General features: G+C 43.5%; 3 protein-coding genes across 8 annotated transcripts; 2 read left to right on the top strand and 1 right to left on the bottom strand.

Annotated features, from left to right (window-relative positions):
* Positions 1-406: 406 nt before the first annotated feature.
* LOC130356595 (uncharacterized) lies at positions 407-164776 on the top strand. Of its 3 annotated transcripts, none has more exons than XM_056558347.1 (8): positions 407-500; positions 8791-8869; positions 52104-52436; positions 53723-54058; positions 67297-67417; positions 77442-77538; positions 82056-82115; positions 164735-164776. In XM_056558347.1, the coding sequence occupies exons 3-7, from the start codon at positions 52109-52111 to the stop codon at positions 82077-82079; spliced, it is 906 nt and encodes a 301-aa protein (XP_056414322.1). In that variant the 5' UTR covers positions 407-500; positions 8791-8869; positions 52104-52108; the 3' UTR covers positions 82080-82115; positions 164735-164776. The 3 variants fall into 3 exon arrangements, with proteins under 3 accessions (XP_056414322.1, XP_056414321.1, XP_056414320.1); XM_056558346.1 differs by lacking the exon at positions 164735-164776 and adding an exon at positions 100293-100523; XM_056558345.1 differs by lacking the exon at positions 164735-164776 and adding an exon at positions 82626-83096.
* Positions 164777-172859: 8083 nt separating this feature from the next.
* AP4B1 (adaptor related protein complex 4 subunit beta 1) lies at positions 172860-202772 on the bottom strand. Of its 3 annotated transcripts, none has more exons than XM_056558340.1 (11): positions 202588-202772; positions 195275-195447; positions 193914-194138; positions 192812-192942; positions 191848-191995; positions 190724-191220; positions 189318-189401; positions 188811-188914; positions 188461-188668; positions 175457-175738; positions 172860-174936 (listed from the first exon to the last, which is right to left on the bottom strand). In XM_056558340.1, the coding sequence occupies exons 2-11, from the start codon at positions 195409-195411 to the stop codon at positions 174515-174517; spliced, it is 2238 nt and encodes a 745-aa protein (XP_056414315.1). In that variant the 5' UTR covers positions 195412-195447; positions 202588-202772; the 3' UTR covers positions 172860-174514. The 3 variants fall into 3 exon arrangements, with proteins under 3 accessions (XP_056414315.1, XP_056414316.1, XP_056414317.1); XM_056558341.1 differs by having other exon boundaries at positions 202454-202592; XM_056558342.1 differs by lacking the exon at positions 202588-202772 and adding an exon at positions 202296-202433.
* DCLRE1B (DNA cross-link repair 1B) lies at positions 202508-220123 on the top strand. 2 transcript variants are annotated; one of them, XM_056558343.1, is made up of 5 exons: positions 202508-202644; positions 211832-212048; positions 212420-212585; positions 216659-216838; positions 218084-220123. In XM_056558343.1, exons 2-5 carry the CDS (start codon positions 211860-211862, stop codon positions 219067-219069), a joined length of 1521 nt encoding a protein of 506 aa, XP_056414318.1. In that variant the 5' UTR covers positions 202508-202644; positions 211832-211859; the 3' UTR covers positions 219070-220123. The 2 variants fall into 2 exon arrangements, with proteins under 2 accessions (XP_056414318.1, XP_056414319.1); XM_056558344.1 differs by lacking the exon at positions 202508-202644 and adding an exon at positions 202649-202743.
* The last annotated feature ends 68235 nt before the right edge of the window (positions 220124-288358 follow it).

Consider the following 288358-nt stretch of genomic DNA (forward strand, 5'->3'; position numbering starts at 1 on the left):
TCTCATGATAGCAGTAATTTTATTTTCTCTACTTTCCCTGACAATCATTTCTGGGTTACCCTGTTTTGTAAAATGATTTTATTGAGGGCTTGTTCTACTTTATTTTCCGTTTTAAATGCATGAAATGTAGCTGTACTTCTCTATATAGCAACACATGGCACCTTATGCACCCGGTGGTGGTTGCCTATGGAGACACCTCCGGGATGCTATGAGAGGCTTATGTGTGTGCAACATTAAATTGCCGCACCACTGTTTTGCCCTGTGCAGATTGTGATCGCTCAGAGACTGCTGTATAGCTACTGAACGAAATTACCCTCTTGCAAGATGGCGCTGATATCTCACAAGTGAACAGGACTCATGCGCAGCCTGTGCAGATGCGTCGCTTGGCAACTGTACCACATGACCTGCAATAATTGAGGTCACATCCGGGCCATGCTGCTCCATACCAGAAGTGCCGAATACCAGCGTCTGCATGGAATACAGTGTGAAGCATACGAATGGTGAGTGAATCCATCCCCCCGCCCATCTGATGAAATATGTATGACAACACAGCTGCATGTAATATTTTAATGTATATTGCACAATTTTTTGCACGAATGAATATGGGACAATATCTGTATATGCACTGACTATTTCCTTTGTAGCTTGAAAATGGTTTGGTGAGCAAACCGAAACGTCGCCTCACGTTGTGTGAATAAAGGACACAATTTTGCACCTTAAATGGAGTTGTTGCTGCCTATTTACTGCTTCTTTTAGGGTTAACATTAACAATAAAATGTTGTCAGCAAAAGTGAGAGTCTTCAATTGAGAATGGCCAACTGCAATGCCCTTGAATGCAGGTGAACTGCATTCGTAGATGGGGATCTAGGGCCAGGTTAAGGGAAAGGTAATACATTTTTCCAATGAGGTAACCCCTTTACTAATAGGGGCAGACTATTTTTCCTCCACAAAAACCACATCATGGAGGAAATAAAAAGTGGGGCAGTTTATTTTGACATTGTTTTCAAGAATGAAATATATTAATTGAGAAAAAATGTATGCCCCCATACAGAGATGTTGGATAACTTTAAAACTCGGCATGTAGTCATGTCTCATGCAGTTATGGAAATTATTACAGGTGTGGTCTGGTTAGACACTGGGTCTTGCAACAAGAGGGCGCAAAAGTGCTTCCCATATAATGTGTGTTTGCCCTATAAAAAGGCTCTCAGAGGCTACTTCTGGGTAGCATTCCTCCGGATGAGAGATTGTTAATTGCTAGACCTACCTCTATGATGCACACAGACATTTTGCCTAGTTGACAGATTTTGAGAGGGGGACATTGTTATACTGAGAAAAGCAGGATGATCATCTTGGAAGTATGGTAGCTGTGGTTATGTGAGGGCATACACACACACACATGGCGAACAGGCCCAGACAGACTAACTTTATAGAGGATGGTTTAAAATTCTGACGAGCAAAAGCAGCTCTCATAGTTTTCTTGTCCACCATTCAGACAGGTAGCACCTTCATTACACCCCACTGTATCTGCCTAGACCATTTCCAGACAATTAGCAGAAGTAAATTTGCTGTCACAGAGCCATTGAGGCGGCCACCCACTATGACCTTTGTTTGCAGTGGTGTCATCAACATGAAATCGGGATTACTATAGACAGGAATTGTATTGTCTTAAACAAAAAATCAAGGTTCTGTTTGTGTTCTGACAACAGTTGAGTTCGTGTGTGGAACGCTACAATTCTGCCTTTGCTGTGTAGTGATATATTGCCCCTCCTGCTGGTATGATAATTTGGGGAACCATCGCATAAGTGTATTAGGTTTTATCAATTAGTGAATACAAAAACAAATACATAAAGAGCCCCCTAGAACAAAAAAAAGTAGCTGCAGCTGAAGGTGCCATCTGCTCTAATATGTCTGCTTACCACTGTAATCCCCCTGAGAAAATGACATTTAATAAGTTCTGGTAAACATATGAATCAATTATTTATTTGAAATTATACACAGTTCGATTTTTATTGGGGTTTCCAAAGTTTCTCTATGTATGTGAACAATAAAGAAGGATGAAGTTACAGAAAAGGTGACCATTCTAACAGTCTCCTTACTGTATTCTTATTGCAGAAGGCACTAGTCATTGGTATTCCCCTAGAGCTCCACTTACACGTGATTTAATTTCACTTCCATAACATCTTCTATAAAGCATTATGTATATGTATATGTAAAATATATTACTGATAATTTCATTGAAGTGGTTGTTCCATCAACAGCACTTGACCCCTATCCACTGAATGGAGGCTAAGTGTATGATCGCTGAATATATACTGTGGCAGTGTGGCAAGGAAAGGGTGTATTTCCCTTGCTATCTCTGCAGAATGCTCCCCCTGTGGCCTGATTAATGAGGTATCAGGAAGTGGAAGTGTGTTTAAAAGGAAAGGAAACAGAATAGTTGGGGCTCTCCCTGGGAAACAGTATGCTGGCTGTTAGAGGGGGAGACACACGGACCCTGTTTAGGTAACACGCAGAAGGCGCTGTGAGTGGTCCAAGAAGTGGTGTGAACTGTGAGTTGCAGGTTGCAGGAGTCATATGTTTAACTGGCTGAGGGTAGCTCCCCAGTTCGTAGTCAAGGCATGCTGATTTGTGTAGTCAGTGACCAGACGGTCTAGGACTTTATTTTGTTACTGTTTATGTTTTGTTTTACCTGCAACCTGTGGAAATAAAGCTGGCGAGGAGCCAGACTTGTATGCGGAACTGTGGTCTGTGGTGTTATTGTGAGGAACGTGTCCCGTGGCAAGTGACCAGGACGATCCCAGAGCTAATCCCCAAGGAGGAATCCTTACAATACGTATGTTAAATACAAGATACTATGAAAGTGAAGCAAAATCATTTAAAACATTTTCACACGTTTGGCTTTTATATGACAATTTTTTTTAACTTACTTCTGCTTCCATGCAACCTATTTATCAAATAGCCGCACGACCTTGATAAATAAATCACACGTTAGCAAAACTCGGGAATCCCACTCACAAAAGCATTTTTTAAAGCAGAAAAGTTTTCCCTTATGTTAATAGCTGAAGTTCTTTATCTACCCTTTATCATCAGTAGTGTTGCTAGATAGTGATGGGGAGGGCGGGGGGGGGGGGGGGGGATGTACTGCATCAGGTGACACCCTGACTGGCCTGCTTGACACTAAATAGCTGCACTCCAACTATTTTGCAACAACCCATCCACCCTCCTCAGAAATTAAAAAATATTAAAAACATATGTGGCACCATGAATATCCGTACACTGGAGGCTTTTTCTTTAATTTTGAGCCTGCATTTTGTGACGTTGGTGGGTGGAGTGCACTGAGGCCGGAATTTACGTCAGGAAGGAAGACAGCGCAGCACCAACAGGCACATAAACAATGGGGAAGCCACGAAAAAATAAAAAAATGGCTTGGTAGGTTACCCACCCCAAAATGTGCATGAAGCTGTGTTACTATGGATGTTTCTATTTTTTAAGGAAAAAATGTAGTACCACATATGGGTTATTGACATGGTCTGAAAAAATTCTTACACAAAAATTCTTACGCATTATTCTATTTTAATACAACATTAATTTCATAATTCAGTGGGTACACCAGCATGTACGTGTCCTAAAATTAACAAGGTGTGCAGTGTGTATTTTCTACCTTAAAATGAATAGTTATTAGTTATATAATACATTTTTTCTATAATTAACATTAACATTAATGTAGTAGCTTTGTTTCATGATGCAGAACAAGAACAGTAGTTAAAGTGGGTGTTAATTTCTGCAGACATATGCCCTTTCTGTAAGCCAGGTTAGACATGGAATACATATTCGACTTTTAAATGGAGATGCTACTTTTTTTCTTCATAAATAGCGACTATCGCATTTGATAAATACATGACCAGTGCAAAGTAAAACAAAAAAAAGAATTACTACCTGAGCAGATTTCAGAAATGTGCTTTAGAATAAGCAAAAATCAAAAAGTCACAGCATGTATAGAAAAGTCACATGTGCGCAAGTACATGCGACTTTTATACGCAAAAAAAAATCTACTACAGAGCTTGATAAATCTCCTTTAGAACAGGAACCCTTAGTCTCCTCTCGAAATGCAGCAACAGTGACATTGTTTTGGGACGGCCATAGAGAGCTAATTACAATAATGCTTGTTGGGTCAACGAACAAGATTCAAAGCACAAAAAATAATGGTAGAACTGCTGTGTTTTTGTTATAAGTTATATGTATCCCAATATAGTGTCAATGGAAAACACAATGAAAAAAATTGCCAGAAAGCGTAAAGGGGTACTCCTGTGAAAAACTATTTTTGTAAGTCAACTGGTTCCAGAAAGTTAAACAGATTTGTAAATTACTTCTATTTAAAAAACTTAATCCTTCCAGTACTTATCAGCTGCTGTATACTACAGAGGAAGTTGTATAGTTCTTTGCTGTCTGACCACAGTGCTCTCTGCTGACACCTCTGTCCATATCAGGAACTGTCTAGAGCAGGAGCAAATCCCCATAGCAAACCTCTCCTGCTCTGGAAGGTGTCAGCAGAGGGCACTGTGGTCAGATTGGAAAGAACTACACAACTTAACTTCCTCTGTAGTATAAAGCAGCTGATGAGTACTGGAAGGTTTAAGATGATTAAATAGAAGTAATTTACAAATCTGATTATCTTTCTGGCACCAGTTGATTTAAAACAATTTTTTTTCCTCTGGGGTACCCCTTTAATGTATGGTAGACTAGAAACATGTCCATACAAGAGAAGCAAAAACCGGCACTGCTGCAGCTAGGTGGCAATTAGATGAACACCTGTGATAGACCTATGAACCTCACCTAATCCTGTTGTATGGGGTGCTGATGTGATCCGAGCAATGAAGCATAAACAGAAGAAATAAAGACAATCGCACTCACCATTCAGTGAAAAGGTATTTTCTTTACTGTAATCCGTTAGGCATTAACAGCAATGAGGTAGGTATAACATAGAGCGGAGGCAGAGGTGGTTACAGGACAGAACAGTTTCGCACTATAGAAGTGCTTCCACAAGCCGACACCCTCAGGTGTCGGCTTGTGGAAGCACTTCTATAGTGTGAAACAGTTCTGTCCCATAACCACCTCTGCCTCCGCTCTATGTTATACCTACCTCATTGCTGTTAATGCCTAACGGATTACAGTAAAGAAAATACCTTTTCACTGAATGGTGAGTGCGATTGTCTTTATTTCTTCTGTTTAGACTAGAAACATGTCACACAACATTGTCACACAACATTGGTTTGGATCAGTGGCGGATCCAGGGGGTGGGGGGGGGGGGGGGGGGGTAACGGGGCAATTGCCCCCCCCCCCCCCGAGATTGCTGCCCCTCCCAATACTATAGTATTGATGAGCGGGAGCTGTCAGCCCCGGCTCCACTGTCCCCTCACCTGCAGCATTTGCAGCGTGTGAACCGCGGGGACACCATCCTCTGCAGGCTGCCTGTCAGTACTGAGGATGCTTCGGTCTCAGCATCATTCAGTCTGCAGGCATTACACTGTGCAGGGGCTGGGAAGAGAGATAAGCTCCTCCCCCTCTCACTCCTCTGTATTTCCTGCAGGCCGGGCTGAGTTTCCTGCACCTCCACCACAGGCCCGGCCACCCACCCACCCAATGCCTCCAGACCCCCTCTGCCCACCCTGATGCTGCCCTTCATGGTAAGTAACTCTTATCAGTGTTTCCCAGCAGAGGCCTCTAACTGTAGTAAAACTACAACTCCCAGCTTGTATTTGGCTTTGTGGGCATACTGGGAGTTGTAGTTTTGCAACAGCTGGAGGCACCCTGGTTGGGGAACACTGATCTATCTGTCTATCTATCTATCTCCTATCTATCTCTCATATCTATCTATCTCATATCTATCTATCTATCTATCTATCTATCTATCTCTCTCATATCTATCTCCTATCTATCTATCTACTATCTCTCATATCCATCTATCGCATATCTATCTATCATATATCTATCTCATATCTATCTCATATCTATCTATCTATCTCCTATCTCTCATATCCATCTATCGCATATCTATCTATCATATATCTATCTCATATCTATCTATCTATCTATCTATCTATCTATCTATCTATCTATCTATCTCATATCTATCTTTCTATCTATCCCACTGCTGCCAGCATCTATTTTTCCTTTATTTACAGCCTATTTAGACGCCGAGACAGAGGATAAGTTATAGATTGTGTGGCATCCGAGCGCTAGGACCCCCTACAATCTCCTGAACAGTGCCCCTGCAGTCTGATGGAAGGGGGTGTGCAGAACCCTGCACGGAGTGCCGGCCGACATGCCCCCTCCATGTATCCCATGTGTTGGCCGCGGCTTCCTGCGGGGGACATTGGAATGGCCACTTCCAGCAGACTGACAGGGCCCCATTATGTGCCCCTCACTTATAATGCCCCCCTGTCTTGTGCCGCTAACAAATAATGTGCTCTTATTTATAATGCCCCCTTTTATGTGCCCCTTACTTAAAATGCCCCCCTGAGGGTGCAGAACAGGGGGCATTATATGTGAGGGGAACATAACGGGGCATTATAAGTCGAAGCACATTATATGTTAGCGGCCCAAGACAGGGGGGCATTATAAATGAGGGGCACATGACAGGGGCTCCTCACGTATAATGCCCCCCTGTCATGTGCCCCTCACATTTAATGCCCCCTGTCATGTGCCCCTCACATTTAATGCCCCCTGTCATGTGCCATTCACATTTAATGCCCTCTATCATGTGCCCCTCACTTATGCCCCCTGTTATGTTCCCCTTACTTAAAATGCCCCCTGAGGGTGCAGGACAGGGGGCATTATATGTGAGGGGAACATTGCAGGGGCAATACATGTGAGGGGCACATGACAGGGGGGCATTAAATGTGAGGGGCACATGACAGGGGGGCATTAAATGTGAGGGGCACATGACGGGGGCATTAAATGTGAGGGGCACATGACAGGGGGCATTATAAGTGAGGGGCACATGACAGGGGGCATTCAATGTGAGGCGCACATGACGAGGGCATTACAGGCCCTCACTTATAATGCCCCCCTGTCTTGGGCCCCTCACTCATAATGCCCCCTGTCTTGAGCCGCTAACATATAATGTATTTCGACTTATAATGCCCTGTTATGTGCCCCTTACTTATAATGCACCCTGTTATGTGCCCCTTACTTATAATGCACCCTGTTATGTGCCTCTTACTTAAAATGCCCCCTGAGGGAGCAGGACGGGGGCATTATATGTGAGGGGAACATTGCAGGGGCATTATAAGTGAGGGGCACAGCACAGGGGGGAATTATATGGTAGGGGTACAGGACAGAGGGCATTATTATTATGAGGGGGAACAGGACAGGTCATAGTTATATGTGGGGGCACAGGATGGGGCATTATTACTATATATGAGGGGCACAGAGTATAAGGAATTTCTGGGGTAGTACGGTTTTCATTAGCCACATTACATCACAGTATTGTATTCAGAGGGATATTTAGAGCGTACAGTGTGTGGTAGTATTATATTCTGAGGTTACAGTGTGTGGCAGTATTATATTCAGGGGTACAGTGTGTGGCAGTATTCAGGGGTACATTGTGTGGCAGGATTATATTCAGAGGTACAGTGTGTGGTAGTATTATATTCAGGGGTACAGTGTGTGGCAGTATTATATTTAGGGGTACAGTGTGTGGCAGTATTATATTTAGGGGTACAGTGTGTGGCAGTATTATATTCAGGGGTACAGTGTGTGGCAGAATTATATTCAGAGGGTACAGTGTGTGGCAGTATTATTCAGTGGGTACAATGTGTGGCAGTATTATTCAGTGGGTACAATGTGTGGCAGTATTATTCAGTGGGTACAGTGTGTGGCAGTATTATTCAGTGGGTACAATGTGTGGCAGTATTATATTCAGTGGGTACAATGTGTGGCAGTATTATTCAGTGGGTACAATGTGTGGCAGTATTATATTCATTGGGTACAGTGTGTGGGCAGTATCATATTCAGTGGGTACAATGTGTGGCAGTATTATATTCATTGGGTACAGTGTGTGAGCAGTATTATGTTCAGTGGGTACAGTGTGTGGCAGTATTATATTCAGTGGGTACAATGCGTGGCAGTATTATTCAGTGGGTACAATGTTTGGCAGTATTATATTCATTGGGTAAAGTGTGTGGGCAGTATTATATTCAGTGGGTACAGTGTGTGGCAGTATTATATTCAGTGGGTACAATGTGTGGCAGTATTCAGTGGGTACAATGTGTGGCAGTATTATATTCAGTGGGTACAGTGTGTGGCAGTATTATATTCAGAGGGTACAGTGTGTGCCAGCATTATATTCAGTGGGTACAGTGTGTGGCAGTATTATATTCAGTGGGTACAGTGTGTGGCAGTATTATATTCAGAGGGTACAGTGTGTGGCAGTATTATATTCAGAGGGTACAATGTGTAGGGGTATTATATTCAGTGGGTAAAATGTGTGGCAGTATTATATTCAGTGGGTACAGAGTGTGGCAGTATTATATTCAGTGGGTACAATGTGTGGCAGTATTATTCAGTGGGTACATTGCGTGGCAGTATTCAGTGGGTACAATGTGTGGCAGTATTATTCAGTGGGTACAATGTGTGGCAGTATTATATTCATTGGGTACAGTGTGTGGCAGTATTATATTCAAAGGGTAAAGTGAGTTGTAGTATATTCGGAAGGTACAGTGTGTCAGAATTATATTCAAAGGATAGGATGTTTGGCAGTTTTATAATAATACTTGTTTTTTTTTATAGAGGTTCAGAATCTGCTGACACAGTGAAGAGCCGTCTGGGCATCAAGTTGTTCAGCGAGAACATTTAGCTGGACCTGGCGGTATGTAGCATCTGAATTAGATAAGGAAAGACTATAGAGAAGACGTCACCTATAGTCACTGATATCATTGTGTATTGTCCTGACTGTCCCATCAGAGCTGTAGTCACTTGTAAGTTTTGCAGTAATGATGGGTGAAACAACAACTCCCAGCATAACCTTACCACTACTTGGGTCATACTGGGGGCTGTAGTTTTAAATTGTAAAAACTTCTTTAGCGCTTTCCCATTCTGTGGCAATTGGTGTATTTGATTATTATACTGAATACATTTAATAATATTGTAAGTTCTTTAAGAAACACCTTATTTTCTGTCCACCTAAACGAAATTCTCTAACACTGCCCCTCCCGAGACTAGACTCTGGATCCGCCCTTGGTTTGGATGGTGGTCTGCTCATAGAAGTTGTCTTTTGGAGAGGTTTCACTGTACAGCTTGGGAAAATATAAAAGTTATGGCTCTTGCGATGTGGCAATAAAATAACAACAAAAAGAAACAACTTGGTATTCATTGCCAAAGTAGGTCTAATTTTTTAAGGGGTTAAATTATTATCTGTTACAATGACCAACTTCTAGGGGTTGTAAAAAAAAATATGCTGTAAAGCCTCTCCAAAAAAAACACATCATTGAGGAGACCATTGAGGAGACCATACATAATGCATAGTGGCCATTTTCTTCGAAACGACCACCCCATAGAAGACCACTTTTTCATACAATTTTGGATGATTTTTTCTCTGTTGGCAGGTATGTATTGCTATAGTTTGCCCTGGTGTATTCATAGGGGTTTAGGGGTGTCACCACAGTCATTACAGTAACCATTAGGAATTATTAGACACACTTCTTCATTGGGCTATATGTGAGGGTTTCTCTGTTAAATACAGTAGTAAGCTCCAAGTTTCTGTTATTAAATGTTTTAAGCTTGCAAAAAATTACAAACCCTCGAGAGGTTCTACAGTGGTGCCATGGAATTTTTGGTGCAGATTCTGCAAGAAGCACAGCCTCTTGATCAAATGACGCTGAAACTAAAGAGCAAAGAACAGAAACTGTCAGAGGCTAAAGTTGGGAGTAAGTAGAGGCCAAAGATTACAGATGATACTGTGTATGGACAGGACCGATGAGAAAGCAACTGGAGAAACTTAGAAAGTTTGGGCCTGTTCACATCATATTTGGATTCTTTTTCAAATGGCTCCATAGCTTTTCCATGTGGTTTCTGAAATGGTAACATAGTGTTGGTCTCTTTCATAACTTTCCACCAGAATAAATTTTTTAACAGGACAGACAGAGACTGTCTAATTTTTCTGTCAGGATGCAGATCTTTCCGTTTTTTTTGGTACAATGCAAATCTGTGGCAACAGGATGCTACAAGAAAGGCATCCTATTGCATCATCCAGCTTTACATCCTTTTTTTTATAAAGCTTGCAGTTCACATTAACACTTTTAAAAAGGCAAAAAAAAAACACTTAACAGATACAAAAGGATCACACATCTTAATGCTTCCTGTTGTTTTCTGTTAATCTAATGTATGTTAAAGAGTACCTCTCATGATCTTGTTAAATTTTATAATTTTCCCAAAAATCCTCCTTTACTGCCCCATCATGATAAACCACCCCCTGCCTTTATTTTTATTTTTTTGTTTTCTACTTTGATGATATTGCTCTGTATTTTCTGCTCAGTCTCAGTCAGATTCACAGACTGGGAAGGGGCATGTGTGACAGCAGGTGTGACCTCATCTGAAGCCATACAGGGGAGAACTTCCTCCCTCACTCTGCTACACACAGCCCAGAGCAGTTCAATGTGTGCAGCGTTGGGTGTGTCCCTTTTTGAGCTCCTCCAGACTTCCAGAGGCATAGCAGAGCAGGTGATCCATCAGCCTTTCCCAGGAGTGTGGCAGCCTCCTGGGAAGAGCCTCCCTGCATGGAGCCCCGGCCTCCACCTCCCATTCTTCCAGGCTGATGGGGAGAGTAGTGGCGGTGAAGAAAGTGAGGATGGTGGTGAAGGTGTAAAGGAGGAGGAGGAGAAGGTGGAGGAAAGTGCACATGTTGTGGAGATGGATGCTGTGCCTGTAGCCTCTCCATATGACACCCAGACCACCAAGACCACCCCGGACAGCTATATTGAGCCGGCACAGGTGGCACTACCATCAAGTGATAGTGAGGAGCATGTGGAGAGTGAGGCTGGGGTATTGTTGAGGGCGATCTTAATGCATGAGTCCCCAGCCCACCTCCAGAATTTTACCTTTGGAGAAGATCAGTGTGAGGATGTGGTAGTGAAGCGTAAAGCTAAGAAACAAAAGATCCAGGAAACAGTGCAGTACGTGTACGACGCTATAGATGTGAAGCCCACCCATCCTGCCTGTAGGAAGGGGCAGGATGGGCTCATGGTGGGCAGTGGCGAGGCGTGTTATGCTGCCTTGTGCTTGGGGGAGGGGCAGTTCCCCGAGTGCTGTGGGCATTACCGGCGCTGCGGGGCACTCCCCGGTGAGGAGGGGAGTGTCCGGGTGCCAATGGCGGAGAGTGGTAGGTCTGTGTGCTCGGGGGGGGGGGGGGGGCGGTCCTCCGAGTATAGTGTGTTCTGCGGGCGCTGCGGGGCACTCCTCTGTGAGGGGGGGAGTGTCCGGGCTCCGGAATCATCCGCAGAGCCCATGCGGTCGGGCAAAGCAGGTGCTGGCATTGTGGGAGGAGCTGGGGAAGCCCGGTGGGGAAGCCCTAGACTCAGGTAATAACATCAGCCAAGGAGGAGGAGCCATTGGCGTCGACCCAGCAGCAGCTAAGCCAGCACAAAAGACTATACTGAAGCCAGCTATACTACAAGTTCCAGCCAGCCCAGAATATATTAGTCAGGACAAGAGTGCAGGATGTGAGATTGATTGGTGTAGTAGTGTTGTGGATGAGAGGAGTGTGTGTAGGAGTGTCAGTGGAGTGAATGTTGGTGGGAGAGGTAGTGGTATGAATGGGAAGTCTAGTATGGATGGAAATAAAGAGGATGAGAGTAGTGGTGTGAATGGTGGTATAGATGGTTCTGGTCTGGCTGCCCCCCCTCCTCCCCCCGGTAGTGACTGCTCGAAGGAGCTATGCCAATATCGCTGCCGGTGGTTCAGGGGGATCCCCGTCTCCGGAGGCTCTGGAGGCCATTTGCCACAGCGCCTCCTGGAGGCTCTGCTTAGGGGCGTCATGTCGATCCAGGTAGAGGGAAGGGGTGAGGTCGACTTGTCTTTCTTGATAGAGAGGCACGGTTTGGGGGCATTCCGAGAGCGGAATGGGGAGGTGGTCTTGGCCCTCCCGACAACCGGGCAGAACAATAACCGTAGGAATGTGGTCTGTCTGATTTGGAGGGGAAAGATGCGTGCCCACCTTGCGCAAAAGTGATAGAGCTCCTCCTTCAGATGGAATTCAGGGCGAGTGACTCTGCCCTGATTCACCCCTATGGTTCGTCCAAGTTTGATGTCATGTTCGTTCGGCCAGAGGGTCTCAAATTCTTTTGGTTGAACTACGAATTGGCAAAGAACGAGCACAGCTGGTGGGATTTCGCCGTAAAGGCGATTTCCTGTCAGAACTTGGTCAAGAAAGTGACTGTTTTGACCTGTAACAAGTCACTTTCTTGTTATGACATTATGACCTGGCTTGGATGGTATGGGGATGTGACGGACATGCCCAAGAAAAACTTGGATGAGCACGGGATCTGGTCCGGGGCCTGGACGTTTTCCGTCAAACTCAAGCGTTCATGGAGTACGCTTGCCCACATTCCATCAGCCACCTTCCTTGGACGTGATAGGATCCAGGTCTTCTACCAGGGGCACCCTAAGGTCTGTCACAGGTGTGGCAGCCCCGCCCACTTTAGCGCAGCCTGTACTGTGCAGGTCTGCGCTTTGTGTGGTGGGGTGGGTCATCTGGCCGCATCCTGTAGACAGATCAGGTGCCACCTGTGTGGTGTCCTCGGGCACCCTTTTAGCCATTGTCCTAGCGCCTTCGCCCATGCAGCGGCAGCTCCGGCTGAGGAGAGCTGTGAAGTTGCCTCAGCTGGGGAGGGTACAGCAGGGATGGGGGCGCAACATGGCTAGTAAGGAGGAAAAAGGGCCCCGCCAAACTAAGGCGGGAGGAAAATCGTAGAAGTAGTAAGGAGCTGGAGAGTGCCCACGTGACGCGGGTAACTCCGGCCCCTGCTCCTGAAGCTGGCCCTGTAACCGCTGAAGCTCTGGAGGAGAACGTGCTGAATGAGGAGATCAGGAGGCTTCACAGAGAGGAAGGCATTATGGCCGACTCTTCCGATTCCTCCCACTATGAAAGTGTGGATGAGGAGAGCGAAGAGAGTCCCAAAATGAAAGACAAGGGCAAAAGGAAGGGGAGAAAGAAGAGTTCGAAGCCCTCTGTTCCTTGTACTGCGGGCCAGGTCCAAAAAGGAAGCCTGACTGCCCCCCCCCCCCTCTGATTGACCTGTAAAACTGGTACCTTGTACTCGATACCATCTCCACCCCCTTCTTGGAGGGGGAAGGTGAGGGCGGGATGCCTAGAAGAAAGGGCCTCTTGGGGGGACCTGGGCCCTGTCCTGTTGAGGCACCTTCCTCAGAGGGCAGTGCTGGACGGAGACGGGGACCATATGGATCTATCTGGGTCTAAAAAAAAGATCCAAGAGTGGTCCTGCCCTCTCATCTTCTTCGAGGGATGAGGGGGCAAAAAAGAAGGGAAAACAAAAGAAAAGGGTGTGGCCGTCTAATTTAATCACCCTGTATGGCGACACTCACCCCATTGACGCTGGCATCTATTAATTGTGCCAGTATAAAGTCAGATACGGCTAGATATGCAACCTTTGATTTTCTATGCCGTGTTGAAGCCAACATTTTCTTTTTACAGGAGACCAGGTTGTCAGATCTAGTCAGAAGAGAGTGGAGGCGCGGTCCCTCCCACTGGCCTCTTGTGGCTGAGCCGTATAGTGGGGTGACGGTCCTTTTTACCGCTCCTGTTGAATGCCGACGGGTTATTGAATTAGAAATCGGGAGGAGTCTGATCTTCTTGTAGGGACAAGAGCTCTGGCTCTTAAACATCTATGCCACACAAACCAGGTGGGGCCATGAAGATATCTTTAGGAAGATTAAGGTCGGCAAGTGATATTTGGAGGGGACTTCAATAATGTTACGAGGTCCCAAGATAGGAGAGGTTCCAATAATCTGCTGACTTATGACTGTGTGGCCCTCAATAATATAGTTGGGAAAGTTTGCCTAGAGGATGCCCACATCCAGAGCCCCTGAGGCCACGCAGGTTTCACCTTTCAGCGAGGTAGCTGCAGGTCTAGGTTAGATAGGTTTTATTTGAAGGAGGAAGCCGTCTCTTCCGCAATGTCCGTGGTTGAGGTGGAGTTCTCTGATCACTGTATGATTTTGTTTTCCTTGAATGTTTCAGAGACCCCCCTGATGGGTAATGGTTATTGGAAGCTGAATTCGTCCCTCCTGGAGGAAGTGGAGGTATGACAGTACTTTGAGGATATTCTTCAGAGTCGGGTACCTTTTACTGGGCCTATGTAGTAGTAAGTCAGAGTGGTGGGAGATATTTAAGAAGCAGGTTCCGGGGTTCTTCCGCCAGCTCTCGAGCCTCAGGTCCCTGAACAGGTATCGCCTGTATCAGGGTCTGAGGAGGAAACTCGAGCTTCTCGTCTCGACTGGAGGTAGCCGAGAGGATATCTTCAGAGTGAAGTCCTTGCTGATGAGGTGTCAGTACGATAGGCACGCATCTTTGGTTTTTGAGAGGGATTACAGGAGGTACCGCTCGCCCGACCCTTACAGAAACTGCAAGATGTCAGTGAGTAGTAAAGTCACTTCAGGACTGATTGATAATACGGGATCTCTAAATTGGTCAAGATCAGGGATCTTGGAGGTCGTCAGATCCTTCTACTCGCACCTCTTGGGAAGGATGGATCTGGATCGGGATGTGATGTCTGGTTTCCTGGCTGAAGCCTTTCCTGAGATATGGCTTACCGAGTACTTTTGTTAATTGGCTTAAGATCTTGTATGCAGAGACAGAGAGTTTCCCTCTGGTGAATGGTTAGTCTGGCTGCTCTTTTGAGGTGGGGTTCGGAGTCCGCCAGGGTTGTCCTTTGAGCCCGCTCTTATATGTGTTCGCGATCGATCCCTTCCTTAGTAGAGTGAATCGCGGACCATTGGCGGGAGTCGGGATGAGTCTGGCGGAGCCGGGTGTTACCCAGAGAGTTGTGGCGTACGCTGATGTCACTATTTTCGTCGATGTGGTGATGTCGGAGGTGGACTGCTACTTGGAGGCATCTTCGTCTTAGATCAACCGGGATAAGTGTGAGGGTCTCTGGCTGGGAGGGGGAGATCCCATGTTTGATCTCCTGGAGACCCTTCCAGGGCCCCAGGAGTCAGGAAAAGTCTTAGGCATCACATGATGATTATCCCGCCAAAAACTGGAATGGTAAGCTCCAGGATGCCACTCAGAGAGTGAACCAGTGGAAGGGTGGGTCTTTGACCCTCAGGGAAAGGGTACACCTGATCAAATCGTACCTGCTCCCCTTGTTTATCTATCTGGGCAGCTTATGTATCTTGCCAGAGGCTTACTACACTAGGGTCTACAGCCTGTTTTTCCAACTGTTATGGGGGAACAGGTTGAACCTAATCAAGAGGGAGGTTACGTACCGCACAAGGAGACTAGGGGGTTTATCTATGGTAAACCCTGTGGTGTTCTTATCCAATACCTTCTTGAAAGCTAACATCTCAAACCTCTGGAAAGAGAGGGCTCCTCCGTGGGTAATCTCCTGCTGGGAATGGTTTCGGCCTTTCTTCCAGGAATGGGAGAGAGGAGGGAGAGTGAAGGACCTCCGTACGCCCCATAGATATCTTCCAGCTTATGCTACCCGGACTCTGAAGGCAATACGTCGGTGGGGTCTGGGAGTGTGGGAGATCAGGACCCAGTCAAGCCAGTGCCTTGACAAACGGGTTCTGTTGACCCACTTCCGCCTCTGGCGCTCAGAGACTGCCCAGGTCTTGGCCTGGCGCTGCTTTCAGGGGAAGCTATATGTAAGGGACAACCTGAAGTACAGGAACTCTGATCACCGGGGATGTCCCCGAGAAGAGTGCGGGGACACGCTGGAAAGCATGGACCACTTCCTGCTTCACTGTCCCTTTAATATAGGGGTCTACAATCGGGTGGGCGCTTCCATCGGCTGGAGTCAACTTGCCGGCCTTACCTATCCAGAGTGGGCTTATGGGGCATTTAGGAACTTGGGTGGCCGAGACCGGGGCACTTTATTCTTAGTTACCTAAGTGGTTAGGTACTACACGTGGAATGCACAGTGTTTAATGTCGGCCCAACAGAAAATCCTCTCCGAGGAGGAGATCTGTAGGAATATAACCAGTGACCTCGAAAAGATCAGGTCTTTGGAGTATGGCAGTCTTGGTACTAGTGGGGACGCGATCCACGGCTGGCCGGAGCGATGAAGTCACATCATCGCACTGGTGCCTGGAAATCCCGTCCCTGCGGCTGACAGTGGCACACTGGAAGCAACCAGTACCAGTCACAGTGTGCTGCCTGTAGTGTAGTGGTGAGTAAGTAAAACTTGTTGGGGGCACTGTGGCAATAAGTGAAGTGAAGAACACATCACAGGGGGCATTATAGTGTGGGGCACATGACAGGGGGGCATTGTAAGTGTGGGGCACAGGACAGGGGGGCATAAGTGAGGGGCACATGACAGGGGGGCCCTCTGTCATGTGCCTCTTACATGTAATGCCCCCTGTGCTGTGCCCCTCACTTATAATGCCCCCTGTGCTGTGCCCCTCACTTATAATGCCTCCCTGTCCTGTGCTCCACACTTATAATGCCCCCCTTTCATGTGCCCCATACTTATAATACCCCCTGTCATGTGCCCCACACTTATAATTCCCCAGTCATGTGTCCCTCACATATAATACCCCCTGTCCTGTGCCCCACACTTATAATGCCCCCTCTTATGTGCCCCTCACATGTAATACCCCCTCTCCTGTGCCCCTCACATAATGCTCCATGTCCTGTGCCCCTTACATATAATGCCCCCTGAGGGGGCAGGACAGGTGGCATTTATATGTGAGGGGAATATGACGGGAGCATTGTATGTGAGGGTCACAGGACAAAGGACATTATGTGGGGGGAACAGGACGGACATTGTTACTATGTGGGGGGCACAGGACGGCCCACATAAACTTAAACCTAATTTTTTTGGCCCATGTTAGCCTTTGAGTTTGACATGGTTGGGTTACATAGTCTATGTATGCTTAGTGTTGTAAAATAGTTAGATATAGTGTTCTGACAACATAGCTCTTGTTTCTACAATACATAAACTGACATTTGGTAGTCAGTTTAAAATTTTTAAATGCGAATTTGACTACCAAAAGCCAGTTTATGTATACCGGACCATGACCATTATCTGAGTAATTGGGGTATGGTGCTATGATTTTACTTAGGACTTTGTGGCTTTATACTATTAAAGGAAACCAATCATCAGATTTTACCCTATATAACGCTTGGCAAAGCGTTATATAGGGTAAAGTCTTTATTTTCACCATTCCCGGGGGACGCTCCTACCCCCAGGGATGGTGAAGATATGAAGTTATAAACTAGTCGCCGCCGTAAGTAGTCACCTGGGAGGAGAGCTCTTCTCATCTACTCCCGTTCTTCGGCCGGCAGCGACCCCCCTCCGCTTGATTGAAGGGCCGTGTCATCGTTCCGCTCACTGAACAGACAAAGCAGAGTGATGATGCTGCCCATCAATCAAGCGGAGGGGGCGTCGCTGCCGGCCGAAGAACGGGAGTAGATGAGAAGAGCTCCCCGCTCAGGTGACTACTTACGGCGGCGGTGGTGACTAGTTTATAACTTCATATCTTCACCATCCCTGGGGGCAGGAGCGTCCCCCGGGAATGGTGAAAATAAAGACTTTACCCTATATAACGCTTTGCCAAGCGTTATATAGGGTAAAATCTGATGATTGGTTCCCTTTAAAGAGACACTGTCACTGTCTGGGAATTTGCCAAATACGGAAAGACCTCTGACATTGCAGCTTATCTATAGTTGATCTATACCTTCACTACTGTGTGTGATTTTATGTTGTTCAGTTGCTCTACAAAAGTAATGTTATGTTTCCATGTGTTATTTTATCTATACCTGGAAATACAAGGTTTGAATGTCTTATTCATTTGATAAATACTGGCAATGTTTTGTTACTTGGTTTTCTATGTGAGCTATACCTAAACTAAAGGATTTGTATGGATCATGCAGTTGATCTACATCTGCTATACTGGTTGTGTATATTGGTTATTCATTTGGTCTATACCTGCAGTACAGGGTTTTTATGTATTATTCAGTTGATCGCTAGGTGGTGTCTAGTGAGGTTCTATGTTATTTTGTATTTTGTTTATCTATGCTTTTTTGTTTATCTATGCTTTATTTGGCACAAATGTTGGCATACTACATTTAGGAAATTATTATCCGAACACTTTTCCAAGTTAAAACTCATTAAAACGTATCTGAGATCATCAATGACTGATAACGAACTATCCTCCTTATCAGTGTTATCAATTGAAAGCGATGTATTGAAGATGTTGGACATGAACAACGTCATTGAGGAGTTTACAAAGGCAAAAGCACGTAAAGTTGTATTTTGAGGTTTAGATTAATATTACTTGTCAGGAGGAGTATATTTTGTCTACCAATGTTCCCAGTTATTATTGCATTTGCACATATATTATCTCAGTTTTTTTTTGTATATAATGTGTTTGATATACATGATTGTTACCAGTCAATCCAGTCATTTATTATTGTACTTGTTTGCACTTGCACTTAAATTATCTGTAATTAAAAAAAAATGTTTGTTACAAAGATATTTTCCCCTCTTTGTGTATGTTTATGGGTTAATGGGGGGGGGGGGGTACCACAAGGGCAGCTCGCACAGGGCACCTGAACACCTAAGGCCGGCCCTGGTCACAAGAGATCTATCTGATATGGATGTGGTTGCCCTACTAAATAACTCAGGTTTTGTGTATGGGATGACAATTATTTGGGGAGAAATCAAGGTACAACAGACCTCACACCTGGTGTGGAGCTGATATCCAAAGGCCGCAAGTGACCTAGAATGGAGTGACCTTGAACAGCTAAAAATATAAGGACTCCTTATCACGGCATCAAGAAATCCCTATGCTTCCCCAATAGCAACAGTTTGCAAAAGGAATGACTAGATCATTGACTTCTACACATTACTCTTGAACGTTATACCAGTCTTAGGATTTAGGATGTTCTTAACTGTCTTTTGAGAGATACATAGTTCAGTGTATTAGACATAAAATTGAATATTTTCAGATTCCCATGCATCCAGGTGAAAAGGAGAAGATAGATTTCATTAGTATTTTGGTTTTTTATTCATTTGAAAGGATGCTTCCAGGTCTACATGGAGCATCTGTCATTTTTTAGCACCTCATGGAGCGTATGAAGGTAACAGGGATTTGCTAGAAGTTCTAGTGTACCTAGATGATTTGATCAGGGGTTTTCTGGATAAATATTTTTATATGAACAAGGACTCATGCTAGGGGGAAAAAATAAAAACAATGACACTGACCTGCTGCCGATCACAGTGCCAGTCTCCTCTGCTGAACACTTCCTGTGGGTCACTACAGTGGTGAGCCACCTTTGCCAATGATTGGCTGAGCAGGCATTTCCAAATGCCTATGTGTTGAGACACAAGCAATGAGCAATCAGCAGCAGAGACGGGCACTGTCAGAACAGCAATGGCGGGGGATTGGCAGCAGGTTAGTACAAGTGTTTTTATCATGTGCACCTTTTAATATTCATTAAAGTCCTGCAGTCTTCATCAGTTGTGGCCTTTCTTACTATATGATAACCTACCATGTACACAAACTTGAATTTCTTACTTTGAAATGGGCAGCTATATATATGTAGAATGGATATATATGTTTAGATCAGGTTTGAAGTGCAGGCAGAAAACAACCCTCTGACTATTTTGTCCACAGATAACATGGCTGTCCAAGGTAATAGATGACTGGATGATTGAAAAAGCACTTTTTTGCCCAAAACATGCACACTAATCCTACAGTGACATCTGTTTTATTCCAGCACAGCTGCATCCATGTGTTTCATTACTGTAACTGGGTCATGTGACCCACAGAAAACCCCATTGTTTAAAATGTCCTGAGTCAGATGATTCCCCACAAACTACAGGATGACATCATCACCTATCAAATCCCTTCTTGCTGCTCATAGACCCCCTTTCCTCCCTACCTAGCTCCATCTGTGCACCGCCGCTATCTCTATGGGATCAAAATATATAGTAGTTAAACAACTACCCTCAGGCTGTGCTTTCTTTATACATTTTTTTTGTGATATTTTCCAAATTAATTTTTACCACAATGTAGAAAATCACAGCAAAACATCAGCCAAAAATACAGTACAAACACAACATTTGAACACAGACTGAAGACAGAACACAGACTGAAGACAGAACACAGACTGAAGACAGAACACAGACTGAAGACAGAACACAGACTGAAGACTTCAAATCATCATAAAAAAAAACACCTCAATTGTGATTATAAGTCACATCACTTTCGCCTCATGGCAATATTTCCCTAAAACACACACATTGAAAAGAAGCGGTACAGGACGACTAACCTTAACCCACTTATGAGACTCACATAGCTTCCCACTGTACCCACAGAGACACACACAGCTCTGCGCTGTGCACATAGACACATTTAGCTCTGCACACAGGCATACATCTGTACATACACACACACGCTCTGCACTGTGTATGTTCCCTAGTGAATAGATCTTTATAATATAACATTCCTAAAAATAAATTTGCGCATGTGGGAGCAACCAAGGCCCCATTGTTGTTCCCAGCAGCTAGTTATCCCACCTGATAACTAATAAAAATGCATTATGTGACAGATCAAATGCAAGTAAATGACAAATAAAAATAAAGAAAAATATTAAAAATTGCGTATTACCCATCGCTATTCCATGCTGTCTCTATGTTGAATGTGTGTTAAGCTTTTACATTGATATTTGCCTGTAATGGCTCACAAATATATTTAAGATTTTAAAAAGTGCTCTGGAGTATGTGACTATCACAAGGGCTACCTCTAGCTGCCATTAGGAGGCGCCAATGATATGTAGATCTATACAACATCTGCTGACTTCCATATCAGCTTTATAAATACATATGGAACTAACTCCTCCTAGTGGTAGGTGCATGTAGCCAGAATTATATAACAATAAGAAAAATAGAGCTACAGTATATGACCAAACGTAGCTTCCCCATGCCAATAGCAGTTCATCTCTGGGGGTTAGAAAAGCATGATTTCTTTCTTAAAGGCTTTTTTCTTTTCTTTGTAAAAATACCTCACCTTAACCCCTTAAGGACAGCGTTTTTCCATTTTTGCACTTTCTTTTTTTCCTCCTTACTTTTTAAAAATCACAATGCTTTAAATTTTCCCCCTGAAAAGCCATATTATGGCTTATTTTTTGCATCACCAATTCTACTTTGCAGTGACATTAGTCATTTTACCCAAAAATCCACAGCAAAACAGAAAAAAAATCAAAGTGTGACGAAATTGAAGAAAAAATGTCATTTTGTAACTTTTGGGGGCTTCTGTTTCTACATAGTACACTTTTCGGTAAAAATGACACCTTCTCTTTATTCTGTAGATCCATACAGTTAAAATGATACCCATCTTATATAGGTTTGATACCCTACTTATATATACTTCTGGAAAAAATCATAACTACATGCAGGAAAATGTATATGTTTAAAAATGTCATCTTCTGACCCCTATAACATTTCTATTTTTCCGCATATGGGGATGTATGGGGCTCATTTTTTGCGCCGTGATCTGAAGTTTTTATTGGTACCATTTTTGTTTTGATTGGACTTTTTGATCGCTTTTTACTCATTCTTTTATGGTATAAAAAGTGACCAAAATTACGCTATTTTGGATCTTGGATTTTTTTTTACGTGTATGACCATGTGGTTTAATTAATTTACGCACCCAGCGATACCACATATGTTTATATTTATTTTTATTTACATAGTTTTATATTTTTTTGTGGGAAAATGGGGGTGATTCTGACTTATTAGGGAAGGGGTTAAATCACATTTTTTTTATAAGGTGCTATAAAATTGCATACACTGATTTCCTACAATGATCACTGCCAGGAAATAGCTGGGCATTGATCAGTGTTATCGCTGCTCGACTGCTCCTGCCTGGATGTCAGGCACGGAGCAGTCATTCGGCTATCGGACAGCGAGGAGGCAGGTAAGGATACTCCTGCTGTCCTGCAAGCTGTTTGGGATGCCTCGACGGTCCCAAACAGCACCACTGAGCTAACCGGCAATGTTTACTTTCACTTTAGTCTCAGCGATCAACTTTGATCGCCGCTTCTGAAGGGTTAATACCGGGAATCACCACGATCGGTGATGTCCAGTATTAGCCGCGGGTCCAGGCCGTTGATGGACTATGACACGGGATCAGCGCGTGACCCTGCATTATATTGCGAGGTCCGCGCAGGATGTATGCATACGTCCTTTAGCGGTAAGGGGTTATGGGCATGGGTTTGCACTTTTGTTTTTTCCTCTTCATCTTTGGATAGAGGATAAGATGTCTAGGGGTGTAGTACCCTTTAAATTAACATTATATTTTAAAGGGTACCTCTCATCAAAAAAACTTTTGATATATTATGGATTAATGTATGCAGAATAACTTCACAATTGCATGTTATTAAAAAATATGCTTCTTTCTATTTAATTTTCCACTTTGAAGAAATGACCACTAGGGGTCTCCCTACCAGTCCTGGCAGCAAGCATTTCAGACTCATGCTGGAGTCCTAAACACTCAGAGCTGCCAGTCTGCTTTGTTCACAAAGGAGAACACTCAAAGCTGATTGTGAACAAAGCAGGCTGGCAGCTCTGAGTATTTAGGACTCCAGCATGAGTCAGAAATGCTTGCTGACAGGACTGATCGGGAAAAATACAATAGAAAGAAGCATATTTTTCATTAACATGCTATTGGAAAGTATTCATTAATCTAAAATATATCAAAAGTTTATTTGATGAGAGGTACCCTTTAATAGTTCAGACATGGTGATAACACATATGTTTATATTTATTTTTGATTATATAATTTTATTTTAAAAATGGGGAAAGGGAAGCGATTCAAACTTTTATTAGGAAAGGGGTTAATTCATATTTATTATTTTTTTTAACACTTTATTCAACACTTTTTAGTCTCCATAAGAGACTAATACACGCAATCTTCAGATTGCATTCATTGATCAATGCTGCACCATAGTAGAGCATTGATCAGTGCTATCAGGGCTTGATTGCTACATCCTGCAGCTGTAGCAATCATAGCAATCTGTAGAATGATAGTGTCACAGAGCACATACCTACTATTGCAGGATGAGATTTCACGTGTTCTGTCATTTTATGACAACAGATGTAGGTAATTTTGTGCAGTATATATACAGGGGATCCTTGCCCCCGGCCGGCCTTAGGTGTTCAGGCGCCCTGTGCGAGCTAACTTTGTTCCCCCCCTCATAAACATACACAAAGAGGAAAAAAATCTTTGTAACAAATATTTTTTTTTAAATATTTAATCATTCCCCTACCCCCTTAATCAGTCCCATGTCCCCCTTCACCAGTCCCCTGCCCCCCTTATCAGATGCAGTATAGTTCCCCACATTAGGTTGGCAGTATAGTTCCCCACATTAGGTTGGCAGTATAGTTCCCCACATTAGGTGCCGAATAGTTCCCCCACATTAGGTGCAGTACAGTTTCCCCCACATTAGGTGCAGTATAGTTCCCCCACATTAGGTGCAGTATAGTTCCCCCACATTAGGTGCAGTATAGTTCCCCACATTAGGTGCAGTATAGTTCCCCCACATTAGGTGCAGTATAGCTCTCCACATTAGGTGCAGTATAGTTCCCCCACATTAGGTACAATATAGCTCCCCCACATTATGTGCAGTATAGTTCCCCCACATTAGGTGTAGTATAGTTCCCCCACATTAGGTGTAGTATAGCTCCCCACATTAGGTGCGGTTTAGCCCCACATTAGGTGCAGTATAGTTCCCCCACATTAGGTGCAGTATAGTTCCCCCACATTAGGTGCAGTATAGCCACACATTAGGTGCAGTATAGTTCCTCCACATTAGTTGCAGTATAGCTCCCCCACATTAGTTGCAGTATAGTTCCTCCACAGTAGGTGCAGTATAGTTCCCCCACATTAGGTGCAGTATAGCTCCCCCACATTAGGTGCAGTATAGCTCCCCCACATTAGGTGCAGTATAGCTCCCCACATTAGGTGCAGTATAGCCCCACATTAGGAAGAAGCAGGTTCCCTTCGCCAAATTCGGTAGCATTGTGGTTCCCCCCCCCCCCCACTCACACACACAGACAGGCAACCACACATGCGCGCACACACACACACACAGACAGACAACCACACATGCGCACACACACACAGACAACCACACATGCGCACACACACACACAGACAACCACACATGCACACATACACATAGACAGACAACCACACATGCGCATACACACACACACAGACAGACAACCACACATGCGCACACACACACACAGACAGACAACCACACATGCACACACACACACACAGACACAGACAACCACACATGCGCACACACACAGACAGACAACCACACATGCACACTTCGCCAAATTCGGTAGCATTGTCGTTCCCCCCCCCCCCCACTCACACACACAGACAGGCAACCACACATGCGCGCACACACACACAGACAGACAACCACACATGCGCACACACACACAGACAACCACACATGCGCACACACACACACAGACAACCACACATGCACACATACACATAGACAGACAACCACACATGCGCATACACACACACACACAGACAGACAACCACACATGCGCACACACAGACAGACAACCACACATGCACACACACACACACAGACACAGACAACCACACATGCACACACACAGACAGACAACCACACATGCACACATACACATAGACAACCTTACCTGTCCTGCGCTGCGCTTCTCTTCGGCGGCGGACGAGTGAGGTCCTGTGTGGGTCTGCGGAGGTACGTCACATGTGCGACGTCCCTCTTCAGACTCGGGCCGGCCAGCCAACCGGAGACACGGAGGAGGGTGGGGTAAGTGAAACCTCCCTGTGTAATGAAGAAAACTGTGCCCTGAAGCGGAATGTGACCCTCCGCATAGGGACCCAGTTGAGGGAGGATAGTGGGAATGGAATGAGAAGGAGCGGCCTGAAAAGCCGAAAACTGTGTCCCTGTGCGGAGGGTCACATTCCACTACAGGGCACAGTTTTCTTCATTACACCGGCATTTAGCAATGCTTGCACAAAGCAGGGCTAAATCCCGGGCGTTGGGCAATACAAATTATATATACTTGGTGCGAGCTGTGTCGGCTGCCCAGCGCCCCTGTTGCTATGGTGCCCTGTGCGGCCGCACAGCTCGCACACCCCTAAGGCCGGCCCTGCTTGCCCCCACTCAAGAGTCCCCTGAGGAGGCCGTAGGGTGAAAAACATGTGGTCACACTATGGTATTGTGCTTTCATTTTGTGTGCACTTTTTGTGCGCTTCACGAGTTGACCTGTGCATCTTGTTAATTGAGATTCTATTTCTACACATTGACTATACTTATTAGTATTGTATAGGCCCGACTGCCTCATCACTACTTTATATTTAATTGTACATTTATTTGTAACTATGCTGTGAACATGACCACATGATGTATGTTTTTAAAAGTTTTTATTGCTTTTTAAAGATGTATCAAATAATGTTTCCTTAAAGAGTACCTGTCACCAAACTAAACGTTTAATATATTGTTCCTTATGTAATTATAAGACACTTTGCTATTTACTTGCTGTTAAAATTCTCAACCTTTACATGTTTTTAATGTGAGTGAAAAAACAGCCACTAGGTGGCTCTGTTCTCTTCCTTAGTTAGTTTGGTCTCCTCCAGGCCTGACAGGAGACCAAACTCAGGAAGTGGGTGCAGGGCATGGCGAAACACAGCTCTAGCAGGCTTCAGTGATGTTGCGCCTGCTGGGGAACATCCACTTTCTCCTGACCGGAGTTCACACAATGTGAGCAAGGAGAAAGGTACGAAGCACAGCTTTTTAAAGCTCGGAAATTGTTTTTAAGGGCAGGAGAGGTGTTAGGAGTAGTTAGGGAGTGTAATCTGAGTTAGTTTAGACAATATGGTTTGATGACAGGTACTCTTTAATAGTACATAGGCTGTGGTTATAGCTTTATGTAGTGTACTGAAGGGTTGCTATAGGTGTATAGGGTGATTTCTTGTCATAGGTATCTTCTGGTATCTTCTGAAAAAAAAAACTGTCTAGGTTTCAATAGACTGACGTGAAACATTTGCAGGCGTCTTTCAATTTCAAAGCACTCACCCATAACAACATATAACTTATTTTACTATAATACAGTCTCAAAAACATTCTTATGCTAAAAGGTTTTACCTGCTACCTCTTCCTGCTTACAACTGCCAATACTTTCTTCTCCACTCCATACAACAATCACTGCTCCCTGCTGGGTCCCTCCTGCAGCATCTTCCCCATCATTGTCCTCCTGGGCTCTGTCAAGATGCATGTTGGCTGGCTCTTACATTTGCTTTCCTTCTCCAATCTACGGCATCTTATCCTTTTTAAAGGGGCGCTCTGGACAAGCCCATTTCCTGAACAATAAGGTTAATTTGTCCAAGTGAACAACATGGTATACTTCATTAGCTTCTAAGTTTATGACCTGGCATGGCTCCTTACCAGGGTCTGGCTGGCAAATTTTAACCTGGAGGGAAAGTGCACAGCATTGGCCTATAAATAGCGGGCCATCCTTAAAGGTGAAGTCTCAAGCCTGAAATTACAGAAAAACTTATCCCCAATCCGCACGATAGGGGATACGTTTTAGATCGTGGGGGGTCCAACTTCTGGGGCCCCCCCGCAATCTCCTGTTCCCACTCTGCTAGTGCTCGGACTACATCACATGACCCCGATCCTGGCAACACGTACATAGCAATCATCAAGTTCAGTAAGGCTTCTTCTCCTATTGGCTGGATGGTGTCACGTGGCCTCGACCATAGCAATGCGCAGTCAGTTACTACGCTCCATGTCACGATTGATATCATCAGACGGGACAGCAGAATACTACGTGACAGTTTGCTTGTGTTAGGCTCATTGAACCTCGCTTCCATTCAGCACTGCCGGTTCACAGCATGAACGGGCATGCTGTGATCTTCAGTTGTTAATTGTAACTTTGATGTCTGTGTATATTGCATATTTTTACCGTATATGCCATATATTGTAACATACTTATAATATTGTATGATATTTTGTTTTATAGTTTTTTGGGCAATTTTATGGGTTATATGATATTTTGTAACTCCATCCAACCCTTGGCGCCAATTTTTTACCTATAAATATGCTGCTTGTATACTATTTTGTATGCCAATCTGAGGAAGGAGGACTGTACCTCCGAAACACGTCATTGATCCTAATACTTCAATAAACATAGTCCCAACTGGCACTTTAATGATACTATCTACTGGAAATCACTTAATTTCCCTGGAACAGCGCCTGTTATACAAGGTTCCTTTTTGCTGAATGATTTGCTTCTCCAGGCGGGACTGGGTTACCCTTCTCCTGTTACCTTTCAGGCTTGGCAGTTCATCTCCAAGGAAAATTTGGTAACCCTCTGTAGGGGTGATATGCGCAAAACATCTTACATAAGGTGAGCGGCCATCTTTAGGGCCGGCGTTTGTCTCTCCCCCGCTTGGACTCTGGTGCTTTAGGTAATACACGAGGTGCAGTCCCTTTTTTCTTTTTTATCTTTAAAGTACCTACACAGGCAGTATAGGTAAATAAGATTTAATATGTTAAAAGACGGCAGCTGGTTATGTTTTCATTTTGGGATCACATATGTATGTGTACAATCCCAACATGCTTCCACAAGAAGGTGTATTGTGTAGTGGGTGAAGGCAACATAAGGACCATGGTCCAAAATAGATCCAAAGCAGAATAACACCGATCATTCCCAAAGTAGTGAAAAAAATTAAGAATAGGTTTATTCCATCAAAAGAGCAATAGCAATGTTTCAGCTCTCTCCAGAGCCTTTTTTAAGTCAACAATCTATCTATCATGTTCTAGCAGATGGACCTACCATGTGGCATGTCTACTACCTTCAAGATAATACTGTATACCTCTAAATAATATATAGTTACTAAATAATACCAGGAGAAATATCACTTTACATATTACCATCATCCTGTTACTAATGAATTCCAATATACTGTACCAAGACCAGAATCACCAATAATACCAGTATACATGGAACAAATAATACCGCAACACTATGACTACTACCATTACCACCACATAGTGACTGGATAATACTATCATACTAATACTGAATAAAATCCATTTTGCAAAAACCAATATTCCCCTATACAGTGACCCATTATAGTGATAGATATCAGACCAATAAAAGTAATTACAGTGCAGTTACATCCAGTTACTCAAAGGGGGCTTCTCTGTGCCACCATATACCAGTTATTCCCCTCAGTGCCACCATATAGTTCTAGACCCCTCTGTGCCCCCATATGTTAGTCAGGTGTCCTCTGTTCTTCATATTGTAGTTAGGTGCCTGCTGTGTTCTCATATAGTATAAGGCCCACTCTGTACCCATATAGTATTAGGCTCCCTCTGTGCCCCAATATAGTATTAGACCCTTCTGTGCCCTAATATAGTAGACAGACCTCCTCTATGCTCCTATAGGTTAAACGGTCCCCCCTGTGCCCCCATATAGTATTAGGCCCCCTTTGTATCTTTATAGAGTAGACAGGCCTCCTCTGTGCCCCTATATAGTATTAGGCCCCCTCTTTGCCCCCGATATATTGTTACACAGTGTCGTACCTTTCAACTGTGTGTGCGCACACACAGCTTAAAATCTATCTAATCTGGGGTCTGGGAAACAATATCACAGTAGTGGTGGTAGGGATGGTGGTGGCTTCAGGAATTTTCCAGAGCAGGTTAGGGTTTCTATGGGAATTTGCTACTGCTCTGGACAGTTCCTGACACAGACAGAGGTGGCAGCAACACCTTGCAGCTGATAAGGCTTGTTAAGGAGGCGGGGGCCAAGCTGCTTGAATACCACAGCCTATGATGTCTTCTCCCTTGCCCACACCTTTACATCAACTAGGCAGAGGCTAGGAGAGGAGAGTAGGCAAGGAGGCATCCCAGGCTGTAGCCCTTAAGCAGCTCAACCCCACCTTCTTGGCACTTGACTGAAAAATAATAAGGTTCAAAAAAAGTACAGCTTGCTTTTATACCCTAACAGCTATCCAACAGTGTCTGTAACAAATAGAGATGACAGATTCCCTTTAAGGAATGTCATTTTTAAGCTCAATATAAATAGGGTGATTACATGATAACTTGAATTTAGGCATCTCCAGGCTTACTCTATAAAAAACATGTGTTGATCCTATCTGTGCGCTTAAATCCGTTTTTCTTCTTTTTATGGCTTCTAATTCCCTTGTTTGTGTTGCTCCCACTGCATGCAAATCACTATGCAGGAGAGATGTTCCCTTGGCTGCTCTGTGCACTGAGGCTCTGTGACACCCCCGGCTCACAGAACCGGCTGAATGGCAAGCAGGGAGCATGCAAAAAGCCCTACTTGTCCCGACCACATTTTTTCTTGGTATAGCTGCGAACCCAGACACATAGACAATAGCTGCCGTAACAAGATAGTGTTCTAGACAGTGGCGGTAATAAATATGGAGCATTTTTTCAACAAAAAATCTACACATTTTTAGCCAATATACATATAATGTTATTATCTACGTTATACAACCTGTCTGGGGTATGATTAAAGAATAAACCACTAAAAGTTAGAGCAGCTGGAAAAGTGATGTCTGACTCTTGAAGCTTCGTTTTGTGAGAGCCAACAGTTTGAGAGACTGTGAAAGGAATATGTCAAAAACATTGGGGAGTTTGTTGCACACAGTAGAAGGAAACAGGAGAGGACCACTTCTAAACATCCGGGCATCTACAATAACCACCAATACTGATTGAGAGACTAAAATGCATCATTACTGAGTGTGGGGGGGGGGGGGGGCTAAGGGATATCATTACTGAGTAGGTAATATGGCCACAAACACTATGCAGTGTCACTATAAGGAAAGAGCAAAGAGTAATGGGCTCAAAGGGTTTTTATTACTGAGTAGGGATATTCATAGGAAGCCATTACTGAATGGGAGCGCTAAATGGGTCCAATATTAAGTGAGGGCATTAAAAGGCAGCTTATTACTCAGTGGGGTACCAATACTAAGTGGGGAAATAAAGAGGGCAGTACTACTGAGTGGAGGTACTAAGGAGGCATTGTTATTGAAGCACTAAGGAGTTACACAACAATAGCAACAAGATATGTAGAAGGTCTTATTCATGAACTTGCATGCAAATGTCCAAACAGCAAACATAATCCACTTCCCCACACCAATAAAACTTTATTTAATTTCTCTTAGAATCATTTCTTCAGTTTTCCACTATTTGTTTAGTAAGCAGTCAGTCATACATGTTGTTATTCAGTAACAGTATATCTGTTAATTCAGTCTGCTAATAAGCAGTGTCTAAATATATATTCAATAATATATTTTCATACAACACTATTTTATTAGAATTGTATCTCTTTTTAGGCACACTACAAAGGTGTGTGTGATTGCTTTTTAGCTACATCCTATTTTCACGAAACACAATGTTATCAAGTTGCCACTAGATGGTAATACAATCACAATTGCTGTTTATTCATATATTATATACTGTTGATACAAATTAAATTATTATAATACTCTTCATCTCGTTGGTGAACAAGAACAATTATCTACTTACTGGAAAGAGCAACCTAAAGGTATACAAAAGAGGCTAGTAAGTGTAAATCAACAGTGACAGAGAGATCCATAGTCTCACTGCTTTTACAGTAAAGAATCTCCGTCTGGGATAATAATGAAACTTTTTCTGCTCTAGATGTAGAGGATGTTACCTAGTCATGGTTACAGGCCTAGGTATAAAAAGATAACCTGTCTTGGTCTTGTTACCTCCCATACCAATAATTACCTTTGTCTCCCTCCTCTGCACCCTGTATGTATGTATATCCTCCGCTAGTCCCAGCATTTTCATTTTATGTACTAACCTTTTGTGAGGCACAGTATCAAATGCCTTAGAAAAGTCTAGATATATAACATCCACAGCTTCACGCCAGTCCAATCTATAACTGACCTCCCCTTAAAAGCTGATCAGATTACTCCGACATGTTGGTGCTGTGTTAGAAGATTATTATCATAAAATATTTTTGTATAGCTTCTCCTAGAAAACCCTTTACCAACAATAGATGTTGCGGCCATGTGCTTAAAAAAAAAACAAGCATTCTGTACTCAATACCCCATTATGAGAAATGAAAAATAAATTTTTAGACATTTTAGAAATATCTTTATAAGGAAAAAAAAATATAATTTTGCATGGACAAAAGTATTCAGCTGCTTTGCTATGAAACTTGAAACTTGAGTTGTTTTTACACAAAGTTGCCTGCCGTAATTTAGACATGTTGATTGGACATGATTTGGAAAGACAAATCTCTGTTTATATAAGGCAATGTATATCATAACAAAATACCGAGCCATGAGGTTGAAAGGTAGTAGGAGGGTGGACTTCAATGAAAGTGCCGGCTTAAAGATGGCGCAGGTCACAGGAGGACAAGGAGTAGGTAAAATGCAAGAGTAGTTTATTACCTACTCCTTGTCCTCCTGTGACCTGCGCCATCTTTAAGCCGGCACTTTCATTGAAGTCCACCCTCCTACTACCTATTGCATAGCCGGCTGGCTGCGGACACTACATGCGCTCACCATTGTTGTGTATGCGGGTACACAACAGCACCAGGTGAGCATTTTTGCGATTGTCTAATCCACCTCACAGGTCTCTCATTTAATACACCATGGAGTGCTGTATCTTTTATGAGGTAGAAAGAACTGCCAGTAGAGCTCGGGGGGTGGGGGGCTCAGTAAACAAAAAAAAAATGTTTACTCTGAGTGACCGCCAAAGATCCTGTGTGCAGATGGCAGAAACTTCCAGAAGGTCAACTATCACTTGAGGAATTTATTGCAACATTGTCAAAAAAAAGGACTCCCAGACTGTGAAAAAACTAAATTCTTTGATCTTATGGAACCAAGATTTAATTTTTTAGCCTCAATTCTAAGCATCACATCTGAAGTAAACCAGGCACTGCTCAGAACCTGCCTGATACCATCCCTACAGTGAAACATGCTGGTGGCAGCATCATTCTCTGGGGGTGTTTTTAATTGGCTGGGACAAAGTGACTGGTCAGGGTTGAAGGAAATGGTCAAGAATGCTCTGGAACATAGAATGCGGTTGAAATAAGCAGTAAAAGAAGGTGAACCAGGGTTAGGACAGATGTGATACAATAGGAAAATCTTCAGCTCACCTCCCATTCGGTCTTGCACGGATTTTCAGCTTGACCCAGCTGGATATGTGACAGTAGAAAAGAAAAAAGCGTTTGATCCAGCAATTCCTTAAAACATTGATTCTTTATTCAGGTTCCATATTGATAAAATTTGCAAGACGAACTCACATCACACCACCTAACCGGTGACACACTCCCAATGGACACGTTTTGAGCGCATGCGCACTCTTGATCACCATACCACCTGTGCACACTTAGCCCTCTAAGTACAAGACCCAGGGGGAGGAGTCACTATTCGTGAATTTAAAACATATGACAATGTAAAATAATTTGAAAAGACAGGTACAAAAGTGCTTGTTGGAAATATTAACATGAACTTGGAAATTATATGTGCAGATCTGCATGTCATACAATATTCATTTGTATGACGCTAATAATGACATGCAGATATGCGCAATAATGTATACACACATGTATAGACATATATTGACAGAACAACTGTTGGCTTACATGATCAATTATAGTATACGTGTAAATAACAATCCACAAATGCGAGATTAATAATGAAATATAAATTCCTTTCGTTTGTTTAATCCTTGGGGGGCTCTTGTCTGAAGTGCAAATTGCCAAAATGCCTCCAGGCTTCACAGTCTGTGCTGCAGATCACCTCTCCGTGTTGTCAGCTGAACTTTTTTTTTTGTGGCATACATCCTAAAATTATTAACACTGGCATTAGGTTTTTCAAAAAAATGCAATGATGCACCAGATTTGTTTCGACTTCCATTCGCATTTAAAGCATCATGATGTTCCCTAATTCTTATTTTCAGCCTCCATGTGGCGCACCCCACATACTTTAAATTACAAGATGTCCATTCAATCAGCTACACTACGTTCGTGGAATTGCAATTTAAGTGTTGTCGTATCTTGTGTACCTGATTGTCTGTTGCATATGAAAACTCTTTACAGACCTTGGCAACTCTATTTTAAATTGTGGACTTTATGTGATAGCTAGGACTGGTTTGGTATTTCCTAGTATTATTTCCTAGGTGGATTTTGCTGTTATCCTCACGTGGTCTTAACAGGTTCTGGCGATTCTTGCAGTTCACAATTCTTTTTGCTCTATTCATTTGTGCCCTACTGTAACCCCGTCTCAATAGACGGTCCTCTAAGGATCATGCTTGTTCCAAGTACTTGAATTGTGAAGTGCAATTTCACTTAAGTCTGGTTAATTCCCCTACCGGTATAGCACGAAATGGTTTGTGGGGGGATGATCGCTGTCTGCCCGGAACACAGTGTTACTCGATATGGGTTTCCTAAATGTTTCTGTATGAATGTACTCTTCGGGTATTCCTATTAACTTAAGATCCAGAAAATTAACTGTAACAGGGTCTACATGGCAAGTAGACTTCAAATTAAATGCGTTTGAATTTAGTCAATGAACATTGGTATGGAAGACATATCACCCCTCCAAATGAGAAGGAGATCCTCTATGAATCTTCCATGACACTACACTCCACTAATCTTCCATGACACTACACTACACAAATCATTTTTTCTTCCCAATTGACACATCGCTTCTATCCAGTGATGTCCAAGCATCTATAGGCCGAATATAGGGCCCCAAGGTGGAGGGTCTAATTAGACCTCAGATGGCAATTTGTCAGTAGATCTACCTGGGCATTATCAGTTGTTGGGATCACATGGTCCAGAGCGTAACAAATATCACCAGTCCGCATAGGAGAGCAAAACCCCCCAAGTTATCATACATGGTTATTGAAACCAAGTTCATCCATTCTATACACAGGATCTAAGTGTTACTACATATCTGTGTTAATACAACAATTATTCTGTGCTATCGCCAATATTGGAATCTACATGGATGTGATACTATATACGCTACATGGATGTGATGCTATATATGCTAGATAATCTATACTTGTAATGTATTATTTAATTTAAAGATATGATATGGTGGTTTATTATTATCATCATGACTCTTGACCTTTGACTGTGTGTACATCACTCTGAATTACTCTTCGGATTGAAAGCTCACCAATCTGGACACTGACTGTGGTTTACATTTGCCAGTGACTGACTGACATACCCATCTCTTTATCCATTTTCTATCTGGTCTGTATTTGACTAACTATTGATCTTAACTCAGTCCATATATACCTATCTCTATGCACCCCTCTATGACATAATTATATACTGTTAGCCTATTATTCCCTCCTCGGTTCCCTGATGAACCCCTAAAATAAGTGGGAGAAACGCGTTGGACAGGAGTATGAGAGATTAATCAGCTAACCACCTGTGAGTGGAAACACTAGACCCTACCCCCACCCACACTAAATGTAGTGACGGATAGTCTTATGTTTAGGTAGGACTATTTAGAAATAGGTATTCACCTGTTACCCTATACCCATTCCATAAGCACGGTCCTGCGTTGACCAACTAAACCGTTAGATATGGACTTTTTAATCCTATTTTTAAATGATTTGGAATAAAAGTTATATATCATTTTTGCATCACAGCTCTATTGGATGTTCCTTAATTCTATATATATAATATATTTCTCTCTCCAAGGGCATATTTATCAATACACCCTGATAGTGAGTAGTCTCATGGGGAAAGGGGTGTCCTCATTGAAAATTAGTTCCCCAGTGATATACCAATAAGGCATGGTCAAGTTTGCTAGTGAAGGGGAATGTCTCGCCCCCATAGAAACTCCACTACCTTGAATGTAAAATTGCTTGTCAAAGCATAAGAAATGATGTGACATTAGAAACCACGTAACTTGTTTTATATATTCACATAAGTCAACAGAGTACCTACTATGGCGAACTAGATGGTATTCCAGAGCTTCTAAAGCTATTGGCCATGGTATGCAAGCATACAGCGACACAACGTTGCAAGTTAGCCAGCTCCAATCAGATCGCCATGTTAGTGTCCTCAAATTGGCGAATATGTCTTGGAAATCCTGCAGGTAACCAGGAACTAATTGTACCAAAGGTTGTAACATTTGATCAAGCCATAGGGATAAGAGAGAGCCCCGACTTGAAACTATACAACAAATGGGGGGGGGGGGGGGTAAACCCCCTTATGCGTTTTCGGTAATGTATTCAGGATTACAGATACTCTATTTTTGCATATATGACTAGTATTGGTTGTAATATCCCTAATTACTGTTTTATTTTCATAGTTGAGATCCTCTAGTGTAACCAACATTTGTTGTTCAGAAAAGGTAAGTGACCTGAATTGGTTATGTATTTTGACCTTTGAGTTCAAGTCCAGGAAATGTAGCTTCACTGTTAAATTTCGCACGAACTTGTTAATTTTAACAAGCTTGTGAAACACATCAAATGCATTTGTCGGTGCGAAATTTAAACCGCACGACAACACCTCAATGTGACCTTAGTTCAAGACTTTGGAGGATAAGTTCAAGATGCTGTTTTCTTCACTGTTCGGCTGTGCGTCTGGAGCGTTTCCTCTACCATTGCTCCCCCTGTGTTTTCGTCCGGCCCTTCGGGTTTTCTTCCCTTCCTGCTTTTCCAGTTTTTTGGTTTGCATTGATTTGGTAGATTTTTCCTCTTCTGGGAAGTCGAGCTGTCTGAACAGGTACTTTTCTATTTCATCTGTTTCTACTTCTGTAGAGCTGAAAGTTACTTTTGGATAGTTTTTAGGTTTGCATCTGTATCCATTTTTTTTTCATTATGGATTTGGGGATGTTGTGATCCCATTTGGCCCAGTCGTATACTTGATTTAGTGTACAGTCCTTCATATCACGTTTGAATTTCACTTTTTTGTCTCCATAATGTAACTTTCCAATTTGTCCACACGCTCATTTATTTTAGCCAGGAACTGTTCATATTCTGGTAATTCTCTATATTTCTTCACTTCTTCTTTTGTTTTGTCAAGATCCTCTTTTAATGTATCCAACTTTTTTGTTTCATGTTTAATTATGACATTGATGAGTGTTTTGGAACAGTTAGTGCTTCATTGTGCTCGTTGAGCATTTCGTCACAATAGATCGTGGTAGGTATTTTCTTTAATTTTAAGTCCTCTAGGGATCATTTCTTGACTAAGATAATTTGTTAGAGTTGTTTGATCCCACCACAATCTCATTTCCTGTATTAAAAGTCTTTCCAAGTCAGTGGATATTACCAACAAGCACTTTTGAACTTATCTTTTCAAATAAATTTTCATTGTCATATGTTTTAAATTCACGAATACTGACTCCTCCCTCTGGGTCTTGTACTTAGAGGGCTAGGTGTGCACAGGTGGTATGGTGATCAAGAGCGCGCAATGTGCTCGAAACGCATCCATTGGGAGTGTGTTACTGGTCAGGTGGTGTGATGTGAGTTCGTCTTGCAAATTTTATCGATATGGAACCAGAATAAAGAATCAATGTTTTAAGGTATTGCTCGATCAAACGCTTTTTTCTTTTTGACCGTTTAGACAGATGTGGCCTGCAGCTAGTAGCAGGAGAATTAAGAGGGATTGGCAGATTCTTCAGTGGTTTATAAGCCCAATTTCAATGTGACAATGATTAATATGTTTTAAGTTGACTTATAAAAGTTAAAACTGCATGTGAGCTGTAAAAAGATAAAAGAATGAGAGAGGGACTCATCTGAATAGGAAACACTAAAGGCATGAACGGGTTACCACCCATTCATGCCATGACACAAGTAACACCTAAAATTAAGACAGAAACAGAGACCGTGTTGAGTATTCATGGGTAAAAGAAGACAGTAAAACTGAGAACATATGAATTACTCAAAATAGTAGTTGGTTTCAGTTTTCTTCAGTTCCTTTCTGGTTAGGGCCGTATTTAGAATTCATGCTGCCCTAGGCACTGTGGGTGCTCATGCCACTATGTTTAGGTAAAGTGCGGGCAGTGTTTCCACGTAGTGGGTACAATGCTAAAAGTGGCTAAACCACAGTGATTGACACAGTTTTCAAACTGATCTCAGCTATAGGCAGTTTATCTGTTAAAAGCCATGCAGTTTATCAGCTACAGAGCAGTTTACAGAACAGCCAACAGCAAAAAAACTGCATGTAGCCAACGTCAGTAATACAATCACACCAATTTGCACAGCAGTTCATCAGGCTGATGCCTAAAACTGACATCTATCTCTTCTGGATCAGTAAAATATCAACCTAAAGCCCCTATGCACAGGCCAGTTATCAGTTGAATCATAGGAAGGTTTCTCCCTGATAACTACATGCGGCACAAACATTCAAGGGTATGGAAAGTTTAGATCAGATTAATCTTTGTAATTTTTGAAATTTTACAAATATATGTGGATGATGCAGAGATTGCCCAAACTTGCTACACACACAACTTACTTCTTGAAACTAGCCCAAACTAGAACAAAAGATGGAAGATAGGGATCCAAAACTGTGTGGGCCATTGGTAAGGTTCTGACCTTCTGGCCTTGGTGGGTAAATTCTGCAACACATATATCCCCTGTTTTTGTTTTAACAGGAAACTGTTTAAAAGAACTATGGGGGAGATTTATCAAAACCTGTGCTGAGAAAAAGTTGACCAGTTGCCCATAGCAACCAATCAGATAGCTTTTTTAGTTTTTAAATTGGCCTCTGAAAAATAAAAGAAGCAACCTGATTTGTTGGTATGGGCAACTGGTCAACTTTTCCTCTGCACAGGTTTTGAAAAATCTCCCCCTATGTGACCACATCCTTTGCTGTTTAGTAAAGTTACCCATTGCACTGCATTGCTATCTGCACTAGTTCTTGCATCTCCTTGGTCATATCTGCACTACTGTACCACCGAGGGTGCTACCAGCTACCATTGGCCGGAACTATAAGTGGTGTGCCCCAGGGGGCTAAATACCATCACATCCACACTGCCCCTCTCTCTCTTATTGTAGTGACCCCCAGGGCAGTAACCAGGGCCAGTGAACCACTCCATCTACTGTGGCCAACTCTTTCTATTTTGTGGGGCCCTCACTATAGCACCTGTGTAGCTCTCTTGGGTCACTACAATAACATAGAACCTGAAGCTAAATTAAAACTGGGCAGTGAATAAAAAAAAAAAATGCATAAGGTTTTTTGTACATGTCTACTTTTTGTTCTTTTTTCATTTATCTATTTACCATACCTTTCATTATACATGAATTAAACTTTAGTTAAATAAGCACCATTAAAGTCAGTACATGTTCTAATATATATAAGAGATGATTCTATAGAATTAGACCACTGTGAGGCCTTAATCAGGTCAGCCATTAGGTAGACTTGTGGGCGGGGGACTGGCTGCTTACTTTTATGTAACAGGAAAAGAGGTTTTACCGCTTGTGGCTATTTTTTATTTCACTTGCTCTCAAGACGAAAACATGAATTTCTTCTGGCTATTTGTTATATCATTGGTTCGGGCAGGTAAGGATACATACATACATAAATTTTTATTTTACAGCTAATAGAGTAGGTTAATTGTACATTCTGTTAAAAAATCATGACTATCCATGCTATGTTTTATAGATAAGGTAAGGAAAAAGTCCAGCTACTGTAGGTAATTTTCCCAATCCATATGATTTTTGGCTCTATAACTTAAATGTTGACCAACACTAATAAATCTACTTAAATAATTATCAATGCACCCCCTTTTTTTTTTTTTTGGTAACTTGAATACAGTAATAATGGATTTTTCAACTTGTAAAATACAATTTTATACTGACCCAAACTAGAGACTTCATTGTGTGATTTGGGATGCTGAAAACATGCAGGTGAGAATGTGAATACATGGATACATTTATATATGTGGTATATATCAAATGAGTATAGGAAGCCAAATGTATACTGATAAGAAAAAAAACACAGTAACAGGAATAATTTCTATAGCTAGAATCATTTAAACAACATTTTAATTGACAGTAATTATTACATTATTGTGTGTAATACAATGACCAGGTACCATCTCATTGTCCCCTTCCCTGTACCCACCTGCGAGGGGTTATTTTTTTTCCTATGTATAAAATATATATAGGAAAAAAAGTTAACCCCTCGCAGGTTATATATTACCCCTTGTCATCTCATTCTGGCGACGGCATTTTAGTTTTTTTTCATCTCTGAATTCCAAAGGCCATCAATACAAACAAATAAAAGCCTGTATGTTATGGAACAACTTGTATTTTTATTGGCACCAATTATTTAACCATACAATGTAATTAGAAACTTAAAAAATCTAGTGTGGTGGAATGGGGGAAAAAATATTCAATTACGCCATATTATTGGGAGGGGGCGGTGCTTTTATGTCACTCAATGTGCAGTATAAATAATATTTTAGGGCAGGAAGCTAGGTCCACCCCATACACCATGGGTAGCGGGTGCTATCTGCAGCTGACATCCACTGTCATGATCATCCTTGATGCCCCATGCAACAGCAACCATGGCAACTAGATGGGTACAGCTGGCAGTCCTATCATGTCTCTGGTACCCCCCCCCCCCCCCCCCCAGCCACGTTGACTATCTGTTATTTTGGTAGCCAGGGGCCTTCTAAAGGCTTCCATGGCTGTCATGCCAGATCTACTATTACAGCTTGTCAAACGCACCATGTACATGGGGATTACAACCTACAGTGCAGCATCCAATGTATTTCTTGTCAATACAAAAACCACTAATGCTATAACCAACAAAAGACTGACTCTACTATTATAAGCCAAACCTTTATTAACACATTCTAGAAAACAATACAACAGAGCAGCCCTCCCATTAAAATATCCCACCCTTAAAACCACACCAACCCCAAAAATAGCAACAGGTGGGGATCATACACAGGAATATTCACAATACCTCTATGTCAACACATTTGTGGCAGGTATTACATAAAGTTGAATGTCTTACCTAGTATTAACAGTACTAAACCATGTAAAAGTAAAAATCTTCATAGTTACTAACTAACTAGGACATGTTGTAGAGTAGATTCCTGGAATGCATCCCACCTCCACCAGGACACATGTTTGGTATCTTCGTCAGAAGGTCTTTTTGGTGTTTCACACGGCTCACACGGCAGAAATTCTGTGCCCGCATTAATTCGGCTGGAATTCTGCATCTTTCAATCATTTGCAGAATATATGCAGAATTTCTGTGGAATTCATGCAGCTTTTCCACATGAATCCACAGCGCAAGTTAAAAAAGTGCCTTTATTCATTGCAAAAGTAAAATTTTTGCGTGAATTCCGCATGAAATTGGCACAAAATCTGCATATAGTGTAGAAAAAAAAGCCCCATTAATCTCAATGGACTTCCACAGCCGAATGCCACAAAAATAGATATGACTTGTGAATGTGGAATTTTAGCTGCAGGACATGTGCAGTGAAAATTTTGCTGTGTGAATGGGACTGCGGAATCCTTTTGAAGTGAATAGGCTTTAAACACATGCAGAATTTCCATGTGGATTTCAATGCGGAAATCCATGCAGAAATTCTGCCTTTTGAACATAGCCAAAGGGTACGTTCACACAGGCGGATTACATGCGGCATTTCCGCAGAGTATTTGCTGAGGAAAATCTGCAGCAGATTTTTTTACCTTTGACTTCAATGGGTCAACAGAAAGTCCGCAATAGAGGCAGATTTGCAGATTTTACTTTGGACCCATTGAAGTCATCAGTTTGATACGGTTGTAATCTTAATGGAGATCTCCGGTGAAAAATAACTTATTACCTATCCACAGGACCACTGGGGCCCCCCGCGATCACCGAGTAGACGACACAGTGATCATGGTGCTTCAAAAAACAAGCCTTAATATCGCTCTGTAAATGAAAAAGTACTGTAAAATAAAGTTAGAAACCCTGTAAAATCTAATAATGTGTTCTTTTAAAGTCTATGGCAAAGTGGTAGCCAGTGCACACATTGTTAAACATAAAGTCGTAATTTCAATGTTTGAATTACAGCTGTTTTTCTAAACAATAAGAAGAATTTATCAAAGCAACTTTTTTGTGTGACTTTTTGCCCACAATAGCTTTGAGAGAAAACACTATTGACAGTCAAATCTCTGTTTGCAGATGCAGTGGTTAATGAATGGAACCCCTCCAAAACACTGCAAATCTACACCAGCCCAGACTTGGCTTACAAAACTGCCTTCAAAAAGCATGTTTAAAAAGACACTTTGGAGCAATGGGTTAAAAAGTCGCACAAAAAGTCAGAGTAAGAATCTTACAAAGGGATGTACTGAAGTAAAACATATGTACAAGCACCATATTGATCACATGCCCTGTGACCATTTCATACATTTCATGCACGTACACGTGTGTCTCTCTATATGGTACGCAACTATAACTCCCAGCACGCCCTGAGTTTTAATAAATATGAATAAGCCCCCCCAAAAAATTGATGCACACCAGAACTTTCACAGCTGAACACTATTGACTGTAAAACACATCTACCATAGACAATAATGATAAATCCCCCCCCCCCCCAATGTGTGCACAGACAGCTGTTTTTCCACAAACTTTAAAAAACGCTTGCTTTTTATATCTTTTTCTTACGGCAGTTTTTTTGTTTTTCATTTTACAGTGTGTGAACATAGCCTTAAAGGGGTTTCCCATTTGACACTGGATAGGGTATAACTAGCTGATCGTGGGGGGGGGGGGGGGGGGGTAGAAGGAGAAAATTTATACTTATATTTGTTGCCCAATTTCTCTCGAGTAAGCACATACCTCATATATCTATGTTAATTGTTCGGCGGGCGCAGTAGAGGGCTCAGAAGCGAAGGAGCGTCAAGGGGATTTTGGAGAGTACGTTTTTCTGAAATGGTTTTTGGGGGGCATGTTGCATTTAGGAAGCCCCTATGGTAACAGAACAGCAAACAATATCCACATGGCATACCATTTTGGAAACTAGACCCCTTGGGGAACGTAACAAGGGGTAAAGTGAACCTTAATTCCCCACAGGTGTTTCACGACTTTTGCATATGTAAAAAAAATATTCTTTTTTTCACTAAAATGTGTGTCTCCCCCCAAGTTTCACATTTTTGCAAGGGTTAATAGCAGAAAATAGCCCCCAAAATTTGTAACCCCATCCCTTTTGAGTATGGAGGTACCCCATAAGTTGACCTGAAGTGCACTACGGACGAACTACAATGCTCAGAAGAGAAGGAGTCATATTTGGCTTTTGGAGAGTAAATTTTGGTCGGGGGGCATGTCGCATTTAGGAAGCCCCTATGGTGCCAGAACAGCAAAATAACCCCCACATGGCATACCATTTTGGAAACAAGAACTAGAAACTAGAACAAAGGGTACAGTGAGCATTAACCTCCCACTGGTGTCTGTCAGATCTTAGGAACAGTGGGCTGTACAAAATTTTTAATTTGCACAGCCCACTGTTCCAAAGATCTGTCAGACACCAGTGGGGGGTTAATGCTCACTGTACCCCACATTACATTCCGTGAGTTTTTTTTTTGCGTTTGTCAATACCGCTGTAACAATCAGCCACTCCTGTGCAAATCACCTCAAATGTACATGGTGCACTCTCCCTTCTGGGCCTTGTTGTGCACCCCCAGAGCACTTTGCACCCACATATGGGGTATCTCCATAGTCGGGAGAAGTTGCATTTCAAATTTTGGGAGGCTTTTTTCCCTTTTACCTCTTGTCAAAATGAACAGTATATGGCAACACCATCGTGTTAGTGTAAAAAAATAATTTTTTTACACTAACATGCTGGTGTAGACCCCAACTTCACCTTTTCATAAGGGGTTAAAGGAGAAAAAGCCCCCTAAAATTTGTAACACAATTTCTGCCGAGTACGGCGATACCCCATATGTGACCCTAAACTGTTGCCTTGAAATACAACAGGGCTCCAAAGTGAGAGCGCCATGTACATTTGAGGCCTGAATTAGGGATTTGCATAGGGATGGACGTAGGGGTATTCTACGCCAGTGATTCCCAAACAGGGTGCCTCCAGCTGTTGCAAAACTCCCAGCATGCTTGGACAGTCAACGGCTGTCCGGCAATACTGGGAGTTGTTGTTTTGCAACAGCTGGAGGCTCCATTTTGGAAACAGTGGTGTACCAGACGTTTTTCATTTTTATTGGGGAGGGGGGCTGTGTAGGGGTATGTGTATATGTAGTGTTTTTTACTTTTTATTTTATTTTGTGTTAGTGTAGTGTAGTGTAATGTTTTTAGGCTACAGTCACACAGGCGGGGGATTACAGCGAGTTTCCCGCTGCGAGTTTGAGCTGCCGCGCAAAATTTGCTGCATCGCAAACTTGCAGCCTGATACTCACTGTAAGCGCCCTGCCCATGTGAATATACCCTGTACATTCAAAGGGGGGGGGGAACCTCCAGCTGTTGCAAAACTACAACTCCCAGCATGCACAGTCTATCAGTGCATGCTGGTAGTTATAGTTTTGCAACTGCTGGAGGCACATGGGTTGGGAAACACTGAGTTAGGAAACAGACAATGTTTCCCAACCAGTGTGCCTCCTGTTGTTGCAAAACCACTACTCCCAAACATTCTCAGGCATGCTGGAAGTAGTAGTTCGGCAACATCTTTAGAGCCAGATGTTGCCGAACTACAACTCCCAGCATGCTTGGAGTTGTAGTTTTGCAACATCTGGAGGACTACAGTTTGCAGACCACTAATACAGTGGTTCCCAATCTGTGCCATCCCAGATGTTGCAAAACTACAACTCCCAGTATGCCAAAACTGTCCAGGCATGCTGGGAGTTGTAGTTCTGCAACATCTGAAGGGCCAGATGTTGCAAAACTGCAACTGCCAGCATGCCCAGATGCCAAGGGCTGTCTGGGCATGCTGGGAGTTGTAGTATACAGGGTCCCATTACAGCAATGCATGTCGCTTTACGGAGACGTGCATTGCTGTAAAGGGCCCAACCCTTGCTGAAGAGGAACTCACCTTTCGCCGCCGCCGCTGTCTTCATCGCCGGGATCCGGGTCTTCAGGGACAAGGTAAGTACCGGGGCCGGTCCCCAGCACTCCCCCGTCCCCCGGCGCATCCTCCAGTCTTCCTCCCGTCCTCTCCGGACTTCCAGGGACTGGGCAGGGCGGGAGGAAGTAACCCCCTGCGATTGGTCGGTTAGCTAACCGACGGATCGCAGGGGATAGGAGTAGGTGGCAGGCTTGCCACCTCGCTCCTATACTCCAGCATGGTCCTGGCTGTCTGTGACAGCCGGGATCATGCAAAATTACCGGGCGGTCGGGTCCCAGAGACCCGATCAGCCCGGTATCGCCGCAGATCGCATGGCCCCCCTCGGTATTTGCCCTGGATGCCTGCTGAAGGATTTCAGCAGGCATCCGGTTCCGATCTCTGCCCGGCGAGCGGCAGAGACCGGAAATACAACAGGACGTTCTCTAACGTCCTTGGGCATTAAAGCCCATGTAGCGGGGACGTTGGAGAACGTCCTATGTCCTTAAGAGGTTAAAATGGAGTGGTAAGTCGCACATTCTTGCCGCTACTACATTCATTATCTTTAGGAGCAGTGGACACAGCCGAGTAGTAAAAACAAAAAAACTAAAATGTAGCCAGCACCTAAACCCAATACACGGGTGCACGCTGCTGTGGCAAGTACAAAACATGTTAAAAAAGAAAATGGCAGCAGCACACTTGGTCAACAAAATCGAGGCTCTTAGCACACTTTTTGATCAAAACGTGTCCCCCATCCACCACGCGGAGGTGTAGTGTAGTGTTTGGCTGTTTTCAGTACCTACTATAAAGAATAAATGGAGCGACCGCACACAAGCACGCTTGGCAGACTTGGGGTGCCAGTGCAGGGGGTGCCAGTGGTCAGACCCCCCGCCCCTTAACAGCTAGTTATGTCCTATACTGTGGAAGGATAACTTTACATGGAAAACCCCCTTTGATGTGAAGGTAGAAATAAGTGTTACAACTAATAACAACTAACTTTAGAACATAGAAATAAAGGTTGTTATATTGAGAAAATCCACATAAGGTTTTTTTTGAGACTCAAACTAAATTTGTGATCAGGTCTTATCTGTAATTCAGGTATTTGAGAAAGACTTAAACTGGATAGAAAATTACTGTATCCTCTGTACAACTTGCTCATGAAATATATAATAACACAATGAATAATGCTTAAATGGTACAAAGTAATACTCAATGGGGGAGATTTATCAAAACCTGTGCAGAGGAAGAGTGGTCCAGTTGCCCATAGCAACCAATCAGATTGCTTCTTTCATTTTCCACAGGCCTCTTTAGAGGCCTGTGGAAAATGAAAGAAGCAAACTGATTGGTTGCTATGGGCAACTGGACCACTCTTCCTCTGCACAGGTTTTGATGAATCTCCCCCAATGACCCTACAGAAAACTGTATATCTCATAATCTGGGAGTATAAATTGGACCTCATAAAAAAAAAAAAAAAGGACGGATTACAGACTGAAAAACTTTTTTTAAGCATTATTTCCAATCATTTTAAACAACTGACATGTTTTCATTAAAAAATTGGTTAAAAAAAAAATTTGAAAATTTTTTGTCCAGCTATTTTTTTCATGAAAATCAGCCAGTTTTTTTTATGGCTGAGAATACGAGCCATAAACTTTGTGTGATCATCGCATTACTAGGAGCTTTAGGGCAAAATTCATTCAAATTTAAAAGTTGGTGCAGATCCCAATTAATCACTAGCCGAGGTATAATGGGCAAACACCTATACCCAAGGTGTGTATATATCGCTGAAAAGAAAAAATAGCCCAACCTCTAGTATAGTGAGTATATACTATTGAATAGTAATTACTAATATACTAAGACTGTGCTTCAAATAACAATGATTTTTTAATTAAAAAATAAATAAAAAATAATAATAAATGTAGTGTATAGAATTCCCCTGACAGGGCCCTTGTGGGAGGAATATAGATAAAATGCATTGTGGAATTAAAACATCCAGAGAAGTGGAGTATTACATCAGCATAACCATCTGATAGTCCGGCAATGATAATATGGAGTTCAATCAAAATTCTATAGCAGTAGTGAAACAATGGTAGTGAAAGAAGAATTTAATGTCCATAAGCTGTCATGGATAGTATTCCTATAATGATATTACCACTATGTCATAATGCTCTATATTACCAGCTCCAGATGCCGTCTCCTTTCGTTGCGATAGTGGTGCTCAGTTGTCCTTTGGGCGCTGGCAGGCGCTGAGTGTGACTGGTCCAGACTGCGCTGGACCCGATGTAAGTCGCACGGCAATTCCAGTGACTGACACGAATGGCAAACCCAAAAATGCTTGTTTCACTACCATTGTTTCACTACTGCTATAGCATTTTGATTGAACTCCATATTATCATTGCCGGACTATCAGATGGTTATGCTGATGTAATACTAACTCTGGATGTTTTAATTCCACTGTTTATGCATTTTATCTATATTCCTCCCACAAGGGCCCTGTGAGGGGAATTCTATGCACTATATGTATTATTATTTTTTATTTATTTTTTAATAAAAAAAATCATTATTATTTGAAGCCCGGTCTTAGTATATTAGTAATCACTATTTAATATTATATACTCACTATCCTAGAGGTTGGGCTATTTTTTTCTTTTCAGCAAAATTCTCTCAAGCAATTTAAAATCAAGCAGCCAACCAATGGAACAGCACAATAGAAGTCTGGTGACATATACAAAACATGTGCTGGAGCAGACTACATTATTAACCCTTTACCTACAAAGATTAAATGGGCACTGTCACATCAAAAAACCTTTTCTATGGTTTTATTGGAAAAAAATAACCCCTTAATGACACAGCGATTATTAATTTTTTGCAATTTCATTTGTTCCTCCTTGTCTTTTCATTAACTTTTCATCAATTTTCCATCCATAGGGCTTGTTTTTTTGGGACTTACTGTACTTTGTAATGACATCATTCATTTTACCACAAAATGTATAGTAAAGCAAAAAAAAAATTACATTTGTAGGGCAAAAAAAAAAAAAAAAAACGTTATCATGCAACTTTTAGGGGGTTTAGTTTCTACGTAGTGAAAAATGAAACATTACATTATCTTTATTCTGTAGGTCCATATGATTACCACTATATACATATATAGGTTTTGTTTTATTTTGCTAGTGAAAAATATATACCTTTTTGTAAGAAAATTAGTAGACTGAAAATTGTCCTCTTCTGACTCCTATAACTTTTTTATTTTTCCGTATACAGTGATGTATGAGGGCTCATTTATTGCGCCATGATCTGTAGATTTTTTTTTAAACTGTAATTTTATTAAGAGTTTTTTAAACAAAAGAAATAAAATAAAACTAATGCAAATTTATGCCAAATGCAAAATAGTGCAGGCCTGTAGTTCCCAGGAAATACATCACTCAAGGTATACAATATCCAGCCGTAAACCAAAATAAAAAGGACAAAAATGGACAAGTTTGTCCGATACCACAAATAAAACCAAAAAGAAGTGCAGAGTGTATACACAAAAAAACACAAAACGAAAAAAAAAAAAAAAGACCACACAACATAGAACAAACACCCAAGAGGGGACAAAAAGTAGGGAAAGACATCAGGAGAAAACAAGAGGAGACAGCTCAAGAAGGTTGACGATCAGTAAAGCAATCCCTTGGATCCCAGACAGACAAAAACAACGGCACAGTATTATTCAGAGAGGCAGTCAGAGACTTAAAGGGGTACTCCGCCCCTAGACATCTTATCCCCCATCCAAAGGATAGGGGATAAGATGTCAGATCGCCGTGGTCCTGCTGCTGGGGACCCCCGGGATCGCCACTCTGGCAGCCCGCTGCCATTACTGCACAGAGCGAGTTCACTCTGCACATAATGACGGGCAATACAGGGGCCGGAGCATCGTTACGTCATGGCTCCGCCCCTCGTGATGTCACGGTCCGCCCCCTCAATACGAATCTATGGGAGGGGGCGTGGCGGTCATCACGCCCCTGCCATAGACTTGTATTGAGGGGGCGGGCCGTGGTGTCATGAGGGGCGGAACCATGAAGTCACGCTGCTCCGTCCCCTGTATCGCCCGTCATTACGCACAGAGCGAACTCGCTCTGTGCAGTAATAGTGCAGTGCCGCAGCGGCAATCCCGGGGGTCCTCAGCAGCGGGACCGCGGTGATCTGACATCTTATCCCCTACCCCTTGGATAGGGGATATGATGTCTAGGGGCCGAACACCCCTTTAAGGGATCGGATTTCACAGACATGGGCCAAAGGAGATCGTTCTCTGACAGGGAAAGCGTTCGCTTCCAATACTTAGCAATCAACGTTTTGGCAGCCAGGACAATATGCATAAACAGTTTAAACGGTTTCTTGGACAAGGCCCTATGGGACAAATGCAGGAGATAAACATAGAGGTCAACGGGGACGGACACCTCCAGAACTGAGCTAATGAAACTGGCCACCATCCTCCAGAAGTCCACTATGAGTGGACAAGACCAAAAAATATGAAATGCAAACCCAATTCCCACCCCACAATGCCAGCACTGTGGAGGAACAGAAGGGTTCAATCTATTGAGGAATTCATGAGTGTGGTACCAATGCATTTTAAAATGGGTTTCCTTATATGTTGTACAAATCAAGGCTTTAAAGACCCTCTCCCAGATCACCCTCCATTGAGAGATAGTAAGACAGGTATTGAGATCCTCCTCCCAGCGGCCCATATAATGGTGCACAGGTGCAGCCCCTCCAAGAGGAGAATTGAGAATGGAATATAAAGATTATATATCAAGAAGGCCTTTCACTTGCGGTCCCTAACGGCACAATTGTTCAAAGCCCGTGGGCAAAGACACCACCGGGGAGCTCAAGGAAGAGGACATATAATGACTAAGTTGAAGATAATGGAACCGCTCAGAAGAGGGAAGGCCATTCCTAGAAATCAGTTGATCAAATGGCAAAAGGGTACAGGAAGGGAAGTGTACTACGTCCACCCAACAAAAAAGCCCCCAAGAGCCCAACTCCCTCACCATACCAGAAGTTAAGCCTACCGGGAAGTCAGGGTGATAAAGAAACAACCTCATAGAGGAAAACAAGGATGCTAGTTTAAACTTAACCGAACAATAGCCCCAAACATACCGCGAGAAAGCCATCGGACCTAACAGAGGGCCCAGGGAGGGAGAAAAAAGAGGGAGTGTCCAAAGGAGAGAATTAAGATGAACAGGTGCAAGCCAAAGCTCCTCCAACTCCATCCATCTGCTATAAGCATGATACGTGGACCACGCGGCCAGATGGCGATCTGTAGATTTTAACAGTACCATTTTTGTTTTTAATGGACTTTTTGATCATTTTTTCTATGAATTTTTTTCAGCTATATGAAGTGACCAGAAATGCGCAATTCTGCACCTTGGTATTTTTTTCTGTTTCACACAATTGAACCATGCTGTGTAATTAACATTATATTTTAATAATTTAGACATTTACACATGCGGTGATACCACATATGTTTATCTATTTATTTATTTATTTTACATTATTTTATTTATAAAATGCAAAGGGGATGGGGCGATTCAAACTTTTATTAGGGGGAGGGGTTATACACATTTATTACTTTTTTTTTTTTTTTTTTTACATTATTTTTTTGTCACCAAAGGGTACTATAACATGGAATCCCTTGGTTTCTTACACTGATCAATGTTGGGTTATTACATATATCAGTGTTATCTGCGCTCTGTTGCTCTAGCCAGCCAAAGCAGGCTAGAGCAACACAAAGAAGGTCCGACGACACAAAGGAACCACACGATTACCCTGCCTTGGTCCCGTTCACCCATAGCAACTCAATGTTGCTCGCTTTAGGGAAACAGGGAATCAACTAATCTAAAGGCTTAATAGCCTTACAGCAGTGATCGCTGCTGCAGTCTATAGCTGTGGCCCCTGGCTGTTGATTCCAGCTGGGGGCAGCGCGATACGGAGTGGGATTACGTCACAATCCCGCTCCATAGCTGCCCCCCTTCCCAGGACGCACCCAAACGTCTTGGGGAGGAAAGGGGTTAAAGACCTTTTGTAATATGGTTGTCTAAAAACTTTATTCTAATAAAGAAAACAGCTCCTGAAAACCCCACCGCTAGAGGTCCCCATAACTACTGGGACACTTACCAGTCCTGCAGCAGCCTCAGCTTGTCCATGAGTAATGGACAGGAGATGGCTCATGGGCAAGCTGCATAGGCAGGCGCACCAATCAGCTCCCACCACCACAAGGGAAGGACCCTCTTCCCCTAAGAGGATTTCTAACATTATGAGCTAATGAAAAGTGGTATTTTTTTAAATAAAAAATATAGATGATAGAGGCACACTTTTTAAAACATCAGGCACATTTTTGGCGCACCTTTGGCTTATTTTGGTGCAGCAATGCAAAAATCTGACAACCCACCAAGTTAAAACTGGTATGCAAAAATATGTTTAAAAAAATGATTGGCACTACCTCTTAAAGAGAGGTATTTTTTGTTAGTGATTCGTGTTTTCAGCCAAAAATAATACCAGTCCATCTATTGAATATGCATAATGCTGTCCTAATGACATGAGAGCCTGTGCCCACTTGAGAGCTCTGCTAGAATAGAGCACAGGCACCCCTGCCTCCTATTCATTTTCAAGTCCTAATAATATGAGAGCCAATGTTCATGTGAGTGCTATGAAATTCTAGGAGAGCTCTCACGTGTGCACAGGCTCTCATGTCATTAGGATGTGAGAGTGAAGATTTACGCATATTCAATAGATGAGCGGGCATATGAAAGCACAGAGGAAGGAGGCAGGGAAGCTCGGAAAACTTTCTCCCGTCTCCATTCTGCGAAAGACCAGATTAGCTTACTAACAATGAAGACTGTCAATTTCCAGCTTGGTTCAATATTTAAACCCATTCTGTCTTTACCGCCCAGCCAGTTCTTAGTGTCTTATACCTAGTGCACATAGTTGGTCTATCCTGAATTCTTTCTTAGCTTCTGTCTGGTTTGATCCTGAATTGTTTCAGCTTTCTTTGCCTGTTTCTCTGTCTTGTCAAGCTTTTCTGATTTAACTAAACTTTTCTGTTTTGAATACTGGACTCTTTGACTTTGTTGTATATATATATATTCTGCCTTCTTTGCCTTCTCTCATTAGGTTGTTACTCTCTCATCTGTCAGCTCTCCCTGTCCATGCTGTGTAGATGCTCTTTGGGCATATGTAGCAGGAAAATCCAGATCCCTCAATAAGGAATAACAGTGAAAATCTGCATTCTCTTAGATTATGCTAAACTGGCACTATCACTTTAAAAAAAAAAAACTTTGACATGTGGTAGAGATGTGTCCAAAGATCAGTCAGAATGTCAAAAACCCAACTGATCCCTAGAACAGTTCAGCAGACGTGTGTGGTAAATGCATTCTCTCCCAGCTCTGTGCTACATGTCTCAATGTAAGTCTATGGGATCATATCAGTCGTGTGCATTAAGGGCTATTCAGTACAGTGATCAGTCGGGGTCTAAACTTCACCAAAATCCAAAAAATGTTACATGTCTCTATAATAAGTCATAGTTGTTGTTTTTTTTTTAAGTGACAAGTACACTCTATTCAAGGCCAAGGGGCTGTATTATAGGTCCTTGAATAATGGGCGACCAGGATACTCCATGCACAGGGAATAACCTTACAAAGGTAAAGCTCCCACTATTCACAATCCTAGTGGTATGTCACCACATTATAGGAATACCCCTTTAACTACTGCAACAACAAGATGTCATCCTGTTAGGTATAGATTGTATATTAACTAGTGAATGATATTAGTATTATATCTCTACTTAGGCCTAATGGTAAAGGACCTCAGTACTGAGAAAACCAGAGTTGGAAAAGTTGGAGAAGATATTACAATTTTGTGCAGTTACGACAAAACCAGATTTTCTCTGTATGATAAATATTGGTGCCTTGGTAAATCGAAGAGTAACTGCAAAATTCTATGTGAAAGCAAATGGTCTGAACGACACTGTCATGACAGCAGAATGAGCATCCAGGACAACAGAGCTGGACATCTTGTCATTACCATGAGAAATCTCGTATTAGAAGACAGAGGAACTTATTGGTGTGGAATTAGGAAACAATGGAATCCTATGATATTAATGAATCTCCAAATCACCGATGGTACGTTTTTTTTTTTCTGTAAGGCTGGGTTCGCATCACGTTTACAGGACCGCATACGGCAGGGGGAGCTGAAAACTTGCGCTCCCGTATGCGGTCCCTTATGTAATTAATTTTAATGAGCCGACTGGAGTGAAACGCTGACTCCGGTCGGCTCATTTTTGCCCCGTATGCGGTTTTCCACCAGAACTAAAATCGTAGTCGACCACGATTTTGGGTGCGATGGGAAAACCGCATACGGGGCAAAAATGAGCCGATCGGAGTCAGCGTTTCACTCCGGTCAGCTCATTGCAATTAATTACATACTGGACCGCATACGAAGGCATATAGGAGCGCAAGTTTTCAGCTGCCCCTGCCGTATGCGGCCCCGTATGGGACAAAACATGATGTGAACCCAGCCTAAGTCTGTCTTTAAAAATAAAATCTACCATAAAATAGTTTCAATAGATGAACTAATATAAGGAAATAGTGGCACACTTGTCCATTGATGTACCTGGTACTGAAATGAATAGTACAGTACCTAAAGTGAATAGAGCTGAGTTAATATGTCCGACAGGTGATGGAAAAGAGCCTTGTTTATTAACACACTTTTTTGTGGGTTCTGGTTTGTAAAAATGCCATTATTTTTCATGTGTTTTTGGAAGCATTTTTTTTTTTTTTTTGTGGGTGTTTTTTAAATACAGCCATTATGGGAGAGATTTATCAAAATCTGTGTAGAGGAAAAGTTACCCAGTTGCCCATAGCAACCGATCAGCTTGCTTCTTTCATTATTAAAAAGGCCTCTGCAAAATGAAAGAAGTGATCTGATTGGTTGCTATGGGCAACTTTTCCTCTGCACAGGTTTTGCTAAATCTCCCCCAATTATCTTATTTTCTAGGTGTTTTTCCTTAAAAGCAGTCTATAGCGAAATCACCTAAAAATAAAATAAAAAAAAAGACATGCATAGAGCATAAGGTATTTTACAAAAATACCTGGCAAAAAATGCACCAAAACTTGAAAAAACATACCACATGTTGAATCGTAACTAAATATCACCCTTCAGTCCATTTTTTGCAAAAACAAATCAGGAAAAATAAGACAAAAACATGATGGCTTTTCTAAAAATGCTATGTGAAACCACTTTATCTGTAACTGCCTAGTGACTTCCCCCACACAGGAAGTCAAGTTACTTTTATTAATACTGTTTGCAATATGTATCTGACCACTGTTTGATTTTCCGATAATAAGTTACAATTCTCACATATGTTTACTGAAGATATTTAAATCAATTTTATTTCCCCATTTTACAGTTCCAAAAGTGTATAGAATGCCGCAGAATATAAAGCACACCATGAAGGAAGGGGAAGACTTAACTATGAATTGTTTATATGATAAGAGTTCCCTGGTGTCCTACAGAAAGTTTTTATGCCATCAAGTATCAAGTACACAATGCAATATGCTGGCAGACACAAAAGGTTACCTATCGGATAAATACAATAAAAGGATACAGATAATTGATGACCATTTGGGGACAATATCATTTATAATAAAGACTATTGTATTTGAAGACTCTGGAATATACTCATGTGGTATTGAGGTGGAAAAACTACACACACTAGCTTCTTTTGAGATCACCGTTGAACTTGGTGAGTTAAACATCTTTCTGTAATTTTCAATTTAGTTCAAATTAATATTCAGTTTATGAGAATTTACCCTTTAATTCCTAAGTTTGAAGATGGCTCTCCAGGCTGTGTGCTTTACCTCTTGTACCCTGGCTTTTTGTTACGTATACTAAGTGTCATGATTTAGGCAGGCAGGGAGAAGGGAGCTTTAAAGCTGTCCCTAAGACCACTCCAACTTACCCATCCACCCTAAACGATGGATCGACAACTTGGAGCCAGTCCCTTCCTGTGCTAAAGTGCATGGGCGTCGAATTCAACAAAACAAGCGGAACTGTACAAAGTCAGGGAACAAATCAGGAACATAAGTCTGGAATTCCACTTGTTTTTTGGGAGAAAAAAATGCTCCGGACAGATGTTCGCTGTAAATCAATGAGAAATCGCTAAATTCTTTTTCCACTATGCGTTTTTCAGTTTGACATTTTTTTTTATCCTTTTGGTGTTTTTTCACTCTTTTTCAGCTTCTTGGTGGTTTTGCAAAATCGCAGCATGTTGAGCCTATGGTGTTTTTTTTTCCCCTGAAATTGTGGCTCTTTTCTCCCATAGAAGTTTATGGGAGTAAAAAAAACGCCAGGAAAAACACCATGTGGGTTTTAACTTTGGCATTTTTGCAGGCGGTTTTTATAGTTTATAACTTTGGCATTTTTGCAGTCGGTTTTTATAGTTTTTGGACTTCAGCGATCCAAAAAAAAAAAAAAGTGATGGAGATACCATTTGTAATAACATTTCGTAGGGTAACATTTAAAAAAAATTATAAAAAAGATCAATTTATATGTGCGGGCAGGGCACTAATAATGTAGCCGACAATAATAAAAAATTTTTAGGTGGTACTACTACTCCCAGCATGGAACACACTGTTCCATGAAGGGAGTAGTAGTACCTGTACTAATTGACAGATCGCCCGGGTCCGTTAATTAATAGACAGATCACAACAGGTGTCAATCTGTCTATTAATGCAGGTACTACAGCTCCCAGTATGGAGCAGAGTGTGCTCCATGTTGGGAGTAGTTGTACCTGCAGTTAAGGACAGATCACAGCAGGTGTCACTCCTGACACCCGATGCGATCGTCCTATCTATTGCAGTGATGCGGAGCAGCTCTCTACAGCGCTCGCATCTCTGCACTATACTCCGGCCGGTCAGTGATGTGAATAGAACATCACTCATCCGGCCAATCCCCACTGGACAGAAAATATGAATGATTGATGTTAATTTCTATTCACATCACTGGCCGGCCGGAGTACAGAGCAGAGATGCGAGTGCTGTATAGAGCTGCTGCGCATCTCTCCAATAGATAGGACAATCACATCGGGTGTCAGGAGTGACACCCGGGGTGATATGTCTATTAGTACAGGTACTACTACTCCCATCATGGAACAGTCTGTTCCATGCTGGAAGTAGTAGTACTACCTGAAAACTGTAAAAAATAGAGAGAAAAAAGTGAAACACCCACACACACTTTATTAAAAATGTATTAAAATTTTGTTATAAAAATAAACATTTTGTTAAATACATTTTTTCCCATCCCTACTGCAACCTTTTTTTTTCTGGTACCAAAAATTTTTGAAAAAAAACGCCAAAGGGGCCAAAATGCAATTTACCCTCAAATGCAAAAACGCCAGAAAAAATGTCAGACGCAAGAAAGTGCACTAGCATTTTTTCAGTGAAAAAAAAACACAGGAAAAGAAACCAAGTGGAATCCTAGCCTAACAGGAATAAAATAACTAAGAAACAGATAAACAAGGCAGGATATAGCATACTAACATACAGTTCAGAAACTGGGATCAAGATTAATGGCAGAAAGATAATATGAACAAGACTATATTTAGTAGCTTCATAGTTAACTACTATCGTGCAATGTACGCAAAGAATGTATGACCGGATGATGTTGAACAGACCTGTGGTAAGATAATTTAACCTAAAACGGAAGCTCATGTTTATCACTACTATTACGTTGCTTAAATTTTGCAATAAAACAGTTCTTTTAAATAAGTTCTATAGAATCTTAAAGAAATACAATTTTTCAATTGCTTGTATTTATTTGCAGCTTAGGTTTATAAAAGAACATAAAATGAATCAATGTATAGTGTAGGGTTAAAACTCTGTCTTCATGCTTGATTTTTTTAGAAGGAAGATGCAGACCAATGTAATCGAACTGAACATTTCTCAATAGGTCCAACAATCTTAGTGGTTCGGCTGGGTTCACACTTGTGTTGAATAATAGTCACTGATAGATTGCCGAAGGCAATCCAATAAAGGCCCTGAGGGTCCCAACCAAAAATTTACTATGTACAGGACTTTAATTTGCGGGTCCAAAATTATAATAGTGAAAAAAGAAGGAAACAATCACACATTTAAAAACACTATGTGCTCCTAACTAATGGCTGAATTAAGGCTTATTGGGCTCAACTAGCTCCATCATTTTCTTTAATTCGTAGGAGATACATTGTATTTTTGTATCCCAGAACTACTGATTGTTAGGGTACATAGCAGTTAAAACCATAGCACTGCCCCCCTCAACGTTTTGCCACCAAGTGGCTTTGTCAAGAGGCAAATGGGCCTCTTGACAAAGCCACTTGGTGGCGAAACGTTGAGGGGGGCAGTGCTTAGATTGGCCACGCCCCTCCGGACTCCGTGCTATCCAACGTTTTTTGGGGTTCGCCAATTATTACAGACAATTTATTTCACATTTTTCTACCATTGTGGCTCCTATCGTGGCTTTAACCAAAAAGAATGCCAATCCTAAGTCATGGCCTCCTCAAGCGGAAGACGCCTTTAAACAGCTCAAGTCTGCCTTTTCTTCGGCTCCCGTGCTCTCCAGACCTGACCCATCTAAACCCTTCCTATTGGAGGTTGATGCCTCCTCAGTAGGAGCTGGAGCGGTCCTTCTACAAAAAAATTCTTCCGGGCATGCTGTTACTTGTGGTTTTTTTTCTAGGACCTTCTCTCCGGCGGAGAGGAACTACTCCATCGGGGATCGAGAGCTTCTAGCCATTAAATTAGCACTTGAGGAATGGAGGCATCTGCTGGAGGGATCAAGATTTCCAGTTATTATTTACACCGATCACAAGAACCTCTCCTATCTCCAGTCTGCCCAACGGCTGAATCCTCGCCAGGCCAGGTGGTCTCTGTTCTTTGCCCGATTTAATTTTGAAATTCACTTTCGGCCTGCCGATAAGAACATTAGGGCCGATGCGCTCTCTCGTTCCTCGGATGCCTCGGAAGTAGAGCTCTCTCCGCAACACATCATTCCTCCTGACTGCCTGATCTCCACTTCTCCAGCCTCCATCAGGCAAACTCCTCCAGGGAAGACCTTCGTCTCTCCACGCCAACGCCTCGGAATCCTCAAATGGGGTCACTCCTCCCATCTCGCAGGTCATGCGGGCATCAAGAAATCCGTGCAACTCATCTCTCGTTTCTATTGGTGGCCGACTCTGGAGACGGATTTCGTGGATTTTGTGCGAGCCTGCACTGTCTGTGCCCGGGATAAGACTCCTCGCCAGAAGCCCGCTGGTCTTCTTCATCCTCTGCCTGTCCCCGAACAGCCTTGGTCTCTGATTGGTATGGACTTTATTACAGACTTACCCCCATCCCGTGGCAACACTGTTGTTTGGGTGGTCGTTGATCGATTCTCCAAAATGGCACATTTCATCCCTCTTCCTGGTCTTCCTTCAGCGCCTCAGTTGGCAAAACAATTTTTTGTACACATTTTTCGTCTTCACGGGTTGCCCACGCAGATCGTCTCGGATAGAGGCGTCCAATTCGTGTCAAAATTCTGGAGGGCTCTCTGTAAACAACTCAAGATTAAATTAAACTTTTCTTCTGCATATCATCCTCAATCCAATGGGCAAGTAGAAAGAATTAACCAGGTCTTGGGTGATTATTTACGGCATTTTGTTTCCTCCCGCCAGGATGACTGGGCAGATCTTCTACCATGGGCCGAATTCTCGTATAACTTCAGAATCTCTGAATCTTCCTCCAAATCCCCATTTTTCGTGGTGTACGGCCGTCACCCTCTTCCCCCCCTCCCTACTCCCTTGCCCTCTGGTTTGCCCGCTGTGGATGAAATATCTCGTGATCTTTCCACCATATGGAAAGAGACCCAAAATTCTCTCTTACAAGCTTCATCACGCATGAAGAAGTTTGCTGATAAAAAAAGAAGAGCTCCCCCCATTTTTTCTCCTGGAGACAAGGTATGGCTCTCCGCCAAATATGTCCGCTTCCGTGTCCCTAGCTACAAATTGGGACCACGCTATCTTGGTCCTTTCAAAATTTTGTGCCAGATTAATCCTGTCTCTTACAAACTTCTTCTTCCTCCTTCTCTTCGTATTCCTAATGCCTTTCACGTTTCTCTTCTTAAACCACTCATCATCAACCGTTTCTCTCCCAAACTTGTTTCTCCCACTCCTGTTTCCGGCTCCTCGGACATCTTCTCCGTAAAGGAGATACTGGCCTCCAAGAAGGTCAGAGGGAAAACTTTTTTTTTAGTCGATTGGGAGGGTTGTGGTCCTGAAGAGAGATCCTGGGAACCTGAGGACAATATCCTAGACAAAAGTCTGCTCCTCAGGTTCTCAGGCTCTAAGAAGAGGGGGAGACCCAAGGGGGGGGGGGTACTGTTACGCCGAGCGCTCCGGGTCCCCGCTCCTCCCCGGAGCGCTCGCTACACTCTCGCTACTGCAGCGCTCCGGTCAGATCCTCTGACCCGGTGCGCTGCGATACCGCCTCCAGCCGGGATGCGATTCGCGATGCGGGTGGCGCCCGCTCGCGATGCGCACCCCGGCTCCCGTACCTGACTCGCTCTCCGTCGGTCCTGTCTCGGCGCGCGCGGCCCCGCTCCCTAGGGCGCGCGCGCGCCGGGTCTCTGCGATTTAAAGGGCCACTGCGCCGCTGATTGGCGCAGTGGTTCTAATTAGTGTGTTCACCTGTGCACTCCCTATTTATACCTCACTTCCCCTGCACTCCCTCGCCGGATCTTGTTGCCATTGTGCCAGTGAAAGCGTTTCCTTGTGTGTTCCTAGCCTGTGTTCCAGACCTCCTGCCGTTGCCCCTGACTACGATCCTTGCTGCCTGCCCCGACCTTCTGCTACGTCCGACCTTGCTTCTGTCTACTCCCTTGTACCGCGCCTATCTTCAGCAGCCAGAGAGGTTGAGCCATTGCTAGTGGATACGACCTGGTCACTACCGCCGCAGCAAGACCATCCCGCTTTGCGGCGGGCTCTGGTGAAAACCAGTAGTGACTTAGAACCGGTCCACTAGCACGGTCCACGCCAATCCCTCTCTGGCACAGAGGATCCACCTCCTGCCAGCCGGCATCGTGACACCTGTACATAGTAAATTTTTGGTTGGGACCCTCAGGGCCTTTATTGGATTGCCTTCAGCAATCTATCAGTGACTATTGTATATTTTGCCCTCCAGCCATTAGTCTCGCTCCTTTGTATCACACTTGTGTTGAGGCTCCTTTTGGAGTTTCCGTTGCAAACTCCATTTGGTGCCAAAAAATTAAGCTGGACAGTCAGTTGAACAATGGAGACCAACAATTCCCAAAAGATTCCAGTGATGTATATGAGGTCTCTCAAGTTTCCATCTGGTGTACGTTATTTTGCAGCATTTGACCTGACAGAAAAAAAAAGACTGCTTGCCGTGTTTTTTGTCCGCTCAAATCCTGCATAATAAATGGAGCTTGGACAGAGCTCCTGGAATGGAATTCCAAGTGGGAATTTAGAGCCAGATTCCTGAAAATGTTTTTTTTTTTTTTTACATTATTATTTGTAGATTTAATTATTTTTTGTACATTATTATGGGGGGAGTCATCTTGCCTAAACTGTGCTTAACAGCATCATTAACAGCATTTAGACATACAGTATGCTTTACATCAAGCTCCATGGATATATCTAAACTCTATTCACTAACATAGGATTGTTTACTAAACATGCTCTGTGACCTCCATAGAGTTAATTCCAAGGTGGGGTTTGTGAGCTTCAGCTATGGTAAATGGTGTCTTTTCTATATACTGGTGTAACCTTTCACGGTACTTCTGTCTGCAGGGGTCAGACTGACCGGCTGGTCCATTCGGACTTGGTCTGAGGGCCTGGCTGGGTAAGGGGCCTGCTGCTGCTACTGGGGATCCAGGACACTTTTCCCGGATTCCCAGGCAGACAAGCACTACTTCCAGCTGTGGCTCACACGCACAGGGCTGAAAGCCTACTCTCAGTTTGAGCCGCATCTGCAGCCTACTCTGAGAGGGGACGTGACCTCCGCCCCCACACAGTATGCAGTGCCTGCACTGTGGAGCAAGAGGAACGTGACCGGCTGAAGACCTGAGGAGATTGCTGCGTGGCACAGGTGTGTGTGTGTATGTGTTTTTGTTTTGTTTTTTACTTTTTTTTTTATTTCAATTTGGCACATAGGGAAGGGGAGGAGAGGGGACCCCACATACCTGACTGCCCCCACATACCTGGCCCACATATCTGGCTGCCCCCACATACCTGGCTGTCCCAACATACCTGGCACACATACCTGGCTGCCCCCACATACCTGGCTTTCCCAAAGTACCTGGTCCACATGCCTGGCCACGCCCCACATACCTGGACCTGGCTGCTTAACTGGCCCACATACCTGGCTGCCTAAGCTGGCCCACATACCTGGGGGAGGGGAGGGGAGGAGAGGGGACCCCCACATACCTGGCTGCCCCCACATGCCTGGCCCACATACCTGGCTGCCCCCACATGCCTGGCTGTCCCAACATACCTGGCACACATACCTGGCTGCCCCAATGTAGCTGGTCCACATTCCTGGCCACCCCCACATAGCTGGACCTGGCTGCTTAACTGGCCCACATACCTGGCTGCCTAAGCTGGCCCATATACCTGGGGGAGGGGAGGAGAAGGGACCCCGACATACCTAGCTGCCCCCACATGCCTGGCCCACATACCTGGCTGCCCCAACATACCTGGCTGCCTAACCTGGCCCACATACCTGGCTGCATAACCTGGCCAAAATACCTGGCTGCATGACCTGGCCCCCATATCTGGCTGCCTAACAACCTACCTACATACCTATCTACATACCTGGCTACTTAACTACCTGGCTACATAACTACCTACCTACATATATAGTTACATAACTACCTAACCACCAACATACCTTGATACCTACCTACCTGCTTGCACACCTGGCTACAGAACAACCTACTTACAAACCTGGCTACCTAACTACCTAGTTAGCTACCTAGATACCTACATACCTGGATACCAAGATACTGAATTACATACCTACCTACATACCTGGCTACCTAGAAAACTACCTACCCAAATGCCTTGCTACCTACCTATCTGGCTAGTTACCTACCTACATATCTGGCTACCTAATTACATAGTTAGCTACCTACCTGCCCTTTTCTGTGCAGGACACCAAGGAGGGCACTATAACAGTTCGGGGTCTATAGATGGAGAGATTGGGTAGAGGAGGGGATGACACTCGAAAAATGCAGAGTCTAACATTTTTGTCCTACAGATGCCAAAGAGATGAGTTTTGATTGGAAGAGGTTGATCCGGATGGAGAAGGAAAGGAAAGAGGATGATGTTGATCAACAAAGACGTCTGTGTGTCTCTAAATGTAACTGTAATCACTAGAGATGAGCGAATTTATAGTAAATTCGATTAGTCACAAACTTCTCGGCTCGGCAGTTGATAACTTATCCTGCATAAATTAGTTCAGCTTTCAGGTGTTCCGGTGGGCTGGAAAAGGGGGATACAGTCCTAGGAAAGAGTCTCCTATGACTATATCCACCTTTTCCAGCCCACGGGAGCACCTGAAAGCTGAACTCATTTATGCAGGATAAGCCATCAACTGCCGAGCCGAGAAGTTTGTGACGAATCGAATTTACTGTAAATTCGCTCATCTCTAGTAATCACCTATATGGTGTATATATAACCTGTGTACAGATGGTATCTAACTCTAAATGGTCCTGTTTATAATTTTCTTATATGATACACTGATCCTGTGTACAGCCTCTCCCCGCTACAACCCATCACCTTCCACAACAGATAAGAGAGAGTCAGGTTAACATGGACCCTACTCACAGGGATCAGTCCTAATAGCACTGATCCAATTTGGTCTACTATCCAAACCGCACAAATTGGGCAATATTTACGGCTTAATGTCCTATGCCACTGTCCTATGGTCAACCCATTTCCACTGTAGCTGTTCACAAACCCCGACAAACAAAGACAAGGGATTTCCCTTAAGTTCTTCCTAGATTCAACTTCAGGGATGTCTAGATTTAAGCACTTTAACACTCATGCCGAAAGGTTATCCATAATGAGCTAAATTTATCCCACAGCTTTAATGGACTCCCCAGGCCTAACTACTTCCAAGCTGATGACACACTAAGCTTACTCCGCAGATGAGGTAGCTCACACTACACACTGCAAACCAACCATATGTATCACCAATCCCTATCTATCCTCATGGCAAGAGAAGTTGTCACTTTAACAGTTCACCATGTTGTGGGGGAAATTCTCCTTCCACACAGACAATCTAATTTTTCAGCTTTACAGAAGTAAACACAGTAGTGTCTCCAGGCCTCCAGCAAACCAGTGTTTTCCCAGCCTTCAGTCCCACTGCTTCTAATACAAAGAAGCAAGCCAGTGATCCAATGTAAAATCCCCTGTCTACTATATACACACAGCCTCACAGCATCTCTTGTTGGTAGTTAAAACCATCCTCTCTGCTGTTGTTCAGGCCACCCAGAGCCTGTTTACCATGTGTGTATGTCCTCATGTAACCACTGCTCACCACATCTAACAACTTACACAGAATGGCCTAGATGGGGGGAAATTGGAATGCTTAAAACTACATCCTGCTTCCAACACTTTAATGATGATCCCCTCTTTATCAGCTGGACAAATTGTCTTTGAGTTCGTCATAGAGGTACGTCTCTTAATGATAACCCACCAATGATACACTACTCAAAAGTAGCCTCTGAGTGCCTTTTATAGGGCAGCAAGGGAAGCACTTTTACACCCTCTTGCTAATACCCAGTATCTAATCAGACCACACCTGTAGTCATTTACATATCTGCATGAGACATAACTGCATGCCAACTTTTGCAGCATTCCAACATTTCTATCTGGGTGCATGTTTTTTTTGTCAATTGAGTGTAATTGTTTATTTAAATAGACATGTCGAGGGTAAAGACATGTAAATCACCAACAGGAAATCTTTGCTGAATCACTTTACCGTAAATTAGAAGATCTCTCTCTAATATACAAGACAGCTAACACAGTTGACACAGTACTGTATTTTAGTAACGATAATAACCTAATTAAAAAGTCAAATTTTGCCATATATTCTGTAATTATTCTCTAAAACATGGGTTCTCTTTTAAAGCAGATACATTTTTATATATTTAGAAAACTGATAATGTTTTCTAGAACTTTAAGAACTATTTTGATTGTCTGTGGTTACCTTTATAAACAGTCTTTAACTGGTTATCATTATTTTAACAAACCCTGCATTAATCAATAGTTAAAGTCAATATAAGAAACTGTAATATATCTTGTCAGGAAAAAGTGCTTATTTCTTCTTTTATTAAAGTCATCTTAAAAAATTGTAATATTGTCCGAGTGGACAATATTACAAAAATAGTAAAAAATAAAATAAAATAAAAAAAACGCATTTCGTTAGTCTTTTTCAAGGCATGCCTTTTTTTTTTATTACCTTTTGTAGTCCCCTCGGATAATATTTTAAGATTATTGAATAAAGCATATCATTTTTTATCTTCCTACAAGAGTGGCGGATTTCCTTTACAGATTTTCTTTTCAGGCCCTGACATAGACAGAGGTGGCAGTAGGGAGCACTGCGGTCAGACTGGAAAGAACTATGAGGGGCATTTACTAATCTTTTACTATGTAGTCTGGTTTTTACCCTGTTTTTTTCTACTTCATTTTTGACTATGTGCGACAAATTTACAAAATTGTTGCACGGCATTAATAAATTTGGCACACATAGGCAAAAGTGGGAAATTTACTTCATGTAGTAGAAAAAATAGTCTGTTCCTTTTTCCTGCTGTCTGAATAGGTTTGGCTGCTGGTTTCCTTCTGGATCTTTTGTTTTTGAGTTTTTTTTTTTTAGCTTTTTCACCACATCTAAATAATTCAATAACTAAATTGTAGTCATGGCTCAGAATAGTGGTAAACGGCGTTTACTGTGTGTGTGTGTGTGTTTGTGTTTATTACATTTTTTTAACACAGTTTTTTTCTCCCTAAATGTACTTACACTTTTTTTTTTGTCCGTTACTTCTTCTACAGATCCGTGTATCCTGTGGACTCCTTCGGATTCGGTGGACTACTTCGACGACCAGCGTTTTTCTTTTGCTTGATGTTAATAAAATGGTTAACGAGGGCTTGTGGGGGAGTGTTTTTTTGTAATAATTTTTTTTTTAAACCTGTTGTGTTTTTTTTTTTTTACTTTACTAGACAGGCTTAGTAGTGGAAGCTGTCTTATTGACGGAGTCCATTAGTAAGCCGGGCTTAGCGTTAGCCACAAAAACAGCTAGCGCTAACCCCCAATTATTACCCCGGTACCCAACACCACAGGGGTGCCGGGAAGAGCCGGTACCAACAGGCCCGGAGCTTCAAAAATGGCGCTCCTGGGCCTAGGCGGTAACAGGCTGGCGTTATTTAGGCTGGGGAGGGCCAGTAACAATGGTCCTCGCCCACCCTGGTAACGTCAGGCTGTTACTGTTTGGTTGGTATTTGGCTGAGAATAAAAATAGGGGGGACCCTATGTGTTTTTTTTTTTTATATTTAATTATTTATTTTAAAAAAACGCATAGGGTCCCCCCTATTTTCTCAGCCAAATACCAACCAAACAGTAACAGCCTGACGTTACCAGGGTGGGCGAGGACCATTGTTACTGGCCCTCCCCAGCCTAAATAACGCCAGCCTGTTACCGCCTAGGCCCAGGAGCACCATTTTTGTCGCTCCGGGCCTGTTGGTACCGGCTCTTCCCGGCACCCCTGTGGCGTTGGGTACCGGGGTAATAATAGGGGGTTAGCGCCAGCTGTTTTTGTGGCTAACGCTAAGTCCAGCTTAGTAATGGACTCCGTCTATAAGGCAGCTTCCACTACTAAGCCTGTCTAGTAAAATAAGGAAAAAACACAACAGGTTTTAAAAAAATTTTATTACAAAAAACACTCCCCCCACAAGCCCTCGTTAACCATTTTATTAAAATCAAACAAAGAAAAACGCTGGTCATCGAAGTAGTCCACCAAATCCGAAGGAGTCCACAGGATACACGGGTCTGAAATGAGAAGAAAAAAAAATGGGTTAGTACATTTATTATCACCTGCTCACACATCTCCCGCCCCGCACGACTACAACTGCCAGCATGCCCTTACAGTAAGGACATGCTGGGAGTTGTAGTTGTGTGGTGCAGGAGATGTGTGGGCAAGTGACAAGCTTGTCCCCTGCCCCCAGCTGCAGGACTACAACTCCCAGCATGCCCTTACAGTAAGGTGGGGCGGAGGCCGAGCACAGTGTTTCCCAACCTGGGACTTGTAGTTTTGCAACATTTGGAGGCACCCTGGTTGGGAAACACTGTTTTAGGCCAGTGTTTCCCAACCAGGGTGCCTCCAGATGTTGCAAAACTACAACTCCCAGCATGCCTGGACAGCCAAAGGCGGGGAGAAAGTATGTCTGAGCCCGGGCGGCAGTAGCTTTTCCTGCTCCATGTTGGAGCTGGAGTAAATTTAGTCATTTTTTACGGCCGTTGCGACAGTTTATTGCGCAACTGCAACTGTCTCAGTTAATAAATTCCTGACCACTGCAAGTAAAAACTGAAAACTTGCGGGGACATTTTTTTTGACTTTCCAGCTGGAAGGACCTTGCTAACCTTTCTCATCTTTCTCTCTATCTTCCCCAAACCTAAACTGGCAAGAAATCTTGACAAGGCACTAAGATCAAGAAAAACAGAATTGAGGCATAAGATGAGCAAAGATGATCACAAACAAGAAAGGCTCGATGATGTCTAAATATCAAAAATAGGATAACATGAAAAGGGAATCCAAAAGAGACAAGAGACTCAAGAATTCCTTTTGTTAAAGGTTAACAAATGGAATTTCACCCAAATATCCAGATTTGAGCAGACCCATTACTCTGGTTAGATTTATATGAACATCGACTTACGTTTAGGGGAGCTACACTTCATCAGTTTGTTTAAATGAAGCAAATTTAGTGGAGAGAAAAAAAACACTGCACGTCCGTTTTTTTTTTCTCCATTCAACCCCTGAAAAACAACGGACACCAGACAGAAACCCAATGGACCCCATTCAAAGTCAATGAAACCCATCGGGACCCATTGGTGTCTGTTGTGCAATCGACCATCCAGATCCATTTTTGTCACAAATGGACTTTATAACAGAGCTCTCGAACACAGCTCCAACGTAGATGTAAACTTGGCCTAAGAAACTAATAGCCTAGCAATGTCTAAGTGCTTAGAATATGTGAGAAGTGAAGGTATTAAAGGGGTACTCCGGTGAAAACCTTTTTTCTTTTAAATCAACTGGTGGCAGAAAGATAAACATATTTGTAAATTACTTCTATTAAAAAATCTTAATCCGTCCAGTACTTATTAGCTGCTGAATGCTACAGAGGAAATTCCTTTCTTTTTGGAACACTGATGACATCACGAGCACAGTGCTCTCTGCTGACATCTCTGTCCATTTTAGCAGCCATGCATAGCAGATGTATGCTAAGGGCAGCATGGTGGCTCAGTGGTTAGCGCTGCTGCCTTGCAGTGATGGGGACATGGGTTCAAATCCCACTAAGGACAGCAATAAATAAAGTGTTATTATTATTATAATAATGTCAGCAGAGAGAACTGTGCTCGTGATGTCATCAGAGAGCATTCCAAAAAGAGAAGAATTTCCTCTGTAGCATTCAGCAGCTAATAAGTACTGGAAGGATTAAGATTTTTTAATAGAAGTAATTTACAAATATGTTTAACTTTCTGCCACCAGTTGATTTAAAAGAAAAAAGGTTTTCACCGGAGTACCCCTTTAAGCACTGGTCACTGCTATAAACCATGGCCCTGAACATCCCAAAATTTCCAATCTGGATATTTCCATTTCCATTCATTTCAAACTGTTACAATTATAACTTTGATCTTCTGATTTTACCTTTTATCTATTTGTTTCACTTTTCAGATCAGAAGCAGAATAATTATTTTTATACTACATTTTCATTTACCACAGCCATTGCTACTACCACTCACTTTGCAGTTTTGACAGAAAATTCTACTCAATGGGCGAGTGAAGTTCTCTCAAGGTATAGTAGTTTATTACCAAATGTATTTTCATAGGCATGTAACATAGGAATATTTAGATGGGCAAAAGGCCTTTCTTATTTAAAGCCAATTCCCGTATAATAAGCCAATGTCTTAAAATGTAACTTTAAAGGGGTACTCCGGCGCTAAGACATCTTATCCCCTATCCAAAGGATAGGGTATAAGATGCCTGATCGCGGGGGTCCCGCCGCTGGGGACCCCCGTGAATTTGCACACAGCACCCCGGTTACAATCAGTCCCAGGAGCATGTTTTCCCCCTCCCATAGGCTTGCATTGAGGGGGCGGACATCACACGGGGGCGGGGCCGTGATGTCACAATGCTCCGGCCCCCATGATCGCCAGTAATCAGACCCGGAGCGAACATGCTCCGGGGACTGATTGTAACCGGGGTGCTGCGTGCAAGATCACAGGGGTCCCCAGCAGTGGGACCCTGGCGATCAGGCATCTTATCCCCTATCCTTTCGAGCGCCGGAGTACCCCTTTCATTATGATAATTAACAGGTTAATGCAAACATATTAATATATGAGTGCTCAAAAATTGCTATGAAAAGGTGGTGAGAGATAGTACCAAACCTGATAGTGTATAAAGCACAATTTGTACCTTCATAATATAAGTCATGTTCATTTTAAAGGGTACTTGCCATATCCAACCAAAAAAAAACAAAATGTTATATGTAATCCTGCTTATGTAGATATCATTTTTATGTGTCTAGCAACTATATTTCACTCACAAATACCTACTTTCTGTTGCTCACTTGATTTGTCATTCTGTGCTTTGGAGGGGACATGTTCCTCACTTTGCATAACTTAGCGTCTCCTATTCATCCAATCACTGTAGGCTGCTCTGTTTTCATGCTGCAGTTTGATAGGACAGGAGTGAGCACAGAGGAGTGCTAGTCCTACCTGTGCTTCAGTTTGGCCAAAAATTATATTGTAGCAGGACAGGAATATGTTCTTGTGGTATGGGGACCCTTGTGGTGTTTTTAATAAGCCATGATTTCTAGAGAAATGAAATAACATTTTGATGTACAACAAAGTTTAAAGGGGTACTCCACTGGAAAACATTTTTTTTTTTTCAAATCAACTGGTTCCACAAAGTTAAATAGATTTGTAAATGACTTTTATTTAAAAAAAAAATATTAATCATTCCAGTACTTATGAGCTTGCTGTATTCTCCACAGGAAGTTGAGTTGTTCCTTTCAGTCTGACCACAGTGCTCTCTGCTGACACCTCTATCCATGTCAGGAACTGTTCGGAGCAGGAGAGGTTTGCTATGGGGATTTGCTCCTACTCTGGACAGTTCCTGATACGGAGAGAGGTGTTAGCAGAGAGCACTGTGGTCGGAATAAAAAGAACAACCCAACTTTCTCTGGAGTATACAGCAGCTGATAAGTACTGGAAGGATAAAGATTTTTTAACCACTTAAAGATGCAGGGCATACATGTATGCCCTGTGTCCGCTCCCCTTCTATGACGCAGGATCAGGAGCTGAGCACACATCATAGCGGGGTGGTCCCGGCAGCCGATATCCGTGTCTAATGATGGACATCACCGATCATGGTGATGTCTGGCATTAACCCCTTAGACACCACGATCAAAGTTGATTGCGGTGTTTAAAAACGTAAAAACGTAATTCCCGGCTGCTCAGTGGAGCTAATCGGGACCACCGCTGTAAAACTGTGGTGTTCCTATCAGCTGAGAGGATGGTGGGAGGGCCCTTACCTGCCTTCTCGCTGTCCGCTCTGATGCTCTAGGAAGCCTCAGGAGTCTGAAACAATCGCTAACACTGGCATAACATTAAACAGTGTATGCAATCCAAGGATTGCATGTTATAGTCCCATAAATGTGAATTAACCCTTTCCCTAATAAAAGTTTGAATCGCCTATTCCCATTTAAAAAAACAAATGTAAACAAAAATAAACATATGTGGTATCGCCACGTGCCATGCCCAAACTATAAAAAATATAATGTTAATTAACCCTTTCCTGACCCATAACATACGGTGTGGCCTCGTGTCATAGCGGGTCGGGCCCGGCACCGAGCAACGGCCGGGACCCGTGGCTAATAGCGCATAGCACTGATCGCGGTGCAGCGCGCTATAAACCCTTTAGACGCAGCATTCAAAGTTGAACGCCGCGTCTAAAGTGAAAGTAAACTAATGCCAGTAAGCTCAGGGAGCTGTTCGGGATCCTGAAATCGCGGCATCGTGAACAGCTTACAGGACAGCTGGAGGGTCCCTACCTGCCCCCATGCTGTGCGATCGCCGAATGACTGCTCAGAGCCTGAGATCCCGGCATGACCAGTCAAGCGGCAGAATCATTGATCACTGGTTTCCTATGAGAAACCAGTGATCAATGTAAAAGATCAGTGTGGGAGCTATAACACTGCAAAAAAAACGTGAAAAAAAAGTGAATAAAGATCATTTAACCCCTTCCCTAATAAAAGTTTGAATCACCCCCCTTTTCCCATTTAAAAAAAACCTGTGTAAATAAAAATAAAAATAAACATATGTGGTATCACCGCGTGCGGAAATGTCCGAATTATAAAATACATAGTTAATTAAACCGCAAGGTCAATGGCGTACGTGCAAAAAATTTCCAGAATCCCAAATAGCGTATTTTGGCCACTTTTTATATCATGAAAAAATGAATAAAAAGGGATCAAAAAGTCTGATCATTACAAAAATGGTACTGCTTAAAACTTCAGATCACAGCGCAAAAAATTAGCCCTCATACCGCCCCATACGTGGAAAAATAAAAAAGTTATAGGGGTCAGAAAATGACAATTTTAAACGTATAAATTTTCCTGCATGTAGTTATGATTTTTTCCAGAAGTAAGACAAAATCGAACCTATATAAGTAGGGTATCATTTTAATCATATGGACCTACAAAATAAAGATAAGGTGTCATTTTTACCGAAAAATGTACTGCGTAGAAATGAAGCCCTCAAAAGTCACAAAATTTAGTTTTTTTCTTCAATTTTGTCGCACAATGATTTTTTTTTCCATTTCGCTTTAGATTTTTGGGTAAAATGACTGATGTCCTTACAAAATAGAATTGTGTGGGGGCGCAAAAAATAAGCCATCATATGGATTTTTAGGTGCAAAATTGAAAGAGTTATGGTTTTTTAAAGGTAAGGAGGAAAAAATGAAAGTACAAAAATGGAAAACCCCTTGGTCATGAAGGGGTTAAACTGCACGGTCAATGGCGTATACGTAAAAAGATACATAAGATAAAGTGATCAAAAAGTCCAGTAAAAACAAAAAATTGTACCAATAAAAACTACAGATCACGGCACAAAAAATTAGCCCTTATCCTGCATTGTATGTGGAAAAATAAAAAAGTTATAGGAGTTAGAAGAGGACAATTTTAAATGTACAAATTGTCCTGCAAAAAGTTATAATTTTTTAACAGAAGTAAAACAAAATCAAACCTATATAAGTTGGGTATCATTTTTATTGTATGGATCTACAGAATAAAGATATGATGTCACATTTACTGAAAAGTGCACTGTGTAGAATCGGAAGCCCCAAAATTAACAAAATTTCGTTTTTTCCAATTTTGTCCATAACTATTTCTTTTTTTTTTGTTTTGCTGTAGATCTTGTGCTGAAATGACTGATGTCATTACAAAGCAAAATTAGTAGCGCATAAAAGAAGCCCTCATATAGGTCTGTAGGTGGAAAAATGAAAGCGTTATGATTTTTAGAAGATGAAGAGGAAAAAAATTAAAAAGTGCAAAAATAGAAAAACCCTGAGTCCTTAAGGGATTAATAGAAGCAATTTACAAATCTGTTTAACTTTCTGGAACCAGCCTATTAAAAAAAATTGTTTACCACTGGAGTACCCCTTTAATAAAAAGTTTTTGGATCTGAAAGTGCCCATTTAAAAGCACATACCACCAGATCAAATTATTTCATTTTTGACAGCTTGTAGGTAAATTTCTGTATTTCCCTACATGAGGTTAAATAGGCACTGTCAGATTTAAAAAAAAATTTATTTGTTGTACATCTTTGCAAAACCTTTCAAAGGCTACTTTCACACTGCTGCTGGGCTCCGCCACAAACGGCCGTTAAGGCTTTCTTTTTCTTTTTTGCCTTTAACGACCGTTAGTGTGACAGAGCCCAACGGGAGGCATAACGGGCACTGAGGATCCCATTTACTATAATGGGATTCTCTGACATCCGATATTGCAGCTGTTATTCAGCCGAAAGATAGCGGGAGAAAAAAACGGTGCAAGCATAAATTTTTCTCCCACTATCTTCTAACGGCCGTCAGTGTGAAAGGAGCCCAATATACTTCATAAAAAATGTTGATATCCTTATTATAGAAATCATGGCTTATAAAATCATGGTCTTGTCCAAGCTGAGCACAGGCATGGACAAAGTCCAGTAAGTGAGGGTGGGCAAGCACTCCTCTGTGTTTAATAGGACAGGAGAGAGCACGGAGGAGTACTATCAGACAGGAGATAGCACAGAGGATTCCTATTAGACAGGAGAGAGTACAGGGGAGTGCTATCAGACAGGAGAGAGCACAGAGGAGTCCTATCAGACAGAAGAGAGTACAGAGGAGTGCTATCAGACTGGAGAGAGCACAGAGGAGTACTATCAGATAGAAGAGAGCACAGAGGAGTCCTATCAGACAGGAGAGAGTACAGAGGAGTGCTATCAGACAGGAAAGAGCACAAAGGAGTCATATCAGACAGGAGAGAGCACAGAGGAGTCATATCAGACAGGAAAGAGCACAGAGGAGTCATATCAGACAGGAGAGAACACAGAGGAGTGCTATCAGACAGGAGAAAGAAAAGAGGAGTGCTATCAGACAGGAGAGAGCACAGAGGAGTCCTATCAGACAGGAGAAAGCACAGAGGAGTCCTATCAGACAGGAGAAAGCACAGAGGAGTCCTATCAGACAGGAGAGAACACAGAGGAGTCCTATCAGACAGGAGAGAGCACAGAGGAGTGCTATCAGACAGGAGAGAGCACAGAGGAGTCCTATCAGACAGAAGAGAGCACAGAGGAGTACTATCACACAGGAGACAGAACAGAGGAGTACTAGCAGACAGGAGAGAGTACAGAGGAGTCCTATTTACTATAATGGGATTCTCTGACATCCGATATTGCAGCTGTTATTCAGCCGAAAGATAGCGGGAGAAAAAAACGGTGCAAGCACAATTTTTTTTTCCCACTATCTTCTAACGGCCGTCACACTGCCGGGCACTAATGGCAGTGTGAAAGGAGCCTAATATACTTCATAAAAAATGTTGATATCCTTATTATAGAAATCATGGCTTATAAAATCATGGTCTTGTCCAAGCTGAAGCACAGGCATGGACAAAGTCCAGTAAGTGAGGGTGGGCAAGCACCCCTCTGTGTCTAATAGGACAAGAGAGAGCACAGAGGAGTACTATCAGACAGGAGAGAGCACAGAGGAGTACTATTAGACAGGAGAGAGTACAGGGGAGTGCTATCAGACTGGAGAGAGCATAGAGGAGTCCTATCAGACAGGAGAGAGTACAGAGGAGTGCTATCAGACAGGAAAGAGCACAGAGGAGTCATATCAGACAGGAGAGAGCACAGAGAAGTGCTATCAGAAAGGAGAGAGCACAGAGGAGTCCTATCAGACAGGAGAAAGCACAGAGGAGTCCTATCAGACAGGAGAGAACACAGAGGAGTCCTATCAGACAGGAGAGAGCACAGAGGAGTACTATCAGACATGAGAGAGCGCAGATGAGTGCTATCAGACAGGAGAGAGCACAGAGGAGTCCTATCAGACAGGAGAGAGTACAGAGGAGTGCTATCAGACAGGAAAGAGCACAGAGGAGTCATATCAGACAGGAGAGAGCACAGAGAAGTGCTATCAGAAAGGAGAGAGCACAGAGGAGTACTATCAGACAGGAGAGAGCACAGAGGAGTGCTATCAGACAGGAGAGAGCACAGAGGAGTCATATCAGACAGGAGAAAGCACAGAGGAGTCCTATCAGACAGGAGAGAGCACAGAGGAGTGCTATCAGACAGAAGAGAGCACAGAGGAGTCCTATCAGACAGGAGAGAGCACAGAGGAGTGCTATCAGACAGGAGAGAGCACAGAGGAGTCATATCAGACAGGAGAAAGCACAGAGGAGTCCTATCAGACAGGAGAGAGCACAGAGGAGTGCTATCAGACAGAAGAGAGCACAGAGGAGTCCTATCAGACAGGAGAGAGCACAGAGGAGTACTAGCAGACAGGAGAGAGTACAGAGGAGTCCTATTTACTATAATGGGATTCTCTGACATCCGATATTGCAGCTGTTATTCAGCCGAAAGATAACGGTAGAAAAAAACGGTGCAAGCACAAATTTTTCTCCCACTATCTTCTAACGACCGTCACACTGCCGGGCACTAATGGCAGTGTGAAAGGAGCCTAATATACTTCATAAAAAATGTTGATATCCTTTTTATAGAAATCATGGCTTATAAAATCATGGCCTTGTCCAAGCTGAAGCACAGGCATGGACAAAGTCCAGTAAGTGAGGGTGGGCAAGCACTCCTCTGTGTCTAATAGGACAGGAGAGAGCACAGAGGAGTACTATCAGACAGGAGAGAGCACAGAGGATTCCTATTAGAGAGGAGAGAGTACAGGGGAGTGCTATCAGACAGGAGAGAGCACAGAGGAGTCCTATCAGACCGAAGAGAGTACAGAGGAGTGCTATCAGACTGGAGAGAGCACAGAGGAGTACTATCAGATAGGAGAGAGCACAGAGGCATCCTATCAGACAGGATAGAGTACAGAGGAGTGCTATCAGACAGGAAAGAGCACAGAGGAGTCATATCAGACAGGAGAGAGCACAGAGGAGTCATATCAGACAGGATAGAGCACAGAGGTGTCCTATCAGACAGGAGAGAGCAGAGAGAAGTCCTATCAGACAGGAGAGAGCACAGAGGAGTCATATCAGACAGGAGAAAGCACAGAGGAGTCCTATCAGACAGGAGAGAACACAGAGGAGTCCTATCAGACAGGAGAGAGCACAGAGGAGTCTTATCAGACAGGAGAGAGCACTGAGGAGTACTATCAGACAGGAGAGAGCACAGAGGAGTGCTATCAGAAAGGAGAGAGCACTGAGGAGTACTATCAGACAGGAGAGAGCACAGAGTAGTGCTATCAGACAGGAGAGAGCACAGAGGAGTCCTATCAGACAGGAGAGAGCACAGAGGAGTACTATCACACAGGAGAGAGCACAGAGGAGTACTAGCAGACAGGAGAGAGCACAGAGGAGTACTAGCAGACAGGAGAGAGTACAGAGGAGTCCTATCAGACAGGAGAGAGCACAGAGGAGTCCTATCGGACAGGAGAGAGCACAGAGGAGTCCTATCAGACAGGAGAGAACACAGAGGAGTCCTATCAGACAGGAGAGAGCACAGAGGAGTGCTATCAGACAGGAGAGAGCACAGAGGAGTCCTATCAGACAGAAGAGAGCACAGAGGAGTACTATCACACAGGAGACAGAACAGAGGAGTACTAGCAGACAGGAGAGAGTACAGAGGAGTCCTATTTACTATAATGGGATTCTCTGACATCCGATATTGCAGCTGTTATTCAGCCGAAAGATAGCGGGAGAAAAAAACGGTGCAAGCACAATTTTTTCCCCCACTATCTTCTAACGGCCGTCACACTGCCGGGCACTAATGGCAGTGTGAAAGGAGCCTAATATACTTCATAAAAAATGTTGACATCCTTATTATAGAAATCATGGCTTATAAAATCATGGTCTTGTCCAAGCTGAAGCACAGGCATGGACAAAGTCCAGTAAGTGAGGGTGGGCAAGCACCCCTCTGTGTCTAATAGGACAAGAGAGAGCACAGAGGAGTACTATCAGACAGGAGAGAGCACAGAGGAGTACTATCAGACATGAGAGAGCACAGAGGAGTACTATCAGACATGAGAGAGTGCAGATGAGTGCTATCAGACAGGAGAGAGCACAGAGGAGTCCTATCAGACAGGAGAGAGTACAGAGGAGTGCTATCAGACAGGAAAGAGCACAGAGGAGTCATATCAGACAGGAGAGAGCACAGAGAAGTGCTATCAGAAAGGAGAGAGCACAGAGGAGTCCTATCAGACAGGAGAAAGCACAGAGGAGTCCTATCAGACAGGAGAGAACACAGAGGAGTCCTATCAGACAGGAGAGAGCACAGAGGAGTACTATCAGACATGAGAGAGCGCAGATGAGTGCTATCAGACAGGAGAGAGCACAGAGGAGTCCTATCAGACAGGAGAGAGCACTGAGGAGTACTATCAGACAGGAGAGAGCACAGAGGAGTGCTATCAGACAGAAGAGAGCACAGAGGAGTCCTATCAGACAGGAGAGAGCACAGAGGAGTACTAGCAGACAGGAGAGAGTACAGAGGAGTCCTATTTACTATAATGGGATTCTCTGACATCCGATATTGCAGCTGTTATTCAGCCGAAAGATAACGGGAGAAAAAAACGGTGCAAGCACAAATTTTTCTCCCACTATCTTCTAACGGCCGTCACACTGCCGGGCACTAATGGCAGTGTGAAAGGAGCCTAATATACTTCATAAAAAATGTTGATATCCTTTTTATAGAAATCATGGCTTATAAAATCATGGTCTTGTCCAAGCTGAAGCACAGGCATGGACAAAGTCCAGTAAGTGAGGGTGGGCAAGCACTCCTCTGTGTCTAATAGGACAGGAGAGAGCACAGAGGAGTACTATCAGACAGGAGAGAGCACAGAGGATTCCTATTAGAGAGGAGAGAGTACAGGGGAGTGCTATCAGACAGGAGAGAGCACAGAGGAGTCCTATCAGACCGAAGAGAGTACAGAGGAGTGCTATCAGACTGGAGAGAGCACAGAGGAGTACTATCAGACAGGATAGAGTACAGAGGAGTGCTATCAGACAGGAAAGAGCACAGAGGAGTCATATCAGACAGGAGAGAGCACATAGAAGTCATATCAGACAGGATAGAGCACAGAGGAGTCCTATCAGACAGGAGAGAGCAGAGAGAAGTCCTATCAGACAGGAGAGAGCACAGAGGAGTCATATCAGACAGGAGAGAGCACAGAGGAGTCCTATCAGACAGGAGAAAGCACAGAGGAGTCCTATCAGACAGGAGAGAACACAGAGGAGTCCTATCAGACAGGAGAGAGCACAGAGGAGTACTATCAGACAGGAGAGAGCACAGAGGAGTGCTATCAGACAGGAGAGAGCACAGAGGAGTCTTATCAGACAGGAGAGAGCACTGAGGAGTACTATCAGACAGGAGAGAGCACAGAGGAGTGCTATCAGAAAGGAGAGAGCACTGAGGAGTACTATCAGACAGGAGAGAGCACAGAGTAGTGCTATCAGACAGGAGAGAGCACAGAGGAGTCCTATCAGACAGGAGAGAGCACAGTGGAGTACTATCACACAGGAGAGAGCACAGAGGAGTACTAGCAGACAGGAGAGAGCACAGAGGAGTACTAGCAGACAGGAGAGAGTACAGAGGAGTCCTATCAGACAGGAGAGAGCACAGAGGAGTCCTATCGGACAGGAGAGAGCACAGAGGAGTACTATCAGACAGGAGAGATAACAGAGGAGCGCTATCAGACAGGAGAGAGAACAGAGGAGTTCTATCAGACAGGAGAGAGTACAGAGGAGTACTATCAGACAGGCATAGTTTGATACATTTGGAGAAAACTAACGTTTGAGCATACAGAATTTAATTACCGTACATAAGGAAAATGCTACAGTATGATTTGAAATGTATGAACATATCAGAGCCGGATTACTAAGAATTACCGAGAATTACTAAACTGTGTGATTTTCTCCCCATCTTGATGCAAGAGTCAGGCTTTGTAGAAAGGTCCCAGAAATGTCTCTGCTGTTCAAAATTGCATTACATTACTATTCAATCGAGACAAAAAAAAAAGGAGTATCTCTTCTTATATAATGTTTGTTAACAACTTTAGACAATGAAAATAACCAATCATTGCTTTTATGTCATATTTCTTCCTTTTCTAAATTGTAGTTTTTTTTACAATGAATGGAGTTATTGGCGATGGATTTGTTTTCTGTTGATGATTTCTGCCCTTATACCAATGTGTCTTTGTAAAAAAAGAATCATGGTATGTATTTAAATATGTCTTTAATGTTCCCTGACAAAAAAGTCAATTTTCCATTGACTTGAATCAAGTATAAATTATGTAACAAATGAGATTATAAATGCTGGTACAATTAGATTAAGTAGAGCGTTAATAACAACAAATGATGCCCTATGTGTTGTGTTCATAAGGTTGAGAAGAAAGCGATGATCAGCAGGGACCCAGTGAGCCTTGGAACAACAGTGGTGGGGAATCTGGCAAGTGAGAATTGCCTGGCCCATTAAGAAATAAACAAAAATAAATCAACACTGGGAAAACCCTCTATAGGACCCCCACTTTAAAGAGTACCTGTCACTAAATAAACTTTTGTAAACTATCTCAGGCTATGTTCCCTAACTACTCCTAACACCCCCTCTGCCCTTAAAAAATGTTTGAGGGCTTTAAAAAGGTCTGTATCTTATCTTTATTCTTGCTCACATTGTGTGAGCTGCCAGCAGGAGGATGTGGGCGTGGGGGGGACTGCTTCTGCCTTCACTTCGCGGGGAAGGGGAGGTCCCCCTCTTGTCCTCAGTGCACAGAGCACCACTTGTCCTCAGTAAACAGAGCCCTGCTTATCCTCAGTGTACAGAGCCCATCTTGTGCTCAGTGTACAGGGCCCTGCTTGTCCTCAGTGTACAGAGCCCTGCTTGTCCTCACTGCACAGAGCCCTGTTTGTCCTCAGTGTACAGAACCCTGCTTGTCCTCGGTGTACAGAGCCCTGCTTGTCCTCAGTGTACACAACCCTTCTTGTCCTCAGTGTACAGAGCCCTGCTTGTCCTCAGTGTACAGAGCCCTGCTTGTCCTCACTGCACAGAGCCCTGCTTGTCCTCAGTGTAGAGAGCCTTGCTTGTCCTCAGTGTACAGAGCCACGCTTGTCCTCAGTAAACAGAGATCTGCTTGTCCTCAGTAAACAGAGCCCTGCTTGTCCTCAGTATACAAAGCCCTGCTTGTCCTCAGTGCACAGAGTGCCGCTTGTCCTCACTGCAAAGAGCGCCAGTTGTCCTCACTGCACAGAGCGCCGCTTGTCCTCAGTGTACAGAGCCCTGCTTGTCCTCAGTGTACAGAGTGCCACTTGTCCTCAGTGTACAGAGCCCCACTTGTCCTCAGTGTACAGAGCACCGGTTGTACCCAGTCTACAGAGCTCCGCTTGTCCTCAGTGTAAAGAGCCCTGCTTGTCCTCACTGCACAGAGCCCTGCTTGTCCTCAGTGTACAGAGCCCTGCCTGTCCTCAGTGTACAGAGCCCTTCTTGTCCTCAGTGTACAGGACCCTGCTTGTCCTCAGGGTACAGAGCCCTGCTTGTCCTCAGTGCACAGATCCCTGCTTGTCCTCAGTGTACAAAGCCCTGCTTGTCCTCAGTGTACAGAGCCCTGCTTGTCCTCAGTGTACAGAGCGCCGCTTGTCCTCACTGTACAGAGCCCTGCTTGTCCTCACTGTACAGAGCCCTGCTTGTCCTCAGTGCACAGAGTGCCGCTTGTCCTCAGTGTACAGAGCCCCGCTTGTCCTCAGTGTACAGAGCACCGGTTGTACTCAGTCTACAGAGCCCCGATTGTCCTCAGTGTACAGAGTGTCGCTTGTCCTCAGTATACAGAGCCCTGCTTGTTCTCACTGTACAGAGCGCTGCTTATCCTCAGTGTACAGAGCCCCACTTGTCCTCAGCATATAGAGCCCTGCTTGTCCTCACTGTACAGAGCGCCGCTTGTCCTCAGTGTACAGAGCCCTGCTTGTCCTCACTGCACAGAGCCCTACTTGTCCTCAGTGTACAGAGCCTTGCTTGTCCTCAGTGTACAGAGCCCCGCTTGTCCTCAGTAAACAGAGACCTGCTTGTCCTCAGTATACAGAGCCCTGCTTGTCCTCAGTATACAGAGCCCTGCTTGTCTTCACTGCACAGAGCGCCGCTTGTCCTCAATGCACAGAGCGCCGCTTGTTCTCAGTGTACAGAGCCCCAATTGTCCTCAGTGTACAGAGCCCTGCTTGTCCTCAGTGTACAGAGCCCTGCTTGTCCTCAGTGTACAGAGCCATGCTTGTCCTCAGTGTACAGAGCCCTGCTTGTCCTCACTGTACAGAGTCCTGCTTGTCCTCAGTGTATAGAGTGCCGCTTGTCCTCAGTGTACAGAGCCCCGCTTGTCCTCAGTGTACAGAGCCCTGCTTGTCCTCACTGCACAGAGCCCTGCTTGTCCTCACTGCACAGAGCCCTGCTTGTCCTCAGTGTACAGAGCCCTGCTTGTCCTCACTGCACAGAGCCCTGCTTGTCCTCAGTACACAGAGCCCTGCTTGTCCTCAGTGTACACAGCCCGCTTGTCCTCAGTGTACAGAGCCCCGCTTGTCCTCAGTGTACAGAGCACCAGTTGTACCCAGTTTACAGAGCCCCGCTTGTCCTCAGTGTAAAGAGTCCTGCTTGTCCTCAGTGTACAGAGCACTGCTTGTCCTCAGTGTACAGAGCCCTGCTTGTCCTCACTGCACGGAGTGTCACTTGTCCTCACTGCACAGAGCACCGCTTGTCCTCAGTGTACAGAGTGCCGCTTGTCCTCAGTATACAGAGCCCTGCTTGTTCTCAGTATACAGAGCCCTACTTGTTCTCACTGTACAGAGCGCTGCTTGTCCTCAGTGTACAGAGCCCCGCTTGTCCTCAGTGTATAGAGCCCTGCTTGTCCTCACTGTACAGAGCGCCGCTTGTCCTCAGTGTACCGAGCCCTGCTTGTCCTCACTTCACAGAGCCCTGCTCGTCCTCAGTACACAGAGCCCTGCTTGTCCTCAGTGTACAGAGTCCTGCCTGTCCTCAGTGTACAGAGCCCTTATTGTCCTCAGTGCACAGATCCCTGCTTGTCCTCGGTGTACAGAGCCCTGCTTGTCCTCAGTGTACAGAGCCCTGCTTGTCCTCGCTGTACAGAGCGCCGCTTGTCCTCAGTGTACAGAGCCCTGCTTGTCCTTACTGCACGGAGTGTCACTTGTCCTCACTGCACAGAGCACTGCTTGTCCTCAGTGTACAGAGTGCCGCTTGTCCTCAGTATACAGAGCCCTGCTTGTTCTCACTGTACAGAGCGCTGCTTGTCCTCAATGCACAGAGCCCTGCTTGTCCTCAGTGTACAGAGCCCTGCCTGTCCTCAGTGTACAGAGCCCTTCTTGTCCTCAGGGTACAGGGCCCTGCTTGTCCTCAGGGTACAGAGCCCTGCTTGTCCTCAGTATACAGAGCCCTGCGGGGTATGCATGTGAGCACAGCGCTCCTGTCTGTCTGATTGACAGGCAGGGAGCTGCGCTGAGCTGGTCACATTCTCAGCCAGCGGTCTGCGATTACGAACTCACTGCCAGGCCAGCATGAGTCCAAAATCAATGAAAATGCTTGCAGCCAGGAACTCCTAGGGAGACCCCTAGTGGCCACATTTTCAAACTGAATTTTTTTTAAATCTTTTTATAAAATCCAATTTGAAAGTAGTTTAATATTGAATAAACTTTAACACATCAAAAAAATTTTTTATGAAAGGTACTCTTTAACAAAAGCTGTCCCTAAATACTCAATAAATTCAATGAAGCTTTATTGCTAATATGGCAGTGAAATAAAATAATATTTGTATGCCACTAAAAAAACTAATTTCAAGTAAAGTAGAATAACCTGAAACAAAAGGTATATGCAATGTGTAAGAGGTTCAAAAATATTGTAGTCTATATTAATGATGAAAATATAGTTACTTGATACTATAGATCCTCTGTTTTTTACTACTAGATACTTTTGTTACATAATAATTTTGAAAACTTAAATAGAAAGTATGGAGGTGAAATCGACTGCATCGTTTACAAACTTGGGGCTTGTTATGTCACCCCTTCTGTTCTGTGTTTACCACTGCATTGTACTGTATGTAAAAGTAATCTTTAGTGCTGCTTTCATGGGCGTAGCTAAGTACACAGTCCACACTTGCTCACCTTATATCCTTCTGAACTCTTCGTCTTAAACTATATTTGCTCAGAAAAACTAAATATAAATGGACTTAAAGGGTTATCCAGGAATAGAAAACACAACTACTTTCTTTTAAAAACAGCTCCCCGTTTGTCTACAGGTTGGGTGTGGTTCTGCAGCTCAGTTTCATTGAAGTGAATGGAGCCAAGTTGTAAAACCACACCCAACCTGGAGACAGACGGGAAGCTGTTTTTGAAAGAAATTAGCTGTGTTTTTCTATTCCTGGATAACCCCTTTAAAGCACAACTCCAACATTTTTGCAGCAGCAGGAAAACTTTTTAAACTGCCACCGATTTCTTAGGCCACTCCTAAAGCGAATGGTCTACAGATTTGCCAAAAGGTTCCATGCAAGTCTATGGAACTATCAGCATATCTGTAGAATGCCCGCTTTAAAAGTTTATCCATCCACCACAACAATGTTGGAGTTGCGTTTTAACACAGGTAGAGTGCTTTCTTTAATTAAGACAGTATTTTGTGGTGGGAAAGGTGTTCTCTACTGGGTACTTGTTGATTGCAGGGGCCTATCCCGGCTAAACTGTCCTCCCTCCACAGTTCCTCCCAATCATGGAAAGATAGCTGATGGCCCAAATGGACTAAATCGGGATTCATCAGGTTGGCATCTTTTACAAACCTCTACACCAGAAATGCATTTTCTTTTTTCTAGAACATATAACCAGTACCACCATATCAGTAAAATGAAAGCATCATTTCCTTTATATAACTACAGAATATAAATGAAATCTCTTTGGGACAACCATAAAAAATGGGTTTCCCACAGAAGGTGGCCAATATACATAATATGGTAGAACTGAAAATCTGTCATGAAATGTGGTCTACATAATGGGGTGGTTTTCCCAAAGAGGGGGTTTTAATATACATTAAAATATCTATATTTGCTGCACCAACAAAGGATGCTTTCGGTCCTCTCATGACAGTAAATCTGTGAATAGGCAAGCCATAACCATCAGAGAGAATATTGTTTAGATTACTTTAATATCAGTAACTTCTCCAATTGTAATGTGTATAAAGTTCTATAAAACCAATTGTAAAGAAACCTGTTTTTTTTTTTTGTTTCATCTCAATTGTTTCTTCAGAATGAAATAATATACTCTTTTTTCACAGTTTGTTGAATGACATGTTTTGCCATATGTGCCAGAAAATCTCCATGAGGATAAGTCAAATGGATCCACAGGCCCTTGTTTACTGAACAGAGGCCATACATTTCCTTCTGGCCCTATTCCTCCTCTATACATTGTGGTTTCCCATTTTTTTGTGGCATATGTTTTTTAACAATGAAGCCTATGGGTGACAGATGCCATAAAGTGCCAACAGTTTAACATATATATCTAAGATTTAGGGATGCACGCTGTAGATAAGTGTGAATGGAACCTTATCTAGTGTTTACAATTTTTTTCATATTCAACTTTTCCATTTATTAATATTTAAAAAACACACATATAGCCTGATATTTAGAATATTTAGAATTTAAACTTTATTTTGTATTTAAGTTATAGATGTATGTTATACATTTATTCACAAGAACCTCTTTAGTGAGAACACTTTAGTGAGTCAAAGATAAATTAAATGTTAGCAATTTTATACATACCTTTTCTTGTATACTTATGTATTGTTTGGTTTTTATTTAACCATACATGTAAGACTGGGTTCACATATGTCCGGTGTCCGGCACAGTTTCCAGTGTGGGCACTGTAAATCAGATTGTATTACTCTGTCACCCAGCAAGATGCCTCTGTACCAGGATACTCCACGCACAACTGCTCCAGCAAGAGCTTGCTCCTTTTTAAGAACTGCATACATTATGTTAACATATCAGACTTTAACTGTTATATCATATGTATATTTTTAAAGGTAAGATCACATCAACAGGTGCCTCCAGCCAAGTCTTTTATTATGAATGACTTGGTTTTAGTTTATTTATATTGGATGGGAGGGTATTTGGACTGGTGGGGTTTGTGTGTCCGGGCATCTTTTTAGTTCCAGTCTGGCCCTGGGTCTGTAGCTACAGATGTAAATAGACAGCTTTGAGGAGCTTTCATGGTCATTGGTTTTGAAGAAAGGTGGGAGCAGAAGGTTAAGGGAGCCACAAAACTCTGAATTAGCGTGGTTGGCAGAAAATGCTGGGTACTAGAAAATAAGATGTCTGATTATGGGGGTCCGGCCTTTGGGACCCTGAAGATCTCTGTGACATCAAGACAATGTCTGCCCAAAACCAGCGTTCTGCACATAAATGTTTAGAACACCGCAGTGCCTGGCTGTAGATCGTAAGGGGTCCCAGCGGCTGGATCATCCGCGATCAGACATCTAGGGGTGGAGTACCCCTCTAAGATATTCTATAGGAGGTGCATACTGCATCCCATCTCCAAAATGCCAAAGTATTAAAAAAAAAATTCTTCCAGAGGCACTGTGATACTGGGGTTTCCATCACGCTTTCCTCAGTTAATGCAGTACATTGTTGTGAGAGCAGTTTAGGTTTATATTTTATTATCATGTAGCCTTAGTTTTTTGTGTGAAATTTTCTTCTATTAAAAATCTTGTTCATGCAATAACTGAGTTTCTCCTTTCGACACTCATGATTTGATTTATTAACAAATACTGCAATGCCTGGATACATCAACATACCCACTTCAGTGTTTAGTGTGCTATAACGTATATACATTCCAGTTCTCTTATAGGACAAATGACATATTTATAGTCTAAATCCTTTAGGTCAGACAACACTATACTGTTACTGTAAATATGAGAAGGAGAAATCTGACACATCTTTAATCATAAGAGCGGCAGAAAACCTTTTTATTTTTTTTGTTGTCTTGGGCAGTTCTTATTCATGGTTGCATACATTTCGTTGCTGCCATCTCTTGGCTCTGACTTTGCTGACATTGGCTTAACCTCTGCATAAGTGGTTTCTTGATCAATATTTTGAGGCAGATTATTTGCTTTACTTTTTGCATCGTATTTAACCTTTGTGTAGACAAGTTCATCATCTTGTTGTGATGTATTCTGTAAGAATCAAGCGGAAATTATTGTCAGGTTTACAAATGCATTAAATGTATTAAATGCAAGCAAGTCGTTTTCACCAATTAACCAGTTAAGGGCCAGATTTATATTCCTACAGATAATTCTACACTATTTTATTTATTTAAAGGGGAACTCTGTATTTCAGAAAAAGGGAAAATTACACAGAAGAGTTGTGGGTTTGTGACCTAGATCCTGTGACATGCATTGTACCAGCAGCTTCCTGGATCCTTCCTCTCTCCCGAGACAATGCATCATCCTCTGTTGTCTCAGGGGGATTGTCTTGATCTTGTTTCTGTTTTTCTCGGACTGTCAACAGCCTATAGCCAACATCACATCTCACATTTAGGGAAAATTAGGTCTGTTTACAGCATGCTGCCTTGTGCTGAACGATGCTACAGGCAGAGGAGTAGACAGATAATGAATACAGCAAGTGCTGCAACCCCGCTAACCCACTGATGTAATGGTAATGTTTAATAGTCTTCTGTTAAATGAGATGTTCTGCAACAGCTCTGGGCAGGGAACAGGCAGAATTGCTCTTGGAGGGGAATAGGGGGGGTGGGGTGGGAGGGCTGTGATGAAGAGCTGAGGGAAAGCAATACATTCTGGAAATTATAGTACTGAGCAACTGCTCAACCAGGAAGTACAACCAGAAAGTTAAGGACTAAGACTGCTTAAACAATTTTTTAAACAAATTTTTTGTGGTTTCAGAACTGGGGAAAACAGCTATGCTTTATACTTCTGTAGCATTTTTCTTTTTTCTCTGATGTTGGAATAGCTCTTTAACAGCAGCACTGTAAAAATAATTACCGGATACCAAATGTCTGCAGATGAAGTCTACAGATGAAGGCAAAAATTTAAAGGGGTATTCCAGGCAAAACCTTTTTTTTATAAATATCAACTGGCTCCGGAAAGTTAAACTGATTTGTAAATTACTTCTATTAAAAAATATTAATCCTTCCAATAGTTATAAGCTTCTGAAGTTTTCTGTCTAACTGCTCAATGATGATGTCACGTCCCGGGAGCTGTGCATGATGGGAGAATATCCCCATAGGAACTGCACAGCTCCCGGGACGTGAGTCATCAGAGAGCAGTTAGACAGAAAACAACAACTCAACTTCAGAAGCTAATAACTATTGAAAGGATTAAGATTTTTTAATAGAAGTAATTTACAAATCTGTTTAACTTTCCGGAGCCAGTTGATATATAAAAAAAAGTTTTGGCCTGGAATACCCCTTTAAGTTGACACAACACAATGTTGCAGTGTCTCAGCCATGGTGAGTCTTTCTCAAGCTTGAGGAAAGTTTACAACAGCTGAAATATTGTAGATTCTGTTGTGAGTAAACTTGCACTTTCATATGTTGTCTTGGCAAGTAAAAGTTTGGACAAATTCTAAGCAAATACTACAGACAAACTTAAGACAAAAAGGTGTTGTTTCTGGAAGAAAGCACCTATGTTTTTCTAAGCCTGGAAAAACCCCTTTAAGGCAGATGTCTGGTAGATGAGTGTGTGAGCATGTATGACCAGACAACATGAGGTCTAATATTTATAGGGAAAGAAGCTCATGAGACATCTGCTTCCCATAGAGGTCACTGTTTTACTTTACAAAAAAGGATTTGACCTGAAAGTAGGACAGTGCGGATATTACAATCCTCACTGACTACAAAGACTGCTTTTAGTGCATAAATACAAGTAAACATGTTGCTGCTACATAGACTGGGAAATTACCCTTATCTCAGCATAGGTGATATATTCTGGTTTCTTCTCCCTTGGCTTCTTGTGGTTACTAAATACAATTTCTCGGTATACCACATTTTCTTCTTGAGTCTAAATATGGGCACAAAACAAAATAATTTTTTAGGTCTTTATATTGCTTAAAAAAAAAAAAGATCCAAATATCCATGTATTGCAGAATAACCTATTTATGTCACTTTGAGGTTTTATTTTATGAAAGTTTTAAACAGACATGGCTTCTTGTAATGACAGATTTTAGATGTTGCAAATGCATACAGTTCATTGTGGGAGCGCTAAAGCACACATGCACCCTTTTCCAAATTATTATGCAAATTCTATTTAACCCCTTAAGGACCACGGATGTAAATGTACGTCCTGGTTTGTGGTACTTCCCACACCAGGACGTACATTTATGTCCTGTGTATGACCATGATCATCGGAACGGTGCTTGCGTCATACACGGCAGGTTCCGGCTGCTAGCAGCAGCAGCCGGGGACCTGCTACCTGCTCGTAATGGCCAACATCTGCAATCGCGCGGATGTCCGCCATTAACCCCTCAGATGCCGTGATCAATACAGATCACGGCATCTGCGGCAGTGCGGTACTTTGAATGGATGATCGGATCGCCCGCAACGCTGCGGCAGCGATCCGATCATCCAGCATGGCGACCGGAGGTCTCCTCACCTTGCTCCGGCCGTCTCCCGGGGTCTTCTGCTCTGGTCTGAGATCGAGCAGACCAGACGAGAAGATCACCGATAATACTGATCGGTGCTATGTCCTATGCATAGCACTGAACAGTATTAGCAATCAAATGATTGCTATAGATAGTCCCCTATGGGGACATAAAAAGTAAAGTTGAAAAATCCCCTCCCCCAATAAAAATTTTAATTGTCAGTTTTTCCCATTTTACCCCCAAAAGGCGTAAAAAAATTTTTAACAAACATATTTGGTATCGCCGCGTGCGTAAATGTCCGAACTATAAAAATATAATGTTAATGATCCTGTACGGTGAATGGCGTAAACATAAAAAAAAAAAAAAGTCCAAAAATGCTGCTTTTTTGTCACATTATCTAAAAGTTTTATATATGCAAATGTGGTATCGATAAAAAGTACAGATGATAGAGCAAAAATTAGCCCTCATACTGCCCTATTTATTGTAAAATGAAAAAGTTATAGGTGGTCAAAATAGGGTGGTTTTAGATTACTGATTTTGTACAAAAAGTTTTAGATTTTTTTTAAGTGGTACAAAAATATAAAAGTATCTAGCCATGGGTATCATTTTAATCGCATTGACCCACAGAATAAAGAACACGTGTCATTTCTAACGTGAAGTCTGCAGTGTGAAAACAAAACCCTCCAAAATGTGCAAAATTGGGGTTTTCATTTAAATTTCCTCCATAAAAAAATATTTTTTGGATTCGCCGTACATTTTATGGTAAAATGAGAGGTTTCATTACAGAGTACAATTGGTCACGCAAAAAACAAGCCCTTATATGGGTCTGTGGATGGAAATACAAAAGAGTTATGGATTTTAGAAGGCAAGGAGGAAAAAACGAAAATGCTAAAATAAAATTGGCCTTGTCCTTAAAGCGCCACTGTCATGAAATTTTTGTGCAATAACCTGCACCGCCTTTGTACTGTGTGCAGGTGGTGGGTACAGCAATATTTTTACCTGAAATTTGCAGGCTTTCATGACTGCAAAAAAGGCTTTTATTCACTGTATGTCCGAGCTGGGACCTCTGTGTGATTGACACACAGGTCCCAGCGCATGCGCCCTTCAGCTAATCTAACCTGCGCGCCGCTGTGTGTCATCCAGCAAGCGCTCGCTCCCACTGCTGTCTTCCTCCTCAGTGTGCCTGCGCACTGTTAGGTGCAGAGGTCTCAGGGCTCTTTTTATCACTGAAAACAATCTCAGACACCTGTGATAATTAGATTGCCAGGTGAGCCCAATTTAAGGAAAAACTGCTTAAGTTGGGTGTTCCACATTATTAAGCTGAACACCATTTTCAAGCAATATGGGGAAGAAAAAGGATTTATCTGCTGCCGAAAAGAGTGAAATAGTTCAATGCCTTGGCGGAGGTATGAAAACATTAGATATTTCACAAAAACTTAAGCGTGATCATCGCACTATTAAGAGATTTGTGGCTGATTCAGAGCACAGACGGGTTTGTGCAGATAAAGGCACATTGAGAAAGATTTCTGCCAGATCCATGCATCGGATCAAGAGAGCAGCTGCTAAAATATCATTACATAGCAGCAAACAGATATTTGAAGCTGCTGATGCCTCTGGAGTCCTACGGACGTCAAGGTGTAGAGTTCTCCAGAGTCTTGCAACTGTGCATAAACCTTCTATTTGGCCACCATTAACCAATGCTCACAAGCAAACACGGCTGCATTGGGCAGAAAAATATATTAAGACTAATTTTCTGTTCACTGATGAGTGCCGTGCAACCCTGGATGGTCCAGATAGATGGAGTAGTGGATGCTTGGTGGATGGCCACCCTGTTCCGCCAAGGCTATGATGTCAGCAAGGTGGTGGAGTCATGTTTTGGGCCGGAATCATGGGAAGAGAGCTGGTCGTCCCCTCTAGGGTCACCGAAGGTGTAAAGATGACCTCTGCAAAGTATGTGGAGTTTCTGACTGACCACTTTCTTCCCTGGTACAGAAGGAAGAACTATGCTTACCGTAATTAAATCCTCTTTATGCATGACAATGCCCCATCTCATGCTGCAAAGAATACCTCTGCATCAATGGCTGCTATGGGGATAGAAGGAGAGAAACTCATGGTGTGGCCTCCATCCTCCCCTGACCTCAATCTTATTGAGAACCTTTGGAGCATTCTCAAGTAAAAGATCTACGATGGTGGGAGGCAGTTTACATCCAAACAGCAGCTCTGGGAGGCTATTCTGACATCTTGCAAACAAATTCAAGAAGACTGTCCAAAAACTCACAAGTTCAATGGATGCAAGACTTGTGAAGCTGCTATCAAATAAGTGGTCCTATGTTAAAATGTAACGTGACCTGTTAAAATATTTAAAAAGTTACAATGTTGTTCAAAGTTTGATTGAAATAGCTTTATATTTCAGTAAATATGGTACAAACACAACAAATGACAATTTTTAGTTCTATATAACCTATAAAGTGCTTTGAAACTTACTGTGCGTAATAATTTTGAACAGTGCATTGTAAGTTTATTATGTTTAAAAAAAATACTGTTCTCATTAGGAGGTTTGTTCAATAAAATTTGAATTGTATTCTTAATAGCTGATAACATGAGAATTATGCTGACTGTTATTTACATCAATGATTTAGGTAAATGAGAAAAATATCATTTGTGTAATAATTTGGAACAGGGTGTACTGTGTCTAGCCAAAAATGTAAGTGGTGTGTGAATTTTTTTAATCATCTGTGTACTGACCCAACTTTATGTGCCCAAGCTGAGGGCCAATATAAAAACTAAATTTAAGCCACTGTTTTAACCAAAGGATTACTGCTGCAGAGAGGGAGGGAAGTATTTGGGTGGTATGCTAAATGCAAAGGGTGGGGACTCATGCAGGGAGTGTGGGAAGGAAGCCTTTGGACACTACCTGGGATTTAGGGTCAGACACTTTATACTGAGGGTGAGAGGTAGGGAATAAGAAATGGTTTAAAGAAGTTGGGACTTATAGTTTAGAGAAGCATGGTACCATCTACAAAACCAGAAATACTGCTGCTAAACATGCAGAAATCACAAAACATGAGTGTAAGGAAGACTAAGGCTAGGTTCACACGGCCATTGTGCTCCGACATGCTCAGGGTCTATTCGTCTCTTTTTTCTTTCTTTTTTTTTTTTGACAAACTGACCCTGAAGGGGTTGAGTAAAACTAACATCGTCGGGACCTGATGGATCCCATTGACGTGATGGGGGTGTGTTGGGTGTCTGGTATTTTACAGGAGTTGAGCGGAGAAAAATTAGGTTATGCACTATGATTTTATTTACTATTACTTAATTAAGGTACCTATTAACCCCTTAGGGATGCAGGCTTTTTTCATTTTTCCACTTTCCTTTTTTCCTCTTCACCTTCTAAAAATCATAATTTTTCCACTTTCAATTTTCCACCTATAGACCTATATGAGGGCTTGTTTTTTGTGCCACCAACTTTACTTTGTAATGACATCAATCATTTCACCACAAAATTGTTTGAAAAGATTGTTTGTGGGACAAAATTGAAAAAAAAAAATAAAAAACGAAAAAAAATATATTTCTATGCAGTGCACTTTTCAGTGAAAATGGCACAGTCTTTATTTTGTAGGTCCATACGATTAAAATAATACCCAACTTATATAGGTTTTATTTTGTTTTACTTTTTTTTTAAAATGATAACTTTTTGTGCGAAAATTTGTACATTTAAAATTGTCCTCTTCTGACCCCATAACTTTTCTATTTTTCCATATACAAGGATATGTAAGGGCTCATTTTTTGCACTGTGATCTGTAGTTTTATCAGCACCAGTTTTGTTTTGATGGGACTTTTTGGTTACCGTATTTATCGGCGTATAACACGCACTTTTTAGGCTAAAATTTTTAGCCTAAAGTCTGTGTGCGTGTTATACGCCGATACACCCCCAGGAAAGGCAGGGGGAGAGAGGCCGTCGCTGCCCGCTTCTCTCCCCCTGCCTTTCCTGGGGTCTAGAGCGCTGCTGTCGGCCCTTTTCACCCCCTGGTTATCGGCGCCGCTGCCCGTTCTGTCCCCCTGACTATCGGTGCCGGCGCCGATAGCCAGGGGGAGAGAAGCGGCACCGACAGCCAGGGGGAGAGAAGGGGCAGCGGCACCCATTGCCGGCGCCGCTGCCCCGTTGCCTCCGCCCATCCCCGGTGGCATAATTACCTGAGTCCGGTCCGCGCTGCTCCAGGCCTCCGTCGTGCGTCCCCGGCGTCATTGCTATGCGCTGAACGGCGCGGCGCATGACGTCAGAGCGCCGCGCCGTGCATAGCAACGACGCTGGGGACGCACGACAGAGGCCTGGAGCAGCGCGGACCGGACTCAGGTAATAATGCCACCGGGGATGGGGGAAGGCAACGGGGCAGCGGCGCCGGCAATGGGTGCCGCTGCCCCTTCTCTCCCCCTGGCTGTCGGCGCCGCTTCTCTCCCCCTGGCTATCGGCGCCGGCACCGATAGTCAGGGGGACAGAACGGGCAGCGGCGCCGATAACCAGGGGGTGAAAAGGGCCGACAGCAGCGCTCTAGACCCCAGGAAAGGCAGGGGGAGAGAAGCGGGCAGCGACGGCCTCTCTCCCCCTGCCTTTCCTGGGGGTATATCGGGGTATACACGCGCACACATGCACCCTCATTTTTTCATGGATATTTGGGTAAAAAACTTTTTTTACCCAAATATCCTTGGTAAAATGAGGGTGCGTGTTATAGGCCGGTGCGTGGTATACCCCGATAAATACGGTACTTTTTGATTTTTTTTTAAAGTTTTACAAAATGACCAAAAATGCATAATTTTGGACTTGTTTGTAATAATAATCTTGGTATTGTAAACGCCATTGATCATGCGGTTTTATTAACATTATATTTTTATAGTTAATTTACACATGTGGCGATACCACATATGTTTATATTTATTTTTTTTACATATTTTGTTAACCCCTTCAGGATGAAGGGAGTATGGTACGCCCTTGTATCCTGGTACTTAAAGGGGTACTCCCATGGAAAACTTTTTTTTTTTTTTTTTAAATCATCTGGTGCCTGAAAGTTAAACAGATTTGTAAATTACTTCTATTAAAAAATCTTAATCCTTCCAGTACTTTTTAGGGGCTATAAACTACAGAGGAAATGCTTTACTTTTTTAGATTTCTCTGATGTCATGACCACAGTGCTCTCTGCTGACCTCTGCTGTCCATTTTAGGAACTGTCCAGAGCAGAAGGAACTCCCCATAGCAAACATATGCTGCTCTGAACAGTTCCTAAAATGCACAGCCGAGGTCAGCAGAGAGCACTGTGGTCATGACATCAGAGAAAAGCATTTCCTCTGTAGTATATAGCCCCTAAAAAGTACTGGAAGGATTAAGATTTTTTAATAGAAGTAATTTACAAATCTGTTTAACTTTCTGGCACCAGCTGATTTTTTAAAAAAAAGTTTTCCACGGGAGTACCCCTTTAAGGACCAAGAGCGTACCTGTATGCCCTAATCCTGTTACAAGAACCCTTTAAGCCCAGTGGGTCACGGTTGCTATAGGCAGCCAAGACCCTCTGTTAATGCCGGGCATCGCCGATCAGGCCATTGCCTGGCATTCACCCTTTAGACACAACAATCAAAGTTGATTGGGGCATCTAAAATGCATGGTTAACTATGCCAGTTAGCTCAGTGGAGCTGATCGGGACATCCGCGGCAAACTCTCGGGTCCTGATCAGCTAAGTGGACGGCAGGAGGGCCCTTACATGCCTTCTCGCTGTCCGATCAGGGCTCTGAGGCTTTGGCCAACGATGGCAGGCTAGATCAGCAGAGCACTGATAACACTGATCAATGCTATGACATAGCATTGAACAGTGTATACAATCAAAAGATTGCATGTTATAGCCCCATATGGGGAATAAAAAAAAAAGTTAAAGCGCAACTGTCATGGAAATTATACCCCCCAGACTGATAACATGATAGTTTAGATGATGATACCTGTAATGCAGCTGTACTTTTGGCTGCTGTTTATCACTCTTTATCAGCAGGAAAATAGTTTTATCGTGCGGTCAGCAACAGATGGATAGGCGTGGCTGGGGATCGTAATGCCCCACCTCCGCCACGCCTATCCCCTGTTAGTGAGTGCTGGACCACTGTGTGATTGACACACAGGTCCCCACCCCCGATGTCCATTATGTGCTGGCCGGCGTGACTCCACTGAGCCTATACATATAATGTGCACCTTTATGTTATATGACATACAGTGCCCGTACTCCTCTTCTTTCTTTTCATGGTGCCTGAGACGCGCTGCTTCTGCTTTCACTATAGGCAGAGAGCTCGCTCCCTGCCTCTAGCATTGCGCAGGAGCACTGAGCTGGCGGCAGACAACGGGAGCGAGCTCTCTGCCTGTAGTGAAAGCAGAAGCAGCGCGTCTCCGGCACCATGAGAAGAAAGAAGAGGAGTACGGGCACTGTATTTCATATAACATAAAGGTGCACATTATATGTATAGGCTCAGTGGAGTCACGCCGGCCCGCACATCATGGACATCGGGGGGGGGGGGGGGACACACCTGTGTGTCAATCACACAGTGGTCCAGCACTCACTTACAGGGATAAGAGTGGCGGAGGCGGGGCATTACGATCCCCAGTCACGCCTATCCGTCTGTTGCTGACCGCACGATAAAACTATTTTCCTGCTGATAAAGAGTGATAAACAGCAGCCAAAAGTACAGCTGCATTACACATATCATCATCTATACTATCATGGTATTAGTCTGGGGGGTATAATTTCCATGACAGTTGCGCTTTAATCATTTACCCCTTCCCTAATAAAAGTTTAAATCACCCCCTTTTTACCATTTTTTTTTTAAATAAAATATTGTTATCAAAAATAAACATAATCAAATGTGTGCAAATGTCGGAACTTTTAAAATATAAGATTAGTTAAATCGCACGGTCAATGGTGTACACGTAAAAAAACACCAAAGTCTAAAACTGTGCATTATTGATCACTCCATATACCATAACATTTTTTTATAAAAAGTGATTATAAAGTCCTATTAAAATAAATGGTACTGTTAAAAACTACAGATCACGGCGCAAAAAATTAACCCTCATATAGCCCCGTATGCAGAAAAATAAAAAAAGTTATAGGGGTCAGAAGATAACAATTTAAACATACAAATTTGGGTGCATTTAGTTATAATTTTTGAAAGTAGTAAAATTAAATATAACCTACATAAATTGGGTATCCTTGTAACCGTATGGACCTACAGAATAAATATAAGGTGTCATTTTTACCGAAAATTGCACTGTGTGGAAACGGAAGCCCCCAAAAGTTACAAAATCATGTGTTTTTTTTTTTTTCAATTTCATCCCACAAATATATATTTTTGTTTTGCTGTATATTTTGTTATTAAAGGTGTATTCCAGGCAAAAACTTTTTTTTTATATATCAACTGGCTTCGGAAAGTTAAACAGATTTGTAAATTACTTCTATTAAAAAATCTTAATCCTTCCAATAGTTATTAGCTTCTGAAGTTTTCTGTCTAACTGCTCAATGATGATGTCACGGGAGCTGTGCATGATGTTAGAATATCCCTTGCATGATGGGAGAATATTCCCATAGGAGCTGGACAGCTCCCGGGACGTGAGTCATCAGAAAGCAGTTAGACAGAAAACAGCAACTCAACTTCAGAAGCTAATAACTATTGTAAGGATTAAGACTTTTTTATAGAAGTAATTTACAAATCTGTTTAACTTTCCAGAGCCAGTTGATATATAAAAAAAAGTTTTTGCCTGGAATACCCCTTTAAATTATATATGTCATTAGAAAGTACAATTGGTGACGCAAAGAAACAAGCCCTCATATGGGTCTGTAGGTGCAAAATTGAAAGCGCTATTATTTTTTGAGGAGGAAAAAAAAGTGTAAAAACAAAAATTGGCCTGGTCCTTAGGATGAAAAAGGGTTTTGTTCTTCAGGGGCTAAATGGGAAAAGGGGGTGATTTAAACTTTTATTAGGGAAGGGGTTAATTTACACGTATTACTTTTTTAAAACTTTTTAGACAATTTTTTACTCCCTTTAGAAGACTATAACATGCAATCATTAGATTGCATATACTGAACAATGCTATGCCATAGCATTGATCAGTGTTAATGGTGCTCGAATGCTCTGGGCTGCCGTGGCTGACTGGAGCATCGGAGCACCGATCAGACGTTGAGGAGGTAGGTAAGGGCCCTCCCATCATCCTCCAGCTGATCGGGACAGCACTGTTTTTTTTTCAACTTTAGACAACGCAATTAACTTTGATTACAGTGTCTAAAGGGTTAATGGCGGGCATCACCGCGACCGGTGATGTCTGGCAATAGCCACAGTGCCAGGACCATCCTGCTATGATGTGCTCAGCTCCTGAGCGTGCGTCACAGAAGGGGAGCGGGCGCAGGATATTTATGTACGTCCTTCGTCGTTAAGATGTTAAAAAGGGGATACATTTTCCCAAACAAACACAATAACACTAAAATAATCAGTCTATGCCTATGGTCACTTGAATTTCAACTAGTGGTGTCTCACACCACTGGATGGTGCTATTGACCAAATACTTCCACCACCCACTTACTAATAGGGTGCTGCTAATCATAGCCTACCTTTTATCTTTTATGGGATTAGGTTTAGGATAGATTCACAATAGGCATAAACTGTATTAGAAAACAAGGATAGCCTCCCCTGTCCGAATAAATTTCTACCAATGCACAACGGCCAGGGGCATAACTATAGCGAGTTGCACAGGTAGCAGTTGCATCAGGCCCTGGTGCTTAAGAGGGCCCCAAAGCACATTTCCCCTATAAGAGGCCAGTATAATTGGCATATGAGGCCCTGTTGCAGATTTTGCATCAGGGCCCAGAAGCTAAAAGTTATGTCTCGACAACGGCTATGTGAACAAGCCCTAAGGTAGAACCTATTTGAGGTATTTTATTTATAAAGGGGGTCATTGTACATTTATAAAAACTTACTCTGTCAGACACCTGAATCATCTCTTGGGCTGGGCAGGAATTTTGTTTAGCACCTGTAATAAGAAATAGGCATACACATTTAATGTAACAATAAATATAAAACTAAAACTAAATAACACCAATTAAAAAAACAAATACAAACTCAAAAGGGTGTTTTTGTTGACTAACATTTTATTATAATAAATTTCCACCAAGCAATCCAGAACTGATTTTATCGATACACATTTTCTTCTTTTATCAGACGTATGAAAAGCACAAAAGAATGGGAGAAACAAAATCATTATATCAATATGGTAAAGATTAGGAAATACAGTCTCTGACTTACCCTCAGCTTTGCTTCTTTTCAGGCACCAAAATGTAACTATTGCTGCCAAACATAATACTGCTACCAAAGCACCTGAGATGAGATAGTAGGTTGTGCAATCTGCAAAGTATAACAGAGTAGAAACCAAATTTAAAACATAGTTCTTACAATGGTAGGGTCCGTACTAGTCCGTGTGCTGCAGGACACGGAGGTGAGCTGAATATTTCTGCACAGCTCTTACAATGTTTATACAATTTAATACAGTGCATTAAAATATGAATAGGCATGTATGAATAAGAAAAGAATATCTATTTAGTTGAGCCATACGTTGGTTTGGTTCCTACTGATGTATACAAAGGACTAATTCCCTGGGGAACTACCTTGGCACAAAGACCTGGAACCTTTTTTCCCATATAATGTTAACTCACCACCACTATTTCTACAGTGCCATCTGTTTCATCCCAGCTCAGTTGCATCCATCCATTTCATTACTGTGGCTGAGTCTTATAACTTCTGATCAACCACCATCTTCACTTTCAAATTTCATCCCGCTCTGTACTTTGCTACAAACCCAATCCTACCAAGCCTATGATATATCAGCACATCATCCCATGGGCAGCTGAAGTATACAGTCTTAAATCTTGAGCTGTCATCTCCATTATAAACATTATAATTGGATGACATAATCTATAGTGACAGTAACTGCAGTAATTTGCACAGTAAAAAACAAATTATTTATTATTCATTTATTAAAGTATAGCAGGAATAAAATAAAACCAGAATTTGAATAAGCAAAGTAAAACTTTTAACAAAATATTTTTTTTAATGATAGTGTTGTCCATGGCAATTCTGTCATGTGTCCGTTGTCCATATCATTTTTTATGTCTTGGTACCATATCCCTTAAAGGGGTATTCCGGTGGGAACATTTTTTTTAATCAACTGGTGCCAGAAAGTTAAACAGATTTGTAAATTACTTCTATTTAAAAATCTTAACTCTTTTTGAATTTCTTCTCTGTCTGACCACAGTGCTCTCTGCTGACACCTCTGTCCAGGTCAGGAACTGTCCAGAGCAGGAGAGGTTTGCTATGGGGATTTGCTTCTGCTCTGAAGAGTTCTTGAATTGGACAGAGGTGTCAGCAGAGAGCACTGTGGTCAAACAGAAAAGAAATTCAAAAAGAAAAGAACCTTCTCTGAAGCATACAGCAGCTAATAAGTACTGGATGGATTAAGATTTTTAAATAGAAGTAATTTACAAATCTTTTTAACTTTCTGGTACCAGTCGATTTAACCTCTTAAGGACCAAGGACGTACCGGTACATTCTGAGTCCGCTCCCGTTCTATAATGCGGGGCCACGACGTTGCTCCGCGTCATAGCGGGTCGGGCACGGCCGGAACCCGTGGCTAATAGCTATTAACCCTTTAGACGCGGCGTTTAAAGTTGAATGCCGCGTCTAAAGTGAAACTAAAACGTTGCCGGCTAGCTCAGGGGGCTGTTCGGGATCGCTGTGGTGAAATCGCGCCATCCCGAACAGCTGAGACACAGCAGGAGGGTCCCTTACCTTGCCTCCTGGTGTCCGATCGCCAAATGACTGCTTCCAAGCGGCATAATCATTCAAGCGGCAGAATCATTGATCAATGGTTTCCTAACCATTGAACAATGTAAAAGATCAGTGTGTGCAGTGTTATAGCCCCCTATGGGAGCTAAAACATTGCAAAAAAAAAAAAAAAGTGAAAAAAAAAGTGAATAAAGATCATTTAACCCCTTCCCTAATAAAAGTTTAAATCACCACCCTTTTCCCATTTAAAAAAAAAAAAAAAACTGTGTAAATAAAAATAAACATATGGGGTATCGCCGCGTGCAGAAATGTCCATTTATGTGGGACCAATTGTACTTTGTCTTTGTTTATTTTTCTATAACATATGCTCCAAAATGGGAAAAAAAAAATTTGTGAGGTGAAATTGAAAAAAAAACCAACCATCCGGCGTCAAAATAGAGACACTGGATGATTGTGAACTGTCCCATTCAAAAGACAGGAGGGAAACTATGCCGGATGCTGGACATATGTGAACACAGCTTAGTTACTGCTTCCCATGACGTACATGTACGTCACAGTAAGTAAAGGACATCAGAAAGTGTGAGATGCTTAGACAAAGGAACATAATCACTATGGATAGAACTGGGGTCTCATGCAAATAGGAAAACATGGGATTTGTGCTAATTGATATTTAGACTGAAGTAGAAACCAAATAGGTCTATTGAAGTCAAAAATGTCTGTACCGATTGGTTTGGGTCATCAAGATACAGCAACTTGTGATCAGCAAACATAATTTCAGCATTATAAACGGTCACTGTCATAGGCGTGCGCATGGGGTGTGCACACCCTAATGAAGCCCAGGGGGGCATCCAAGGCCACCACTGAGCAGCTCGCAGAGGACCCCCCCCCCCCCCCCCCCCCGTCACATTCGGGACATCTCTGTGTCCCGAAATATCTTTTTAGGACACAAGGATGTCCCGGTTACCTTTCTACAGCGGCCCCCGTGTTAACTTTAAAAACACAGGGGCCGCCGGGAAGTCATTGACGTCCCGTGCGTGCGCCCATAGCAACGGAGGAGCGGAGATTCAAGGAAGAGGATGCGCGCACCGGCCGGAATGGTAAGTGACCAACACGAGCTGGCAGCACATCGTCTTCAGTGTTCCGACCACCGGTCCTCCAGTCCCGGGACCTACTGCTATGGTCTATAGGCCATAGCAGTAGATCGTGACCCCTGACCGGAGGACCGGTGGTCGGAACACTGAAGTGGGGCAGTACACAGACATACAGCCTCCAGCCATACACTGTATATGGCTGAAGGCTGTATGTCTGTGGGGAAACTGTACTGCACCTAATGTGGGGAGCTATACTGCACCTAATGTGGGGGAAATATACTGCACCTAATGTGGGGGAACATTACTGCATCTAATGTGGAAAGATATACTGCACCTAATGTGGAGAAAACTATACTGCACCTAATGTGGGGGAACTGTACTGCACCTAATGTGGAAAGATATACTGCACCTAATGTGGAGAAAACTATACTGCACCTAATGTGGGGAGCTATACTGCACCTAATGTGGGGGACTATACTGCACCTAATGTGGGGGACTGTACTGCACCTAATGTGGGGGACTGCACTGCACCTAATGTGGGGCAACTATACTTCACCTAATGTGGGGGGACTGTACTGCACCTAATGTGGGGAACTATACTGCACCTAATGTGGGGAACTATACTGCACCTAATGTGGGGGAACTATACTGCACCTAATGTAGGGGAACTGTACTGCACATAATGTGGGGAACTATACTACACCTAATGTGGGGGAACTGTACTGCACTTAATGAAGGGGAACTGTACTGGTGCAGTACAGTTCCCCCACATTAGGTGCAGTACAGTTCCCCCACATTAGGTGCAGTACAGTTCCCCCACATTAGGTGCAGTACAGTTCCCCCTCATTAGGTGCAGTACAGTTCCCCTTCATTAGGTGCAGTACAGTTCCCCCACATTAGGTGCAGTACAGTTCCCCCACATTAGGTGGCACCTAATGTGGGGGAACTGAACTGCACCTAATGTGGGGGAACTGTACTGCCAAGCTAATGTGGGGGAACTGTACTGCAAACCTAATGTGGGGGAACTGTACTGCCAACCTAATGTGCGGGGACTTATACTGCCAACCTAATGTGGTGGGACTTATACTGCACCTAATGTGGCGGGACTTATACTGCACCTAATGTGGCGGGACTTATACTGCACCTAATGTGGGGGGACTTATACTGCACCTAATGTGCGGGAACTATACTGCACCTAATGTGGGGGAACTATACTAACTGTGTGTATGTGTGCGTATATATACATATATATATGCAAGCGCGCGGCGTGAGTTTGTGCTTTAGGGTGCACACCCTAATGCAATAGGCTGCGCACGCCTATGGTCACTGTATAGTACTGTTGTATAAACCATGCTTGTTTACATATACATTAAGCATCTCTCTTGTTTATGTCTGTCATAGCAGCAGGACAACGAAAATGACGGTGGTACCAGATCTGATAAATTAGGAAACACAGCGTCTGTTGAACACCATTGACTATAATGGCGTCTGGTGGGTCTCCAGTATTATGTCTGACAAAAACTCTGCTGCTGGAATCTGCTCCTAAAGGAACCTCTGATGCAGAGATAAACAGGATCTAATATGCTTGCCTAGAAGTGGTTACTTCTTACTGCAATAGCAAATAGAAATAGCTTTCAATGGGATCCTGCTGCTCTGTGCTATCTATGGAGATGACGCATGTCCACGTGGGCCTACCACAGATGATTTTGGTTAGCGCCTGCTGCAAGCAGAATTCTGCCTGCTGAATTTCTTCAGTGTGGAGCCTTAGAGTCTATTTACTAGTTATCATAGGTTTTCTGATTTTCCTAAAGCTCTTGCTAATCTTAAGGTGAATGAGAAAATTATCTTAAAATGGTCAGGAATCAAAACAAGTTTATTAGAAAGTTGTCACAAGCGCCCTTGAGTATTTTGAGCAGTGATTTCAGTTCCTGAAACCCAACCAGGGTTTTGTTTTTACAAAGACAGTAGCTGAAAGAACTTCTTCTTTTAGTCTGGTTTTACACACACAATGGGGGAAAAATGTAAAAACCTGTGTAATTTTTTGTTACAGTTATATTAATCATGTCTTTTTTCTCACCACACTTTTGTTGCCTGGTAATACAGTATCTCACATAGAGATATTCTCACATTTTTGTAAATATTTTATTTTATCTTTTCATGTAACTACACTAAAGAAATGACACTGCTACAATGTAAAGTAGTGAGCCTGGTAGTCATGTGGTTCACTATTGTTATAAGATCTTAGGTGTGAATAGGGGGCAGGTGTCTTAACGGAAAACGGTCACCCATTCACCCGCACTATAACCTGATACACCGGAATATAGTGCGGGTGAACAAGAGACCGATGCGAGGTCTCAGATTGCTATACCTACCTGCAGTCCGGAGCCCCAATTATCCAAACATTCCCTTCCTCCTGCGCTGCTTTTCGCTTTGAGGTGGGCCCACCAGCTAGATTTAAATATTCATAAGTGCCGGTCACATGAGCACACCGTAGGCACGAGCGCTCACGTAACAAGTGCATATGAATATTTAAATCTAGCCGGCGGGCCCACCTCAAAGCACAAGTCAGCGCTGGAAGAGGGGAACCTTTGGAGGATCGGGGTTCCGGGCTGAAGGTAGGTATAGCAGTCCTAGACCCCGCATCGGTCTCCTGTTCACCCGCACTATATTCCGGTGTATCGGGTTATAGTGCTGGTGAACGGGTAAGCATTTTCCTTAAAGTTGCCAGTCTTACACTCTGATACAGATATACACTCTGATACAGATATACAGATCACTGGAAGTTGCAAAGAACTCGGGTAAAAAATTCTTTCTCTACATAAAGGGAGGTGCGAAACGGCACTGTCGACCGCTAGTGTAGCCCTGCTGCTATATGTCTGTCCGTCCTGCACTGAACCGCTAATGTCTGTTTTATTGCCTACAATAAATCTTTGCTGCAAGATCTTCTTTATTGTGAGTGCCCTATTAATATTGTTACATGCTGGACTTTGTACAGATTGAGCATACATCCACTACTTTGGATGTCATGCAGTCCTCCGGTGCCTCTGGTGTCCCGCTCTGTCCCTGGCTGTGCTCCTCTTCCTCTCAGAAATTGCCAGGGCCCGTTGTGTCACACTGCCCCTGAGCCAATTACTGGCCGAGGCAGGACATCGCCGCGGTCTGAGATTGGATGAGGGACAGTGTGACACTACGGGACCTGACATCACTTCAGACTAAAGTGTCACAATTTCTAAGAAGAAGAGGAGCGCTGCCGGAGACTGGAATGGGAGATCAGTGGCACCGCTAGAGTGTCAGAGTTAAGAAAACATTTTTTTTGTATACTATACAGTGGGAAAAGTTGGAAAAAAAGTCCTACTGCTGGACAACCCCTTTAATTCCTTAAGGACTTAGGACGTATGAGTACGTCCTAAGTCTGGTCCCTGTCTGTAACGCATGGTACCGGCGCCTATTCACAGCCGGGACCCGCGGCTAATAGTGCGCGGCCGCGATTGTTCAGCCACACGCTATTAACCCTTCCGATGCGGTGCTCAAAGCTGAGCGCCGTATCGAAAGTGATATTAAATGCTTCCTGGCTGCTCAGTCGGGGTGATCGGGGTCATCGCGATAAAATCGCGATGCCCCGATCAGCTAGGCGGAGAGAAGAAGGTCCCTACCTTCTTCCGTCGGCGTCCCGGCTCTGATTGATTGCTCCATGCCTGAGTTACAGGCTGGAGCAATCAACCGCCGATTACACAGCTTGTTGCCATGCAACGGCAAGGCAACAATCTGTGTATGCAATCAGACATTGCAAGCTCATAGGTCCCTATAGGAACTATGAGCTCGCAAAATAAAAATGTAAAAAAAAGTTAACCCTTTCAGGTATTCCCTTCTGAATTAAAAGTTTAAATCACCTGGTATTTCCTAGTAACAAAATAAAACAGTGTAAATAAACATAAAAATAAACATATGTGGTATCGCCGTGTGCGGAAATGTCCGAATTATAAAAATATACTGCTTTTAAAACCGCATGTTCAATGGCGCACACGCAAAAAAATTGCAAAGTCCAAAATAGCGCATTTTTGATCACTTTTTATACCACAAAAAAGTGAATAAAAAGTGATCAAAAAGTCTGATCAGAACAAAAATGGTACCGCTAAAAACTTCATATCACGCTAAAAACTTCAGATTTATGATTTTTATGAATATGAGGAGGTTGTAAACATTAACACGTATTGTACTGCAGATACCAATAATATATAGTAAATGACATAAGAGGCAGTGTGACACTATGTGACCTGATGTCACTCCATGCCAGGGCGTCACGATTTCTAAGAGGAAGAGGAGCGCTGCCAGAGACCGGAGTGGGACACCGGAGGCACCGCTAGTGTTTTGGAGGTAAGTAAAATTTCATTTTTTTATATACAGTGGGCACAGTTAGGGAAAAAAAACTCTCGCTGGACAACCCCTTTAACCCCTTAAGGACCAGGCACTTTTTGGCCTTAAAGGGGTACTCCACCCCAAGACATCTTATCCCCTATCCAAAGGATAGGGAATACGATGTCAGATCGCCGCGGTCCCACTGCTGGGGACCCCCGGGATCGCCGCTGCGGCACCGCGCTATCATTACTGCACAGAGCGAGTTCGCTCTGTGCGTAATGACGTGCGATACAGAGGACTCAGCAGCGTGACATCATAGCTCCGCCCCTTGTGACATCATGGCCCGCCCCCTTAATGCAAGTCTATGGCAGGGGGCGTGACGACCGCCACGCCCCCTCCCATAGACTTTGTATTGAGGGGGGCGGGCCATGACATAACGAGGGGCGGAGCCATGACGTAACAATGCTCTGGCCCCTGTATTGCCCGTCATTACGCACAGAGCGAACTCACTCTGTGCAGTAATGATAGCGCGGTTCTGCAGCGGCGATCTTGGGGGGTCCCCAGCAGCAGGACCACGGCGATCTGACATCTTATCCCCTATCCTTTGGATAGGGGATAAGATGTCTAGGGGAAGAGTACCCCTTTAAGGACCAGGCCAATTTTATTTTTGCATTTTCGTTTTTTCCTCCTCGCCTTCTAAAAATCATAACTCTTTTATATTTTCATCCACAGACCCATATGAGGGCTTTTTTTTTTGTGTCACCAATTTTACTTTATAATGACATCCCTTATTTTACCATAAAATGTACGGCACAACCCAAAAAATATTATTTATGTGGGAAAATTGAAAAGAAAATAGCAATTTAGCAAATTTTGGAAGGTTTTGTTTTCACGGTGTACACGTTATGGTAAAAATGACATGTTTTCTTTATTCTGTGGGTTAATATGATTAAAATAATACCCATGATACATGCTTTTCTATGATTCTATCGCTTAAAAAAAATCTCTAACTATTTTAACAAAATTTGTATGTTTGAAATTGCCTATTTTGACCAGACTGCTGAGACACAATTAGCTCCTAGCAGGCTATAACTACCCCTCCCCCTTATTACAATAATTAATTAAATAATAACTGATACAACAACAATTTAACTTTTCCGTGGGTGGGAATCGGCCACAGCTTTATTTATAAAATTACTTATATAAATAACAATTTAACTGTAACAAAGACACCGATTGGCTTCTTACCAACCCGAGAGGTGCTGCCACACTGTCCTGTGTGGAGGTCTACCCCGGGTTGACCCCGCTTTCACCGTCTTCTTACCGCCAAGCTGTGACTTACAATAAACAAAGATACAAAAAGGGAGGGAGGGTGGGCAAAACTCCGGGTCCTGGGCAGATTGAGGGGGGAAGGGAGGCACCACAGCTATAAATACCCAGGGGAGGGCCCCTGAAAGCCCGGGAAACTATTAGACCCCTGATTGGTGCACTCCTTCCCCCCTACCCATGGGACATACCACTGTAGCCACTGGGAAGTTTTACAGGCGGGGGAGGGGGCTAAAAAACCTTGCCTGTACATTTCTTAACCCCTTAACTGCTCACCAGTCAGGGGGCAAGCTAGTTATGCACAGCTTGCCCCTCCAGACTGCTGAGACACAATTAGCTCCTAGCAGGCTATAACTACCCCTCCCCCTTATTACAATAATTAATTAAATAATAACTGATACAACAACAATTTAACTTTTCCGTGGGTGGGAATCGGCCACAGCTTTATTTATAAAATTACTTATATAAATAACAATTTAACTGTAACAAAGACACCGATTGGCTTCTTACCAACCCGAGAGGTGCTGCCACACTGTCCTGTGTGGAGGTCTACCCCGGGTTGACCCCGCTTTCACCGTCTTCTTACCGCCACGGAGGAGACCAGTTAGCCCTACACTGGGCTCCGACCCCCACCCAAGAGAAACTGGATAGCCAACACCTGGGGCCACCTCAGCCCCCCGGCACACCCAAAACATTTCCTCTCCAGGAAATCCGCCCAACACATTTCCTCTCCAGGAAATCCGCTCAACACATTTCCTCTCCAGGAAATCCGCCCAACACATTTCCTCTCCAGGAAATCCGCTCAACACATTTCCTCTCCAGGAAATCCGCTCAACACATTTCCTCTCCAGGAAATCCGCTCAACACATTTCCTCTCCAGGAAATCTGAGGTACCTGCCACCAGGACCATTTTTTAATTTTTAATTTTTTTAATTTTTTTTTATTTTTAATTTTAAATAACCCGTGTGAACTTCTCTCTCAGACTCGCCCATACACCGAAGAGTGCTGCAGCACTCGCACCACCTTGTGGAAAGCCGCTCTTTAAACAAAAACACACATGGGAAAGATCAAACTGGGCGAAAATAGCAACATAACATGCAGAACGCCCGCGCCCCACGTGCAGCGCTACCCTCTCCGGAAACCCCATCCACCTCCGCCGGCCCCGATACAAAAGAGAGCAAACCCCGAACTCACAAAACAGTCATGGAGCACGAGCTGCGTCTCCCGGATCGCCTAAACAGTCTCGGACCGACGGGCCTTTTTTTTTTTTTTATTTTTTTTTTATTTTTTTTTATTTTAAACTTTTTCCATGAAATGCAAAAAATAGGCACCCAAAAACACGGACACCCAAGTCCCATGGAAGGAGACGAGGAGAAAGAAAAAGTGCCCCAACCACATAGCCCTGAAAAAAGCTAGCGCAAAATCTCGGATCAGAAAAATTACGCAAAACGAAAACCAAAAACCCGACCCGCAGCCGCCACCAAGCGACCCAAAAATGATAGGAGAAAACCGGTCGCCGACAGCAAGGCCACCCACTCGTGGGCCCAGCCCCTAGGTATACACCACCTGCAAAGCAGAAAGAAAATCACCCCCTGCCATGTGCCGTGCGCCAACCGCACCCCACTGGATCGCAGCACAGCGGGAAAGCCAACCAACTTTTTTATTTTTTTAATTTTTTAATTTTTTTATTTATTTATTTATTTATTTATTTATTTTTTTTTTTTATAGGTGATTCACATTAACAGGTGAAGATCCCAGCATCACATACTCAGAATGTTATTTGGATACACTGAGAACACTGCCCAAATCTCGAAACTCCTAGGAGAGGTGACACAGCAGATAACTTCCGTTATCACATCCTATTAAAACGAAACAGTAAATCAAACATCAGAGCCTTATAAGGTTACATCAAGGGGCATTCCAGGTATGGAAACCAAAATTTTTAATTTTTTTATTTTTTTTTTAAGTTTATATCCGCCGTCCACAGACCCTCTGGAACCTCCGGGACCCTCCTCGACTGTAGACATCCCTGCCTCCACACCAACACTAACCACTCGCAAGCGCCGTACCGTGAGTGCGACCAAACCGCAGGAGCCACCAAAGCGGACCAAGAATTACACCACTCTCCCCAAGGACCCACGGGCCGGCCGCACAAGCAAACCTCCGGAACTACAGCCAGAGAAAACGGGACAAAACGTCAACACCCAATACCGACCCCAGGGAGCGTAGCCCTGAAAGAAATCGTAACTCCAAACAGCGAAGCACTAGATGCAACAGGCAGAGCACAGGAAGAAAACACGCCCCCTGATCACTCAAATCACACACCAGAAAAGAAGAAAAGCATCACAAAAGTAGCGCGCAACCAAGCACAGGGGCCATGCCAACCCACACAGTAACGTTACAAGTCTAAAACATGAGCTGCCGAAGCAAGCACCCAAAGTCCCACAACCAACACCAAGGGAAAAGCTCAAACAAAACCCCAAGCATGGCAGAAACCCACCGCAGCACCACTGGAAAACCAAACACCACACCAACAACCGACCCAACCAGCCACAACAGAGAACAGAGCGAGCTCCCCGTGCGCTGCAATGGGGAACTGAAAGCAGGCCAGTCCACTGCCCAACTCCTTAAAAAACCCCAACCAACCGAAATGTCAGCCCATAGCGTACCAGGGGCACATATGCGGGGGCACAAATACCAGACACCCTCGGTGGCCAGAGACAACCTGCAGGAAAAAACTCCGCCCAGAACCATAATCCATGCGGAACATACAGTAAACCAGCAAGGACCGGAACAGGGGCACCTAGCGAGCCCCGAGGAAACCAAAACAGAGAACATGCAAACACTCCCTGTACACAGGAAAACTGCAGACCAACGCCACACGGCATGCGGAAGACTACAACAAACCACACCCCAACAAGCGTAGAGCACAGGAGAATCCCCCTCTGGAAAAACCACCACAAACAGAAGAACCCACAAGGAAAGACAAACTGAAACCCAAGCAAAACCTACCCACCGCCACATCAGCTAAAGCACCCAGCACGACATACAGGAGTCCCATGCCTACCAGAGATCGGGAGCAAAACAGGAGAAAACATCAGACAATACACTAGGACAAACAGAGCAGCGGAGAGGGACTACAACTAGTGACGGAGAGAAACACCAAACCAAGGGGGGAGAAAACCAAAAGAAACAAAACCGTAACTGGGTGCCACCGATTCAGGATAAGGAACAAGCCTCAGGAGCTAAGTCCACAAAAACCAGCCACACCAAAGCACCCCGTCAAGAAGAGACGTACCCAACTCACAACCAGAGACCAACATAGACATACAACTATATCCGAGACCCAAACCCACCAAACACACAGGAACAAAAGGCGGATACTACCCTGAACAGCCATAAGCACACTAACCAGGGAAGGAGAGGGCACCAACCCAGCCTAGCCAGCTGAAGACAACTGGCCTGCCAAAACCCCAAGAGCAGGCACGAAAATAGAGCCACCCCTGCCCCCCGCAACAGAACGCTCACTAAGTCCAGAAGATGGAGAAGGCACAAAAGATGGAGGAACCACTTCACCACCGCAGGCGCGGGACAAGGCACGCTGGAGACCACCTGGTTGCGGGTACTCTGCCGCCGCCCGGAATGGCGCCGGGAAACCAGCAGCAGAGGAGAGGTGATGGAGGGTTTGGGGTGCAGTGGCTGCAAGAACCATGCGCCGTGATCTGAAGTTTACAGCGGTACCATTGTCGTGTCAATTAGAGTTGTGATTATTTCTTCTTTTTTTTTTTTTTTTTGTATAAAAAGCGACCAAAATACGCTATATGGAACTGTAGAATATATATATGTAATTATTAATTTGCGCTTACACCGCAAACCATGCAATCAAATGAGGATGTATAACTTGATAGTTCGGACATTGACGCACGTGGCCTTTGATACCACATGCGTATGTGCATTGAAATCTATATAGTTTGTACTTTTTCATATCATTGTAATTTATTATTTATAATTTTTTATTTATGTATTTATTTATACATTTTTTTTTTTTTTTTAATTCATTTATTTATTCATGAATTTTTATTTATTTATTTATTTATTTATTTATTTTTTTTTTGGCGCGTACGCCATTGAAGGAGTACTGCAATCGAAGATATATTTAAATAGTACGGACATGTACGCAAGCAGCGATACCGTATAGGTGTATATGCTTGATGTAATACAGATATTTATATTTTATTTAATCATTTTATTTTATTTATTCAGTTATTTAGTAATTTATTTATTTATTCATTTTTTTATTATTTATTTATTTATTTTTTATTTATTTTTTATGTACGGGGGGGGGGGGGGGGAGTAGTGATCCAACGTTTAATGGCAAGGGTTAAATTGATCTTCATAATTTTTTTTTTTTTTTTTTTTTTTTTTTTTTTGTGTGTGTGTGCAATGCTATAGCTCCCATAGGGAGCCACAACACTGCACACACAGTACCTAACACAGATCACTTGCCATGTGTTAACATGGCAATGATCTGGGTCATCGGTGATTGATTGCTCAAGCCTGAATTTCAGGCTTGGAGCAATCAATCCACGAGCGGACGCGCAGGAGGCAGGTAAGTGACCCTCCTGCTGCGTTCCAGCTGACCGGGACATCGCGATTAATCGCGATGGTCCCGATCAGCCCGACTGAGCAGCCGGGACTCCCATACACACATTCAGATGCGGCGATCAACTTTGATCGCCGCATCCAAAAAGGTAATGCCGGACATCTGCCCGATCGGCGATGTCCGGCATTAGCATGGGTCCTGGTTGCTAATAGCAACCGGGACCCCGCGGCTATGATGCGCGCTCAACTTGTGATCGCGCATAATAGCTAGGGACACGCAAATGGACGTTAATAAACGTCCATTTGCGCAAGCCCGCAAAAAAAAAAAAAAAAAAAAAAAAAAAACAGCAGCAGCCACCCAGGGGGCCGCCACTGCAGCGGAGGGGACTGTAACGGGGGAAAGAGGCAAAGCGCGCTCAAAAGGAGCACGCATGGGAAGGGGGCTCAGGGCCAGGTAAGAGGACTGAAGGAACGGGCAGAGAAAAGGATGAATGGAAGGGACAGGAGATTAACGGAACGGGCAGGAGATTAACGGAACGGGCAGGAGATGAAAGGAACGGGACAGGGAAGGGGATTAAAGGAACGGGCAGGACAGGGGGAAGGAGAGCGGGACTGTGAGAGGTCCGCCAGCCTCCCGAACCCAACGCCAGGGTGCAACAGCCAGGGTGCAACAGGAGGGGAGGACAGCTCAGCCACAAGCGAGCATGCCAGCCCTCACCCTCCTGCTCCATCCAGGCCATAAATAAAAGGAAGACACATACCAGCCAGCAGTCAAAACTCCGGGTCCTGGGCAGATTGAGGGGGGAAGGGAGGCACCACAGCTATAAATACCCAGGGGAGGGCCCCTGAAAGCCCGGGAAACTATTAGACCCCTGATTGGTGCACTCCTTCCCCCCTACCCATGGGACATACCACTGTAGCCACTGGGAAGTTTTACAGGCGGGGGAGGGGGCTAAAAAACCTTGCCTGTACATTTCTTAACCCCTTAACTGCTCACCAGTCAGGGGGCAAGCTAGTTATGCACAGCTTGCCCCTCCACCTATGGGCTAATTTTTTGCTGTAGTTTTTATCGGTACCACTTTTGCTTAGGTTTTACTTTTTATAAATTTTTTATAAATTTATTGGGAATAAAATGTGACATAAATGCATCAATTTGGGAATTTTTTTTCTTCACGCTTACGCCATTCACCATACGGGATAATTAACAATAGATTTGGATAGTTCACACTTTTACACACGCGATACCAAATATGTTTATGAAATTTTTTTTTTTACGCTTTGTTGAGGGTAAAATGTGAAAAATGGATGATTTACATTTTTATTGGGGGAGGGGATTTTTCAAATGTTTTAACTTTTTTTCTTGCACTTTCTTACTTTTTTTTTTTTACACTTTAATAGTCCCCATAGGGATTGCTAATACTGTTCAGTGCTATGCATAGGGCATAGCACTGATCAGTGTTATCGGTGATCTTCTGCTCTTGTCTGCTCGATCTCAGACCAGAGCAGAAGACCCCCGGAGATGGACAGAGATCCCCACGGCAGCGCTGCAGGCGATCTGATCATCCATTTAAAGTACCGCACTGCCGCAGATGCCGTGATCTGTATTGATCATGGCATCTGAGGGGTTAATGGCAGACATCCATGCGATCGCAGATGTCCGCCATTACAGGTGGGTCTCTGGCTGCTGATAGCAACTGGGACCTGCCACGCATGACGTGAACATCGGTCCGGTGCTCGCAGTCATGGCGGTAAATGTACGTCATGGCACGTTAAGTACCACGGCACCATGACGTACATTTACGTCCATTGTCATTAAGGGGTTAAAGATGCAATATGTAACCATAGGGGAAAAAATAAATAAAAAGTCAAATTTTTGTTTCATTTTTACACAATTACGAAGGTTACATTTTGCACCAGAATTTCCATGTTGAGTATGAGCCTTTGAAAATGTGCAACAGTTTGGGCACGATGCTCAGTAAAAAGTGGCACAAAAAGTTTTGAATATGTCTTCTAGAGATGGGCGAATTCTTCAAAAATTCAATTCGACCGATTTGCCGAATTCTCTGTAAAAATTTGGTTCGATTCAAATATATTTGCGGTGAATCGCTGTTAAAAACGGATATTTCCAGGCTACAGAGAGCCTCAATAGGGGTGTAGAACCCTTTGCCTTGCCATAACATGCATAGAGAGCGTGCTGGTTTAGTGAGAATACTGTTCTGTCCCTGCCTGCACTATGGTTGCTTGCAGTCTTTAAATGGGGAGTGTTTCCTGTGATGATCTCTATTGGCAGACTATGAAACGGTCTCAAAAACTCTCCCTCCCTGCAGTGATGCGGGCTTGAGGTCAATGGATTTCCCCTGTGCTGATCTGTATTGTCAGTAATGCCGATTAGTGACCACACAGTGTCTACTCTCTCTCTAGTCAGAATGAATGCGGGTTTGAGGTGAATGGATTTGCCGCTGTAAAGATCTGTATTGTCAGTAATGAGGATTAGTGCGCACACACATTCTGTGCTCTCTCAGCAAAATGCAAAGGCTGCCGAATATATGGGGCTGTGACATCCCAGGGCTGATTGGCTGCTGATAGGCTGCATGCAGCCATGTGATTCAGGGTGATCCCGCCTTCCCAGACTTCCTTGCCCCATGTCCTCACACATGTAGCCGCCATTTTAGCCCCCTGGCCCGCATAAAATGTAATGAATTAAAGGGGTACTCCGCCCCTGGCATCTTATCCCCTATCCAAAGGATAGGGGATAAGATGTTAGATCGCCGCGGTCCCGTTGCTGGGGACCCTGAGGATCGCCGCTGCAGCACCCCGCCATCATTACTGCGCAGAGCGAGTTTGCTCTGTGCGTAATGACGGGCGATACAGGGGCCAGAGAAGCGTGATGTCATGGCTCCGCCCCTCATGACATCACGGCCCGTCCCCTTAATGCAAGTCTATGGCAGGGGGCGTGACGACCGCCACGCCCCCTCCCTTAGACTTGCATTGACGGGGGCGGGCCGTGATGTCACGAGGGGCGGAGCCTTGATGTAACGATGCTCCGGCCCCTGTATTGCCCGTCATTACGTGCAGAACGATCTCGCTCTGCGCAGTAATGATAGCGGGGTGCTGCAGCAGCGATCCCCGGGGTCCCCAGCAGCGAGACCGAGGCGATCTAACATCTTATCCCCTATCCAAAGGGGAAGTGCGAGGAAATTCGGGTTCATTCAGAATCAAATTTTTCATGAAATTCTGAACAAATTCAAATTCGTCAGCTTCGATTTGCCAATCTCTAATGTCTTCCAGTGTTTTGACACATATTGGACTGTTGCAAAATCTGCATGTATTACATCAAGATTTGGTTGTGGATTTTCTGGGGACATGCTGTGGATTTAACTGCAACAACTCTGTGGAAAATTTGCATGTAGCATGTGTGGATTTTACATTGGTTTATCTACATGAAAAAAAAACTTATCAGAAATTTTACAACATTTACAACTTACACTTTCTGTATCATTGGTGGACAATTTAAAAAAAGGTGTTTGTAGATATCTGTGTATGCAGATTCACAGCAGATTTCACCCTTTGCAATGCTTAAGATTCAATCTATAGATCAAATCTAGAACATTTCCACAATATAATGTGCATGATGTGGATTACAAAATTCCCAATATATGTTGATGCTGATAGTTTTTATCTGATTGACAGGTATGTCCAGGTATGTCAAGATTTAAAGGGGTTATCCACCATAAGGTGAATTTAGTACTTAACTGACAGACAGTAATGGACATGCTTAGGAAGGATCAGTGCTTCTCTTGGGGCTAAATGGATTTGTTGTGCTTCCACTCTAACGCTGCTGATTTATTTTAGTGAAATGGATATTTCCTGTTGAAGTTCCCTTCCTCCAACTACATGTCCCAGAATTCCTTGTTTGTAAGTGTGAGGTCACTTTTCTGCATTCCACACATCAGCCACCCAACCCATTGAACCTTAGGTGTGCCGGCTTCCATGCTCTGCTGTAATTAGGGATGAGCTAATCAAATCTGCCAAATCCGAATTTGTTACAAATTTAAGTAAAAATTTGATTCACAATGAATGCGAATATCACCGTAATTCTATAAGCGAATCGCTTCATTAAACTTCATTTAGTACGGTCCAGGCTCCAGGGCATCTGAAATGGCGGATCCACATGGGGCAAGGAATCCTGGGAAGGCGGGAACAAGGGTAGGCGGAATGACCCTAAATCACATGCAGAATGCAGCCTATCAGCAGCCAGTCACCCCTGTGATGTCACAGCCCTATTTAATCGGCAGCCATATTTCAGCCTGTCACTTCAGCCTTTCACTGCAGAGAGATAGGGACAGACAGCGCTGTGTGTTGCACAGAAAAGCTTTTTTCCAGCAGCGATTCACCTTCTAGTCAAGTCAGCGTTCTATTGCACAGAGAGAGGGACAGAGAGTAGTGTGTTTTGCACAGAAAAGTATTCTTACTGCAGAGATTTACCTCCCAGTCACTGTCTACAGCGTTCTATTACAGAGAAGGACAGAGAGCAGTGTGTTGCACAGAATAGCAACGATTCAACTCAGGCACAAATCCTGCCTAGAAGCACTGATAGGGAAGGGAGTGAGATTGAGAGAGAAAGTGCAATTTTGGGAGTATTACACAGCGACTGTGTGCTGCAGCACTGGTGTGTACTGCTGGTGTTGCGCACTGCTGGTGTACAGCGTACTGTAGCGCATTTTTCTCACCTCATAAGTGCATACCACATACGTACATCTAATTGGTGTGCTATTTTGTTCCTGTTAAAGTCTCAAGGGCCTAGATACTGTAAAAGGCCAAGCAAAAGTACTCATCGGCTGGTGTTGTACACAAATACTTTTTTAAGTGTACTGTAGCACATTTTACTCCCCTCATACTTCATATGAGCACTAAGTATGTCAGGCAGAGAAGTGCCAGGACGTGCACAGAGGAATGGCAGAGGCCTAAATTCATCAGACCAAGGTCGCAGCAGACTGGGGGCGAGTGGCAGCAGGAGTCAAAGCAAGAGGCCTGAGCTCCCTATATGAGCTAGTGGTCGTGTATCGACCAGCAACCCATCTTCCGTCATCGATTTGTTAACACGGTCATCCACATCACACATGTAATCACAAATGACATCTGACACCCCCAGTACACAGTCGGTGGGTTCCTCAGACAACCCTCAGTTGGCATGGCCCGCGAGCAGTCCCTGTCCTCCCATTGCTTCTGTCCTATGCTGTTCCCTCCCCCACAGAAGTATCTTATGCTGTGGGTTCAGCTCCATTATTTAGTGAGAACGATCTAGAGGACATTCAGCAGCTACTGCCCATCCAAAAAATGGAGAAGACATCCGCCGCTTCTTACACTAGGCGAGCAAGTAGTGATGAGGAGAGCGGCGTGGGAGGTGGTGTTGCGAGCCTTCAGACTCCTGAAGCAGACACTGTTGAGGAACCTGAGGAGGACATCAGTGACATGCAGACACAATTCGATGATGATTATGAAGCCAATCGCACTTGGGAGCTGGGTACAGAAGGGGCTTCATCATCATCAGGAGAGGTGGGTTGCAGGTTGCCTGTGAGGCAGCAGCTGAGCCAGCAAGGTGGTAGTATGGTTGGCAGTCCGCATGGTGGCAGAAGTGGAAAGTCTGGAGCCAAACGTGCCCGGGGTAGAACACCTGCTTCGCAGCAGCCTACCTTCCCTAAAGGTAGTAAAACAGTGGTTCCTGGAGTCGGTTGCATAGGGAAGGGAGTGAGATTGAGAGAGAAAGTGGGAAAATCAGCTACTCAGCGGTGTGGCAGTTTTTCATCAAACATCCGGAGGAGGTTAACCTGGCCACATGCAAGATGTGTCAGCAGAAGGTGAAGCGTGGCCAGGGTCCCAATGTTGGCACCACGGCTCTGCGTCAACAGATGCATCGTCACCATAAAGCAGCCTGGGAGAACAGTGGCTCCGATGTAATGGTCCATCCTGCTGCGGCATGCCACTCCCTGTTTCAGCCAAACAAGGCTCCACCACCTAAGCTGAATGGAGCTGTGTGTCATACCCTCCTTCTGTCGCTCCAGATGCTCCCGCTCCTCCTACTTCGAGTCAGTCATTGCGCCAGAAATCCATCGGTGAAGACATTTCCAAGAAAAAACAGTATGCGTCCACTCATCCAACAGAGCAGAAGCTAAAGGTGCTCCTGTCCAAGTTGCTGGTGCTGCAATCCCTCCCTTCAAGTGGTGGACTTTCATAGAACTGATGGCTTGTACCGAGTTGAGGTGGAGAGTGCCAAGCCGTCATTTCTTTGCGAAGAAGGCAGTACCAGCCCTGCACAATTTTGTGGGACAGAAGGTGGGCCAGTCCTTGAGCCTGTCGGTGTGTACCAAAGTGCAAGGCAGCGCCGACGTCTGGAGCTGTAACTACAGTCAGGAACAGTACATGTCCTTTACAGCCCACTGGGTGAATGTGGTTCCTGCACAGCCACAACAACAGCAAATTGGGCAGGTCACACTGCTTTTGCCTCCACACTCTCAGGCCGTTGGTCCTGTGACAGTGTGCGACTCTGCCTCCTCATCCTCCACTGTGTCCTTAGCCTCTACTGCACAGACAAGTCTCAGTGCCCCTCCAGCATACCATTTGTGCAGGGCACGGCGGTGTCACGCTGTTCTTCACATGGTTTGCCTTGGCGAACGGATTAACGCAGGGGAGGAACTGCTAAAAGTCATTCATCAAGAAATCGAATCATGGCTAACTCCATGAAAACTGGAAATGGGAATCATGATGACCGACAACGGGAAGAACATCTTGTCTGTGCTGCTGCGACAAGGAAGCCTGAGATATGCGCCCTGCATGGCACACATGTTCATTCTGGTTGTCAAGCGGTTCCTGAAGTGTTCCCCCCCATCTATAAGACATCCTAAAAATGGGAAGGAAACTTTACCTGCACTTCAGCCACTCGTACATCGCAAAGCACGCCCTTCTTGTGCTGTAGCGTCAGAAAGGCATCCCCCAACATAGTCTGATTTGTGACGTTTCAACACGTTGAAATTCCACCCTCCATATGTTGGACCAACTATACAAACAAAGAAAAGCCATCACCTATTTCTTGAAGATCCAAGTGGATAGGTGTAACTTCAATGTCAACCAGAGGCAGCTCATACGTGACACCTGCCTTGAACTCAGGCCCTTTGAGGAAGCCACATTATTAGTCAGTCGCTGGGATTACGGGATAAACAACATCATTCCACTGCTTCATCTACTACAACAAGTGTTGGAAACAATGGCTGGTCACGGCACTGGAGACTTGGTGCCTACATCTCCCGGCCACATGAGCCCTGTGGGGGCTGAATTGGAGGAGGGGGAGGGGAACAGTGGAGCACAGTTTAGGTTTCGCGAGTTGGACAGTTTTTCTAGTCATCTGACAGGAGAGGAGGAGCAGGAGCAGCAAGAGGAGCTAGAGGGTTATGAGGAAGGTGATACAGAGGACCCTGACACACTGTAGCAGTATGCAGTAAAGATGGAGGCAGGGAGTCTCTCAGAGTCACTTGTACAAATGGCACGATGCATGCTCACTTGCTTCCGTAGTGATCGCCAAATTGTCACCATTCGGCAGCAGGATGACTTCTGGCTCTCCACCTTATTGGACCCTCGCTACCGGCACAAAGTGGGGGCCTTTTTTACACCTATGGAGAGGGAGGACAAACTGACATCCTACATAGTCAGTTGGCCCATGCCTATCAGTGCCATCGTCCATCCTCTCGCAGGTCTGAATCAGTGGGCCCCCTGCGCTCACCTTCCACTGCCATGGCTGCTGGGCAGGGGTGGGGGGGCAGGAGCAGTACCAGCTCCATCAGCAGCAGCCTGAGTCTACAGTTGCTGATGAGTAGCTTTCTTCACACGCATAGAGAAGCAACTCATCAGCAGCAGGTAGACCTGGATCAAGACCTGAACCAGCAGGTGATGGCATACCTTGATATGACCATGCCAACACACCTTGAAGATCTGCTGGACTTCTGGGCAGCCAAACTTGATTTTTGGCCGCAACTAGCAGAGTTTGCCCTGGAAAAGCTGTCCTGCCCGGCCAGTAGTGTGCCATCTGAGCGGGTGTTTAGTGCGGCGGGGGCCATAGTAACCCCAAGGAGAACTCATCTGTCCACAAAAAATGTGGAGAGACTGACCTTTGTGAAGATGAATCAGGCATGGATCAGCCAGGATTTTCTCCCACCAATGCCTGATACATCAAAGTAGATTGACCATGCTGCTACACCAACATTTCACAAATATGGATAGTGCAAAACATGTTTAAGGTACTGCTCCCCAGTTCCAGACATTCCTTGCCATCAGATGACAAGTAAGTATTGAGAAAATGCATTAGCTAAAGCTTAAAGGGGTGTTCCGGGCAAAAACATCTTATCCCCTATCGAAAGGATAGGGGATAAGATGTCTGATCGCGGGGGGCCCGCCACTGGGACCCCCCCGCGATCTCCCTGCAGCAGCCCGCTTTCTATGCGTAGCTGCGTCTGTAGTCTTTGAAACAGCCAGGCCTCCGAGACGAGGATGTGATGTCACGCCACGCCCCCTCCATTCATTTCTATGGGAGGGGGCGTAACGCCGCAACGCTCCCTCCCATAGACATGAAAGGAGGGGGCGTGGCGTGACATCACATCCCCGTCTCGGAAGCCTGGCGGTTTCCAAAACTACAGATGCAGCTACGCATAGAATGCGGGATGCTGCAGGGAGATCAGGGGGGATCCCAGCGGCGAGACCCCCGCGATCAGACATCTTATCCCCTATCCTTTCGATAGGGGATAAGATGTTTTTGCCCAGAATAGTCCTTTAACTTATCTTAGGATAAAATATACGTATTGAATTTTTTTTTATTAAACAAAAGGAAAGTTGTGCAAAAAACACCATGTGCCACCTACACCACCAAGTATTGATGTGATGCAAAGACCTCTAAAAGGTGGAAGGGAACAATGTATGGTCCATTGTAACAGGTGGGGGTAAAAACTTCCCCTGTAAGTCCCTAGTCTTGCATTATTAATTCCCTTCTTTGCAAGTGTTACTCGCCCTAAAAAGGGCGGCCCCACACAGGAACCTCTCCCTCTTTTCCCCTACCAACTCTGCCATTTCCCAGGGTTTTTAGGTGGAAATAGAGAGTTTCCTGTGTGCGGCCACCCTTTTTAGGGTGAGTAACTCTTGCAGAGAAGGGAATTAATAGGGCGTGAGTAGGGCCTTACAGGGGAAGTTTTTATCCCCTCCTGCCACAATGGACAACACGATGTTCCCTTCCACCTTTTTGAGGAAAGTGTTACTTGTCTTAAAAAGGGCGGCCCCACACAGGAACCAATCCCTTTTTCCACCTATTTCCACCTCATGCTGCCGTCAACTCCACTATATGGTCTCTTAATGCTTCCGCCACCTCCAGACGGTGTCATTCAGCCACTATATGTTCTCCTCATGCTGCCCCCAACTTCAGGCTGTGTCATTAAGCCACTATATGGTCTCCTCATGCTGCCGCCAACTCCAGGCTGTGTCATTCAGCCACTATATGTTCTCCTCATGCTTCTGCCACCTCCAGGCTTGGTCATTTAGTCACTATTTGGTCTCCTAATGCTGCCGCCACCTCCATGCTGTGTCATTCAGCCATTATATGGTCTCCTCATGCTACCACCACCTCCACGCTGTGTCATTCAGCCACTATATGGTCTCCTCATGCTGCTGCCACCTCCAAGCTGTGTCATTCAGCAACTTTATGTTCTCCTCATGCTGCCGCAAGCTCCACGCTATGTCATTCAGCCACTATATGGTCTCCTCATGCTGCCGCCAACTCCAGGATGTGTCCTTCAGCCACTATGTGGTCTCCTCATGCTGCCGCAAACTCCAGGATGTGTCCTTCAGCCACTATGTGGTCTCCTCATGCTGCCGCCAACTCCAGGCTGTATCATACAGCTACTATATGTTCTCCTCATGCTGCCGCCATCTCCACGCTGTGTCATTCAGCCACTATATGTTATCCTCATGCTGCCGCCACCTCCATGCTGTGTCATTCAGCCACTATATGTTCTCCTCATGTTGCCATCACCTCCATGCTGTGTCATTCAGCCACTATGTGGTGTTCTCATGCTGCCGCCAACTCCAGGCTGTGTCGTTCAGCCACTATATGTTCTTCGCATGCTGCCTTCAACTCCAGGTTGTGTAATTTAGCCACTATATGGTCTCCTCATACTGATGCCACCTTCAGGCTCTGTCATTGTGCCGCCATGTGACTACATTTTAGATTTGGTCTTTTGTAACCACACTATTTATTCAAAGTAATCGCCGGGCCCAGGGCATTAAACTTGGGAGTGTGATATCACATTTAAATTTCTAAATCTGAAATTTAAATGTCAAAAAATCAATGTAATCTTTTCAAGACTAAGGCCCTATGGTCGTCAACGTCATATATTAGCTGTGGAATTATCACAAGAATCCGATGAAACAGGTTGGAGCGATAACAATGAACCATAACTGATTAAATGAAACATTTGCAGTTCCACAAAGAGTAACACAGTGGTGGTGGTGGGGGGGGGGGGGGGGGCGCCGAGCGGCATGAGCTGGAACAGGTGGTAGCTCACCTAGCAGTCCGCCAGCTCGATGCCCGCCAGAATGGGTACTCAAAGAATGTAAATAAATTCTAAATAAATAAAATAAAAATTACATAAAAAATCTATTTATTCTCTTAAATTTTGACTCAATGTGGTCTCCCTGCTGCAACATCCAGACGCTATGCAGCAGTGATTCTGATAGCGATGCCTTTTTAAAAAATTGGTCATCGCTAGCTGAAATCATCAGACCAGTGTCTATGGCTTCAGCTACTACAAAATTACAATTCATCAGAATGATCTCTTTCCCACCCAGTGGTCGCTCCACCCATTAAAACAGACAGGCTCCTTTGAATGCCTGACTATTGCTGTCTAGGGCTGCATTGCTAGCTGGGAAAACCTGAGATGACACTCATTTTGTATGCTGTGAAAAATCTATCAAAGACAGGTAGAGACACTATTTTATGAATTACACTAATATAGTCAAATAAAAATAAATCCTGGAATACCCCTTTAATACCTAATTGGGCTAAAACATAGCACCAATGAATAATGTTCTAAAGCTATCATGTGACCTGCACCCAATCATTAGTTCTATAGAAACATAAACAAAGGGCTATCAGCCAATGCTGATTTTTGATACAATTCACAAATAAACGCTTGGAATAGGCACCCATTGCTGATGTCACTAACAATTTTACCATGGGACATGCATCCAATCACTAGTTCCATAGAAACATAAAGAGAGAGCTGTCAGCCAATGCTGATTCCTGACAGAGTGGGTGAATAGCTTTAAAAAGAGGGGTTACTCAAATTTAATGGTGAAATACTTATATAGAGTTATGGCCATTTATTCCTATTGTGCTGGAGGCGGCTGTGATGAATATGCAAAAGTCTTGCTCTCGCACTCCCACCCCACACAGGCTCTCACAAGAGTGAAGACGTTTGCATAGTCAGCAAGGGCACGGCTGGGCAGTTAATGTATTGAGGAGGCAGGGGAGCTTGGTGAGCTGTCTCACCACCTCCTTTGCGCACAGGAGCACAATAGGAACGAAGATATATATATAACTCTGCAAGTACTAAAGGGAAAAATGTGAGTAACCCCTCTTTTTAAAGCTGTTCACCCACATTACAACGCAGTATATTGGGTTTCGTGCAGGTGAACAAGCTGTCAGTTTCTTTTTAAGTACTACATGGTAAATTGTCATGTTTTTGGGGCGCGGAATTCACACAAAAACCCACAATATTTCCGCCATGTGTTAAAGGGCTACTCCAGTGAAAACCTTTTTTCTTTTAAATCAACTGGTGCCAGAAAGTTAAACATATTTGTAAATTACTTCTATTAAAAAATCTTAATCCTTCCAGTACTTATTAGCTGCTGAATGCTACAGAGGAAATTCTTTTCTTTTTGGAACACTGATGACATCACGAGCACAGTGCTCTCTGCTGACATCTCTGTCCATTTTAGCAATTGTGCATAGCATACGTATGCTAAGGGCAGCACGGTGGCTCAGTGGTTAGCACTGCTGCCTTGCAGTGCTGTGGCCTTGGGTTCAAATCCCACTAAGGACAACAATAAATTATAAAAATTATTATTATTATAATGACATCAGCAAAGAGCACTGTGCTCGTGATGTCATGAGAGAGAATTCCAAAAAGAAAGAATTTCCTCTGTAGTATTCAGCAGCTAATAAGTACAGGAAGGATTAAGATTTTTTAATAGAAGTAATTTTCAAATCTGTTTAACTTTCTGGCACCAGTTGATTTAAAAGAAAAAATGTTTTCACCGGAGTACCCCTTTAACTCACAATAGATCACTTGAGGCTGCAAAAGGCTTTTTCACATCTAGACATTGCATTGAGTGACAATGTTAAAAACTCTAGTGAAAACTCTGTCCTTATGTCACCAAGTTCTCAGCAGCAAGCAAAAAAAGATGAATGATAGGAGGAGGAAAAAAATAAAAAATGTTTAGCTGAAATTAAAATTTTGGTCTGAATCCAAATATTCAGGATGTGCTTAGAAACTGAAACTGACTTGACCAGGATATTTTTTTTACATAGTTTCTGTATTATTGTATTAGACAACCTATGCCTCTGCAGTTAAATCTAAAACTATAAGTCCCAGCAAGCCCTGACACAGCCTATGCCTCTGCAGCTAACTAAAAGCAAAACAACTGCCAGCATGTTGTGCTATATAGCAAACTGCAACCTGTGGTTCTGCAGCTGGTGTAGAACTACAAACTCCTAGCATGCCATGACAGGCTGCCAGGCCATGCTGGTGTGGAGATGGAGTTTTGGAAGAAACCCCTCTAAAATTTGGCTTTAGGCAATACAGTTGTCACCAGTATAGAAAATAATCTCGTACTGCGATTGTGATAGGAAGATCAATATTTATGTTGCAGCTGTTGAGGACTACGTGTTTTAAGAAGACAACCCCTCTCTTTGTCAGGTCCTGTGTAAATGATTATTACTTGTGCCAGTATGTGCTGTATAACCTAAAGCCGGTATCAGCGGCTAGCAGCTCCCAGCCTCTGAAAAGACACTCCGGTCAATACCACAAAACTTCTAACAGTGTTGCCATAACAGTGTGACACCAAGACAGGTCTGGACATAATGGAGCATTCCTAGGGTAGAACCTAAAATCTGAGACTATCCTGCTGGATCTGGGGCAGCTGCGGGCCTTGCATTGGTAAGAAATTATTCCCCATTGTTCAACAAAAAAGCTCTTCTCTTAAAGGAAAACGGTCACCCATTCACCTGCACTATAACCCGATACACAGGGTTATAGTGCGGGTGAACAGGAGATCGATGCGGGGTCTCGGACTGCTATACCTATCTGCAGTCCGGTGCCCTATTCCTCCAAAGGTCCCCCTTCTTCCAGCGCTCACTTGCGTTTTGAGGTGGGCCAGCAGGCTAGATTTAAATATTCATAAGTGCCGGTCACATGAGCGCTCGTGCCAACTGATCACTCATGTGACCGGTGCTTATGAATATTTAAATCTAGATGGCGGGCCCGCCTCAAAGCGCAAGTAAGCATTGGAAGAAAGGGGACCTTTGGGGGACTTTTGAAGGAACAGGGAGCCGGACTGCAGGTAGGTATAGCAGTCCGAGACCCCGCAACGGTCTACTGTTCACCCGCACTATAACTCGGTGTATCAGGTTATAGTGCAGGTGAACTGGTGACCATTTTCCTTTAAAGAAAAACACCTATCCCACAACCACTGGTCAAAACTGTGGAATCTATAGTTTATTAAGGCTTCTTTCACATTGCCGTTGCACCCCGTCGAGAACGGCCGTCAAACTCTTTTTTTTTCCCAAATTGGCGGTCGTCATTTTGATGGAGGGCAACGGGCAACAGCGAGTCCCGATGGACCCCATTATAGTCAATGGGGTCCGTTGGGCGATGCTGTTTTTTAGGGGAGTAGCGGGAGAAAAAGAAAGCACAAGCTATTTTCCCTGCCGGTACCGACGGCCGTCACACTACCGTATCACAATGGTAGTGTGAAAGAGGCCTTCGCAGGGTGCTGCGCATGAAAATGAAGCCATGTTATGGTAGCGTAACTGGTCAGAAAGAAATTCACATATATGAATGAGAAAAGTCACAAACAAATCTTGTAATAAGTAACCAATAAATAAACTAGTGCTATATAGCACATTTTAATACAACCAATATTGTCTGTAGAATACAAATAATTTCAGGTTTCGCACACCTTTAAAGTTAGCATTTATTCAACCGGATTAGGTCAAATGCATAGGGTTACTTTATAATTATATATTTCATTGGCTTAAAACATGGTTGTTTTTTCTAATTCTTATTCATTGCATCACAGACTTTACTAGCTTGTAACTTCTTAAGTACCAATGACACACAACTGGTAAAATGAGGTATATGTGACACCTCCAACCATCTCACCCACCCTGGCTGTGACATGTCCAGTACTTACCACATGTCTCGAACATTTCTCAACTTCATGCTCTGAGATCTGAAAAGCAGAAATATGAAATGGAGAATTAAGTTGTAAACTGCAGCCTATCAAGTGAAAATGTGATGACATTCTGCCTAGGAATCTACCACTCCTATTTCACAGTGGACAATTGTGAAGTGCCTTAAATATGTTTATTAGAACCACTACTTTACTGCACATATCCTGTAAAAGCTTACTGTCCAAAACTGCTCTTGTGGTTTGCTTGTTATCTCTGTTTGTGGATATACAGCTTTCAAAAATAGAACAAATGTATAAACATGTACCAAAAAATACAATTCTACAAGGCTGATCACAGCAGGAATTTTCAGTGGAAAAACTGCCTCGTAAAGACGCCCCACAATATTAGGCTGTTATCACATTGGGGTCTTACAATCTTACAATTAGAAAGCAAATAATCCGCTCACCAATCTGGAAAGAGAGTTGAGGGCGCACGGACATCCACCAGTGCTGTGGCACCAAAATCCCAAAAGAAGAAGTAATCCAGCATTCTCACAATGAGGAAAAAAACTGTGCCTTTTATTTAGTCCATTAAAAAAATACATCATACACGAACGATAGTCCGCTTTACACGCATTGTTGCCCACTTTATCAAAAGCCTTTATGGGCAACCATGAAACGTGTAAAGCTGACTATGGTTCGTGTTCATTATGTATGATATACTTTTTTAATAACCTAAATAAAAGACAGCATTTTATCCACTTTGTGAGAATGCTGTACTACTCTTTCCTCTGAGATAGTAAAATATTGGTTAAATGCAACAATATTGTGATGGCATCACAATAAAAACCGCAATGCAACCATAAAGTGTGAGCTAAGGCATAGAAAAACTGTATCTTTCTTATAAAAACAGCATCCATCTGTTATTGAATTGAATTATAAGGGACAAAGTTTCAGGGCCCATTCTCATTGCAAACGTTATTTCCAAAAGAAATATAGCGAAAAAAAATTCTACTTTTAATGGATTCTGCTGCACCTTGCACATAGCAGAATTTCTACAACTGAAAATTCTGCTGCGGAAATTCAAAATCCGGACTGAAAGAATCAACATTTTCATATTTTCAACAGAATCTGGTTGCATGCATTGCTGTTAACCTCTTCAGGACGCCGGGCGTCAATTCAGACATGCGATTTTCTGCTATTCCGGGCTGATCGGGTCTCTGGTGACCCAATCACTCGGAAAACAGGGATGATCGGAGCTCTCAGTGACAGCCCCTATCATCCTGAGGGGTAGGAGTGAGGTTGCAGTGCTGTGATCTCCTCCTATCCCCTGCCATTGGTCAGAACTGATTCTGACCAATGGCAGTGCAGGACAGTGGGTTGCCATGGCAACCCCCCATTCTGCCCTCCTCTGGATGTCGGGCAGAACGGGAGGAGAAGATGGAGGCCGGTACCTGGTCAGAAGATGACGTGGGGACCGCAGATCGTCGCTGGAGACAGGGGCAGGTAGGGAAAACGACGGTGGGGGGGGGGGGGGGAGGAAGGGAGCAGTAAGCGATATTTACTGCTGCCCTTCCTAGTGGGTGCCAAACTGCAACTCCCAGCATGCCAAAGGCCAAAGGCTGTCTGGCCATGCTGGGAGTTGTAGTTTTGCAACATCTGGAGGGTCACAGTTTGGAGACCACTGTTACAGTGGTGCCCAAACGGTAGCCCTCCAGATGTTGCCAAACTACAACTCTCAGCATCACTAGACTGCCCAGGCATGCTGGGAGTTGTAGTTCTGTAACATCTGTTCCTTCAGATTTTGCAATTTTAATGACATTTTTGAAAATTGCTGCTCTACTTTGAAGCCCTCTAATTTTTTCAAAAAGTAAAAATATGTCCATTTTATGATGCCAACATAAAGTGGACATATTGTATTTGTGAATAAAAATAAAATGTATTTGGAATATCCATTTTCCTTACAAGCAAAGAGCTTCAAAGTTAGAAAAATGCTAAATTTTCAAAAATGTCATGAAATTTTGGGATTTTTCACCAAGAAAGGATGCAAGTAGCGATGAAAATTTACCACCAAAATAAAGTAGAATATGTCACGAAAAAACATTCTCAGAATCAGAATATTCGGTAAAAGCGTTTTAGAGTTATTAATGCGTAAAGCGACGGTGGTCAGAATTGCGAAAAAGGGCTCAGTCCTTGAGGTGAAAAAGGGCTGCGTCCTTAAGGGGTTAATAGAGACAGTGAACATCAGAGAAGTCCAAGATGACGGATATTCCATTGTCTGAATGGGCTTCACTCTCACAACCTGAGGACATGCAGGGCACTGGGTCTGGAACAAGAGACGTTTTCCTAATCCTGAACAACCCCTTTAGGGTGCGTTCACACGCTCTTTGTTTTTGCGGGTTTTCCGCAGCGTATTTGAAAGGGGCGGGCTCTTCTCGGCTGTCCATAGCAGATTGTCCACGGCGGAATTTACGCTGCGGAAAATTTACTACTGACTTCAATGGGGCTTGCGGCGGATTTTCCGCAGCGTAAATTCCGCCGCAGACAATCTACTATGGACAGCCGAGAAGAGCCCGCCCCTTTCAAATACGCTGCGGAAATCCCGCAAAAACAGAGAGCGTGTGAACGCACCCTAAAAGGGGTACTCCCGTGAAAAACTTTTTTTTTTCTTTTTTAATCCTTACAATACATTTTATGGCCTGTATACTACAGAGGAAATGCTTTTCTTTTTGGATTTCTCTGATGTCATGACCACAGTGCTGTCTGTTGACCTCTGCTGTCCATTTTAGGAACTTTTCAGAACAGCCTATGTTTGCTATGGGAATTTTCTCCTGCTCTGGACAGTTCCAAAAATGGACAGCAGAGGTCAGCAGAGAGCACTGTGGTCGTGACATCAGAGAAATCCAAAAAGAAAAGCATTTCTTCTGTAGTATATACCCCCTAAAAAGTACTGGAAGGATTTTTTACAAGTTTTTTTGAGCTACAAATCTGTTTAACTTTCTGGCACCAGTTGATTAAAATAAAAAAGTTTTCCATGGGATTACCCCTTTAACCTTACTATACCAAGATCTTTATATAGTCACAGACATTAATGATGTTTATGCAATATGTGTCCATGTCGCAAAAAAATTATATCTGACAATGCAGGAGTAACGATTGTTCCTGGCTAGACTGTGCATGGGAAAATGGGAAGGTTTGGACATCGTTAGTGTAATGTGTATTTATCCAAGTTCATAAACATTTTTAAAAAAAATGTACAGGTCAAGTATGTAATTTCCCTTAGTTGGCACTCCCTAGTGGGTACTTTTCCCCAGTATACTGCGGTATGCTCAGCTGTTCATGTTAGCTATGCTATGCTATGGGCAACTGCACCACTTTTCCTATGCACAGATTTTGATAAATCTCCCCTCCCCTGTGTAATTTACTAGGTTGTTCTACAAACACATTGCAACAGAACACCTGGGAAGGACAAACAATATTGAGGCTAGTTAGGATAGGGGACATTGCTGTGGTCGCCAGTCATCCTGCATGGACTGGAGTTCGCTCCATGCAGCGGATTACTGGGGATCCCAGAGGCCAAACCCCCTGCAATCAGACATCTCATTCCCTATGCTTTGGATAGGGGTTAAGATGTCTAGGGCCAGGCACCCATTTAAGTGACCATAGAAATAACATAAGCAAAAACTAGGATTCTTGCAATAATGAAACAATTGCAGGTGCTGATGCAGGTCTCCAGATTGGGATTATTCTTCTGCAAAGAGATTTCCATTTACAGGCCTCTTTATTTAAAATTATTATTAGGATTTTTTGGATGACTACATTAGTTTTCCTTCGCATCACTAGCCCAACACTGCAGCATTACTATTATAAATCAAAGTACTGACTGATAGTTAAATTGCGGTCTTAAGATTGTTCATCTTTACTTACTATACATGATGTACTTATCTTCTATACAAGATCTGTTAAATTGGCACTGCCAGATTAAAAAACATTTTACATGTTGTTACTGATGAAAATTAAAGACCCTTTGTAAAATAGTTGTTTAACATTTTTTGAATATTTAATAGAGAAAACAGCCCCTGGAAATCCCACCACTAGGGGTCCCCATAACTGCTGGGACACTAAACAGTCCTGCAGCAGCATCAGTAGTAAAGGGCCTTGATGCAATTTTTCTTTCTTTTATTCAAGCAGTATCTCATACAACAAAGAACTGCTTTCTTTGTTGCATGAGATAATGCTTGAATAAAAGAAAGAAAAATTGCATCAAGGCCCTTGTGTGCCGGGATTCGTTTTACTACTATTGCAATTTTTTTTAACAATGTGCACCAATTTAACATCAGTGCTGACCTACTACCTACCTGTATCTGCAGCAGCATCAGGCTTGTCCATGAGTCACGGACAAGAGATGACTCATGGACAAGGCTGCATGAGCAGACACACCAATCACCTCCAACCACCACAAAAGAGGGACACACCACCTTCCCCTGAGAGGATTTCTAACACTGTGAGCCAATGAATAGAGGTATTTTTTTTTATAATAAATATAGGTGATAGAGGCATGAAATGATGATAGATGTGAATGGTCTGGATTAGGTACTGAGTAACATATCAATTCTTTTTTTTTAATGGGATCTGACAGGTACACTTTAATGGTAGCTGTTTATTTGTGTCACGATGCCGGCTGGCAGGAGGTGGATCCTCTGTGCCAGAGAGGGATTGGCGTGGACCGTGCTAGTGGACCGGTTCTAAGTCACTACTGGTTTTCACCAGAGCCCGCCGCAAAGCGGGATGGTCTTGCTGCGGCGGTAGTGACCAGGTCGTATCCACTAGCAACGGCTCAACCTCTCTGACTGCTGAAGATAGGCGCGGTACAAGGGAGTAGACAGAAGCAAGGTCGGACGTAGCAGAAGGTCGGGGCAGGCAGCAAGGATCGTAGTCAATAAGGTAATAGCAGGAGGTCAAGTACACAGTATGGACAAACACAGTAACGCTTTCACAAGGCTCTAAGGCAACAAGATCCGGCAGGGGAGTGCAGGGGCAGAGATCAGATATAGTCTGGGAGCAGGTGGAAGCCAATTAAACTAATTGGGCCAGGCACCAATCATTGGTGCACTGGCCCTTTAAGTCTCAGGGAGCTGGCGCGCGCGCGCGCCCTAGAGAGCGGAGCCGCGCGCCAGCACATGACAGCAGGGGATGGGAACGGGTAAGTGACCTGGGATGCGATTCGCGAGCGGGCGCGTCCCGCTGTGCGAATCGCATCCCCGACGGCCATGACAGTGCAGCGCTCCCGGTCAGCGGGACCGTCCGGGGCGCTGCGGAGAGAGAGACGCCGTAAGCGCTCCGGGGAGGAGCGGGGACCCGGAGCGCTAGGCGTAACAGTACCCCCCCCCCCCCTTAGGTCTCCCCTTCTCTTTGTCCGGTAACTGCCTCCCCTGGGATGAGGACACCGGGAAAGAATGGAGGGATTCCTCAACGGCAGGCAGTACAGCAGGAGTGGGAATGGGGAGGGAGGGCAGAGGGCGAGGCCTGGCACGGGGCAGTGTGACACCAGGACGGGGGCCATGAGGAGGCACCGAGGCTTGCCTGACTGGACTGGGAGGGGGGGAGAGGCACTTCTTATGGCAGGCAGAGTCCATAAAGACTTTAGGGAGACCGGATACAGGGGAACACACAGGGTCACGGCAGGGAGTACTGGGAACCGGTTTAAGGCAGTCCTTGAAACAAGAGGTACCCCAGCTCTTGATCTCCCCTGTGGACCAATCCAGGGTTGGGGAATGGTGTTGAAGCCAGGGTAGTCCAAGGAGAATTTCGGAAGTGCAATTGGAGAGGACCAAAAACTCAATTTTTTCGTGATGAGGTCCGATGCACATTAGGAGGGGTTCCGTGTGGTAACGCACGGTGCAATCCAACCTGACTCCGTTGACCGCGGAAATGTAGAGTGGCTTGACGAGACGGGTCACCGAGATGCGGAATTTATTCACCAAGGACTCCCGAATAAAATTCCCAGAGGCACCAGAGTCCAGGCAGGCCACGGCTGAGAGGAAAGAGTTGGCTGAAGGAGAAATCCGTACAGGCACCGTGAGACGTGGAGAAGCCGACTTAGCCTCAAGAGACGCCACACCCACGAGAGCTGGGTGCGAGCGTGCGTTTCCCAGACGTGGAGGACGGATAGGGCAATCCACCAAAAAATGTTCGGTACTGGCACAGTACAGACAAAGATTCTCTTCCCTACGGCGATTCCTCTCTTCCTGGGTCAGGCGAGACCGATCCACTTGCATGGCCTCCTCGGCGGGAGGCCTAGGCGCAGATTGCAATGGAGACTGTGGGAGAGGTGTCCAGAGATCTAAGTCTTTTTCCTGGCGGAGCTCTTGATGCCTCTCAGAAAAACGCATGTCAATGCGAGTGGCTAGATGAATGAGTTCATGCAGGTTAGCAGGAGTTTCTCGTGCGGCCAGAACATCTTTAATGTTGCTGGATAGGCCTTTTTTAAAGGTCGCGCAGAGGGCCTCATTATTCCAGGATAGTTCAGAAGCAAGAGTACGGAATTGTATGGCGTACTCGCCAACGGAAGAATTACCCTGGACCAGGTTCAGCAGGGCAGTCTCAGCAGAAGAGGCTCGGGCAGGTTCCTCAAAGACACTTCGAATTTCCGAGAAGAAGGAGTGTACAGAGGCAGTGACGGGGTCATTGCGGTCCCAGAGCGGTGTGGCCCATGACAGGGCTTTTCCAGACAGAAGGCTGACTACGAAAGCCACCTTAGACCTTTCAGTAGGAAACTGGTCCGACATCATCTCCAAGTGCAGGGAACATTGCGAAAGAAAGCCACGGCAAAACTTAGAGTCCCCATCAAATTTGTCCGGCAAGGACAAGCGGAGGCTAGGAGTGGCCACTCGCTGCGGAAGGGGTGCAGGAGCTGGCGGAGGAGATGGTTGCTGCTGTAGCAGAGGCAGAAGTTGCGACTGAAGTTGCTGCACCATGGTGGACACTTCCGACAGCTGGTGGGTTAGATGGGCGATCTGTCGGGATTGCTGGGCGACCACCGTGGTGAGATCAGAGATATAAGGCAGGGGAACCTCAGCGGGATCCATGGCCGGATCTACTGTCACGATGCCGGCTGGCAGGAGGTGGATCCTCTGTGCCAGAGAGGGATTGGCGTGGACCGTGCTAGTGGACCGGTTCTAAGTCACTACTGGTTTTCACCAGAGCCCGCCGCAAAGCGGGATGGTCTTGCTGCGGCGGTAGTGACCAGGTCGTATCCACTAGCAACGGCTCAACCTCTCTGACTGCTGAAGATAGGCGCGGTACAAGGGAGTAGACAGAAGCAAGGTCGGACGTAGCAGAAGGTCGGGGCAGGCAGCAAGGATCGTAGTCAATAAGGTAATAGCAGGAGGTCAAGTACACAGTATGGACAAACACAGTAACGCTTTCACAAGGCTCTAAGGCAACAAGATCCGGCAGGGGAGTGCAGGGGCAGAGATCAGATATAGTCTGGGAGCAGGTGGAAGCCAATTAAACTAATTGGGCCAGGCACCAATCATTGGTGCACTGGCCCTTTAAGTCTCAGGGAGCTGGCGCGCGCGCGCCCTAGAGAGCGGAGCCGCGCGCGCCAGCACATGACAGCAGGGTATGGGAACGGGTAAGTGACCTGGGATGCGATTCGCGAGCGGGCGCGTCCCGCTGTGCGAATCGCATCCCCGACGGCCATGACAGTGCAGCGCTCCCGGTCAGCGGGACCGTCCGGGGCGCTGCGGAGAGAGAGACGCCGTAAGCGCTCCGGGGAGGAGCGGGGACCCGGAGCGCTAGGCGTAACAATTTGTTTTCCATAAGTGTACTTTACCTCCTTATTTCAGGATGTAAGGAAGTATTATTCTCTCAAATGTTTATTGATGTCTGAGAGATTTTGTATTGTATACAGTTTATTTTTCAATAAACATTATTGTTTATTAAGTCCTAGAGGACCCATGACATAAATGTATGTCATGTTGTCCTGGGACTTTGCACACCATGACGTACATTTACATCAAGGTTTATCATCATAGCACCTACATTTTTCCTTCCGTGATCAATTGCGATTATGGTATCGAAAGGCAAACTGTAGGTGACGGTGAGTTTGGGTGGGCTCATCAATTGCATTGCGAGGGGCTCCAATAAGCAAAAATGTCCACCAGAGGTCTCTTACTCTAACGTGCAGGATGGCCGATCTCCCTGAGCAGCCTGCTGTACAAGAAGATTGCTGATATAGTACTGGTCAGTTCCATAATATTACAAAGTATTGAAAAGTACATGTAATCGATTGCTATGAATATTCTGCTAGGGGGACGTAAAAAGCGTAAAATAAAAAAAAAATAAAAAAATATGTATAAATGCCACTTTCTAGTAAAAATATAAACCATTCCCCTTTTCCCATAAAAAAAAAAACATATTTGGAATCGGCCTTTCAGAATGTCAGAACAATTAAAATATAATATTTATGATCCTACATGGTGAACGGCATAAATGTAAAAAAAAAAATTTTGGTCACATCATATGTAAAATAAAAAGAAATCAAATAGTTCCATCAAAAGAAAAATAGTATCAATAAAAACTACAAATAATGGCACACAGAAAAATAAACCCTCATACAGCCTTATATACGGAAATATAGAAAAGTTAAAGGTAGTAAGAATAGGACCATTTTTAAGTTTTAACAAAAAAGTTTGACTGTTTTTTAGGCATGTGCACTGGCAAAAAATGTGTTTAGTTGTGTTTCATATAATTTCGGATTTCATTTTTTTCGTTTATAACGAATTTAGTTATGTTGTAGGTTCGGAATCGGGCTCAGAATCTGATTCGGATTTCGCGATTCTTCGTAATTTCCGATTGTTCGTAATTTCTTCGTATTTCGCACGATTACTCGTACGTAGCAGAATTTCCATTCTTAGAGGTAAGTAATACTCTTATAAAAGTACATGCCTGTCACTTCTGAAAAAAAAAAAAAGTCCCTTATCCTGATGGTTTCGTTTTTGCAATGAAATCTTAGGTGAAATAATATCCAAAATCTCCAATTGGGTTTTGAATACACCATGTGACCACAGAGTCTATTTCTTAACCAAGAGATCACCTTCTAAAAGAACCTTGAATACACTTTAATTTCAAGTGGCTCCTTCACAGAGAAATGCATTCTAATCTGTTTGAAAAACACTGCTGGAAGCCCTTATATCCTGTAGTGTTGCCCAACATTGGCGTATAAACCCTATCAGTTGGTTGGGACTCGGGAGCAAATATTCTGATCTCTCTCAAGCACTGACATTATATCTTTCCTTATTTTTAACGTGTAAAATGTCAATCCTTTCTACAGCTAAAACATAGATGCCGCCCATGTGATCCCCCTTCTGATCATTCATCAAAATTCATTATAAAATACCTGCCTGTGGCACAAAATTACAAACATTTACTAAATTAGTATACACCACAGGAAAAGAACACCTAGAATAACTAAACCCCAAAATAAGAAAATAAATGTCAGAAGAAGGACACGGATGAGGAAGAGGAAAAAGCAAAAGAACAAAAATCAAATCTCACAGCGCAAAAAAACTGAAAATAATAAACAAAATAAGATCCTCTCACTCACTACAACTAAGATAAGTGAAAAAAACATAAAATAAACTAATGATGGCAAAGATAAATCTAAGTTTTTAGCACAGATCTCACCAACACTTCTCTCTCTATCCACTTCTCTAACCCACAAAGAGCAGTCACATGATAACCCACAATCCAACCCCCAGCAGCTGAAAAATACATGTGATTGGATAGAAAGCACCAGTCACGTGTTTAATCGTGTCTTCGGTCGTTCGAACCCACGATCGTTTTTAAAATCGGTTTGTTTGCGATCGTAAGTTTCGTACCTTTCAAAATCGTAAAAGTGTTCCGATTCTGAAATTTACGCCCCAAAGTTTCGGCGTCGTATGATTTCGGACACATTACGAGTCGGCAAATCGGAGGCTCCAACTTTTAAATTTTCCGAAGATTTGTCCGATTTTCGATTCGGAACAAAACGAATCGCACATGTCTACTATTTTTAAAAGTAGTACAATATTTATAGTTAGCCATAAACAGAAGAAGAAGAGGGGGGAATAGAGGGATGTTGAGAGATAATTAATAATTGGAAGTTATGCTTATATGAGTTTCTTATCTCCCTTTTTCTTCTTTTTTTTTTTTTCTTCTTTTTTTTTTTCCCTCCGTGTTGCTGTTTGTTCTTTTTGAGGCTTTGAATCCCTGTAATAGCCGGTTTAGCTTACGTATAAATAGGTTGAAATTTGGCCAACATACCCCTAACTGGGCTGTTTTTGGCCCTTTTGTTCACAGTGTGGTTGGTATGGAGGTTCTGGGGATTAAATTATCTTCAGCAAGAAGAATGAATGTTGTAGTATTTTTTTTTATATCTTATTGGTGTTTAATCGCTCCTCTCCTTCCCACCCAGGATTAAGACAGAAGAATATACAAGGCGTAATAGGGAAGAAGCCAGAGGTAGAAAAAACAATATGGCATTAAGGTTAGTGTCCATAAATTGTAAAGGATTGAATTCCCCCCTGAAAAGGAGTAAAATGTGGAACGAGGCTCTGGACCTGAGGGCAGACATTTTATCTTTACAAGAAACACATTTAAAAGTAGAGGATGGCCAAAGATTACACCACAAGGAATATCCCCATATATTTCAGGCTCCGGCCCCAAATAAAAAAAGGGGAGTAGCACTGATCTTTAAAAAATCATTGGCAATTACCAACTTTACAATAGATGCAGATGAAGGCGGTCGATTTATAATATTCAAGGGAAATATAAATAATGTACTTATGACTATAGTAGCGATTTATGCACCCAACACTAAACAAGATAGGTTCTTAAGTACAGTACTATGTAAGGCAGCCTTCTCTACAAAAGACAAAGTAATAATAATGGGTGACTTTAACCATCCGGTCTGGCCATCTGTAGATTCTACTTCGAGAGTACATCAAAATGAACCGACACCTATATTTAAAACCATTTTGAAGAACACATTATTTGATATTTGGAGAATTCAACACCCTACAGAATCAGATTTTACTTTTTTTTCACATCCACATCAGGTTTACACACAGATAGACTATTTTCTTATTAGTAGATCACTATTGGACTTAGCTATATCCTCGGAGATTAAAACCATAACATGGTCGGACCATGCCCCAATCCTATTAACTTTGCGGAGTCTGGAAGTGGACTACACTCAACGCTTATGGAGAAGTAGTCTACATATACTACAAAATCAGAAATATAAAGAATCCTTGTCAGATTTTGTAGAATCATTCTTTGAAATAAACAAAGGCTCTGTTTCTACTATGTCTGCACTATGGTGCGCTTTTAAAGCAACACTTAGAGGTAGAATAATAAGCCAAACGGCGCACCATGGGAAGCAGACAAAGTTAAGAAGGCAGGGCCTTTTAATTGAACTGGCAAATTTACACAGACAGAATAAAAAGAAACATAGTTCTAGCATAGTTGCACAAATTCATACCTTAACCGCTGAAGTGCATAACATGGACTTATATAAGGGAAAAGAAAATGGCTCTAAGGGAAAAGAAAATGGATAAATATTGGTTATCAAATAAGCCAGGAAATGCTCTAGCAAAACAAGTAAAAAAGGAAAAGAGGGAAAGTAAAATCTCGTATATTAATTTAAGTAAGGGTAGAAGGGTCTTTGACCCTAAGGGGGTAGCAAATGCATTTGCCAGTTATTATGAAGCCCTTTATAATTTAAAAGACGCTGTGGGAATACCTCAACCAACACAAAATGTGATAAACGAATTTCTAACAAAAGTATCACTACCGAGCCTGACGGGCCCTCAAATTATGGACCTGCAGGTCCCATTTTCTGGAGAAGAAGTTGCAAAACACATTTATGCTTTAAAAAATACAAAACCCCCGGGACCCGATGGATTAAGGAATGAGTTTTATAAAATACATATAGGAAAAGTGGTCCTCTACTTAACTGATCTATTTAATGAGATTTTACTCTCTGGAAAAATGCCTAAGGAGATGCTGGAAGCAGCTGTGGTTGTGCTTCCTAAAACCGGGAAAGACCCCACCATATTGGGTAATTATAGACCTATTTCACTGCTAAATAGCGACATTAAGTTATATGCCAAATTATTGGCAGCTAGAATAGGTAAAGAGCTACCAAGTTTGATTAATATGGACCAGGTGGGGTTTGTTCAAGGTCGGCAATCTCTAGATGGGACTAGAAGGCTTTTGAACCTTATTGATGTGGCAGTGCGCGGTCGGGTGCCTTCTCTTCTTCTAGCTATAGACGCTGAGAAGGCATTCGACCGCGTCCACTGGGGGTGCTTGGAAGCTGTGCTGGGGAGGTTTGGGTTTTCCCCTGATCTGGTGAAGGGAATTATGGCCCTTTATGCTGGGCCTTCAGCAAAGGTTTGCGCGGGAGGCTCTCTATCTAGAGACTTCTGCATTACGAATGGCGCCAGACAAGGGTGCCCTCTGTCCCCTGTGCTCTTTGTCTTAGCGATGGAGCCATTAGCCCAGATGATTCGGGACTCTGAGGGGATTCGGGGCATACCTGCTGGTACTAAAGTGCACTGCATAAATTTGTTCGCAGACGACATATTAATTATATGTACAGATCCCTGTAATTCCTTAAAATCATTAATGACCCTGTTAGCGCAGTTTAGTGCTGTGAGTTATTATAAAATAAACATATCTAAGTCCACTATATTACCATTATGTATAGACAAGGATATCAAAGACGAACTGCTATCGAGTTATTCTTTTGACTGGGCTGCAGAGTCCTTAAATTACTTGGGGATAAAATTGACAAGGTCTCCTAAGTGCACCATGCAAACTAATATAGAGGTATTAAAGACACAACTTAATGCAGACATAGCGACATATTCCAAATTACCATTATCTTGGCTTGGGCGTATTGCAGTCATTAAGATGTTTTTACTGCCAAAAATACTATATATTTTTCGGAACCTGCCAATTGAAATTCCCCAACAAGCGATTAGGGGCCTGCAAAATACACTATTGCAATTCGTCTGGAGAAACAAAAAACCAAGAGTATCTGGTAAAGTACTGTACTTGCCTCTCAGAGAAGGTGGGTTGGGTTGCCCAAATATTTTAGCTTATTATCGAGCATCTTTACTCACTCAGGTACAGAGATTATGGCAGAATGATAACTCCGCACACTGGGTGTCATTGGAAACACATTTAAACAAATCAATATCACCAAATTGGTTATTATGGGGATTGGCACTATCCAAAGAAACCAAGTGTATAAAGAGTCCAACACTGAAGGCAAGTGCAGGAGTCTGGCTATATGCCTTGTCACATAAAATAATCAACCCTATCAAATATGATAAAACACCGTTAGAAGTGATCCAGAGCTTCTTGCCTGCCACAGACCTCTCCCTGTGGATAAGTAAGGGAATAAAAACCCTTGGGAATATTAGTGAGGGCAATATCCTTTGGTCCTTTGAAGATTTCTCTGTTAGGTTTGATATACCAGCTAGGGACTTTTTTAAATATTTGCAGATGCGTCACTGAATAGCATCACTAAAGTGGGGAAGGGGGGAAATCGATGAGACCCTAGATCTGAGTAAGCCAGTAAGGAGAGGAGGTATATCTAAAATGTATAAAGCTCTACAAAAAGCAGAACCACAAATAACAATGAATTTTCAAGAGAAGTGGGAGAAAGACTTGGGACGCACAGTTTCTAGAGAATCATGGGTCAGGACATATCTAATTCCATCTAAGGCATCTCACTGTGTGTCGCATTTGGAGTCCTCCCGCAAGTTTCTGTACCGGTGGTATCTCACACCAAACAAAATGGCTAAAATTAACACGGCAAACTCCTCAATATGCTGGAGGTGTGGGAGAAGGGAAGGAACATTTATACATGTTTGGTGGGAGTGCACAGGGGCCCATCGACTGTGGGAGGAGACCAGGTGGCTCTTGCGGGTTGTCTTGGATGGTGGGATGGGGTTCACCTGGGGACCAGAGGTGGCATTGCTATCACTGGGATTGGAATCAATGTCGCGCAAAAATCTAACCATAGTCTTTCACATATTAGCAACAACTAGAAATGCAATAGCTAAGTGTTGGAAGGACACGGAGTTACCTAATATATTAAAAATAATAACTTCCCTTAAACAAGTATGCATTATGGAAAGACTGTGGTTGGATAGAATGGTAAACACCAAAAGACAGGAAGGGGAAGTTAAAGTTTGGGAGAAGTTCAATGCAGATTTGGGAAAAGCTGAAAAGATGAAGTTAGGCGCCTTGTGAACAAAGGCCTGGGAAGGAGGGGGAAAGAGGAAGCGATCAGTGAAGGAAGAACGAATGATTGTAGGAGTGAGTCAGTATGTTTTGTTGAGTGATGTATTGTCAATGTGGCTGTATCAACTGTATTGTTTGATTACTTTGTTTGTATCTTATTTTATGTATGTACTACGAAAATAATAAAATATATTTAAACAAAAGTAGTACAATATTAGACAAAGATGTAAACATGGGAATTGTTGCAATCGTTTTGACACACTGAATAAAGATTATATGTTATTTTAAAAAAAATTTTTTGCTTCGCTGTACATCTTATGATAAAATAAAAAGTGTTATTAAGTAAATGATAATTGGCCCTGCAAAAAACAAGTCCTCATATGGCTCAGTGGATAGAAAAATGTTTGTCTCTTAAAAGGCGAGGCCAAAGTTGGTGGTGTTCTTATTAAAGGGGTACTTCGGCCCTAATACATCTTATCCCCTATCCAAAGGATAATCGATAAGATACCTGATCGTGGGGGTCCCGCGCCATTGCCCCCTCCCATAGGCTTACATTGAGGGGGCGGAACGTGATGTCACATGGGTGGAGCCGTGATGTCACGATACTCTGGCCCCGTGATCGTGATTCATCAGACCCGGAGCAATGTTCGCTCCGGTGGCTGGTGACAGTGGGGTGCTGCATGAAAGATTACGGCACCCCCGCGATCAGGCATCTTATCCCCTATCCTTTGGATAGGGGATAAGATGTCTCAGGGCCAGAGTATCCCATTAAAAAAAAGACAACCAATGTCCATGCACCCTATTAGGGCATGTGAACATGATACAGAAGGGAGCCTTACATTATGAGCCAGATAAGAGATCCCACTCTGGTGGACTCATTCATTCATGCATTACATATTTAGCCATAATATATAGCCAGACATGGCTTCCCCTGAAGACAACACCCCCTGTCCTGTCAATCAGTTGTTCTTCAGTGCTGCTATGGACAGATTTTAACTCAAGTCAAATGCTTCTGTCCTTGTTCACAGCATATTTAATCACAGCAGACCTGCAAAACAGCTAACTGGTAGGATGGCAGATGTTTACACACTGCCGATCAGTTATTGATATCCATTCAGAGGACATGTTAACAATTAAAGGGGTTATCCAGGAAAAAACTTTTTTTTATATATCAACTGGCTCCATAAAGCTAAACAGATTTGTAAATTACTTCTATTAAAAAATCTTAATCATTTCAGTACTTATGAGCTTCTGAAGTTAAGGTTGTTCTTTTCTAAGTGCTCTCTGATGACACGTGTCTCAGGAACCACCCAGTTTAGAAGCAAATCCCCATAGCAAACCTCTTCTAAACTGGGCGTTTCCCGAGACACGTGTCAGCAGAGAGCACTTAGACAGAAAAGAACAACTTTAACTTCAGAAGCTCATAAGTACTGAAAGGATTAAGATTTTTTAATAGAAGTAATTTACAAATCTGTTTAACTTTCTGGAGCCAGTTGATTGATATAAAAAAAATATTTTTTTCCTGGAATACCCCTTTAATTTTGAATGCTACCAGGAATAGCTACCACCAGGTTTTTTGTAAATCTATACTTGCATTAGTTACTTAGCTTGCTTCTATTGTTTCTAGAAGGTATCCAGGACACATTAAAACATAAAAATCCCATTCTGAAACTTGAAACATTATAAAAAGGGGAATATAATTTCCCCTCGGCTACATAGTTCTGCTTTTCAAATGCTGACACACTACATATTATGCTTTTCAAATGCTGACACAGATAATTTAGAGCATCCATGAAACACCCACATCTGAAGCTGTTAGAGAAAATTGTAATCAAAGTAATCAAAAGAAAAATTCGTAATTTTTTTTTTCTAAAAATGGCCATCGTTTTTTTGTTTTTTTGCAAAACCCCTGCAAACCAGTAGAGCAGAAACCCTAAAGAATTGATACTATTCTGAAATATATTCCACATTTATACCAAATAAATTTAAACCTTTAAAAAAAATTAAAATAAACATGTATCAGGGATCATCTATAAAAAAAAATGCACTTGTCTGGGGAATACTCCAGGAAATACTCAGTAATATTCTTACAGGCAGGGGCATAGGATATGGCTCAATGTCGGAAAAAGCCTGAATCTCTCCTATGAGATGAGTCCTCATGACTGCATCAGAAATTCTCTAGATTGTAACAGGAGCTGGTCAACCTCCAGGCTGTCAGGTTGAATCTTTTTAGATCCGGACAGAGCCGTTTGCCCTAAGACAAAGGGTTCTCCAATATTGCCTTATCGGCTAGAATGGTATGATGGCTATTACCATGACCTAGTCTTGTCTGATTTAGACCAATACTCTTGGTATCATGGAAACTGGATGGAATATATACATCAGCTTGAACTTCTATGGTTATGGACAAAGCATCCATCACCTCTTTGATGGAACCACAGGAGTTCCTAGCACCCTGTCCTTAAAAATCTGAGCCTGGGACTGGCTGTGAACAGCTGACATCTGCTGAAATCTTTTTTCCTAGCCAACTTGCCTCTGCCCCAAAAGGACTAAGGGAGAGGTAAGCCTTTTTTATTGGCTAGTCCTCCCATGATCTTATTGAGTTCTGAGTCAAAAGGTCTTGCAGGCTGATAGAGTAAAGGCTTTTTTACGTCTCTTTTGGCCGCTGTAAAAAGATCAGCTGATGACAAGTACTTCTTTGTCGGATAATAGGATCTTTTGTGCTGCCAATAAAATAATTTTTATCAGCAGCCCAATGCCCTGTGTAAACAGGTTGTGTGTGGCTGGCAATGATCATTCCTGTGATCCAGTCACATGATTAATCAAGCCGTCTTAAGTCTCAGTAAACAAGCACTATTCACAATGATCAGTATATGTTAGCCCCCACCATCAGTCCATTTAAAAGGGCTTTAAACAACACAGAATGAATTTATCGCCATTGTCTGCCACCCAAGGCTTAAAGGGGTACTCCGCCCCTAGACATCTTAGGGGATAAGATGTCAGATCGCCGCGGTGCCGCTGCTGGGGAGCCCCGGGATCCCCGCTGCGGCACTGCGCTATCATTACAGCACAGAGCGAGCTCGCTCTGCACGTAATGACGCACAATGCAGGGGCCGGAGCATCGTTACGTCACGGCTCCGCCCCTCGTGACATCACGGCCCGCCCCTTTCAATACAAGTCTATGGGAGGGGGCGCGGCGGTCATCACTCCCCCTGTCATAGACTTGCATTAAGGGGACGGGCCGTGATGTCACGAGGGGCGGAGCCATGACATAACATGGCTCCGTCCCCTGTATCGCCCATCATTACGCACAGAGCGAACTCGCTCTGTGCTGTAATGATAGCACAGTACTGCAGCGGGGATCCCGGGGATCCCCAGCAGCGGCACCGCGGCGATCTGACATCTTATCCCCTATCCTTTGGATAGGGGATAAGATGTCTAGGGGCGGAGTACCCCTTTAACAATCTGCACATCTATCCATAGAATCCAGCAGACTCAACCCATCTTCAGAGGGCAATAGCCATGTCAACCTATGGGCGTGAAACACATTCTTAATTTAACTCCTTTAGGATGTAGGGCGTACCTGTACGCCCTAAGCCCGGTCCTGGTGTTTAAAACGGGGTCACGCCGTGACCCCGCATCACACCTGGTCGGTCCTGGCTGCTAATCATAGCCGGGACCCTGGGCTAACAGCGCGCGGCATCGATCGTTGTGCCGCGCGCTGTTAACCCTTCAGACACGGCGATCAAAGTTGACCACCGCTTCTGAAAACTAAGCGCTTCCCGGCAGCTCAGTCAGGCTGATCGGGACATCGCGATAAAATCGCGATGTTCCGATCAGCTGGGACGCAGGCGGAGGTCTCCTTACCCGTCTCCGCGGCGTTCGATTGTCGATTGATTGCTCCAAGCCTGAGGTACAGGCTTGAGCAATCAAGCCCCTATCTGACTGATCCATGCAAAGCTATGGCTTTGCAGGTATCAGCATAGGAAATCAGTGTGTGCAGTGTTATAGGTTCCTATGGGAGCTATAGCACTGCAAAAAAAAAGTGAAAAAAAAAGTTAACAAAGGTCATTTAACCCCTTCCCTAATAAAAGTTTGAATCACCCCCATTTTCCCATTAAAAAACTGTGTAAATAAAAATAAACATATGTGGTATCGCCGCATGCGAAAATGTCAGAACTATAAAAATATATCGTTAATTAAATCGCACGTTCAATGGCGTGCGCGCAAAAAAATTCCAAAGTCTAAAATAGTGTCTTTTTGGTCACTTTTTATATCATGAAAAAATGAATAAAAAGCGATCAAAAAGTCCGATCAATACAAAAATGGTACCGATAAAAACTTCAGAACACGGCGCAAAAAATGAGTCCTCATACCGGCCCGTACGCAGAAAAATAAAAAAGTTATAGGGGTTAGAATATGTGCATTTTTAACATATAAATTTTCCTGCATGTAGTTATGATTTTTTTCCGAAGTACGACAATATCCAACCTACATAAGTAGGGTATCATTTAAACCGTATGGACCTACAGAATAAAGAGAAGGTGTTATTTTTACCGAAAAATGCACTGCGTAGAAACGGAGGCCCCCAAATTTACAAAATGACATTTTTTCTTCAATGTTGTCGCACAATGAATTTTTATTCTGTTTCGTTGTGGATTTTTGGATAAAATGACTAATGTCACTGCAAAGCAGAACTGGTGGCACAAAAAATAAGCCATAATATGGAATTTTATGTGCAAAATTGAAAGCGTTATGATTTTTAGAAGGTGATGAGGAAAAAATGAAAATGCAAAAACGGAAAAACCCTGCGTCCTTAAGGGGTTAAAGCCTCCCCTAACCAACATCCTGGTCCCCTGACTAGATAGATTTAATAGTTTTTGAATCTTCTCAAATGACATTTTATTTTTCACTTCCTCCTCTTCCTCACTGGAGGATGACGAATGAGTCTCATCTACCATCTGAAATTTCCCCTCTTACAAAACAGTTCTACAATCCCTTTGTTAAGAGCAGGATTTCAGTCTCTTAGACAACTGTTAAATACTGTTAACTCCCCTTCATGGAATTCTGTACATAGTCTTTGACCCAGATGACTACATTCTAGATGGACAGTTGCAGTTGTTTCTAAAAATGGTATCACCTATGATCTTACTTCAAACCATTTGTATACTCTCTCTCTATATATATACAGTTTACCTCCTTCATTCTGTACTCAGTATCCCATAATGACAAAGTAAAAACAGAATGTTTCATAATCTTTGCTAACTTAATGAAAAAGGAAAAATATTGCAATGACATAAGTATTCAGACCCTTTACTCAATACTTAGTTGAAGCACCAATGGCAGTGATTACAGCCTCCAGTCTTCTTAGTAATGATGCCACAAGGTTTGCACACCTAGATTTGGGGATTGTTTTCCCATTTTTCTCTGGAGCTTAGTCAGGTACGAGGGGACCATTGGTGGACAGCCATTTTCCGATCTCTCTAAAGATATTTGACGGGTTTCATGTCAGGTCTCTGGCTGGATGACTAAAGCACATTCACAGAGTTGCCCCTAAGCCACTCCTGTGTAGTCCTGGATGTTTGCTTAGTGCTATTGTCTTGTTGGAAGGTGCACCTTTGGCCCAGTCTAAAGTGAAGATCAATCTGGATCAGGTTTTCATTAGGAATATCTATGTACTTTGCTCCATCCAGATTTCCCTCAACCCTCACCAGTTTCCCTGTCCTAGCCACTGGATGTTTCTCCTATCTGCACACAGAATCTTTGGAGCTCAGCCAGAGTGATCATTTGGTTCTTGGTCCTCTCTCTTACCAAGGCCCTTCTCATTTGATACTAAGGTTGGTGGAGCATTCAGCACTAGGAAGTTTAAGAATTATAGGAGCCATTGTGTCCTTGGGAACTTTTAGGGCAACATCATTTTATAACTTCACTTATTATATAACATAATCTGCAGCGAAACAAAAAAAATTATTTGTGTGATGAAATAAAAAAAATGCCATTTTGTAACTTGTGGGGGCTTCTGTTTCTACGCAGTGCATTTTTTGGTAAAAACAACACCTTATCTTTATACTGTAGGTCCATATGGTTACAAAGATACCCAATTTACGTAGGTTTTATTTTATTACTCTAAATTTTTTATTTGCATGCACCAAAATTAGTATGTTTAAAATTGGCACCCTGTCCCCTATAACTTTTTATTTTTCTGCATTTGGGGCTATATGAGGGCTAATTTTTTGCACCACGGTCTGTAGTTTTTCTCAGTACCATTTTTGTTTTGATGGGACTTTTTGATCGCCTTTTATAAACATTTTTATGTTATATGATGTGACAAAAAATGCACAATTTTGGACTTTTTTTTTTAATGTGTACGCCATCAACTGTGTGATTTAGCTAATCTTATATTTTAATAGCACTTGTTAACAGAACACCTGGCACTGCTCCCGGGAACTGAATACAATGTGTACTGCGGTCACTGGGTAGTGCGCTTTCACATTAACCAGACACACGGTGGGGCTCACGCCAGTAAAGTTCATTGAGACATATATATTTATTGAATAGAGTAGTTACATTGCCAATATACAGTCAAGGGGCTTCCCTTTGGAGCAGAGTTCTATGTCTGTCCCCCCCCCCCCCCCTTTCATTGGTTTCAATCCTCTCTAATCCAGCAAACTTCATACATTTGCGTGTGCCTCTTTTATGTGTGTAATTAATCTAGGTACCCCTTTACCAGTTACAATCGATCATGCATGTTCTTGGATTCTTTCGAACAGCCTTTTCTTCGTTTTTCCAACATAGTAGTATCCACAGGGACACAACAGGCAGTACAGCACGAACATGGTCTTGCATGTTATTAACTGTTTCACCTCTATGTATTTAGGTCCTAATTTAAACGTACATTTATTCAGATTCAATGTGCACATAGAACAGTACCCACATTTAAAATTTCTGTTTATTTTCTGTTAGCCAATCTGTCTGTTTCTTTTTCTTGTTCTTGATTACACTTTTTAGAAAATCACCTATGGTTTTATTTTATTTTGTTAATGTAATAATTGGCCTATTTTGGGCTGTATCCTTCATGTCTTGGTCCTGTTCTAAAATGTACCAGTTACAATGTATTATATCAGAGAGTGTTTTGTTCATGGGGGAGTTGCTAAAGGAGAATATGAATTTTTCTCCTTTCCTTTTTCTTTCTTTGTTTTTGGACAACAACTCCCTCCTAGATCTTGATTCTGCTCTATCGAATGCTTTTGCTACGATGTCAGTAGGGTAGCCTCTTGCATTTAGTCTAGTTTTCAGATCTTCAGACTGTTGAGAATATATATCTGGCCTGGAATTAATCCTTTTCAATCTCACAAATTGACCATAGGGGATGCTTTGCTTAATTTTTTTCGGATGCAAACTTGAATAATGTAATAGAGCGTTCTTTGAAATCCCCTTTCTAAATCCTTTGGTGACTATCTCATAATTCTCTATGAATACCTCAATGTCCAAAAATTCCAAAGATAAATTTGCATGTAAATATGTGAATGTCATATTCACCTGGTTGGTATCATTTAAATTATTTAAATGTACTTTCTGTACCCTCCCAAACTACCAGGATGTCGTCGACAAATCTTTTAAACAATTTAATGTTATTACTATATGGATTGCTATGTGTCAGTAGCAATCACTAGCAATCACAATTTAAGACTATGGAGGGGGGGAAGAGGAAGCTCGGCCCACCAGCTCTGGGAGAATAGCAAATTATAGATGAAGCCTGCAAAGCAGACATCTGCTGAAATATATATACAAAGAAATGCAAGAAATAGTGTTACTTCTCATGTACACACACAGGGCTGCTTATCCTTAAAGGGATATTCCGGGATTTTTTTTATTTGACTATGCTGCAGGGGCTGTAAAGTTAGTGTAGTTCATAATATAGTATATGTATCTGTGTTCTTTGCTGGTCTTGCAATCCTTCTGTTATTTTTGCACCAATGTTTATTTTTGACAGCATACAAAATGACTGCTGTCTCAGGTTTTCCCCGATTGCAGTGCAGCCAGAGACATTACATCACTAGTCAGGTGTTCAGATGAGCCTGTCTGGGTGGAGCGACCACTGGGTGGGAGATAATTCTGCAAGAAGTAGGCACACTGGTAAGAAAACACAGGTCTAATGCATTGAAGGGATCACAGGTGTTTTTCGATGGGTGGGGTGGCTAATGTGTGGGAAGGAGAAAAGTGACCTCAGACTTACATACAAGGAATCCTGGGACTTGTATTTTAAGGGAACAAACTCCAACAGGAAATAGCCAGTTCAAAAAAGATAGCCACAGCTTTATAGTAATTTCCCAACATAGCTATTTAGCCCCAAGATCTATTTAGCGCAGATCCTTCCTAAGCATGTCCATTACTGTCTGGCAGGTACGTACTAAAATCACCTTATGTGGATAACCCCTTTAATAATCACCTTCAATGACAGGTAAACTTCAGGAAAACTAACTCTGATGCGTTTAACCCCTTAAGGACGAGGCCATTTTACACCTTAGGACCAGAGCGTTTTTTGCACATCTGACCACTGTCACTTCAAACATTAATAACTCTGGAATGCTTTTAGTTATCATTCTGATTCTGAGAATGTTTTTTTGTGACATATCCTACTTTAATATAGTGGTAACATTTTGTGGTAACTTGCATCCTTTCTTGGTGAAAAATCCCAAAATTTGATGAAAAATTTGAAAATTTTGCATTTTTCTAACTTTGAAGCTCTCTGCTTGTAAGGAAAATGGATATTCAAAATATTTTTTTTTTATTCACATTTCCAATATGTCTACTTTATGTTTGAATCATAAAATTGACGTGTTTTACTTTTGGAAGACAGCAGAGGGCTTCAAAGTTCAGCAGCAATTTTCCAATTTTTCACAAAATTTTCAAACTCACTATTTTTCAGGGACCAGTTCAGGTTTGAAGTGGATTTGAAGGGTCTTCATATTAGAAATACCCCACAAATGACCCCATTATAAAAACTGCACCCCCCAAAGTATTCAAAATGACATTTAGTAAGTGTTTTAACCCTTTAGGTGATTCACTGGAATAGCAGCAACATGAAGGAGAAAATTCACAATCTTCATTTTTTACACTTCTTGTATGTTCTTGTAGACCCAATTTTTGAATTTTTATAAGGGGTAAAAGGAGAAAATGTATACTTATATTTGTAGCCCAATTTCTCTCGAGTAAGGATATACCTCATATGTCTATGTAAATTGTTCGGCGGGCGCAGTAGAGGGCTCAGAAGCGAAGGAGCGACAAGGGGATTTTGGAGAGTACGTTTTTCAGAAATGGTTTTTGGGGGGCATGTTGCATTTAGGAAGCCCTTATGGTGCCAGAACAGCAGAAAAAAAACACATGACATACCATTTTGGAAACTAGACCCCTTGGGGAACATAGCAAGGAATAAAGTAAGCCTTAATACCCCACAGGTGTTTCACGACTTTTGCATTTGTAAAAAAAAAATAATAAATTCGCTAAAATGTGTGTTTCCCCCCAAATTTCACATTTTTGCAAGGGTTAATAGCAGAAAATAGACCCCAAAATTTGTAACCCCATCTCTTCTGAGTATGGAGGTACCCCATAAGTTGGCCTGAAGTGCACTACGGGCGAACTACAATGCTCAGAAGAGAAGGAGTGATATTTGGCTTTTTGAGAGCAAATTTTGCTCGGAGGGCATGTCGCATTTAGAAAGCCCCTATGGTGCCAGAACAGCAAAAAAAAACACATGGCATACCATTTTGGAAAATAGACCCCTTGTAGAACGTAACAAGGAATAAAGTGAGCCTTAATACCCCACAGGGGTTTCACGACTTTTGCATATGTAAAAAAAAAAATTTTTCACTAAAATGTGTGTTTCCCCCCAAATTTCACATTTTTGCAAGGGTTAATAGCAGAAAATACCCCCCAAAATTTGTAACCCCATCTCTTCTGAGTATGGAGGTACCCCATAAGTTGACCTGAAGTGCACTACGGGCGAACTACAATGCTCAGAAGAGGAGGAGCACCATTGAGCTTTTGGAAAGAGAATTCATTTGGAATGGTAGTCAGGGGCCATGTGCATTTACAAAGCCCCCCATGAAGCCAGAACAGTGGACCCCCCCACATGTGACCCTATTTTGGAAACTACACCCCTCACAGAATTTAATAAGTGGTACAGTGAGCATTTACACCCCACTGGCGTTTGACAGATCTTTGGAACAGTGGGCTGTGCAAATGGAAAATTAAATTTTTCATTTTCACGGATCACTGTTCCAAAAATCTGTCAGACACCTGTGGGGCGTAAATGCTCACTGTACCCCTTATTACATTACATGAGGGGTGTAGTTTCCAAAATGGGGTCACATGTGGGGGGGGGGGTCCATTGTTCTGGTACCATGGGGGCTTTGTAAACACAAGTGGCCTTCAATTCCGGACAAATTTTCACTTCAAAATCCCAATGGCGCTCCTTCTCTTCTGAGCATTGTAGTGCACCCATAGAGCACTTTTAGTGAAATTTTTTTTTTTTCATTTTCCCATCCAACTTTAATGAAAATTTGTCAAACACCTGTGGGGTGTTCAGGCTCACTATACCCCTTGTTACGTTCCGTGAGGGGTGTTGTTTCCAAAATGGGGTCACATGTGGGTATTTATTTTTTTGGGTTTATGTCAGAACCGCTGTAAAATCAGCCCCCCATGTGCAAATCACCAATTTAGGCCTCAAATGTACATGGTGCGCTCTCACTCCTGAGCCTTGTTGTGCGTCCGCAGAACATTTTACGCCCATATATGGGGTATTTCCGTACTCAGGAGAAATTGCATTACAAATTTTGGGGGTCTTTTTTTCCTTTTACCTCTCGTGAAAATAAAAAGTAAAGGACAACACCAGCATGTTAGTGTAAAAAAAAATTTTTTTTTACACTAAAAGGCTGGTGTAGACCCCAACTTTTCTTTTTCATAAGGGGTAAAAGGGAAAAAAAGCCCCCAAAATTAGTAGTGCAATTTCTCCTGAGTACGGAGATACCCCATATGTGGCCCTAAACTGTTTCCTTGAAATACGAAAGGGCTCTGAAGTGAGAGAGCGCCATGCGCATTTGAGGACTAAATTAGGGATTGCACAGGGGTGGACATAGGGGTATTCTACGCCAGTGATTCCCAAACAGGGTGCCTCCAGCTATTGCTAAACTCCCAGCATGCCTGGACAGTCAGTGGCTGTCCGGAAATGCTGTGAGTTGTTGTTTTGCAACAGCTGGAGGCTCCGTTTTGGAAACACTGCCGTACAATAAGTTTTTTTTATTTATTGGGGGGACAGTGTAAGGGGGTGTATATGTAGTGTTTTACCCTTTATTATGTGTTAGTGTAGTGTAGTGTTTTTAGGGTACGTTCACACTGGCAGAGGTTTACAGTGAATTTACCGCTAGGAGTTTGCGCTGCGGCGAAAAATTTGCCGCAGCTCATACTTGAAGTAGTAAACTTACTGTAAACCCGCCAGTGTGAATGTACCCTGTACGTTCACATGGGGGGGCAAACCTCCAGCTGTTTCCAAGCTACAACTCCCAGCATGTACTGACAGACAATGCATGCTGGGAGTTGTACTTTTGCAACAGCTAGAGGCACACTGGTTGGAAAACCTTCAGTTAGGTTCTGTTACCTAACTCAGTATTTTCCAACCAGTGTGCCTCCAGCTGTTGCAAAACTTCAACTCCCAGCATGTACAGATCGCCGAAAGGCATGCTGGGAGATGTAGTTATGCAACAGCTGGAGGTACACAACTACAACTCCCAGCATGCAGCATGCATTTGCGCGGGGTGCCTGTTGATAGATATCAGCAGTCACCCCGGCCCGGTCCCCGCCTGGCACGCGGCCGGGACCGAAATTCCCACGGGCGTACAGGTACGCCCTTGGTCCTTAAGTACCAGGGAGCAAAGGCGTACCTGTATGCCCTTGGTCCTTAACCCCTTAAGGACACATGACGTACTGGAACGTCATGTGTCCACTCCCGATCTATAACGCGGGGCCACGGCGTGGCCCCGCGTCATAGCGGTTCGGGCCCGGCCTCTAACAACGGCCGGGACCCGTGGCTAATAGCGCGCGGCATTGATCGCTGTGCCGCGCGCTATTAACCCTTTAGATGCGGCGTTCAAAGTTGAACGCCGCGTCTAAAGTGAAACCGAAAGCATGCCGGCTAGCTCAGTGGGCTGTTCGGGATAGCCGCGGTGAAATCGCGGCATCCCGAACAGCTGACAGGACAGCGGGAGGGCCCCTACCTGCCTCCTCTCTGTCCGATCGCCGAATGACAGCTCAGTGCCTGAGATCCAGGCATGAGCAGTCATGCGGCAGAATCATCGATCATTGCTTTCTTGTGAGAAACCAGTTCTCAATGTAAAAAATCAGTGTCTGCAGTGTTATAGGTCCCTATGGGACCTATAACACTGCAAAAAAAAAGTGCAATAAAAAAGTGAATAAACATCATTTAACCCCTTCCCTATTAAAAGTTTGAATCACCCCCCTTTTCCCATAAAAGAAAAAACACAGTGTAATTAAAAATAAAAATAAACATAAATGGTATGCCGCGTGCGGAAATGTCCGAATTATAAAAATATATCGTTAATTAAACCGCACGGTCAATGGCGTGCGCGCAAAAAAATTCCAAAGTCCAAAATAGTGCATTTTTGGTCACTTTTTATATCATGAATCAATAAGTCCTATCAATGCAAAAATGGTACCGTTAAAAACTTCAGATCACGGCGCAAAAAATGAGCCCTCATACCGCCCCATACACGGAAAAATAAAAAAGTTATAGGGGTCAGAAGATGACAATTTTAAACGTATAAATTTTTCTGCATGAAGTTATGATTTTTTCCAGAAGTGCGACAAATTCAAACCTGTATAAGTAGGGTATCATTTTAATCATATGGACCTACAGAATAAAGGTAAGGTGTCATTTTTACCGAAAAATGTACTACGTAGAAACGGAAGCCCCCAAAAGTTACAAAATGGCGTTTTTTTTTTCAATTTTGTCTCACAATGATTTTTTTTCCCGTTTCACCGTAGATTTTTGGGCACAACGACTGACGTCATTACAAAGTAGAATTGGTGGTGCAAAAAATAAGCCATCATATGGATTTTTAGGTGCAAAATTGAAAGAGTTATGATTTTTTAAAGGCAAGGAGCAAAAAACGAAAATGCAAAAACGGAAAAAACCCCGGTCCTTAAGGGGTTAAGGGGTTAAAGGGGTACTCCCGTGGAAACTTTTTTTTTTTTTTAATCAACTGGTTCCAGAAAGTTAAACAGATTTGTAAATCACTTCTATTAAAAAATCTTAATCCTTCCAGTACTTTTTCGGAAGTGCTATCAGCGAGAAAAACTTACAATGGATGATGGGATTGCCTCAGTCAGCCGTACTTTTCTCCTGGCTTGTTCTATCAATTTGTTGGGATCTGAACACAAAGACCCCGACCGATCCAAACTTTTGACATGTGTCTAGGATATGTATTTTTGAAATACTGGAGAAAAGAAATTGTAAACCAAAGAAACTGGGGTATATTGTATACAAAGATGAAATATACCTTTTAATACATCACTATTAAAATTCAGAAATAAGCATAACCAGGTGCTATAAATGTGACTAGTGAAAATATAAAAGAGTCTAATTTGGTAACACACAGCACCATAAAGAAAGGGTCAAAGTTAACCACAAGCTAGTACAAAAAAATCAATGGGAACAGATAATGTTTATACTGTCCCTGGACTACCTGCCGTGACCCTCTATTGGACTCAGTGGTTGACCCCTAAAATATAACCCTACTCGTAAATGGCTCCCCTAACTGTTTGATACGTAACTGGGGCACTCGCTCTAGAAAGGGCAACCCCCATATCTCCGGACCATATGCCCTACATTGTAATGCCCTATTGTGTCCAAATAATATCATACAAACACAAAGGATAAAGTGCGGTGCAAATCGTGTAAACAGTTTATAAGGTGCTATTGTGTGCAAAATTCAGTTCAATGAACATGCATAAATACAAAAAAAACATGTCAATGGTTTACATGACCTTATCCTCAACGCGGCTTTTTACCACTGTAATGGATCATAAGGAGGATCTCGCTGAGATTTTCACTTGTCAAAGCATAGTCTGCCAGTATCCAACTTTTGTAGTACCTTGTTGTTAACTTTGACCATTTCTTTATGGTTGTTATGACCGGCACCCTGGAAGGTCTCTCTGGCCCTGTGCGCTCTCCTGCTCTAGCTGCGGGTGGCTCTGGGATTCGCATAGCGGGAAACCGCCGTATGCAAATCCTCGGTGTCTTCTCACCTTCCTCGTCTGCCTTTGCTCATGTCCGGCGTGCGCGTTCCCATCCCCTAGGGCGCACGCTTGCAGGCACTCTGCGTTTTAAAGGGCCAGTGCGCCCTTGATTGGTCTGCTGCTGGCGGAAGTCTGTGCCTGGAGCCTCTGAGAAAGCATTTCCCAAGTTTAGCCTACTGTGTTTCTGACCTACTTGCTTGTGACAAGACCTTGCTCCTTTGCCGCCTACCTACTGACCTTTGCTTCGTCCAGACTACTCCTATATTTTTTTGTGCCGAATTTCATCTGGGCAACCTGTGTGGATGGATCGTGCCAGGGGCAGCGACCTGGGTGCCGCCTGCTGCAGCAACACCATCCCACGGCGGGCTCTGGGGAAAACCAGCGGCACCTTAGACTTCACTCCCTGGTACGGTTCAGTCATTGTCCACATAGGTCAGCAGATCCACTACTCTCTGCCATTAACAGAAGATCCGGCCATGGATCCAGCCCAGGTTCCTCTGCCCAGTGTCTCCGACCTCTCTACCATTGTCGCACAGCAATCCGCGCAAATTGAACAACAAGCACAGCAGTTGTTGCAGCTTTCTGCGCTTATGCAACAGTTCCTTGCTATACAACAGCCTCAACCCTCGCCAGAGGTACCATCTGCGTCTTCTGCTCCAGTGGCTTCTGGTGGCTCCAAGATTCGTTTGTCTCTTCCCACCAAGTATGATGGTGACACAAAGTTGTGTAGAGGCTTCGTAACTCAGTGTTCTATGCATCTAGATAAACACTATGGAGAAAGAGTAGGAGGGCACTCCTATACATACGGTACTGCGGGTGGGCTGCTTGCCGCTTTGTGCAGTGTGGCTCTGTCGCAGTATATATGAGGCTTCCAGGGATGCAATCCAACAACCTGCAGGGTGCACACACTGAACTGAAGCATCAAACGTAATAACACAAGAAAAGTGTATGCCCACTTACCGTGAGGCTGAAGTCGATCTGCTTGTAACGCCGGGTCTGGATACAGGATCACATAAGACGCATCCTAAGTGCGCTCAGAAGACAGCGAGGCGATGCTGAAATTTCGTGCACAAACGGCGCTTCGTCCGGCCTCTCTAATCATGTCATCGTGCCCGGTATATCTGCTGCTAGGTTGCCAAGGCAACGGGGAAACATTCAAGTACGGTAAGAGAGGAGAACCAAAATACCTCCAAACTCAAAAGCACCGCAACATAGTGAATAGCAGCTATCACCGAAGCGAGACACGTGCAGAAACGATGTAAAAGTGCGCTGTGAATCAAATAAAGCCTTGTGAAGGGAAAAAAGAGAGACCAGAGTGTCCACCCAGAAGAGAGAAAGAAGAGAGAGAACGCATGCTAAAAAAGAAAAATAGATAGATCCATAAGTCGGCAGATTGCCTAATGTAGAAAGAATCATGTGATAACTATTGTAAATTAAAACTGAAATAGCATAGTCTATTTAAGAAATGGAGCAAGGTCTAAACGGTCATTTAGACCTGCTGGGCCTTGAGCTCCGCATCGCAATATCCATCTAGCTTCACATTTTAGGAGGAGGTTGCTCCTATCTCCTCCTGATTCTGGGATGAAAATTCTTTGGAGACCACCAAATCTCAGGACTTCTGTGCCATTGTTATGACATAGGTGCAAGTGTTCAGCTACCCTCGGGGCTCCTTGCCCTTTCCGGAGGGAGTAGAGATGTTCTCTAAATCTGACCCACATTTGACGTTCTGTCTTGCCTATGTAAAAACGTGGACACACTAGATAATTAACCACAAACGTGCTTCTGCACGTAATTGTATGTGGTACGCTATGAGAGACACTGCCTATTGTGAGGGCTTTGTCGCACGTATTGTATCTACAGTAGTGACAGGTCTCACATTTGAAATTACCCTTCAACGTCTTTTCAGTTAGCCATGTTGAAGGAGTAGTCGGATGGGGAGGTTTACTCATCATTTTAAGCTGGTCGGAAATGGTTTTATTTTTTTCTATAAGATATCAGAGGGGGGCGTTTGGCAACTGCTCTGAGATCTTGGTCGGTTTCTAGGAAATGCCAATATTTCCTAATTGCACTATTGATCTTATTATTCATAGCAGAATTTTTGAACGAGAGGGTGAACCTTTTTTCGCTGTCATCCTTTGTATGTCCTTTTATTTTTCTATTCTTGTTTCTCAGCAAGTCCTCTCTGTTCATACTATTCACTTTGTCACGTGCTGTATCCAAAATATGTTGGGGATATCCACGTTCTCTGAGCCTCTTTTCTAGATCATCGGCCTGTTTTGAAAAGGTTGTTGTATCACTGTTTAGGCGCTTTTAACGCATGAATTGGCTTAGTGGTATTCCTTTTTTCGTATGAAAAGGGTGTGAGCTTGAGAAATGCAATAAGCTGTTCCTTGATGTATTTTTTCTGTAGCCTTTGGTCATTAAGCCTTCTGGGGATATGATGATGTCTATATCGAGAAATTCAAGATGAACGTCACTGAGAACGCTCGTGAATTTCATATTCATATCGTTCACTTCATTGAGTTACAAGACGAATTATTGGAAGGCTTCGTCCGGTCCGTCCCATATAATCAGGATGTCATCTACATAACGTTTGAATGCCTTGATATTTTTAGCAAATGCAAGAAACAAATTAGCAAAAGTACAGGATATTGGGGTCCCCATAGCGGACCCTGTCTTCTGTTTGAACCACTGTTTATTGTATTGAAAGTTGTTCTGTGTAAGTATAAAGGTGATTGATTTAGCTACAAAATCTATGAAGGTGGGTGACTTACTTGTCTGTTGGAGGAAGAATCGGATTGCCTGTACACCCACATCAATCGGGATGCGGGTGTACAGGCTCTCCACATCTATACTGGCGAGCTTGTAACCCGGAGTCCATACCACATCTTTAAGAAACAACAAGACATCTATCGAGTCCTTCAGATAGGACGGGGTATCAGGTAGAAGGGGTCGTAGAAGCCAGTTCATATAGCTAGACAGGTGCTCGGTCACGGACCCTATCCCCGCAACGATCGGACGACCTGGGGGATGGGTCCGTGACTTATGCACCTTAGGGAGCAAATACCATCTGGGTTTACTGGGGCACTGAGGTAGTAGCCTCTCAGCTGTTCTAAGATCTAAAACTCCCTTTTCCACAAACCGTCTTAATAGAGTTCTTAACGAGTTCTGGATTTTACATGTGGGATCGGACTTAAGGCGCTCATAGGTGCTGTCGTTAGATAGCTGTCTGAGGGCTTCTTGTTCATATTGCTCGCTCCTCATTACGACTATAGCTCCTCCTTTGTCTGCCTTTGTTACCTTCAGTTGAGGCTGTGTGGCTATCCATTTGAGGGCTTTATTCTCTTCCTCTGTTAAATTAGAAACAGTTTTAGGATACATTAGACATTTCATCTCTTGTAGTACTGCTTTCGTGAATAGGTCAATAGCTGATCCTGTTGGAACCTGGGGACTAAATGATGAGGGGTTCCCCCCGTAAACCTGATTTTGCTTGGGTCAGTATGTTCGACTGTCTCTATTCCGTCCGATAGTTCTGCTAATATTCTCACGGATTAATTCTCTTCCGGCGTGAAGCTGGAGACAGGTATAAAACCTAGTGGCCCGATCTGGCATGGGACGGCACCTTCTAACTCGATTGTAGGTGTAACATTCTTATTTTTATATAATTTATATAGATTCATCTTGCGTGTAGCTTTATACAGGTCGACTTCTAATTGTACACAATCAAAGTCTTCCTGTAACCCGAAGTTTAAACCTTTTGATAATGCGGAAATGCAGTTCTCTGATAGCTCCTCCCCTGAAATGTTAATTACATTGCCCATGTTCATTAGTCCTCCCATGTGACCGTCTTCCTTTTCTGATATATTTTTGTTTGGCCTCCTCTTACTTCTCCTGCTCCTCCTTGTCTTCCTTCCAAAGGGGCCCATTCTCTTTGACTAGTATTAGAAGGTTGAGCTCTAGGCTCCTCCTATCGGTGGTTTAATAGTCGGAACTGCGTTTTTTTCTATAGGTCCTTCTTCTGGTCCCTCCTCCTCTGGCCCTTCCCCTTCCTCCTTTTTGTTGTTTCCAGGTGAACACAGTATTGGTGTCATAATCTTTTTTGTCCCGCACAAACTTATCTCTCTTGCATTCCTTCACCTCTATTTCTATAACTTAAAATTTTTTGTCTAGATTATTAAAGAACGTTTCTGACTGTTGTGGTGATAATCTAGTGCTGAGTTCCTTCTTAACTTTGCTTAATTCCTCTGTGATCGCTAGATTGTCGTGCTGATTTTGTTCTAAAACGAGTGTTAATAGATTCATAGAATGCGTAGCATGCACCTCTTTCCATACTTCCAAGAAACTCTGATTACTCTGGAACTGGGAGCGGGTCTTATAGACCCTGAGACCTCTCGGGACCCTCCCACTTTCCTGGTATGCTTTCAGGGAATTTATGGTCCAGAAAGCTCTCAGCTCTTTCTCTGCTAAGTTATGTGCTTTGAATTCTAGTGCCTTCACACTCATCACTCGCACTTCATCTGTGGTGTTACATGATGTAAAAAATGCACCAGCGTCTTCCCTTTCAGTATGGCTAGGTCCAGGAGCCTCTGTTCTGCTAGTATTAGTGTGCAAGTCCATTATGCCCAAATAAACCGTATATTACTGTAGGGTGCTCTAATCCTAATGTAGATAAGAATCACTAAATAAACACTATGGAGAAAGAGTAGGAGAGCACTCCTATACATACGGTACTGCGGGTGGGCTGCTTGCCGCTTTGTGCAGTGTGGCTCTGTCGCCGTATATATGAGGCTTCCAGGGATGCAATCCAACAACCTGCGGGGTGCACACACTGAACTGTATCCCGATTGATGCGGGTGTACAGGCAATCCGATTCTTCCTCCAACAGACAAGTAAGTCACCCACCTTCATAGATTTTGTAGCTGAATCAATCACCTTTATACTTACACAGAACACCTTTCAATACAATAAACAGTGGTTCAAACAGAAGACAGGGACCGCTATGGGGACCCCAATATCCTGTACTTTTGCTAATTTGTTTCTTGCATTTTTCGAATACAAGTATGTGTTTTCAACTAGAAACCCATTTGCTAAAAATATCAAGGCATTCAAACGTTATGTAGATGACGTCCTGATTATATGTGACGGACCGGACGAAACGTTCCAAGAATTTGTCACGTACCTCAATGAAGTGAACGATATGAATATGAAATTCTCGAGCGTTCTCAGTGACATTCATCTTGAATTTCTCGATTTAGACATCATCATATCCCCAGAAGGCTTAATGACCAAAGGCTACAGAAAAAATACATCAAGGAACAGCTTATTGCATTTATCAAGCTCACACCCTTTTCATACGAAAAAAGGAATACCACTAAGCCAATTCATGCTTTTAAAGCGCCTAAACAGTGACACAACAACCTTTTCAAAACAGGCCGATGATCTAGAAAAGAGGCTCAGAGAACGTGGATATCCCCAACATATTTTGGATACAGCACGTGACAAAGTGAATAGTATGAACAGAGAGGACTTGCTGAGAAACAAGAATAGAAAAATAAAAGGACATACAAAGGATGACAGCGAAAAAAGGTTCACCCTCTCGTTCAAAAATTCTGCTATGAATAATAAGATCAATAGTGCAATTAGGAAATATTGGCATTTCCTAGAAACCGACCAATATCTCAGAGCAGTTGCCAAACGCCCCCCTCTGATATCTTATAGAAAAAAATAAAACCATTTCCGACCAGCTTAAAATGATGAGTAAACCTCCCCATCCGACTACTCCTTCAACATGGCTAACTGAAAAGACGTTGAAGGGTAATTTCAAATGTGGGACCTGTCACTACTGTAGATACAATACGTGCGACAAAGCCCTCACAATAGGCGGTGTCTTTCATAGCACATACAATTATGTGCAGAAGAACGTTTGTGGTTTATTATCTAGTGTGTCAATGTTTTTACATAGGCAAGACAGAACGTCAAATGTGGGTCAGATTTAGAGAACATCTCTACTCCCTTCGGAAAGGGCAAGGAGCCCCGGGGGTAGCTGAACACTTGCGCCTATGTCATAACAATGGCACAGAAGTCCTGCGATTTGGTGGTCTCCAAAGAATTTTCATCCCAGAATCAGGAGGAGATAGGAGCAACCTCCTCCTAAAATGTGAAGCTAGATGGATAATGCGATGCGGAGCTCAAGGCCCAGCAGGTCTAAATGACCGTTTAGACCTTGCTCCATTTCTTAAATAGACTATGCTATTTCAGTTTTAATTTACAATAGTTATCACATGATTCTTTCTACATTAGGCAATCTGCCGACTTATGGATCTATCTATTTTTCTTTTGTAGCATGCGTTCTCTCTCTTCTTTCTCTCTTCTGGGTGGACACTCTGTTCTCTCTTTTTTCCCTTCACAAGGCTTTATTTGATTCACAGCGCACTTTTACATGGTTTCTGCACGTGTCTCGCTTCGGTGATAGCTGCTTTTCACTATGTTGCGGTGCTTTTGAGTTCAGAGGTATTTTGGCTCTCCTCTCTTACCGTACTTGAATGTTTCCCCGTTGCCTTGGCAACCTAGCAGCAGATATACCAGGCGCGATGACGTGATTAGAGAGGCCGGACGAAGCACCGTTTGTGCGCGAAATGGCAATGGCATCGCCTCGCTGTCTTCTGAGCGCACTTAGGATGCGTCTTATGTGATCCCGTATCCAGACCCTGCGTCACAAGCAGATCGACTTCAGCCTAACGGTGAGTGCGCGTACACTTTTCGTGTTCTATGCATCTAGAACTTCAAGCGGACCAGTTTCCTACAGAGCGTGCTAAAGTGGCCTTTATCATCAGCCTTCTTTCTGGAAAAGCTTTGGCCTGGGCTACCCTGCTGTGGGAATGCAATGACCCGTTGTCTTCTAATCTCCGGACATTTCTTGCTGAATTCCAAAATGTATTTGAAGAACTGTCTTAGGCTTCTTCGGGGGAAACAGCCCTACTGAATCTCTGTCAAGGAGACTCTGAACTAGCTTGGAACAATGAGGCCTTGTGTGCAACTTTTTAAAAAGGTCTCTCAAGTAGAATCAAGGATGCCTCGGCGGCGTGTCATCCTCCATCCTCCCTGACTGATCTCATTAATTTGGCCACCAGAATTGACGTACGAATTTCTGAGAGACTGGAGGAGTTACGTTGGGAGAGAGAGCCTGTCTGGCCGCGGTGATTTCCCAGTTTGGCTTTTGTGTTTAAACGTCCACCACAACCGTCTCCTATTTCATTAGTTGAGGAGCTCATGCAGGTGGATCGCACTAGACTTTCTTCACAAGAAAGAACCCATCAACCCAATGAGAAATTGTGGCCCTATTGTGCCAGCCCGGAGCACTTTCTCAAAGATGGTACTTTACGTCCACAGCGTTTGGGAATTGCTCGCACCTAGGGCAAGTGGGAGAGGCTACTTTACCTCTCCGTGTCTGACCTTGACTGCTCAAGTTTATTCCTCTACTAAAACTCCCTTCTCCCCTACAGCCTTTCTTGATTCCGGATCTGCAGGAAATTTTATTGATGCCTCTTTGGTCCATAAACATCATCTCCCTGTGATACGGCTAATTAAGCCTATGTATATTTTTTCAGTTAACGGCGAAAACCTGAAGGTTACAGTGTTTTATCGCACCAAATTGCTCTTCTTGCAAGTTCAAGTGCTACATAAGGAAATAATTGACTTTTACGTACTCCCTCATTGCACTTCTGAGCTTCTTCTCGGCCTTCCCTGGCTACAACGACACTCTCCGGTTCTTGGAACACAGGGGAATTCATGCATTTGGGACCCTTATGTCAAAGCCATTGTCTAGAGTTTACCAAACCTAAAGCTGCCTCTCCGCCTTCTTCTTTGTTAGCTTTACCTCACCTTTTTTTTTTTTTTTTAAGTATCTATTTATAAATGTTGCATAAAATACACAAACAGTACAAAAAACTCACTATTTTTCAGGGACCAGTTCAGGTTTGAAGTAGATTTGAAGGGTCTTCATATTAGAAATACCCCACAAATGACCCCATTATAAAAACTGCACCTTCAAAGTATTCAAAATGACATTCAGTCAGCATTTTAACCCTTTAGGGGTTTCACAGGAATAGCAGGAGAAAATTCACAATCTTCATTTTTTACACTTGCATGTTCTTGTAGACCCAATTTTAGAATTTTTACAAGGGGTAAAAGGAAAAAATGTATACTTATATTTGTAGCCCAATTTCTCTCGAGTAAGCACATACCTCATATGTCTATGTAAAGTGTTCGGCGGGTGCAGTAGAGGGCTCAGAAGCGAAGGAGTGACAAGGGGATTTTGGAGAGTACTTTTTCTGAAATGGTTTTTGGGGGGCATGTTGCATTTAGGAAGCCCTTATGGTGCCAGAACAGCAAAAAAAAACCACATGGCATACCATTTTGGAAACTAGACCCCTTGAGGAATGTAACAAGGAATTAAGTGAGCCTTAATACCCCACAGGTGTTTCACGACTTTTGCATATGTAAAAAAAAAATTTTTTTTCACTAAAATGTGTTTCCCCCCAAATTTCACATTTTTGCAAGGGTTAATAGCAGAAAATACCCCCCAAAATTTGTAACCCCATCTCTTCTGAGTATGGAGGTACCCCATAAGTTGACCTGAAGTGCACTACAGGCGAACTACAATGCTCAGAAGAGAAGGAGCCATATTTGGCTTTTTGAGAGCAAATTTTGCTCGGGGGACATGTCGCATTTAGGAAGCCCCTATGGTGCCAGGACAGCAAAAAAAAAAAAAACACATGGCATACCATTTTGGAAACTAGACCCCTTGAGGAACGTAACAAGGGGTACAGTGAGCATTTACCCCCCACTGGTGTCTGACAGATCTTTGTAACAGTGGGCTGTACAAATTTTTCATTTTCATGGACCACTGTTCCAAAGATCCGTCAGACACCTGTGGGGGGTAAATTCTCACTGCATCCCTCATTACATTCCGTGAGGGGTAGTTTCCGAAATGGGGTCACATGTGGGGTTTTTGTTTTTTTTGCGTTTGTCAAAACCGCTGTAACAATCAGCCACCCCTGTGCAAATCACCTCAAATGTACATGCTGCACTCTCCCTTCTGGGCCTTGTTGTGCGCCCCCAGAGCACTTTGTGCCCACATATGAGGTATCTCCGTACTCAGGAGAAATTGTGTTACAAATTTTGGGGGGCTTTTTTCCCTTTTACCTCTTGTCAAAATGTAAAGTATGGGGCAACACCAGCATGTTAGTGTAAAAAATTACATTTTTTACACTAACATTCTGGTCTAGACCCCAACATTTCCTTTTCATGAAGGGTTACAGGAGAAATAGCCCCCCAAACCTTGTAACACAATTTCTCCCGAGTATGGCGATACCCCGTATGTGGCCCTAAACTGTTGACTTGAAATACGTCAGGGCTCCAAAGTGAGAGCGCCATGCGCATTTGAGGCCTAAATTAGGGATTGCATAGGGGTGGACATAGGGGTATTCCCAAACAGGGCGCCTCCAGCTGTTGCAAAACTCCCAGCATGCGTGGACAGTCAATGGCTGTCCGGCAATACTGGGAGTTGCTGTTTTGCAACAGCTGGAGGCTCCGCTTTGGAAACAGTGGCGTACCGGATGTTCTTATTGGGGGGGGGGGGGGGTACTGTGTAGGGGTATGTGTATATGTAGTGTTTTTAACTTTTTATTTTGTGGTAGTGTAGTGTAGTGTTTTTAGGGTGCAGTCACATGGGCAGGGGATCACAGCGAGTTTCCCAGCGCAAAATGTACTGCATCTCAAACTTGCAGCGAGAAACCCACTGTAAAACCCTCACCCATGTGAATGTAACGACCTGCTACCATTTCCAGAATTGCAATCACTATACAACCTCAAAGATTCAGATAAAAAATCATATGAAATATTATATAAACATCTATCAAAACATCCAGTCTTACATTGTTCCATGCCCAAAGTCCTACATGCTTGGCTCCAGGAACCCGTAAAAGAAAAAGAGAAAGGACTAAAAAACTTTTATACTTATTATAACGAAGACAAATGGTTGCAGAAGAATTCAGGCATGAGAAGTTGGGAAACGGATCTAGGGAAAACCTTCTCTGAAACTAAATGGTTGAGCTCCTTTACAACAGCTAAAAAGGCAACAGTGTGTGCCAATTTGTGGGAACACCATTGCAAAATGGTTAATAGGTGGTATTTCACGCCAAAACAATTATCATTAATATTTCCCCATTTATCCCCTATGTGTTGGAGAGATTGCGGTGGCCAGGGATCCTTAAAACACATCTTCCTCACATGCCCTATTATTTTCTAATTTATTACAGAAGTAAAAAATATGATATCAAGATAAGCCCCCCAAGGCTTTCACATTAAAGATTAATTATTACTGCTATTGCTGGGGATAGAAGATCTTCCAAAAATAATTCAAACTCCGGTAACCCACATCAGTGGGGTACCTAGGGGGGGGGGGTGCGGCCCGCCCCGGGTGCCACTCTCAAGGGGGGTGCCAGGGGTGGACTGACCCGCCGCCGCAAAATTAAAGTTTTTTTTTTCTTTTATCACTTTGCCGCCGCCCGCGCTGTTTGCCGCCGCCCGCGCTCTGTATCCGCCCGCAAACACCCCCCCCAGAGCCATGCCCCCAACCCCCACGCCCCCTCCTTTTCTTACCTCCCAGGCAGCCTGCGGCGTGCGGCCCTACAGCACCACTGTGGCTGCCTAGGAGAAGCGTCATCACGTTAGTGATGACGCGTGAGACGTGGTGCCGGCAGAGAGGAGCGCGCTGGAGATAAGCATGCGCCCTCCAGCAGAATGTTGCAGCGCCAGGCCTCCCGCTACTGTGGCCGTACGGGTAACCCCGGTCTCCCCACCTGCATGGCCTCCCTCCCATCACCCACCACCATATAGGTAACCCCCCACCTGCCTGCCCCCCTTCTACCTCCCCCCTTCAACCCCTTTGGCTGTCCGGGCATGCTGTGAGTTGTAGTTTTGCAACAGCTGGAGGCACCCAGATTGGCAAACACTGCCTTAGGGCCTAAGCCAGTGTTTCCCAACCAGGGTACCTCCAGCTGTTGCAAAACTACAACTGCCAGCATGCCCGGCCAGCCAAAGGCTCTCCAGGCATGCTGGCTGGCAGTTGTAGTTTTGCAACAGCTGGAGGCGCCCGGGTTGGCAAACACTGCCTTAAGGCCTAACCCAGTGTTTCCCAACCAGGGAGCCTCCAGCTGTTGCAACACTACAACTGCCATAATGCCCGGAGAGCCTTTGGCTGTCTAGGCATGCTGGGAGTTGTAGTTTTGCAATAGCTGGAGTCATCTGGGTTGGCAAACACTGCCTTAAGGCCTAACCCAGTGTTTCTCAACCAGGGATCCTCCAGCTGTTGCAAAAGTACAACTGCCAGCATGCCCGGAGAGCCTTTGGCTGTCTAGGCATGCTGGGAGTTGTAGTTTTGCAACAGCTGGAGGTGCCCGGGTTGGCAAACACTGCCTTAAGGCCTAACCCAGTGTTTCCCAACCAGGGAGCCTCCAGCTGTTGCAACACTACAACTGCCAGCATGCCCGGACAGCCTTTGGCTGTCTAGGCATGCTGGGAGTTGTAGTTTTGCAATAGCTGGAGGCGCCTGGGTTGGCAAGCACTGCCTTAGGACCCAGAGTATTGTATTATACTCCAGAGCTGTACTCTGCTGGTGAGATCACTGTGAAACAGAACCACTTTTTTTACATTTATTATTTTATTATATAGATGTATAGAGGGTGGGGTGTAGTTCTGCATATACTTATGGGGAAGAGGGGGGGGGGTGTAGCTCTGTATAGGTATATGCAGAGCTACACCCCCCCCCTTCCCCATAGGTATATGCAGAGCTACCCCCCCACTCTTTACCATAGGTATATGCAGGGTTACCCCCCCCTCTTCCCCATAGGTATATGCAGAGCTACCCCCCTCTTTCCCATAAGTATATGCAGAGCTACACCCCCCGCTCTTTACCATATGTATATGCACAGCTACACCCCCCTTCCCCATAGGTATATAGTGTAACTCTGCATATACCTATGGGAAAGAGAGGGGGTAGCTCTGCATATACCTATGGGAAAAAGGGGGAGGGTAGATCTGCATATACCTATGGGAAAGAGGGGGGGTAGCGCTGCATATACCTATGGAAAAGAGGGGGGGTGTAACTCTGCATATACCTATGGGAAAGAGGGGGGAGAGTGTAACTCTGCATATATCTATGCATATACCTATGGGAAAAAGGGGGGGTAGCTCTGCATATACCTATGGGAAAGAGGGGGGGGGTGTAACTCTGCATTTACCTATGGGAAAGAGGGGGTTTCCTGGATACCTACCTGCCCTTTTACTGTGCAGGACACCAAGGAGGGCATTATTACAGTTTGTGGGCCTATAGATGGGAAGATTGTAGAGGAGGGCACTGAATATATGCAGAGTCTGACATGTTTTTCCTGCAGATGTTAAGAGATCTACATGGCGGTCTTATCCGGACAGAGAAGAAAAGGAAAGAGGATGCCGCTGATCAGAAAAGACATAATTGTGAGTCCCAAAATGTAACTGTAATTGCTTATATGGTATACAGATCCTGTGTACAGCTGATATCTACCGCCATATGGTCCTGTATATAATCACTTATATTGTATACAGATTCTTTATAGTATACTGGTCTGTGTATAGTGGTTTTATTCAGTACAGTATGGCGGTATTATCCAGTTATTGTGTGGTGGTATATATTTGCTCCTTGTATACCAGTATTATTGGTCATGGAAATTTACCTACATTAAAGTGTTTCTTACATATATAAATTTTAATTTATTGTGTGTGGGATTTGGGTGGAATAGGAGCGTGGCAGAAGATTGACGAGCTGTAGAGCCTAGCAGGGGCCCTTGCCTTTTTTTTTGGTCCGGGGGCCCCGAGTGTTGTCAGTCCGCCCCTGGGGGGGAGGGAGGGGGTGTAATTAAGGGGGGTGCGTGTGTGTGTGGGTGGGGGGGGGTGCCAAACAAAGGGTCCGCCCCATGTGCCAAATGCTCTAGGTACGCCCCTGACCCACATATGCCTAACGTATAGAAACATATTAGCATCCAAATGGAAATCCAAAGATTCTCCTCACATTAGAGAACTAATAAATACTTTATTTATCCACTACACCCATGAACTGGTTTTAGCGGGTCAGAGAGGCAAAAGGGAAGAATATGCCTCATCTTGGGAACCATGGTTAACTCTCTACAAACCTCCATGACACAGTGAAATGCTATTCAACAGATAGCTACAATTACACAACAAACAGTATAGATGGCGAAAGCCACACATTCCTATAAGGAGAAGATGAAGTCCGACTACTCGGGCGTACCCACGAGAATGAGATCTACAGAGTGATTAAACCTGAAGTAACAGTGCTAGTTGCACACAAGTCCTTTTGACGGATCCCCCCCATGTAAGAGATGTCATGACTGTTTAACTCTATGTTATGAATGTCTGTTATGTTTATGTTTTGAAAAACCCAATAAAAAGATTGTAAAACATTCACAGGGGGGGTGCACCAGCTGTTGCAAAAGCACAACTCTTAGCATGCATGGTCTGTTAGTGCATGCTGGGAGTTATAGTTTTGCAACAGCTGGAGGCACACAGGTTAGGAAACACTGAGTCAGAAACAGACAATGTTTCCCAACCAGTGTGTCTTCAGTTGTTGCAAAACTACAACTCCCAGCATGCCCAGACAGCTGAAGGGCATGCCGGGAGTTGTAGTTTTGCAACATCTGGAGGGCCCCAGTTTGGAGACCATTGTATAATGGTCTCCAATCTGTGCTCTTCCAGCTGTTGCAAAACTACAACTCTCAACATGCACTGACTGTCCAGGCATGCTGGGAGTTGTCATTCGGCAACATCTGAAGGGCCAGATATTGCTGAACTAAAACTCCCAGCATGCCTGGACAGTCAGTGCATGCTGGGAGTTGTAGTTTTGCAACAGCTGGAAGAGCACAGATTGGAGACCATTATACAATGGTCTCCAAACTGGGGCCCTCCAGATGTTGCAAAACTACAACTCCCAGCATGCCCAGACAGCCGAAGGCTGTCTGGGCATGCTGGGAGTTGTAGTTTTCAGTCTCCTAGAAGCAGCAGTGAAGATCTTCACTGCTGCCTCTGAGGACCATGTACTTACTTGCCGGTCCCGCCGCTGCTCCTCGGTCCCGCTGCTGCTCCAGGTAAGGCCGCCGGTCCCCGCGTGTCCCCCCCCCCCTATGCCGCAGGTCCCCGCAGCCATCTTCCCCCGTTCTGCCCGACTTCCAGGGGCGGGCAGTGCGGGGGATCTGAACTTTCCCCCCAGGCCACTGTGATTGGTCCACAGGGACCAATCACAGTGATCGCTGACCAGGACCATCAATGGATGGTCCTGGGGGGTGAAGCAGAAGTTGTCTCCTGCTGGAAACAGCGGGACTTCTGCTGGTTAACCCGTGCAATGCTGCGCATCCCGACATTTATAAACATCGGGATGCGCGAACGCACTGCACAACCCGGCGTTTATATATGACATTCTGCGGGAAGGGGTTAATAATCTTACCAAGATCATGTACAGAAAATAGTCCAGAATGGGGCAGAAGTGTTCTTCCATGTTTATATCTCTAGATGGATATGCCCATTCTTGGAATCATGTAATTTGTAGTTGGTTAGAAGGGGGCGGGGAGTGTATTTAGCATTCCATATTGATATGTCTTTGATTAGATATTGCCCATACCTGTATATTATTGTATATTGCAAAACTACATCCATAGCATTAATGTCATCCCGTCATAAAAATAACTTGTTGTTATCTGAGGAAATAGTCGGACTCAGATGTGAACTGTATCGCTTGGCTTTGTCTACAATTCACCAGGTCATAATTTTAATATTTTTATGACCATAATTGAGTTATTACTGCACGACAGTACGCAATATACCCCAGTTTCTTTGGTTTATAGTTTGGTCTTTGGTGGGGATTTGAACAATTTCCCTAATTGGGTTATTTATGGTATTCTCAAATAAAGAAATTGAAAGCAACAGGTACACATTCAATGCTGAACGTACAGGTGCGTTGGCTCCTTTTTTGTTTGTTGGCTGTAATATATAACTGTCTCCCTTGGCATATGTAGTGAACTCAGCTCCTAAGCTTACTTCATATGATTTCACTGTACTTACAACATACATGTATATAGGGTTATTTAAAAAAGAAAGTAAAGTAAATAAACTAAGTATCAATAAATACTGATGCATAAAAATAGGACTTACACTAAATAGTGCTAGTTGATGGTTTTTATTCCACTGTATGTCCGGACCACTATATGAAAATAAGGGAACGATGTAAAGTGGACTATAATGCTGTACTGCTCCAAAGATTGTGTAGGTTGTTCCAGAGTAGCTGAAACACAATATAGTGCAAGAAAAATTAGAATATCGATCCCTATGAAAATAATCAATGTTGTACAGCGATTCCTTGCTGATAAAGCGCAATGTGCCGATCTAAAAATAATACATTTATTTTAAAAGAATTTAGGATAATTTACCCCTTCATGACCCAGCAATTTCTCATTTCTGGCTCATGTTTTTTTCCTCCTTACATTCTAAGACCCATAACTTTTTTGTTTTTCGCCTGACAAAGTTGTATTAGGGCTTATTTTTTGCGTGAAGAGTTGGAATTTCCAATGATTCACTTTTTTTTTTTATCATACAATGTATTACAAAACCAGATAAAAATTATATACAGGGCAAAATTGAAAAAAATATGGAATTGCACAATTTTGTAGGACAATAATTTTTTCGGAGTTCAAAATACGGAAAATCTGACATGCCATATTTATTCTATGGGTCAGTACGATTTCAATTATACCAAACTTGAATCATTTTTGTTTAGTTTTATTGTTAAAAAAAATGTAAACCTTGAAATATATTTTTTTAAAAATTGGTTCATTACCATGTTCTCAAACCTATAACTTTTTAATTTTTCACCTACAGAGCTGATTTAGAGTTTGCTTTTTGCACCATGAGTTGTAGTTTTTAACGGTACCCCTTTTGTGTAGATCTGTTTTTTTTAATGTAATGTAACCAAAAATCAGCAATTTTGGCGCTTGGAATATTTTTTGCGCTTAGGCCGTTCACCGTTCAGGATCATAAACAAATTAATTTAATAATTCGGACAATTACACACGCGGCGATACCAAATATGTGTATTTATTTTGTTTGTTCCGTGTTTTATTGAAAAATGGGGTGATTTGAATTTTTATTAGGGGAGGGATTTTTTTATATTTGAAATTTTTTTTTTTTACTTTTTCATACACATTTCTTGCCCCCCCCCCCCTCCCCCCTTAGTGGCCTATCATAAGCCATCATCAGATGGCTTACATAGATTAATGTAATGCTATTGCATTACATTGATCTATGAAATCTGTGCTCGATTGCTAAGGGCTGTCTAAGTGAGCCCTAAGCCATCTCAGAGCCAGGGAAGATGCCGAGACCTCGGTCTTCCCTAGCAACCCATAGCCCCCTGCAATTACATGCTGGGGGCTATGGGACCACTAGACACCAGGCTATAGAAGCATTTAGTGTTTAAATGCCGTGATCTGCATAGATCCCAGTATTTAACCAGTTAAATGATGGACCTCAGCGCGATCGCCGAAGTCCGTCATTACTGGCAGATGTCCGCTGCCAGTCCTAGGTCCGGTCCTTCCGTCCTGGGTCCTTCTGTCCCAGGTCCAGTTCTAGGTATGTTGAAAGGTGATCCAGTGATGATGGTTCCAGGGAAAAGGATGGGAGACTACCTCGGCACCTTTCAACATACCTAGAACCGGACCCAGGACAGAAGGACCGGACCCAGGATGGAAGGACAGAACCTAAGACAGAAGGATCACAAAGGCTACAAAAGTTCTCAGATACCAATCTAGGTTATTTCAGGATCACATGAGGACTGTTCGTATGCTTATTTAAGTTGAATACTTGTTTATATTTAGATACAGCTGAGGGCATTTAAATGAAAGCAATATAAAGCAGTGTACCCCGCTGTTTACCTTGGAAAATCGGTGGACCAGCACTGTTGCATTCTATATCCAGTAATATGAAAATTTTCTACCAAACAGGGTAGGATAGAATCTGTTGATTCCTAGCACGTATATATATATATATATATATATTAATAATCTTAAATTATTTATTATTTCTAGATCGGCACATTGCACTTTAGCAGCAAGGAATTGTCTTAGGGCAAATGAAAGAGTAATTTCATATCTTCATACCTCACTGCACAACATTGATTATTTTCATAGGGATCGGTATTCTAATTTTTCTTGCAATATATTGTGTTTCAGCTACTCTGGAACAACCTACACAATCTTTGGAGCAGTACAGCATTATAGTCCACTTTATATCATTCCCTTATTTTCATATAGTGGTCCAGACATACAGTGGAATAAAAACCATCAACTACTACTATTTAGTGTAAATCCTATTTTTATGTGCCAGTATTTATTTATACTTTTGAACTGTTTTATGTTTATGGTCAGCAGGGAACCATAGTATACTAGGCAGCAGGGTAGGCACAACATAGCCACCCATAGATCCAATAGGGCGCTGGTGATCATATAGCTATTTTGAGTCTATTTAAATAAACTAAGTACTTGTAAACTTTCTACAGATTATAAAGCAAACAGTACAAGCAAGAGAACATATTTGTCACCTTAAAAAAAAAAAGGTGTAAAATAAAGCCAATTGAAAGCTGTTTTGAGAGCATAAAAAGAGAAATGCAGTGTTCATATGATTAATTAGTGTAAAAAAAGACATTAATGTGAACCTGCTATTGGACAGCTGTGTAAGGCTAGGTTTCTTTTTTCTGGCATTTTTTTTTTAAACTGCCACTGCAGTTTCTGAGCCAAAGCCAGAAGTGTATTCAAAAGGAATGGGAAATATAATGGAACCACTTCTGACTTTGGCTCAAAAACTGCAATGGTAGTTTTCCAAAAACACCAGAAAAAACCCTGTGTGGAAACCTAGCCTAAATCTGACAAAATAATTTTTTTGTACTATAATTGGTTCTACAAGATCACAACATATACTGGCCAAACATATGCAAGGAAATATATCCTTATGGCATATGTATGACCAATAAAGCCTGTGGGCATATACGTTGACTGTGCACCACAGTAGTGATGTGAATTACAACTAGCCGGCAATCACATAGCATACTCCCCATACTGCAGAGGCATTTTAAACAGCGATAGATCACATATTCTTATCACATATACAGGGGGTCAAAAAAGTATTTAGTTAGCCACCAATTGTGCAAGTTCTCCCACTTTAAAAGATAAGAGTGGCCTGTAATTTTCATCATAGGTATACCTCAACTATGAGAGATAGAATGGGGGGAAATGATACAGAAATCACATTGTAGGATTTCGAATGAATTCAATGGTATATTCCCTGGTAAAGTAAGTATTTGGTCACCTACAAACAAGCAAGATTTCTGGCTCTCACAGACCTGCAGCTTCATCTTTATAAGTCTCTTCTGTCCTCCACTCATTACCTGTATTTATGGCACCTGTTTGAACTTGTTATCAGTATAAAAGACACCTGTCCACAACCTCAAACAGTCACACTCCAAATTCCACTATGGCCAAAACCAAAGAGCTGTCAAAGGACACCAGAAACAAAATTGTAGACCTTCACCAGGCTGGGAGCCACACGAGGGGGGGGGGGGGGGGGGGCATGGGGGACCTAGTGAATGACCTGCAGAGAGCTGGGACCAAAGTAACAAAGGCTACCAGACTGAGTTGCATCCAAAGGACACCATACCTACTGTGAAGCATGGGGGTGGAAACATCATGCTTTGGGGCTGTTTTTCAGCAAAGCGACCAGGACAACTGATCCGTGTAAAGGAAAGAATGAATGGGGCCATGTATCGTGTGATTTTGAGTGAAAACCTCCTTCCATCAGCAAGGGCATTGAAGATGAAAAGTAGCTAAGTCTTTCAGCATGACAATGATCCTAAACATACCGCCCGGGAAACAAAGGAGTGGCTTCATAAGAAGCATTTCAAGGTCCTGGAGTAGGCTAGCCAGTCTCCAGATCTCAACCCCATAAAAAACCTTTGGAAGGAGTTGAAAGCCCGTGTTGCTCAGCGACAGCCTCAAAACATCACTGCTCTAGAGGAAATCTGCATAGAGGAATGGGCCAAAATACCAGCAACAGTGTTGTTGTGAAGACTTACAGAAAACCTTTGACCTCTGTCAATGCCAACAAAGGGAATATAAAAAAGTATTGAGATGAACTTTTGTTATTGAACAAATACTTCTTTTCAATGTGATTTTATGGATTTTTTCTTCTCATTATGTCTCTCATAGTTGAGGTATACCTATGATGAAAATAACAGGCCTCTCTCATCTGTGGGAGAACTTACACAATTGGTGGCTGGCTAAATACTTTTTTGCCCCACTGTATATGTGATTAAAAGGGTTATCCACCATAACGTGATTTTAGTGCGTACCTGCCAGACAGTAATGGAAATGCTTAGGAAGGGTCTGCACTTGTCTTGGGACTAAATGGCTATGTTGTGAGATTGCCATAATACTGTGGCTATATTTTTGTGAATTGGTATTTCCTGTTTGACTTTTCTTTTTTTGACTACAAATCCCATAATTCCATTTTCCTCCCTCCCACACATCACCCACCCCACCCATTGAAACATAAATGAGCTGCATCCATTCAAAAGACCTGTGGTTTTCAATCAGGGTGCCTACAGCTGTTGCATTAGTTGCAGATTGATCTCTCTCCCACCAAGCGATCGCTCCACCCATTGAAGCAGACAGGCTCCCTGTCACCAGCTGACTAGTGAGTCAGGTCTCGGCCGCATTTCAACCTGGGAAAAATCTGAGACAACAGTCATTTTGTATGCTGTTAAAAATAAATATTGGGGTGAAAATCACAGAAGAATTGCGAGAAAACCGTCACACACAGGTAAATGCACTATATTATGAACTACACTAACTTTACAGCCCCTGTAGCATAGTCAAATAAAAACAATTCCTGGAATTAATTAATGCATTCTGCAATATACTCCTACCATGATCAGAACTATGGGCACAATTATTTAAGTTCTTGGAATAGTAAGATTTCGTATTTCATCATGAAAATAGTCCTATATTCAGTCATCCAAAAACTATCATACTACAATGTTTCCTTTAATAAAAGAAAGAGACAACACTTGCTTATCCTTGTGAATAAATATTAAACAGAAAGTATACAGAAGGATGGCTAATATTTTATCAATGTTACTGCTGTGATGAACAGAACTTTGATTTAATTTGAAGCCACATTTCCTAACCCTTAAGAAAAGCTTATTTACCCTCATAAAATTATTCCCTATATAAGCACTCATATACATACCTAGATATACAGCTTCTCTTCTCTATGCACATAGCAGAAAGAGCTTTATGCCCTAAGTCATTCTCAGCACAAGAAAATGTAGAGGACATCAGGAAATGTGAATTTCTCACTAAAAACTGACTTCTCCTTTTGACACATGAAGTATCTTGCAGAAAATAACTTCCCTTAATGCAAATAAAATATTACCAATTTGCCTTTATGTTTCGATTCTTTTACAAGCAATTTCACACATGAGAAGAAATACAGGATTGTGTCTAGTGCGTAGAAGACTTTTAATAAATGCTGGTTGGATAGTAAATCCCATTCTAGACAATTTTAATGGACAGTAGTCTTATCCACATGACAAAATACATAAAAGGGATTGTTTGAGAGTCAAAGAAAAGGTCTTCCTTTTTGACAGCCACAGCACCACTCCTGTTTAATATGGGCTGTGTCTTGTATTGGAGCTTAATCACTGGTATCATAACTCCCTATCGACTTTCAAAAATGTTCACAACCCCAGGCACACTCTACCATATTTGGTAAAGTTGTCCGACTATCCATCCTTTTTTGGTCCAATGTATGTCAGACTGTGAAAGCTATATTACGATACTCCATCTAATGGTCCCCAGCGGAGGCTTTGCTGTCCTTGAATTTGGGATTGTTGCTATTCTTTCTACAGACAATTGGTGTCTATTATAATTGCTACAAGGATAGCTAGATTGTGGAAAAGCTTTAATATTTTCAATATGGTTATATATTAATAAATTACATAACAGTATACAATTCAATTACTGTATGAAGATGCTACTTCCTGCAAGAAAAAGCAATATTAACAAAATAAGCAAGGTGTGGAAATAAATGATGTTTAGAAATCTAAAATGTATATATATATATATATATATATATATATATATCCATCCCTTTTTCTCCTTCTCCCTTCTTTTTTATCTTTGGTATAATGTGTATATGTATGTTACTGAAAGGGGTTATACAGAATTAAAAACAGAGCTAATTTCTTTCAAAAACAGTGCCACTCCTGTCCTCAGATTGTATGTGATAACTTGGCTTACTTGAATGGCACTGAGTTGCAATACCACACACAACCTGAGGACAGGTGTGGTGCTGGTTTTGGAAGAATCAGGCTGTTTTTGAAATACTGGATAATGCCTTTAATTAAAAGCAAATAAATAAATCGAAACAGGTATTGCAGCTCAATCCAATTTATTTGACCTTCTAGCCAACTGCTGTACATGAATGGCGCCTGGGCGTCAGGTGACTATGAAGCAGGCTTGGAAACAAAGTCTGCATCATTCCAGTCCGCACTGAGGATACACCAATGCCAGCAATTTAACTTTTTAAATGACTGATCAATAGCGACTGTGGCATTTAAACAGTTCTGTTGTCTATCCCTGGTGTCTAGAACGATCGGTAGCCCTGCAATGTAAATCACAGGCTGCTGACTAGTTCCCATGGCAGCTCGAAGCCTTAGTGCCTGCCAAAAAAAACACGGCACTCAATCTGCACTAAACAAATAATCATGGCTTGCCTGTGGCATAAGACAGGTGAATGCACCATCCTTATACTCTTAGATCTTTTAGTACAGTTTGGAAATAATGGAGGTGATGTTCTTTAGTGACTTAGTATATTTTTTTCTGGCTGCCGGATGAGTACCTCTTGACTTACCCATGGGTCTGTTCACTGTATTACACATCAATATATAAATTATAAGTACATTTGTCGGAATATCATCACTCAAGCACAACGTGATAGGGTCTTAGCATGAATAGAATAATCTCATACATCCTGAATATGATTCACATACTTTTAGTAATTGTCCAGCATTAGTGATATGCTTACTTGGAGAGTTCCATCACTGCAGAAACTGCATGTTGTAAAAGTGATACAAAGTCATTAAGTGCAATCTCATTTTCTGTGTCCTGTTTCACAGTGGTTTTTATGGAGTGTGAATCTGTACACAATATTAATTCAACAAGAAACACATTTTCTTTACTATCTTGTGCATACAAATATGACTTCCATGGCCGTGTACCAGCTTTGCTTTTGGCAATGGTGTAAAAGTTCAATACGTGAAGAGAAGACTGTAAGAGATCTGGTTCAACATCTTTCTTCCATTCAATATCCCAGCAATGGTCTGTGGTGAGAGATGTCCATTTTTCCTCAAACAGCTCAGGGGTCATTGTGATATCACTGACCAGTGTGATGGCATCAGCAGGCACTTGAGATATGTCAGAATCCAATGCTGTGTGAAAATCTCCTGTAAAATAAAACCCATGAATATTGAGAAACCAGCCTCAGTCACAAGTGCAAGATTTTTATAATGCCCAGGTGATATTTGGCTCAATAGCTGACAAAATATTTCTCTGTACTAACTGAAGCATACTGCAAAATGGGAGAGACTGGCCCTCATTTACCAGAAGAGTTGAGTTTTTACTAGTGGGAAATGTTTTAGACTCACAGATTTACAAGTTGGGAAAGTTTTCTGACCAGCTTTTTCTTGGTGGAAATTCTAGCCATTTATTAACAGGATTTTCTGTAAATTCTATAGTAAATAGGTCAGGTTGTGAAACCACGCCCCTTTTCTGAAAGAACACACCCTTCCCCTACCAACCACACGCCAGTTTTGTCAGGTTTGTAGGATTATTTTGCCACAGTTAGCCACATTTTGGCTCACAATCTGAGAAAAGCAGTCGGGTTTAGAACAGTAAATCAGGGCCATATCTTGAAAAAATTAAAAAAATTTAAAAAAAAGATAACCCCACCTCACCCAAACTTACCTTCTACGAGAGATTCGGTAACTGGATTTTTTGCAATGGGTAGCTCACGTTTGCCAGAGTTGACTGCAAATGACTCCCAAAGCTTCTTATCATATAAAGAAGCCAAAGTGTTGAAAACAGGTACCCAGCTATTAACGGGTTGTTCTGTCCTGTCTACTAAGACTCCCAATGATGAGTCAGACTTTGGACCAGTGAGCACTTTCTTCACATCAGTGATTCCAGAGGATAAAAGTCTAAAGTAGAAGAGACCTCGATCGCGTACACCCATGTTAGTTTCTTCTTCTGTTAAGAAACAGTCATTGCATGAATGGACACTGGAATTAAACTGGCAATACTACATATGAATGGTAGACGGGCTATAGAGATACTAGCAGCAGAAACATCTAGATATTGAAACGGCATTAATCCATATGATACATTTTTTACTATTCAGCAAAACAAATGTCTAAGAAGTCACACAATCTGGTTTAACCCTTAAGGGCCGGGCCATTTTTCACTTTTGCACTTCTTTTTTCCCTCCACACCTTCTAAAAATCAAAACACTTTCAGTTTTCAACCTACAGACCTATATGAGGGCTTGTTTTTTGCACCACCAATTTTACTTTGTATTGACATCAGTCATTTCACAACAAAATCTACATTGAAACAAGAAGAAAAATATTTGTGGGGGAAAATTTTAAAAAACAAAACACCAGTTTGTAACTTTTGAGGGCTTCCGATTCTACGCAGTGCACTTTTCAGTAAAAATTACACCTTATCTTTATTCTATAGGTCCATACGGTTACATAGATACATAATTTATATAGGTTTTATTTTATTTTACTAACTAAAACAAATTATAACTACATGCACCAACATTAGTATGTTTAAAATTGTCATGTTCTAACCCCTATGACTTTTTTATTTTTCTTTATACAGGGATGCTTGAGGGCTCATTTTGCGCCATGATCTGAAGTTTTTATCAGTACCATTAGTTTTGATCGCTTTTTATAAAAAATTTTAACATATAGAAAGTGACCAAAAGTATGCAATTTTGGACTTTGGTATTTTTTTTTTTACGTAAACACCATTAACCGTGCGGTTTAACCTCTTCAGGACATAGGGCGTATGGATACGCCCTGCATCCCGAGTCCTTAAGGACCGAGGGCGTATCCATACGCCCGTGGGAATTCCGGCCCCCACCGCTAGCCGGTTGGGGACCGGAGCCGGATGCCTGCTGAAATCGTTCAGCAGGCATCCCGGCATATCGCCCAGGGGGGTCATTATGTCCCCCCATGTCGGCGATCGCCGCAGATCGCTGGACAATTCAGTCCAGCGATCTGCGGCGATTCCGGGTCAATCGGGTCTCCAGTGACCCGGTGACCCGGAATTACTGGCTGTTCGGGGCCGTCTCTGACGGCCCCGAACAGCCGGAGCCTGCAGGGGTGAGGTGGCACTGGTGCCACCTCACGATCGCCCTGATTCGTCGGCCGGATTACCGGCCGACCAATCAGGGCGCCTGCTGCGGGTGTCACTCCCGCACCCGCTCCGCCCCTCTTCCGGAGGACGTGAGCGGGTGCGGGACGTGCACCCCGGGTGCGTGGGACCCCGATCCCCGGCGCCCCTGTTGGGATCGGGGCCCCAGGAGCAGCTGCGGCGGCGGGACTGACCTGCAGCGTCTGGATCGTTGGAGGTGAGTGACAGCCTCCTGCTGTTGCTTAGCAACAGCTCCCAACATGCAAAAAGGGCATGCTGGGAGCTGTAGTTATGCAACAGCAGGAGGCAGACCACCACAACTCCCAGCATTCCCTTATGGGCATGCTGGGACTTATGGTTTTGCAACAGCTGGAGACACATTCTTTCTATGGAAAAGTGTACCTTCAGCTGTTGTCTAACTACAACTCCCAGCTTGCACAAACAGCTAAAGTGCATGCTGGGAGTTGTAGTGGTGCATCTGCTGGTTGCATAACTACAACTCCCAGCATGCCCGTTGGCTGTCGGTGACTGCTGAGAGTTGTAGTTTTGCAACAGCTGAAGGCACACTGGTTGTGAAACTCAAGTTTTTTTTTACCTAACTCAGTGTTTCACGACCGGTGTGCCTCCAGCTGTTGCAAACTACAACTCTCAGCAGTCACCGTACACCATGCACCGTACATGCTGGGAGTTGTAGTTTTGCAACAGCTGGAGGCACACTGGTTGTGAAACACTGAGTTAGGTCACAAACTCAGTGATACATAACCAGTGTGCCTACAGTTGTTGCAAAACTGCAACTCTCAGCAGTCACCGACAGCCAACGGGCATGCTGGGAGTTGTAGTTATGCAACAGCTGGATGTTCCCCCCCCCAATGTGAACGTACAGGGTACACTCACATGGGCGGAGGATTACAGTAAGTATCTGGCTGCAAATTTGAGCTGCCGCAAACTTTCTGCTGCAGCTCAAATTGCCAGCGAGAAACTACTGTGAACCCCCGCCTGTGTGACTGTACCCTAAAAACACTACACTACACTACCACAAAAAATAAAATAAAAAGTAAAAAACACTACATATACACATACCCCTACACAGCCCCCCTCCCCTCCCCAATAAAAATGAAAAACGTCTGGTACGCCACTGTTTCCAGAACGGAGCCTCCAGCTGTTGCAAAACAACTCCCAGTATTGTCGGACAGCCGTTGACTGTCCAGGCATGCTGGGAGTTTTGCAACAGCTGGAGGCACCCTGTTTGGGAATCACTGGCGTAGAATACCCCTATGTCCACCCCTATGCAATCCCTAATTTAGGCCTCAAATGCGCATGGCGCTCTCACTTTGGAGCCCTGTCGTATTTCAAGGCAACAGTTTAGGGTCACATATGGGGTATCGCCGTACTCGGGAGAAATTGTGTTACAAATTTTGGGGGGTATTTTCTGCTTTTACTCTTTTTAAAAATGTAAAATTTTTGGGAAAACAAGCATTTTAGGTAAAAAAAAATTTTTTTTTTTACATATGCAAAAGTCGTGAAACACCTGTGGGGTATAAAGGTTCACTTAACCCCTTGTTACGTTCCCCGAGGGGTCTAGTTTCCAAGATGGTATGCCATGTGTTTTTTTTTTGCTGTTATGGCACCATAAGGGCTTCCTAAAGGTAACATGCCCCCCAAAAACCATTTCAGAAAAACGTACTCTCCAAAATCCCCTTGTCGCTCCTTCCCTTCTGAGCCCTCTACTGCGCCCGCCGAACACTTTACATAGACATATGAGGTATGTCCTTACTCGAGAGAAATTGGGCTACAAATTCAAGTATAAATTTTGTCCTTTTACCCCTTGTAAAAATTCAAAAATTGGGTCTACAAGAACATGCGAGTGTAAAAAATGAAGATTGTGAATTTTCTCCTTCACTTTGCTGCTATTCGTGTGAAACACCTAAAGGGTTAAAACGCTGACTGAATGTAATTTTGAATACTTTGGGGGGTGTAGTTTTTATAATGGGGTAATTTATGGGGTATTTCTAATATGAAGACCCTTCAAATCCACTTCAAACCTGAACTGGTCCCTGAAAAATACTGAGTTTGAAAATTTTGTGAAAAATCGGAAAATTGCTGCTGAACTTTGAAGCCCTCTGGTGTCTTCCAAAAGTAAAAACACGTCAATTTTATGATGCAAACATAAAGTAGACATATTGTATATGTGAACCAAAAAAAAATGTATTCGTAATATCCATTTTCCTTACAAGCAGAGAGCTTCAAAGTTAGAAAAATGCTAAATTTTCAAATTTTTCATCAAATTTACGGATTTTTCACCAAGAAAGGATGCAAGTATCGACAAAAATTTACCACTATGTTAAAGTAGAATATGTCACGAAAAAACAATCTCGGAATCAGAATGATAACTAAAAGCATCCCAGAGTTATTAATGTTTAAAGTGACAGTGGTCAGATGTGCAAAAAACGCTCCGGTCCTTAAGGCCAAAATGGGCTCCGTCCTGAAGGGGTTAATTAACATGATATTTTTATAGTTCGGACATTTTCGCACGTGGCAATACCACATATATTTATTTCTATTATGTTTACATATTTTTTATATTACATTTGGTAAAAGGGAGGTGATTCAAACTTTTAATATGGAAGGGGTTAATGGGTATTTTTTTTTTTTTTTTTACTTTTCTTAAACTCTTTTATTACACTTTATTAGTCCCCTTAGGGGACTTTTAGAAAGAATCATTAGATTCCTCATACAGATAAATGTACTTCCATAGAACTACATTAATCTGTGTGCACTGCGCTTGATTGATAAAGCCTGGTCCAGCCAGGCTTTATCAATAACGGAGCCGCAGGAGACAAGGAAGGAGAGATAAGCCCTCCGGGACCACCAGGTACTTGATGCTGCTGATAGAAATACTTTTCATACATAGCACTGCAGCGGCATATGTATATAGAAGCGCTGTGGGGGGCAGATAACTCTATATGTCTGCCCCCAGTGCATCTATATACATATATCCCTGCAGCGCTATTAATGAAAAGTATTTCTATTAGCAGCGCAGAGTGCCGGCAGCCGTATCCTGACACTATGCGCTCCTTATAGAAATACTTTTTATTCATAGCGCTACAGGGGTATATGTACACAGAAGCGCTGGGGGGGCCCCGACATATAGCTTTCTCTGCCCCCCCCCACAGCTCTTCTATATACATATGCTGGCGCTGCGCTATGAATGAAAAGTATTTCTATAAGGAGCACATAGTGTCAGCAGCTGTCTCTTGGCACTATGCGCTGCTAATAGAAATACTTTTCATTCATAGCGCTATAGGGATATATGTACATAGAAGCGCTGTAGAGGGGCAGATAATGCCAGGCCCAGAAAAGGAGGACCCGGAAGACTTCACAACCAAGGAGATGGCCCAGAACCCAAAGGAAGGTCCGTTCTCTGTAGAGACCCAAGCTCGTGGATCAAAAAGAGAAAAAGAAACCATCAGAAGCTCAAGGCATGGGAAAACTGCCCAAAAGGAAGGCACCGCAGCGGCGCAGGACATGGCCCCATAAGGGAACCATGGACCGAGGAGACCTGAGCAGCCTTGAGAAACATCCCGTCAGAACGGGAATGGAGGGAGAGCCGAGGAGAACCCAGCTTGGACTCCCAGGGTCTGGGCATAGGAAAAATCCCACCAGAAGACTGCGGAATCAATGCAGTATTCCTGACCCCGACAAAGGTAAGAAGGACACACTCCTTCCGGGGAGGGTACTAAGCTGTGATAGAGAACAGAAACATACGAGCCGAGGCAGAAGAGATCACTGTGGAATGTACTTCAGCCAAAAAACAAAACAGGCCCTCCCAAAGAAGGGAAAAACGAGGGAGGTCGAGAAGACAACTAAAGTACAGACCGAAGACAAACACCCTGATTCCCGCACCCCTTGCACTAGGCACCGAAGGAGCAGGGAAATGCAATGACTGGGTGGGCGAAGCCCTCAGGCTCCAGCGGCATGCCAACCTGCATCCCAAGAGGGATCGGACCCCCATACACTGAAGCTCGGCAACAAAGACGAGGCAAGTTGAGAGCCATTCCAGACAGTGACCAGAGGTATCTGAGTCACCCCGGACAGAGACCCCAGAAAGGAACCTGCAAAAACAGGGAGGGGCTGAACCGACAAGCGCCCCGGCAGGTCCCACGTCAGAACAAAGGTGCACAGCCTCTCCGGAACTGCGGGAACGAATCAATGGAACCCCCGGGGCGCACCCCACTGAGTCAAGGGAAGGAGGGCTCTGCTCCTACAAGCGGGCCTAGCATATGCAGGAACCCAGACATGGGGAGTCCATGGAACCAGTGGCGTACCAGGACTGCAGACACTAAACAACCGCAGACCTCCAAGGACGCAGCAAAAAGGGGAGGAGCGCCCCCAGCAGACCAACCGTGCAACCCAAGAAGAGAGAACAGAGCGATGCTGCTGTTGCTGCAAAGGAAGAAAAGAGCCTGAGAACCCACATGCACACTCCCCGGAACTGCACATGGAACTGCACACCGGACTACAGCTGCTGTAGAAGCCGAAAGGGGAAGGTGACCAGGTAGATTAGGATCCCAGGCAGACACAGTCCGGTCCCATGGCAAGGAGACCGTGGTCACGTCGGGACCCGCACAGGAAACACACAGTGGAGAGAGATGCCAGCCTGTAGACAGAGTAACAGGCAAGCAGGAGGAACCTGGCCAAGCAGAAAACCCTGTATGAAGTGCATTGGATAAGGCCCATGAGGCAACTCGGAGAGAGTCACATGTGAACCACCATGGCAGTGGTGGACTACCGTCCACAGGGAGACAATGCATGGTAGATGTCCCGAAAAAGGAAGGTGGGGAGGCCAAGAAACCCCACCCCCTGGAGAGAGAGAGAGGGAACCAGAGGGACCGTGGAAGCGTCCCTGATACCCTGTAAAGTGTCCGTGAAATACGCTGGGACAGTTCCAGTATACCACGCACAACAGTGGGGAACTCCAACCGCAAACAACGTCCGCCGTGTGACAGCCGGCAGAAGAAGATATGCAACAACTGTCTGGCTCACCGTATGGGTCCCTAGAGGCCAGCGAGAGAGTCCAACGGAAAACTTGTACAGTAGTTAGTTACCGGCGGTCCGGTACACAGCGACACCCGCCAAGTAATGTGCAACAAGTGGTGCCGGCAACCCTGCAGACCACAACCTGGCATACAGGTATAGGACCAAGGAGACAAGTCACTACATGGGCCCCTCGCTCAGAAACGAGGCACCCGAACATCAGCCGCAGAAACATCAGTCGGTGAACATAAGACCGTCAGTGGAGGAAAAACATACCGACCCTGTCCGGCTTAGTGATATGGGTCCATAGTAGAAAATGGTTCCACAGTGGTGAGGGACCAAAAACACAGAAGCAGATACATCCGCAGTTTGATGTAGGACAGGCGGTGTAGCTAACCACGCCAACCATTGTCTGGCCAACTGTTATCCAAAGTAGACAACGATGCAGACCATCGGCACCTCACCAGGAGTGAGACACCAGGACGCAAGCCGCACATTCATCAGCCGCCGGAAGTATGACCGACTGAGTAGGTCACCAAGTAGACTACGGTCTGGCTCACTGTCATGGATCCGCAGAAGACAACTATGCGTACCATCAGCACCTTGCTTAGTAATGAGGAACCAGAAAACCAGCCACAGATACTTCAGCCATTTGATGTATTACAGGCGGTGAAGGCAACCAAGCAGACCACTGTCTGGCTTACAGGCATGGACGCACAGAAGACAGCTGTGCATCCCAACGGTATGTTCATCCCATCAGTACCTTGCCTAGTAGTGAGGGACTGGAACTCCAGCTGCACACACATCAGCCGTTTGATGTATGACAGACGGTGTAGGCACCTATCAGATCACTACAGCCATGGATCCACAAAGGACAACTATTCATAACATCGGCAACTTGCTCAGTAGTGAGGAACCAGAAGTCCAGACGCCGATACATCAGCCATGAATTGCATGACAGGTGATGTAGGGAACTCTGCAGACTACTGTCCGGCTTACTTGTAAGGGTCCTGAAGACACATCGATCAGTTCTCACTACACCGCACCAGCAGTGGGGCATCGGAACTGCAGCCACAAATGCAACTGCAGTGAATCGAGTGATAAAGGCAGAGGAAACCATGCAGACCACTGTCTGACTGGGTCCTGAAAAACACCGGGACAGATCTCCAGACACCGCACCCAGCAGTGGCTCACCTGAAGATATATCGGTCAGGCCTCCATGTACCGTACCTAGCAGTGGGGTATCGGAACCGCAGTCACAGACACCTGAGCCGTGTGACAAGCGGGAGAGGAAACCATGCAGACTACTGTCTGGCTTACTGGTATGGGTCCTGAAGACACCTCGGTCAGTTCTCCATATACCGCACCTAGCCGTGGGGTATCGGAACTGCAGTCACAGATACCTGAGCCATGAGACGTGTGACAAGCGGCAGAGGAAACCATGCAGACCACTGTCTGGCTTACTGGTATGGGTCCAGAGCAGACAGCGAGACATTCCATCGGACACCTCATAAGTAGAGAGGTACCAGAACTCCAATGCAGATACATCGGTTGAGTGATGTGTGACAGGTGGTGGACATGTGGTAAGGGAAACCATGCAGACCACCGTCTGACTGAAGGGTATGAATCCCTAAGAGGGAACGGTAATGCCTTTGGACACCTCGCACCAGCAGAGAGGTACCGGAAAAACCAGCTGCGGCGGACACCGCAGCTGGGAGATGAGACAGACGAGACCACTGTTTTTGCACAGAGATGACAGGAGTAAACCCTGCTCACACAGGGACATTCCCATAGGGACCTAGCGCTGCATGAGAGTATCCGGAGCACTAGACTCCTAGCCTGTGGATAAGGGAACATATAGTATGAAATGCCGAAAACACCCCAGGATGGGTGGCCGGCAGACATGACATATTCCAGAGGGTTTCTAAGGGACCATGCATCCCTGGTAGCTCAACACGCTATGGCGGTGGGACATGCTCCATAAGTAAGCAACGCTCGCGAAAGCGAACATCAGGTCACCCACTAGTGAGACAAAAACAGTAAAGCAGCCCCGAAGCAGACTGTAGGAAATTAGGACTGCAGATTAGGTAGGACTGCAGATATTAAACTGAGTGTCGGCCAGCCAAGGCTGCAAAAGAATTATGGTGCAATACTAAAATTTGGCCACAAGAGAGCGCCAAACTACAATAAATGGTCAAGCGACTTAACCCCAAGGCTGCATGTTAATGCAAGTATAGTAAGTAAACCCACAGGATATTAAATAAAACAACCCACTCAAGGCCAGCTAAGGCTGCAGTAGAGAGAGAATGTCACTAGGGGGAGCTAGAACCCGGACAACGTAGAGTTAAACTTTTATTTATCTACTTTTTTTTTTTTTTACTTTAAGTGTGTGCAGGAGGGGAAATTGCCTAGGACACTACCTCATGTAGTAGCCCCCGGAGCAGCGGCGGCAGAGCAGCGCTCTCGCCTGTTAAGTCGCCACACTGTGCAGGGCGTAAGTAGGCGAGCGAGCCGGGAGGGGAGGTTCCCGCCGGGCCGCGGCTTAGTGAGGCCGACGGGGCCGCTCTGCTGCCCTGCGCGTGGAGAAGGGGCGGAGCTAAACTCCGCTGAAGAAGAAAAAAGGATATGGCCGTGGCCTAGTGAGGCCGAAGGGGCTGCTCTACCAGAGCGTCGGCGAAGCAGCTCCGCTGAGAGAGATATGGCCGCGGGAGGTATCCACCGGGGAACCCACAGGAGAGCGCTGAAATGACCTCACTGTGAGCGCGGTCGTACATGTGGATCGCGCGCTGGGATGGGGGAGAAGAAGGGCAGAGCCTGTACCGCCATCACCCCCCACCCAGCGTGCCGTTCACCCCTTAATGCCCTAAAAAAGTTGCAGAGGCAGCCGGAAGATAGAGTGCCGGCCGCACCTGCGCTCGCTCGTGCGGTCGGTATCAAACAGGTCCGGCACATGTCCTGGATCGTGCGCTGGGACGGGGGAGAAGAAGGGCGGAGCCTGTGCCGTCATTACCCCCTCACCCAGCGTGCCGCTGTCCCTTAGTGCCTTATGAAAGGTGCGGAGGGGAGAAAAAAGTGGGGATGGAGCCGCTGCAAGGGCAGTCGGCCGTCCCAATGTACAAATTCACAGCCCCCCCAGAGTGCCCATATAAACACCCAATAAAGGACAGAGTCCCTTAGTAGAGGAGGGGAGAGGGAGGGAATGGAGGGGGGGGGGGATACCTACTTACCTGAAGACACCAGTTTCTTATACTCACCTAATCACCTCAGGTGTCTTCAACCAGCTAATGGCCACACTGCATCATACAAGGCTACAGATAGCGGTGCGAGCAGGGGCAGTGGGGGACCCGGACCCAGGGTGTAACCTCCAAGCGCTCGCTGTTGGCGGAAGGGGTTGACGGTGCATACTCTATGACCCGTGCCCCTTAACCGCATATGGGGAAACAGGCAGCGCCATGCTCCTGTCGCCCCACCTGAAAAAAGAAACAAAAGGGAATAAAGAATCTAACTAAACAGCCCTTACTAGAAAAATAATAAAAGACCAGGTCTGGAGCTCCAGACCTGTGTGTCTACCTCCTAAGTGACACTAGCTAAAACTGGTTGCTTCACTGCAGGTGGGCGGGTATATCCTTCCAGGGAGGAGCCGACTTTCTTTTTCCTAGTGTCAGCGCCTCCTAGTGGCAGGAGCATATACCCATCAGTTCGGTGTCCCCCAATGAAGAGCGACCGAGAAAAGAACTTTCTCTGTAGTATACAACAGCTGATAAGTACTGGAAGGATTAAGATTTTTTAATAGAAGTAATTTACAAATCTGTATAACTTTCTGGCAGCAGTTGATTTAAAATAGTTTTCCACCGAAGTACCCCCTTTAATTTCACAAGAAAACCAGTTTTTAAACTTTTTCCTCTTGGAGCACAACCTAAACTGTAGCTCTTCAATGAGAAACAATACCCTAAATGTGCTGCCTCAAAGTCATCTCTCTAGCCATTTTTAATAAATAAAAAAATAGAACAAAAAAAGCTGTCTACAGATGGGTGTAAGGAGTTAATGTGCACAGGACTCTCTCTGAGGTCATGCATGCCCCAACTTGGTACTGCCCATGATGCCCCTACGTGGAGAAAACATCTTTGCACGTCTTTTGGCAGTACGTCATGCAAAGGGCTATTCAGGAGGCCTGACGCTTCATGAACTGTTTTAACTCCTAAAGGACTCAGGACATACCTGTACGTCCTGAGTCCGTTCCCATTCTATAGCACGGGGCCAGAGCGGATCGGGCTCGACCTCTAACAATGGCTGGGACCCATGGCTGATAATAGCATGCGGCACTGATCGCAGTGCTGTGCACTATTATCCCTTTATACACGGCGTTCAAAGTTGAACGCCGCATCTAAAGTGAAAGTAAAACATTGACGGTTATCTCAGGGGGCTGTTCTGGATCACCATGTTATTCCGAACAGCTCTTGGACAGCAGGAGGGTCCCTTACCTTAACTCCTGTTGTCCGATCACCGAATGACTGATCAGTGCCTGAGATCCAGGCATGAGCAGTCAAGTGGCAGAATCATTGATCAATGGTTTCCTATGGGAAACCATTGATCAATGTAAAGATCAGTGTGTGCAGTGTTATAGCCCCCTATGGGAGCTATAACATTGCAAAAAAAAAATTTGAAAAAAAGTAAAGATCATTTAACCCCTTCCCTAATAAAACTTTGAATCACGCCCCTTTTCCCATTTGAAAAAAACCCCAGTGTAAATAAAAATAAACATATGTGGTATTGCCACGTGCGGAAATGTCCGAATTATAAAAATATATCATTAATTAAACTGCACGGTCAATGGCGTACGCAAAAAATAATGCCAAAGTCCAAAATAGCATATTTTTGGTCACTTTTTATAAAATTAAAAAAGGAATAAAAAGCGATCAAAAAGTCCGATCAATACAAAAATGGTATCGCTAAAAACTTCAGATCACCGCGCAAAAGATGAAATTTTTAAACGTATACATTCTCCTGCATGTAGTTATGATTTTTTTCAGAAGTACAACAAAATCAAACCTATATAACTAGGGTATCATTTTAATTGTAAGGACCTACAGAATAAACAGAAGGTGTCACTTTTACTGAAAAATGTACTGTGTAGAAACGGAAGCCCCCAAAAATTACAAAATAGCGTTTTTTCTTCAATTTTGTCGCACAATTATTTTTTTTCCCATTTCGCCGTAGATTTTTGGGTAAAATGACTGAGGTCATTACAAAGTAGAATTGGTGGTGCAATAAATAAGCCATCATATGGATTTTTAGGTGCAAAATTGAAAGGGTTAAAAAATCAAAGTGCAAAAACTGAAAAACCCTGAGTCCTTAAGGGGGTTAAGGACGCTGTATGGCTGGCTAGGGACCGCCTCATCATCAACAGGGAGAACATGTCCGTCTGGGATTTCCGCAGGTTCATCCACAGCCTGTTAAGAGACTATGCCATCTTTGACAGCCTGGGTATCGATGAAGAAGAGGAGTGAAGACCCCTTTGCTTCCCCATGTCCTCCTGAAGTTATTGCTCAGTAGTTTGGCCCTGTCATCTGCCCCCTCGCTACCCCCACAGTCTCCCATGCCCCTCTCCTGCCCCCATAGCCCCACGCCCCTCCCCCGATCACAGATTGTATTGTTTGGTTATTTCAAATTTGGTGGTTTTCTCTTTTAGGATTGAGCGGATTGTTAGTGTAACATGCCGTGCGATGTATAGCGTAGGGAACCTGTGCTATGTATTGTAGTGTCATGCTTTGTATGATTGTAATTTATTGTATGACTTGTAATGACTGAACAATCAATAAAGCTCTTTCAATAATCCCAAAACTTCTCTCTCACTCTCACTAAGTAATTTTCAATAAATAAAAATAAAAAAACAACTAAGAAACAGCTCTCTCACTCACTTGCTTTGTTTATTAGCTGAGAATATAGTGCAGAAGAGTAATGCAAGATATTTGCCTTTGCTGTATGTTTTGCTTGTAAACTAGTTAGTACTTGTAAAATATTTATTGTTCCGTGACCCAGTTTGCAGTGTGACCCGATATCTAGTATGTTTGTGTTTTGACAACTGATTTAAATAAAGCTATTTTCAATAAAAAAGGAATAGAACAAAAAAAGGCTGTCTACAGATGGGCGTAATGTGATAATGTGCACACTTAGAGGAAGATTTATCAAAACTTCTGGAGCAGCTGTCCATAGCAAACAATCAGATTGCTTCTTTAATTTTTTAAAGGCCTCTATACTGTGTACAGCTTGCATTTTTGCAATTATTTTATTTTTCTATATAGAATAACTTCTACGTAGAAAGATGAAGATCATTTCTAAGTAGAAAGATGAAGATGAAATAAAAAATTAAATGTTAATATTTTTTTTACTACAAATAAAATGTGCCACATACTATGTCAACATACAGATTACTCACTCAATGAAATAACATGTGTAAGTCATAACAGCAGGTAAATTGACGGCATCAAGAAACACAAGGACATGTGAATAATTACCTATACAATAATAAATCAGACGTCCCAGCATGTCCTGACACTCAGCGGGCCGAGAAACGAACAGTCGAACAAGAGCAGTGAGGAGCTCCATTTTCACAGTTGGGGAGACCTCTGTTTTGACATTATCAGCATAGTCCTCTAAGATGTACGGTGCATTTGGAATAAGTTCTCCATGCATGCCAAGTAGCCATATCAATGCCTGCTTTCCCTAGAGACAAAAAGGATATGTTTACAGTATGTAAAAAAAAAAATCACAATAAATGTACACAGAAACGACAAAGCAGACAGTGCGGTGTTAGCAATGAAAAGGGTCCAAGAAGATTATTACTGTATAATGATTAGTTTGTCACCTCATGATCCTGGATATTCTCTTCACACCCCGGAACTGCCTGGCATACTGGTGTTGTGCACTGTGGAACCAGCCAAACAAGATCCCGAAAGGTTTGCATGACAGCTGCAAAGAACAAACAATTATAATATATGAAGAGTGAATAATTGATTCACAACTTCTATTACTTTTCCTCAGATCTCTCCCAGTAGATTATGGGGAGAAGGGTATATTGTAAGGTATGGTTAAAAATAAGATACTCTTAATGGGTTTTATCTTTCTTTGCACATTAGCCTGACTTTCCTTTGGGGTTTCCTTTGCAATACTAAGCTGTTAGTCCTACTTGATTTTGAACATTGGGGTATATTTTGGTGGTGAACTTATGCAGTTTTAAAAAATCTAAAATAAATTAAATGATTATATATACTGTGTGTGTATATATATATATATATATATATTAATATATATATATATAGATACTGCATTTTGTATTAATGTCACAAATAGACTCAACAACAAAGAAACCTACCTGAAGTAATATGCTCTTGTTTGTACTCAAGCAACCCAGCTAAGATTTTCACACATTTCTCACTGTAAGTTCTTGCAATGCGTCCTAAAATAATCAAACAAACATTTTACAAGAGCCCTTTGTGTGCATGCCCTTAACAGAAATCTCCAATACAAGGGGTGTACGGACCCTTAAAGGGGTACTCCGGTGAAAACCTTTTTTCTTTTAAATCAACTGGTGGCAGAAAGTTAAACATATTTGTAAATTACTTCTATTAAAAAATCTTAATCCTTCCTGTACTTATTAGCTGCTGAATACTACAGAGGAAATTCTTTTCTTTTTGGAATGCTCTCTGATGACATCACAACCACAGTTCTCTCTGCTGACATTATTATAATAATAATAACGTTATAATAATAATAATAACTATTTATTGTTGTCCTTAGTGGGATTTGAACCCAAGTCCCCAGCACTGCAAGGCAGTAGTGCTAACCACTGAGCCACCATGCTGCCCTTAGCATACATCTGCTATGCATGGTTGCTAAAATGGACAGAGATATCAGCAGAGAGCACTGTGCTCGTGATGTCATCAGTGTTCCAAAAAGAAAGGAATTTCCTCTGTAGCATTCAGCAGCTAATAAGTACAGAAAGGATTAAGATTTTTTAATAGAAGTCATTTACAAATATGAAGTAATTTTGAAAATGACTGAAGTGCAGCACTGTGCACATCATTGATTCTTATAAATTACTTTTATTTTAAATTTGGCGGCAAAATACCTTAACAAAGGTGCTGTTGTCCCAGTTCCCCGACATTTGTATCTGTGTATTAGGAGTAGAACTCCTGACCACAGTGCTCTCTGCTGACACCTCTGTCCATTTTAGGAACTGTCCAGAGCAGGAGAGGTTTGCTATGGGGATTTGCTCCCTCTATGGACAGTTCCTGACACAGATTGAGGTGTAAGCAGAGAGCACTATGGTCAGACTGAAAATAACTATACATGGCGAGGCACAGCTCTCGCAGGCTTCAGTGATGTTGCGCCAGCTGGGGAATGCCCACTTTCTCCACGGTTTTTACTCCGGTCACAAAACTGGATACGGGGCAAAAATGAGCTGACCGAAGTCAGTATCTGACTCCGGTTGGCTCATTCGAATGAATGAGATGGAGTCCGGTTGGGATACAGGAGTGCCTGGTTTTCCCCATCTCCCAGCCGGTTCCGGTCCCCGTATGTAACAAAGGTAATGTGAATGCAGCTTTAAACTAATCCTAGCATCCACCCATCACCACTTGTTTCGGGGTGTTGTCCTAGAGATCACAGGGGTTCCAGCAATCAGACATCCCACAATCTCACATTGATCCCCTTTCCTGTGGATAGGAGATAAGTTAAACTTGGAAGTCCCTTTAAGTGATGTCTTCTAATTATGATTACCTATTGCAAAAACTGCAGTGTGGGCAAGCTGTGTTGAAACATCTGTGCAGCAGACACGAAGTTCTTCTAATATGCTGTGAACATTTTCATCATTCACCAGTTCACACAGGATGTCTATCTTCTGTTTTTTTATGTAATGAGGATCATTATAAGAACAAAAAAACTTCTTGTAATGGCTGCTAAAATGCCCTGACGAGCTTCGGAGGATCTCTCTAACATGACACAATGCTGCAAAGCACATCTCTCGGCTCTCCGACGTACAGGCTGAAAGCAGTGGACCTTTAAGTCGGACAAGCACATCTGACTGTACATGAGGAAAGTCTTTTGCTAAAACCAAGAAGAGTTTTGTTGCTCCCATGACCACACTTATGTGAGTGCTCTTCAGATAGTTGTCCAGTATGTTAAGTATATCAAATATCTCTTCTTCACTCCGTGGTTTGTAGCGTAAAAGGAATGTTAAAACTTCACTTTGTCCCCACTGATCCAATTCAGCCATCCTAAACAAAAAACTCATATTAACTGTTTAATAAATGGAAAGAACAATGTAATTGTGATGTACATTGTTTCACTGATTGGTTTCCTGTTCTACAGCCTCTGCAGTATCTTATTAGTACAGTTCAACAGAGAAGTTATTTTCTGACAGGTTTCTTATAAGCCTTAAAGGGGTTCTCTTGGCATGAAGAAAGTTATTTGTATTCTTGCTATTTGGTAGCTTTCTTCCAGGGAAACAGCCTGCCTACTTCAAGTGGGGAGAAAAGTACCAGGTTGGGTACAAATACATTTCTTTGTACCGGATAACCTTTATTAACTTCTCTTCTTGATGATACTTCTGACCATAAATCACCTAAGGAGTTTGTTCTAGAAAGGCGAGATAAGGGCCACAGACTGATTTCACTATATCAGGACACTGCATAGGCTGTAGAGCAGAGAGAAAAGAAAATCTTTAAAAAAAGACTTAGGGAGAAAGTATTTTTTCACCATAATATGCACAAAGCATGTGTAACATTATTCATGATATCACCATCATCTTTAGAACCACTAGGCTTTCAATACAGAAGATGCAGTAGTATTTTAAAGTGTTAAAATGTATTTCATCTAAGAAAAATAAACTAAGAAAAATGTACCTGTTCAGCAGATGATGAGCAATTGGCTTGTTGATAACAACTCCACCTTCTCCTTTTAAGATTTCTTCAAGGGCCCGTAAGCAGTTCACTAGCACAATAGGGTCAGGGTCTCGCAGTAGACTGTACAACTCATTTACTAAAGCTCCATCTGAAAAGGTTTACCACAGTTTAGAAAATGCAGATGCTTTTAAGGACACAAATTAATTTAAGAACAAGATGAATCAGTGTATCTGGAAAGTGCACAGGAAGTTACACTATGCTGTTGGCCAATTTTCATTATTGCTTTTTTAATTTTCAATAGTTGCTTTGTACGATAAGATTGTGAACTGGGTGAAGAATGCTCCTTCCTTTTTTTCAATGCTCAAATTAACAAAGTTGGACTATGGTTGTCCAAGTAGTGATTTCTGGGAGAGAAAAAAATCCCAAAAGATTGTCCCCCAAACCCATCAATTTCAGACATTATTTAAAACATCTTAGGGGCTGTTGTGACTTTCCCCAAACAGTTAACATGAGGAGAATTAAGGACTGGGCTACTGGATTCTAACATGTCCAAATCCTTATAGGAGATAAACCACTGTCAGGATTTCCCTCCATATAAAACACATGTGCAACACAGTGTTTGACCAGCTTAATACAATTGTATACAATTGTGGTCAAAAATTTTGAGACTGACATAAGTTTTCATTTTTACAAAGTTTGCTGCTTCTGGGCCAAATCCTGACTGATGACAACATATTCTTGACTAATCGGTGCTCCATCAAAGCATTGTTTACCTTCAAATTGTTCCTAGCATTCTGTGTAAAAGGCCATTGAGGCTTTATGAACATACCATTACATCAGAGGTATATGCTCCCAATGTATACCTCTGTTGTAAATCACTGTAAACTGTGCACAAAGTATATGAACGAACACAGCTTTTCCTCAATATAAGAATCCTGTTAAAATATTATAACTAAAACCTTACCAATTTCCACATCCAACTGTTGCCTGTGCATTTTAGCACATCCTAGCACTGCTACTCTCCTTACATAGGATGCTTTGTCTCGCAGTCCATTCTGAACAGGCTGTTGTATGTACTCCTGGATGCCTGGCATTCTGAGAGAAGAACAAAAATCTTTTAGCAAATATGATTTTTATGTTTATAGAAGGTTACTTTAAACCCTGTATAGTAGACCCTGGATGATCTGCATCCAATGTGAACACTTCTATTTGGACTTTTGTTAGAAGTGTAAGTGACCAGTGATATACTTTCTGCTGCATCATTCTACATATTCTCTGCCTGGCCCGCCCCCTTCATTAATATGCTTATTAGGCTGCGGGTGAGTATACAGACAGGATAGTGCTCACCCAAAACATTAGCATATTAATGATGGGGGCAGGGCAAACAGAGATTATGGAGGAGGCAGGAGCTGGGTGAGCTGGCTCCCTGCCTCCAATACGCAAAGTAGCAAGAAGATTACAGTGCCATAACTCAGGAAATACTCAACGGATTTAAGTAAGTGACTCCTCTTTGTAAAGCTGAAGAACTGCACTATAACCCATTGGTTATATGTGGGTGAACAGGGTGTCAGATTTTCTTTAAAGGCTATGAACAGCTCTGAAAACCAATCTTTTTCTTGCTTTTTACTTTTCTCCATAAGGGTGTGTTCACACTGAGAAAAGTCCATGAGTGGATCCACGTCGTCCACTAATTTTGCAGAAAATTTGAAGCCAAAATGAACCTCTAAAATTGAATAATGGGCCTTCCCTGAACAGATTGTGCCAAAAGAATGAACATGTTCATTCTTTTAGTGGAACCAATTTCGCAGTCGAAGTTCTGCTATGGAATTGCTCATCCTCTGCCCAATACCTGCCTCAATGTTTGAGTTTGGTGGCAGCATAATGATGTGGGGTGTTATTCAATGGCTGAGACAGGGAGACTAGTCAAGGTTGCAGAATGATGGGGGAAAACTTGAGAAAAAGTAAAAGGGTCTGAAAACTTTCCAGTGTTCCAGAAAAATGCTTATTCAAATGTCTTTTAGTGTAAACCATGAATTTCACCGATTTTCTCTCCATGAAATACTGACCTGAGGTTGCACATACTCCGCAAAGCCAATCCTCTCACCATAGGGTTGGGGTCGGAGCAGTCCTTACACAGAGTGTTGATTGTTAATAGAGCCAAATCTGGTTTTTGAGGTGCGTATGTGCACATATATAAGTACACCAGTTTCTTTTGCACAATATCCACAGTAGCACTGGCTTTAACCATTTCCATAAAAACACTGGATACATCGATGCCATGCGTCATGTGCCTTGAAAAAAGAAAACCACATGGTATATTGTCAACACATCGCTATAATAATTTAAATCTAGCATGTGAATCTTGATGTTTCACAAAGTCTCATGAGTTATGCGATTTATGTAAACTATTTTTTTTTTTTTTAAATCCCTTTATAGGAGCTAAGGCAGAACGATATTTCGAAATCACATCACGATCTTTGCAAATTTGCGATATGTCGATATGACCCCGGGGCTAGGGCCAGCACAACGTTAATAGAGGGAGGGGGTGGGTGTGACCAGGGGGGAGATGTGACATGGGGGTGTGACATGGAGGATATGTGACAACGGGGGAGGATGTGACATTGGGGGATTGACATGAAATGAGGGGATAAACGTGAAATGGGGGGTGTGGACATGAAATGGGGGGGATAGATGTGAAATGGGGATGGACATAAAATAGGGGGATAGACGTAAAATGGGGGGGGATTTTAAATTTGGGAATAGAAATGAAATGGGGAAGATTGAACAGCAAATTGAAGGATTTCACGATCTGTATATTATATAGCAATCACATATCGAAGTCGCAAAATTTACCTCTACAATCGCCATCGCACATTTGCCCCAAATCGTGCATCCCTAACAGATGCTCACAACTTTCATCCTGCTTTTGAGTATGTTTGTTTTTTTACCCATACAAATGGCATTCCAAAAGGTGAAATTTTACTGTGGACTCTGAAGCATCTAAAATTCATGGTCTAAAGGGTCAATTTTTGGGAGTGGAAATTTCCTACATGTCAAGATGTCACCAGGAAGAGAGGCAGGTGAGCACCACTTACTTTTATGGCACCCTGATTTCTTTTCACAATTATAATTTACATTTGCCAGAAAATAACTTTCTGTTCCTTTTGAAATCTGAATAGAAAATTTTTATTTTGGATGAAGCAATAATGTTTTTGAATGCCTAAATAAAATGCAACCGTAGATCAAAACCTGAGTTATGTGTTCACTTAGGCCTTTGTCCCTTCCATACCTAAAGAAGAACAAAGCCACAACATCTGAAAATGATTCTAGCAGTGAATATTTTGGTCATTCATAATAGCAACTACCTAGCAGTTATCCACTAACAGTACCATAATTCCAGAGGACTAGTCACTGGTGTCTCCCTTACCGGATGACCTTGTGGATGACATTCCTGTATCTTAATCTGTCTCCTTGGATGTGAGGATTAGCAAGTGCCTTCTTCAGCTCCCTCACGGCATCTTCAGACCCCAGGTATGGCATTGTGGACCCAGTCCTTGTCCACATTCTACAGGCCAGGCAGAGGCATGCAATTTCTTAAGACTGAAAAATAAAAACAATAAGTATTTTGTAACTAATAGTAGGACTTTGAAGACAATTTTAGAGTAGGGTCATATACAGCGCATCCACAGCATACTTGCTCCATGTAGCTCTGTGTGTCTGCTTTAGGACAGATTTCCTGCGTGCAGTCATGAGCTGATACACAGAGCTACCTGGCCGCAGCAGGGAGCTCACCCTGCAGTCGCTCTGTGACTGCCGGCAGCGCATCCACAGCATCAAATACCCTGCGGATGAGCTGTGTGTGACCCTTCCCTAATGACATAATACTGTATATGAAGGCTGAATAGATACCAAAACTATTTTCTTTAGTTCACCCAGGACATAACACTTTCTGTCTTAGTCCATGTTCAGAGGCGGAATGTCCGCAATTTGGCACAATTCTCATTCTGCAAAGGTTGCTAAATGGAACTGTGGCAAAATTTCAGCAGAATTCTGTGTTCTCAAAACACAGAATTCTGCAAAAATGTAAAGCCCCATTGACTTCTATGAATCTGTCGGAAAAAGGAAAATAACGACCGATACCGGCGCCTCGTGTATTACCCTAGGTAAAACAGCTCAAGGTCCTATGTAGGACCAGATAGAAGATATAGATGGCAGCTCACCTTGTGTAGGAAATAGATAAGCCTATCACCCCAAAGATAATGGGGTACTGCACGGGTGGAGTCACTGCGAAGCCTTCTGGGTTGCTGGAATAAACACCGCTATCCTGGTATGGATGAGGTCAAATGGAGCAGAAAATAACCCTGAGTGAATGGCGCTGCAGAAAATGCACATAGTCCAGATAGGTGCAAAATGTCCTCGGTAGGACCATTTATTAAAGTGAATAACAAGTAAAAACAAAAAAGGTTGCGATGACGCGTTTCGGGAGGAACCCTCCCTTCCTCAGATCAGATGCTGGAGATCTGAGGAAGGGAGGGTTCCTCCCGAAACGCGTCATCGCAACCTTTTTTGTTTTTACTTGTTATGCACTTTAATAAATGGTCCTACCAAGGACATTTTGCACCTATCTGGACTATGTGCATTTTCTACTAGTGAGTCTGCAGAGCCATTCACTCAGGGTTATTTTCTGCTCCATTTGACCTCATTGACTTCTATGGGATTTCGCCACAAAATTTGCAAAATTAAAGACTGGTCTTTAAATTTTGTCGAATGGGAATTTCAGCAGCGAAAATCCTTGTTAAAGTCTATGAGCAGTAAATTTCAGCTTAATTTCCGGCAAAATTCTTCAGTGGAATTCTGCACAGAAATTCTGCTGTTTGAACATGGCCTTAGACAGTACATTTAAATAAATGTAAACACAGAAAAGAAGGTATTAATCCTTCCAGTACCCTAGACATCTAGGTAAGCTGGCATGAACCCTTTTGGTTTCAAACTCCATTAGGGAGGCAGGCATCCTCCACTACCTTACACCACCAGAGATGTAAACATTAACCCTCCACTTCACCAAGGAAATATTCATCAGAGCATCTCCTGTTGTATACCACTATGGAAGCTGGAATCATGATTCTTAACCCGCTGTAACCTTTCCACTGCAGTAGTGACAGTCTGATGGCTCTGTTTCTAGTCCTTATGTTCTTTCCTGGATGGACTTCTAAGCCTCTTTATGACCAGGTCAAAGTTAAAAGTAATCTGTTAGCTCTGTATCATGCTCAAGTGACTATGTTGTGGGGGTGCTGATCAGACTGCCAGAATTGGACTAAAGTTGACAGCTGACTCCTGATATAGCAGGGTATTCCTGAGCCTGCTCCATATTCAATGGCCAATGATCGCTGTATAAAGGCATATCGGTAATCATTAGGAGGTTAAAACTGCTGACATTGGTTGTCTGCAGAGATTGCCTACAACTTGTAAACATCCTGCAGACTGACCGTCATGGTAAAGTATAATCTAGCTGCCTAAATGCAAGTGTAAAGAATAGTGCGGGAAATGGGATATGAGGGCACTCAAGGACGACAGGATATGAGGATGAAATATAAGAAGAGGCTATGAGGACAGGAAATAATGTCGAGATATGAGGACGGGATATGACGATACGATAGAACAAGATAAGAGGACGGGATATGAGGAGAAGATATGAGGTTAAGATATGAGGTCGGGATATGAGGATGAGAGCATCATTGTTGCATTTTCTCACACTCAAAATCTAAGTAGGAAGACTGGGCAATGCAGGATACTCTGCTAGTAACATATATATATATATATATATATATATATATATATTTATTAGGGATACACCGAAATTTCGGCTGCCTAAAATTATTGGCCGAAAATGGTGTTTTTAGCCTTGGGCTGCAAGAGAAATTGGGGCTGAAAGTATCAGTGGCTACAAAAGGGGCGTGGAGGAAGAAAAATGCATGGGGATCCCGCGAGGATAAGACGTGTGGTGGAAGTGCACGACACCAGCATGGAGGAGGAAACGTAGATGTGCTGCGTAAGTGCCTGAGACCACGCTGCTGCTGGGAGGCAGCCATTAGGAACACCCCTGCAAAGGTACACCTGCAGACAGGGGATAGGGCTAAGCAAATTCTGCCTGTGTTTTAAAAACAGTGTGCCTCTAGCTGTTGTAAACTACAATTCCCAGCATGCCTAGACAGTTAGAAAATGTTCGGCATGCTGGGAGTTGTAGTTTTGCAACTTCTTGAGGCACACTGTTTGGAAAACAATGATCTACACACACACACACACACACGTTGTGCTACAGAGCAGTAATCTACAATCTCCGGGTCTTCAGCTGGTGCAGAACTATAACTCCCAGCATGTGTACGTATGTATTTATATGCCAGCAGACATTACTGATGAATGGGCGCCTTCACTGCATGGAACTTGATTGTGCATGGTACAGTTGCCTCTATACCAGCCAGCGTGTCCTGCGTCTACCCACACTGGAGTTGAAGATTGTGTTCTGGGCTGAACTTTGGACTTGTTCTTTGAAGGATGGAGGAGTTGCTATATTGGAGTCACATGATGTGACCCTCCCATTAGGACCCCTCTTATGGACAGAGTTAGGGGTGTCTCCCCCTCAGGACCCCTCTTATGGACAGAGTTAGGGGTGTCTCCCCCTCAGGACCCCTCTTATGGACAGAGTTAGGGGTGTCTCCCCCTCAGGACCCCTCTTATGGACAGAGTTAGGAGTGTCTCCCCCTTATGGACAGAGTTAAGAGTGTCTCTCCCTCAGTAAGCCTCTTATGGACAGAGTTAGGAGTGTCTCCCCCTTATGGACAGAGTTAAGAGTGTTTCCCATTCAGGACCCCTCTTATGAACAGAGGTAAGAGTGTTCCCCTTTAGGACCCCTCTTATGGACAGAGTCAGGAATGTCTCCCCCTCAGGACCCCTCTTATGAACAGAGTTAAGAGCGTTTCCCCTTAGGACCCCTCTTATGGACAGTTAAGAGTGTCTCCTCCTCAGGACCCCTCTTATGGACAGTTAAGGCTCCTTTCACACTAGTGATTTCTCCATTATTGAAGTTCTGTTGCATGTTCCGTCACGATTTTCGGCAAAAACCGGCCGTTACAAAACCCCTGAAGGCCGAGACTAAATCGCATTGCAGCCTATGGGGTTTTGTAACTGCCCGTTTGCACCCGTATATGCCCGTAATTCATTACGGACGTTATACAGTGACGGGACATCGTGGCGGAAAAATTACTGCATGCAGTCTCGGCCTTCAGGGGTTTTGTAATGGCAGGTTTTTGCCAAAAATCGTGAAGGAACTTCAATAACGGAGAAATCACTAGTGTGAAAGGACCCTAAGAGTGTCTCCCCATCAAGACCCCTCTTATGGATAGAGTTAAGAGCGTTCCCCCTTAGGACCCCTATTATGAACAGTTAAGACCCCTCTTATGGACAGAGTTAGGAGTGTCTCCTCCTCAGGAGCCCTCTTATGGACAGAGTTAAGAGTGTCTCCCCCTTAGGACCCTTCTTATGGACAGAGTTAAGGGTGTCTCCCCATCAGGACCCCTCTTATGGACAGTTAGGAGTGTCTCCCCCTCAAGACCCCTCTTATGGACAGAGTTAAGAGTGTATCCCCCTTAGGACCCCTCTTATGGACAGAGTTAGGAGTGTCTCCCTCTTAGGATGCCTCTTATGGACAGAGTTAGGAGTGTCTCCCCTTAGGACCCTTCTTATGGACAGTTAAGAGTGTCGCCTCCTCAGGACCCCTCTTATGGACAGAGTTAGGAGTGTCGCCTCCTCAGGACCCCTCTTATGGACAGAGTTAAAAGCGTTCCCCCTTAGGACCCCTATTATGGACAGTTAAGGCTCCTTTCACACTAGTGATTTCTCCATTATTGAAGTTCCGTTGCATGTTCCGTCACGATTTTCGGCAAAAACCGGCCGTTACAAAACCCCTGAAGGCCGAGACTAAATCGCATTGCAGCCTATGGGGTTTTGTAACTGCCCGTTTGCACCCGTATATGCCCGTAATTCATTACGGACGTTATACAGTGACGGGACATCGTGGCGGAAAAATTACTGCATGCAGTCTCGGCCTTCAGGGGTTTTGTAATGGCAGGTTTTTGCCAAAAATCGTGAAGGAACTTCAATAACGGAGAAATCACTAGTGTGAAAGGACCCTAAGAGTGTCTCCCCATCAAGACCCCTCTTATGGATAGAGTTAAGAGCGTTCCCCCTTAGGACCCCTATTATGAACAGTTAAGACCCCTCTTATGGACAGAGTTAGGAGTGTCTCCTCCTCAGGAGCCCTCTTATGGACAGAGTTAAGAGTGTCTCCCCCTTAGGACCCTTCTTATGGACAGAGTTAAGGGTGTCTCCCCATCAGGACCCCTCTTATGGACAGTTAGGAGTGTCTCCCCCTCAAGACCCCTCTTATGGACAGAGTTAAGAGTGTATCCCCCTTAGGACCCCTCTTATGGACAGAGTTAGGAGTGTCTCCCTCTTAGGATGCCTCTTATGGACAGAGTTAGGAGTGTCTCCCCTTAGGACCCTTCTTATGGACAGTTAAGAGTGTCGCCTCCTCAGGACCCCTCTTATGGACAGAGTTAGGAGTGTCGCCTCCTCAGGACCCCTCTTATGGACAGAGTTAAAAGCGTTCCCCCTTAGGACCCCTATTATGGACAGTTAAGGCTCCTTTCACACTAGTGATTTCTCCATTATTGAAGTTCCGTTGCATGTTCCGTCACGATTTTCGGCAAAAACCGGCCGTTACAAAACCCCTGAAGGCCGAGACTAAATCGCATTGCAGCCTATGGGGTTTTGTAACTGCCCGTTTGCACCCGTATATGCCCGTAATTCATTACGGACGTTATACAGTGACGGGACATCGTGGCGGAAAAATTACTGCATGCAGTCTCGGCCTTCAGGGGTTTTGTAATGGCAGGTTTTTGCCAAAAATCGTGAAGGAACTTCAATAACGGAGAAATCACTAGTGTGAAAGGACCCTAAGAGTGTCTCCCCATCAAGACCCCTCTTATGGATAGAGTTAAGAGCGTTCCCCCTTAGGACCCCTATTATGAACAGTTAAGACCCCTCTTATGGACAGAGTTAGGAGTGTCTCCTCCTCAGGAGCCCTCTTATGGACAGAGTTAAGAGTGTCTCCCCCTTAGGACCCTTCTTATGGACAGAGTTAAGGGTGTCTCCCCATCAGGACCCCTCTTATGGACAGTTAGGAGTGTCTCCCCCTCAAGACCCCTCTTATGGACAGAGTTAAGAGTGTATCCCCCTTAGGACCCCTCTTATGGACAGAGTTAGGAGTGTCTCCCCCTTAGGACCCCTCTTATGGACAGAGTTAAGAGTGTCTCCCTCTTAGGATGCCTCTTATGGACAGAGTTAGGAGTGTCTCCCCTTAGGACCCTTCTTATGGACAGTTAAGAGTGTCGCCTCCTCAGGACCCCTCTTATGGACAGAGTTAGGAGTGTCGCCTCCTCAGGACCCCTCTTATGGACAGAGTTAGGAGTGTCGCCTCCTCAGGACCCCTCTTATGGACAGAGTTAAAGAGTGTCACCTCCTCAGGACCCCTCTTATGGACAGAGTTAAAGAGTGTCGCCTCCTCAGGACCCCTCTTATGGACAGAGTTAAAGAGTGTCGCCTCCTCAGGACCCCTCTTATGGACAGAGTTAGGAGTGTCTCCCCTTAGGACCATTCTTGTGGACAGAGTTAAGAGTGTCGCCTCCTCAGGACCCCTCTTATGGACAGAGTTAAAGAGTGTCTCCTCCTCAGGACCCCTCTTATGGACAGAGTTAGGAGTGTCTCCCCTTAGGACCATTCTTGTGGACAGAGTTAAGAGTGTCGCCTCCTCAGGACCCCTCTTATGGACAGAGTTAAGAGTGTCTCCCCCTCAGGGTATCTTCACACTGAGGAATTCATGAGGAATAATTTCAGTCAGGAAATTGTTGCCTTCTGTCATTTAATCCATCAAGCGGAATTTCCATGCGGAAATGAAGAGGAATGAAGGAGGAGGCTATTTCATTCTACTTTTCTGAATTCCGCTTGCATTGATTTTTTTTTTTACCATTGCCTTCTATTGGATTCTGCTTGAAGAATGAACATGTTCTTTTTTCAAGCAGAGAGGAATTCAGCGTTGGAATTGTGTGAACAGGACAGCAGAAAAAACATTACAGTCAATGGGCAGAGGAGATGTGCATTCATTTGGAGCAGATAATTCAAGAGAAATTAATTCCTCTTGAATTACTCAGTGTGAACAGGCCCTTAGGAGTGTAATGTAAGACATAGTTGTTGTAACAGAACAGTGGTGACCCCAGAGACCGTCTTGGGTGGTCCCAGGGGATCTACACTTTCTCCACCCCAGAGGACCATGACCAGAGACATGTGCTTTCACCTTCCCCCACCACCAGATGACCGCACTGTGTGAACAGTACCTCAGTCTCTAAACCGTTTTATGACAGGACACAGAAGCCCGCTCAGCCCCACACACGTGACTTGTTACTATGGGTCCCTCCTCTTCTAGTTCTGAGACTCCTCCTGAGCTGCCCAGTTGACCCCGTTCCCTCTCCATAGGGTATAATCTGCCTTTCACCTAAAGAGTTAATTCTTCTGGCGGGAATACGGGACCAGAAGCCCCGCCTGGTTCCGCCCGCTCGTCATACACCGATAATTCCGGAAATGGTCTGAGAAGCACAGAAAGGGTCCACCATAAACAAACCGCCTTACCGAGGATGGCCGAGTTACAGGCATAGCCGCCGCCGCCGCAGCCGCACTTCCGGGATGGTAAGACAGAAGCAGCAGAACACTAATCATCGATCTGGGGCTGATTAGCGCATGCGTGAAGCATCTGTCAGGAGTAGATAGATCGTCTGCTTCTATCGGGTGTGGTTGCACAGCTTTATCATTCATAGAGCGGGGAGATTACCTGTAGTAACCGATCAGATCTCAGCTATAAAGAAAGTTTAGAAATAAAAGACATGATGCGATTGGCTGCGGATTTAGTTCGTGACGGACGTCACGTGACTCCATGGGCTACAACAGTGTTTCTCAACCAGGGCTCCTTCAGAGATTGCAAAACTACTGCTGGGCGTTGTAGTCTTGCAACAGCTGGAGGCACCCTGGTTGGGAAATACTGGGCTAGAACAGTGTTTGCTTACCAGGGTGCCTCCAGCTGTTGCACAACTACAACTCGGGGCATGCTAAAAGTTGTAGTTTTCAACACCTGGGGCACCCTGGTTCAGAAACACTAGGCAAGTAGCAGTACTTTGGCCACCCTATGGTTATTCTTATATTAAAAATACTGGCAATGGCCGGTACTTATCCAACCAATCCTCCAACTCCCGGAATGTTGCACTATATAATATACAAGTGTTTCCTAACCAGAGTGCCTCCAGCTTTTGGAAAACTACAACTCCCAGCATGCCCGGACAGCCAATGGCTGTCCGGGCATGCTGGGAATTATAGTTTTGCAACAGCTGGAGGCACCCTGGTTGGGAAACACTTGTGGTAGAGGGTGTGATGTGGGGCATATGGAATTACCCTAGGGGCAGATGGCATTAACCCCTTGTATTCGTGATGCCAGGGCCTGGTTTATCCTCAATACCACCCAAAGGTATACCGCTGGATCCTGGGCTAGGCACGGGCGGCAATAAGTACTCCGACGCCAAGTTAAGGACAACAGTAGCTTTACTGAGTATCAGATGGTACAGTCTACCCACAGAGGTGACCAGTGACTTCAGAGACCTTAACGACGAAGGACGTAATTGTACGTCCTGGTGAGGTGGTACTTAACGCACCAGGACGTACATTTACGTCCTAAGCATAACCGCGGGCATCGGAGCGATGCCCGGATCATGCGCGGCAGGTCCCGTATGTTGATCGCAGCCAGGGACCCACCCGTAATGGCGGACATCCGTGATCCCGCGGATGTCCTCCATTAACCCCTCAGATGCCGTGATCAATACAGATCACGGCATCTGCAGCATCTCTGTCACTTAAATGGATGATCAGATCGCCCGCAGCGCTGCCGCGGCGATCCGATCATCCAGCACGGCAGCCGGAGGGTCCCTCACCTGCCTCCGCTGCCTTTCTGGAGTCTTCTGCTCTGAACTGCCTTCCCGCAGACCAGAGCAGAAGATGACCGATAACCCTGATCAGTGCTATGTCCTATATATAGCACTGAACAGGATTAGCAATCGAGTGATTGCTTTAAATAGTCCCCTATGGGGACTATTAAAGTGTAAAAGTAAAACAAATTTGAAAAAACCCCTCCCCCAAGAAAAGTTATAGGTCTTCAAAATAGGGGGATCTTAATTGTACTAATTTGGTTAAAAAGTTTGTGAATTTTTTTTTAAGCGCAACAGTAATAGAAGAGTAGGTTATCATGGGTATCATTTTAATCATATTGACCCAAAGAATAAAGAACACATGCCATTTTTACCGTAAATTGTACGTCGTGCAAACAAAACCTTCCAAAATTAGCAAAATTGCGGTTTTCTTTTTAATTTCCCCACACAAATAGTATTTTTTTTTTGGTTGCGCCATATATTTTATGGTAAAGTGAGTGATGGCATTACAACGGACAACTGGTCGCGCAAAAAACAAGCCCTCATACTAGTCTGTGGATGAAAATATAAAAGAGTTATGATTTTTTGAAGGCGAGGAGGAAAAAACAAAAACTTAATAAAATTGTCTGCGTCCTCAAGGCCCAAATGGGCTGCGTCCTTAAGGGGTTAAGGGCTTGCTGGTACTTGCAGTAGATTTGGACAATTTTAGTGCAGGCCACTCTGACTTGACAATAGATCACTGTGACTGACTTGGGGTTACACTCACATGACAACTGGTGATCACATGTTAACATTTCTTAAAGGGGTACTCCGGTGCTTAAACATCTTATCCCCTATCCAAAGGATAGGGGATAAGATGCCTGATCGCGGGAGTCCCGCATCCGGGGACCCCCGGGATCATGCACGTGGCACCCAGTTTGTAATCAGTGCCCGGAGCATGTTCGCTCCGGGTCTGATTATGGTCGACCGCAGGGCGGGCGGCGTGTGACGTCACGCCTCCGCCCCCGTGTGACGTCATGCTCCGCCCCTCAATGCAAGCCTACGGGAGGGGGCGTGATAGCGATCACGCCCCCTCCCGTCAGCTTGCATTGAGGGGCGGAGCGTGACGTCACACGGGGGCGGAGGCGTGACATCACACGCCGCCGGCCCTGCGGTCGCCGGTAATCCGACCCGGAGCGAACATGCTCCGGGCACTGATTACAAACTGGGTGCCACGTGCATGATCCCGGGGGTCCCCGGATGCGGGACTCCCGCGATCAGGCATCTTATCCCCTATCCTTTGGATAGGGCATAAGATGTTTAAGCACCGGAGTACCCCTTTAAAGCAATAATACTCTTATATACACTTTACAGTAAAACACATGGCAGAAAATATATACATGAGGGGTCACTGTAGGGAGGCTACCGGATAGGGCAGCAGGAGTACAGGGGTACAACTACAGTACTGGGCCACCATACACACTGATCTATACTATGTACTACTATATAATTCAACATTCTGGGAGTTGAAGTTTTCGTTTAGGGAAGCTACTGAGCCATAGGCTGTATCAGGGCATGCTGGGAGTTCTAGTTAGTAACTAACTGCAACTTCTGAATTTAACAAAAAATGTAAAAAAAATGAAGAAGAAAAAATCAAAAAGTCTCATCAAAACAAAAATAAAACTGTTAAAAACTACAGATCGGGGCGCAAAAAATGAGCCCTCTTACAGGCCCGTATAAGGAGAAATAAAAAAAGTTATAGGGGTCAGAATAGGACAAAATTTCCCCTGCACATGTGCATCCTGTGATGTTACACATGTATAATTGATTATGTAAATTAGCATGGCCTTTTTTTTTTTTTTAACAAGAAAGGTGTCAACCCTATAGGCAAGAGATATGGGCACTTATGTCAGAATGTCTAGGGGCATCACTGGTGGGAGCCCAAACACTATAGAATGTATTGATGTAGTAGTTTTTGGATGTGCCATCACCTCCCGATTACTGAATCCTCACAATGAGGGGGCACTACAGTAGCTATTGGATGTTTTTCCCCCTGCACTGTACTATCTCCAGGCCCATAAACAGAACAGCACTGCACATGTCTGACTGCCCCTCTATTCAACCTGAGGGACATTAGAGGTTATTGTTATTGTACTTAGTGGAGGTCCCGATAGATAGAGATATATATATATATATATATATATATATATATTTCTATCTATCTATCTTACTTTCATGTATCTCCTGCAATGCTTTTCAACTGGGATCCTCCAGATGTGTCTATAAAAACATGAATATGAGCAGCTGTTTAATACATAAGTTATTGTTAAGGGCAGCAAGTAAACTGAAATAGTGAATATGGGAATTCAGCTCACTTGCAGCGGAGCGACGTTCTGCATCTGCTTCTAGGATTTTTTTTTAATAAAGTGACTTGTGCGATCTCAAAAGGTGTCCAATATCCATTGAGTATAGATTGTTGGGTATCTACAAGGTCAAAGCAACAGCTATTTAGGGATAAAATACAACAAAATAAGTAAAGGCAATATCGTAGTGCTGGGCAGTATACCGGTGTGTTTTTATTTCTTTACGATATGAATATTTCACATACCGCAATACAGTTTCCATAGCAACCAACTCCAATGCGTGATGGCGTAGAGAAACATCCGGCCGCACAGCATCTCTTGGAAGTGTAGTCCGGATTGACCGTGAGGAGCTGGGAGGGAACTAAAACTCCCGGCGGGCATGTGACTTCCAGGCGGGCGCGGGAAACTCAAGCTGAACTGTGGAGACATGGAGGAGCGTTACTAGGCGGCCTGACCGAGAATCCTGGGTACCATGATGAGGACACCCCCCCCCCCAAAAAAAAAATACCGTTAAATACCATGAAACCACCATAATTTTGAAAAATACTGTTATATAAATTTTTGGTCATTACAATATCACTACAATATCTCTATACTGGAACGTTTCGTTCTGCAGACTCACTTATCTATTGCGATCCTAGGTGCACTATGTCCGCTCAAGGTATAAGATTCTCTGTAATAGCATAGAATATGTTCACAGGGTGGTATGATTTGTACTGTAGAAAAGCACAAGCTTAGCTCATAAAATACTGTCTGTAGGAATAAGGTTCTAAACACATTTCCGGAACAAGAGTAGTTGCAAAAAGTGCTATTCTCTAAGTAGTTGTAAGTTGTTTCATTGGAACTCCCGATAGTCTATTATACAGCGCAATGCTTTGCAGAGTTCTTGTGCCGTATACAGTTAAAATATCTATAGCGGTATCTGAAAAATATCTGCCGTGGTCTTCATACATTAGAACTCCCCTTCCAAGATTGCTTGTGTGGTTGTGTATATGTTGTAGAATCGGGAGACAGCCCCGGCCGGCGCGTCTCAACCGATCTCCTGCCCGTTAGAACTCCGGAATATCGTTCTTTGACTGGGAGTGACGTCACTACTGGTTGCAGAGGAGGACAAAAAAGATCCAACGCGTTTCGGTAACCTGCCTGTCACCTTCGTCTGGGATGCAATCTCCTCCCTTCCTTGGATTCCTTTCTAGTTTCAGATGCAGGGGAGGTGGTTACACATACCACCAACATTAGTGCGGCAGAGGGACCGTGAGGCCGGTAACGGGGAATGTCGGAAGGTGAGTTAAAGTTTATTTTGTTTGTTTTTCTAGCCCGGGCACAGGATAGTACAGTACAGTGCAGCGGCTGATAATTATTTGGGGGGGGGGGGGGGGGGGAGAGAGAGAGAGAGAGAAGCAGCGCTCGCGGGTGACATCATTAGTTCCCCGATGTGGGGGACAGCGCAGCGCTGGGCTGATAATTCATTGGGGGGGGGGAAGAGAAACAGAACAGGCCCCGCGGGTCACATATGGCTGATAGCAGGGACAGCCACTGCGGCTGATAATTCATTCATCCATTCATTCATTTGAGGGGGGGGGCCCAACTGGTATTGCGGTATGTAAGAAATGAGTATCTTGCAAGAAAAATTTTTTGGCATTCGGTATGAACCGGTATACCACCCAGCACTAATGTCACACCAAACTGGACAAAATTATTGCCACCCTTTCAAATTTGTGGATAAATAAGATTGTTTCATGCATGTGATGCTCCTTTAAACTCACCTGGGGCAAGAAACAGGTGTGGGCAATATAAAAATCACACCTGAAAGCAGATGAAAAGGAGAGAAGTTCACTTAGTCTTTGCATTGTGTGGCTGTGTGTGTGCACCACACTAAGCATGGACAACCAACAGAAAGAGGAGAAGAGAACCAGGAGGACTTGAGAACCAAATTGTGGAAAGATATCGAAAATCTCAAGGTTACAAGTCCATCTCCAGAGATCTAGATTTGCCTTTGTTCACAGTGTGCAACATTATCAAAAAGTTTGCAACCCATGGCACTGTAGCTAATCTCCCTGGACATGGACGGAAGAGAAAAATTTATGAAAGGTGTCAACGCAGGATAGGCTGGATGGTGGATAAGCAGCCCCAAACAAGTTCCAAAGATATTCAAGCTGTCCTGCAGACTCAGTTCATGCTGACACTGATGCTCCCTATCTGTCGACATTTAAATGAAACGCTATGGCAGGAGACTCAGGACCCCACTGCTGAAACAGACATTAAAAAGCAAGACTACATTTTGCTAAATGAACTTGAGTAAGCCAAAATCCTTCCGAGAAAACATCTTTTTGGTAAAGCGCATCATTCTACGGTTTACCAAAACCGGAATGAGGCCTACAAAGAAGAGAACACAGTACCTACAGTGAAATATGGTGGAGGTTCAATGATGTTTTGGGGTTCTCTTCTGCCTCTGGCACTGGGTGCCTTGAATGTGTGCAAGGCATCATGAAATCTGAGGATTACCAATGGATTTTGGGTCGCACTGTACAGCCCAGTGTCAGAAAGCTGGGTTTGCGTCCGAGATCTTGGGTTTTCCAACAGGACAATGACCCCAAACATACATCAAAAAGCACCCAGAAATGGATGGCAACAAAGCGCTAGAGAGTTCTGAAGTGGTCAGCAATGAGTCCAGATCTAAATCGCATTGAACACCTGTGGAGAGACCTTAAAATTGCTGTTGGGAAAAGGCGCCTTCCAATAAGAGACCTGGAGCAGTTTGTAAAGGAAGAGTGGTCCAACATTCCGGCTGAGAGGTGTAAGAAGCTTATTGATGGTTATAGGAAGTGACTGATTTCAGTTATTTTTTTCCAAAGGGTGTGCAACCAAATATTAAGTTAAGGGTGCCAATAATTTTGTCCAGCCCATTTTTGGAGTTTGGTGTGACATTATGTCCAATTTTTTTTTTTTTTTTTTTTTTTCCTTTTTTGGTTTAGTTCCAATACACACAAAGGGAATAAACATGTGTATAGCAAAACATGTGTTACTGCAATCCTTTTCTGTGAGAAATACTTCATTTTCTTGAAAACTTTCAGGGGTGCCAACATTTATGGCCATGACTGTAGTTTGATACACAGACATTTAATCCCATAAATAATACCTAGTTTTGCAGTCAATGTGTTCTTTAATTTTCCGGTCAATCGCCCCGTCCATTTGTGGAATTGTTAATATGGGGGTTCTATTTTTTTCTATTATTTGATAAGCATTGTAATGTCTGCATGGGTAGAAACCAGGTTTTTGGGCCAATTGACACCTTGCTTCCGAGTTGTTTTTCCCTTTCTGGAATTTTACCGTTGGAGCTATATAATTCCCCACATTTTGTGGCTTGTTCTCCTATTATTCTGTCCCCCTGCAATATATTCCAATGTCTCCTGATGAGTTTTTGTATCAAGAAACTATGTTTGTAGGTGGTGACAATTGGAATATGCTATTTAGTTCCATCTTTTTCTGGGTCTGTGCTTTTTTCCTTCTAAAAGGGTATCTCTATTCATGAGGGCTACATCCTGATAAGTTTTCTGTAGTTTTTGTTGATCTTAATCCTTATCAGAAAGTAGCCCTCTTGAATCGAGATACCCTTTTGGAAAATAAAAAGAAAGGACAGATCCAGAAAAAGATGAAACCAAATTGCATATTACAATTGTCATCACCTACAACAAACATAGTTTCTTGATACAAAAAATCATCAGGAGACATTGAAATATATTGCTGGGGGACAGAATAATAGAACTATCATCACAAACGGCTTTTATTTTTAAAAGGCCATAAAATGTGGGGAATTATATAGCTTCAACAGTAAATTCCAGAAAGGGACAACTCAGAAGCAAGGTGTCAATTGGCCCCAAAACATGGTTTTTACCCATGCAGACATCACAGTGCTTGCCAAATAACAGAAAATAGAACCCCCATATTAACAATTCCAAAAATGGATGGGGGGGGGGGGGGTTGACAGGAAAATTTAAAGAACACATTGACTGCAAAACAAAAGGTAGTATTTATGGGATTAAATGTCCATGTAATAAACCATATATAGGACGGACCAAAAGGATCGGTGAACACAAACAGAAAATTCGAAAGACACCCATTATCCACCCACTATAAACTACATGGAGGATCAACGAAGGGGACAATTTTCTTTGGTATTGAAAAAGTATCCGCACATTGGAGAGGGGGGGAACCATATTGCCCAGATGTCCAAGCTGGAGGGCAAATGGATTTTTGAATTGGACACACTGGCCCCTTGGGTGTTAAATGTAGATTTTTGAACTCTTTGCCTTCTTACAAAAATATGTTTCTGAACACTAGGTGCCTTTCATATACAGAATGTCCCGTAAACAAGGTGAAATATTATTGTGAAAAGTCGCACCAATGTTGGTGGTATGTGTAACCACCTCCCCTGCATCAGGAACTAGAAAGGAATCCAAGGAAGGGAGGAGATCGCATCCCAGACAAAGGTGACAGGCAGGTTACCGAAACACGTTGGATCTTTTTTGTCCTCCTCTGAAACCAGTAATGACGTCACTCACAGGCAAAGAGCGCGATTCCAGAATTCAAATGGGCAGGAGATCGGTTGAGATGCGCTGCCGGCTGGGGCTGTCTCCCCATTCTACAACATATACACAACTAATCTTGGAAGGGGAGTTCTAATGTATGAAGACCATGGCAGATATTTTTCCCCAGACCTGAATCCGATTGAGCACATCTGGGACATCATGTCTCACTCCATCCACCAGCGCCACGTTGCACCACAGACTGTCCAGGAGTTGACGGATGCTTTAGTCCAGGTCTGGAAGGACATCCATCATGAGACCATCCACCACCTCATTAGGAGCATGCCCAGGGATTTTAGGGAGGTCATACGGGCACGTGGAGGCCACACACACTACTGAGCCTCATTTTGACTTGTTTTAAGGACATTACATCAAAGTTGGATCAGCCTGTACTGTGGTTTTCCACTTTGATTTTGAGTATGACTCCATATCCAGACCTCCATGGGTTGATATATTTGATTTCCATTGATAATTTTTGTGTGATTTTGTTGTCAGTACATTCAACCATGTAAAGACGAAAGTATTTCCTATGATTAGTTCATTCATTCAGATCTAGGATGTGTTATCTTAGTGTTCCCTTTATTTTTTGAGCAGTGTATATACCTTTCCTGGAGTTCCTGGAGAAATAAGCTGCTGCAAGTGGTTTAGTCCTCCTCTTTTCATTAAGAACACATGAATGCTCAGCCAGGCCAAATGTTCATGTGTATGGGGGGGGGGGGGGGGGGGGGGAACAGGAGATATCAGCCAAACGTTTGCATGTGTTAGGGTTTGTTCACACTTTCAGAGGAAATACAAGACTTATGTAGTTGAGGACTCTTAGAGCAGACACTAAAGTCCCTGCTTATTTATTTCAAATTACTTTTATTTGGCAAATCAGAAAGATTTAGGGGTTGCAATAATTTTACAACTTCAGTAGAGAGCTCAATGAATTTGTAGGAGCCATGCATTTAATTATATTTTTTTTTATCTATTTCAGATCTTTGATAGCCAACTAGGGGTTGATCATGAATGGGACGCTTCTTCCCAACACACCCATCGCTGTGGATTTTTGGCAGATCCGAAAATGCAGTCACGTCCGGCTCTTTTTTCTATCCCACATGCATAGTGACCATACAATTGGTTTGTCTTCCACATGGAAAAATCCCCTCTACTGTTCACCCATCACAGCCAAGATCCTTAGATATAAGTTGCAGGTATTTATGACTTATACTGTAGTCAGCCGAACCCCCATAAACCTTCCCACATATTGGTGAATGCGGCGGAAATTGCACACCGATTTGTTCACCGATGGCCGTGCAGTGTTTTTGGGATTATCTGCACCATCACATGGTCATTGGTAAATGCTTGGGAGAGTGGTTTGTGGCATGTGGGAACACAGCCAAAAATGTGTGGAATGTCTGCCTGAAAAACACAGACATTACGCACATTTGAAAGTTCCAGCGGCGCTAGGGCCGCTTGGATATGCGCCGTCTCATAAATGGCAATGCATTTCCGAGTGAAATCCGGTATGAAGGAAATTCCCATGTATTCGTGGACCTCACCAACAATCAATGTTTACTCCTAGGTAAAGAGCAAATGGATCAATCCGTTGGAAGTTGGAGTATGTCACATGCTGCCCTTGGATGACTGCAGAATTGAGACAGTATCTGTGACTCTAATAGATGCCAACCATTGCCCTGGTTCTGTTATGTTCCTGTTTCAGGGATACTTTGGTACTATCTTGTATACAGGTACATTTCACTGCTATTTTAGAATTGTACTTTGATTTTGTCTATTTCTATTTGGAGGTAAAATCCTCGTCATTCTTCCTGAAAATAGTCTAAGAAAGTGCAATATGCTTTTTACAAATTAGGTTATGTACCACAACAATAATATATGGCTTATTTAAGCATATAAACCTTCTAGTCCACATTCTTCCAAGAGGGTTAGAAGTTAGGTTATGGCTGCACAGTGACTGTAAATCTCATGTAAGTTGCCAGACCCAAAAATTGGTGCAATTTTTTGTTTGTGAGTTGCTGTCGCACAACTTTGTTACGAGTGCAATCCGGCTGTAAAATAAAATAAAAAGCTGAATCGCAGTAGCAAGTAAGAGAGTCGCACTCAATACGCATTGAGGTCAATACAGGAAAACTTGCAACCAAAACAATCAAATTAGGATTTGGGGCGACTGTTGTGTGGGGCTCACAATATGTCCAGATTAAACACTTCATTTAACATTACTATCTTTTAGATGACTTTAAGGGGTATTCTGGATTTTTTTTTATAAGTTAGTGGTTCATAATATACAATGTCTGTACCTGTGTTTCATGATGGTCTTGCAAGTCTACGGGTGGGTGGAGCGACTGCTAGGTGGGAGGAAGATCATTCTGCAAGAATTTGCAACAACTGGAGGCCCTCTGGTCAGAAAACATTGGTCTATTGATTTGAAGGCAGCATAGGTGTGTTTCAATTAAGTGGGATGGCTAATGTTTGGGAGGCAGGAAAGTGATCTCACACTTAAAAAAAATAAATAAATAAAAAAGAATTATGGGATTTGTAGATTTAGAGAATGACCTCCAACAGGTAATAGCCAGTTCACAAAAAGATGGTTGACAAAGAACACAACCATTTAACCCCAAGACAAGCACAGATCCTTCCAAATCATGTCCATTACTGTCTGGCAGGTACATACTAAAATCACTTTATGGTGGATATCTCCTTTTTGGACTTTGCCTTTTTGTTTTCCAAAAACAGTGCTTCTATTTTCCATTGGATGTGTCAGGTATTGCAGCTCAGTTTTATTTACTTGGATGTAGCAGATGAGCTGTAATACCTGGCAAAGCCCATAGAGCAGTGGTTCTTAACCTGGGTTCGATCGAACCCCAGGGGTTCGGTGAGTCAGTCCCGGGGGTTCGGCGGGGGAGGTCACAACAGGACAGGCAAACCAAGCAATTGCTTGGGGCCCCGAGCAGAGCCGGTGTTTGCGCGTCCTGTAGCGACGGGGAAATTCCCCCCCATCACCATTAACTCCCTGCGGCCCCGCGTTAAGTTTAAAAACGCAGGGCCGCCGGGACCTAGCACACGCCGGGACGTCACTGACGATCCCGTGTGTGAGCCCATGGAAACGAAGGTGCCGAGGACCGGAGGATAGAGAAGGAGGAAGACGCGCGCTGGCAAGCTTGGTAAGTGACCAGCGGCACGTCATCTTCTGTGCTCCGACCACCGGTCCCGAGACCTACTGCTATAGCTGGAGCGGTGGGCGGAGCACTGAAGTGGGCAGTACACAGGCATACACTGTATATGGCTGGAGGCTGTATGTCTGTGGGGGAACACTGCCTACATCAGTGGTCTTCAACCTGCGGACCTCCAGATGTTGCAAAACTACAACTCCCAGCATGCCCGAACAGCTGTTGGCTGTCTGGGCATGCTGGTTGGAGACCACTGGCCTACATAATGTGGGGGGGAACACTGCCTGCCTAATGTGGGGGGGGGAACACTGCCTGCCTAATGTGGGGGGAACACTGCCATTGTTGCGAAAATTACATGAGTGGCACTTGCCAAGGTAAAGCCGCACATTTCTGAACTGGTCTCTGAAAGACAACAGCAGAAGTCACACTGATTTGCAGTAAACATTCATTATGTTTTTGTTTTTGTGTGAAAATCATGGTTTTGTTCTTAATGGTTTTGTTCATTTTGTGCACCTATGTATAAATATATACTTTATATATATATATACCTCCTATGTTTTTTTTATTTGAAAAAATATTTTATTTTTCCAATTAAGAGGGGTTCGGTGAATGCGCATATGAAACTGGTGGGGTTCAGTACCTCCAACAAGGTTAAGAACCACTGCCATAGAGCGTTACTGTTTCTCAGAATATAAAGTAAATCCATCCAGATTTGAATCCTTGAAATTGTCCTTAAAGGGGTTATCCAGGAAAAAACTTTTATTATATATATCAACTGGCTCCAGAAAGTTAAACAGATTTGTAAATTACTACTATTAAAAAATCTTATTCCTTTCAGTACTTATGAGCTACTGAAGTTGAGTTGTTCTTTTCTGTCTAAGTGCTCTCTGATGACACGTGTCTCGGGAACCGCCCAGTTTAGAAGCAAATTCCCATAGCAAACCTCTTCTACTCTATGCAGTTCCCGAGACAAGCAGAGATGTCAGCAGAGAGCACTGTTGCCAGACAGATAACAACTCGACTTCAGCAGCGGATAATTATTGAAAGGATTGAGATTTTTTAATAGAAGCAATTTACAAATCTGTTTAACTTTCTGGCACCAGTTGATAGATATATATAATATATATAAAAACTTTTTTCCCTGGAATACCCCTTTAATTTTGTCATCAGACCCTGGTCTCCTAGTCCAGCGGAAGGCAACCTTTTGGTTTTTGCTTAATGTGTTTTTTTTTATTTTTTTTATTCAGATTTCCCCTCCCCCCTACATGTTGTCCATACTGTCAGAACTTTACTGTGAAGGAAATACATAAGAAGGGGATTTCCCACAACAGACATTAAAGTTTTTGTTTAGCACGGATAACCATTATAATCCAGACCAGTGACGTGTCCCTTTTTTTTTGGCAAGGTTTTAGATGCTGACAGCACATGGTTGTTTCCGCGCAAATCAGTGTGGTTTCCACTGTAAAACCATGCAGCTATTAGCGGTGTAAGCATGTCTTTGCGGTAATTTTAAACAAAAAGTTTTAACATGTCAAAAGTTTGGATCAGTGGGGGTCTGAGTGCTGAGAACCCTACCAATCTCTAGATATAGCCTGGAGAAGCTCGCAGCAGTGTGCTTCACTTCCCTGCTCGGTGCTCAGTCCATCTGCAGTAGGCATGCTCCAATATAAATGTATGGAGTCTATCCTAACCTTTTAATGTTTCATATGGAGTATCAGCACTCATTTCAAGTGAACTTGTTAGCAGATTTTACCCTGTATAACTGTTGGCTAGCGGGAGCAGTGTGGTGGCATTGGCAGTGCCCAGGCTGTCAATCATGCTGTAGTAAGCAGTGACTTCTTAAAGTAGCTGCATGCCCCTGGAGCTGCTAAGGGGTCCTTTCCATTCAGCATGGGACATTTTGATGCACCTCACAGTACACAATTCAGGACATCCAGACATGGCAAGAAAACTCATTTTTACCCTATATTACATGTTTAGCTGTAACATTTAGGTCAAACGCCATTATTAGAATGTGTCACTGTATACATCCCCCACAGTAGTGCACCCATATTCCTGTATTGTATTATTCTAATTGTTACACATCCACATTGTTTATCTTGTGTAGGATTCTATTGTGGCACTTGTAGTCCGCTGCAGGCATCCTCCATTGTATGCATTTTATGCTGGGGATCGTCCCTAGCAATGGACTACAAGGGTAGGATCTGCTCCCCCAGTATAAATGCACAACCGCATTTGGGGTTGAGCACCTCCAGCCATTTGATACCACGTTTTTTGTAGTTGTTAGTCAGGGGGGGGGGGGAAAGAATAGTGTTGTTCGCTTTTTGTGTTTTCGTTTGTGTTTTAGCTCTATACTTTTACTAAGGAGAACAGGTAAAACATTTTTGCATATGTTACAAGCCTACAGTTCTATTTGCATTACTCAAATGTTTATGCATTGATAGTATTACTCATTCTGTAAGTGATGGTAATATAACTAGATTAAATAGATGGCAGCAAAAAAAAAAAACTACATATGTGGAATGCTGCTAATGCAGAAAGCAGATCTAATGCAGATCTTTAGGTCTGTAAGCATTGTATATTGTGTAATAAATATATATATTAATAAATATATAATATTTTTTTTGTTTTTGCAGGTGATTTTCGATATGACCCCTTTATGCTTGCAGGTCCTCCACTGAGAAACCTAAAGATTGATGTTCTATATTTGGACAACACAAATTGTGACCCTGAACAATGGCTACCCTCTCGCCAGGAGGCAACTGAACAAATAAAGGAATTAATTGAAAAGCACCCATTTCATGACATAGTGATTGGTAAGTAAGTTAGTTGATAGCCAAGCAGCATGCCAAATTGCCAAACCTTAACCCCAAACCCTAGGACAATCTGTGCCTGATATAACCTAATACGTGTCCGTTTGCTGTGCTACTCATGGATATCACATAACAAATATTTTACGCTGCAGATCTGCCGTTGAAGGACCGCTACGTGGTGGCTTTACACGTGCCTGCTCTGAGCAATACGCCACTACGAGCAGACACTGCAATGTGCAAGTTTCTGCACATGTGGGTGTACTCACACACACTCACAGCCACTCCCCCTGCTCCATGAGCTAGTCCGAGAGCTGCCGCGATGTGCGAGTATACTGCGCATGCGCACGGCGACTCGCACATTGCAGTGTGTCAGCTGGTAGCAGCGTATTGCCGCTCCGAGCAGGCACATGTAAAGCCACCATGCAGGGGTCCTTCAGCAGCGGATCTGCAGCATAAAATACATTGTGGGTCCGCTCGTGTGAACGTAACCTAACAGGTGTCGACTTAACCTTGAATTAATACACAGGCTATACTTTTTGAAGCATGTTGAAACTCATGTTAGAAAAAAAAAAACAGACCTTCATTAGGAATGAATGGAATGCTGGCCACATGTGCCCGCTACCACTCCATTCTTTTGGGGGTCAGTTGTCCTCAATTCTTTAGAAGGGTGGGGGTCTCAGCATTCAGATTCTCACTGATCAGCTAGTTACTTCAATCCTGTGGATAGATCACTTTCGATAACCACCTTTAAAGCATTACTGTCACTTTAAAATAATCTCTTTACATGTCATAAAGACATGTCAAAAGTTGTGATCATTCAGGGTCTGGATGTTCGGACCCCCACTGATCTCTAAATAGAGCTGGGAGAGGTGAATGACTGAGCACTTCTCTGCTTACTACTCCAGACAGGCGTCACATATAGCAATGTCACGGGGTGAGGGGGGTGAATCGCTCGGCTGTACGCTTCTTATGACTCTATCTAGAGATCATGGAGGGGGTCTGAAGGTCCAGACCCTGACAGAGCAAAGCTTTTGCCATGTCTGTGTGACAGTAACACTTTTAATATAAAAAAGGATTGTGTACATTCCAGTGGATCACAGATGTCACAGTCTGTAAGACTGTGCACCCTGGGGAAAAAGGATCCATAGTAGCTTTACATCTGTGTTTATTTATTTATTTATTTTTTAAACATACAATTATATTTTTGTAAGATGTAACTTTTCCATCCATTCTTTTTGTTCATTGCAGGCCTGTATAGTATTGGAAAAGAATCTCTTTTAGTGGACTTGGCTAAAACCTTTCAGTCTTGGGTTGTTGTAAGTCCCCAGAGATTGGAATTGCTCACTCTTTTAGAAATTGAACATGTTTTTTCAGCATCAGACGGAGATGGTAGGATACGAGCTGTAGAGCAGTCTGAAGTGAATTACTCGAACATGATGCACTGGAATTCTATCCATCCAACCATAGCCATTCTTCCAACCAGTCGGAAAGTAAAGGTCTGGCACAAAGATATCTATGTAGTTCCATATTCTGACCACTCCTCCTATGATGAGCTTATAGAGTTTGTTTCTGCAATAAAGCCCTCTACTATCATTCCTGTGGTTAGAACAAAACAATGTATATCTCATTTCACCCGATACTTGAGTTCTGAGAAAGCAACTTATTCCATAAAAATACCAGACTCTGTAAAATCATTTATGAAAAGTCAGGATAAATCAAGCAAAGAGGACATTCTCAGGCTCAAGGTTTCTTGTAGGCAGATTCCTCGAGGGGTTGAATTTGAGTCCAATGAAAATAATTTACAATGCAGTGCGGATCTCAATAGGACTAGGGAAAGCTTGGAAGGAACACTTAAGTCAGTAAAGAAGATTATCCCCATGAAGGAGGAGGAGTGCAACACTGACCATTGTAACTGGAGTCTGGAATGTGGAAGAGCACCAGTACCATTGACTGAGTCAACTGTTCTTGTGTCTGATACCAATGACAACCCATTTACATCTCCAGCTTCTGACATCTGTGAAATCTACAAGAATGAGTATGAGATGCCTTCAGCAAGCTCCTCCCCCAAAGACATGAATGTGACTGTTATCTCCGACTCCTCAATGTTATGTAAAGAAACAAGTCAAGTAATGAATGACAGTATTTCAATTTTGCCCTGCAAGAGGCGCAAAAAACTTGATTCAAGAACTTTTTATCACCAAGTAGAAAGATATTTTAAAAGATATTATATTTAAAAGGTGCCATGTATTAAAGGGGCTGCCCCGAGACATCTTATCCCCTATCCAAAGGCCGCTGTGGACCCTTGCGATCTCGGCTGCGGCACCCCAGACATCCGGTACACCGAGCGAACTTCGCTTTGTGCTGGATGATTGGCGATGTGGGGCCGGAGACTCGTGACATCAGTCATTCATCTCAAGACGTCACAGCCACACACCCTTAATGCAAGTCTATGGGAGGGGGCATGATGGCTGGCACGCCCCCTCCCATAGACTTTAATTGAGGGGGCATGGCCGTGACATCACGAGCAGGGCGTGACTGTGACGTCACAAGCCTACGATGCTGCACCCAACACTCTAAACGAATGTCGGGCCCAGCGGCGGGACCCCCACGATCAGACATCTTATCCACTATCCTTTGGATAGGGGATAAGATGTCTAGGGGCAGAGTACCCCTTTAAAGGGGTATTCCGGCTTTATACATCTTATCCCCTATCCGATAGAATGCCAGGGGGCTGTACCGAGATCACAGAGGTCCCCAGTGGCGGGACCCCTGCGATCATACATCTTATTCCCTATCCTTTTGGATATGGGATAAGATGTATAAAGCTGGAATACCCCTTTTAATTACATTGTACTCCACAGCTTAAGTTCTATACCTAATTAGAGTTGTTGTGTGTGTTGTGTTTTTTTATTTTTTATCTTTTTTTCCACACTCTCCTAGTTAAAAGATGCAGTAGCCGCATTCTTTTGTAAAAATAGAATGGACTCCTGTCACTACTCAGCAACTCCATTCTCTCCCTGCATTGATTGTCTCCTCTGGAGCAGGAGAGTAAATATTGTCATACGTGCAAGGGTTTTGACATTTGTTACTACTAGAGGAGGTAGTAAATGTATGATCAGTCTAACCCCCAAGACCACTAGAATGGGAATCCTAGCCCTCCAATTCCTTCTTACTGCACAGTCACAAAAAGAAGTTAAAAGGAAGCAGCAGATATAGGGTTGGTTGAAATGGTTAAAGGGGCACTCCCCTGGAAACCATTTTATTATTTATTTATTTTAATCAACTGGTGCCAGAAAGTTAAACAGATTTGTAAATCACTTTGATAAAAAAATCTTAATCCTTTCTGTAATTATCAGCTGTTGTATGCTCCACATGAAGTTCTTTGCTTTTTGAATTTCCTTTGTCTGACCACAGTGCTCTCTGCTGACACCTCTGTCAATTCTAGGAACTGTCCGGAGCAGGAGAGGATTGCTTTGGGGATTTGCTCCTACTCTGGACAGTTCCTAAAATGGACGGAGGTGTCAGCAAAGAGCACTGTGGTCAGACAAAGGAAATTCAAAAAGAAAAGAACTTCCTGTGGAGCATATAGCAGCTAATAAGTACTGGAAGGATTAAGATTTTTAAACAGAAGTAATTTACAAATCTGTTTACCTTTTCTGGCACCAGTTGATTTAAAAAAAATAAAAAAGGGAAAAAATGTTTTCCAGGGGAGTACCCCTTTTAAGAGTCTCTATAGCCATACCCTTACTTTATGCTAGTGTTTCCCAATGAGGGTGCCTCCAGCTGTTGCGAAACTACAACTCCCAGCAGGCCTGGACAGCCGAAGGCTGTCCGGGCCTGCTGGGAGCTGTTGTTTTGCAACAGCTGGAGGCACCCTGATTGGGAAACACTGCTTTATGCTGACAGGTCTTCTTTATGACTAGATATGTCAGGAGCAGCCCTTACATTGCATATATTACTTACAAGCCAGCTGCAGCCAATACACAAAGGTATGGAATAATACCAGCATAAAATACTCATACTCTTGAACAACTTTAACAGCAGACATAGACAGTTTCTTTTTTTATTATAATTTAAAGGGGTACTCCGGTGAAGAAAACCTTTTTTTTTTTTTTTTTTTTTTTTTTTTTAAATCAACTGGTGCCAGAAAGTTAAACAGATTTGTAAATGACTTCTATTAAAAAATCTTAATCCTCCCTGTACTTATTAGCTGCTGAATACTACAGCGGAAATTATTTTCTTTTTGAAACACAGAGCTCTCTGCTGACATCTCTGTCCATTTTATGAACTGTCCAGAACAGCATATGTTTGCTATGGGGATTTCCCTTTTACTCTGGACAGTTCCTAAAATGGACAGAGAGGTCAGCAGAGAGCACTGTGCTCATGATGTCAGCAGAGAGCTCTGTGTTTCAAAAAGAAAATAATTTCCGCTGTAGTATTCAGCAGCTAATAAGTACAAGAAGGATTAAGATTTTTTTAATAGAAGTAATTTACAAATCTGTTTAACTTTCTGGCACCAGTTGATTTAAAAATGTAAAAAAAGTTTTTCACCAGAGTACCCCTTTAAAGTGATTATTAAAATGTTCACATGCGTACAGATTTTATCCTGCAGACCTCCCCTGCCATTAAACGCAATAGCTGGTCACAAATACAGCAATAAAGAATAATGTACTTATAAGAGAATGTACCTCAGACTCCACAAGTAGAGATGAGCGAACTTACAGTAAATTCGATTTGCCACGAACTTCTCTGCTTGGCAGTTGATGACTTATTCTGCGTAAATTAGTTCAGCTTTCAGGTGCTCCGGTGGGCTGGAAAAGGTGGATACATTCCTAGGAAAGAGTCTCCTAGGACTGTATCCACCTTTTCCAGCCCACCGGAGCACCTGAAAGCTGAACTAATTTATGCAGGAAAAGTCATCAACTGCCGAGCCGAGAAGTTCGTGACGAATCGAATTTAGTTGGTGCATATAGGGCACGCCCTTTTTGTGCGACTCGGCGGAAACCTTTAAAAGGGAAAGCATGCAGAGCTCATCATAAATGTGGTATAAAGGCAATGCACCAGTTTTTGGCACAAATTGTGCCTAAATTTAATGCATTTCCAATAGTAAATCTGCCCTAATGTTCTTCTGCACTTTGGAAACCATTGTGGTCTTTTATATTTTACAGCACATTTTAATAGTTTTCTTGATCATTGGCAGGAAAGATCCATTTAGGTGTTGACTTATTTTTATACAGTATACATTTTTACTAAGGCTATGTGCATGCTGCCAAAAACCAGGTGGAATTCACACCCATGTCTGCATCAAAGTCCATATGGCTTTATGTAAACCCGAATTCTCTCCCATGTCACTTTTTCCACCCTCTTTTGAAGTTCCCTTATGAATCAATGGAAGCTTAAAGGGTTACTCTGTGGAAAACTTTATTTTAATAATTTTTTTTTTTTTTATCAACTGGTGCCAGAAAGTTAAATAGACTTGTAAATTACTTCTATTTAAAAAAAATCTTAATCCTTCCAGTACTTATCAGCTGCTTTATGCTTCTCAGGAAGTTATTTTCTTTTTGAATTTCCTTTCTCTCTTACCACAGTTCTCTCTGCTGACACCTCTGTCCATGTTGGGAACTTTCCAGAGAAGGAGAGGTTTGCTATGGGGGTTTGCTCCTGCTCTGGACAGTTCCTGACATGAACAGAGGTGTCAGCAGAGAGCACTGTGGAAAAGAACTTCCTGTTGAGCATATAGCAGCTGATAAGTACTGGAAGGATTAAGATTTTTAAATCTAAGTAATTGACAAGTCTGTGTAACTTTCAGGCACCAGTTGATTTTAAAGGTGAGTACCCCTTTAAGGACAGACCTTGGAACAAAGCAGCAGCCAGGTGCAGTTGAAACCCATGTGCAAAATCCACAGGCTGAAGATACAACTGTATGACCAGTGCATACTCATGCAGAGCTGATAAACATGATGAATATATAATACACTATCCACATGGGGGGGAGATATATATATATATATATATATATATATATATATATATATATATATATATATATATATATAATTAGTTTTCTTTTTAATCTAAAGTAATTTGCTACATAAAATTTACCTAACTGCATTAGTAATTTTTACATGGCTCATACTGCTTCAATGTTACAGTAATTTGTCCTATTGATTATCTATGATTCTGTAGATGCGTGCAGGGTCCTCATTTTTATCATTAATCACTATAAATAAATTGCTGTATAAAATAAAGATTTATAATTCCTCGCTTGTTTTCTTCTATGACAGAGCTAGATCTATCATTGATTATTATAAAACCACTAAATAGTAAAGTATTATTGTTTCAGCATCACCGGGCAATGGCTGAGATGTATTAGGCAGAAAGTGAATAGTCAGTTGATGTGTTGGAAGGAAGAAAATGGTCAAATGTTTGGATCTGAGTGATTTTCCCAATGGCTACATTGTGATGGCCAAAACGCAGGCCATGTGAGGTGTTCATTACTAATAGTGGTTGGGATGTACCAAAAGTCTATTGAAAAGCAGCTGGTGAAATGGTGCCAAAGTCTTCTAGATGTGTTTGGGGAGTGAAGGCTAGCCTGTCTGGTCCGAACCCACAGTAGAGCTACTGTACCACAATTGCTGATCTAAATGCCAGTACTGACCCTTAGCCATAACTGATAAGGTATGTGATCATCAGTATGGACTGTGGAGCAATAGGTGGCCTGGACTAATACATCACATTTGCTTTAATATCATGTGGACAGTTGGATGCGTGTGAATTGCTTTCCTGAGGAGGTGGCACCTGGATGGACAATGTAGCAGGCATGGGATAGGCTCCATTTTGGATGTAAATTTATAACAAGTGGGTTTGTAATGCTTCCTCCATTTCCCATAAATCCTTTATCTTGGGGTGTGGTGTTTGATCACTGCATGTGGTCATCTAATCAGACTGCTGGGGCTGGCGTTAACCAAGGTGAACTCATTAGACCCCTATGTGGGTTGAGGTTAGTTTACATTCTGTGCAGTTTTGGTTTGTTTTCAAAGTGCATTTCTTGGAGAAATACTGCCATGTGGTGAAACGGATTTGACCTTTAGATCTTTAGGCTGTTAACACATTGAATTCTTGCTGCATTGTTCACTCATTTTTTACTGCAGTTTGGATGTTTCTGTTGAAATTTTTCCAATTCGTAATAACTACTCTTTTTTGATTTGCACAATTGTGGTAAAATATCACAATTTTTGCCACTATTTTTGGGAAAATCACAGTAAAAATAGCTAAAATACTGCAAGAAAAAAAAAAATGCAATGTGTGTATACAGCCTCAGGAGGAGGGGAATAATTACTATATATCCTGATCCCATAAAAACAGCAGCAGCATAAGGGTTTATATGGATAAGGGGAAGAGTCTGGGAGCTAGTAGTAGGTGATGATGTCATCCTGTAGTTCACAGGAAGTCTGCTGACCCAGCAATGACATCCTGTTCTGACACATTAAAGGGGTACTCCAATGGAATTTTTTTTTTTTTTTTAATCAACTGGTGCTAGAAAGTTAAACAGATTTGTGAATTACTTCTATTATAAGATCCTAATCCTTCCAGTACTTATCAGCTGCTGTATACTACAGAGGAATTTGTGTAGTTCTTTCCAGTCTGATCACAGTGCTCTCTACTGACACCTCTGTCTGTGCCAGGAACTGTCCAGAGCAGGAGAGGTTTGCTATGGGGATTTGCTCCTGCTCTACACAGTTCCTGACATGGACAGAGGTGTCAGCAGAGAGCACTGTGGTCAGACAGGAAAGAACTACATAACTTCCTCTGGAGCATACAGCAGCTGATAAGTACTGGAAGGATTAAGATTTTCAAATAGAAGTAATTTACAAATCTGTTAATCTTTTTTTTAAATCAACTGGTGCCAAAAAGTTAGTTTTCCACTGGAGTACCCCTTTAAGCGCTGGAAGTCAGATTAATGATCACATGGCCTAGTAAAAGTAATAAAACACATAGATGCAGTTGTGCTAGAATTAAACAGATGGGCATGATATGGGCAAAAAGAAACAACCTGCCCGGAGTGCTTCCTAAACAAAGAGTTTAACGTGATGACTTGGGGTACAAATTCCCCAGATCTCAATCTAAACCAGCATCTATAGGATGTGCTGGAAAATAAGTCCAGTTCATGAAAGACCCTCCACACCACTTGACATCACATACTACAGGCCACCTTCTGTGATCTTGTACAGAAATATGGCTGGAGATTATAGGGGAGTGTGGTGCACTTTAAGGGGGGGGTTCACACAACAGCAGTAGTGTGGATGGGATTTCTTGGCATCTTGTCCACTGTCGGAGAAAAAAAATCTTATGGTGGGGATTTTAAATCAGCAGAATGTCAGTTTTATGCATTGCAGATTTTCTTCCACTGGCTTCAATATAAAAGTCAAAATTCACAAAGTTGGTAATTATTATTATTATTTTTGCACATTTTTATTTCCCAGATTGTGCATTATGCCTGCATTTCGGTCCCATGTAACTTTACCCTAAGGTGCTGGATAGCCTGTCTGATAGTACAGTGGTCCCTCAAGTTACAATATTAATTGGTTCCAGGATGACCATTGTATGTTGAGACTAGAGATGAGCGAACTTACAGTAAATTCGATTCGTCACGAACATCTCAGCTCGGTAGTTGATGACTTATCCTGCATAAATTAGTTCAGCCTTCAGGTGCTCCGGTGGGCTGGAAAAGGTGTATACAGTCCTAGGAAAGAGTCTCCTAGGACTGTATCCACCTTTTCCAGCCCACGGAAGCATCTGAAAGCTGAACTAATTTATGCAGGAAAAGTCATCAACTGCCGAGCCGAGAAGTTCGTGACTAATCGAATTTACTGTAAGTTCGCTTATCTGTAGTTGAGACGATTGTATGTTGAGACCAGAACTCATTGGTAATTGGTTCTGAAGCCACCAAAATGTCATCCAAAAATAGGAAAAAGTGAGGATAAAAGAAAAATAAGTAGATAACTAATAGAGATAAAGCAAATCCTTAAATATAAAAGTAAGAAAGAGCTGCTGGGAGCTGTAAATCACTATGTCAGTGTTTCCCAAGCAGGGAGCCTCCAGCTGTTTCAAAACTACAACTCCCAGCATGCCCGGACAGCCAAAGGCTGTCCGGGCATGCTGGGAGTTGTAGTTTTGCAACAGCTGGGGGCACCCTGCTTGGGAAACACTGGTCTATGTTGAGGACAGGAGCTTCTTCGGGGTCTTGTACACAACACGCAATGGGGGAGATTTATCAAAACCTGTGCAGAGGAAAACTTGCCCAGTTGCCCATAGCAACCGATCAGCTTGCTTCTTTCATTTTCATGAAGGCCTGTGAAAAATGAAGGAAGCGAGCTGATTGGTTGCTATGGGCAACTGGACAACTTTTCCTCTGCACAGGTTTTGATAAATCTCCCCCAATGTCTTAAAAAAGTAACATGGAGTCGCCCCCACCTGGTGTCCAAAGGAGCAGCTAACTCTGGTACAGGTAAAGTGTACAGAACTTGTAGTACCCCCCTGTACTGTAGGGGGCGCTACCAGACATCAGTCAGTGCATACACTTCAGTAATACAGGGGTTTTACCAGTTAAATGTCCATTCTGATTGGTCCTGATTGACATGTTTCGCAGATCTGGACTGTCTGTAGTATTGTATGTTGAGTCTGGTTTCAACTTACAATGGTCCAGTAAAGACCATTGTATGTTGAAACTATTGTATGTTGAGGCCATTGTAAGTTGAGGGATCATTGTATAGTTGTTACTAATAGGCCGCACTACACGTACCCATGAGACTTGCACCCTATAGAAGCCGGATCTGTGTGCAGCTATACTACTCAGCAACCCTCCCTCTCCGCCTATATGGTAGTTGTGTGAAGAGACGTTCAGTACCTGCGTTACCTCCCTCATAAGCCTCTTTATTTTCTGCAACAATTATCAATTTTTTTTTTTTTTTTTTACAGTTTGTACATGTCAATATACAAATTGTCACTAGATGGCAGTATCTACAACATTGCCATACGCTGCTTTGCTCCATCTCTATCTTTCTACACTCAATGGAGCTCAGTCTGCATTTGCTGGTCTTTACTCTTTGCAGATCTCTAAGGAAACTGAATAAGGGTACATTCCCACACTGTGTATTTGCTGCGTATTTTATTTTCTCTGTTGAAGTCAATGGGTAGGAAAATACGCAGCACCAAATACGCAGCAAATACGCAGCAAAATACGCCGTGTGGGAACGTACCCTAAGGGTACATTCCCACACTGCATATTTTGCTGCGTATTTGCTGCGTATTTGGTGCTACGTATTTTCCTACCCATTGACTTCAACAGGGAAAATAAAATACGCAGCAGCAAATACGCAGCAAATACGCCGTGTGGGAACGTACCCTAAAACTGTAAACACCCTTGTTTTTTGTTGCTAGATCCCTTGGTTATGATTTTGCTTTAGATTACTATTTTCTGCATCTAGTTCTTCTTTTAGTGGTTTTTCATTAAACTTTAAAGTCCATTTAAAGAAAAATATAAACTAAAGCTTAAAATAGGCATTACACTTTCTACTAACTGCATCATTTTGTAGTGCAAGCAAATGTAAGAAACGTAAAAATATTTTATGTGAGAAAAATAGTTTTTTGTTTTTTTTTTCCAATTATTAGGTCAGTTTCCTGCAGCCCCCTCTTAAATGGCAAGGCCTTTCTCAGGATGTATCAGTTTTGTAAAACATCAGGTTACAGCTGCCCATAAAAGTCTATGGAGGGAGGAAGGAGAGGGAGTGGCTGGAGAGACAAAAAAAAAAACAGACACATAGACATGCTTGTAGTAACTGTAACATATCACCCCAGTTTTTGATTCATAACTTACACTGCTCAGTACTGCATTACAATGTCCACTATGCTGCTGCTCTGTGCCTGAGTTAAAGGGGTACTCCACTGCTCAGCGTTTGGAACAAACTGTTCCAAACGCTGGAGCCGCCGCCAGGAGCTCTTGGTGCCATAGCCCTGCCCCCTTATGACGTCATGCCCTGCCCCTTCAATGCAAGTCTATGGGAGGGGGCGTGAAAGCCGCCATGCCACCTCTCAAGGACTTGCATTGAGGGAGCGGGGAATAATGTCATGAGGGGGCAGGGCTATGGCACCACGAGCTCGCGGCGACTCCAGCGTTCGGAACAGTTGGTTCCAAACGCTGATCAGCGGAGTACCCCTTTAATGGGTATGACGAGGTCTACTGTTTCATATCTCAGTATCAACGCCCAGCAAAACATCTACAGACAGAAGTAGCAGTGGTTAAAACTCACAGCCTAATGATGGCCGGTGTGTCAGGAAGAGTTCAGCTTTATTAGTGTTCTAGTTATTTTGTCCAATCCTGTATTCTTTGGTTTCTTCTTCCCATTCCGGTGTTGGTCTCAATCGTATCTTGAAATATTGATTCCAATAGACCTTACCCAACAGTTAGTATGCATACCATTTTTCCAAGAAAGCATTGCTGGCCTAGGACTCCCTAGGCCAGCTGGTGACCTAGACATCAACACTTCCTAGAACCATGTGTAATTAAAGGGTACCCGGGAGAAAAAATGTTTTTTAAATTAATTGGTGACAGAAAATATTACATATTTGTAAATTACTTCCATTTAAAACTTTCCAGAGCAGAAGAGATTTGCTATGGGGATTTGTTCATGCTGGAAGGCTTAAATGGCTACTCCGGTGGAAAAAACGTTTTAAATGTTTTTAAAATCAATTGGTTCCAGAAAGTTAAATAGATTTGTAAATTAGAAGAAAGAAAAGTGGAATGGCTGGCACACTTAAAACTCCAAGTTTTATTTCAGCTTTAAAATCATCAGGAACAAGGTGAACAAACAGTCAACATGCACGGTTGACGCGTTTCGAGTCTACAACTCTTTAACGACACCTATAGCATGTACAAAATTGTAACATATTTATAGTCAGGGGGCGGTAGGGGGAGTGGACAGTGATGGTGAACACCTGTTGGGGTATTAACCCCCTGTGGACTTTCACTGAGCGCTCTTACACCGCTTACATGTAAATACCAATATCAACTGGGAAAACCGCATCATCTGAACAAGAACAAAATATGAAACAAGCATAAAAACAATAATGCACAACGGGAGAAGTCAGTTGGCACTCACGGTATGGTAAGCAGAATCTTCTTTATTCGGTACGGTGCGTAAAAACAAACAGCGGGGCGCTGGACATGCAGTACATTCGGAAAACACGCTGCTCCCGATGCTTTTTCAGATCACAGGCGTGACCTGAAGGAGCGGCGTGAAATAGCTGTTGTCTGAATGTACTGCATGTCCAGCGCCCCGCTGTTTGTTTTTACGCACCGTACCGAATAAAGAAGATTCTGCTTACCATACCGTGAGTGCCACCTGACTTCTTCCGTTGTGCATTTCAATGAACTGTTTAAGAGCACCGCTGTGTAATAGAATAAGGATCTGTAGTTCCAAACACTACCGTGTGACTGTGCAGGTGTGCGGAAAGGCTGAAGTGCTATCAGTGCCAGCTATCTTTTTCTCTGTGTACTTGAGTTGCTATAAAAACAATAATGACTGGAAATATTTGTTGTTTCAGAGAGTACAAAAACAAAGAGCAGCAATTTCCTAGTAATGCAAAAATAGATCAGCACGGTTATTCAATCCTTTTGGCTGGAAACAATCAAATCGATATATCCACAGGGTCTCCCGGTCTCTGAATGCCTTCAGCCAGTTGCCCACTCTAATTTGCTTATGGACTCTGGCAAAAAAAATGCATGCAGGAAACGTCACCAGCAAGAACATCATGAAAGTGATGAGATACATTGGCCGCATTCACATTAAGGGAATTGGTTGCACCCCTAATATGTTCCTGGATGTGCTTTTTTAAACTTCTTTTAGTAGAACCAATGTATGTCAAGTTACAAGTGGAACATGTTATCATGTATATTCCAAAACAGGAATCACAATTAAGAAAATCTCTGATCTTGTAAGTTTTGTTAAAATGTGCATCAGAAAAGGACAACGTTTTTGTGGCATACTACATATCTTGCCTGTCCACATCAGTTACCTGAGCTTCCAGGAGTGGATAGAGGTAATAGGCTTGGGGAGAGAATGCTGGCTAGCATCGGGGCTTTTCGAGAAGAAAAAATACACCCTTCTTTTAGGATGATATCCAAAGCCGGATCCTGTCGTAGTATCGGACGGTATTTATTTACTATTGCCTTCATGGCACCATATTCTACACTATATGCAGTAACAAACAAAATGTTATTCTGGTAATCCAACTGATTATTGGTTTGTAACATCCTCCGATTTTCAAGCAGGGTTGCTCTTTATTTATCTTGTATTTTGGCTCTCTAACATCCAAGTTCTGTACCCTCTAGCTTTGAGGAGATTACATACTGCATCCTGTTCTGCAACTGTATTATCTCTGTTTGAGCAGTTTCTTTTGACCCTAATTAGTTCACCAACCGGTGTACCTCTTATTGTATGATGGGGATGACAGGAGGTGGCATGGAAGATGGTGTTACTAGTAAAAGGTTTACGGTGGGTGCAGGTATCAATTCTGGATAATGGTATGTTGGCAGTTACTGAAAAGTAACATCAAGAAATTGAACCTGATTCTTATGCCACTGGTAAGTGTAACGGAGATTGTGGACATTGTTGTTCATGTAACTGACGAAATTCGATGCTTCGGATTCCGTACCCGTCCACATGACAACAATGTCATCCACATATCTACCAAAGCACTTTATGTGGTCCAAGAATGTCTCACTGAAAATATACTGTTTTTCATACCAAAAAACAAACAAATTTACTACAGTTGGAAAGGACTTGGCCCCCATACTGGCTCCTGTTTTTTGTAAATTGAAAACATTTTCATACACGGAAAAATTATGTGACAGCACATACCACAAAACATCCAGAATGAACCCCTGCAACTCCGAATCATATAGTGAAAATTGTTTCATAATATCTGAGACGGCCTATACTGACATCGTGTGGGGTAAAGATGTATACAACGACTCGATGTCGCAGACTAACCAGAACATCGAGTCCTCCCTAACCATGTCATCCAACAAAGATAACAGAGAGACGGATAGCTGTTCACCAATCAGAGCTCCCGTCTCCCAGCGGCGGGGATAATGAATTATGACAGTGTATACAGGAGCCGGCAGGCAGTGCAGTGTAGACGGATCTACCGCCAGCTTGTTAACTTAAATGTGGATCGCAGCAGGTCTCTGCAGAATTACCCGGTGCGTTGGGCACCTCAGCCCCTGGACTACAACTCCCATCATGGGCAGAGTCTGTCCATGATGGGAGTGGTAGTCCTAAAAGTCCCGCAGCCGGGGATGTGCAAGTGCCATCCCTCAGCAGCGCTGTGGTACTACAATTACTCCCATCATGGGACAGACTCTGTCCCATGATAGGAGTAGTAGTCCAAGGGCAGAGGGACAGATCTCTTTTCATATTATGCATTTTGCATAATGGGAACAGAGCAGTGTGTTCCCAAACAGGGAGACTCCAGCTGTTGCTTAACTACAGCCCCCCCATGATGGGAGTTTTAGTGTAACAACAATTGGAGGCTCCCTGTTTATGAACATGCTGCATTATGTGTGCTCTTTGTTTTTCTTTTCATCTCAATTCAGATACGTGAATGCGGTGGACTACATCAGATTCGGTGGACTGCGACGATGACCAGCGTTTTTTTAATTTCAATTAAATGGTTAACAAGGGCTGTGGGGGAGTGTTTTTTTTTGTAAATAATTTTTTTTTTCAATGGGTCGTGTTTTTTTTTATAATGGAATTTTCAGGGTTAGTAGTGGAAGCTGTCTTATAGACGGAATCCATTACTAAGCCGGGGCTTAGCGTTAGCACCAAAATCAGCTAGCGCTAACCTCCAATTATTACCCTGATACCCACCCCCACAGGGGTGCAGGGAAGAGCCGGTACCAACAGGCCCGGAGCATCAAAAATGGCGCTCCTGGGCCTAGGCGGTAACAGGCTGGTGTTATTTAGGCTGGGGAGGGCCAGTAACAATGGTCCTTACCCACCCTGGTAATGTCAGGCTGTTGCTGATTGGTTGGTATCTGGCTGAGAATGAAAATGGGGTGAACCCTATGCATTTTTTCTTTTTAAATAAATACATTTTTTTTAAAAGTGTGTGGTTCCCTCATTTTTTCAGTATTCTTTTGTCAGTCATTACAGGGTTAATGCCAAATTTTCGGAAGAGTTGGCCTTTGGGCAATCCATCCTAAGTGACACTCTGCCGTAGTCCCTCCCTATTTGTGTTGTTACTTGCTAAGTCCCCACTTGTGCTGCTGGTTAGGACGTAAGGGAAGATTTAATTTTTTACGTAAATTTGTTTTCTCTTAGTCCTAACAGCAGCACACAAATTTCCCGCCCTTATTATTTTTAGTTTTGTTACTTGTTATTAAGCAATGTGGCCTGTGGGAGGAGGGCCTTTATGGGGGGATTAAATAAAAGTTAATTGCTTGGGCGGAATTAAAAATGCCACCGTCCTGCCAGCTTCACAGGGGCAGAACACCCCATTTGTGCTGCTGTTATGACTAAGGGAAAACAAATTTACGTTAAAAATTAACGCTTAATATGCTTTAGGGTAGGGTCACAAGAGTTGCAGCCAAGGTGTACCATAACAATAGTGTCCCCATTCCAGTGACACTGGCTGTTAGGGCTGCATGATATGGGAAAAATGTGCGATTGCGATATGCGATATAATAAAAAAAATTGTGAAATCCCCCCATTTCATGTCCAATCGCCTCCATTTCACATCTACCTACCCATTTTATGCCCACCGCCTATTTCACATTCTTCCCCTTGTCACATTCTCCCCCCTGTCACATTCTCCCCCCTGTCACATTCTTCCACCGTTTGTCACATTCTTCTCCCCCTTGTCACATTCTCCTCCCCCTTGTTACACCCCCTTGTCACATTCTCCTTCCCTGTCACATTCTCCTCCCCTGTCACATCCCCCCCTTGTCACATTCTCCTCCCCCTTGTCCCATTCTCCTCCCCCTTGTCACATTACCCCCCCCCCCTTGTCACATTTCCCCCCCTTGACACATTCGCCCCCTTTTGTCACATCCTCCCCCCTTCTGTCACATTCCCCCCCTTCTGTCACATTCCCCCCCCCTTCTGTCACATTCCCCCCCCTTCTGTCACATTCCCCCTTGTCACATTTCCCCCCCCCTTGTCACATCCTCCCCCCTTCTGTCACATTACCCTCTCTTCTGTCACAACCCCCCCCCCCCCTTCTGTCATATTCTTGTATTCTTGTACTGCAGCAATATACTGGGTTTCTCGGGCGAATTTCAAATCTCCCGCGGGACCAGGGAAACCTAGTATATTACTGCAGTACAAGACCTTTCCCCATCAGCCAATCACTGGCTTGACAGGTGACACCACTGCGGCCAGTGATTCTCTTTTCAGCCAAAGGTCCTAAGAAGAGAGGAAACTCCGTCCACAGAGACGAATATGCAGGGACCGGGACATGTGAGCATAAGGTTTTTTTATTTTTCTCCCTGCGCCCATAGCTCAGTGTTTTTCTAGAAGGGTGCCTCCAGCTGTTGTGAAACTACTACTCCCAGCATGCCTGGACAGCTTTTGCCGGTCCGGGCATGCTAAGAGTTGTAGTTTTGCAACAACTGGAGGCACCCTCCAGTTTTTACCTGTTCTGGCCGGCCCCCACCACGGAAGCCAGCCAAAGCAGATAATCGCATGTTTTCCCGGGGGGGGGGGGGGGGGGGGGGCGTATCGCCATATCCCAAAAAGCAAAAATCACGATTCGATTTCTTTTGCGATATATCGTGCAGCCCTACTGGCTGTCATACCTAAACTGTCTTTATAACTTTCATAAACCCCAGTGTTCTTAAAATAGTAGTGAAAGCTATAATGCTTCATCCATGCCAATGCCAATTATTGTGCAATAACACTAGAGTTACAATAACCTTTGTAGTGCAGGCACAACATCCCCACAGTTGTTTTGAACATACATCCCCAATACAGTAACATCAAAATAACTTTTAATAATACCACCTACAGCGCCCCATATTAGTTGTAACTAAAGTATCCCTCTCCTCGGGAGAGCTGGGGTGCCGTGCAGGCAATCAGACACTTATCACCTATTCTTTGGATGGGGGATAAGTTGTCCTGCGCTATAGTTCTCCTTTAAGTCATTGCTCTGGCTGGGCCACTGAAGAACATTTAAGAGTTGTTCCAAAGTCACTCCTGTGTTGTCTTGTTGGAAGGTGAACCTTCGGCCTAGTTTGAGGTCCAGAGAGCCACAGGAACATTTCCAAGATGACCAAAAGAAATGGGAGGTTTCATGAATGGGGGGGGGGGGGGGGCAGGGAGAAGTGAACCCTAAGCTGACCACTCTCCCTGCCTATTTGACCAGACACCCTAGCGGTGAATGACAACTTGGAGCCAGTCCCTTCCTTCCACTTAAGTGCATGGATGTTGAAGTCAACAAAACAAACTATACAAAGTCGTGGAACATGTCGGGAACATAAAGGGAATACTACGGAGCAACAAACAGATATATAAATAAAACAAGGCAGGATATAGCATATTAACATACAGTTCAGTAAACTGAAATCAAGATTAACAGCAGAATGGTAAGGGATGGTCAGGAAAATCAAGAGCACTGTTCACACTGGACTCAGAACAAGAATCACAATAGACACCCCACTCCAAGCATGGAGGGACATCAATACCAAAGCGAAATAGGCTCCTAGCCAGCGGGCACTCTCCACAGAGTGATCAGGATACTGGCCTAGTTGGAAACAAGAATCCTAAATACAAGCACACACGGGTACAGACACAAGACTAATTCTATCCTAGGAGATCCAGGATGAAACAAAGTCAAAACAGGACTGACAAAACGCACAGTGTGAATACGGACTAGGCAACACAAAGCATATGCAGAACGAACAACAAAAGAATACTAAAAACCTGACAAAGTACTCTAACAAGGCAAGCTAAATCTCCTGTGTATGTAAAACAGGACAGATAACCATGGTTAAAACTCAGGAAATGTGCCCAGACAAACAAAAGCTTAGGTGAATCATAAAACAAAACATGTTCAGAGTACAGGTCTAATAACCAACCTGAAGAGGCCTTATATATCCTCCCAGTGCTGAAATGAGAAAGGTTAACTCTTCCCATCACACAGAATCTGTTCAGACATAAACATGTCTGAACAGGACGCAAAGCAGAAAATACAAAACTTAGCAAAATGGACTGTACAGGAGGCGTTTTGAGCTAAATATCAAGCAAAGGGTGTAAGCCTTTATGTCCATGCAAAAGTTCAGATTTTCCTTTTTAATAAATTTGCAAAGATTTCGAAAACTGGAGAACATGAAAAAAATGAAAGGGTCTAAATACTTTCTGAATGCATTGTATACAGTATCAACATAAAATATGCACTGTTATATCATATCCAGAGGATTGGATGAGGGTGCCAATACGTGTAGGAAAAAAAGCAAATGGGCCATGGTGATCCACCTTTGTAATGGCCTGCTTTAGACTTGTTTTACGAGCATTGACATAGTTTTTATCTTATGTATTAGATTGTATCATGAGGACATTTTAATTGTAGGCTGTAAAAGGAGCTAAGATATAAGATAACTTTGGCCGGTCTCAGGTTCACAGTTATTTATCACTATTAGCCTTGGGATGTGGCCTTTTATTACTGTGTGTATTGTATATTCTGAACAATGCAAGACAGAGCCTGTAAGTACAGTAAATAGGCACAGCCCACCAAGCTTCTCATGTCACAATGATAATCCTCAGACATCCATCCCCACTGACATGTTTTACAGGTTGTTACATAGCTTTAAATGCTAGTATCCAATGTAATCCTTCCCGAGTCATTACTTTTAAGTGAGCATGTTAATACAATACTGGCTCCTCTAATACTGGGAACCCCCCCAGATAATGCATTTGAGTTGGGAAAAACAGATGCAAGGTGTTTCTGCACTTGGTTGGAGATGAGGAGGGGAGAGAGTAATGGTAAAAACCCTCTTTAGAAATACTAGGGAAAAGACATATGATGTTGAACATATTTTAACACAATTGGGGTAGGTTCACACCATACCACATATACAGTACATAAGATGAATCCTAAGATTAGAAGACATTCATAGTGTCCCCCAAATACGAGTGTACCCTAATGAAGCCCAAACAGGAATCCAACAATAAGGACATGGGGGAGATTTATCATTATGTGTCTATTGTAGACACAGTTCTACCCCTTTACACTTCTTGTCTATGGTACACTCTTGCTCAGAATTTACTAAGGCTGTTGCACTCCTTTGATAAATCTTGTGCAAATATAGAAACGCCCCCCCCCCCCCTCGCTCTACCGTACACTCCTTCTCTACCTCACAGGAAAAGTGGACGTAGGGATTTTGTTCTATTGCTTTTAGGCCAGGATTCCATTGAGGTTTTTTGTCCATCAGCAAAAACGCCAGACAAACTGTCCCAGCTTTTTCCTGCGTTTTTTCAGTTTTTCTTGCGTTTTTTTCTTGCGCTTATGCTGGTGTGTGGAAACAAAAAAATTTACTAAACTTTTTGTTGTTTTTTTTCTTCGAAATTTAGATATGTGAATGCGGAAGACAATGTCAGATTTGGTGGATTGCGACGATGAACAGCGTTTTTTTTTTTTAAATGTCTATAAAAGGGTTAACGAGTGCTGTGGGGGAGTTTTTTAATAAAAAAATGTTTTCAATGTGTTGTGTTTTTTATTATTGAATTTTCAGGCTTAGTAGTTGAAGGCATCTTGTAGACATAATCCATTACTAAGCCAGGGCTTAGCGTTAGCCCCCAAAACAGCTAGCGCTAACCTCTAATTATTACCCCGGTACCCACCGCCACAGGGGTGGCGGGAAGAGCCGGTACCAACAGGCCCAGAGCATCAAAAATGGCGCTCCTGGGCCTAGGCGGTAAGTTATGTTATGAGTGCCCTATGAGGCCGCAGCACAGATTTGTTTCCTTCAAATTGCTGATCCTGGAGAAAATATAGTGCAGAAAGAGGAGGATCTGAGGCTACTACCTCTTTCATAGTACACCACTGATGAAAGATCCTTTTTATCCTGGAATAAACTTTGTTGGTTGATTGTGCTCTGGAATGAGCAATGGTTCTCAAAACCTCTGCAGGAAGCCCACTATCTAGTAGGGTCCTGTCAATCTCCAGGCTGTCAGATTGAGTCTCCTCAGATCTAGGCAGAAGCCTGTGTTGTGAGACACAAGGTTCTGCACGGGGGGGGGGGGGGGGGGGGGGGGGAGAGCCTCCAATAGCACCCTTGACTCATCCTCAAGAGCTGGGTGAACCAGGACCTTTTGGGCCAGAATGGTATGATGGCAATCACTGAGGCCTGGTCTTGCCTGACTTTCATCAATACCCTCGGTATCATGGAAAGAGGAGGGAATATGTAGGCCAGCCTGAACCTCCATGGAATGGACAGAGCATCTATCACCACTGGATTGTCTTCTTTGTAAAGAGAGCAAAACTTGCTCACTTTGGCGTTCAGACGAGTTGCCATGAGATCTATCTCTGGCACTCCCCACCATCTGGTTATTTTCCTGAAAATATCCTCACTGTGGGACCATTCGCCCTGAACTGGAAGACCGCGACTGAGATGATCTGCTACTGTGTTGAGATCCCCATTCATGTGGATCGCTGAAAGGTGGGTTAGGTTGGTCTCTGCCCAAGAGAGAATTAGTCCAGACTCCTTGAGGAGTGCTTGTGACTTTGTGCCCCCCTGTCTGTTGATGTAAGACACCACCGTGGTGTTGTCTGACCGAACTCTTATCGCTTACCCTAGAATAAGGGGTGCAAAATGGAGGAGAGCTAGTTAAACTGCTCTCAGTTCTCTCATGTTGGAGGAGAGAAGTCTCTCCTGAGGGTTCCAAATACCCTGAATCGGATTCTCATCCAGATGGGCTCCCCAGCCCAGAAGGGAGGCGTCCGTGGTCAAAATGATCCAACGAGGTTGAATCAAGGACTTCCCATCCGTCAGATCCCTCTACCATTTGAGGGATGCTCGGACTTCGGGAGACAGGGAGCATCTTTTGTCCAACCCCTTGGGGTTGCGATTCCAGACTTGCTCTTGAAGTGGCTGATGATGCCATAGGGCCCAGGGAACTGCCTCGGCAGACTTCATCAGGGTTCGAATGGAGACCTTGCGAGGACTTCTCAAGAACTCTGCAGCTCTTTCTACTCGACCTTTCCTCTCTGGAGTCAGAGATAAGGTAATATGGGAAGAATTGACTATAAAGCCTAGGAACTTTCAGGTGGTGGAAGGGATAATCTCGGACTTTTCCCAATTTATAATCCAACCCAGATGCTGGAGAAAATCTAGAGCCAGATGGAGATGGGATTGTAAAACCTCTGGAGTAGCGGCTTTTAGAAGCCAGTTGTCCAGGTAAGGAATGATCTCTAGACCTTTTAGTCAGAGCAGCGACAACTGGGGCCACAACTTTTGTGAAAGTGTGGGGAGCAGAAGTAATGCTGAAAGGCAAAAGAGCAAACTGGAGATGCTTGACCACACCTTTTATGGTGACAGCAACCCTCAAGAATTTCCTGTGACCAGGAAGAATGGGAACGTGAAGGTAGGCATCCTTCAGATCATTGGTGACCATCAGATCCAGGATGCTGGTGACTGACCGGATGGTTTCCATTCTAAACCGTCTTTTCTTTATAAAATGGTTCAGGAAACGGAGGTCGATAATCATACGCCAGTCCCCTGATGGCTTTGGGAATAAACCCCTATCCCCTTCTGATGGGGAGGCACCTCTTCTAGAGAGTGTTTCTCTATATACTGAAGTACAGACTCTTCTAGGATAGATTGATTTGGTTGGGGTAACAATTTTGTTAACACAAATTTCCTTGGGGGGGGGGGGGGGGGGAATAAACTCTATTCTGTAGCCTGACTTGACTACTTTTAAGACCCAAGGATCCTGAATCTCCTGGATCCAGGTGTTTAGAAATAAACTTAAACAACCTCCTACTGGAGGGGAAACGGTGGATGGACTTTCCACCTGAGGATTTGGAAGGGAAGGGGGAGGGGAATCGTGGGTGGAGGCTATGGGAGAGTCATAGATCAGACTTGCGGTCTATACCGCGATCGCGTCCCACACCACATCTTTGGTTGGATTGGCGCTTCTGAGGTCTAGAAGAGCCTTGGTTTCTACCATTCGTCCCTCTACCGCGCCCGAGAAAGCTCTGCACAGGAAGGCATTTCCCTTTTTATCAGCAAGGCCTTCTATAATCTTATCTATCTCGAAACCGAAGAGTCGATCGGGCTCAAAGGGAAGACCACAGAGGTTAAATTTTGAAGAGTTATCCGCCATTGAGGGACGGAGCCATAAGGGGCATCTGCTAGCAGAGGCAAGAGCCATGGACTTTGCAGCTAATCTAAGATGCTGTTGAGAGGCCTCGCACAAAAAATCCAGACTAAGAAGGAAGGAGAGTCTTGAATGAGTCCAGAATTTCTTCTCTGGGAACATTCCCTTCAATATCCGATTACACTCGGAGAACACGTTCTTTAGCAAAATCAGCGACTTCAGAAGTTGCTATAGCCACATTTGCAGAGGCAGAAGCTGCCGAATAGCAGTGTCTTAGTAGAGAATCCACCTTTCTATCTAATGGATCCTGAAGATTGCTTTCATCATCCGCTGGACCCAAAACCCTTTTGGAAAGCTTGGTAACTGCCATATCCACCTTGGGAGGTAGAAACCAGGATTCTGTCTCATTTTCTGGAAGCGGATACATTAACTTAAACCTCCTAGTGAGGACAGTAGGTTTATCAGGGTATTTCCATTGGGACACCATAAGCTTTTTAAGAGACTTGTCCACTTTGAAAGCCCATGGCCCCCTATAGGTGGACATAAAGGCTTTCCCTTGGTCAACATCCTGATCCCTTGACCGGATGAACCAAAGTAGTCTTTGTGTCTTGTCAATTGGAAAGAGAGATGGTAGCACAATCTCTTCAACGGACTGTTCAGACCGAACATCCACAGACATCAGAGAATCTTCAGGAACAGAAGTCGGACTAGGAGAGACTCTAGGCCTCTTAGCAACAAAAGCGGATTTTAGCTCATTAATGGAGTTTCCCATAAACTCCTTCATCCACACAAACATTTCCTGTATGGTAGATTCCGCAGGATTGGGGGAGGGCGGGGGAGTCAGGAAGGGGGGTACCACACTCCGCACAGGTGAGATGTCTTCTCTTAGAGGTAGCTTTGCGGCTCCCTGTCTATGACTCACCACAAGGGGGAGTAGACATTCTGGAAAAGAAATAAAAAATCTTTTTCTTTTTTTTTTTTTAATTAGCACCAATACTGCAGAGTGCATGAACCGCAGTATTACCTAAGAGAAAGAATAGAAAGTGTTATCACAAAACACAAGCTTTTGTAGTCACTCCAGCAGCAAGGCAGCAAGAGACCTGCTGCATTGAGGAGCTGCTTTAAATAGAGGAGCGGGCAGGATTTTTGAAATAAGCCCTGCCCCTAACGGAAGTGACATCACTAGGTGTATATACAACAAAGCTAACTTTAAATATACAAACTATTTTAAAACTATGCCCCTTCCAATATAACAGAAGGGGCATAAAAGACAATCCCAGAGGGGCAAGTAAAGAAAATTATAATAATGTGCGCTTAAGCAGACTCCGGACCGGAAGATGACGCACTTCCGGTCCGCGGGGACGAATGCAGGCAGCGCTGCTGCCCGGAGATTGGGATAGATCCTACAGAGAATTGTAAGACACCTAAGGAGGGGGGAGGGACCAGCCCATAGAGATGTAGGAGGCGCAAAAGTGCCTCCGGCACACGCCGTTCCCTGCACTAACACACGGGCAGCGGAGCCACCACCTGGAGAGAGCAGGGAAACAGAAAAAAAATTTAATAGATCCAGGGCGACGTGTTTTAGGAACAAACACTACCCAGGCAAAAAATGGCAGCCAAATTTCAGAAAAAATAACATAAAATAGGAAAGATACCCCCTAAAAGGAGGAGGAAAAATGATTCCATGCAGGCTCAGTGACACACACAGAGCCTGCATCGTCCTGCTGTCCGCACAGGACAGAAAAAAAGCAATGTGGCCTGTGGGAGGAGGCCCTTTATGGGGGGATTAATTAAAAGTTAATTGCTTGGGCGGAATTAAAAATTCCACCGTCCTGCCAGCTTCACAGGGGCAGAACACCCCCACTTGTGCTGCTGGTTAGGACGTAAGGGAAAAGATATTTAAGAGCAAAACAAAAACCTATGTGTAGCTTCAGTCTACAATTTAACAATATATTCTGTCAGGAGTGGAAATATTGTAATCCCCACAATGTTATTGAAAAATAATGCTCTAGATGACAGCTACCTTTTTCAATCTTCCCAACATAAACATGCCTCTTCTCATTGGCGTGTGTATTTTTCCTTTAAAGTGAGAGGGAGATAAGTCACTGCCAGGCCAGATCAGAGGATTGATGATCTGTTGATGGACTGCCCCCATAAACATTAGATTGTTGGATAAAGTTTCTATAATTACTAAAGCACGCCTTGAGACAGAATGCTCAGTTGTCCAACAGCTATTCTTCTCAACTTCACCCTAAACATGCTCACATGTCTGTTATTTCAGTAGGGGGAGGGTAATATTTTACTGCTAGACCACAAATCGCACTGCCGCAGCTCCTGCACAGATGGTGGCTGAGTACACCATTCTGCATGGAAAAAAGGGGAAACAGAGCAGTGTCATAGCCCCTTCAATCCTAGGATCAGTATTGGTTCCAGCAGTCATGCTTTTACTGATCAGGAAACACTGGTATAGCCGAGTAATAAGCCACTGTAGTGCCCGGTACTATATCCAAGCTACTTAGGGGTATAGGTGTCATGTGGCTAAGGAGTTCTCTTTTAAATGTCTAAGCTTTTATCTCAGTATCATAAGTTAAACCAGCTATTTTGTGTGTCACATTGCTGCCTCTGCATACACTGTTGTATAATTGATGTGTAGGGGCTTACATTTTCATTCTTCACTGGTGGACTGATCATGTGACTCCCATCAGCTTAGTTTTATGCAGAAACTTTTTTGAAGATGTGTCGGAGGAGTCTCCCAGGTCCAACCTTCTTACCCTTCTGCCAGGTCACAGGAGGAGAAGGAGGTTTAGGCCTAGTCAGTATTCAGTTTCCAGAAAAGCTGCTACAAGCAAGTAACCTAGCCTGGCTATACAAGTAAATGTACATTCAGTTCTATTTGCTAGAGTCAAACCTGAGCAAGATCTTGGGTCACTGTGATCACAGCACCATGTTGTGTTTTAGAAGGTTTCCAAGACTGTCTCCAGTCCACGGTGAGAGAGCATTCATATCTAGAATGTTGTTTCAACTAAGAGAGGGAGAATCATCTAGCCAACTGAAATCTGTGCAAGGACTCTTCTGCAAACACTTATTTTCATGATCCGCTCGTTTCTCACTATTGAAACTGCTAAAACTCTCATTGATTTAATTCACCTTCGCCTTGACTATTGTAACTCTTTACTAATAGGCTTTCCTTTCTCTAAACTCTCCCCTCTGTGGTCTATCCTCAATGCTGCAGCCAGACTCCTCTTCCGCTTCAGCCGTTAGACCGACGCCTCTCCCCTAAGCCAGCCACTATACTGGTTACTAATTCAGTCCATACAGTACTAAATCCTCAGTCTCACACATAAAGCTCTCCACAATGCTGCATCTCCCTACATCTCCTCCCGCATCTCTGTCTACCATCCAACATGTTCCCTCTGCTCTCCTAATGATCTAACACTAAAATCTTCTATAATCTGAACCTCTCACTCCCATCTCCAAGACTTTGCTTGTGCTGGACCAGTTCTATGGATTTCTATATTTCGATCCCTCAGACTTAACCACAACATCCACAGTTTTAAACTTGCTCTAAAGACACATCTCTTCAAGCAGGCCTATAATATCCCCTATAACACTTTGCCCCTTTTGAGACCTCTGGGTCTTGGACATATAAAAAGCTCCATATTCGAAGTCTTGTCCCTACTCTCTATGGCCTTTAGACATTCAGAGATTATCTAGTGACTGGTTCACTCTCATGTATGTAACCTTTCCTATTTATAAAATATGACCGGACCATTGTATCAATAAAAGCACTGTCAGGAACTGGACCGGTATGCGGGTAGGATACAGGTAGTGGATCCCCCGTGTCAGTGAGGCGATGGCGTGGGGCGTACCAGGGGACCGGTTCTAAGAAGTTACTGGTTTTCACCAGAGCCCGCCGCAAGGCGGGATGGACTTGCTGCAGCGGTAACTCCCAGGTCGTATCCCCTGATAGCGACTCTACCTCACTGACAGCTGAGATAGGCGAAGTACACAAGGACAAGGCGAAGGCAAGGTCGGACGTAGCAAGAGGTCAAGGCAGGCGGCAAAGGTTCGTAGTCAGGGGCAACGGCAAAGGGTCTGGATACACAGGCTAGGAAACACACAAAACACTTTCTCAGGGCACTAGGGCAACAAGATCCGGCAAGGTTAGGAAGGGGGAGTGGGTTTTTATGTGTAGGGAGTGTTTACACTTAATTGGGCCAGGCACCAATTAATGGTGCACTGGCCCTTTAAATTTCAGAGGGGCCGCACGCGCCGGGATGGGACAGGAGGAGGAGGTGAGGAGATTGGGATGCAACCCACGGGCGGGCGCGTCCCGCCACGCGGATCGCATCCCCGCCGGTGATGCTAGAGCAGCGCTCCCGGTCAGCGGGTCTGACCGGGGCGCTGCAAGCATGAGAACGCCGCGAGCGCTCCGGGGAGGAACAGGGACCCGGAGCGCTCGGCGTAACAAGCACTGTATGCCTTTTGTGTCCCCCAATTCCTTGTAGTCTGTAAGCTGTCGCGAGCAGGGCCCTCACTCCTCATGTTTGAATAGTTAGTGTGTGATATTGTTATGTCTGATACTTGTCATTATTTGTACCCCAAAATTGTAAATTGTTGTGGAATCTGTTGGCGCAATATAAATAAAATTATTATTATTGTCATCTTTAGCTTAAGCCCTGTGATAGGGAATTATGTCACACTTAACCGTGAGTAAAGTCTTCTCAAGTATCTACACCACTTAGCTAACCTGTGTAGGCCTTACTCAGTACACCAAGTCTACCCTTGTTCAAGGACCTTCTAGTTTGTAAGACAAAAATAGAGAAAAAGAAACACAGCCGCACATCCACAATTTGTATTTTGATCTACTTGCTTCTCAGCATAAATTCAAACATTAACAGGTTGTTAGTATACATTGTAATCAAAAAGTACAAGCCCACTCGCCACGTCAAGGCCACCTATTTAGACTGGGGCCCTAACCCAACATTGGAATAAAGACAGGCCCACACCATGCCCACAGGAGGAGCGACCCAGTGGCCAGGCAGCCCCATTGCTGCCCGACCAAGCCCCTGGCTCCGGGCCACACCACCCCCACAGACAAAGCAACACAGTAACAATGACTGCCGCAGTACAACCACACCAATGTGAATACCTACCAAGTACTCCCTGTCAGAGGGCTGGGAGAATGCTAGGAGGAAACCCTTATGCAGTCTCCTGCTAATTAAAAATGCCTGGGCCGAATGGGTGGAGCAGAGTGCTGACTATGAAAGAGGGGACAGACTTCAATTGTAAAACAAAAATAGAGAAAAAGAAACACATCCACAGCCTCACATCCACAATTTGTATTTTGATCTACTTGCTTCAAAGCATATATTTAAACACTGACAGGTTGTTAGTATACATTTTGATTTAAAAAGTACAAGCCCACTGGCCACGACAAATGGTGGATTTGTGGCTATGTTTCTCTATTTGTGTTGTACATTTGTAGTCTGTCCCCTTTTCCATGGCCAGCACTCCACTCCACCCATTCAGCTCAGGCGTTTTTAATTAGCAGGAGATTGCCTAAGGGTTTCCTCCTTACATTCTCCCAGCACTCTGGTAGGAGCACATGGTAGGTGTTCACACTGGTGTGGTGCTCTCTGGCGGTCATTGTTTCTGTGATGCTTTGTCTGTGGGGTGGTGCGGCCCAGAGCCAGTGGCTTGGTAGGGCAGCATTGGGGCTGCCTGGCCACTGGGTCATTCCCCCTGTGGGCATGGTGTCTTGGAGGCGGTGCTCGCTGCCCAGCACTACGCCAGTGTCAGGTTAGGGACCCACTCTGACTAGGTGGCCTTGACGTGGCGAGTGGTCTTGTACTTTTTGATCGAAATGTATACTAACAACCTGTTCGTTTTTGAACTTATGCTGAGAAGCATGTAGATCAAAATACAAATGGTGTATGTGCAGCTATGTTTCTCTATTTTTGTTGTACCTTCCATTTTGTGCAGACCTCCTTTTACAAAAGTTGCAAGGACTTACAAGAGAAACTACAGGGTAGGCCAGTCATAAAACAATCTGTGACATTACATTAGACTTTGAAGAGGGACTACTGCCCTAGACTCCCTCATTCCATTCTTCTTGTGGGAACCACACCCGCACTTTCTGTAATGGCCATTGCATGCCTTGACATTCTGGGTTGGCATCATCCACAATTTAATATAAATACATGCTGTTAGACAACCTGGAGCTAGAGCCCTGCGAGGGACTGTTTTTTTAATCCCGCACCCGCGGATTCTGACCGTTACCTCCAACAACCGCAAGGTGTATGTTCCAGTCATGGCCGCTCCTGCAACATGTGTGCCAATCATGCCCGCTCCCGCAAACTTTTTTTCACAGCTTTTAGAGAAAGTGCACCCCCAACAACATTAAATTACCCTCTTGTGCCATTTCAACCCCCCCCCCCCCCCCCCCCCCTGGGCCATTTCACCAGCCCAGAGAGCATTTCAAAGGTTTGCAGGACTGCGCTGGATTTTGCAGAACCCACTGTATGTTCTGTGACCAATAGGTCCCAATCTTAATGTACAGCTCTACCTGGAGCTTCTTTTCTCAGGACAAAAATATAATCAGAGTTTTTGGATTATTAGTATCTGATACAAATTCTGGTGTATGTGTCTTAGTACTATAAAGAATGACATTGCACAATTTCTGTCAGTTTTTTTTTTAGCTCAGACAATTTCAGGAATGTTCCTGGTTCTCTGTGGAAATTGATCTTTCAGCAGTTATTTTTATACTGTGGAGTCGAATGGTCAATATCTGAACTGTACATTTTGATGTTCTTTCTTCATGTGCATCATTGTAACCAAAGGGATATTAAAGGGAACTATACTATTTTACTTTACCTGCCTATAAAAAGGTGGTAGATCACCTTAGTGAAAAAACTCTAAGGGGATAAGATGTCTGTGGGCGGAGTACCCCTTTAGTCTGCTACAGTTAAAATAAAAGTGCCAATTCGGAAAACCTATTTTCATATACACTTTTAGGGAATTGTTGGTTAATAGAGTAGGTTCCCATGTTAAGGACCCTCATCTGTTGGCCAGAGTGGAGAGGGTTACAAAGAATGTACTTCTCTCTGAAGGACCCCTGTGTCCTCAATTATGTAAACAATCCATTGATTTGATGGGGTACCTTGTAATTCCTAAGTTCCCCTCTGGTGGCGCTGCAGGAAAATTGAACACTTAAAAAGTACCTGTCACCAAATAAACTGTTCTAAATTAACTCAGGCTATGTTCCCTAATTACTCCTAACACCCCATCCAGCCCTTAAAAAATTTCAGAGCTTTAAAAAGCTGTGAATCATACCTTTCTTCTTCTTGCTCACATAGTGCAATTTCCCAGCTGGAGAAAGTGGGCGTTTCCAAGCAGGCATGACATCACTGAAGCCTGTTGCGGGACCTCTTCTGCTCTCACATGGTTGCAGTGCTGTTTAATGATGAGCGGCATTGGCCATATTCAAATTCACTTATATTCGCACATTTCGCGTATTCGTTGTGTATTTGCATATTCGTCGCATTTTTGTGTAATCGCGAATGCGCATATTCAGTGCGCATTTGCGTATTCGTTGCGTAGTTGCCTACGTGTTACACATTAGCGATTTCATGCCTTTTCTTACATGCGAAAATAGCGAAAGGTGACAGTAACAGTGAAAGAGATGGGTCCCTGCAGTTTTTCGTGAGGAGGAGGAAGAACTCTTGATCATTGTAAGTAATTGCTACTGTCATATAAAGGGGGACCTGCTACTGTCATATAAAGGGGGACCTGTGTAATCGCTTATGTGCGTATTCGTTGCGTGATCGCGAATGCATGTATTCATATAAAGGGGGGGTCTGCTACTGTCCTATAAGGGGGGACCTGCTGCTGTAATATAAAGGGGGTACCAGCTACAATCATATAAAGGGGGGACCTGTTACTGCCATATAAATGGGGGTCCTGCAAAATCACAAATGCACATATTCGTTGCATATTCGCGTGATTGCGAATGTGGGTATTCATATAAAGGGGGGACCTGCTACTGTCATATAAAGGGGCACCTTCTACTGTAATATCAAGGGGGTACCTGCTACAGTCATATAAAGGGGGGACCTGCTACTGTCATATAAAAGGGGGGCCTGCTACTGTCATACATGACAGGGACAGCAACAGGGCTCCCATTAGATGACACTCACAGCAGGGCCCCCAATAGATGACACAGCAGGGCCCCCTTTAAAGACTTAAATACTTTTAGATGTTTTTTGTTGAGGAAATACTTTTCAATAGTTGCATTAAACAACATTGTGATTATATACTTTATCCCGCAGCGCTTTTTGGTGAGAGGCTACGACCAGATCCGAGTCCAGGCAGAGAAGCAGGTCATAACTAAATAGGTCCAAAAGGAGATGAAGAGGAAATGTAATCAAAATTTCACGTATCTGACCATGGTGAAAAGATGGTCAGACCTGAAGAGATGCAACATTGATCGGATCAAAAGTATCCGGGACCAACATTGACCAGGTACAATGCTTACATTACTTTTCTTTCTCCCGCCAACACTGTAATGTAGATATACAGTTATGAAAATAGAAAACAATAGCGCAGTACTCCAAATCGCCACAAACTCCAAAATACGATATCAACATTATGTGACTGCTATATGGGTAGCTAGGGATTCACAATGTAATCAATGTCAGCAACAAATGCACCAAAGTCTGATCATCCATTAATAGAAGGGAAATGTTTCGTTCATGAAAAAGTCTATTGTGAAAGTTGTTTATCTACATTCTGAACATTGTGTGATTACAGAGGCTGAGCTTCCACTTGCTATACAGCGGCAGAGGAGAGCAGCCGACGATGAGATGGAGGTGGTGGTTATGTTGGGAGAGGAGGAGGAGGAGGAGGATGAGGATGAGGAGCAGGCAGGACCCTCCCATCAGGAACCTGCTCCAGCAACACCACCTGATGTGGGTGAAAATGTGGTGGGGGAGAGAGAAGAGACGCCGCATCCCCCCCCCCCCCCCTGTCCTGTTACCTGCCAGGAGGGTAAATATGTCCACACAGCATAATAATTTTGTATCCATAAGATGTAAATTGTCAGTGCTTTAACCATTAAGGACTAAGCCCATTTTTCCTCCTTGCCTTCTAAAATCCATAACTTTTTGTTATGTTTCCACCCACAGACCCATATGAGGGCTAATTTTTTTGCACCATGATCTGTAGTTTTTATTGGAACCACTTTTGCATATGTGTGACTTTTGGATCACTTTTAATACATTTAACTTTTTTTTTATATAAATTTTTTAAACCTTTATGTACACTTCTATAGTCTTCATAGGGGACTATTTATAGCAATCACTCAATTGCTTTTTACTGTGTAGTGCTATGCATAGGCATAGCAGTATACATTAAAATCTGGGATCTACTGTTCTGGTCTGCTCGACTGCAGACCAGAGCAGAAGACCCCAAGATGGCAGCAGGACGCAGGTAAGGAGACCTCCGCCCGCCACCTTGGGAGATCCGATTCCCGCAGCAGCGCTGCAGGTGAACGGATCACCCACTTAAAGTGCCTCACACCCACAGTTGCTGTGATCTGTATTGATCACGGAATCTGAGGGGTTAATGGCGGACATTAGCCCAATCGCTGATGTCTGCCTTTACCGGCGGGTCCCTGGCTGTTGATAGGCGGTTCTCACAGTCATGTCCAGGAAGTAAAGGTACATCCTGGTGACTTAAGTACCACCACACCAGGATGTACATTTACGTCCAACGTCCTTAAAGGGTTAACATATTCCACACAATGCACTAATTACATCTAAATCTGAATGAAAACTACTTTCATTTATTTATTTTTTCATCCTAACAGTTCTCTTGAAATTGCAAAAAAAAAAAAACTTGAGGAGCTGCAGCGGGAGAATGACAAGGGGATGGCCACTATAGAGAGCCAGCAACGTAAAATTGCACAGCAGCAGGAGAGGCTACACCCGCAGCAGCTACATCAGCAGGCTAATATAGAGAAGCTCAAGGAGAAGCAGAAGAAGGCCATGCAAGAGCTGAAGGCAATCCACAAGGAGCTAAAACTGCTGCCTTAAGGCTAGGTTTCCACAGAAAAACTGCCACAGCTTTTTCTTGTGTTTTGGCAGTTTTTCTGGCATTTTTTCTGGCGTTTTCCCTGGTGTGTGGAAACAGACAGTTTTGTCCCCTGTGGCAGTTTTTTCACTGTCTTCAGGCACCATTCTGTGGGTCGGATGCTGAGCGCCCGGTCCACAAAGTGTGAGGAGTGATGTATAGCATCACTACTCACCTCCCCCAGCCATATAGTATACAGGGGGGCATAGTGTACTTGTGTATACTGTACAGGAGCCGGGAATCCCGTCACCAGACTGACAGGACTCCCTGCTCCTATAGCCCTTTGGGCGGTATACACTATATACAGCTATCTATAGATAGCTGTACATAGTGTATACAGAAGCCAACGTCCTCTTACCTCCCTTGATCCCTGTCCCCGTCGGGTCCATGTAGCTCCGCCCCTAGTGATGGCATGATTAGGGACGGAGCTACAGATGGGAGTCAGGCTAGTATGGGTCTGAAGCTCTGTTCACTTTGTCCGTTTTGTATAATGTGAACAGACCCTTCTGGCAGTGTCTTCCTAGACAGGGAGACCCCAGCTGTTGCTAAACTACAACTCCCAGCCTGCTCAGACAGCCAAAGCCTGTCTGGGCATGCTGGGAGTTTTAGTTTTGCAACAATTGTAGGCTCTCTGTTTGGGAAGACATTGCATTATGGGCGCTCTCCCCAGCGGAGAGTGCCAAAATTGTTCTAACTCATTTTTTGTGTTTCTTTTTTCTTATCGTTTCAGATCCGTGTATGCAGAGGATTATGGCAGATTCGATGGATTACGGCGGATGAACTGGATTTTTTTTCTTTTAATAAAATGGTTAACAAGGGCTGTGAGGGAGGTTTTTTTTTAAATAAAATAATTTTTCCTATGTGTCATGTTTTTTTTAAATAGAATTTTCAGGCTTAGTAGTGGAAGCCGTCTTATTGACGGAATCCATTACTAAGCCAGGGCTTAGCGTTAGCCCCAAAAACAGCTAGCACTAACCCCCAATTATTACCCCGGTACCCACCGCCACAGGGGTGCCGGGAAGAGCCGGTACAAACAGGCCTGGAGAGTCAAATATGGCACTCCGGGGCCTAGGCGGTAACAGGCTGGCATTATTTAGGCTTGGGAGGGCCAGTAACAATGGTCCTTGCCCACCATGGTAACGTCAGTTTGGTTGGTATCTCGCTGAGAATACAAATATGGGGAACCCTATACATTTTTTTATTATTATTTATGTATTTACTTATTTAAAAAAAAATACATAGCGTTCCCTGTCTTTTTATTCTCAGCCAGATACCAACCAAGCAGCAACAGCCTTACATTACCAGGGTGGGCGAGATATACCGTGTATATCTACTGCTTAGCATCAGCTGTTCTCCCGGCTCTGTAGCCATGGGTACAGCTAATCCCGACATTCACATTAGGAGGATCACAGGGGGTGTCAGGAGGAGTGACATCCACTGTGATCTGTCCCTTAATGCAGGTACTACTGCTCCCAACATGGAGCACATTCTGCTCCATGCTGGGAGCTGTAGTACCTGCATTAATAGACAGATTGCAGCGAGTGTCACTCCTGACACCCGCTGTGATCCTCCTGTATAATGTATAGATGCGGGCGGCCGCACTTCTATGGTCCCCAGCACTGACGTATATATACACCTATTCATATTTCACACAGAGTTGTGATTGGCTGGAACCATCTGGCCAATCACAGCTCTCTGTGGGAAATATGAATAGGTGTATATATACAGCAGTGCAGGGGACCATAGAAGAGCGGCCAGCCGCATCTATACTGTACATTATACAGGAAGATTGCAAGGGACCCTGGCGATCTTTCAATTAGTACAGGTAACTATTACTCCTGTCATAGAAAAGTGTGTTCCATGCTGGGAATAGTAGTAAAAAAAAAAAAAAAGTGGAAACCTAGCCTAAAGCATGTATATATTTGTTATTTTTGTTTTTATATGTTTGTTATAAAGATTTATTTTGTCAATACACAAACAATACACAAACATATACTCTGAGTGAACTTTCACTGAGGTCTTAGGCTACTTTCACACTATGAGTATTCATTCGTTATTAAACATCCATTTTCTGTGTAAAAACGGATGTATAATAACAGACGAAATAACCAGTGATAACGGCTGAATAATGTTCCTTAGCACCCGTTATAACATGTATGGCCGTTATAACACCTCTGCCTACAGACTCCCCCAGCTGGTACTACTACTACTCCCATCATGGAACATACTTGTTCCCATGATGGGAGTAGTAGTTCCCCGTCTGCGGCAGTCTGACTGTGGCTGGTGAGGCTACATTAAGTGTTTGTACTACTGCCTCCATCATGGAACAGACTCTGTTCCATGATGGGGGTTGTAGTACAGGGCCTCAGGGAATGATCGCACCGGGTCTTACTTCTGAGACCCGATGCCATTAGAAGTTATTATCGATGTACGATGTATTTTACTTTCATTCTTAAATTCCCCGCCGGGATCCCTGAATAGCCGATACAGATGAGCAATTCAGGGCTCCTGGCGGGGTTTTTAAACTTCAGTGTTCCTTACTGTATAATCACACTCCCCCTTAGAGTATATTCATTTTATTCCCCCCACGTGTATATGTATGATGTATGATCCCCCCCCCCCTCCCGTCTGTTGCCCGGTCATCTTCTAGCGCTGTCACAGTACACAGCAGCGACATGCCATTCCATTCTCTACTGCTCATGGAGGATGGAGGGATCTGGGCCCCCCCTTTGCGCTGTTTTAGCACTCCATTTCCCGCTGCCGCCGGTATCTGACCTGTACCCCAAATGCGCTGCCTCATTCATATATTCCCCACCGCCGCCCGACATGTCAGTCTATTCCCCACTGCTCATCTCCGTTGCCCATGACGTGGCTCCACTGTCCCCTCTCTGAAACCTGGGTCTGACCAGGTGTAGGGGTTCAGTGGCTAAAACCACCCACACCAGTTGGAAGGAATGTCACTGGGGTACTGACAGCCGTTACCCCTCTTCTTCTCATCCCTTCAAAAAGGTCCTGAGCATCAGGAATTAACTGAACCTCCTGCATTACCTCCCCCAAGATGTCTGACTCCCTGTCAAACAGGAGCAGTCTCCAGCTGTTTCAAAACTACTGCTCCCATAATGCTCTTCTGTTTATGCATGATGGGAGTTGTAGTTTTGCAATAGCTGGAGAGTCACAGGCACAGTAACAGTTCATATGGGGGTAGAAGAGGCACCGTTCATATGGTGGGGGGGGGGGGTAGAAGAGGCACAGTTCATATTGGGGAGCAGACATAGAGGCACAGTTTATATGGGGTGCAGATATGGAGGCACAGTTCATATGGGGGTGGGGGCATAGTGGCATCATTCATTGAGGGCGCACAGACACCTCGTTCATTGTTTTAAGGGGGACAGAGGTATAATTTGGTTCTAGGCACAGTGTTTGGCAATATAATATTTGGGGGCCCAGTATGACAGTATTATATTAAGGGGCACGGTGTGTAGCAGTATTATACTAAGGGCCCTGTCTGTGGCAGTTGGGGAACAGTTATGACTTATTATTAGGGTAACAATAATGTTCTACAACAGGCAGCGCCTATTTCTTGCATGGCACTCCGGCCGCTAGGGGTGAACCTGATCTGTGTTCAGCTCGGTCTGTGTTCATCTGCTAAACCAACCAACCTAACTATCAAGAATCAGTATATAATTTGATTCGCTTTTCCAAAAAAGCACAGCACAGACAGTATTTAATCTCCTCTCACAGTCACAACCACATGAAACTGCAAAAAACGCTTCTGGGAGGAATCTTATATAGTAAAGGGTTGAGCAACTTTACTATTGGTTGCTAGGGATGTTGCTAACCTCTGACAAGTGTATTTGCATCATTCTCATTGGCCCACAAGCTAAAAGAAGGAATATGCGAATATGCTAAATTTTCGCGCTCCACAGTCTCGCACAGTAACTAGTATTAGAGCATTCTTGTTAGGAATCACAGCAGGTCAATGCCAGGTGATGGATTATCTGGACCTGTGTGGATGGAGATTTGAGCCGTGCCAGGGAGCGGGGTCTTAGGTGCCATTGGTTTTCACCAAAGCCCGCCCCAAAGCTACCCCTGGCACGACTAATCCACACAGGTAGCTGGGGGGGTGACGGGGCACAGACAGAGACAGGCAGGGTGTGGCTGGCAGGATGTGGCGGGCAGGACATGGGTGGCAGGGCAGAAGGACAAGGCAGGAACACAGGTACAGGACAGGCCGGAACTAGGAACAGGTACACAGACTCGGGAACAGGACTTGACTCTGGAACAGGACTTGACTCGGGAACAGGACTATCATGTACAAAGACAGACAACCAAGATCCGGCCCCGGGAGCAGGGAGGAGCAGATACCTATGGACCAGGGGACAGGTGCAGACACTTAGACTAATTGGGTACTGGTCCGTTAAGAAACAGAGCTCCGGCGCTCACACGCCCAAAGGGCCGGTGGCACACACGCCGGAGCTGCGTGGATATCAGGGAGCAAGGACACAGGACGATAAGCAACGGGCTGAGACTCACATGCGGGCGTATCCCGCACTGCGAATCATAGCCATCGGGGACAGAAATTGGTCATGGCCGGCGAGTCCGACCGTAGCGCAACTGTAACAGTACCCCGCCCCTCCCTTTGGTCTCCCCTCTTCTTTGGGACCCACTATATGAGACCAGGGGGGTACTGAACTGGGCAAAGGCAGACAAAAACAAACAGGCTTCAGGCTATGAGTCTTTAGTCTTCTGAGATGAACACCTGGAGAGAAAAAAGTAACAAAGCAAAGAACTTGGCAAAATTCAAGACAGTCCGCATCCATAGCCTCTTCAGCAAGAGGCAAAGTTGGTAACAAGGAAGGATGTTGGGACACCAGACAAGGTACAGGCAGGCATAGCTGGGAACCAGAAGACACTGCAGGAGCCAGAAGGGGCAAATGGTCCACATCCAAGACCTCTACGGCAAGAGGCAAAGTTGGTAGCAAGGAAGGATGTTCAGAAGACACTGCAGGAGCTAGACAGGGCAAATGGTCCACATCCAAGACCTCTTCGGCAAAGAGGCAAAGTTGGTAACAAGGAAGGATGTTGGGACTCCAGAAGAGGTACAGACAGGCATGACTGGGAACCAGGAGAAACTGCAAGAACTGGTAGTGGGCCAGATTGTGGTACCTGCTGCTGTTGCAAAGCCAAAAGCTGTTGCATCATCGCTGAAAGTAACTTCAGTCGTTGCGCTTGATGGACCATGACACTGGGACAGACTTCTGGCAGAGGTACTTCATCAGAAACCAAGGCCAAATTAAAAAGACCCGAAAAATCTGACAAAAGCGCCCCAGCTGAATCTATGGCCGGATCTTACTGTTAGGAATCACGGCAGGTGGATGGCAGGTGGTGGATTCTCTGGACCTGTGTGGATGGAGACTTGAGCCGTGTCAGGGAGTGGGGTCTAAGGTGCCACTGGTTTTCACCAGAGCCCACCGCAAAGTGGGATGGTCTCGCTGCGGCAGGTGGCACCCAGGTCTCTACTCCTGGCACGACTCATCCACACAGGTAGCTGGGGGGTGACGTGACAGAGACAGGCAGGACGTGGCGGGCAGGACGTGGCTGGCAGGGCAGAAGGACAAGGCAGGAACACAGGTACAGGACAGGCCAAAACTAGGAACAGGTACACAGACTCAGGAACAGGACTTAACTCGGGAACAGGACTATCACATACAAAGACAGACAACCAAGATACGGCCCCAGGCGCAGGGAGGAGCAGATACTTATGGACCAGAGGACAGGTGCAGGCACTTAGACTAATTGGGTACTGGTCATTTAAGAAACAGAGCTCTGGCGCGCACGCCCAAAGGACCGGAGGCACACACGCCGGAGCTGCGGGGACATAAGGGAGCAAGGACACAGGACGGTAAGAGACGGTCTGAGGCGCATCCCGCACTGCGAATCACAGCCCCGCCGGCAGCGGGGACAGAAAGCACTCACGGCCGACGAGTCCGACCGGAGCGCAATTATAACAATTCTTTTGACCACAAGCTGGAAGCCGGGAGGGATGATGATCACTGTGATGTGTTTTGTGAAAAAAAAAAAAGCAAAAATGAATATTCGTAATTTTGAATATATAGCGAATATATTCACAATATTTGCGAATATGCAATATTCGGCATAAAAATTTGAAATGCGAATATTCGCACCCAACACTAGTTCTCTGATGAAAAGAAGACCTCAGGCTTTGTGCATGTTTCAGTCTGTGCACCTTTCTGTGAGAATCTGGGGAGCTTTCACTTTCTTTGCAGCTGTCAATCAAGCTCAGAACAGCCAGAAGCACTTCCTGAGTTTGGTCTCCTGCAAGGCCGGGAGGAGACCAAACTCAATGTATTAATTGTGGCAGGGAACAGAACAGTGCCACCTAGTGGCCATTTTTTTTCTATTAGATTTAAACATACAGTATTTATGTTGCTAGTTTTAAAAGCAAGTGAATGGGAAAGTGTCTGCTAATTACACAAGGAACACTATATTAAAATTTTTATTTGGTGACAGGTACTCCTTAACTGCCAGATTTCCCCACAGATAACATCTGATTGTTGATGTTTCCAGCAGAGGGACAGTTGTCATTAGTTTATTTTTAAGTGACCTTTCTAACAAGTAGGTATTGTCCAAAGCAGATACTCAAGCTCCTTGGTTTTATTAGTTGGTTACACTATGGTCCTATCATTTGCCTTCTGTGTAGTTGTATTGTATGACATTATAATTTGGCCCCCATGTCACAGTCATAGTAATATTTGGTCACTACATCGATTCATCATTTATTTACTGTGTCAAGTATTATAGGGCCCCCGTGTGGCATTATTATTTGACAATGATATGGTAGCATGTTTTTTTTTTTCATTCATTTTTTAGGGTACAAATTGTTTTTATTCAGTTAAAGTAAAAGCATTACAATTCTTAACAGTAGCAAATAGGTACGTGGGGAAGGGAAAGGGGGTTGCAGCCTTCTATGAGCGTGATTTTAAGTACAAGAAGGAATTAACATAATGAACAGTTATGAGTTCCATTATCTTGATTATAGTTGCCCTGATATTGCTCAACACAACAAAACCTATAAGAAAAAGAATAAAATATAGGGGTGAGAAAAAGTGGTAGAAAGTGGTGGGGCTCACTTCAGCCAACCAAATGTAAGTGTTTGATAAGATTGGGTCCATAACATAGTGAAACAATAAGACTATGTTCATACTACGGATATTCAGATTGCACTGAAACCCATTGACGCTAGGATCATGCGACCTGTGCCTTCACCACTGATGGCAGAAATTTTCCGCCATCAAATTCTGCAGTGTGCGCAGAGCAGCAGAATTTCATTGAGGACACTGGAATTTTTCTGCTCAGAAATCTGTAGTTTAAAGTACCCTAAGGCTAGAGACAGAACACCTGAGGAGATCCACATGTAGGCACTTTTTTAAAAAAGTTACCATTGAGCTAAAGGGTGCTTCATCACTCAACTCCCCTAAAATAACAAACACTTGATGGACTCCATTTAGGTCAATGGGATCTGTTGGGACCCAATGAATTCTGTTTTGCAAAGGGTCTATTTGGCTCTAAGTGAACCCTGAACAGGTCGGAGCACAACTGAAATGTGAATGTAGCCATAAACGGCATCCTTACAATATTGTATGTTATTTTATATTCCTAATCAATGTTATTTGGGCAGCCCAAAGACCCCAAAAGTCAACCCAACCCAAAAAAAATCTGAACTCTTGGGGTTCAAATCATGCAATGTGATTTATACTTAAGTGCAACACAAAAAGAGAAACACAGCCGCACATCCACCATTTGTACTTTGATCTACTTGCTTCACCCCACAGACAAAGCATCACAGAAACATTGGCCACCACAGAGAACCACACCAGTATGAAACCTACCATGTGCTCACTGCCAGAGGGCTGGGAGAACGGTAGGAGGAAACCCTTTATGCAGTTTCCTGCTAATTAAAAACGCCTGGGCCAAATGGGTGGAGTGCTGGCCATGGAAGGAGGAAGAGACTACAAATGTGCAACACAAAAAGAGAAACACAGCCGCACATCCACCATTTGTAATTTGATCTACTTGCTTCCCAGCAGAATTTCTAAAAATTTCAGCCCCACTACTGCCCGACCAAGCCCCTGGCTCTTCTAGTCTCTTCCTCCTTCCATGGACAGCACTCCACTCCACCCATTTGGCACAGATGTTTTTAATTAGCAGGAAACTGCATAAAGGGTTTCCTTCTACCATTCTCCCAGTCCCTCTGGCAGTGAGCACATGGTAGGTTTCATACTGGTGTGGTTCTCTGTGGCGGCCAATGTTTCTGTGATGCTTTGTCTGTGGGGTGGAGTGGCCCAGAGCCAGGGGCTTGGTCGGGCAGTAGTGGGGCTGCCTGGCCACTGGGTCACTCCCCCCCTCGTTGGGCATGGGGTCTCGGAGGTAGTGGCCGCCGTCGGGCGCTACGCCAGTGTCAGGTTAGGGACCCACTCTAACGAGGTGGCCTTGACGTGTTGAGTGGACTTTTACTTTTTTACCTAAATGTACACTAACTAGTGCTGGGCGGTATACCGGTATGAACCGGATACCGTTTTTTTTTCTCCCACGGTATGGATTTTTGCCCATACCGCCCTCACTTGTCCCGGTGTGCTTCTCTGGCCCGATTCCGAGAGCGAAATCTGGCCACAGAAGCTAATCCATTTACTGTGTCCCCCCGCTGCGCCTGTCAGCCAGTGTCCCCACCGCTAGCGGGATCCATGTGCCCACTAGCGGTGTCACAAGAATGCCTCCCGCGAGCTCTACCATCAAATGTGCAGCAAATGTGCCCCCCACGAGCTCCAGCGCTACCATCATCGCTAGCGGGGTCCCTGTGCCCACTAGGGGTGTCACAAGAATGCCTCCCGCGAGCGCGATCACGATCACTACCATCACCGCTAGCGGGGTCCCTGTGCCCACTAGCATTGTCACAACAATGCCGAGCGCGAGTGCGATCGCTACCATCACCGCTAACGGGTTCCCTGTGCCCACTAGCGGTGTCACAAGAATGCCGAGAGCGGCTCTGTTCCCAGTCCCTGTCAGCTCTCAGGGTACGGGAACAGATTTAAAAGCTTCACGCGCGGCTAACGTAGTACTGCGCAGGCGCAGCACTACGCAAATAGCGTAGTGCTAACGTAGGCAGCGCTCGGCATTCTTGTGACACCGCTAATGGGCACAGGGACCCGCTAGCGGTGATGGTAGCGCTCGTGGGAGGCATTCTTGTGACACCGCTAGTGGGCACAGGGACCCCGGTAGCGGTGATGGTAGTGCTCGTGGGAGGCATTCTTGTGACACCGCTAGTGGGCACAGGGACCCCGCTAGCGGTGATGGTAGCGATCTCACTCGCGGGGGGAACATTTGACACCGCTAGTGTGGGGGGGGTGGCAGGGGGAGGACAGGCGGTAATACTGTGATACTGCGATAATAAAATAAAAATACTGTGATATTAATTTTAGGCCATACCGCCCAGCACTAATACTAACAACCTGTTAGTTTTTGAAATTATGCTGAGAAGCAAGTAGATCAAATTACTAATGGTAGATGTGCGGCTGTGTTTCTCTTTTTGTGTTGCACATTTGTATTCTCTTCCTCCTTCCATGGCCAGCACTCCACTCCATCCATTTGGCCCAGGCGTTTTTAATTAGCAGGAAACTGCATAAGGGTTTCTTCCTACCATTCTGCCAGCCCTCTGGCAGTGAGCACATGGTAGGTTTCATACTGGTGTGGTTCTCTGTGGCGGCCATTGTTTCTGTGATGCTTTGTCTGTGGGGTGAAGTGGCCCAGAGCCAGGGGCTTGGTCAGGCAGTAGTGGGGCTGCCTGGCCACTGGATCGCTCCCCCCCCCCCCCTTGGGCATGGGGTCTTGGAGGTAGTGGCTGCCGCCGGGTGCTACGCCAGTGTCAGGTTAGGGACCCACTCTAACGAGGTGGCCTTGACGTGGCGAGTGGGCTTGTACTTTTTGATCTAAATGTATACTAACAACCGGTTACTTTTTGAAATTATGCTGAGAAGCAAGTAGATCAAATTACTAATGGTGGATGTGCGGCTGTGTTTCTCTTTTTGTGTTGCTGATTTATTCTTATATGCAATAGGAAGCAATAAGTATAATTTTTCTTCTTGATAACAGGATTGTACATAAAAGAAGAAATGTGTCACTGTTTATCATGTGGATTATAATTATACTGTATTATTGCACCTTATTGCGTTGGTAAATGTGACCGCAAAAGGCTGTCCTAGCAAGCTGGGAGTAGTAGTTTTGCAACAGCTGATAGCACCCTGGTTGGGAAACACTGATCTAGAGTTTTACATTTACCAACACAATAAGGTGCAATAATATGATAACAATATAATATTTTAAGGGGTACTCCGGTGAAAAACAAATGCTTTCAAATAAACTGGTGCCAGAAAGTTAAACAGATTTGTAAGTTTCTTCTATTTAAAAATGTTAACCCTGCCAGTGCTTATCAGCTGCTGTATACTACAGAGGAAGTTGTCTAGTTCTTTCCAGTCTGACCACAGTGCTCTCTGCTGTCACCTCTGTCCGTGTCAGGAACTGTCCAGAGCAGGAGCAAATCCTCATAGCAAACCTCTCCTGCTCTGAACAGTTCCTGACACGGACAGAGGTGTCAGCAGAGGGCACTGTGGTCAGACTGGAAAGAACTACACAACTTCCTCTGGAGCACACAGCAGCTAAGTACTGGAAGGGTTAAGCTTTTTAAATAGAAGTAATTTACAAATCTGTTTAATGTTCTGACACCAGTAGATTTGAAAAAATGTTTTACACCGGAGTACTCCTTTAACACTTATACCAGTGTTTTTGTTTTTTTTTTAGAATAAGGTTAGTTAGCTCTATATTACAATCAGCATCATACCATTTTGAGTATATCATTTGTGACCAATGCTCCTCTGAAGCTGGTCATAGAGAAAACATCATAGTCTGCTGATTTTGATTAATTTAACCAGTAATGGAATTAAAGTGATGAGCGAATCATCAATAAACTACCAGCTTATTCTATTGTTGCTGGTGGGATCGCTCATACAAATAATCCATAGGATGACCACATTCTGTCTGACCATAATCTTACGTGTGTGTACGGCCATCTTTATCCTTGGCTTGCAGCTGTGGATGCCTTTATCCTGTTTCTAATTTGTAATAAAGCGGATGGTATTTTCATGCAAATTGTTTATGGAGATTAGCATCCTGTTTGCTGAAAATGCTAATATTATTTCCTAGGCTGGATATTTCCTGACAATACTAGACATCGATGTGTGAAATCCTTATTTTTGTTTCACATTCTATAAAAAATTATTGCAAAAAGTAGTGAATCCCTTGTTGTATTTACATATATAGCTATGGCATACAGTACTATGTTTAAAGGCATATTCCCATACTGAATGGGATACCCTCAACTGTACAGTTTACAATCCTTTTTACAGGATGGGTCATGGCCACGTCTCCATGGACTTATTAAAAAATTCTCCTGCATGAATCAGTCAGCAGTGTCACCAGTCCTCCCTTTTAGAGTCCTGCGTTGGACTGCTTCCCCAGTGGTGGGACCCCCGCGATCTAACATCTTATCCCCTATCTTTTAGAAAGGGGATATGATGTTTGCGGTGGAGTACCCCTTTAATATATTGTTACACAACCTTTTGAGGCAGTCACTGCAATCCAGTCATTTCTGTAAGTCTCAATGTGGTATTTTGGCCCACTCCTCATAAGCAAACTGCTCCAGTTGTCTCGGGTGTGATGGATGCCTTCTCTAGACTGCGGGTTCCAGCCCCTTTCACAGATGTTCTATAGGATTCCAATGTTTCTTTCTTAGCCATTGTGGTGTCCAGGTACTGGACTTAGTCCCGTACCTTTGTCGTAAGCCACCGCAGTCAGAGTTCCTCCATGCTGGTAGAGCTTTCCTGGTGGGTTAACCCCTAGTTGCCTCATAATGCTATTCAAAAATGTATATATTTAATATATATTGTTACAGTGTGATAAATGTACAGGACCTTTGGTCACGTTATTTATGGAGAATTGTGTTACGTTAAGGTTCAAGGACCTTTAGGTCATGTGATTAGGTAATGTGTATATAATCTCTCTCTTAGTTCCGGACTACCAAACTGAGCAGATCTGTTATCACAGCTACAAGACAAGCTAGGCCTGAAGCCTTCCACTTCAGCCGCATTCTAAACCGTGAGTTAATCTAACTCCATCCGACCAATCCTACGTGAACCTACTGAACGTGAAACTACTGAATATAAACATACCCCTAAATTCAGTGGAACAGCGTACAGCAAAAATCAAAGCTTATTTAACTATAAAGTCCCAGCCAACCTGTGAGGAGCCTAAGTCCCGGTCCTCTTGCAAAAGACTGTTTGTTATCATCATCTGCATAAAATCTGCAGTAAAGTTCTTTCCAGTTTATTACTACTTCTGCTGTGGACAATCCTTTATTCCTCCCTATCGTTCCTGGGACAGGTGGCGGTAGGACATTTATATATCTAGAGGAAGCCCGCACCCTGGCGTCAGGACAATAAAGGGTTAATGCTATACCTTGCAACACTACTCTGCAACACCCCTGTTCACCCTACATCCCCCAAGCTCACCACACCATTCGTTGGCGTTTTAGCTGTTTTGGGTCATTATCCTGTTGGAGAACCCATGACCTGCGACTGACACGGGGCAGCCCATTTTGCTCCAGAATGCCTTCATAGTCTTGAGATTTCATTGCACCCTGTACAGATTCAAGACACTCTGTGCCAGATGCAGCAAAGCACGATAATGACCCAAAACACACAGCTAAAAACACTCAAGAGTGGCCAAGAGCAAAACATCCGACTATTCTGAAGGGGCCTTCTGTTAGCCCTCATCTGAATCCTATTGAACATCTATGGAAGGAGCTGAAACATGCAGCCTGAAGAAGGCACCTTCACACCTGAGACAGCTGGAGCAGTGAGGAGGCGGTCAAGATACGTTTAGAAAAGAGAAGAAGTCTCATTGAGAAATACAGAAATCACTTGAATACAGTGACTGCCTCAAAAGGTTGTGCAACAAAATATTAGGTTCAGGGTAACATCATTTTTGTCCAAGACAGTTTTATGATTTTGTTAATTAAATTATTCTATTGAACCAAAATTTAAAAGCAAAGTAATTTTTATGTAACTGATCGATACAACAGTATCTTATACTAGATTAGGTCTCCCAATTATCAACAACAAATGAATGAATCGTTTTAGGGAACCTTAAAATATCATTTTATTTCTTTCCATTAAAATGTGAAAAAACGTGAAAAAACACTGGGTATTGATAGTGATGGGTCACCAATAAATACCTTCTTAAATCGCCACTGTCATAAAGTGCATCGGAGAATTGCAACTATTCCTTCATGTGCAATATTCCATTGCATAATACCGGGCAATGTTCAGACTGTGCGGTATTTTTGTGATTCTTTTGTATTTCTCAGAGCTCACAATATACAGTCTTATTTGTGATCGGGGCTCCATACGTGTACTAGTGACAGGAAGATTGCCTACATACCTATACAAGATCTTACCCTAGCATAGCGGTCTGAGTTGTGCCATAACCGCGCAATGAGGGCACGCCTATAGAGGGCATGCACTATAGTGAAGGAATAAGATAAGGGAGGGTTGGGAGGGTTCCACAAACGACACGTGCTCCGCCCCTGTAGGAGAGGGGGAAGTTATATACACACGCCCCCACCTGTTCCCAATGAGCCCCACCTGGAAGTGCAGGGAGCGATAATTACTTCCGCCCCTCGCACAAACACAGCCCATCAGGCTTTATACTTGTGATCGGGGCTCCATACGTGTACTAGTGACAGGAAGATTGCCTACATACCTATACAAGATCTTACCCTAGCATAGCGGTCTGAGTTGTGCCATAACCGCGCAATGAGGGCACGCCTATAGAGGGCAAAAAGCAACCATGCTAGGATGAACACAATTCCTGAAATAAAACATCCTACATCCAGCATCAATCTTCACATACCCGAAGTAGACTATACCTAATGTGCTGAAAGAGTAGCCCTGACCAACTAGTGACTACTAGAGGTGGTAACCATACCTTTGAAACCGTGGTAGTAACGTCCATCTGTAAAGAATCAACCTGAGAATAACCTTCCCTGCCAAATACTAACTGAACTATACCTATCACCATCCCTACTTGTGACATTACTTCAAATGGACACGGAAAGGCTAACTTCATGGCAGGTCTGACAAGCACCAATCCCCTGCTATTTAAGAGGCAAAAACTAAACTGACAGGTAAATGACAAGAAATACCTATCTACCTGATAGATCGTGTGGGTCATGTCGCATGACAAGGTTCACGAAGGCACCTTACCTGATTGAGACTGTAACAGACATACCTAACTAGCCACTGTACTGACCCAACTGGACTTGGAAGTGATGACCCATTGCAGATGACAGCTCCCTGCGAGAGCAACGTATCTGTAGACGTGACCAGTGTTTAGATGAACCATCATGTCTGTAGACCTGACAGGTCTTTGTGACACCGTCGTGCCTGAACCCGTCACAGGTCCCCGCGGAACCATCGAGCCTGTAGACATGACAGGTCTTTGTGAAATCATTGAGCCTGTAAACGTCACAGGTCTTTGTAAACCACTTTTTTTTTTCTCAAATACGTAAGTGTGAAATGCCATATTGAGATTGTATACTATCTGAAACGTGTCAGATTGCCTACATAACCATGTCAAATCAATTGCTCTGAAATGAGACAGCAGCAACCATGATTCAATCCCCGATCCTAAAGAAATGAGTCATTAAACTGTGTATTAAATGCAGAATATATCTGCAACTAAATGCTGGCCCTCCTTAAAAGAGAACGTGCAATTATGCCAGATAGTTGAATCTGTGTACTATAACGAAATTATAACGTCATCGAGAAATACAACAGACGAGGTTGTATCTGACCTGAAAATGTGTCAGGTCATAACAAATATAACACACGACAAAATTGCTCTGAAAACGAGTCAGTAGCAACTGGCATTACCCCTTTTAACCTGAAGAGGAGTCAGGCAACAGGGTAACATCATGAGTATTCATGACAAGATACCTGTATGAAGCTGGCGTGTTGTTCTGAAGGCGTGTCAGTAACAAAAATGACCAATTGTGTCCAATACCCTAAGCAAAGGATCTACCTCCCCTGTGTGCACCACATGAAACATGTTAACCGTATGTGCGGCATAACCTGCTAACAGTATACCCAACTACAAGTCGCTACTCAATATGTTATTGCTCTGAGACATGTCTAACAATAACCTATGTGGTGCATCCCCCCCTGCAGACGTAGGAGGTTTAAGAATATGTGCTCGATATATCTGCAATGAATGTAAGCACCATATGAATACTGTAATCGTGTCTTGTAAATATATGTACAGCCAGAGGTGCAACTGCTATTCAACACTAGGAACGAATGCACATAACCTACCCGCATACAACTATGGTAGTATGCAACAAATGCTGTGTACTGGTGCATGTATCATACACAAGCTGGCAGCGTAAGTACCGTCAAAACGTAAGGAACGTTATGAATTTATGCTCTAACATCATTATGAGTACCTCATACATGCCTAGAAAATAAAGTGTAAACATATATCTAAAAAGATAGACAACGTGCAACTATGCCGGATAGTTGAATATGTCTACTATAAGTAACTGATAACGTGGTCATGAAATACCACGGAGGAGGCTGTATCTGTCCTGAGAACGTCTCAGGTCGTGACAATGAACCACAATGTAATTGCTCTGAAAATTTGTCGGTAGCAACAGACATTAACTCCTTAAGCTGAAGGAGTCAGGCAAATAGGGCAACATCCTAACAAAGCTGTATAACCTTTCCGTATAAACATTATGCACGAATATGCAGTATGAAAGCTATGAGCATGAGTACAGTAAAGCTACGGGAGCATATGTGTAGTGTAGACTCTAAGGATGGAAATGCAGAAAAATTATTACCCATGTGCAGTACAACAAAATAAAGCTATGAACGTAACCAGACTATGAGCGTAACGTGCAACTATGCCAGAGAGTTGAATCTGTGTACTATAACGAAATAACATAATCGAGAAATACAACAGACGAGGTTGTATCTGACCTGAAAACGTGTCAGGTCATAACAAATACACCAACGACAAAATTGCTCTGAATACGAGTCAGTAGCAACCGACATTACCCCTTAATCTGAAGAGGAGTCAGGCAACAGGTTAACATTGTGACTATTCCTGAAATTGGTTGCTCTGAATGTGAGTCAGTAACAACCGCGATTCAACCCCTGAAGGAACGAGTCAGGTGACCGGGTATTGAACAGCCGATTAGTGCCACTAAAATGATGACCACCCTTGAACGAGTACCTGTGCCGGATAGTTGAATATGTGTTCTATAACTAACTGATAACTTAGTCGTGAAATACAACAGAGGAGGTTGTATCTGACCTGAGAACATGACAATAAACAACAATGCGATTGCTCTGAACAAGTCAGTAGCAACCGACATTGACCCCTTAACCTGAAGAGGATTCAGGCAATAGGGCTACATCCTGACAAACCTGAGTGAACTTTCCGTATAAAAGACTATGCACGAATACACAGAATGAATGCTATAAACATACGTACAGTAAAAGCTACAGGAGCATGTGTGTAGTGTAGACGCTATGGATGAACATGCAGAATAAATACCATTACCCATGTACAGTAAACGCTATGGATGTTAGTGCAGATAACATAACAGAATGAATGCTACATGTACGCAGAATAAGTACTACAACGTGTCAGCATAATAATTACTACCATCGTATGTACAGAATGAATGCTACGAATGTCCGTGTAGTGTATTGCTACAATTCTATGTGCAATATACATGACGTGAACATGTCTGTGGTATGAATACAACGAGCGTGTATGTGGTATAAATGCTATGAGCGTATAGTGATATGATACTATGAGCAGTATAATGCTATGAGTATACTTGCGATATCAATGCTAAGAGCGTATGTGCCTGATGTAGGCCATGTATATGTGCAGTATAAACGCTACAAGTACATGTGCAGTATAAGCGTCGAGCATATGTGCTACGAATTAATATGTGGTATGACGCTATGAGGTATGAGTACTATGAGCAGTATAATGCTGTGAACATGCTATGAGCGCGTGGCCACAACTGCACGAAACAGCATGTCACTATGTGTGAGAACCATAGGAAACCTGCGTGTATGAATGCGGTGAACATGTGAACAACAAAACCATGACCGTGTAACCAATATAACTGCCATGAGTGTATGAACCCTGCATGTATGAATGCGGTGAACGTGTGAACAACAAAACAATGACCGTGTAACCAATATAACTGCCATGAGCGTATGAACCCTACGTGTATGAATGCGATGAACGTGTGAACAACTAAACCATAACCGTGTGACCGATGTAACTGCCATGAGCGTATGAAACCTGCGTGTATGAATGCGGTGAACGCGTGAACAACAAAACCATGACCGTGTAACCCATATAACTGCCATGAGGGTATGAACCCTGCATGTATGAATGCGATTAACGTGTGAACAACAAAACCATAACCGTGTGACCAATGTAACTGCCATGAGCGTATAAAACCTGCGTGTATGAATGCGGTGAACGCGTGAACAACAAAACCATGACCGTGCAACCAATACAACCGCCATGAGCGTATGAACCCTGCGGTGAACATGTGAACAACTTAAGAACCGTGAGAGTGTGACCACTATAACTGCCATGAGTGTATGAACCGTATAATTGCTATAGGCAGTATACTGCCGTAACCAGTATGAAATACCATTAACATATGAACCGAATGATACTTTGAGCGTATGAACCAGTGATAATTACGAGGTGTTTGATTGCCATGAACGTAACATGGTAGAAAGAACGTAAGACCGTGAACATGCCAAGAATTTGTGAACAGCATAAATGCCAAGTTTGTGGACCGTGTAAAACACCAGTGAGTGAGAGAATAACCATGAGGTGAACAGCATAAACGAGTTTGCCCAGTATAAATGCTGTGAATGTATCGTCAGTGAGTATATGTACCGTATATAATGATATTAGCACATGAAACTGTATACATACTAAGCGCGTACGAGCAGTGTGCCATAAGCGTATGAATTAACCATGAGAGTACGGACAATAAGAAACTCATGGAGTTATCAAACCGTGAAGATGCTCTACTCGTGTGCACCTTGTACCAGTAATGCGTGTATGCCCATAATAAACCAAGTGTAAGAACCGTATGGATACCATGATCGTGCAAATAACACTGTGTATACTATGATTTATTTGGATGTAGCCTATGTTATATCTCTACAGAGCATTGCACCCTACTATATACTATATTGAAACAAGACAGTCTACAGAGCACTGTATCACCACACACAGCATATGCTACCCTGCAACGTGATCCTCTGCAGAGTATTGCACCACACCAAACAGTAAATGCCACCCTGTGTTGCAACGAGACCCTTCGCAGAGCACTGCACCACACTGGACTTGCTAACTGTAACGACCCTCTGCAGAGCATTGCACTATGCCCTATATAATATGTTGTATTGAAACCATCCCATCTGCAGAGCATTGCACTAACTGTATAAAGTTTGTTTATAATGAGACCATCTGCAGAGTATAGCACTATACTGTATATAGTATATATTATATTGTAACAAGACCATCTGCAGAGCATAGCACCATAGCTGTATATCATGAATACTATATTGTAATGAGACCATCTGCAGAGCATTGCACCTTAACTATATATCATGTATACTATATTGTAATGAGACCATCTGCAGAGCATTGCACCTTAACTGTATATCATGTATACTATATTGTAACGCGACCATCTGCAGATTATTGCACCATAACTGTATATCATGTATACTATATTGTAACGAGACCATCTGCAGAGCACTGCACTATACCGTTATATAGTACATGTTATATTGTAACGAGACCCTTTGCAGAGCATTACACTGTACCGTATACTGCAAGGGCACCGTATACCCCGCAGAGCACCGCACCACACAGCAAAAGTTATATTGAAACGACTCTTTGCAGAGCATTGCACCACACTGTATACAGCAAACTTTATATTGAAACAACCCTCCGCAGAGCATTACACTATACTTTAGATTAACGATAGCAGACAAGCTGACAGGACCGCCTAACAAGGACTGGGCAGCTGCCGCAACCTGTCCCAAGGGCATAGACAATTGTAGTTGTGTGGGTGGCGGGCGGTCCACATGTCGCCATGAGGCAGCTAGCGGGCTGCGCGAAATGCTGAGGCCGCACCACCCCCAGCACCGATTTAACTCACCTGCTTGCCGCTCCTGGCCCCCACTACCTCTGCGGGCAGAGCCAGCCAGAACCATACCTGCCCAATATTACCTTATAATCAGAGTGAGACAGCATCCCCAGATAAGACAGCCAGCGGCGCTGCCAGGATGCCGCACCTGCACCCCCCAGACTCATGATCAGCGAGGCCTCCGCACCGTGAGCAGCAGCTCTGAAGATTTTTGTGGGAGATTCAAACACCAGACTGCCCCAGGAAGCAGAGATTCCACAAACGACACGTGCTCCGCCCCTGTAGGAGAGGAGGAAGTTATATACACACGCCCCCACCTGTTCCCAATGAGCCCCACCTGGAAGTGCAGGGAGCGATAATTACTTCCGCCCCTCGCACAAACACAGCCCATCAGGCTTTATACTTATGTGCAATGTGGCAATTAAAGTGTCCCGTGCCGGCAATTAAAGTGTCCCGTGCCGGTGTCTCTTGTGCAAAATAGTTTCTCCAAGTGTCACATATTACACAGTATATTGCAGACTGTTTCCATATAACTAGTGCACATGTAGAATGGTGAAATGTTGCACAATGTATCTACAGTCAATATATGTAACACCACAGGTTTTAGCACATTGCCACTTATCTTTCTCTTCCTCTGGTAGTAAGGTGCATTTTTGTGTGCGCTGGAGTAAAGTGCGTCTTTTGTGTGCACTGGAGCTAGTGGTATGCTCAGGGCTGCCGGTCCTACGCGTTTCCTCTAAACGATTCCTCAGGGACCTTATTTTCGGCTTCCACCTTCTTTATGCATCCATTAGTTTATGCAGCTCGTGCAGCTCCATTTCATCTGTGCGGCACTGATGACGGCCGTCCAGGAATATAAAAACACAGGTAATTTCTTCCCAAAACCGCTGTCTATCTTCATGTTGTCTGTGGTATTACAACTTGGCTCCATTAACTTCAATGGAACTGAGCTGCAGAACCACTCCCAACCTGGAGACAGACAGGGAGCAGTTTTGGAAATAAATTACCTGTACTTTTCTTTTCCTGGATAACCCCTTTAACAGCCCTTATGTGCTCAGGAGGAAGTCCTGTAGTCTTTACAGTTATACATGGTGCTCCTTGCTGCCTCCTCTATCTGTGTCAGGAACTGTCGAGAGATGGGGCTGCTTGCTATGAGGATTTGCTCCTGCTCTGGACAGTTCCTGACACAGATATAGGAGGCAGCAAGGAGCACCAAGTATAACTGGAACGACTACAGGACTTGCTCTAGGACATATAACAGCTGATAAGTTCAGTGATCCCTCAATATATGATGGTAATTAATTCCAAATGAACTTGAATCCATCGTATGTTGAGGGATCCGTGCAATAATAATATAGAAAGTTATACTCGCATGTCCCCGCCACTCCAAACCGTTACCGCTGCCCTGGATCGTCGCTCTCCATTGCAGTCATCACGTTCCTGGGTGTCCCCGCCGCTCCGGACCATCACTGCTGCCCTGGATTGTCACTCTCCATCGCTGTTATCACGTCGCTGCGTATGCTGCTCCTATTGGATGATGGCATAGCGTGCGTGGCTACGTCATGACGACGAGTGAGAGTGACGGCTATGCAGTGGAGCCTGAAGAGGACGGTCCGGAGCGGCGGGTACAGGTGAGTTACCATTACCTGAGCACACGGGGCACCTTAAACGGCTAACCGGTGGCAGCTGAAGCAGTCTGCGCTGCCGGATAGCCGTTTATGTGATGGCCCCGACATACAAAAGCATCGTATTTTGATGCTGCCTTCAACTTGCGATGGCCTCTGAGAGAAATGATCGTACGTCGGGGCCATCGTAGGTCGGGGGGGTCACTGTACTGGAAGGCTTGAGATTTTATAACAGATGTCATTAACAAAGCTAGTACAAAAATAATATGATAAATATATATACAAATTATATGTGACCGGTCCTCAAAGGTATACAAGATAAGAAGATAGATCCAGAACAATGAAATATGAGTATTAATTAGATAAAATGCAATGTATTACATAGAATAACTGGAGTCTAGTGCAGGGCCCTGGCACAGGCTCCAGATAATAATTGTAGATATAGGTACATTAGAAAACAATAATAGCAAGCCAATATAATATATGTTCCCCGCTATTAGTTTGGGGTATAATAAATAAGGCTAAATGATACAGGTGGAGATAAAATGATTAGGGATAAAGATAGGTATAAAAATTGTATAAAAATGGAATTAAAAAAAATAGTGCAAAGGTTCGCTATAGTTCTCTATATTAGTTCTGCTGGATTAACAGTAGAATTTACAAGATGATGATAGAAATTAAAGTTATTATTGGTGCACCGCATCACTCACCACCCTATTAGTGATTCCCTCTCATCCTTGATGAGCCCCAGATATGAAGGGGTGAAACGCGTTGGCAAGAGAGGCCTATTAATCACCTACGAATAACTATTAATGTGGCATTTTCTCCCATCCCTGTCCACACTTAGATTGAGGAGTCTACTGCCTAGACAGGTAGGGCCCCTAGCGTAGGATATCACCGGTTACCCTAATCCCCTTCCCCTATATGTGGCACTTTATTGTAACATTGCAATTTTTTGTTTATCCACTCTATATTATTTGTTGGGTACAAGTAAAATGTATTGATTCTTATGTCATCAAAAACCTAATTGGTGTGTTTCCTATAGTGATTCGGTTATAAATTCTACTATGTTACTCCAGTGGAATTAATATAGAGAACTTTGCACCAATGGACTTTACAATATAGAGAACTATAGCGAACCTTTGCACTAGTGCACTATTTTTATACTTTTTTTAATACTTTTTTTTATACCTATCTTATCCCTAATCATTTTATCTCCACCTGTATCATTTAGCCTTATTTATTATACCCCGAACTAATAATAAGGAACATATATTATATTGGCTTGCTATTATTATTTTCTAATGTACCTATATCTACAATAATTATCTGGAGCCTGCGCAAGGGCCCTGTGCTAGACTCCAGTTATTCTATGTAATACAATGCATTTTATCTAATAAATACTCATATTTCATTGTACTGGATGTATCTTGCATACCTTTGAGGACTGGTCACATATAATTTGTATATATGTTTATCTATATCATATTATTATTTTTGTACAAATTTCTGGTATATTTGGGTTTAGGCAACACTAGTAACCTCAGGTATATTTTGTTGCTAAGTGAGCTACATGTTTTTTCTGTCCATTTGCTATATGTTGTCACCCAAAGTGTTTTTAGTGCTCCTTAATGGAGTAGTCCAGTGGTGAAAAACTAATCCCCTATCCTAAGGATAGGGGATAAGTTTGAGATCGCGGGGGGTCCGACCGCTGGGGCCCCCTGCGATCTCCTGTACGGAGCCCCGACAGCCCACGAAGCGGCGGCCGACACGCCCCCTCAATGCAACTCTATGGCAGAGCCGAAGCGCTGCCTTCGGCAATCTCCAGCTCTGCCATAGAGATGTATTGAGGGGGCGTGTCGGCCGCCGCTTCGTGCGGAGGTCGACACCCACTATCTGGCAGGAGAGCCTGGCCCCCCGTACAGAGAGATCGCAGGGGGCCCCAGCGGTCGGACCCCCCGCGATCTCAAACTTATCCCCTATCCTTAGGATAGGGGATTAGTTTTTCACCACTGGACTACCCCTTTAACAACATATTCTCCTCTCTCTTTTTTAACACACTATTCCTATTACTAACACGAATTCCAACATGAATATTTGGACACATCTTGAATCTAAAAACAAATTATAGCAGAGTTCTATTTCACAGAAATCAACCAGCCTCTCAATCCTTCACAAACTCCTAGCAATCCCACTAATAATCTTACAATATCTCAAACTTTCAGATGTCTAGAGGATATATTGTGTAAAAGATTAAAAAAACAATGGGAGGTAAAAAGTTTACAACAATATTTACACTTAGGTCTGACACCAAAAGCTTTGACAGTCCACAAAACTGCAGCAGGAGACCTTAAAAGGGTGTTCCAGGAAAAAAAACTTAAACAGAAAAAAAAGAAAGTTAAACAGATTTGTAAATGACTTCTATTAAAAAATCTTAATCCTTTCAATAATTATCAGCTGCTGAAGTTGAGTTGTTGTTTTCTGTCTGGCAACAGTGCTCTCTGCTGACATCTCTGCTTGTTTCGGGAACTGCACAGAGTAGAATAGGTTTCCTTTGGGGATTTACTTTTACTCTGGACAGTCCCCGAGACACGTGTCATCAGAGAGCACTTAGACAGAAAAGAACAACTCAACTTCAGCAGCTCATAAGTACTGAAAGATTAAGATTTTTTTTTATAGAAGTAATTCACAAATCTGTTTAACTTTCTGGAGCCAGTTGATATATACATATATATATATATATATATAAAAAAAAAGTTTTTTCTGGATAACCCCTTTAATGGTCCTGAATTTAACCAAAAATGGGAAACAATGTTTAAAAAAAAGTTTATAAATATTGTCAAATTAGTGAAAGGAGGGAACAGCTGGTTTTAGAACTAGATAAAGAAATTACCAAAATGAAAGCTCTTTTGGACGCATTTTTACAATTAATGAGGAATACAGAAAATAGGAAGATTTAACTATGAAATGACTCGATTCTTTAGAAAAAGAAATTACACAGAAAAAATCTAAAAAATTTACGTGGCAACTTCGCAAAAACATACCCTCAAACAAATTAGAAGAATCAACTAACACACAACAGAAAAGAGATCAGGAAGAAATTAAGTATAATGTCCCAGTCCAAAATAGACTCACTCCATTATCTAACAATAAGGCTGGAACTCCACTGAGGTTTTTTTTTGCAAAAACGCCGTCAAAAACGCTAATTTTCCCGCACGGCGTTTTTTCAGTGAAAAAACGCAGCGTCCAGATGTTAGCTGCAAGTCAATGGTAAACTGCAAAATGCCAGATTCACTTGGCGTTTACCAGTTTGGCGTTTTTTTTATCCTTTTGGCGTTTTTCAGCAATTTCAGGCTCAGAGGCTGGTTTTTCAAAACGCCCTGCAAAAACCTAGTTTGGCGTTATTTGCCCTGAAATCGTGGCGTTTCCCTCCCATAGAAGTCTATGGGAGAGCAAAAACGCCAAGAAAAATGCCATGTTGGTTTTAAATTTTGCGTTTTTGCAGGCGTTTTTAATTCTTTTTTGGACTTTAGCGATCCCAAAAAAATATGGAGATACCTTTTTTATTAAAATGTCATAGGGTACCACAAAAAAAATTTATAAAAAAGATACAGTAGTGAAGGAAAAAATTGTACCTAATATCGCTAAAAATGGAGCCGACAATAATAAAAATGTAGTGTGTGCGTGTTTTTCACTTAAAAAAAAAAAAACATTTTTAAGGTAGTACTACTACTCCCAGCATGGGACACACTGTTCCATGATGGGAGTAGTAGTTACCTGTACTTATTGACAGATCCCCTGTTGCGATCCTCTTGTATAATGTATAGATGCAGCGGCCGCTCCTCTATGGTCCCCTGCACTCACGTATATATACACATATTCATATTTACCGCAGAGAGCTGTGATTGGTCAGATGGTTCCAGCCAATCACAGCTCTCTGTGAGAAATAGGAATATGTGTATATATACGGCATGCAGGGGACCATAGGAGAGCGGCCGCTGCATCCATACATTATACAGGAGCATCCCAGCGGGTGTCAGGAATGATACCCGCAGTGATCTTCCCTTAACTACAAGTACTACTACTCCCATCATGGAGTACACTCTGCTCCATGCTGGTCGCTGTAGTACCTGCGTTAATAGACAGATCGCAGCGGGTGTCAGAAGTTACACTCGCTGCGATCTGTCTATTAATGCAGGTACTACAGCTCCCAGCATGGAGCAGAGTGTGCTCCATGCTGGGAGTAGTAGTATACATCGCTCGCATCCCTGCTCTGCACTGTACTCCGGGCCGGCCGCTCATTCATCTTTTCCTCAGAGCTGTGATTGGCTGCAACCATCCGGCCAATCACAGCTCTGGGTGGGAAATATGAACGGCCAGTGATGTGAATAGAGCAGAGATGTGAGCGCTGTATACAGCCACATCACTGCTATATAATGGACTGACACCCGGGGCGATATGTCTATAGTACAGGTACTACTACTTCCAGCATGGAACAGTCTTGTTCCATGCTAGGAGTACTAGTACTACATAAAAAATGTGAAAAAAAAGAGAAAAATAAAGTTAAACACACACACACTTTATAAAAAATATTTATTAAAATTTTGTTATAAAAAATAAACATTTAGTTAAATAAATTTTTACATCCCTACTGCATCCTTTTTTTTTTTTTGGTACCCAACTATTTTGTAAAAAAAAAAAAAAAAAAAGGAAATGGGGCCAAAAACGGCAAATTCCACACAAAGGTAAAAACACCAGAAAAAACGCCAGAAAAAAAAACGCCAAAACGCAGGGAAAAACTGCGGCAGTTTTTCTGGCATTTTCTCTGGCGTTTTTATGCCACAAAAATCGCAGGGCAAAAACCTCAGTGGAGTTCCAGCCTAAGGCTAAGTCTCCACTTGTTTTTTTTTTTTTTTTTGCAACACGCAAAGAAAAACGCCAATTCTGCCGCATGGCGTTTTTTTTTGTCAAAAAACACTGCGGCCAGATGTTAGCTGTAAGTCAATGAGAAGTTGCAAATTTCGAATTCCACTTTGCGTTTTTTTCCCTTTGTCGTTTTTTTTAATCCTTTTGGCGTTTTTTCACTTTTTCTGCATTCTGTAGTTCCCTCAAACCGGCGTTTTTTGTCAAAATCGTGGCGTTTTGCCATGTGGAATTTTTTTTTGCTGTTATGGAACCATGGGGCTTCCTAAATGTGACATGCCCCCCAAAAACCGTTTCAGCAAAATTCAATCTCCAAAATTCCATTGTTGCTCCTTCCCTTCTGAGCCCTCTAGTGCACCCACAGAGCACTTTACGTTCACATATGAGGTATTTCCTTACTCAAGAGAAATTGGGTTACATATTTTGGGGGGCATTTTCTCCTTTTAACCCTTGTAAAAATTCAAAAACTGGGTCTACAAGAACATGTTAGTTTAAAAAATTTTGATTTTGAATTTTCTCCTTCACTTTGCTGCTATTCCTGTGAAGCACCTAAAGGGTTAACAAACATTCTGAATATCATTTTGTATACTTTGAGGGGTGCCGTTTTTTATAAAGGGGTAATTTATTGGGTATTTCTAATATGAAGACCCCCTCAAATCCACTTCAAAACCGGGAATTCAAGTGGAGAAAACAGATGTCACGATGCCGGCTGGCAGGAGGTGGATCCTCTGTGCCAGAGAGGGATTGGCGTGGACCGTGCTAGTGGACCGGTTCTAAGCTACTACTGGTGTTCACCAGAGCCCGCCGCAAAGCGGGATGGTCTTGCTGCGGCGGTAGTAACCAGGTCGTATCCACTAGCAACGGCTCAACCTCTCTGACTGCTGAAGATAGGCGCGGTACAAGGGAGTAGACAAAAGCAAGGTCGGACGTAGCAGAAGGTCGGGGCAGGCAGCAAGGATCGTAGTCAGGGGCAACGGCAGGAGGTCTGGAACACAGGCTAGGAACACACAAGGGAACGCTTTCACTAGGCACAAGGGCAACAAGATCCGGCGAGGGAGTGCAGGGGAAGTGAGGTATACATAGGGAGTGCACAGGTGAAAACACTAATTGGAACCACTGCGCCAATCAGTGGCGCAGTGGCCCTTTAAATCGCAGAGACCCGGCGCGCGCGCGCCCTAGGAAGCGGGGCCGCGCGCGCCGGGACAGGACCGAGGGAGAGCGAGTCAGGTACGGAAGCCGGGGTGCGCATCGCGAGCGGGCGCCACCCGCATCGCGAATCGCATCCCGGCTGGAGGCGGTATCGCAGCGCACCCGGTCAGAGGATCTGACCGGGGCGCTGCCGTAGCGAGGGTGTTGCGAGCGCTCCGGGGAGGAGCGGGGACCCGGAGCGCTCGGCGTAACAACAGACATGGTCGCACATCCACAATTTGCATTTTGATCTACTTGCTTCTCAGCATGAATTCAACAAAACAAACAGGTTGTTAGTATACATTTTGATCAAAAAGTACAAGCCCACTCGTCATGTTAAGGCCACCTATTTAGAGTGGGTTCCTAACGTCCTTAGCATTCAATTACATAGCACTGGGCGGCAACCATCACCGCCTCAACACCAGTGCCCACAGGGGCATTGACCCACTGGCAGAGCTGCCCCAGTGCCACTCAGACCAGTCCCAGGGCCGCGCCTCCCCATAGACACGGCACAATGACGCCGCACAGCACCACACCAGTGTGAACAAGGTGTAAAAGCTCACTTACCATGTGCTCCCAATCAGACTGGGAGGCTGCCAGAAAGGAAGGGGCCCTGCTTCCTGCTTATTTATATAGGGCTGAGCTGAGGGGGAGGGGTCGAGTGCAGACCAAGTAAAAACAACAACAAAAAAGAGGGGGATAGAATACACAATGTGAATTCAAGTGCAGAAAACAGACATGGTCCCACATCCACAATTTGTATTTTGATCTAATTGCTTCTGAGCATAAATTCAAAAACTAACAGGTTGTTAGTATACATTTTGATTAAAAAGTACAAGCCCACTCGTCATGTCAAGGCCACCTATTTAGAGTGGGTCCCTAACGTCCCTAGCATTCAATTACATAGCACTGGGCGGCAACCACCACCGCCTCAACACCAGTGCCCACAGGGGAATTGACCCACTGGCAGAGCTGCCCTAGTGCCACTCAGACCAGTCCCAGGGCCGCGCCTCCCCATAGACACGGCACAATGGCGGCAACGGACGCCGCACAGCACCACACCAGTGTGAACAAGGTGTAAAAGCTCACTTACCATGTGCTCCCAATCAGACTGGGAGGCTGCCAGAAAGGAAGGGGCCCTGCTTCCTGCTTATTTATATAGGGCTGAGCTGAGGGGGAGGGGTCGAGTGCAGACCAAGTAAAAACAAAAACAAAAAAAGAGGGGGATAGAATACACAATGTGAATTCAAGTGCAGAAAACATACATGGTCCCACATCCACAATTTGTATTTTGATCTAATTGCTTCTGAGCATAAATTCAAAAACTAACAGGTTGTTAGTATACATTTTGATCAAAAAGTACAAGACCACTCGCCATGTCAAGGCCACTTATTTAGAGAGGGTTTTAGACTGGTTTGAGTGGCATTGGGGCCGCTCTGCCAGTGGGTCGTTGCACCTGTGGACACTGGTGTTGTGGTGGTGGTGGTCGCAGCTCAGTGCTATGCCATTTTATGCTAGGGACGTTAGGGACCCACTCTAAATAGGTGGCCTTGACATGGGGAGTGGGCTTGTACCTTTTGATCAAAATGTATACTAACAACCTGTTATTGGTTTTTGAATTTATGCTGAGAAGCAAGTAGATCAAAATACAAAATGTAGATGTGTGACCATGTCTGTTTTCTATACTTGAATCCACTTCAATACTGAACTGGTCCCTGAAAAATTCCGATTTGTGAAAAATTGGAAAATTGCTGCTGAACTTTGAAGCCCTCTGATGTCTTCCAAAAGTAAAAAAAATATCAACTTTATGATGCAAACATAAAGTAGACATATTGTATATGTGAATCAATATATCATTTATTTGGAATGTCTATTTTCCTCACAAGCAGAAAGCTTCAAAGGTAGAAAAATGCTAAATTTTAAAATTTTTCACGAAATTTTTACATTTTTCACCAAGAAATATTGCAAGTATCAATGAAAATTTACCACTATAATAAAGTAGAATATGTCATGAAAAAACAATCTTGGAATCAAATTCATAATTAAAAGCATCCCAGAGTTATTAATGCTTAAAGTGACAGTGGTCAGATGTGCAAAAAATGCTCTGGTCCTTAAGATCAAAATGGTCTTGGTCCTTAAGGGGTTAAAAAGGCTGTGGAGTCTGACATTAGAAAATTGAAACCCATTTTTAAAAAGAACAATATCTCTTATAAAGAAAAAACAGCTATTTCTGAATTACAGAAAAATGAAGGAATTACTATCTGCCCTGGGGACAAGGGTGGCAGAATTGTAATTCTAGACACAGATAGATAGAATCAAGAATGTGTCAGCCAACTGTCTGATATAAATACTTATGCAAAATTATCATCAGACCCCACAACTAAGTATAGTAAAGAGCTTAAAACACTTTGTGATGATGCATTATCCTCTGATATCCTTTCTGCCAAAGAACATGATTTAATCTTGGGAACGCAAGAAAGGCTTCCTGTCTTTTACTGTGTTCCCAAGATTCATAAAGATTCCACCCAGCCCAACCCCCCCCCCCCCCCCCCCCGGCCACCACATAGTCTCTGGAATAAATTCAATAACCTCCAACTTATCCCAACTGATAGAGCGCTTTTTCCAAACATTTGTCCAAAAAACTACAAGCTATCTGAAAGATATCACACGAGTTATTCAAATCTTGGAAAACACAAAATGGGAATCCAGCTATGTATTAGCAACTCTAGATGTCAGTTCCCTGTACACCATTATCCTACATCAAGCAGGTCTAAATGCAGTCAGATATTTTTCAACAAAAGGCAACATTTTACCAGAGCAGATTGAGCACATTTTAAAGTCTATACATTTTATTCTAAAGCACAACTATTTTTACTTTGACAACAAATTTTATTTACAGTTAACCGATACCGTCATGGGCACGAGATTCATGCCAAGTTATGCAAATTTATTTATGGCAGCCTGGGAGGACTCTACCATCACTCCCATGATTGGCATGGATCTCGTGCTCTGGCGTCAGTATATTGATGATATCATTTTAATTTGGGGAGGGTCAAGAGAACAATTGGAAATTTTAATCCAGGAACTTAACAATAATGTACTCAATCTAATTTTTACACTACACATTAGCACGGATGCTATAGAGTTTTTGTACCTTTTAATTACTGCAAAACCTCCAGGACTTATCTGTAGTACATACTACAAACCAGTCTCAAAAAATAGTTTTATCTTTAACAGCTGCCACCTACCAAGATGGCTTCTAAATGTTCCTATGGGACAATATTGCGGGCTCAAATGAAACTGCATTGTCGTTTCACAATTTGAAGAAGAAGCACATGCACTTACAGAAAAGTTCCTGGAGAAGGATTATCCAAAGACTGTCCTAGCCCAATCAATTGATAAAGTACATAAATTAGACTGATCATCCTTTTTTTGTGCCTGACCCTGAAGAGCCATCAACACAGAGCCAGGACCCAAAAATAGATTATAAACAAATATAAACTATCATAAAAAAGCACTGGCATGTTTTAAAGAATGATAAATTGATTGGACAGGATATTCCCATCAACCCACCAATTGTTTATAAAAAAGCACCAAATCTGGGAATTATAGTCGCTCCCACAATAAAAAATCCATTCTCCTCCCACTCACCTTCAACATGGCAACAGACGAAGGAATTCCACAGATGCTGCAAAATTACAGATTTCCCTGGAAAAATAACTGAAATTTAATCTATGACAAACAATTATATACATAAAATATCTGAATGTCTTACCTGTCACAGCAAAGGAGTAATCTACTTGATTTAGTGTAAATGTGGTAAACAGTATATAGGCCGCACTAAGAGGCAACTAAAAATACGTATATCAGAACATATATACAAATTCAAAAAAGGAATTAAAACACATCCTTTATCCCTCCACTTTATGGAACATCATAACCAAAACCCATCTGACCTTTTCTTTGTAGCCATCCAGAGTGTCAAGAGGTGCTAGAGAGGAGGAGACTACATTTCACGAATGTCAAGGGCTGAAGCTAAGAAATTTTTTTAATTCGATACACCAATATCTAAAGGTCTTAAAGGGGTACTCCCGTGGAAAACTTTTTTTTTAATCAACTGGTGCCAGAAAGTTAAACAGATTTGTAAATTACTTCTATTAAAAAATCTTAATCCTTCCAGTACTTATTAGCTGCTGAATACTACAGAGGAAATGGTTTTCTTTTTGGAACACAGAGCTCTCTGCTGACATCACGAGCACAGTGCTCTCTGCTGACATCTCTGTCCATTTTAGGAACTGTCCAGAGTAGGAGAAAATCCCCATAGAAAACATATGCTGCTCTGAACAGTTCCTAAAATGGACAGAGATGTCAGCAGAGAGCACTGTGCTCGTGATGTCAGCAGAGAGAACTGTGTTCCAAAACGTACTGGAAAGATGAATATTTTTTAATAGAAGTCATTTACAAATTTTAACATTCTGGCACCAGTTGATTTAAAAGAAAAAGTTTTCCACCAGAGTACCCCTTTAATGCTGAATTAGAAGTGTTTGGTTTTCTTTAATCTACTTGTAGTTGGGCCCTTCCCCACGATCTGTCACCGGCAGGTCATCAACCAACATGATGACGGATCCTGTGGTTGATCCCACTCAAGCTTATCATCGATCATATCTATGTTCCTCTTACCAATTCTTATATATAGCGATTTCAATATCTTGTCGTAATTTTCATATTCTTAGTTGTATTATCATTGTTACTGTAAATATGCCACCATATTACTTTCATTTTTATTTTTATTTATTTGTACTTTTATTTATTTTTAACTTAATACAATTTTATTAATTTTTTAATTTAAATTTTTTTATTTATTTATTATTATTATTTTATTTTACTTCTATCATTATTAACATTACTTCTATTTATTTATGTTCATCATTATTATCTTTATTTTTATTATTTTTGCTTTCATTCCTCATCATTATTATTTTAATTTCTACTGTATCTTTACTATCATTATTTTCAATTATTTATCCACACTTCTTAAATACAATGCTATACATATGTATCACACACATTTAATACGACTTTCATATTATATTTGTCATTATTTTATATATATATATATATATATATATATATATATATATATATATATATATATAAATTCTGACTAATTATGTTATTATGATCATGTACACATTTATATTTCTCTAATGCTCTGTTCTACATCATATTGCTTTCCCTTTCTGTCCTATTAGATCGAGTATTAATATGTCTATTATGTTGTACAAACTTTATTTATACCACAGGGGAAGTAAATCCAGTTGATTTCCACATGCTTTCCTTAATCCTGCCCCTTGGTACAGTACATCACCATTTATCTTTCATTTTGTCTACTGAAGAAAATACCCACATTTAGCCTGGTTTTACTTACCTCCATATTGTGCAAAAGACATTTACCACAAATATTATCCATTCTATTGCTTAACCACTCGCATCAGCTGGAACCCCCCTGTTACAGTACCACTGTTACAGCCCACGCACTGAAAAGACTGTTGGCATCAGCCATGGACCTCACTATCTCTGAGGCCAGCTGCCATCCGTGCCAAACTGCGGTGTGATAGCCTGGGGGATGTAGGGTATGGGGAGTGTAGCTGTGCGGTAATCAAAGGGTGCTTGTTAACCCTTGCTGTTCATGACGCCAGGGTGAGGGCTCCTCTACAAAGCTTTTTCTACCGCCGCCCTTCCCAGGAACGATAGGGAGGTAGATGATAATAGGTTTGAGGTAGATAATAATGGATTGTCCACAACCGGAGAGCTTCTGAAAACAGCGTTAAATTTTAATGAAGATTTTCTGTACACTTCATTAACATAACAGTCTCTTATCAAAACAACAGCTTCCTTTTGGAGATTGACAATGGTTGGGACTTTAGCTTTAAGAGTATTTTGGTCTATTGCGCTGTTCCAGTCGATTTAGGGGAATTAGTTGCGGTCCAGTAGTCACGCTAGCATTAGCAGGAATTAGGGTAAAACTCACGATTTTTGGTTCTGCTGAGGCCGTATGTTTTGAGGCTTAGCGTGTATTTAAAAGTTGCGTAGCACACCGTCCTGTTAGTCCGACATCCACGAGAGCAGCAACCCAAGAGAGCGATAATTGGACGCAGCTCCCTTATATGGGCAGGGGCTGGACTAACGCTAATTGGTCCAAACGGATGTCAATCACCTTTACAGAGAATGCTGGGTAACACATGACCCAAGGACCTCCTAAGGTCCTGCAACATACCATAGAGGTTACTAGCAGGGTCACATGACCGAAGGTCCTGCGACACTGAACAAGGCAAGTACTATACATTTCTATAAAATATAGATATAATTATTAATATATACATTTATTAACATTACAGTTAAGCTTAAGGAGAGGCGACAAGGGGCTGTCCCACTTGAGGAACTCTACCTGAACGTAGTTACTCTGACTTTGGGGACCTCTACACTAGGTACTGGATGCAATACTGTACCGGGACACCACAGCGGCCACAACACTTTACTGGAGATCACCGCTTTCACAGAGCTCCCCATCCATGACCACTCAGCGCATCCTCCAATGGGCACCGCTAGCATCAGGCCGGATGTCAGTCCATGTCAGCCCGCATCCGATGCTGAACTAAGGAGCCTCCACACCGAATAGGGTGGTGAGTGATGCGGTGCACCAATAATAACTTAAATTTTGTAAATTCTACTGTTAATCCAGCGGAATTAATATAGAGAACTATAGCAAACCTTTGTACTAGCGGACTTTTCACCAGTTTTATCCTTTTTTTTTTCTTCTTTTTTTATACAATTTTTATACCTATCTTATCCCTAATCATTTTATCTCCACCTGTTTCATTTAGCCTTATTTATAATACCCCAAACTAATAGAGGGGAACATATATTATATTGGCTTGCTATTATTGTTTTCTAATGTACCTATATCTACAATAATTATCTGGAGCCTGCGCAAGGGCCCTGCACTAGACTCCAATTATTCTATGTAATACATTGCATTTTATTTAATAAATACCGTATTTATCAGGGTATACCACGCACCGGCCTATAACACGCACCCTCATTTTACCAAGGATATTTGGGTAAAAAAAGTTTTTTACCCAAATATCCATGATAAAATGAGGGTGCGTGTGTGCGCGTGTATACCCCGATATACCCCCAGGAAAGGCAGGGGGAGAGAGGCCGTCGCTGCCCGCTTCTCTCCCCTTGCCTTTCCTGGGGTCTAGAGCGCTGCTGTCGGCCCTTTTCACCCCCTGGTTATCGGCGCCGCTGCCCGTTCTGTCCCCCTGACTATCGGTGCCGGCGCCGATAGCCAGGGGGAGAGAAGCGGCGCCGACAGCCAGGGGGAGAGAAGGGGCAGCGGCACCCATTGCCAGCGCCGCTGCCCTGTTGCCTCCCCCCATCCCCGGTGGCATAATTACCTGAGTCGGGTCCACGCTGCTCCAGGCCTCCGTCGTGCGTCCCGAGCGTCATTGCTATGCACGGCGCGGCGCTCTGACGTCATGCGCCGCGCCGTTCAGCGCATAGCAATGACGCCGGGGACGCACGACGGAGGCCTGGAGCAGCGCGGACCCGACTCAGGTAATTATGCCACCGGGGATGGGGGGAGGCAACGGGGCAGCGGCGCCGGCAATGGGTGCCGCTGTCCCTTCTCTCCCCCTGGCTGTCGGCGCCGCTTCTCTCTCCCTGGCTATCGGCGCCGGCACCGATAGTCAGGGGGACAGAACGGGCAGCGGCGCCGATAACCAGGGGGTGAAAAGGGCCGACAGCAGGACTCTAGACCCCAGGAAAGGCAGGGGGAGAGAAGCGGGCAGCGACGGCCTCTCTCCCCCTGCCTTTCCTGGGGGTGTATCAGCGTATAACACGCACACGGACTTTAGGCTAAAAATTTTAGCCTAAAAAGTGCGTGTTATACGCCGATAAATACGGTACTCATATTTCATTGTACTGGATCTAACTATCTTCTTATCTTGCATACCCTTGTGGACTGTTCACATATAATTTGTATATATATTTATTTTTATATATATATATATATATATGTGTGTGTGTGTGTGTATGTATATATATATATATATATATATATATATATATATCATATTATTATTTTTATACTAGCTTTATTAATGACTTCTGTTATAAAATCTCATGCCTTCCAGTACAGCGATCCCCCGACATACGATCATTTCAACATACGATGGCCTCTCAGAGGCCATTCCATGTTGAAGGAAGCATCAAGATACGATGCTTTTGTATGTTGGAGCCATCGCATAAACGGCTATCCGGCAGTGCTGACTGCTTCAGCTGCCACCGGATAGCCGTTTACTGTGCCCTGTGTGCTCTAGTGAGTGTCACTCACCTGTTCTCGAGGCTTCAGACCTTACTCTTCAGGCTCCGTTGCATAGTTGTCACTCTCCTTCGTCATCATGATGCAGCCGCGGGGAACATATATTATATTGGCTTGCTATTATTGTTTTCTAATGTACCTATATCTACAATAATTATCTGGAGCCTGCGCAAGGGCCCTGCACTAGACTCCAGTTATTCTGTGTAATACATTGCATTTTATCTTCTTATCTTGATAGGGGTAAGTGTTTGATCGTGGGGGGTCTGACCGCTGGGACCCCCTGTGATCTCCTGCATGGGGCCATGGCACTCCCAGGCATACTAGCCGCAGCATGACGTTGCGGCCGACATGTCTCCTCCATTTATCTCTATGGGAGAGGCGGGGAGGTAGCGTTCGTGCCTTCCCACCTCTCCCATAGAACTGTATGGGGAGGGGGCGTGGAGGGGTGTACTGTTGACCTCAGTGAGGTTGACACTACGTGCATTAGCCGCTTAGGGGATCGCGGAGGGGGGGGGGGGGGGGTTCCCAGCAGTCGGACTCCCCACTATCAGATACTTATCCTTTATCCTGTGGATAGGGGATAACTTGTCTTTTGCTGCAGATGTCCTTTAATGGGAATCTTACAAAAGGGTCGCCCATGCTAACCTGCTGGCACTAGAGAATAGTGCAGGTGATACTGATCACACTGTTTTTTTGTTTTTTTTTTCCGCTTGTGTAATGACATTTAGGAGGTATGTACAAAAATAGGAATATACAAATGAGTATGATTGGTACTCTGAGGGTGTTCCCTTGTTCCTAAGTGCACTGCTATGCCCACCCTGCAAATCCAGTAAGAACAACCCCTAATAATGAACGGAGAGCTCCAACAGATGAGCAGTGCTGACACCACCAAAGGAGGCAGCAGAGAGCATAAACAGCTTCCAGCAAGGAACTAAAGTGTTAAAAGTAATATAACTTTAGTAAAGCTCTGGAATATTTTTTCCCATTTAAAGCCCTTACGTTGACATCTTTTGTATGGTTTTGTAAAGTTAAATCCAGCCCCACCCGTTAACGCCTTTATTACCCGGAGAAATAGGAAGGACAGAGCCTGGTTTACATAACTCACCAACCACACACATGCAAATAGTGACACAGCAGTTTATTAGCTTTGGCATCAGTGTACAGACAATACCAGCAGTCGTTCATGTTCAGAACAGCTGTTACATAAATGTTTTGTGTTAAGATGTTAAAGAAGCAGCTTAGGTAAAATGGCTGACCCTGTGCCATGTGCCATGCCAGTGTTTGGTTGAGGGGCTGCATGACACAGGGATTCTTTTTTATGTGAGAGGTGAGAGGAGCTCTATAGGTGCCCTGGTCATATGCTGCTCCCTTGTACTTTTACTTTAATTTGTACTGTATTTAATTGTACCTGCTGTATTTTGCTCTATTCTTTGATGCAGGTGTATGCTGGAGACAATACCTTTTGTTTCCCGCAGATACCTGCAGCATATGGTGGTTTACTAGTGACCTATTACTTATGTTTATTTAATGTATATCATTCCTGATATCCTAGCCTGCACCTCTGTTCCTGTTTACATGTGCCTAACAATTGAATGAATATCCTCTACCTCATCTCTTCTTCCTGAGTCTTTGTGGTACCTGTCAATTTACATGTTTTTTTTATATGTTTTTATATATTGTGTCTGTAATAAAGTTTATTCACCCTTGGTTACTAACATTGTGGTTGTTTGGTCTCTCTTTTGGCGTTTATATCCTTTGTTGACCATACAACATTGGTTAAGAAATAGTCATACCTTCTTTTTGGTAATATACTTGCACTATTTACTTGCACTTGGGTGATTTGAGAGCACGTACCTCGGCTCTTCAAAAAAAACTACTGCGACACAATAGGAAATTTTTCCTTTCACCATTAAATTCTAATCTGTTTGCATCATGTTACAGAACATGAAGCACTAAGCATATTGAACTATATCTTTTTTGGGGGAAATTCAGTATAACTTATTGATTGAAATTCACGCACTTTCAATTCTTAGGATAAGCATAGAAAGATCAGATATTTCAATCAAAGTTATACTAAATCTTTTTCCACAAAGATATATCTGCTCTAGCCCTCCTACTCTATAACATGATGATGCTGGTAGATTAGAGAGCATTTTCGTGATAGTTTCCCTTTCAAACAGATAAGGAGGTCCCAAGGGTAATACTGTATAATCAGTGGCTTCTCTATAACTGGGTGCCCTAGCAGACTGGTACTGGTTGTATGGGTTAAACATGAACAGAAGCTATTTGAAGTGTGTGGAAATCAGATGTGGGTTTACTGGAGACATTTACAACAAACAGAGAAGAAGCAAATTTTAACAAAACCACTCTACTATTTTCTACTTACAAATGTATTCTTAAAGGTGTACTCCTCCCCTAGACATCTTATCCTCTATCCAAATAAGATGTCTGATCGAAGGGGGTCCGGCATTCTGAATGGTGTGGCGGCTTTATAAGGCTGGGTCCACACTACGTTTTGTCCCATACGGGAGCGCATACGGCAGGGGGGAGCTAAAAGCTCGCGCTCCCGTATGTGACCGTATGCGCTCCCGTATGCCATTCATTTCAATGAGCCGACCGGAGTGAAACGTTCGGTCCGGTCGGCTCATTTTTGCGCTGTATGCGCTTTTACAACCGGACCTAAAACTGTGGTCAACCACGGTTTTAGGTCCGGTTGTAAAAGCGCATACGGCGCAAAAATGAGCCGACCGGACCGAACGTTTCACTCCGGTCGGCTCATTGAAATGAATGACATAAGGGAGCGCATACGGTAACATACGGGAGCGCGAGCTTTTAGCTCCCCCCTGCCGTATGCGCTCCCGTATGGGACAAAACGTAGTGTGGACCCAGCCTAAGATAGCTTTCTACTAAACAGTTGTTTGATTGACATCTCTTCTCATTCCCTGGTACACAGGTATGCTCGATTCAGCTAACCATGCATGTGTTCTCAATAGGAAGAGTGGACAAACCTGTTGCAGGATATCTCTGGGGGTATCTCCCTAAGAACAAATGAATCAGGCTGTTGAAATCTAACATGTCTGATCCTTCTTTTCCCAACAACTTCCGTTGGGGGAGGGTCAATAGATGGTTAGCCAATCCCCTAAAAGTGGTGGATTCCACCAACACTTATCTAATGTATATGGCAAGGTTTAGTATTGAGATAATAAATATTTATTGTGTCTCTGCATTAGCGACATTTATTCTCCATATGCCATGTTGGGTATTAAGTTCAAGTGAATCCACCCCTCACATTTTTGTACATTTTTTGTTATATCTTTTTATGTGACAACACTAAAGAAATGACACTCTGCTACATTGTACAGTGCACAGCCTGTATAATAGTGTTTAATATTGCTGTCCCCTCAAAATAACTCACAGACATTAACGTATTAACCTTGGCAACACAAGCAGAGCTCCACAAAAGCCACTGGGGTCCTCGTCCACTCCTCCATGACAACA

Source organism: Hyla sarda, chromosome 2 (assembly GCF_029499605.1).
Source record: "Hyla sarda isolate aHylSar1 chromosome 2, aHylSar1.hap1, whole genome shotgun sequence".
Taxonomy (NCBI): domain Eukaryota; kingdom Metazoa; phylum Chordata; class Amphibia; order Anura; family Hylidae; genus Hyla; species Hyla sarda.

Bases quoted from the DNA above. Each gene is read 5' to 3' on its own strand.
- LOC130356595 (XM_056558347.1), top strand. From the start codon at position 52,109: ATGGTAAAGGACCTCAGTACTGAGAAAACCAGAGTTGGAAAAGTTGGA. The intron at 52,437-53,722 runs GTACGTTTTTTT...CCCATTTTACAG, and splicing joins GAATCTCCAAATCACCGATG to TTCCAAAAGTGTATAGAATG. The intron at 77,539-82,055 runs GTATGTATTTAA...CTCCCTCCACAG, and splicing joins TTTGTAAAAAAAGAATCATG to TTCCTCCCAATCATGGAAAG.
- AP4B1 (XM_056558340.1), bottom strand. From the start codon at position 195,411: ATGTGGACAAGGACTGGGTCCACAATGCCATACCTGGGGTCTGAAGAT. The intron at 192,943-193,913 runs GTCAGTATTTCA...TTCTTCTCTCAG, and splicing joins CGGAGTATGTGCAACCTCAG to AATGCCAGGCATCCAGGAGT. The intron at 175,739-188,460 runs GTAATTATTCAC...GTTTCTTAACAG, and splicing joins TCTGATTTATTATTGTATAG to AAGAAGAAACTAACATGGGT.
- DCLRE1B (XM_056558343.1), top strand. From the start codon at position 211,860: ATGAATGGGACGCTTCTTCCCAACACACCCATCGCTGTGGATTTTTGG. The intron at 212,586-216,658 runs GTACATTTCACT...TTGTTTTTGCAG, and splicing joins TGGTACTATCTTGTATACAG to GTGATTTTCGATATGACCCC. The intron at 216,839-218,083 runs GTAAGTAAGTTA...TGTTCATTGCAG, and splicing joins ATTTCATGACATAGTGATTG to GCCTGTATAGTATTGGAAAA.